We start from the raw sequence: 246852 nt of genomic DNA, 5'->3' as shown, positions 1-246852 counted from the left end.
TGGTGCAGGACTGATAGAAGTTTTTCTTGCTAATAAATCACAAAACTTTTAAAATTAGAATATACAGATTAACTACACAAAAGGTCATTTATAGTTTAATTACATACCAAAGAAAACCACATTTCAAATTTTTCAGCTTCCCCTTCCAGTTTTAAAGGGAAGAAATTCTTAATACATTAGGTCACATCTGAAAAACCTCAACCTTATTCAATCATGCAGTTATTTATAAATCAGAATATTCCTCTCACATTTTCTCGTGTATTAGCAAAAAGACCAAGGCAGTAGGCAATTTTTCACTTTTATAAATTTTCCTCTACATATTTTAATTTCCAGTAGATTAGTGCTTATCTTAAAAAAATGCCTATGACCAATTTATTTTATGTATGAAACACAGAGATGGTGTATAGGGCTTTTCCGAATTTTCCTATTATAAACAATGTTTCTCTATTGTCTTTTATTGAAAGGCAGGAGTAAATTGTGTTGATTCCTCCAGCTCTGCTTTCTTTATATCTCTTGTATTACTAGAAGATCAAAACACTATGAACTGTGCCCACTTAAAGCACAGTTATTAATTTTATGCCTTCCTTCCTCTAAGCACCATTGCTTCTTCTTCCCCTGAAATTACAGAAGTTATTAATACTTTGCAGTCATGTTATGCATTTCACTTCCACATCTTCATTGTTTTCACAGTGAGCATAAAGTATTAAAAAAAGAATAAGGATTTCTCATTGGGTGCTATACAAAGGAAAAAACCAACAAAAACCACCCAAACAACCAAACAAACACAATAGCAAAAAACAGTGACACAAACCAAACAAAGAAACCAATCAAACAGATCAAACAAACAAAAACACCAACCTCCCAAAACCCTAAAAAAAAAAACAACCCAAGAAAAAACCCAAATAAGACCCCCAAAAAATTCAGGAAATTAAAAGCATGTGTCCAAATCCAAATGTTTGTGTGAGGTGACAAGCAATTATGCACTAGGTATCATGACTCACAGCTAGCTTTGTGCATTCACATGACAAATTACATTTCTGCTGTTTGTTTTAAAGAAGCACCTAAGCTGACACTCAAGGCAAGTTCACTGTTCAGGCTCTATTTAACACAAATTATCTCTTGTCTCTCAGTTCTTTTTGAATGAATTCCAAGTAAATAAAAAGCCTTGAAATATGCATTTCACAAGTCAGAAGCAAACTGTTCAGTACTATGAAAAGACACCATTTTGAGTGTCGTCTGGCTTCAGGCATTCATTTGCTAAGTCAGGATGACGGAATACAGCTGAAGTGAATCATTGGACAAAAATAATTTTGGAAATAGTGTTTTACCTTTCTGCTAAGATTTTCCACTCAATTATCTCACTTGCTTAGAGTTTTCTCACACAAGGCCTCAGTTCCTACCTCAAAATAATACCTGTAAGTGTAAACACTACTAATTTGTTTGCCATAAACCCAGTTCAGAATTCCTAATTTCTCATATGACTGTTGATGACTTTGCTAAATGAAATCAGGAAGCAGAAGCCATGACAGTTACTAAATATGAGGTATAGTGAAGTTTTGTTTCTTTTCAGAAGAAAGACATTTTCTTGAGCTTGGATCCTGGCAAATAAGAATAGGTGGGACCACTGAGCAGCAGTTTGGAAATTCTGCCCACCCAATCTTTGTATGGGTCCAAAGTAGTCCAAGATCCAAAGAAGTGGGGGTTTTTAATGTTTTGTATTTTAGTAAACCTTAAAAAATCTTGTTTGATAATTTCAGAGATCAGAATGAGAGACCTCTTCTAGGCCCATAATGTATAACCTTCTTGGAACCTGGCTATAAAGTAAGATTGCATTGGGGTCTTGGCAGCCAAAAGATGGCCAGGCACACTAGTCGCACAAGGACATTCAGTAAGGGCAGAAATGAGACCTGCACGAGCTCCACATATATATGTGAGACTGGGAAACACTGTCAGCTTGACAGCTCCTGTCAAAGGAGCCTGACATCCCCCTGACCTTCAGCTGATGCCTCATTAGCAAGTGAATCCCATTAAGCAATGTTATGCCCAAGACTTTTTAATCTAGATATACATTAAACAACAACGTACATACGTATGCACGCCTATGTCCAGATGTGAATTTACATCCATGTCAATCCATTTGCATATAGAGCACCTATTAAGCATATCAGCTGCATATTAAACAATATCAGGGTTGAACTGGAGATGGCAGTATAAGCTGGAATCAGCAGTGGTTGAAGCAGTGTGCCAATGTGAGTGAAAGTACTGGAGGAGAGTTCATGGGATCCTGTACACAGCACTTTTCAGACATACCAAAGTCTGCATAAAATGCCATAATCACATACCAAAAATCTGTTTTCAACTAAAGTACACACAATCCTTAGTCACAATCCAGAGAATTGAAAATAAGCTAAGAAACACTGAAATAAAATTTATGCTTAATTTACAAGTTAATCAATGCATTTTTATTAAAAAAAAAAAAAAGATATTGCAAAAGTATGCAACTCCAGACTTCTGAACAGTGTGCCCAGACTGAAGTTTCTGTTCCCCGTTCTAAAAGTGGGATATTACAGTATTACAGGAATAATCTTCAGCTTAAAGACAGTAATATTTAAAAACACACCACCAATACTAATGAGGAAAAGTCAAATATGTCTTGAGCACCTCTTGTCAAAAAGCTTAAAAAAATTGTCTCCATTATTAACAAAAGGTTGTCTATGGCTCTGGGTACTCTTCCAGAAAACAGGGTGCTGTGTAATGTGTCAGAGTAGTTGCATCGGAAGGAAGAGAGCCTGCCTGAAAGTTGTTTTAAGATCTTTACTGACAAAAACTTCAACCAACCTGCTGTCCTAATTGTAAGACAAGTAACAAAAGCCAGGTTAGAACTGGCTAAGTTAAGAATCAGATGTCAGTGCAAAGAGAGGGCAAAGGAAGGTGTTGGTAAATAGCTAGTACAACGCAGAGCAGAGTTTCGGTATTTTTGGGTAGTGTTCAAAATACTTCATAATCAGAAAGAAAACTCCAACCAAATTCCAAAAAGAAAAAAAGAAAAAAAAAATCCAAACCTGTTTTCTTCTGCTGCTTTTTTCCCTATTTACTTTTTTTCCCCTAAAAATGAGATGGGAATTTCACCCTGTCAGCCCCACCCCAAACACACACATTTGATAAAGCAAATTGTTTGGGGTTATCTTAATCCAAGGAAATATCCCCCAGGTGCACTTACTTATATTTGTGAAATGGACACACACATTCGTTGAGGCATTTTATGAAGCTTCTTTGTAAGAGGTGGTGGGGCAAGACATGTCAGTATTTGTACAAGGTGGTACGTGCTTAGGATTCATAAAGGAATCATCGAGCTACGACGCTGGCCCCTGGTCAAAAGGGAGCTCTCCACAAGTCAGAGTCTGGCATCTGCATCCACACATGTCACAGGAGGCTGTGGGAGAAACAGGGAGGCAGAGACAGATGGCAAAAAGCCCGGAGGGAACCAGCACTGCTTTCTCCCTCCCCTACTGAGGTCGAGGAAAAGGACAAAAAGACAAAAGCTTTGCTCCCCGCATCCATGTCTTGGACTGAAGCCAAACAGTAAATCTACACTTTTTTTTTCTTTTTTTTTTTTTTAGGAGGTGCATTCGTGGGAGATACAGAAGATATGGCCTTTTGTCACTGATTGGTATCTTGACTTTTTTTTTTTAAGGAAAAATATGTTCAGCATGATCTTCAATTTAGTGAGTGTTGATAATATATTTAATGAAAAGACAGTTTAGAATGAAAAAAGGGTCTCAATTCCTCCCATTTGAAATCTGCAACTAGCAGAGTGTACCTTATTTTTCCTCTAGCATTTGCAACACGGCATCTTTACCTGCTGTGTATTGGTAGAAGCACAAAAATCCACTGGCAGTTACATTTTACTTAATCTCCAGAAATTCAGAGGACGGAAACTGAGCAGTCACAGTGCTGGATCATGTACAGGTAATTATTGCTGCTTGAGGCTGGCAATGATTACAGAGGACAAGAACAGCTCTGCCTGTAGGCAGGAAGGAATTGAGCAAGCCATGGAAGCAGGTAGCATCTAAATGGCATGTCATTTACTCATTTCACAGCTAGATTTGGCTCCCAAGCCAAATCTTGTTAAACCTCCGCAAAATCAAGAACCAAAATATCCTTTCGCCTCATCTGATGCAATACTTTTCTCCTTTCTTGCTTGTCTTCCTTTCTACCCCCATCCAGTATACCATTGCTTAGAAAACCTCCCTCATAGAGCTTCTTCTTCTTACCATCTCCACAGATGAAGGTCCCTATGAGCTTGTATTTAAATTGAGGCTACAGAACAATTATGTCTTACAAGTTGGCTTCATCATATCCTACTTTCTTCCCTCCTTTGCTCTAAAGATTTGCTTGATCTGTTCTTGCTGGGTCACAGCCTTCTTTCTTCTGCACCCAGCAGTCATTCTTCAGATCCAAATACCTTTTTCACAGCATCCTTTAATTCAGTTTATCCTGTCTCCCCTTTTAGTAGTGATATAATCACTGTACCACATTGCATTAAAGTTAGCCTTGTCTATGACCCTGATGTAATCTGTTAAGGAGAAAGAGAGTTTGGAAAGGAATAATCATGATGGCCATTTCTCAAGTCTTCTCAAGTCTCCTGACTGCAAAAGTGACATTTCCTAGCAAGCCCTTGTCTTTAAAATAATTTTGTTCAGTTAGAAGGATCTGACAGACCCTTCAGCATGTCTCAGGCCCTCTGTGGGCAGGTGATGGGTCCAGGAGAGAGAATGAAGCTTGCCACTAGTACAGAGCCGAGGGTTGCCCAACAACTGAAAACAAAGCTTAGTGTTAATTGTTGTTGCCAATAGCATATCTTGCATTGAACTGGGATCTCATATTCACTACCTGAAATAATTTCAAGAAGAAATTTTATGGAACATCATATCATAGAATTTGGGTTGGAAGGGTCCTTAAACATAATCTAGTTCCAACCCACTGTCCCACCTTCCACTAGATCAGGATGCTCAAAGCCCTCTTCAATTTAGCCTTGAACACTACCAGGAAATGGGGCATCCACAACTTCTTTTGGCAACCTCTTCCAGTGCCTGACCACCCTCACAGTAAAGAATTTCTTCTTAATATCTAATCTAATCACTAATTTTATTGATTTCACAGTAGGCCTTTCTTCCAACTGGGTGAATTCTACATTATATCTATGCTTTTATAGAATTTTTTTTTAGTTCAGGCTCCTTCTGATTGTGAAGAACACAGAAGGGCAAGGCAATGAAGTCACCTGGTTGAGATTTTCTTCCTTCTCACACCTGCTACTGTTGGTAAGCACAATATAAAATTACTTTCTCTGTTATAAATTATTGCTGGCTGGTAGCCTACTTATTATCTCTTACCATGCAGCTCTGAATTTACTGTACAGACAAGAGTGGTTGGACAGCCTTAGCTGAGACTGTCACAGATGTAGGAGTGAGGTGGGTGCCTGCAGCCCAGGAAATACTGGCATTTCTCATAGGCCACCCACTTGTTGAGAACAAGTTGTGTTTGTACTCCAAGCACCAGTGGATACCTGCAGTCCCATTATATCCCTGTACATACCCCTGGCCCCATTTACTACCTATCGTATTACTCATTCCCTGATGGTTTCTTTCATGACACTTGTCCTGTGATCTCCACCACAGGACTGCCTGTAGTGATGTAGCAAACCCATCAGCTGCATTGAAAACCCACTGTTATCTATGATCTTGGAATCTCTTTTACTGGGTATGTTACTTTGTTGGTAACTTTCGTGATTCCTAGAACAATAATCTTTGGTTGTGACAGTGCCCGATTGCATCTGCTACTGCCCTGTTTCTCAGTGTTGTCATCACCTGTGTTTTGACACCAGGCACTGGGTTACCACTTTCTGTCAGCAGCTACAACCTGGGTAGCAACTTTACTATGTCTGAAAGGACCTTACCAGGAGGGTGAAGTATCAGGTAGCTGGATTTATTCCTTGGGAAATAATATACCAGCACACTCCCCCCTTCTTCATTTACATTCAGGTGGAGTAACTCTGGCCACATCAGATGCTGGTAGGACTGCAAGGCACACTGTTTCCAGCTGAAAGAGCTAGCTAAGGAGAGGTAGACAAGTTCTTAAAGGGAAGATGATGGCTCACTAAGTTTAGTAATAAACTGGCAAAAGACACATACTAATTGCTGATTAACAAATTCTGTTGCACCCAGAGAATCAGTCTTGTAGAAACATTTTCCTTGCACCAAAGCCTTGGAATAGGAGCAGCACTTCAATTCTTCATGAGCATATGGCATTTATTTTCTTAGCAGCATCTCTCAGGTCTAGCCTTTCACAATTGAGCTGGCTCCTGGCACCAAGGTCAGCTAAAGAACCTTTCATACTCAGTACACGCCTACAGGAACTTTAAACAGGCTCTTGAATGACTCACACTTTTCTGATACTATACAAGTCATTCTGGCTAGCCTGGTGGAGGAGATCAGTCCCTACACACATATGGAAAGTGCTTGCATGGATATTACACCAGCTACCATCCAGTTTTCACCAGGTGAGATGCACCTCAGAGCTTGTTAGCTGACTGATCATTGATTCCTTTCCCTTTCCATAGAAAAAAGGTAGGAAAGCAGCATATTAAGTGCTTCCTAGCACAAAAATGCACAGGGTGGTGCATTTCAACTCCTCAGTTTTAACTGGCACCTACTGATAAACAAATTGCCTGTTGTTGGCACAATATCCTAGATTACAATGATCCCTGGAAAAGTTCACAGCAGCCCATCTTTTCATGCCAAGGTGCTCTCAGTTCAGAATCCATGTGCTGGCTGGTCCACATTATTAGGATACAGATGGTCTCCTTTTTTGTACACTTCCAGTACCTGCTTTATCCACAGAGAAGGATAACATCAGGCACACATACCTAGCAGTGGCTGGTTGGTCAGTTTTATCTCTTTGGGTTTTAAAATTCCTAATAGCTGATGAAAATAATACTAGAGAATATTATTACAATCAAGATCAGATTCTAGCAAAAGGAAATCCAAGTACCAGCTTAACATCATGATAGCCTGCAGTATCATCAGGGCTGACATGAACAATATGCAGAGAAAAACAAGCATCACAGAATAAGCAGAAAACAAAAAGCAGGATGTAAGAAATTGCTTAGAGTATTGGATTTCAAGTAGAAATTGAAGTTGCAGTATTTAATCTTTAATCAAACAGCTACAGTCTGGGGACACTCTTCAAATACCTAAAATATGTTCCAAAGAGAATGGGGAAAAGCCTTTCTTTATGCCCACAGCTAAGATAAAAAAGGTCAAGATCTGGCAGATTTATCTTTTCCTACTATCTACCTTAATATTAGTAATACCAAAACCTACTTGAACTTGGAGAGGAAGGATAGTCTTTAGCAATTTATTTCAAAGCAGACAAGTCTGTCCTGCCACAGATAGTCAAGATGCAGCTGGAAGGAAAAAAACCCCACGCTGGAAGGAAAAAAACCCCAAGCTTTCGCATTCCATTCAATGATTTCTAACACCATTATTTTTCAGAAACCTTCCAACTGAATATTCAGCTTTGGAATCTGTAATCAAAACTGCTTTTTGGCTAATCGTTTTTGCTACCTATTGTTCCTGTTGTTAAAGACTTGCAAAGCTTACCAGTTTTACAGCATCAGAAAGCTGGTTTGTCAATCACGTGTCATGTAAAAGGAAAGAATAAAGCAGATTTTTCTTCCTCCTTCTTAGTTTAAAACTGCTAATGGCTCCTGAAAGCTCCGATTTCTACTCCAGATAGCAAAGTTGAAAATGTATATATTTTTAAAATCTGTTCCTATTTTAAATATTATTTAGTAATTACCTTGCTTCTTTTCCAAGTCTGTTTCCCTACTTTCCAAAGTGTGGAAGTTATTACTGCATGGTTAGACCCAGGTCATTGTCCAAATAGCAGGTTATTAACAGAAGGGCCACCAGGAGATTAGGGGCAGCAGTCTTAGTTGTGCCTGGCTTAAGACTGTGACTGTGCCAGGACAGGGATAACAGCTCAGTCAACACTTGCAGCACGTGTGGGCCCACCAGACAGATGAGCAGCAGAGGCTGCAGCTCACAGGCACTGTACAGTGCAGACGTTGGCTGTGAGTGCTGTGCCAGCCTCCATCAAACCTGTGCTCCTGCAGCACAACATTACTTGAACTGACCCTTTCCTCAGAGCTGCAGCATCAGGCTCCCTGTCACAGGCTGAGCAGGAACTGTGGTGGAATGGAAACACATGGCACCTTTATTTTTTAAAGAAAATAATAATTGAGAGTAGCCTTGTACCTTTTATCATCTTACTGACACATCTTTTGTAACAACTGGATGTGCTGCCTCACCTGGGAAAAGGCAGCATGGCAGCATTCCAAATCCCAGGGCTAATCTTTGGGCCCCTTGCTGCACAGTTCAGTCTTCTGGCACCTTCACAGCACAGCAACAACTTGAATGTTTTTGCCTTTGGGCATCTAACTTTTAGTACCCAGCCTTTGCAACAGATGCAACACCACCACTCACCACCCTAGCAAGCTGGCACAGTCGGCAGGGAGGCTGCTGGAGCAGGCACATAGAAACACCTTCCATCCACAGCAGTCCAAGAGAATGAAAACTAAGTATTTGTCCTGTAGTCAAGAGCTTGTGGCTGCAATTTTCAATTATGTTCATAAACACTTAAATTGCAAAAGAGGAGATAGCCTCATTTTCTTTTAGCTAGTTGTAAGAACATTTGTTCCAGGGAAGTTGAGTCCCTTCTTTACCTCAGGAGACTAAAACTCAGTTCTCTGTGTTTGAAGAAAGTACCTTAGGTGCCAGATACACCACAAGCACACTGCTGCACTGTAAGGGACAAGGTTTCTGGGGGCAATTTTCCTTCCTAAGAAAGAGATAGTGAGGATGTCTTTCTGAACCCCTCTTTACAATGCTGCTTGTCATTCACAGTGGTGTGGCAAAGCTGCAGCTCAGCCTTCTGTATTGTTAAGTAAATTCTGAAATAATCTTGAAGGGTAACTTAAACTGAGTGGCATACTGGGAAGCTACTTACTAAAGGAAGTAAGTCTCATTTCTTTCACTAATGCCTAGAACAGCTGTACTCTGTGTACACTTGAAATTGAAAATTATTAAGCACATTTAAAGGCAAAACTGAAATTATTACAAATCATTATGGACATATGGTGGTATCCTCCCAAACCATCCAACCAACTACAATATACCTACTTTAGTAGATATATTTACAACCCATAAGCTACAAGTTGTTTCTGATCTGATGTTATTTCAAACTGCAGCTAGTCAGACAAAAAAGTCCCTACATACTCCTCTTGACTGAAGAGGAACAAACCTGACAGATTTTCCCCTGCACAACTTTACTGATTTGCAAAGAAAAGATGCACAGCAAAGTCTAAATGTATCCTTTAAGACAACGATTATCACTCCGACCCTTTTTTCTGATGAGCACATGACTAACATCATGCTGGGCAATACCTGTTACAGGTAAGCAAGAGGAAAATATTGCTAATAATGGAACCTACCAAGTATTAAACATTCATTTTCACAGAAGGAATAAAGTGCATATTCACAGTTCCTTTCTTTTAGCTGTAGAAGAAAAAAAAATTGACCTTTTTGGTTAAAATTTGATGCAAATCTTCCCCTTAAAAAAAAAAAAAAAAAAGAGTTCAGAGTTGACACTGTCACACAAAAATTGACACTTCAAGGTTATGAACAAACTAAGTTTAATCTAAACCTAGTTTACAATTGCATCAGATGAAGAACAGTTTCAGTCTTTCCAGTCAACAAATGCAGCAGAAGCTATGTCTGTGTCAGCAAGTAATTCAATATTATAGGAGTGAATCCACAGAACTGAACAGTTGATGAAACTTCTATACCTACAGTATTTACAGTCTGGAAATGTGAGACCCACTTTTGTCTGAAGCTCCAGACATCCTCAGCACAGGTAGTTGTGGGTAGGTAGGTGATGGTTTCAACTGCTATGGATTCAGGTCACCATTCAGAGCTGGAAGGCACCTGGTGCACACCCAGAGCCCAGGTCCCAGTTCTGAGTTCTCAAAAAGGAAGTGAACTCAAGAGCACCAAAATGGCTTTGACAGCCAAACCAGTCTGTGAGATGAGGGGATGAGAGAGGGATTTCCAAACTGCGCAAACTACATTGCTGCCACAGAAATGTCTGGAGACGTCTCCTAAAGAGAACATATCTGTCAGAATGTTCAGCCTCACACAATGCTTTTAGCCCTGGCTGAATCACCATTTCCTAATGAACTGTGTTGCAATGTTCCCAGTGGAACCAAATGGCAGAATTGTTATCAGCATGTAGAGCAGTAAGCAGCAGTAGTGATGTAATCAAAATTACAATGATTTTAAAGTTTCATTCTACCCACAGTGTGAATTTTAAGACAGACATACAAAACCAGGCTGCTCAGGAGAACCTGAAAGCAGAACTGCCACTCCTGTTGCAGATGTTTGCAAAAAACAGCTGCTTACTTGCAGAAGTTAAAAAGTCCTTAATATAAAGGGGTACTAAGATACATAAGATGTAATACACTTCAAAAACACAAGCATTTTACAAGTCCATTTTACAAGCCATAATGTCTATTACATCAAGATTCAACAATACAAAGCTTGTCTTTATATTTAAAAATAGAATATAAACAAATAGTAGTTCACATTAAGACAATTGCCACAGCAAAAATTCTCAGAGAAAAGTGCTTTACCTACAGAATATACCCTAAAACCTACCAAGCAAGCTCTAAAATTCTCCAATTTAGAAGTGGTAGGGATAGAAACCAAAAAAAAAAAAAAAAAGTGCAAGTGACATCCAAAAACTGACATCCTTTGCTAGAAATCAAGAACTCCAATTGTGCCATGTGCTTCAGCTGATAGTCAGGTCAGCTTCATCTGAGGAGTCATTACCCCTGAATATGATATAGCACACCATTTTGAAAATGTAACAGAATAGTTGATTTACTTACAAATGGCTTTATTGAAGCTATAACTTCATAAATTTGATATTCAAGGTGTAAAGTTGTCTCACAGGCTAAAAATTAACACAAGAAAAAACATAAGTAACACAGATTTACTTATGTTATAAGTGGTAAAGATGTTATAACTGGTAGAATTGAACCTGAAGGAAGCAATTCTTTCAAGATAAAAAATTAAGACTATCACAGGACTGAACAAACAGAGAGGGAAATACAGTAATAGAGTACTTCACAGTAAAATACCTCTTTATTTGCAATATATTTAAAACTAGCTCTTTATTTCAGGTAAGAAAAATAGCATTCTGACTTTTAGTCAGTGCTGATTCTGGTAATTTGCAACATTCTAAACAGCTAGAAAAGTTATTTGCACAATGTTGCCCATTAACAATTCCCCTAACTGTCCATTCACTGCCTTTTTTTACCTTGTTCTTAAATATGTTGGAAGAAATTCTTCAATAGTGTTTGTATTTAGATCTTGATTAAGACTGACAGACTGACTCGACAGTGACTCAGCATTTGTTATTATCTCACATGCAGGTTTTATGAGCTAATTTGAAAAGAATAACATGGTTCAGGAGCTGAACTATAAAGACAATCAAGAGGGCAACTATCCAGGAAGACTGGGGTAGAACAAATTCTTCTACTATACAGTTTAGTACTGTAAAGTAGCAGCAGTTTCAGGAACTTCTATACCTCTGTGTAAGAGAGCACTGAAGAACAGAATACTGGGATATTGCTATTAAAATTCAAACAACAAATTACTTCATATGTACACTTTTATACTCAGTACAAGTCTAGACTCTCCTGCTATGCTGTAACTTGAAAGTTTTAGGTCATTAGATCATGCTGTAAACAAAGACATAAAACATTTGTGTAAGCTTTACTGGTTTAGGAGTGTGTATAAACACCTGCCTTCTAAAAAATAAAAAAAGCTGTTTAATTTTAATTTATGAGCATTTAAGTAGGTAGCATATTGTAAAACAAGTTTTTATCCAATTAAAAATGAAATCTATGCATTTCATGGAAGTGTTATACAGCATTTGTAACAAAGTCTGTGTTTTTAGATACCTGACATCCATTTTCAATATGAGATAGAGAGAAAGAATTCTCCAAACAAATGTATTCATTTTTGGTCTTGGAATCTCTTCTATCTTCTGTAGCCAATATGAAGCTAAAATACACCAGTTTAAAGTAGACTTCCGTATGCAGAATTTTTTTTAATGCAGATGAAAACAATAATGATGTTACAATCCCTAAATATACAAGTTTGTGGTTGTTCCAAGCAGAATTTTGAAAACATTTAGAAACACCAAAAATAGGCTATATCAGGAAGCAATCTGATACTCAAATAAATAGAAAATTTGCGTTTTAATGTCACATTGATTTTTAGTACATTTCAATCCAAGAAAAAATAAACAGACATAGTAATGAGTACAAGATTATATATATTACAATATGCCTTGTTATAATACATTTGTAGCTTTACGATAAAAAAACCTGGAAGGCAGATGGAGTTTGAGCTCATAATTGTCAGAACAAAGCATTAAATGCATTTCTGGAGTAAGTACTTTTATTTAGTTTCAAAACCTTTAAACAGCTTTAGACCTTGGCCTTTTCTTTAAAAAAAAAAAAAAATAGCTACCATGGGGCTAGCAAGTATGTCTTCTAAGTTTAAATGACACAGAAAATGCTTTTCCCAATTTTACATACAATGAAAGGACTGATGATTTCAAAAACAGCATCTATGGCAAACTCCACTTTGACTTTGACCTAGAAATGCATGTTACTGATCTCCACAAGGAATCCAGCAAATTTTGCAAGTTGTCCATTTCACATGAAAGCAAGAGGAAGGGTTATCATATGCAAAAATATTTTTTCCAACTGTTCTTAATGAGTAATTGAAAACTAAAGGCATGGTCTCTTCATTATAAAAAAATAAAGGTACAACGGAAACTCTAAACGAAGATATTCAGCTATAGTGAAGTTGCAACCCTCTGAAAGGAAGGAAAAAGAAAAGAAGTCAATTAGTTAAGCTTTGTGCTCTAACCAAACTACTTACAGTGATTTTCAATGGCAAAAGCCCATGCTGACTGGGTGATTTGACAGTTCCAAATATTTTTTTGTAATAATTTTTATTTGCATACAAGGACACTAAAATGATCCAGTCATGCAATGTTCACTTTAAGCACTCTGCATCTCTTTTCCAATTTTATAGCTAAGGATCTTGTTCCAGTCAATCTTGGTGCGGGTAACTGGCAACTGTCGACGTAAGGCCTTGAAAGTAGTGTCCGACATAGTCTGATAGTTCTCACTGATAGCAGTCTGTCAAACACAAAGTCACACAAAACAGAGACATGAAAAACACAACTAGGATGCCACAAACATTCTATGACTCAGTGGCCTGCTACTTCCTAAATGGGCTTAATAAAAACATGCTGAATTGAAATAGTATTTAATGAAGAAAAGCTGCTAGATATAGATTGAGACTACGTGAAAAAAATTAGTGAGACATATAATAAACCTGGCCATAGCCAAGGTGTTTCAGCAAACCACAGTGTGGTTAATCAGCAGCATGAACAAAATGCTGATCAGACATTAATTCCAGACAGAAAAGTCTTCCACTGTTTTTCCTGTGGGGATGCTAAAGTCAGTCAACAACATTACTTGAACTTGAATATAATGCATACTATAGATACTTCAAAACTTTTTATTAAAGAGTATTTCTTTCAAACTGACAACACAGTGTCTGAAATTTACCTTATGTTCAAGGCCCGATGAACATGTATCCCACATCTGCAGAGGGTATCTACAACAGTCACACTTTTCTAACTTTGAAATTACTAATTGAAAGAGGTAATGCCTATAGTCATATTTAGCAAAGCTAATATCAGAGTAGCCTCTGAACAGTATCTGTACAAAAATTCCACTTAGGGAATGCACTAATGCTTTATAACATTAGAATTGCTGACACTTAATCATGCAAGAACTTTTCTGCCCTCAAAAGATTAATTCTGTTGTAACGTTAGGCAGGTGAGCACAATCACCAGAAGGTGTGAAAATGCAAGACAGAATTAGCAACATGTAATCTATTTATACGGAACTGCATTACCTTGCTCGTTATAGAATACTAGCTTTGGTTAAGTATATGGTAATGCTATAAATATGAGTAAGAATACAGTATTTGTTTCAACATACCTGATATTCATTTTCTGCAGCCTCCACAATTTTTATAAATTCCTTCGCTGTCTGGGCTTCATTCTAGGAAAAAAACATTTGAATTAGGTCTGATGTAGGACCAGTTGGATTGTGCTTTTCCTATAGTTATGAGTCATGTCAGGTAGACTCGATGAGAACACTTGACCATTCAGTGGCTAAACCAAAACTGAGTGTTCATCCAAAAGGCATATCCCATATGATGATGATGATGATGTTATAAAAATAAAATCAAAGTGCAACAAGTATAAAGAATGCCAAGATGGTCGTTAACATATTTTGATTAAGAATTCTATGGTGTGAAAAAAGACATACAGAACAGCATTTGGAAAAATTACAGTGCCCACCCAAGTCTCTAAAAACATGCGAAGTATGGATAACAACATTATCAATGCTACATTTCCAGTACAAATTCAAGAAAACTTCAAGAGCATCTAACCCACAAGTTATAGTAGAATATAGAAGAAGAAACCAAGAAACCAAAACAGATTTGTTTACCACTAAACATTCTGAATCTGGAGACTAAGCTGAGGAAAACACCAGACTTTATGTATCTGGTATTCCAAAATCATCCCCAAATACATCTTGCAAAAATGAGGGTGCAAATTTCATCAAGACTGATAAGGATGAGGTCAGAAAAGAAACTGTTTAAGGATGCAAGTGTGTTTTTTTATTAAAAATAAAATATGCCCCATCAGTCAATCTGGAGGTGTATTTGCTGAAGTGCTGAAGCCTCCACCAGGAAGTGAGGGTTCATGAATTTCCAAACTTCCAATTAGCATTGGAGGCATTCCTAAGAGTGCTTTTGCAGAAGCTGTTGAAAGTTAGGAGCGTTGCTGTCCCATGTAATCCCTCATTCCTGCAAAAGCAAAGACTTGGAGAAAACTCTGACAACATCAAACATAACTGGTTCCAAGTTTCAGTGAAACTGCACCTAACAGCTGTGAAAGTGCTCTTGGAAACTGCAGGAAGAGGCAGAGAGAAAGCAGATGAACAAATGAAAAGGTTTTGACTTTTCAGTGAACTGAGAAAATGCCCTCAAAGACTCTGTTAATGAAAGGAAAAATTCAGAGCTATGGCGTCTTATTTGTCTCATAGGAAAACAAGGGATAAGAAAATAACCTTCAGCAGAATTATTCACAGCTCTAGCAACAAGACAACTTTTCAGTCATTTATTTCTGTTGTTTTTAAATGGGTTCTCTTACAAACAACAAAAAAGAGAAGTCATTGAGGGTCCTTTTAATCTACCTACCATTTCTTCTGTGTGAAATATGATCTTGTACAGCCTCTGCCCTCTATGAAGCTCACAGCCAAGGTTAAAAATTGGTAACCACCAGCATACTTGCTTTTGTTTTAGCTAAGTTATGTTAAAGATGTTCTCCTACTCATCGGTCTGCTGCTGCTTCACCAAATTGCAAAACAGGATTAAGTTTCTTCCCAACAGTGAGGCAAAACCTATTGACAGGAGAACTGCATCCACATAACCTTCCCTGAAGCAACTCTTATTTGAATGAAACACTAAATAGATCCCTTTGCTCCAGGGAGTCAGAAGTAATTTTATATCTACAGCTACAGAAGTGTTATCAGTTGGCACCACATTCCCCCATTTTTTCTGGTGCTATTGCAACTAAAAAGCCAACAAGCCTTGCTTTATATTAACAAACAATGCTCTTTATTGATGAATTGAGCTATTGAGCCAAATTGGCCACTGCTAGTCATTATCATTAAAATACTTCTACTGTTCACTTTTACAATTTCTCTTTGCCAGCTTAACCTCACTGTCTTAAATTTTATTAAAAAGCACTCCAACAGAAAATCTTGCCATTTACAAACGCCATTATAGACATTTCAGAAGTAGTAACTGTTTATGAACATTATCAATCCTTAAAAGACACATCTGGTACTATTTCCAAACAATTTTTATTTTTATTGTTTACTCCCCATTACTATAATAATCCATTTGGCAAGAAGTTGAAAAAAATTATGCTTTAAATAAGAAGTGTGTTATGATTCTCAAGTTGAACCATCTCTGAAAGGGCTTTTTGTACACAGCAAGACACTGACAGCACCAGTTACAGACAGAGAAAATGAAGAGAGAATACCCACTACTGCTTCTCAACTGGTACCATTTGTTTACTATTTTAGCATACTGATCTTCCAGTGAGCAAAGGAGGCCATCTCCTAGATTGTACTACTAAAGTCAGTTGTTTTAACTCAAATCTCCTTCATATTCAAAAATTAATTCTACAGGTCATTGCAAAATTAATTCTATAGGTCCTTCTGCAGATTGACGTTTATATACAACAGAAGTGCAGAAAGACTGACAACAAGCTAATGAAAGCTTTAAAGTCAAAGTTAATGTAGCTTATATAAGCCACATGCAAGCATACATTGTTTTTTTAAACTTTTTTTTTAAACGCTAGCTACATGTTAGGTAGAAGTAGTAAATGTTACATATAAAATATCTGTAAATTTGAACATTAATTCCCATACATGTAGAAGAACAAACTTTTCAAAACTTCTGAGATTTTCTTGCTTTTATTTTTAAATTAAAAAGTCACTTCAATATACCCACTAAGGCCCTTAAAGGTCACTTACAGACACTGTTAGAGAATCTTGTATGTCTTTATGGCTCACCAGCTGAACATTACCATCTTCATAATAGTGAACCTACAGAAAATTAAACAGAGAACCTCATATCAAGTTTTACAAATCAACAACATGCAGGAAAATCAAAGTGTTGTGTTATTTATCATAGTAGGAAACCCATACAAATCAGTCAAAACCACATACAGAATGTTACAGAACAAAAGCAAATAGAAAACCAAAACAATGTAGAATTTACTGGTTTTGAGGGGAAATACTGAAGGGGCTAGTCTGGAAACATAATTTGAGTTGACGTGCCTTAAGCAGTATTTCAAGCAAAGAAGTTTAGGTTTTGGTCAACATCATGAAGATAACAACACCTTATTTATGTGACCTTACTAGAAACTCTTGAAATGAACAGACTAGACCATTCTCAATGGTGAAGATATAGTTAAAATTCTAATAGTTTTGGGAAGGTATCAGGATACTGGGAAGATTTTCTGCTTCCCCAAATTGTCCCTGTTTTCTAGGGACAGTGCACTGTTAAGCTTCCCTTTCTAGCTCTGTCTGGGTTTGATATTTTCCTCTATTAGATATGTCTCATAACAAATGCTGGTATTTATCTAGACAAAGCAGTTCCCAATGTTAGATAGCAAAGCAGAATGAAATTATTTATGCTTGAAATGCTGTATCTACAGGACAGCTTCCTTGATTATTTTGCAGAACACTAAATCTCTACCCAAGCTAACTTTAGTACTTTTTAATACAGTTGGGGCAGATATGAAGACTTAGTTCCTAATAAAACTGTTGGAAAACTTAAAAATCAGGAAGCCTATATAGAACAACATGTGATCATTAACAATAATTGATACACAAGCTATGCAGGTCATTGACATTTAAACAAGCAGCTTTGAAGATTTTTTACAAGTTTGATAAAGTCATGATAGTCAACATAGCTGATGTTATGAGAAAAATGAAGACATTTGGGTCTCACCTTATTAGACAACATAACACAGTTTTGAGATTAATACAAAATAGCATAATTTCCTATGCATTATGATCATGTATGCAAAAGACCCTGAACTTTATAAATAACAGAAAAACCATGACACACAGTAAGACACACATAAGGAAAGGTCTCCTATATGAATCAAACATTATTTCCTATGATCCATCTTAAATGATTATTTTGCTTATTGTCAAATACTTGTTTTGGAACATAAGGAATTAACCTAACCACAAAAGAAGTTTCTTTTCAAATCAAACATTGCTGGGTAAAACCTCTGCCAGTCTTTTTCAATTAATTTCCTAAAAGATAAGAAGTGCTTACTCAGTGCACAATTCTAAGAACTCCCAATGAAGCAGCAGAACCCAAAGAAATTTAAGTGCTCCCCCTTGTCCATCATGATTCACTGCAGAGAGCCCAAACCTCCCCTGTGGTCTGAGGCCAACACCAGTACAAACATCTTATCTGTGTAACCGAGTCATATTCTCGGCTAACACTCAGACCTAAAAGTTCAGCAGAGATGGAGACTCAAATCCAATTCTGAGATGTGTCTTAAACAAAATACAAGAAGTAACTGTTCTGTACTATACCTCACTGCTGACATCCTTCTAGAATGCTAGGTCTGGGTTCAGAAGACTACAAGAAGGAGGATGTTTATGAACAGAACCTCTTGGAAAGGTTAACTAAGGAGGGATGAGAATAACAAATTATCTAAAAGATAAAAGTAGTAACCAGTACACTTATCATTGTTTTCCATGCACAGTTGGAGCATGTTAAATGCCACAGGGACTTAGTTTGAGTAAAAGGCTCTGCCTTTGCTTTCCCCCTTACATGTAATTAAAGAAAATTAAACAGAAGAGATTGCGACAATTGAGAATCTCCTACATCAGAATTAACCAAATTTACAAAAAAAAAGGAAGAAACTGTGGAAGTGATCTTAAAAAACTGAAGATATCTGAAGATAGCAGGTGATGCTGCAATTTCTCCCAACTTTTATTAATGAAAGGTCTTATCAGAAATAGTGCAATAGTGTATTGCTGTCAAAGATGTTGCAAACAACACTGAAATTTCAGTACTCTAAAATTATACTAATGCTGTAGAGGCTTCACTTTCTAGAAAAATATTTTGCTCCTTAAATAGAAAAAATTAAAGTGCTTTTTTTGTTTGTTTTGTGAGGTGAAGACAGAGCATTCCCACATACACTGAAGAAATTGTACACAATTTCTAAAAATTTAAAACTGAGTTCAAAATTCCTTGGTGAAACAAGTAGTTACTACACAAGCAAAAAAGTAGAACTTTTCATTACTCTCCAGAACACAGACTTTAATGAATATAAATAACGACTTGATTAATTATGTGAAATAGTACGAAAAGACAAAATCATCTGATGCCCAAATGGAAATGCTGAACCTGAATGAATTCCTCGTTCAGACTATTATTTTGGCTGCTCCCCTAACCTTTCCAAGAGTTAGGTGGACACCTGCTTCCTTGTTCTGGAAAACCTCTTAAGACATTAACCAAAAGTGCATGCTGCAAGTTGGATTTAAGTGATAAAGTCTTAAAAACCCTAGAAGTTATTTAAAGTGCTGCTTACCATGACTGTAGTGATCTGACAACATAATAATGGGTGTTCACATTTTGACTATCATTCCAAATGTTGGCACCAGCATGGGAAAACAGATTCAGGGTCCCCTTGCTTGGGTGAATCTAAACACAGCTATCACATCCTAAAATAACATCCTAGCCTCAGGCTAGAAAAACATTCCTTTGCATCTTCCTTCTGCAGTCATCACTGAGCAGTAAAGACAAGCAAAACTCATGGGGGCACAAAAGCAGCAAGAAAAAGAAACTTGACTCTGTCATGTTAAAAAAAAAACAAAACAAGGTACTACACAGAAAGTCAGACTGCACTGTTTCTAGTCCCTGATTCCAGGACTGTTTCAATAAACTGCTGCAATGGACGTGTACACATTCCAGGGAACCAATCCAGGAAGTAGAGTCTTCCTGCCTACCACATGACAGTCAGACTTCCTTTGGTCTCAGAACTTCTGCCTGCTTGGAATTCCTCCTTTCTGAATGCTCTAAAGCCAACAGAAAAGCCAAATTCTGAATGAAAAATACACAGATTCAAAAAATTTCTAATAGTGGAATTGGTGAAACAAAAGGTTTCCACCTTTCTGAACAATATAATAACATTTAAAAAAAACCCAACTATCAGTTAAGACGAAAAAATATTCTACTTCAGAACAGGCCTACCCTCAGGAAGGGCTTGTCTCACTGTGAATTCAACAGGAAACCAAAGAAATACATGCCTAGCTGAGGTGAATACACCTTCCTAAGTCCTCTGAATCATTACATTAAACACATATTTCATGTTTTTAAGGATTACATAAATATGCAAATTAAGTCACTAACACTTAAGTGAATGAACATTGCTGCCTTGCTTATTGTGTCCCCATTTTCCCTTAACATACTTGATACACTGGCCTGAGTCTCCCTTGATAATGACTGGAGACTTTATGGCTCAGGACACAGTTTGAGATAAGCATACCTGAATTTTCAAGATGCCAGCCACTTGAGTGGTTGAAGGGGTGATTGTAAACTTCCATTCTGACCTCCAACGGCCATTCCTTAAAAAAACAGTAAAACAGAAACTGGATGTCACCCCATTGGTTATGAAAAAAATCCCAACATACAACTGATAGTCAAAGGAAACCAGAGAATGAAATTTGCAGTGCAACTACACATGCAGGAAATCTTCCCCTAAAGATTCAGTATCATAATCAATCATGAACAGAACAGAACTGTTTCCCAAAATATTTAACCTCAGTTTTCAATGTGGACCAAGGAGATTTATTATTAAGGACCTTTTAACAGGAAGACTTAACTTCTGAAAATACCTAAAGCCTCCAATGTTTTTTCTCTCTTGTATTAGTTAGGCACACACAGTCAGTATTTTGTTTCTAAGACCTGGATGTTTTGCTAGACCAGCCAAAGTCACACTTCAGCTAAAGCTATCAAAAACTTGAATCAAAGGAACATTAAAGTAACAAGACTTTCTGCAGTATTTAACTGTAACTAGGTCTTTAGCTCTTCTAGCACTTCCCTTCCAGGACAACTATTTCCTTCCAGTTTCCTTCCACAAATTCAGAATCCTTGCCAAAATGCCTAAAGGGAGTTTCAAACACCTGGAAAACAGTATGGGGAGTAGTTTCACCTGATTTCTTTCCTGTAAATTAGACATCTTCTTATCTAGCTATGAGATTAGTGGATTAGAAGGTTAGTACTATAGAGCTGAATTAAGAAAGCACTGCAGCAGTCCATGATTTGTCTTGTGTTTGCATTTAAAGAAGGAAAGAAAGTTGATACTAGGTGTTCCAATGCTGCTAATGTTAGGTGTAGATTCCAGTGCATTCAGCAAGGGGAAAGAAAGACATAAAATATTAAAATTAAGAGCTACTAACGAATCTATATAATGACACAGATAGTAACAATGGTAACTCAACTATAAAACCATTGGTTATTATTTCAGACAATAGCCAAATTATCACTGAAAATATATAGACTAAGACAATTCAGAAGCTTGTTGGCATTGCTAAGAAAACTGAAAGGGTTGCCCAACTTAGTGACACTTAGCAGCCTTATAGACTGACCCACTGATTATGAGAAAGCTTACGTGCTGGATTATACCTCGGATACAATTCTAGTTTTTGAATGCCAGGGATTCAAAGGCTAGCTAACAAATTTGTTTGCTTCTCAGCCACTCTGTGGTCCCTTGAAGTTAACATGGCCACAGTTGTTTCCACTCTGGGCTATCGTTTTTGTCCTTACGTTGCTATTAAAAAAAGAAAAAATTCAAGTTTAGAAGGATTTTTCTGTAGGAAATGCTCTAAGGTAAAAACACCACCATTTCTTTATTTAGCTTGGCTGACTTAGAATGTTTTGTACGAGATTAACTTTCCTCTTCTTTCTTTAATAAGACATCTATCCTACTACATTGATAGTACTTCAAATAACCACAAAGTATTTTTCTTTGTTATATACTGGTTTTCTATCACCCAACAAACTTACTCCCATAGCAGGATGACACACTTGCAAATGCCTAAAAAGCTGGAACACCTTGGGAATAAGTATTGGCTGTGGCTTGGGCTGGATATCCAGCCATATAGCTGGATAACTGAGGAATCTGCTTAACTTGGAATTCATTCCTCCATCTCTAAATCTCCCAAAGCAATATGCATTTATTACAACTTGCTAAGAGCAAGCATTAGAGTCTGATTACCCCTGAAAAACTCTTAAAAACATATTAAATATTTACCCATAGATGCCCAATCATGACTTTTATTAAAGAAAACTTTCAAGAAAGATTTTCTCCATCTATAAAAGGTTGCTGCATATCTGTTCCTCTTCTTGAAAGACTACAAAATTAATTATTTGGAATATAAAAATTCATTCATACTTCCAAACTAGAAAGAAAACCAGTATTATTTCAAGTTACTTCTAATATTGATGTAAAACATGCAGACTTAACTAGTCAAGTTTAACTCAGTAAGAAAAGGTATTTATTAGCTATGCAAATTCAATAAAAATCAGTGTACTGGGCAAATAACTGATACATACCCATGCTGAAATTACAACAGAAATGTAATATCCACCTTCAGAATCAAAACCCAGAGGTTTCTGTACTTCCATTCATTACTGTGGGATTACTAATATAAATTGCAAGCAGATGCAAAATAGCAAGCCAAATAATGAAATACCTTTCTTCTGACAACTGCATATATAAGCTATCTTTAGGATAAAACATCCTTAACCTATTTCTGATATTGTGATGTTTTATGTCAACTCTGGCCAGTTTCCTGTATGGAGCTATCCAAAGTTCACTTCAGACTGTGGAAAACATCATTCAACCAAGTCCAGGAAAAAATAAAAGAAAGCTGCAGTTTGTAAGATTTTATTTAATCCAAAATCACCTTTATCTGCCTAACCCCAAAACTGATCACTTAAGTCCCACTGCAATGTGATTTTTAGTCACATTCTTTCTCTGAGAAATTCAAACTAGAAGGAGCTGTTCTTATTCTGTCAGTCACAAAGGAAGCAAACTAGCCAAAGCAACTGTTTCAGGGAAGACAGCCATGAGTATTGGCGTCAGTGTGATAAACAGGAAAATTAATCACGTACATCATATGCTTAATATGGAATTTTCCAAAGTTCTGTGAAGGAGATGCAGATACACAGTCTGCCATTTTACTTACCACAGAGGAAGAGATTTCTACAGTTTTGGCAGAAAAACTTGGGAGTGGGGTGAAGAGAGAAGAATGGTCCCAATCAAGATACACATCCACCTACTTCTCTGAACTAAGGATTATCAGTGTAACGGCACTTACTCAGTTTGCTGTATTTTACTGTCTGTGGATCCATACAGCAACTTACCAAAAATTTTTTGCTTGAAACTGATGGCTCTCTATGCATGCAATAATGGTTTGCTGTCCATCAATCGTTTTACCATACACCTTAATTAAGAAAAAAGAAAAAGAAAGAAGCAAAAACCAGAACAGTCAAAGTTTGAGTAGACCTTGCTCAAACTGCTTAGGTATTTTGTTCTACTATTGTTACATAAACTAAAATTTCATTTTATAACCATTATGGTTATACATAATATTCTGTACATGAAACAACAGTATTTATTACAATGCAGAAAATATCTGAGATTTAAAAACCTGATGGCCAATCATCTTAACTAAATTTTATATATTGTGAACTTTTTTTACCACTACAGGAATTCTAAGCCTATAACAGTGACTACTGAGACAATATATATTTATTACCAGCTCGGTTTCAAACACCAGCGATTCTACCAACTATATGACAATTTAAACCTGTACAGAATAGCAAAAAGGGTGGGTTTGGTCCTCTTTTCTGCTTTATGCCCCCAAATGAAATGATACTAAAAATTATCGAACATTCAATCTGGTTTCCTTTACAGGAACAGAAACTCATCTGACTGCCTGGAAATCCAATTCAACTTGTTAATTCAGCAGCTGATTTACTTTTTCCCCCCCACTAGTTAATTCTTCTGTCACATAAAGCACAGAACAGCTATCAATAGATCAGACTGCTGAGATTTAAATAGTCATAGGGCTTGTAACAGCAAGCAAATACTATTTTAGAACAGAGTAAGAGTTCTTATTTTAAGAAGTTATCAGAACCACCAATTCTGGTGATAAGAATACAGCACTTGGATATAAAGGGGATATGATGGAGCAAAATCAGTTTGCTTTACTAAGACAGTTTTGTCAGGAAACCAAGTCAAGGTAGACATTTCTATTTTACGGAATTCTTCTCCCCTTCTAACCAGCCAGACAGCCAAGACCAACAGGATCAACCTGCAGCAGTGCACAAAATGTCTAAATGCATTAAGAAATTTAAATAAAAAAGCTCAAATACAGAGGTAAATCTGCAGTATGACCTGCAGTAACCACCCACTAATAATCCAATAGCTAAAACATTAAATTTCTAAAGCTTTCCTGCATTTCTCATGAACCCCCAACAGGAATAAATTCTTTACAGTCAATGCTGTCTGTCTTTCTGGTTTACAAATAGCTCCCTTTTAAAATTTTACCTCTCTATCATGGTACAGTGGTTATGTAATTTAGCACTTACTGTGCAGACACCATTTGGATAATGTTCCTTCACATATGCTTTCATTGCTGTTTCAACTGAATTTCTCCATGACTCTATGGCATTTTCAACTTCATGGGGTCTAGGATCAGTAGCTTCCTTTCTTAAGTGATCAAATTTAAAAGAAATCTTGTTCTTGGGATCCAGAAATTTTCCATTTCCCAAATCACCATGTTCTGTTATCAAAACCTGTAGTATAAAATTTAAGTTAAAATTTATTTTATTCATATATATATTTATATTATATAAAATTTATTAAACCATTAGTTAATAACATTTGTTATTCAGTAAAAAATAAAAAAATGCCATGCCAAATCTAACTATATCCTGTATTTAATGGAAGCTTAACCACACCCAAAGTCTTACATTTTAAACAAAATATGCATACAGCAAGAGAGGAGAAAGTGAATATGATACACTTCCTCAGAAAAAGAAATCTTGAATCTTACTGTCTTATTGCAACAAACAATGCAAGACAGAAATTAATGTCGTCTACTACTAACGATGGAGCAAATTGTTTTTACAGCTACAAAACACTGAATTCAGCCAACACTGCAGACTAAAATTTCAAGTTCTTTAGATACCCTTGAGTGATTCACTTATGGGACTAGTACTAGTACTATTGAAGGGGCACAACCTCTACCTTTTGGTAGGGCAGATGCTTTTCTTTCAATTTTCTTGCCAAGAACTGTTCCAATACCAGAACATCTTTAACAGTTTAAGGAAGAATGTATTTCACTGTATTCATACCTGTTCGTCGTAACCGTCAATTTTTACAGGAGTAAACTGGTCCAAGTTGTACTGTGCAAATGCACTACAAGAGAAAAAAATCAACAAAAGCCTGCATCAAGCACAATCTTCCTTAGTAGCAGTAAAGGGATATAAATAATAGGTAATAATCTGGGCAATGATGCATTAAAAATTATATTAATGCTTTATGTAGAAGGCTAAAATTCTTGGAATCACTTTGGTTCACTCAGTGCTTGTACTACAGATTCCAATTGTCATTACACAAAAATTTACATTCAGAAGTAACCTGATGTAGACAAACACATAAGCTTTACAAAAACCCACAGAAACTGAAGGAACAGATAAAGTTTAAATTCCACAGGGATTCAACCTACTAAGCCACATATCTCCACTCTTACAGATGAAACTAACTTTGGCATGAAAGCACAGTAGGCATAATGTTCTGATACAGAAGTAGGGTCTAAGGATGCAGTATCTTACAGATGTTCAAGTAACATCTACCATGAAACAGAAAGTTGCTCTAATCATTAGGATACAATACAGATCTCTCCTCTGCCACGAATTTAATCTTGATCCAAGATGCCCAGCACACACAATTAGGGTTTTACTTGCCAAGCACATATCTTTAAATGAACCGCTTACTGATAATGCAAGTCCTACTGAAGAAACATCTTGCTTTTATGCAACTGAGTATGTGACATCTGGTACTTACTGGGCTGCTCCTTCCCTGAGAAGATTGTCATTATTAAGCAGCAACCGAACATCTGAAAGGAGGCATTTACAACATATAAGTACAGTTAACTCAGAAACTTGTTTCAGTCACATAACAAGTATCAACAGACTACAAAACAACAAAAAAACCCTACTCCATACCCACAGAGATTACTAGGTAGGAAATTTATTGCTTCATATTTTATAATTTTGACTGAATGAAATTAAAATAATAGTATAGCAATCAATCTCTTCCAAGACAAACTGGCAAAGAGATTTAAGCTGTATTTTACAGGCTCTAGGAATCTGTCCATCTAGTTTTTAGAGAAGCTCTGAATGAGACCAGCACAGAATTCTACCAAGTTTCCTTTAAAATATTACCTACTCCCTCACACTATGTTATGGTTACTGAATTCTGATGACACCGATATGGTATGCATTGAACTTACTGGTTTTTAAGCCCTACCATTTTTGTCTCATTCCTAAATGACACTTACTAGGCAGAAGATTATACACCACAATAGCATTTTTTCTACCATGATACAAGAAATATATGAATATAGAATAAAGTCAATACTTGTTGCATTGTGTTTCAACACCCGCATTTTTAAATACTCACCTCAAAATTACTTAATATTTATTGTGCAGCAAATTTCTTATTTATGTACTTGACTTTACTAGGTGCTGTTTGAATAACAATTTAAGTCACTGTTCATTAACTAACCAATCATACGTCTTGCCAGAACATATTAAACCTCCTCTAAATATTTCCAAGGTATCATTCAAGTGAAAAGTAAAAAAAAAAATTGGAATATATTTAAGGTATTTTTTTCTTTAAAAAACAAACAAGCAAACCCTCCTGAAATAAACCAAATTCTCCCACCCAAAATACAAAATACCCCAAAGGAGAAAAAACACCTCACATACTCAAAAAACCCCACACAAAATCAACCAACCCACCCCACAATTTTCAGAATTGGAATTAAAAGCTTTCTTTCTCTTTTTAAGAAGGTGGCCTGAATCTTACTGGTCAGACATCATACTCTGTTATTGAGCAGCTAGTTGCAGCTATGAATTAGCACAACAATGAAGCTTATAAGCAGGACTACTCTAAGAAATTATCATAATCTTCAGAAAGCTGAGTTAGTAAGCTGCTCACTTCAAAAATTAAGTACTTACTAATTTTAAATAATAATCAGCTGGCCACATTTTAACTAAGAACAAGGTACTTGTAAAAGCATTGCATTCTTTAACAAGCTCTCTCCGATCTGACACTGATTACAGGTTTAGTATACCACATTTATTTTTTTACTTATCTAGCTTCAGAAACATTTGTAAGCCACAACTATAAAGCCTGCCTTTTTATACTGTTTGTATGCCCAAATATCTTGATGACAGACAAACAACTATTTTTTTAACAAATAACATCTTAGGTAAAGTTCAGACAACAACAGTTGAAAGAACCTTATTGTAAGTTTCCTTTCAGTTTACCAATACATTTAGTAAAATGGAGTGTGCCCAGAATTTAAAGGTTAGAAATATTTGGAGAAGATGAATATTCTTTCCACAACTGGCACTAGGTAGTAGTCTTTTGTGCATTCAACATTAAGTATTTGTAATGATATTCCTTCTTAAAAGGACCATTCTAATTTCTGCTAGTTTAATTTTTGTTGAAAAATGTAATTGTCTACCAAAGATGAAAAATGAGAGTATCTGTTTTCTAAACAGAAATCCTTGCAACTGTTAATTCATGACTCATTCAAAACAAAGCTCCTTCTCACATCACAGACAAAAGCAGTACTTCCCTTGTTTTGCCTTTAAACTTCAAGCTGTCTTGTGACTGCAAAGCTTATCATGCCCAGCTACAAAACCAGCCCTTATACAAGGGAGCTGCAACAATATAAGCTACGTGAAGTTCAGGAGAATAATCAGCAATGCAATTTTGGATATAGATACCTTAAATAAAAGGGCAGAGCACACAGATACTCACCATTGAACACCTCATTGAATTCCCCAGGAGGAGCATGAATTATGAATTTTGCTGCTATACGCACCTTAAATACAAAAACAATCATGTGGTTGTATATACTTGCATTCATTCCTATTCAAAGCAGTTATGCATTATGGAGTTTTAATAGCCAGACATGAAATTGTACAGCTCCCACTGTTTCACATATTTGTTCACATTATTTAAACTACTTGGTCTTTATTAAAAACACAGACTATTCAGTTCCACCTCTTCAAACAGAATAGAGATTATATGTGATGGAAGCAGATGGTGAAATTGAGTCATTCATGTTTTCTTTTACTGGCAAACAGGAAAAGATGAATATAATAAATAAGATCAACAATATATTCACAATCTATGTCAGCTTTCAGTCCATGGATGCCTGGGAATCAACATAAACCCCAAGACAACCAAAAACCATGATGAAGATGATCTTCAAAGCTTCTCTTCCAATTTTACTACATATCATATGGTTCTATACCTTACAGAAGGTCCGCACAGACAGATTAAGCTTAAAAACACTGCATAGACACTAAATTTCACCTGCATCTCTTAGTACCACAGTACCAGCAGATAAAGCTTAAAAAAACCCCTTGAGATCTTAATTAGTAATTAATGGCCTTCAGCCACAACTTCTTGCAGAGCAAACACGGCATAAGCCCATATTTTCACTGAAAGTATGCGCACCTGCCCTGGCTTTCTCTCTCCTTCTGCTTGCACAAGCCCTTGTACAACAGCACAATGAGCAAAATCAGGAAAGTTATTGCTCTTTTTTTCAGACCAGGTCCCTGAGCTGGTTCACTACAAAGCTCCACACATGTGCTCACAAAAAAACCACAAAAATACTTTTTAAATGTAAAACAACTTTTAAACTTTTCAACTATTACCCTACTTGCAGAATGACACTTAGTGGACACACTTTGATTCTATCTTTTTCCTCCTTGCACTGTTAAAAGCACCCATTATAAAAATGAACTAACTAAATATTGGTTCCCTAACTTAATCTGGCAAAAGTTCCTATCCTTTACAGTTATCCAAGTTCACCAGACACTTAAAGCTCTCTTGCATCCTCAGTATGGTGTTGCTATTCAAATACAGGATACTACTTGAACCAGAGTTTTCCTTTCCAACACCTTCCATGATGTATCTATGGAATGAAGCGCTGGAAGATTCAGTGCTTGGGAGCACTGTTTGAAATTAGGGTGTTTAAGAAGCACACATTTCATTAAAAATATCTAAAAATAATAAAAGAACACATTACATTTACACATTTCTTTGTATTTGAAACTACAAAGAAACTCTCTAAGCATGCTAGAGCTCTTGAACTGACAAGAAAACAGTTTTTACAATTGAGGGTAGCAATATAGCTAGTGTTTGGGCCCCTGCTTCTTGACAGGGCCAAATTTCAGACAAGGGTCTCCAGGAGAGGTGGTTCAAGTTAAAATGTCCTGGGAGAGCACTTAGCTGCCTCATTAGCAGTATTGAACCCTCATGAGATCCCAAGTGACCAGCCCATGCAGCTTTCAGATCACTAACAGAACACAACTATTCAGAGCTGGATAATGGAAATGGAAAAGTTCCCAACTTTCTAACCTAAATGCTGCATTTTGGATTGCAGACAGCCTTTGTCTGCTTCCTCAAGTACCTACCATCAGAACTCCTCTGGCAAGGAAGTTGGGGGTGCATGGGAGGCTGGGAGGAGACACAGCCAGGACAGGTGACCCTAACTGACCAAGGGATATTCCACACCACATCAAATCATTCTCACTATATAACATGGGAGAAGAAGGAGGAAGGGGTGGAGATTTTGGAGTGATGGCATTTGACTTCCCAAGTCACCATTACATGTGATTGGGGGCTCTGTTCTCCTAGAGATGGCTGAACAGCTGCCTGCCCATGGAAAACAGTGAATTAATTCCCTGTTTAGCTTTGCTTGCATGCACAACTTTTGCTTTCCTTATTAAACTGTCTTTATCTCAACCCATGAGTTTTCCTACTTTCACCCTTCCAATTCTCTCTCAGATCCCACTGGTGGGGCAGTGACTGAGTGGCTTTGTGGGGCTTGGTGGCTTGCCTGGGGTTAAACCATGACACCAATTAATAGGGCCACAGATCAGCCCTGAAAAGCAAGTATTCAGTTGTGTGATTTCAGCATGACTATCACTGGGCTGACTCCCAGCTCAAGATAAAGGAACAGCATTTCTTGATTCATTGACTTCAGGTGAACAGGACTGCTTAGCCCTGCCAAGGCCAGGTTAGCTCTGGGCAAGCAGAGAAACAAGACTTATAGACACGTGGAGTTGTGAAATAACAGGTCCATAGGTTTTGGGCAGGCAGCAGCTATAGAAGCAAAATTAAGCAAAACATGGGTGCCCAAACTGCACCCTGAATGACCACATGCTTTAACCTGGTAACAGCTGTAAGGTGAGACAATAGGTCTATACTAAAACTGGACCACTACCTCATTTTCAGCTGTTTTGGTAATATAAATCTGGTTTTGCTTATTTTTTTCACTATCAGTAAAAACTATTCTTATCAAATTAGCTACACCATAAGTAATACTCATTCAAAAGCATTCAGATGTCCTCACGACAGACCAACCTACACATTACTTTTTATAAACATTTTACAAGTAAATTCAATTTCTCACTTATAGTTTTTTTGTGTGAAAATTCATCATAAATGAAACGTTTTATAGAACAGATAAGCAACCATGCAAATTTGCAATGAATACCTCATCAAGTATAAAGTATATTCATGTTTACAAAAGCAAAAAAATCTAACGTGTTTTCAGAAGTTGAGAGTGTATCAGCTAGGATACTCTGTATTTTGCTAACCTGCCTTTGTGAAGCCAATTTAAAAGTAATCCTCTTTCCTTCAGCAGTTAAACTGAATTAACTTCTCTGTGATGAGTAGCTGATAAAGCCACTATTTCCCCAATTCATACACACAGGAAGTCCATATAAAAGAATTAAATCCAGTAGTCTCACTTAACACATTAGAATTGAAAAGCAGTTACAGATTTATTGCCACTGAATTTTTCCAGAAATAAATGCTCTAAAGGAGGCTTCTGTTTTTCAAACCCAGATTGATACAGAATGATTAATGAATGTACTTCCATAAGCCTCTGCGAGATGAAGATCTCCCCCTTTTGGCAGCAAAAAGCCTCAGCTATCACTCGGGGAAGCACAATTAAAACAAAGGGATACTCTGAATAAAAGATGATGTTCTAAAAATGTACATAACCTGTAATATAAAGCGATAGGCAAAAAGCTAAAATGCTCTTTAGTCAAACTAAGATAGGAAGTTGTATCTGCTGAAAATAGTTTTAAGAAAACCAATCAGGTGCATTACAATTGCAACCAATGCTGATTATTCAATGCACTGAGACTTCTAAAAATGTATTTGAGCAAGCCAATACAGAAACATCATAATATCTTAAGAATCCAAACGACAAAACCTTTTTCCATTCAAGAGAACTGCTCCTTTACACGCAGTGCAAGAAACTCACACAAGTATCAGCAAGTAACAAAAAATTGTTACAGTTGAGTTTTCCTTTAGAAAACCCAAAGACATAAAATACCTGAAGTTTCTCCACTTATTACAGTAGTTACTCCCAAAACACTACCTAAAGTTTACTATAGTGTTTTATTGATGTAGATTTGAGTCAGTTTTCAGCTTCAAGTCTTCAGAGTAGCAAGAAACTATAAACTTCAGACTTCACTAATCCAAAACATCTGATCACCACTGGTTTACAAAAAACCAGCTTTTACCACAAACCTATGTAAGGAACCATGCATTTTCTATATTAAATTTCTTGAATGCAAAAAAACCCGATCTACATGTTTTTATGAATCGTGTCTTTGTGTAGGTTTGAGCATTAATTTGGACAACTCGTACAGAAACTGAGAGCAAGTTTAAAAAAAAAGTATAAAAATGACTTCTGAAACACTGAGCAGGGAAGCATTCCCCACTGCAGCCACCCTCTTTATCCAGTTTTTACATTTACACCACTCACAGTCTTGCTTAAACTGAAGTCTGCTCTCAGTAGGTAAGAGCTAGCAAGATTTACTTTCACAATTCAAGTGAAGTCAAATGCTACCCATCACAGTTAAAAGTTTATCAAGCCTACAAGCTTATTGATTTTATAAAGTAAACTATTTCAATTAAGGTAGAAATTCATACAGAGAAGCCTAGCAAAAGAGAAAAGGACAGCATTGATGTATGTGATAAATACAATTATTAGGCATTATGCCTAATTCTTTATTCTACTAGGGATTAAAACAGTTGGTCTATCAACAAATTCCTATACTCAGTTACAACAATATTTGCAGTTTTCAGACTACACTAGCAAAGAACAACGTAGTAATGTACAGAATGGTGGCAGTTATGCTAAAACTATTTTTTTTTCTCCATACTTCTCCTTTACTTCACAATTTAATTTTTCTCAATGCATGATACCCATCAGGTACATAAGAGAAATCCTACTCTATCTTTTCCAGCCTAAGACATTCTGAAGTTTATTTTATTTTTAAGAAGTTATAGATAGCAGCTTCAAATGCTCTGAGACCACTCTTCCTGTTCCTGCCACATGAGAAGTGACACTGGTTGGAGAAGCCCGACCTTGTGTGCTGTATGTGCCTATATATGGTCAAGGAGAATGTGCTCCCACTGCAGGGCTCTGCAGTGCCACTGTCAGCTCTGCCAAGGCAGCTCGCTCCTTGGACTAAGATGCTAAGGTGCATCTAACACTAACAGAGACATTAAAACTCTCCTGCTTTCATTTTTCTTTCCCCCTTTTAACTCAACTGAAAGACAATTATTTCACAGTTTTGTTTGCTAGGCACCCTGACAGCTCACTCCTTCAATCAACATCCATGCTGCACAGCAAAAACAAGCTGATAAGCAGGATACTGTGAAACCATATACTCACCATTACTCTTTCCTATACATCCCCTATTTCAAATTCAGAAATTCAGCTGTAAACTCGTTGCAGCAGAGAGACCCACCCCTTCCTCTACACTCCTAACACGTTAAAGTTCACTCCTCCAAAGCAATAAAATGAAATAGTGAAATAGATACTAAATAGATAGTAAAACCCCTTTTTACCTAAAAGAAAGAAGGAAGAGAGAGATTCCCACAATAATTTCCACGCAAAGACAACTTTGTTGCTAATCACAAGGGGAATAAAAAGAGCTTCTTAAAGTTACTTTTATCACTGTTACAGCAGGCTCAAAGCATTGTATATCATGCATTTAGATTCCGGATTCCTGAGGGTACCCTTGCTATCTTACAACACACAATAAATCTCCCACTCAGAGAAACCTGTGTTTGGCAAAAAATAGATGATGAGATATCACATCACATCTCTCTCTAGCAGAGACTAGAGAGCTCTGTTCTCAGTCATGCCTTCTGTGTAGCTCTTGTTAAAAACCTGTCTGCAGGCAACTAAACAAATGGGTTTGTCCTGACCCACTTAAATTAGCTACAGGGTTTTCTCACAATTAGCTCATAGTCACATAAATATTTACACAGACATCAGTTAAATGAGGCAAGTTTGTATTCTCTCAAGATCTGTAAGTCACACTCAAAATAAGGGATACAGTCTGTACTCACTGAAGTGATACTGGACATAATACTTACCTAGTTTTATTTAGTTCTGAGTTTGATTCTAACTTGTGATTTGAGTTCAGCTTGAGCTGTACCATTACTTTTCAATATGCAGCATTGTTGTTCCTTATAAAGTAAAACTACTCTGACATCTACCACTCAAACTGAATTTTGCATTGACAAATATAACACATCAAGGAGCACGGTCTAAGGTTCAAATATTTGCAGGATACATTGTTTGATGCTCTATCCAAACATCAACATAGTTTTTGACTTTGTAAACCCTTCAGTATTTAAAGAAAATGTAACTGGCTTCCTCTTTGGATAGCTAGATATTTGGTAGTACTGGCTCCAATTGCTCATTAAATCTTTAGGTTAGATACTTCCCAGGATGTTACATCACTATTTTTACAAACTCCTATGTATCATCAGTGCTCATCTATTTCTGTGAGTATTCAGACAAGCAAATTGATCTAGATAAAGAATAGCTTTAGAAGGTGGCAAGAAGACAACAACCAATTTAGCTAAAAAAAGAGCTTTAAACAATTATTATTGCTTCCTGCTGCTGACAGTTTTGTGAGGCAAAAAAGCCTTCAAACAGTTGGACAAACTCCGAGAACAAAACTGTGAGAAAGGAATTACCCCATGTCAGCAGCAAACTGCCTTCACAGTATCTCATAAACCTCACCATACCCACGGGTATAACTTCAAACAACAAAACAGCATCCCAAAACATGCATCATCTCACATAAACATGGAACAAAGGCAGCGACTCTGGTAGAGAGACAATGAATATAAATGTACTGCTTCAACTGCCTTCCTACCAAGCTCAACTGGAAATTCACTGCACTATCCAATTCACTTCTGCTTCTAGAAGAGCCAAGGAAAAAACACTGTAAAAATGTGGTTCTGTGGCACAGGAAAGGAGGGGCACATTCCATACCTATGGCTTTGACTGAACAGACATTTCCTTAATTGTAATGCCTAAAGCTACATTGCATCTGGAGAACATGTGTTTTCCTCAATTACTTTTAATACACAAATATTTAAGAATATGTAACAGTACTAGCCCTTAACAGTGCTGCAAAAAGTAAATCTTACACAACGTGTGGTAATTTAGCTGCATTCTTTCTACCTGACAACCTGACTTCAATAATGAGATTTATTTTCACAAAAATAGCCACTTTGAAAGGTGGTGGATACTTCACTGTAGGACCTTTCAGCAGAAGAGTATCTAAATATCATAAAAGTCTCCATCTTAAAATCACTTTACACACCACATCATATTGGGAAGATTTAAAAAAAAACCCAAACTCAAAACACTGTCACTGTCACTGCATCAGACACAGATAGCAAAAAGGAATATGAAAGGAAAGGATATTAATTGAGTAATACACAAGAGTAACCATTAAAGAAATAAGAGAAGATAAATCTCCCCCATGTTATTCTGTAGTTATTCTTATTACTCCTAAGCATATAAAATTAGAAACATTTTATTATATATATATATTTATACACAGCTATTTATGTATATATTGTATAATATATATATTTATATGCAACTAATTATAATTATATATAAATATATACAATTGTAGCTGAGCAACTGCATACTTAAGCTGATGGATCAGATAGACAACAGATAAGCAGCATAAAAAAATTACTTCCTTGCAAAAAAAATTATTTCCTTGCTGTCATTCACTGAAAATTGAAAAAGTAGTAAAATTTTACATTTAATGAAAAGCAAAAGCATTAAGTTTTATTTGAGAAGCAAATGTTACAAGAAATGGCTCACTAAGACTTCACAAAGAAAGAAACCAACAGTGTCATCTCCACATAAAAACCCAAGACGTCCTGTTACAGGGACATGAACACACATGATCCTCAGTTGCAGCATCCAGGCCTCTCTTTCTCAGCAGTCTTTACAAAGTGGTATCCACTGTCAGCTAAAAAGCACTTGGTTCGTATTTGCAAAGTATTCTTCTACTACAAAGCCCAAGTTTTTAAAGTGATTCTTCTTCCAACACCGAGATCATTTGTTATAATGAGATAGCCCAAGGACATTAAGCCCAGATTCAACAGCAGTGGGGAGAGAAAAGGAACACAACAAAGCTTGCTCTATGAAAATCAATAGACTAAGGTACCACCATAACTGTTATGTCTCCCCTCCCAATTCCAGCATCTTACAATTCTAAGTTACCTATTCAAGGTTTTAATGCTTTCTGTCAAGCTAAGAAAATATTGAAAGTATTTTACATTTCAGAATTTTTTTACTCAAGGATTAAAAAGTAATTACCACATGCTCAAAAACCTGCTTTCATTTCTCAACAAGCACTTTGAACTCCTTTACATCCCACTTCCAGAACCTGAAAGTGAATAGTATTCAGGTCTGCCTGTAAAAAATACATGGGTTTGCTAAATAATGCAGCTAAATCCCTTTTCCTGTTCCTTTTTGACTGCCAAAATTGAAACCAACTGAAAACAGAATTTCACAGCAGAACTGTGGGTTGAAGACTGTATTGGTAGGAGGTAGAACCATATCCATTATATCATAAATTAATGTTTCCAGTTTCATCTCTGTATTTGCCATAACTTGTCCTATTACTCTATTTTTCCTTCAATTTGTTTCTTTTATCTACTTGAGCTATGAGGTTTCCTAGGCAGCAAGCTTCTGCAAGAAGTTTTGAGAGTACAGAGACAGCAAGAAGGGGGCTTTTGATGGTCCTGAGATGCCACTGCATTATGAATACCCTAATACTCCCTAACATGGTAGAAGTCAAAATTCCCAAAGGGTACCTGATTTCTTCAAACTAGTACTAAGGAAAAAATATATGACCTGAAGTCTTAGAAATCACTGATCTTTAATTTATAATAACAGGTTTCATTTGTATTCATCATCAAGCTTCAAGTAATTACTTTTCATTTGTCAAAAAGGCAAACAATTTTGCTTTGCACAGTAACTTACAATGGAGGTACACAGTAAAAGACAAGCAGCACTGTATACAAGCTGCAACAATTATAAACTAGGGTAAGTTTCTGACTGTGGGCTTAGACAAACATTGCAACACCTCACCCAGAGAGCTAGTACAGTCTCTGTTCCTGGAGATACCCAAAACTCAAAGGGCAAGTCCCTAAGCAACCTTATCTAAGCTGGCCCATTTTGACTAACCAGCATTTGAGTTACCTTCAGAAATTTCTTCCAGACAGTATGAGTGTAGAAGAAAACCAAATAATTATTTGCAGTTACATATACAGTATATGATCACTTCTTCAGACAGTGTTTAACAGTTTCCCAAGGGAGTGATTAATCTCAATGGTATTGATGCATTTTTAGTTAAAAATAAAAACCTAAGTCAAGACAACATACTATCTTCACACACATTTTCATGTATATCCTGAGATGGACATGAAAATCTTAAATGTTGGAAGGCCTCCAATATTCAGAATTATATGTCAGTCTGAAAAGCACTCCTAACTTCCTCATTCTTACTAAAGAACTTCATCAAAATGTTATCAAGGACACTTGCAAGACTTAAAGTTTACTTTATAGATTACAGTGCCATTATACCCAAAAAAGGTTATTCAAATGCAGCTCCTACTCATCTAGTCTCCAAGTCTCATTTGACATAATTCTGAAAGTCAGAATTCTAAATCCTTCCAAAATGAACGATGTAGAGCACAGGAATTGCTTTAACACATGTAAATTAGAAAAGTAACAATTTTTTTCTGTCAAAAGTTCTGCTATTGCTTTCAAAGACGTTTTAGGAAAAAGGTTTATATTTGCATTGAGAAAAGTACCTGAGCCTTTCACATTGGTGGGCTTGTACACGTAAGTGCAATTTGCTGCCAAAGTATTATGCTGTAAAGAAAACATTATAGGTGAAAGATTCATTTTACTGGCATAAACTTTTCATTCCAAAGCACTGAAATAAGAAATGGGTTTTCCTTAATCTGACAAAACTACACTGCAGAGTTTAGTTTAACTTTATTAGGTCAATTAGGTGTCAAAATCTACAAATTGAAGAAGTTACAAAGTTACCCAATGCACCAGGAAATACCTGGAAGCCATCCAGGCTCACTTTGACAAATGGGACAACTTCCTCATTATAAGTGAAGTTTTCTTCTAATCACACTGTTAAACCCCATCTTTCTGAAAAAGTGAAACTACTGGGATATAAACTTACTGAAAGAGGTGTAGTTCCTTTTTTCAAAAAACATGTTTGACAATTCCCATATTTATTATGTTCAGCATTTTAAGTAATGCAAGAGCTAATTTAGTATTTCAAAACTTCATGTGTTATCCTTTCCTCCCTGAAGGCATCCTGATTTTCTGAGGTCATATCTCAAGTCATACACAGCTATTTAACTCCTGTGCTTTGTAAATTTGCATTAAAAACGAAATACCCCAACCAAATATACAGAAAACATGTCCCTTCAAGTCACCAAAAATGGACTAGAAAACACTAGTTTTATGAGTTTTATGATTTAAATGTTTTTGTGGTGTTTTTCATTTGTGCCATTGTTTGGAAATGAGTATTTACATTAGCAAATGCAACTTTTACAGTAAAATCAGTACCTTTAATTAATTATGGCCTACACTCATGTAGATAAATTGTACCTTTAATATTCCCACTAATAAGCTAATTAATTTTTATGTATGTTTATTAGTTTTTATGTAGCTACAGGTAAGAAAACAATTTCTAGATAAAACAATAAAATTGAACTGCAAAAAATGGTTACTAGACTTTAACAAAACTTCAAATATCCTGTGCACATGAATAGGTTTTGTATTCAAAACCTGTTAAGTGATGATGCATTATCTATAGGAAGGGTGCCGAAGTGATGACACTGTTGCTTGAGAGCTCAGGGCTTCAAGATTTCCACCTCTTACACCCCATTTTTAAATAAACAAACTGAATCAATAAACAAACAAACTTATGTTATTCAACATACCTAAAAGCTTCTGAACTTTCAGTGACCTACGTGAATAATGCAGCTACAAAACACCGTGGATCACGAAAGCTGTCTTTAGCATTGGAAAATTGCTGCTCCTGGATGCTAAAACCAGTAAATTTCACTGGCAATGGTCCAACTTCATATCTTTGGATCCACACAAATCTTACACACCTTATTTGCTACAAATGGTCCTCATATTGTTGCAATGATGCAACACTCGTGTAATTGAAGGAAAAACAAGGCTTCAAAAATCTCTTTAAAAATGGGAATCTGAGGAACAAGATTGAGTTCAAAACTATCTTGAATATTGAAATGCTCTTTCTGGTTCTTATCCTTCCTTGGTTTTAAAGATTATTTACCTGAACTGTAACAATCTGGTTTGCTATTATTCCAATTATGCCCCTTTCTATATTCTCAATTATGCTAAACACTGCTGGTTTTAAACTTGAATTATGCTACAGCTAAACACAGTCATCTTAAATCCAGCAATACTAAGGTACATGGAACTGCTTACTGCCTTTGTAACACTTAAAATATTTTGACTAAGCATGAAGTAAGATACGAAGCAAAAACCTTTCTGAACTTGTCCTATCATTACATCACTCGATTTCTTACTTATTTGTGCTCATACATCATTACAAGTCTGAGACAAAAAAAGTTCTGTTATTTGGTTCAACTTCTTTTATCCTTGAGTTTGAGGAGTTTCAGGGTTCTGGTTATGTCTCTACTGAAATTATCTACAAAGCTACATCACCACCATCATCTGCATCAGCCTTCAATATTATCAGTTCTGTATTACGGAAGGAAAGTATATAAAGGAGCAACGTGATTTATTTCTCATGAAAATCAATGTTTGCCTCTTTGCATCTACTCCTGCATTTATTTATAGTCCCAACTGGATGAGTGAGAAGGGTGTGTTTATCAAATGCCATCCAGCTGATTTTTTTTAAGCTGAGTAAAACTGAATGCTTGAAATAGCATTTTTGTTGTACAACAACAGCATAACTTAATGCATCAGAAATAAAATCTTAAGGTATCACATGTCTATTTTCCACGAGTTTGCAGTGTTACCCATCTTTGGTTTCTTAGCCAATAAAATATACTCTCAGGCTTGGAAAATTCCACTCATACAGGAAAATCAATTTTATATGGGACTGATAGAGAAATCAATTTAAATTTACAATGGATGAGTGCTCATTCCGTTCACTTATACCAAGGCAGGAAGAGTCTCTATGAGTCTCTGCACTCATTTTTGGAGAAAAGAAAAAACTAAATCAGTGAGTGGAAGAAAGTTCAGAACTTAACTCCATCAGCCACAAAAGCACAGGCAGTGCTGCCAAGATCATACAGAGACAAGATAAAACTGCCATTCTGTCTTTTATTATTTGACAGGACAAGAAGCAATGGGCATAAAATGGAACATAGGAGGTGCCATCTGAGCACAAGGAAACACTTTTTCACTGCAAGAATGACCGAGCACTGCCACAGGTTGTCCAAGGAGGCTGTGGAGTCTGCATCCCTAGAGAGCCCCAAAAGCCACCTGCACACAGTACTGGGCAACCTGCTCTAAATGACTCTACAATATGATGCACAAGGATCCCTTCCAATCTTAACCATTCAGTGATGGCAAGATAACTCGTAGTCAAAGTATTTTCAGCATACCTTCTGGAACAATGTACTTGAATAATGTTACTTGTATTTTCTATAAGGGGCTAGAAAAAAATGCAATTACCACTTGTACTTCTGGATCACATTACTACCTGTATCAACAGAGAGGTGGCCTTGAAATGTGATTTAAGTAGAGGAAGGCAGAGTCTTCAAACCTCTTGGGAAGAGGATAGCAAGATCTAGGTGCTATACACTCCTATTCATATTAGTGCATCTCTACTTATAAAACAGGGCCAAACAGAAAACCTGTCTTACTGTAACCACTTAAGATATTTTAGAAAACCTTCTAAATTCAAATAAGTTTGAAATATCATCTTTGATGCCTTCGACATTTGTGTCATCTCACAACTTCCACAAACATGAAAATATAAGTTTTTAAAGTGGAAAGGGAGCAATAGCATGCATTACATAAAGGCAGAAGCAGGACACCATGTACACAGAACACCACACCCTAGCTTGAAAACAGGCAGCTGCTGTGAAGCTAGATCCCCCAGAGGATGACAAGGAGCAGTGATAACTGAGGTCTCACAAAACATCCTGCTCCTTTTGAGATTTTTCCGGAAAAATCTGCCTTAAATTTGAGTTTCCAACTGCCACAAAAAGAGTACACGGTACATCTCTAACACAGTCCCTCTGCTCCTTGACCTCACACTTCCCCAGTTACTGCCTCCTAGCAGGAAGCAAAAGAGCCTTCCTCATCCCCACAGCTTCTTCCTCTCGTAAATCCCACGTATCCCATCTCCTCCCGGAGCCGGCGGGGCTGGCCGGGTGCTTCGGAGCAGCCGGCTGGCAGGGGCACGGCGCCTCGGGAACGGGAAGTGGAGGTGGGGGAAGGGAAAGCCTTTCCGCGTCTCTTCTGCCTCTCCCTGCCATCCCCGCGCCCCGCACACCGGGCGGGGGCGGCCGCGGGGACCGGCGGTGCGGCCGCCACCCCCGCCGGGCCCCGGGCGCCGCCCCCGCCAGACCCTCACCGTACAAGGCGCGGCGGGAGATGCGGCCGGGCCGGGCCGGCCCTGCCCCGGCCTCAATCCCGACCCTCCGCCCGCCCCTCCTGCGGCCGGGCCCGGCTGCGCGGCCACGCTAAAACAGGAGCCCCGCCGGCACGGAGGGACGGAGGACAGGAGGGCGACGCGGCTCGGCGCAACCTAGCCACCCATCCCTACCTTCTCCTCGTCGGACAGCTGCTCCTCCAGGTCCGCCATCTTCCCGTCCGGCTGCGCCCGCCCCCTCCCGCTCCTCCTTCCCGGCAGGAAGGGCGGGACCCGCGCGCGCTCCGCGCGGAGGCGGTGCCTTGTGCGCGCGCGCGGCGGGCGGGGATCCCGGGGCAGAGGGGCGCGTTGGGAATGGAAAATGGGGGATCCCGGGGCAGAGGGGCGCGTTGGGAATGGAAAATGGGGGATCCCGGGACAGAGGGGCGCGTTGGGAATGGAAAATGGGGGATCCCGGGACAGAGGGGCGCGTTGGGAATGGAAAATGGGGGATCCCGGGGCAGAGGGGCGCGTTGGGAATGGAAAATGGGGGATCCCGGGACAGAGGGGCGCGTTGGGAATGGAAAATGGGGGATCCCGGGACAGAGGGGCGCGTTGGGAATGGAAAATGGGGGATCCCGGGGCAGAGGGGCGCGTTGGGAATGGAAAATGGGGGATCCCGGGACAGAGGGGCGCGTTGGGAATGGAAAATGGGGGATCCCGGGACAGAGGGGCGCGTTGGGAATGGAAAATGGGGGATCCCGGGGCAGAGGGGCGCGTTGGGAATGGAAAATGGGGGATCCCGGGGCGGAGGGGCGCGTTGGGAATGGAAAATGGGGGATCCCGGGGCGGAGGGGCGCGTTGGGAACGGGAAATGGGGGATCCTGGAAGGGTTTGAACTGCAAGTGGAGTTGAGGGCAGCCAGAAGTAAAACTCACAAAGTCAATTAGTTTCGAAAAGACTTTTGAGGTTATCGAGTCCAACCTATGACGAGCACCAGCTGTTCAACAGACCATGACATCAGTGCCACATCCAGTTTCTTCTTAAACAGCTCCAGGGATGGTACCCCCCCACCTCCCTGGGCAGTCCATTTCCATATCTAATCGCTCTCTCAGTGAAGAAATTCCTCCTAACATCCAAAATAAACCTCCCCTGGCACCGCTTAGGGCTGTATCCTCTTGTCCTGTCTCTGGTTGCCTGGGAGAAGAGGCCAACCCCCAGACAGGAGGAGAATATCCAGGTTTCAGCCCCCAGTGTAGCAGGTGCTCAGTGGGTGCCCGAGGCCTGGGCACCCCACAGGTGCTGGGGGAGGTTGTGGGAAGCTCAGTCTAATATCAGCGACAGAAGTGTGTGAAGTGATTTGTACTGTAGAAGGTTGGACATGGAATGGCATCAATGGGAGAAAAATAAGTAGATTGGAAGTTTCTTAGTCTTCAGACTAAGACATCGTGAAGAATGTCATCCAGCAATGTGACATTGTGGCTACACAGGGACTTGGGATGATGACTTGCAAGGATGGCCTGTGGGCTAGTGGTTACTCTTTGGTAACATTTAAAAAGACAATTTCTTAATGTCCAGCACAGTGTACTTCATCTCAGTTATGATGAACAAGGAAAAGCTGATCGTTGATAGGAAAATCACAGGTACTGAGATACACCTAAATCAGTCATGGTTAGTGGTGTGAATGTAGCCAGCTTCAAGCCAAAGGATTTGTCATGCTATGGAGTTCATCCACATCTGTCTTTCTTGCATGAGTATTTCTGCACAAATGCTGCCAACGTGCAGTAGAGCAAAATATGCCTATATCTGTAGAATTTTTTAGGGCTGTTACTCTAGATGCTGTAGGAGGACTGTCGCATGAAAGTGAAGGAAAATGAAATTGGACAAAAAGTGGTTCAAGCCAAATGTGGGTATTCTCATGGCACAAAGAAAGCCAGTATATAATGCAAACATGTAAATAAAATAAGTAAAAATAATTAATGTATAGGTTGGACAACATGGCTGGTTCAGGACAGTTGAAGAAAGATTTAAAATACCTGAAGCCATGGAGGATAAAGATAATGAACAGTAGTGTATTTATGTGAGGAACAAGATAAATGACAACTAAAGCTAATGTTTGATAAGACCATTGCTAGATTTAGAGTTAAGTATAGAACAGAAAATGTGCATCTAAGGGATATCTGGGTTTTGAATATTTTGTATATATTATAGATTTTATATCTCAATAATAAAAGGTAATAGTCTGTAGCAGAGAACAGCATTGTACAGCATTCAGTGTCATGCAACAGTACTTTACGATTTCCACCCAGGAGTCGTAAGATAAACTGCCTGAGGTCTGTGAAATGCATCTGTTAATTTTTAACACACCTTGGGATTTGCCAGCTGGGGGATATTGCCATGTATTGCCATGGGTATTGCTTTATTTAAAATGTATCAGGAAGATAGTTCAAAAAGGTAGAAGGTCTTCTCAGATAAATGTGAACAGTTTTCTTGTAAGTTAATATATCTGTCTGTTGGATGTACCATGTTTACACCAGATTTTTCTTGGAAATTTGCTGAAACTAACATGATGAAGTGAATGTTCACATCATAGAAACTGATGTGAATCTTCTTAATAGTACCCACACAGGTACTTTACCGTGACCTTAGGAGTTAATGGGAAATAAATAATCGTGTAGAAAATAATGTGACTTTGTGGCTTTGTTTTTTGTGACTAAAGTATTTTGGACTGTTTGTGTGTCTCCTCAGGAAGAATATGGAATTGTCAGGGGGATTTTAAAGGAGGACTGAAAATAATCCTGGAGATGCAGAAAATATTTCAGGATATGAGGCTTAAGGATGTCAAGACTGAGAAGTGATTTTGGATATAGCAGTGATACATGAGTTAGTTTGGAATTTAAACACGTCTTCTATGAAGTCATATATCTCTGCCTGCTGTTTTAAATTGAATACAGCCAATTTCCAACCAGTAAATCTCATATACAAAATTCATATTTTTTCATGTGTCAGTGTCTCTACACATTGATCTAAGACTAATTTGCACTACAATTACACACAGAACAGCAAAATATACTGTTGCTTACTGCTAGTAAGCAACATGTCTTAGCAGTTGTCTAGTCCCACTGTGTGAAGCTCACTGTGGGCTAGCAAATCTGTCTGATGAGCAGCATGTGGTTTAGTGATGTAGTGGGAGAAAAGTTAATTAATTATAAAAAGAACACACCCACTCCCCAAACAACAGCTACTGAGTTTTACTTAATCTGATCAGACATAGTAGAGCTACCAGTCAAGTACTGTGCTGTTTTACTGAACTGCTTCTGGTTTTTTTTTTCCCTGTATTGACTCTGTAGAGCCAGACCCACGGCCCTTGTATAGCACTGGGAGGAACAGCACAGAGCTCCTCACTACAAGTTCTCCCCGCAGGGCTACCAATATGGCTTGAGAGAAGTGCAGTTTCTGTGCTGAAGCCATCCTGAAGACTGGCAATGAGGTGATTTGGCATAGTGGTTAGCACAGCCACACCTCTGTCCTTCTGCACTGGCCCTGAATGTTGAGATAAACAATGCAGAAAAAAATAAATCACTTTTTCATTCTTTTTCATCAAGGCAGGTGATTTACATTTTATCTATTGCATCAGCTCAAAGGAGAAACTCATGAGAGGTGTATTTGGGGCCTACTTGTTTAACCTGGATGATGTACTACATTCTGTAGATTTTCTGTAATGAAAGATGTTTTATAAGAAGTCACTAATCTTCTTTGCTTGACAGTACTTCCTTTTACATTTCAGCAGGAAATCAGGATTCTTTCTTCAGAGAATTTTGGATTAAGCCCTTTTGCAAGTCTGCAAATCTTATCAAACAATATATTCAAGGAGTCAAAGGACAGGTAAAGAAAATAAGTTGGCCACTATAGACAACATTTTAATAGCTAACAATGTGGCTTTTAAAAAGCTAACATACTAAGACAGCAAAGATAACTAACACTTTTGGAGAAACCTACAATCAGTTCCCCTATGTCTGAAGAATACAGGCTACAGAATCAGTAGAATGGTCAAATAAATCATCTGTAAAAAGTTTTGTTGAGTATTTAAAATTGGATTATTGGTGAGCATTTTTGATATTTAGCTGATAAACACCTGAGTCTCAGCTCATGACCCTTTGCTTCTATCAACAGGGAGAAATAAGCACTCCAAAGGTGAGATTCATCTGACCTAGTTAAGACACCTGTCTTAGGACAAAATTATTGTCTATATGAGTTCAGATGCAGCTGTCTAAATATTAGTACCTGTATTATGACAGCCAAATCCCCTTTTACTGGTAGAAGATCAAAAGGAAAGAAGGTGATGGACCAGTGAAGAGGCCCAAGGGCCAAGGGAAGAGCACAAGGGGCAGCTGAAGTTAAAAAGCTAAGGGAAAGGAGAGAGGACTACACTTGTAGTTCAGAACTGCTCTGTGCTCCCTAGGGAAGCTGAACTCAAAGTGGTAAATCACATATTTATGCACAAAGGACTTTGTACCAAGATGGCTGTACTTCTGTACTGCCTTTATTGCAGCTCCTACTCAGACACCAGGAATGCTGTATTGGTAGCTCTTGGTAACATGGAGATGGAGTACAATTAGGATTAACAAAGGAAGAGGACAGGCTGGGCATTAGGAAACAGACCAGAATCAAAGTGTAAGGGTTCTGCACCCCATAAAGAGGACTCTTAAGATAGCAGTGTGCCTTACAGCAAGTCCAAAACTTCTCCAGCCTGAACCAGTCTCACTCTCTTTTGGTGTACCTATTTGTTTGCCTTTGCTCTGTACCAAGATAGATTGAGAAAGCAGCAGGAGAAAGCAAAACTGAGGAGAGAGCAAAGGAGCTGGAGCACTGCTCTTCCCAGCCATCAGATTGTTACAGGAAAAAAAAAGAATTTAAAAAAAAAAAAAAAAAAAAAAAAAAAAAAAGAAGTGTAGTCTTCTAGCTGGATTTATTTACTTTAGTTCTAAAGGAGACATTGTTTGGCAATTTTATTTTTCAACAGGAAATGGTAAATGTGCTGATTTGTTTAATGAAGTTGAAATTCACTGTAGGAGTCCAAATTCCTTTTTTGTTTTATTCTCTGTAGACCTGAAAGTCTCATGTAGATAAAATCTCAATAAAGATAAACCATTCAAGCAGATGTGAGTAAAGAGCTGAGAATTTCTGGGCTAGTGTAGAGAAAAGTGCCTCAGAGAGTCAGTAGTACTTCATGCTGCTTAACAGTGGTGTGGGGCCTTAATTTTTGACCTTGTGAACATATTGGAAGAAATAGCAGGAAGAGAAGGTTGGATTTTGAAATAAAATAATTTTATTTTTGAATGTTGGGCATCTGAATCATAAACAGCATAAGCACTTGAGCACACTTGCTTCTGACCTCAATAATAGTCCTGAATGCTAAATATTTGTGAAAGTTAGGACAGCGTCTGAATGTATTTGTAGGAACATTATTTCTATAATCTACTTTTGAAACAGTTGCCATGTTGTGTATTGATAAAATCACACTGGTCTATTAAAATATGTTTCTTTTGTTTCTGTAAATTTTTTGTTTGTTGGTTGGTTTTTTGTTGTTGTTTTGTTTTTCCTTTTTTGTTGTTGTTCTGCAGTGTTCTGTTTAATCAAAGACTGGTTAAGACAGTGGTGCAATTTGCCTGTAGCAGTCAGGACTTACCTGTGGCCTTAGAGCCGAAGATCTGCTTCCTTGGGAGAGCTGTCATTTCTTAACACTGCACTGGATGACAGTGAAACCCCATTAGATGCAAAAGATACTGGAGATTTTATCTTGCCATTTGACTTTAGCAGAAGTAGTCCTATATATGACTGTAGTAATTGCATTGGTCTCAATTTTCTGTTGTCATAGAAAATTTGAGATTGCAAGAGAGCCAAGATTTTACCCACATGGATTCTGAAGCTGATGATGACTGTGGATAAGGTCAGGTAAATAAAATGAGCAGGAATCAAGGAAGGTTACAGATAAATGTACAATGTGTCTGAGGGAATGATAAGTTTTATATCACTATACATTGCCCCAAGATAGCATTCAACTTGTTTGACTTAAACCCCTTACATTTTCTTATTCTGAGGCCTCAATTCTACACTTAATTTGGTTTATAATGGTACAGAGGTCTGTTGCAAAGATTAGTATCAGAGGCATAACAAAGTTAGTGCAGAAATTACCCAGTGTATTATTAATTTAATAAGTTCAAAACAAGCATTATTAATCAACAAATGCTTGTTTTGAACTCAGCTGTGACCAGCTTCATAGGCTTAATATTGACAAACCCTGTTTCAATTGTTTAAAAGGAAGAATTTGCCCCCCCCAAGTATTTCCACTGTTCATTATCTCAATGGGAATGAGTTTTTGATTAAATTAACAATTCTGTTTATTCCCAAGAAGTTTGTAAAGAGGGAAAATACTTTTTGTTGTTGCAGTAAATTGCATTATAGGGGTAGTTCTCCCTCAGCTGTCATGAAAACAATTGACAAACCTCTAATGCAAACCCAGAGAAAATACATCCCACCATAATGTCCTCAACAACTCCCCAAGAAGTAACTTTTTGAAGAAGAGCAATTTTAAGAAGAGCAACTCAGAAAAAAAGTAACACAAAGATTAAAGGTCTGATTTTACTAGTTTCATTTCTCCAAGCTCAAGAAATGCACAAAGGAATAATTACTAAAAAAAATGCTGTCATTTTCCTCTTTGTGGCACTTTAGAAAGCATTTTGTATGGATTAACTGGGAATGGAAAATCTCAGAACTGTAACTGCATTTTGGTAGTAATTTTTTTTAATATCTTGTAATATCTAGATGAACTATTTTGAACCAAAGAAAATGTTTTTGACCCTGAAAGGGAACAAAGTTTTATTCCACACATGCTTTAACCAGTTTTCCAATTTTTAGAGAATTGCATTTGCTCCATACCTGTGCCTGTTTTAATTCCTGTTGCTGTGCTATAATGATATCCCTGACTGATATGGATCAGTATTAGTCTGAGAAAAAGCCTAGTGTACATGCTTCCCAAATGGTAAGCTCAGGCTTTTGCAATCCGTGGAAACTTAGTGCAAATACTGTGCTCCACTTCCTTCCTCACAGTAATATTTTGAAGTTCTGGCTTTAGTCTCTCATGTCAGATCATGAAATGCAGCAAAAAAAGAAATCCCCTGTTTCTGTTGTGATGTGTAGGATTAAGTGATGAAGAGCTACAAGCAGAAGTGGGATATCTAGAAATGTAAAGTAACACCATCTAGTGTGATGAAGAGGGTTCTCTAGTCTCCCTATTATTTGTTTTCTAAATTTTTGTGGCCCTTAAAAGCAATTTTTAGGGAAAGTGGGAAGAAGAGCAGCAAGGTGCCTTTATAGATGTTTCAGGTACAACACAGGACAAGACAGTTTTCTTGGAATTTAATGGTAGCAGAAGATGAGAGTTTGATAACCTATGAAAGACCTAGAAGGAAAGATGGTATAGGTGGTAAGACACAGGTGGACCACTGCCTTCCTGTGCTGCTTGCTGACACGATGATATTAAGAGCTGTTTTTAAACCTGGTTGTGCTTACATACAGAACTGCTGTATCTGAGTCCAGCTTCCTCATACAACTTGTGTCATCACACATGCTTTTCCAGCTGTCCCCTTGAGCAGTACACGATGGTCGGAGCTGCATATGTTAATTTCTGGTGGTGTCGCAGTGCGCTGTCGTGGTGTGCTGGGCAGCGACAACAGAGGTGCAACCTTCCTCCCGTGAGCTCTGCTATTCCCAGATATCGCTTGGTCCGGCGCAGGAACAGATAACGACGACACGGGACTTGGGGTAAAACTGGATGGATTTACCAGGTCCACGACCTGGGACCCCAAGACAAAAGTGGGGGGGGGGGGGGGGGGGAGGGGGGTGTGCAGAGGTTTTTATAGGGGGAATGGTATAGGGCAACTAACCAATGAGGGCATGGCAGAGAAGGAATCTAGGGCAGGACTAACATTCTATAAACCTATCAGGGAGAGCAGGGGAGGGGGATAATACAAAGCAACAAATGGGGTATCGAATACTACAAGATAGACAAGGAACACTCTGGGAAAAGGGGTAGGGATAGGGAGGATTGACAACTTGGGTGGGAGGAAGTTAGGGAATGGCCTGGGGAGATTGGCAACTCAGGAGGGGAGGAGATTAGGGAGGAGAATAGTGGGCAAACACAAACTTAAAGTAAAAACCACACCACAGCATGGTGGTTCTAGCTCTTCATTGCCACTTGTTTCTGGGTTTGGCTCTACATTCCTTTTAGTCACAGTCTTTGTTCTGAGCCACATCAGACTGCTGATACCACCATTGCTCGCTGCCTTGTCAGCTGGGAATTCTCCTGGGAGCCAGGGAAGAAAGAGAAGACCTGGGAAAAGAGTGGGGAAATGAGAAGGTGGGGAGAAAAGGGAAGCAGATCTCATGTACTTTTTTTCCTTACAGCACATTGCCCTTCCTAGTTTCCATGCAATATAGTCTGTCTCTTCTTGTGGGCTGTATTCCAGGGAAGGATTTTTCAAATGGTCTGTTAATAAACCCTGATTGAGTCACAAAAGTCTGTTGCAGCTCTCTAAACCTGGCCAAAGTTGGGGAATTGGGGCTTTGTTGTGTGTATGGTGAACAGCCTGGTGGGGTCACATGCTGATGACCAGCCCTGCTCATGGCAGAGGCTGGGAAGGACAGTGGTGAGGGCCTGAGCCTGCCCATGGCACAAGGTGGAGAGGAATGGACTAAAATGGGCCAGGTCCATGTCATAGCAAGGGTTTTATGTTTTAACATTTACAGGAATTTCTCTTGGCCAACCAAAACAAAACAAAAGGGAAACCAAAACAAATAGTGAAGAGTTTTCAGTGAATGTCAATGGACTAGTTCCCCTGATGTCAGGGAGAAGCTGATGAATAATGCTGCAAAGTCTGAAGGATGTGTGCTTGACTTCTGTGCATGCTGCACACATCTGTGTACCCAATGTCAACTCAGACGTGCCTGACACTATATTTTATGGATTAAAGATTAATGATACCAGCCTATAGGTACAAAAAAACCCCCAGTGAAATATGAGTCTTTAGGGTAGAAGGGGATCTGAGGCAATTGGCACAGAGATTGTAATCTTTCTTTTCCTGCTGCAGGATATACAGCCTTAATTTTAGGATCTCTTTTGCAGTTTAAGGCAATCTATATTTAAAGCTGACAATGAATGTACTTTAGTGTAGTGTAGAGGGCCAAGTATGATGCTAGATACAGTGGGAGGGCTGTATAGGATTTTGGGAAAAGGGAGCCGAATCTGTATTCTCTCTACCTGCAAGGGAGCCCTGGATGTAGGTACAGAGGAATGAGATGCTGGAAAGTAGTGCTGCAGAAAGGGAGCTGGGGGTCCTGGTCGATGGCCAGTTGAATGTGGGTCAGCAGTGCCCTGGCAGCCAGGAGGGCCAACCCTGTCCTGGGGGGCATCAGGCACAGCATCACCAGCTGGGCAAGGGAGGGGATTGTCCTGCTCTGCTCTGCACTGGGACAGCCTCACAGTGAGTATTCTGGGCAGTTTTGTGTGCCACAATATAAGAAAGATACAAAGCTATGAGAGAGCATCCAAAGGAGGGCCACGAGGAAGGTGAAGGGCCTCGAGGAGAAGCCATATGAGGAGTGGCTGAGGTCACTTGGTCTGTTCAGCCTGGAGGAGAGGAGACTGAGGGGAGACCTCATTGCAGTTATAACTTCCTCACGAGGGGAAGAGGAGGGGCAGGCACGGATCTCTTTTCTTTTGTGACCAGTGACAGGACTTGAAGAAACAGCATGAAACTGAGTCAGGGGAGGTTTAGGTTGTATATTCAGAAAAGATTTTTCACCCGGAAGGTGTTTGGACAGTGGAACAGGTTCCCCAAGGAAGTGTTCACAGCACCAGCCTGACAGAGTTCAAGAAGCATTTGGACAGTGCTCTCAGGCACATGATGTGATTCTTGGGGTTGTCCTGTGCAGGGCCAGGAATTTGACTTTGATGATCCTTGTGGGTCCCTTCCAACTCATCATATTCTGTGATTCTAATAAAAAGCTTTGAAACATATGCAGAATTTTTTATCTCTTTTAGTGCATATTATAAAGATTATAACTTGGGTTGGAAAAGACCTTAAAGATCACCTAGTTGTGCCCTCTCCCCCCACTTTGCCTGCCCCTGCAGTGGTCAGGGCTACTTTCCCCTAGAGCAGGTTGTTCAAAGCACTATCCAGCCTGGCCTTCAGCACTTGCAGGGATGGGGCATTCACAGCTTCTCTGGGTAACCTGTTCCATTGTCTCACCACCCTTATAGTAAAGAATTTCTTCCTGATATCTAACCTAAACCTACCCTCTTTCACTTTAAAGCCATTCTCCCTTTTCCTGTCACTCCACACCCTTGTAAAAAGTCCCTCTCCAGCTTTCCTTTGGGCCCATTCAGATACTGGAAGGATGCTGTAAGCTCCCCTTGGAGCTTTCTCCAGGCTGAACAACTCCCCTCTCAGCCTAGATAACATCTAAAAATAACAGAAATGTTTCAATGTAGCTGTTCTGAAACAAAATTATTTAGAACCTGAGAATTAATGTCAATGTAGAACTTTATTTCAGTTAATTCACAGTCAGTAGTTAAATCTACTAAGTAGATTTAACGGTGAGGTTTTATTAATAATACAAATGTAAATATGATGTAAGACCGTCTTTGTCTGGAAGTTTTATATTCCCCACTGGTAAGACTCGGGACCTCAGGCAGATAGAGTGTGGCATTAATTTATCAGTCCTTTTCTGTTAGCATTAGGAAATAGTGAAATAAAGAGTGATGCGATTCTGTGTGATGCTCTGACCACAGCAACGCACTAGATGGCACTGTTGGTTTTAGTTTTACTGCTGCCTCTTCGCGGGAACTTAATTAGCTCCTTTTGAAAACAAACATGCTGTTTCAACAGAGGGTCAGTGTACATTGTTCTGGGCTGCTGCTTTTATATTTATAGTCATGTAATCAATATGTTGGAAGGGTAATTAATTTTTAACTTCAAGCCAATTGTAGATCAAATGCCACTAGAGTTACTGGGTGGAGACAGTTTAATTTCCTTTGAAGCAATGATACTGATTAGCTGTAAAGGGTTTTCAGTGAGTTGCTAGAGATCCAGAAGACCTTTTGCTTTGAAATAATGGTGTTAACTTTAAAGTAACACCATTACTGTGATACAGATTAATGAGTGGTGGCATAATTCTGATAAAGTTCCACTCACGTACTTGCTATACTTTGTCAATTCCTATTTCTAAGCAGCTTTATCTGCTTTGACTATTCTATTCCTATCAAAGGAATGGTACAAAGTAAACATTAAGTTTCAACTGACTTGCTGCTTTTTATCCTTGTTCTCTCATTATCTCTCTGTGAGGACTCTAGAGGCCCATGGCTAAGGATGAGATGTGACCATCTGCACTACAGCATACAGAAAGGATGGCATGAGAAGCTGGGGTGTTTTTTGAAATCTTTCCAACCCATGCTTGTCAGACATGCTGGTGTCCTCGCCTCCTGTCCCTTTCTCCTACTGTCTAGGTCAGCTCTGTCTGTCTCTCAGGTTCCTTACTTGGAGATGCTTGCTAGCTTTCAGTGCCCTTTCAGTGCTTTCAGCCCATCCCCTTGATGTGTCCTTTTCCTCTGAGCTAACCTTCCTTGATCATATTATTTTCATCTGTTCACTCTTTCATCTTCTTCTTCGTCTCTGTTCTTCAACATCCAAGCAAATTGGAATCTCAGCGCTCAGCTCTCTATCCCTGTCTTACAACTTTAACACCTTCCTTCTCCTTTTTGTAATCAATAAATGAGCCATTTTCATGGATAGGCTATTGATCCCTTTTCTGGCTGTTTGGATTCTTTCTGATCTTGTGTCTTTGCTTTCCATTACATAAAAATTTTACTACAGGCTCTGACTATCCACTCTTGGGCAAGTCTCAGAGCCTCTCTGCTGTCCTCATTGTTGTTGATCTCTTGGCTGACTTTTGAGACTTTGATCATTTAATTGGATTTCATGCTGAGTAAAACCATGGGCACTGGTTTAATCTGAAATTAAACTTTTGTTTAGTCTAACATTAAAAAATAAGGTCAATTTTAAAACAAAAAATATTTCAGTTTCTCTTAAAAAAGCCAGCCTCTTGTATTTTTATGTTTAAACTATTAATTTAATTCAGTCTGGCCTGAGCAAATATTTCTGTCCTTTCAAGTCATACTTTTGAGTAAATCTTATCAATTAATGGAACTATGTTACTGAGCTGTGCTGCAAATGTCTCTGATTTCTGCTGGAACCAAGAATAGCCCTCAGTATAGATGGACACAGCCATCAGATATTGAGACTAGTCAGAATTTTAACCTTTTCAGGAAGACAAAACATCATAATTAGGAAAATGATCAGCAGAGGTTAGGGCCCACACCATTACATTTTCTGTTAGAAATTAATATTGTGACTAATAAAGGCAGGACTGCAGTTACTGCAGCAGACTGTTCTGTAGACTGTAGCTTACAGTTGTTTGTAAGATATTAGATTAAGATCATGAAATTTATTCTAGTTTTGAGACGAACTAGAGATGGATATATGCAGCATACAAGAAGACTGAAAACTCAATTATCATAACCACAAGAACTGAAAAGAAAAATCTGTGCTGTCTTCCTGTCTGCCGGTTCTACAGGATCCATTTTTCCAGTGATCTTAGTCACAGTGCTTCAGAGTAGTACTTTTGTCAAATCTGAGCATTTTGGGGAGCTGTGGTGTGGCAGAAGAACATATCCCAATGTATTTACAGTAGAGGGAGCTGATGGTCAATGTGCTTGCCTGTGAGTTTTAACTGCTGTGCCAGTCTTTGCACAGAATCTGCCATTACCAGTGTGTGTGTAAGCATTGCTGAAGAATCAGCTTCTCTCAGGAATTTGAGAGAACTTCATCCCTTGCCCACTGGCTGCAGTCTCACAGAGCTCTCTGTCAGGGTCAGTGGCCTCAGAGAGCACTTGTTAGAAGGAGACACCCCCTGGGGCCCTTGGGCATTTTTTCCATGCATCAGGTTTGACATGAGGGAGAGAGTGGCAGGAGGGTTGGTATAACAATGCAAACGTGGAGCCTCAGTGCATCTCCTCCCTCACCTACCCAAGTCTAATGTTTCCATCTTTCCAAATATCATAATTCCCTATTACACCATGAACAATGTCTCTATTGTGCTCTTAGCTTTGCTCTGCTTCCTGAATCTGGCCTGTTTTCTGCCTGACACATCTATGAATAAGTGCTCAAGAAATTCCTTTTTGTACAGCTCCCATTTTAGAAGCCAGAGGTCTCTCATTCATTGGTATTGTCTGGCTGGATTATGCAAGTTATTCAAAGTTAATGGATCAAAATTAGTTAAAATAGAGACAAAGGAAGTGTGAAATCACTAAATACATAGGTATTTAGATATATGTATTATGTAAAATGAATGTAATATTCTTTTAATGCAGGCATTAATACCTCTTTTTAATGAGGTATAAAGGATTAGGGTTCCAACTAACTTGAGCTCCTGGCTTTGCTCTAGCTCCTTGGTTAAAAGTTGTTCTCTTGAGGCAGCTTTCCTGAGTGCAGTGGTTCAACTAAGGTAATCACAAAAGAATGAGTTAGGGGAAGGACATAATCTCAAGACAAAAGTAGGATATAAACTTATAAAAAAAGAGGATTGTATCAGTGTATTGTAGACCCATCTAACTTGTATGACCAGAAAGATCCTCAGGCAAGTTACTTATTTGCCTTGTTTGCACCTAGAACCACATTTCTCAATCTGTGGAAAAAAAACTCTAAGCATGTAATGTGCTGTAGTATGTTGGTTGTGCAGGCAACTTGGGTTATATTATTAGTGACTTAGTTTAGCCATGAACAACACAGCTGCTGACCTAATCACTCTATAAAGTGGTACATTTTGAGAGTACCAAGTTTATCTCTGGCACTACATTTTAGAGGGAAAGAAATAAAGATAAACTGGGAAGAACCAGCAAGAAGAAACATAATATGTTAAGAAAATAAAGGCTATGACTAAGGGATGAAAAGATTTTTTAATCTGAGAAAAAAGAGATTAAGATGGGGCATCTTTGTTGAATTTTTTTTCTGTAGGTAACCTGACTGTTGGCTATGTAGTCAGTGTTGGGGCAAAAAGAAGGATATGAGTCTCATACCAAATGACAAAGATTTAGAAAAGAAACCCAGGAGAACTTTTTTTCACTATACAAATAATGAAACCGTGAAATCCCTGTAGCTTGTACAAGTGTTTTTTAAAAGAAAACATTAGACAAATGTTTGCCAAGGCAGCTTAAGTGTGTCTACCCTTAGTGACATGGGTTGGACCAATTAATCTCCTGATGCATCTTCCAGCCTTGTATTTCTGTGCAGGTGCTTTGAAATGTATGTATGAAAAGCACTCTCTCCAAACTAGGTAGTTGTATTCATTATAATAAAGGACAACTTGTATCTCCAAAATTGGTTCTTTCTGCTAGTTCTCTAGTCAGCTTTCCTCCTCAGGCCTTGGCAGTAGGCATTATCATAGCAGGCTGAAATTTTCATTAGCAGTTTAATCAGAAGAGTGTTTAATTAGAAGCATCATCAAAGGAAACAAGGAGGCTTTTATGAAGACACTTATACAATTTTCAGTATTTCCTAAACACAAATTATTTTGCTAATAATTTCATTAACAAGTCTTCCTAAGAGTGATTGATTTTTGAGCTGTATGCTGTGATCTGCATTACTGTTTAATAGCTTCATGTTGAACAGTGTACTGATATTAGCTGATCACAGAGGTAGGATGGATTTGATGCTTTTTCAACAGCTTTTTATCAGTTTTCCCTTGTCTTGAGTTAAAAATGATTGTAGGCTGAGGAATATCTCTCATATTCTCTAAGTGCAGCTTGGCTCTGTGGGAAGATGTGATATATATGCAATCTGTATCTGAAGAAAACCCACTGCACAACATAAGTGTCTGCATTTGTGGATAACTTTCATATACATGAAAAACATAACACTGGCATTGCAAAACATAGATAAGCCAAAGCAGCAGCCCTCCTTGTTCAGATCCCCTGTATCTGACAGCTTACTGCTCAGTTCTGCTTCACTACTGAACAGAAGTTCCCTTGCAACTGTGCAAATATGTCACTTTATGCTCAGATATTTGGAACTTGCAGTACATCTGGGAAGTGAAAAAATTCTGGGAAGAGTTTCAGATCTTGCAGTTGAGCACTTCAAACAGATGGCTTTTTTCCAGAGAAAGCTCTTCCAGCTTTTAAAATTACTCCTCATAAAATTTGACCTAGCTATTTAGGAGTGTTAGTAAGAGTGGTGGGGAGGAGTGGCATTAAACTTGTAGAAAATAATGTTGGGTACCTTGAGCAGTAAAATCCTTTGATCTTCTTGCGGCCTCTAATTTCCTGATTGTGGCTGAATGTAGAAATGCTGGAAAAAGTTTTCTGTGTTCTCATTCAAGTGATAAAAGAAGTTTAGTGGGTTGGTTTTTGTTGATTTTTTTTCACTGAGATGAGACCATGTTGATTTGAATTCAGGTTGAAAATACCAGAGTGTTGATCCTGTATGTTGTACTTTATGAATGAGTCATGAGTCTGTTTTATACTATCTACTTGGCAGACTAGTGCAGAAGCACAATATGAAAAATATGATCTAAACCAAGCATTTCATTAAGCAAAGACATTTGTTACTGGCTTTTCAGTATGGGCCATTAACCTTCAGGGACGCTACTTTCCCTGCAATGAAGTTACTATTTTAACACCATTCACTATTTTATGCAGTAAAATATGTAACTACAAAATTTTATGGTAAATACTATAGGGACTTTGAAAGGGGAGTCTTGAGAGAAGTGTTGTGTCAATAATGATTTGTTCGTCACAGTAGTAATAATATAAACATATTGTTCATCACCATCCAGACCTTATCTTCCTATTTAGAATTATCTACAGAGAATAATATTGGGTAGGTATTCGTGCACAGAACCTCCATGTGATGATGCCTTGTTGGTAGTGTGAAGATACTAGAGGCAGAGACACAAAACCTATTTTAGGTGCCCAGAATGGGCAATAGAATTTCCCTTAATTTTTCCAAATGAATTTGCAGATACGTTTTGAAGCTCCTAGATACATGACATAGATTTGAACATATTTTAAAATAATTTACTTTGTATTTTTGTGATGGTCTTAAGAAAATCCTGCTGATACAAATTAATAATAAGATTCCTAGCAAAAGTATTTTATCACTGTTATTGCAGATGTACAGGTCTTTCTTCAGGATATTTTTGACTAAACTTAATATTCATAAAAAGAAGTAGAAATAGTCCTGACATAGATGCCTTTTGTTTACCTGCATTTCATACAGCAGGCCAGGTTACACCTTTCAATGAGGCGAGTTTGTTTTCATCACTTCAGTGACGTGATTTGTGGGAATTGCATGGGCCTGACAATTTTTTACCCTCTTCCCATCTGATACAGAGCTACTGTTCAAAAATTCTGACAATCGCTGCAACAATTTGGTGCTCAAAGCTATATGGAGGACACAGCAGTGCTGGAGCATTTTCACAGTTATTGAGCTATTGACCTTTGAGGGAAATGTTTCAATGCTGTTGCAGTTCTTGTGCCCAGGTGACAGATATATCACATAGGCATGGCTAGAGATTCAGCAGACCAGGTAATTTCAATAGATACATTTCCAGTAACTGACAATGAATGAAGAAGCTATTAATTTAATTACATTTGTCTACAAAATGTGAAAGTCACATGGTGAAGGTTTTTAACTTCTGATGATGGTTGTCATTCCTGTAGCAGTCTTCTCTTCTAAGGTTTGCTTAAAGAAACTGATAGCATACAATTGGAGTTGGATGTGACTCACTCTTTGTTATGTTCCACTTGCTGACGAGGGTGTATGTATTGTCACATCTTTCCATATGTTTGCCATCAATTCCCCACCATGAGGTCCAACAGGCTGCAGCTCCACTGTCTTTCTTAAACTCCCTTTATTTTATATTGAGCCACACAAGATAGAGAATATAACACTGTTGTCTGGAGAGCTTTTTTTTCCTTCCTAATTAAATTTCAAACTCTATTTTTAGCATTTGTGTTCAGTTTTGTCACACTTGCAAAGCATGCCAACTGCCCCAGTGAGCTGCAGCCTCCTGGCAGCTGAGGTATCCATGTTTGGTCATGCACCCTAAAGTTTTTGGCAGTAACATTTTTCACATGCTAAAGGAGGATATTCAACTGTGATTTGTGCCAGAGAGGGTCTCACTGTGTGCTTGATAATTAGAACCTGGCATGGTGATTGTAGGAGTGCACAGAGCCTCAGAGGCCCGAGCAAGGATGCCTTCCCTGTTAAATTGTAATGCATGTAAGACAACGTTTGGCAGATAGTGATGAACCTCCAAAGAGCACCAGGCTGATTCAAAGTACTTCCTACTGAAACAGAAAAGTACACACAAACCAGAGGGTCTCCCTGGGCTGAATATGGCAAGGATTTACCTTCTGCTGAGGGTCTCTCCCCAGGCATTGTGTGTAGTGAGGAGGCTGCTGGCTCTTGAAAGGAAAACACCAAAATTAATAGCAACAGCAGCCAGAGAAGCAGATTTTCTTACAAAACAGAAATCTTTTCTCTTCTGTCCCCCAGGAGGTCATGGAGTGGCTACAAGTGCTTAGGCTTAATCAGAAAGACTCTTTTGGTATCCTCGCTGTAAGTAAATGCACCTGTAGCGTTAGCAGGTGGATGGGGATTGCAAAAGAAAAAATCAGGTTTAGTGTCAGAGCACAGTTCTGGAGTGAGAGACTGATTTCCACTGGGCTGGTGTCTGTTGAGTCAATAAAGTTGTTTTGAGTTCTCCCTGCTGTCTGTGAGATCACAATTTCTTGTAAATGTTTTTACTAATCAGTTTGGCACAATCCTAAGATTTCCTGTGTCTTTCTTTCATGCTCGGAATACTCAGTTCATGACCTGTTTGTTAAAAAGAATGGAAATTGGAATTTTCAGGAATAGATGTCTTGCTTAGTGAGTAAAAAACCTATTATGATTTCTATTTCATTTATCTGCTATGACCTTTTCCTCTGATATAGTATTATGGCTAGATCCCAGAAATCAAATTTCTGAAGGGTGAGTTTGATCTTTAGGTATAAAATTATTTTGAGGCCCTTTTGCAGTTTCTCATATGTACTGTTTTTGCCACCGCAACCTCATAATTTATTTACATAAAGCATGTAGGTCTCTATGACTGATTTTAACACCAGAGACAGAAAATTAGCAATATGCTAAGCCTGAGCAACCCAGTGGTACTGTGTACCATTTTCCTTTGTTTTGGAAACCTTTAATATTGTTGGATGTATTAAAAACCTTCTTTAATAGAGGCAAGTTACTCTCAATGGATTAAAAATCTTCCTAAATAGAGGCAAATGACTCTCAATGGTTGAGTTAATAGTGCACTCAAAAAGTTGGTGTGAAATCAACAGGAAAATTTCTGTGGGGTGAGGATATCCCTCCCTATTTTTCAGTCTCTTGGCTTTTGTGTAGGCCAACCATTAATGTTTTGACCATAGGCCCCATGCACTGTTAATATTCCTGCGGTGGGAAGCCTGCCAGTGTAAGTCAGCTGCAGATCTGCTGCAGTGTGTACCTGCTATAATCAAAATTACTAGGATGAAAAACTGAGCATGGGAAGCTTGTGATTCTGTTGACCCTTTCAAAAAATGCAATATATAGCATCCCTGAGAAATCATGAGAAGTAATCAGAGGAATGTGTTACAAATCTGGTATTCAACTTCAGACCATCATTTGACTGTGTGGTACACTGGTTTAGATTGAAGACCCTGGTATTAATAGCAGACTGTTTTAAAACCTTGGAGATTTTTTTACTGGCTTTTCAGGGAAATCCTGAAAATTTATTGGAAAGTAAATGAAATATAAATAATTAGAATAAAAAAATGGATCGGTCTTGTGACATAGCAGAATGTTTTCATTCTTAGCTACTATTTTCAATGCATTTTTCACAGAATAAAAGAATATTTAGGGTTAGAAGGGACCTCTGGAGATCATCAAGTCTGAACTTTTCCCTGAAATATACTTGGAGGTAAAACTGAGCATATGTATTTTTTGTTAAGAAGTAAATATGTCTGGAGAAAATGTGTTTTGATGTTGGGTTTTCCTGATATTTTGAAATGACAGGAGCATATAAATACTGTTTTTAATTAGTTGAGATCACAGAATTAACTAGGTTGGAGATCTGTGAGACCATTGAGTCTAACCTATGATCTAACACCACTTTGTCAACTAGACCATAGCACTGAGTGCCACATCCAGTCTTTTCTAAAACACCTCCAGGGACAGTGACTCCACCACCTTCCTGGGCAGCCCACTCCAATGCCCAATCACTCTCTGTGAAGAACTTCTTCCAACCTAAACCTCCCCTGGCCCAGCTTAAGTCTGTGTCCTCTTGTCCTGTCTCTGATTCCCTGGGAGAAGAGGCCAACCCCCACCTGGCTACAGCCTCCTTTCAGGTGGTTGTAGAGTGATATGGTCTCCCCTGAGCCTCCTCTTCTCCAGGCTAAACAAGCCCAGCTCCCTCAGCTGCCACTCACAGGACTTGTGTTCCAGACCCTTCACCAACTTTACTGCCCTTCTCTGGACACATTTCAACATCTCAACATCCTTTCTAAATTGTGGGGGCCCTGAGCTGGACACAGCACACAAGGTGTGGCCTCACTGGTGCTGAGTGCAGGAAAGGAATCACATCCCTAGTCCTGCTGGCCATACTGTTTCTGATCCAACCCAGGATGCCACTGGCCTTCTTGGCCACCTGGGCACACATTAGCTCGTACTCAGCCTGCTGTCAATGAGATAATGTGCATTGAAATATTCTTGTGAGTGAGTTAAGTACAAAATATTCCCCTGAGATAACACGCTGGAGAAATAAGCTTGTAGGATCTGACTTAGAAAGGCACAGGATGGTATGTATTGCAGTTTTTGTGGGGTACCCACTTAAAATACACTTCACAAAAGGAAACTTGTGAATTCAGTGGGAGACATCTCATGTAACTGGGAGGAAATGTGTGGGAGAAGGGTGTGGCTGGCTCCACTTGCTTCAGAAGAACCAAGAGCCCTGTGGATTTTTCTCTTCAGGTGTCCCAGATACAAAGCACCTTACAGACATGAAACACAGGATGGATGACCCTGAGGGACACAGATTCAGGTAATTGAAATTTCTTGTGGATCATGACTAATTAGGGACTTAAGATACCAAACACAAGTGCTGGCATCCTTGTTGGGCCATGCAGTTACTCCTTATGATAGCAAAATTCTAAGCTTCAAATGCCACCCCAAGTCAAGAACTGTAAGGCTCTGCATGAGTAGAGCCTGTGGTTAGGCAAGAGGCTTCCTGTTCAACCAAACTATGCCATAGTTGTTGACAACAAATATTCGGTATCTTTCTCTGATGTATTAACGGCTAGGAGGCTAATGAACTGTGTGTTTGATTTATTGCTGCACTTTGTATTTTTAGATTTCTGAGTTTTTTCCCCTCTCTCCCAGAGTTCCACAGGTTGCTCTTCCCATGTTAGTCAGAAAAAGTGTACAGACAGACTTGTTAGTTTAACACTCAATGTGAGCAGTAATTCTAGCATGAGGAGCTTAATGTATTACAATAATTCATTTTAATAACATGTTTATTCGGTCATGACAACAACTATAAACATAAGTACCATTCAGCTCTTTGCTGATATATGAACTTGCTAACATCAAATCTTTACCAGAATCACATATTCTTACAGGTGTCCCAGACACAACATTAACTTTATTAAGCAAAAGTTCACAAACAGTAAAAATGTCCTCTGTTTCACATTGCAGCATTCCTTAAGCATGTACGTACAAGTTTGGAGTAACTTCTCCAAATCTATGTGTCATTAACTTCCTTAGCTGTTTTAACAACCATAGAGATGATTCTTTTTTGCCTGCAGCAAAACCTTTTGTCCTTGAGCAATCTACAATTAGTATCACTCTCAGCAGACATGAAAGTTCATTTCTGAAATGAAAGTGGTGATGAAACACAATACAATATTATCTGCTCATAGCTTGCCTACACACTGTGCCCTCATTATAAATCTTTCAGTTATAATACACTCTCCTAAGAACAATATATCTCCCTTATATCAGTTCTTTATCTGTATTACCTCTCTTTGAAGATCTTAAAATGGTTGGCCTGCAGCAATGGAGATATTATACTTAGGGTGGAGTGTGTTTACAGTCAGTTCTTTTCCTTTTTAATATTTACACAGTATTTCTTAAGGTTGCTACAGTTTTAATCATGTACATTGACATATGTTTTCTGAAATGTTCACAGTGCAGTATTTTGTGGCCTAACCAAACTTTGTAAATGTCATTAAAAATAAACTTTTTTTTTTAATATAAAAATAGAATACTTTATGTGTTTACACCAGCAAACCCAGTTTTATCCTATTCTAAACAAACTATACAGTAGTATGCACAGAATTCCACAGGAACAGAAATGACATGTGATGTTTGCCCTACAGTTATAGTACTCTTCCCTAATGAATAGAAGTTTTATTTACTATCTCTTTTCAAAATTGCTTCTCTGGTCATAACTTAGCATTAAGAGTAGATAATTCACTGGGTTGTGTGATCCAAGAAGAGAGTAAAAAGAAGGCCTAAAGCCATTTCTTTAGGTTGTGGGGGGCAAAACTTTAGAGAAGCCCAGATAAATGACATCTGTACACCTCTACTTGTCCACTGTTGTAGTCACTCCATCATAGAAGGCCACTAGGTTGGCCAGGAAGGATTTGCCCTTGGAGAAACTGTGCTGGTGTCTTGAATCCTGGTGAAGGATCACCCTGTCCTTTCTGTGCCTTCTAGGAGGATCTGTTCCATGACCTTCCCAGGCACAGAGGTGAGGCTGACAGGTTGGTAGTTCCCAGGGTTGTTCTCTGTTCTCTTCTTTAAGATAGGTACACTGTTCCCATTTTTCCAGTCACCTGGGACTTTCCCTGACTGCTGTGACTTTTTGAATATCATAGAGAGCAGCTTGGCAACTGCATCAGCCAGTTCCTTCAGGACTCTGGGATACATTTCATCAGGTCCCATAGACTTGTGCACATTCAGGTTCCCTGGGTGGTTATGAACCTGGTCTTTGCTTACAGTGGGATGGGCTTTGCTCTCCCAGTCCTCATCCTGTTGTCCATCCTTTCAAGAGGTGTGGGAAGAAATGTTGCCATTGAAGACTGAGGAAAGAAAGTTAAGCAACTTAGACTTCTCTTCATCCACCAGCACTGTTTGACAGAGGGGAAACACCTTCTTTGGCCTTACTTGTCTGATTAATGTACCAGTAGAAGCCCGTTCTGTTATTCTTTGCATCCCTTGACGGGTTCACTTCCAGTTTGTCTTGGCCTTCCTCACCCTCTCCTTACTCAATCATACTTTTCTATACTTATTTTACTGCACACCATTTCTTGATTTTGATTTCTGTTAAGACACCATAAGGCTGGCTATCTTGGCTGCCTAGGTTCTTAGAAACCTTGTTGATGTAGTTCAAAAATCCAAAGTTTTCCCCATGTGGGATGAAAACACATTTTAAACTCTTGTAACTCTCATTGCATTTCTTGGCCTTTTGTGTGAAAACCATTTCTGCACTGCTCGTTATCCTAAAATACATGCACAGTAACAGTCCTTCCAGCCATACTGATTGATGTTCTACTTTCATGGCATTTGTTCTTGGGTCTGAGCACACATTAATGACAGTTTGTGGGAACTAACTCTGAATGGTAGCACACCACATTTCCATTTGGTAAATTGATGGCGTTCTCCACATACTTGGAAATTACTGTGATGGTTTATGGAATCCTGTATCCTTAAACAATACAATATTGTGTCCTTGTACTAGTGCAACTTGGGCAACAACATAAACATGTGCAACAGTGTTCTCACGAAGACCGGGCAGTAAAAACTAGTGGACAAAATGTTTTGCTTTTTGTTCATACAACTAAGAATGGATTTTCCTTAATTTCAGACATACCCGTCATGTGTCAACATCCACATCTGTGTTGTCTTGTGACGACAGAAGAGAAGGATAAGGAGCAATGCACTTGACATTGACATAAGTAGCATTGACATGAACATAGTGTTCCCCAATAAAAGTGGAGAAGATTGTTGATATTTTTGAAACAAGTTCAGAAAATGCTGGACGCATCTCAGGTTTCGGATGCCAGCACTTCAGCATGACTTCATACCTGCCATTCAAATAGAAGAACCGTTCAGTTATGAAATCACATTAAAAAAACCCCAACTCTCTCTTTCCTCCCAGAGTCTCAGTTACTATAGTACCAGAATCATCAGCATTTGCAGAAGCCTTTGCAAACTATTTACTTACAGTGGATCCGGGCAGTATTCAGGTTGCAGCAGCCTTCTTCCTTGTAGTAAGTAAACAGTTATATCAAAAGAATTTACATCAGGATAAGGTGGTGCCCCTCGTGTCATAAGTTCCCATAACAATACACCAAAGGACCACTAAGAAAACAAATAAATAAATAAAAAGTTAAAGGGTTGGAGGGCTTTACATTCCTGTTTTAGAAGATGGTTTGACAGATTTAAGCATTCAACGGCATGGATTTTCCCTTTGAAAAGTTGTTTTACTGCATTCAGCTTTCTTTTAAGTGGGCTAATAAATGCTGTAGGGACTTGAGAAGCCACTTAAATAAGAGCCAGAGAATCTCAACTAAGTAAATGAAAGAAAATAAAAGCCTATAGGTCTGCCACTTTGCTGGTATAAATTGGCAGACTTCTTTTGAGGTTAATGGAGCGCTGCCAGCTTACATGAACTGATGATCTGACTAATTCTGTGTAAATATGTGCTGAAGACAATATACATGGTGAAAATTCTATGCATCATAGGTCAATCTGAATCTGGATTGAACAGAGAGCTAAAATACAAAGCAATACAGCCAACTGACTTCATTATAAAATTTTTTTCTTCATAAATGGTCAAGTAAAACTTGAGATTGCTGTAGGCAGCCAGTAATTATTTATAAAGCAAATAAAGTATTTTGGAGAACTATTAACTTTTACAAGTCTCCAAGTTAACCTGTTCTGTCAAGCTTTCCAGAGCCCCTCTTACAGCATGGTTCTTGGCTTCTTGGAATGTCCTTAGTTTCCCTTGGAACAGGGTTAAACCTCTAATTCTTTCCTGAGCAGTAAGATATAATCAGGTCAACAACTTCTTGCTTAGTGATTGGGACAAATACACTTTCTGGATGTAGAAAGACTCTTTTATTCTTATGTGAACAAAAGCCAGATTCAAATATCAGTTTTCATTTGGAGTTGTTCCATTAATTAAATATCAGAAAGATGCCTCAGGCAATATAAAAGAAATAAATAAGTGATACAAGTATGTTTGTACATTACCACATCTGACTTTGTTGTAAACTTCTGAGTTTGTAAACTTTCTAAAGCCATCCATTTCACTGGCAGTTTAGCTCCTGTTTTATTGTGCACACTGTAGTACTCTTTATCATAGACATCTCTAGCAAGACCAAAATCAGCAACCTTGACAGTGAATTTTTCATCCAACCTAGAGAAATGACAAAAGGTATTATTTGCAACTGAGTGGGCAAGATTTACTGTGTTGGTGGATTATAATGACTGACTGGCATTTTTGAGACTGTGACTTTGGATGGCAATACTTTATTTGGCATCTATGAACTAATGTAACACTGAAACAAAAGCGCAGCAAAGTATATTTGACACCCATTTAACACAGTGAATGAACTCAGGAAATTACTGATATTCTTTTGATAATACAATTTGAATTACATTTATTTTAAAACAATTGCTATGTATAAAAGTATTTTTACTAATAGCCTATACATCCTGATTGAGTTCTACATAATTTCTTCCACAGCTGTTTTTCCTTCTGTATCCTTAAAACCTGTTCATTTTTATTTCCAAGTTAATGCATCACCTTTCCTACTTACTCTTAGTTTTCCTACTTACTCTTAGTTTAGATCCATCATTATCTCAGTGACTGCCTTTATGTAATAATGTTGTTGTGTACTAAGGATGAGTTTGGTGTCTGTTCTGGGGGAAAATTATGGCATAACAAAAGTTCTGTTGGGATTACAACTTCAGCCATACCAGAAGACCTCCTTAGCTTTGCTTCTCCTAAGCTTGGTATTTGTCCTGATAAGTGGTATCATTGTTATAAACAGACATAGTGTGGGTGTGGGCATTTTCAAGCCTATCAATCTTTAAATGTACAGACCTAGTCACAGCAAGCACTTCCTTTTGGGCTTTACAGCATCCCACAGACACAGAATGGGTGTGGTTGGAAGGGGCCCCTGAAGATCATTTAGCTCACCACTATCTCCCCTGCTCAAAGCACGGTATGCTACTACAAGTTGCTCAGAACCATGACTAGGTGGGTTTTGAATATTTGAAAGGATAAGGACTCCACTACCTCTCTGGCAGCCTGGGCCAGTCATCCATACAATAAAAGTATTACTATGTTTAAATGCAATTTTCTCTATTTCAGTTTGTGCCCACTGTCTCTTGGCCTGTCCTTGGACACCACTTAGAAGAATCTGGCTTCCTCTTCTTTAATCCACCATATCAGTTATACATATGGATAAGATCCCCTTGAACTTTCTCTAGGCTAAATGATCCTGTCTCTCTCAGTGTCTACACGTGACATTTCCCTGTCTTGAATTTATGAGGTTTCTGTCTGGACAACTCTGGTCTGCTGAAGTCAGTGCATGGGACAGAACCATCTGCTGTATTTACTGATGTTGTAACTTAATCTGATGAAGGGAGTAGGAGGGAACTTTGATGGGTCAACAGGAAATGTCCTGTTTATGCCATAGCAGATTCCTGCACCTCTTCCAGGATAGCGGGATAGAGTTAAGAGTCCCTGAGGGCTACATTTGCTTGCTGGCTTTCTTTCTGATAGACATCACTAGTGTAGCAGGGCCTGTACTGAGTGCTGGATTGCACATGGCCACTGGGGAAAATGGGTCTTATGGCAGCAGCTCTCCAGGCTCTGAAGTGCTGATTCCTATAGAAGTACAAAAGCAGTCATTCAGTGGTCACATGAGACACCCTGAGAACTGTTCCTTCCTCACTCAAGGAAGAGACAGTAGGCCAAGGGAAATGTCCTGTTGCCACCATTTAGACTTTGATTAGATAAACTAGGTCTTTTGTTCAGTAACCCAATGCATTTCTTCTTAGGAAATCTGAAAATCTGCTTGTGGCTTTTTTCATCCCTTAAAAAAAAACAATACCTGCAATAAAATAAATCTTTTTCAGAGTCTGTTCAGCTGCACAGGTGTGCACCCTTAAAAAAAGAATAAGACATCTGATGTCACAGGTTAATGACCTTTTTGCAGCCAGAATTCCAGTTTATGATGTGCTAAAAATAAACTTTAATGTTTAAGGCTGTGCCTCATTAATTCACAACAGTGATAAATCAGCATAATCATATTGGCAACTCCTGTATCAGTTTGTCTTTGTGGGAACTGAACTGTCTGGCTTCCCAGACACTAGTAAGATTCTCTGAATGTTAATTTGTGTGCCTAGTTGAGCCAAAGTAAGCTCATACTCATGTAATGAAAGACTATTTTCAAGAGGTCTCACTGGTGTTTCTTTGTGTTCCTGTTTTTCTCACAAAGTTCCCCTGTGTTCCTCTCCCTTCTGGTTAGGTGTGTCAGCAGAGACATGCTGCTTCTGAAGAGGCCGGGTGGAAGCACAGCAAGTTGAGGCAACAGCAGTTTAACTTCCCTTAGGAGATGCCTTTTAAACTCTAACCAATGATTTTGAGAGGCTACACTTTCACCTCAGCTTTCTTATTTCTCACACTCAAAAAAAGCTTATGTGTAAGAAATGAGCCCTTAGCAAGATGAGTAGCTCATCAGTATGCAAGGCAAACATCAGTATAATTGCAGAGCAATGAAAAAACCACCATCTTTTTACTAAAAAAATAGCAGAATCCTGGAAACTTCAGTTTATCTCATCTCATATCATATCATCTCATCTCACTGTTTTACACAGAAGAGTGTGGTAATGTGGCTGAAAGTAGATGTTTGTACTTACATACAGTTTCTTGCTGCCAAATCTCTATGGACAAACTTTTTACTTGCAAGGTATTTCATTCCTTTTGCAACCTGAAGGCCAAATCCAATTAAATCTTTTACTGTTGGATTCTGTAAAATACAAACATTTATGATAAAATGAATGCAGAGGCTTATGGAGTGGACTGCTTTATGCTGTGACTCTTTAGGTTTTACACACCTCTCCTGCCACCAGAATGATCAAGAAAGGTTGGTGCTTGTGTGAAACTGGTTTAAGTTTAGGTCAGCTTCTTACCCCAGTGAGAAATCACACCATAAGAAAACAAAAGAGCTGACAGTCTCCAAAAGAGTAGAGTTTGCAGCATAAGCAGCATAACCTGGCCTGACAAGTGCAACAGTATGCTGGAACTTCAGCATTACAGATGATACACAAAATTCACATTAGGACTTAGGAGTGATAGCATATAACTCAGTAGAAGGTACAAACTGTGAACTTGGAGCTCATCAGCTGGAGATGACCAAGAGAAGAGAAAGTCCTATTTGGGACAAAATATGTGCATCAGTATGATGTCATGAAAATGGCAAATGAGACCTTAGCAGTTACCAGAGGAAGATTTTTGGCAATGATTGTTAACTCTTTCTTCTTGACTACATGGTGAAATGATACTCAAAATGTTAAATATCAAAATAAATATAAACATAAACCTGTAAATATTTTATGGCAATCATATGACTTGTAATAGTAAGGATCCTACAGATTTTTGTGGTTTTGACATTGCTCCTTATAATTTTCTTCTGTGGAACAATCTGATTCAACTGTGGTCATTATTCCATTTATTTCAGGAAGGACTGTGGCACTATATACAGACAAGGACCCTGGTGCTTGTAGAATGAAAGAAGCTCAAATGGGAGCAGGTCCCAGCCTCAGAAAGCTTAACTCTTCCAAAAATTTGTTGAAATGATTTTTTTTTAAATTGTACTGGCTATTGCTGATTGCAATAAAAGCAAGGACAAAATCCTATTGGCTCAGAAGTCACTTTATATTGTCCTAACACTGTGAAATAGGTGAAATACTACATGTAAAGTGGGCTTACATGAAGAGGTAAGATCTGTGGTCTCCTACTTGAGAGAAAGCAGTGAGGCACATTTGAGGAATCTACAGTCTTTCAATGGAAATGGGGAAGATTGCTGATAAGAGAGTATGCCTAGTTTGTAAAACAGCTCCTGTTTTTCTTTCTTAAGATAAGAAGAAAAAATATTGATAATAAACGTAGTGTGACACTAGCTGGACACAGAGTTTCCTTACCTAGGAGTTGGAAGAGCAGATGCTGATGACTGGTACAGCTGTGCTAAAGTCAACAGATGGTGTGCCACTTTAACCAGCAGATGATTGGGCCCATGGACATAGATCTCATGAACACATTTGTTTATAAAGAGGCTTATGGATGGGAAATGAGAAATACTTATTGGTGATAATTTCTGGGAAACATTCTAGAGAGGAATTTGAGGGGGAGGGGAAGGAGTGGCACTGCTGTGGCTGGGCTCGATGCCAGACTAAGCAAGTGCTAAAGGTTAAGGTGTAGTTACAGCAGCAAGTTGCAGACGTAATGTAATTATGAGAGCTTTTAAGTGTTGGAGCAGGGCGTGGCCAGACTTGCATTACCTTTTATGCCTCACCAGGTACTTACATGAGTCTCATTCCTAATGAAGTTTCGAAGATCTCCATGTTTCATGTATGGAAGAACAACTAATGGGGATCCTTCATTGGGCAAACAGATTCCCAGGAGTGACAGAACATTGGGATGAGTGAAATCTTTCATGATTATTCCTTCTTTCAGAAACTGAGCTACTTCTTCCAGGTCTGTAATCCCTGAGAAATCCAGTAATAAAAGGAGTTAATTAAAAGAAACAGAAACAAACTAGGGTTCATTTCTCTACAGCATGTCGTTGCACAACAAAGTGATAATGAGAGACTACAAATATGCTCTCCACTTCCCACATTACAATGAGGTTATGTGCATTGGTTTTCCTACAATGACCAAATACAGCCTGTTGGTAATTTTAATTCTGTTTCTCCATTTCTTATTTTGAATGACTTAAAATTGAATAACAACACTTGAGTAAAGTCCTTAATAAATGTTATTATATTATCTTCCTGTTTTTTCAGCAGCTTTGCCCACTCTTCAGCAATTTAACTTCTAAACCCAAATCTTCAGTACTCAGTAGAAAAAAGAAATGACACTACCTTTCCCTTATTTTCCAGAGTTTTTTTTCTTTGTAGAGGAAATATATGGACATCTCATTTGATGTAAAAAATATATGCCAATGTGTTGTGGTAATTTGGAGTAACTGGAATTGCTTCAAAGAGAAATCTGATTTAGCTGCAACTAAGAATCTTTGTTTGTGAATGTATGCTTCACTGGAATTTACTGGTTCACCCCAGTTATCTTTGGAATTAATAGTAACATCTCACAATTAAACATGTAACTCACTATTCAGTGACTTCACAGCACAATGAATTTTCCTGCTATCGTTATCCAGCAATGTCCCATGGTACACACAGCCAAAATGTCCTGAATAAAAAAAATGAGCAATATTGGCTTTAAGAAGTAAAGTTAGCTTTCTGGTATTTTCCACTGGGTAGCAATTATACTGTAAGAAAGTGATCACACTCCATTTCTATCCAATTCCCAGCACTTGTAATATATACTTCCTAACTAACATATTAAAATAAATGGAATCGGACCATTACATAAAACCACCATTCATAAAATCACCATTACATAAAACCACCACTATATAAAACCACCATTACATAAAATGAAAACTCTACTTGCAGCATAATTGGTATTTCTTGACCTAAATGGGGAGTATAAGTAATGACAAGGCTGGCGCCACAAATATTTCGTGTTCTTGTAATGACTAAGCACATGAAACCCATGTCAGCCCATTCCCATCATCTTCTCCTGTGACATGGGTGTCAAAGGACGACACCTGGAAGGCACGGGGAGCAGTTAGGAGCTGACATGACCACTGGATTGGTGGTTCCCAGTGATATGCAAGCCCATGCTAAGTGGCCCACTGGACTGTACAAACTTCATGCATCTGATGGAAAGGACAACCACTCTGGGATTACAGTTTCTCAGGTCTTGCTATTCCATGGAAAATGTTGAATGTTAAAAGTGATGTGTGGGCTGTGGATGGTTTGGGAGTTGCTCTACTGATCACAGACTGATGACACCACTTGGCAGTTTTTTCTATGGCCTAGTTCCAAGTATAAAATATAACTAAAAGAAGAGGAACAAAATTTGCCTTCTTTCTCATGGTCTAAGCAGTAGAATGAACTGCCAGGGATAGAGAAATCCTGTGCTTTCCTGCCAAGCAAATGATGTTGTCTACCAAAACTTACTATGAGAAGTCAGGTTTACCAATTTAGGAAACAGTGAAGTTTGAGCACCAGGTTTACACATTAATTTCTCCACATCAAATTATGAACATGCTGTTGTGGCTTCCTTCACAGATGAACTATTTACTGGACACTTTTAAAATACTAATATTTGCAGTTAGAAAGCATAATTTTTTTTTTCTTAAGTGTGAGCTCTACAGAGGACAAGACAATCTGATTAATTTTACTACATTCCAGTCATAAGCTCTGGTCAGACCTCAAGTTGGCTTTGCTTTTGGCTTGACGTAAAATTAATCCAAAGTTTGTTTTATAAAAGCAACTAAAATCCCATCAGACTTGGATTGCTTGGAGCCTGGGCAGAAATCCTAAAGCTTGGATTGGGTGTGTCTAAAATATTTTGGGGTTTGGCCCATTTCTGGTTAGAAGGGAGAAAATTTAAAACGTTAATTATCTTGGTGTTATTCCAGATATTTTTCGACATTAAAAAAACTGGAAATTACTTGGAGTTTTCCAAAACAAAAAAGAAAAGAAAAAGGCCCACCCTTGCTTTGGGGATGATGAAGTGTAATACATAGACGTGAAACACACTGACTGTTTGATTTGTGGCTCTTGTCCTGCAGAAGAGGCATTAAGAATATAATTTATAGCCAATTTTTTATCAGTATTCTGATACTCAACAAGAGACCTCTCATGCATGATCTGTAGAAATACTGAAATACAGTTTGTACTTTGGTTACTAATAGGTACTCAATCATACAGAGTTTAAAAATGTCCCTAACAGAAATACTGGCTTGGGCTGTGAAAGGTAAAGGCAACTTGCTTATGAAGATGTAGAAGAATAGGAGTGATGAGAGAAATTTAGAGAAATAGGAGATTTGCTAAATCAGGGACAAAACTAAGGGGAAGTGAATCAAGAGCTACATATTTCTGCAGCTGGCATGAGAGGAATGAGGTGATAGGAAGAGCATTTGCTGGGAGGAAACAAGCAGCAAATTCCTCAGAGCTGGTGGAAACTTGAGTAGGGAAAAGGGGTGTGGGCATTTCACCTGGGCTATGGGGACTTTTACTGTATATACTAATGACTGCGGGAGTCTCCTGTGCCATGCAGCAATCCTGACAGATAATAGGCTCTAAGTTTGAGGTCACTTGTGTTCCTGCCTCAGCATCCCCTGCCATTCCGGGTGCCTTAGGTTCACATAATATCCTGTGGCAGATTCATTCCCATACAACAGCCTCATGGATCAGAAGCCCTGGCTGAGCTTTCTGTAGCCTGGAAAAGGGTGAGAGTGAGGCAGCTGGAGGGGGACCAGCAAGTCCATGAGTTCTAAAGAGCCTCATTAGTTGGCAGACTCCTTCCTTCTGATGGCGTCTTCTCCAACTGATTAGATGCACTGACTTCAAAGGAAAGCCCCTTCATTACCCTCTTGATTCAGTCCATGGCATGCAATGCTGTAAGAGCTAAAAAGCTTGAAAAAAATCTCTGTAGAGACACCTTATTCAGAATGGTTTATAACAAATGGGTGTGCAAAAAGAGGAGCAGTTTGCAGTGTAAGAATTGCAGTACTCACCTCTTCCTATTACTTCACTGAAGTGAACGATCAGACTGTCGGCACCAATAACCACGTGCTGCACTTCTTTGACCAGGTCAGGATTTAAGGCACTGATGTCTATGTGGACATTACTTTGGAGAAGTGGACTGGCTAAATCTGAGTCTCCACTAGACAGAATCGGGGAGAGGTCAGAGTGAGGATACTGGGCAGGTCTGCATGATCCATTCTGAGACATGCTTGGAAACTGATCTGCAAAATGAACAGAAACTGTTATAATTCTTTCAAACTTCTCCTTGAAAAATGAAGAGTTTTATTGCATTGGTAAGAAAGGTTTGATTTTATCAGTTTGGAAGTGGCTTGGCTTTACGGAAGTTCTGGTCAAAAAGGGAAAATGAAAATATGCATTGGTAATCTGCCAACCTCCAGGAAAACCATGTCACTAGAAACTTATGCTTGTCTCAGCTCTACTTTTATGAAAGTAAATGGCAAAACTTCCACTTTTCTGAGGGGATGAAATGAAGCCTTGTCACTTCTTGCCAGATAGAGGTTATATCATTTCTAGCAAATGGGAGTAACAAGATTAAAACAGAAAAATGACAGCAATATGGGAGGAGGAGGAGGTAGGGAACAATTAAAAACATGAAGCTTTTTATTATTGTCATGTTCTAATTTGGTAGGGAACTTTACACTTCACGAAGGCTTCCAAAGTGCTGGTGACTAGCTGTATTTATCCAATGGTAAATATTCAACCAGGGAAATGCCTAGAGGTGATTCATTTCCTGTAACTGCTGAAGATATTACAGTTGGTGCTACTCATGAAAATAACATGAGCCATCTGATATAGCAGAAACTAAAATATTTCAGTAAATCTAGGAGTATCTCTTTGAGATTTTTTTTATCAACAGCATGTTGTTCAGGTATTTAAAACTGGTTTTGTTTAAAACCTTTTTCCTAGCATTTTGTGTGACTGAATGAAATAACTCTGTTTAGTTTATACCAATTTCAGTTTGAAATGATTTCAGTGGAGTTGATGAGCTGAATTTAGTCTAGGGTCAAAAACAAAAAAAAAAAAAAGGGAGCAAATCTACCCCCAGAAATTGTCAGGTATCTTATTACAAAAAGTAAAATAAATTGTACAGACATACTTTATTTAATTCTGCATAAAACTTGTGATATTTTTATAAAGTGTTTTTATCACTCTGGGTGCTGAGAAATACTCTGTTATTTTATCTAGGAGCAAAAATACCAACTCTTACAACTTACAAATAAATTTATTTCTAACTATTATTAAATATTAAATATCTATTTAATAAACACAGTAAAATAATCTAGCCATGACTGCAAAATAATATTAACAGCTGCAAAATGTAAACCTGCATGTTTTCTAATGTTTCTTTTATTTCATCCTTTGATAATACTGACATGGACATTGCTACAGGAACATTAGATAAATGCACACCCTTCTTGGATGCACTCTCCACTGTGCTATGCCAGTACACAGTGGCTGCAGGACCACTGTGGATTTACCTTCCACCAAGGATCTTTGCATAGTTTGTCTCATGTACCACTTTCCCTTCTAACCAGTAGCACAGACTTTTCTTTCCCTTTGGAAATTTTTCAATCAAAAAACTTCTGGTACGAGCTGGTGGCAGTAATTAAAGAATAATACGGGAAGCTGGGAACAGGCCTGTGTCTCAGATAGCTCTGTGACTGGGGCTTGCAAAGGTGGACTAAAGATTTGGAGTTATTTCTATTGCATTGTATACAGCAGCACCTGAAATAGTACAAGACTATGTCTATACCAAGACTAACAATTATCTGTGATATCTCACATACTATAATGTGGTAACTTGTAAAAGATAAAGGCTCTTTAATGGTAATCACAGAACATGGTCTCCACACGTGTTAAAGAAGCTTAGCATGGTATGATAAGTGTAGCAGACTACTCTTATGAAGAATATCCACTTTAAAATCATATTATACAGCACAAAAATATATTTGGTGTAGGATTATTCTTCCCTGAGACTGGCATAACAGTGCACATGGAGATCCATTCAATTTGTCACAATCTTCATATCCTTTTAGCTTAATTTTTAAAATTAACATTTCTGCATTATACAATATCCCATATTACAGGAGGGGCATTAACAGACAAAAGAATATCAGTTTAGAAAACTCCATGTCCCATGTCAGGCCAACAGAACTGCTTTATTATAATTGTAGGAAGTCACTGGGACACACTAAACCTGAAGCCACTTGATGTTATTAAAATCAAGCCTTTTCTGAGGGGATTCGTGCATGATGTGATGGATCTTATGACAGCACAGAATCACTATATACACTAGCTCCTAAGAATTTGTGGAGCATACTTATAGAGAGTTTTTGCTAATTGTATTTTATTTATTCCTTCAGCCTGAGTAAAAGTAAAAATCCTAAGCACTTTAATCTTGGGAAGCACCTGAGAAGCTCAGTTAAAATAGCAAGCCTGTGAACACATGAGAGTCCCAAAAATGCAGACACAGACAAATCAGATGAGAAACTGAAATTAGGATACTGATCAAAATAGATATCCTCTGAAGACATATGAAAATCAAGATGTGTAAAATATCCTCCATACTGATTCCTATTAGAGGCATACCTTCTAGAAAAGTTGATCTGTAGTCTACAGATTCGCTTGAAACCATTTCTGTTGTTGGACTTACACTCCTTGCACTCACCAGCCTGTCCAGGTGAGGAGTGTGCACTCTGCCATCATAACGAACTAGGTCACTTCCCAGATCTGAAGGGGGAGGAGAAAGCAGTATTAGAAAACCCTCATGTTTTTGTTATGCCACTATTCACTTATCTATTTATTTAAATTTAGATGTTCTGCTCTGCTGGGAAGAGGGTAAAGTTGTTGCTGTGGCAGATATGCAGGACTTGAACTTGAGCTATTTTTAGAGTGCAAGATTTTCTGAAAAAAAATCTTGTGTTGAAGACCCACTCTTAGCTATACTGGAAGATCAGAGACTACTTTGAAGACTCTAGGGCCAGCTTCATGGTCTAACTGTGACAGTGCATCAGGACAAGACTTGGTTATACACTAGCTCTTCTCCTCCTCCCACCTTACATAGTGTGGCAGCTCCCACTGGAAGGAAACCCAGACACAGGGGCCAGAGAAGAACCAGAGTCTGACAAAGTTCTTGATTTGGGGTAAAAAAAGACCAGGAGACTGCAGCGCACTGTGTCTTGCACAACTCAGGCACAGCCTAGAGGAATACAGGGCAACTGGATGAAGCTGAAGTACTTGTGATTCCATGCATGTCATTTACTCATCCCCTCTTCCAAAGCTGATTAGGGAAAAGAAGTTACTAAGTTTTCCTAATAGCTCAGAGTTCCTCAGAAATCCTTCTGCTTAAGGCATAATGTGGCCCTTCACCCAGTTCAGGCTCTTGCCAAGCACCAAAATGCAACTAAATGGTGGGACTTGATTGTGAAACCTCTGCTGACAGGTTACAACAGGGCAATGCAAGGCAGTTAAGCAAAGCATAAAATTATGTCAGTTTTTAAAACCTAAGATAATAATGGAATTAGTTGATGGAATTGACTATGATGGACCTTTGATTTGTTTCTTCTTCCTTCTCCAGAAGAAAACCACCAAAAAAATAAAAATTAAGATTGATGTTGAAAGAATTCCAGCAATTAGTCCCGTGAAATTCTGATCTTGCCGGATCAGCACTTTTCCGATAACTGTTGACAAAACTTCTTGCTTCCACTGGAATAACAAAGAAAAAAATAGTGCAATGATTTCCAAAGACAAGTAAGAACTAGATTATTAGTACTAAAGTATGAGCTGATATGTCTCATATGCATTAAATCTTGATTTTGTGATGCTGTACTGTAATAAGACCCTGTGAGTGGAGAAGTTGTTATATTGGTGTACATGAAAACAGAGCTACATGTTTATGACTAGTTTCTCACCTTCAAGAGCTCTGGTAATGTTTATGACTAGTTTCTCACCTTCAAGAGAAGAGAAGGTTACTACCACCTCTGGTAGTAACACAGCTCTGTATTTGACACACGGCACACACAGTATGCAGTCACATGCACTCTGGATAACAGGGTTCCACTGTAACCAGATGCTAATTCAAAATGTATAATTCATACTTTTACTCATATAGTGCATGGAATGGGCCTATGCTATATGGGCTGACATGTACATTAAAAAAAATAGCCCAACTGTCTTTAATGTGTGTCCTTCTGGCATAAATATGCTGTAACATCAAACTCACTCTCTTGTTGACAGCATGCTTGCATTTTAGTTCCCAAGGTCACGTGAGCCTGTCCCTTGCCAGATTCTAGCTTGCTAACAGTTTAAAGAAACAAAACTAAACAAAAAAACCAACCCCAAAAACCAACAACCAAACAAGCACCAAGGAGCTAACAGGGAAAAACTGTTTTAGGTCACACAGCACTAGCTCAGTCAGTTGGAATGCATTTGGCCATCTTTTCTCTTCCTCCTGTGGAATTCATCCCTCTGGGTACTGTAATGATGGATTTGCCTGTCAAAAGAGCAAATTTTCTTCTTCACTGGGCAGACTACAATTTCTGAGTCTCCTTGCCAGTAAACAAGTAGAAACCTTGTTTAACCCCTTTATGTTTTGTTCTTTTCTGTGCATGAAACATGTCACACATATCTGTTTCTTAGAAGCTAAGAAAATATCACAGAGTAGAACTAATTTAATGCAATGTTAGTCCTACTTGGATGTGTAAAAATACAATATATTAATTGAATGCAACCTGTGCACAAGTATTATATGAAACTAGGCACTTAGAAATCTGGGAGACCTACACCAAAAGGAAGAGCTGCATCTAATTTTATAGTTTGCCTGATATATCCAAGAAAATGAATACTTTAAAAAAGGAATTTATATTAAAATAAATTACTAGTTACCATGATAATAAGTCAAATTAATTATTACTATTTACTTAGATTGCAGTAGCACATAGGAATATCATTCACAGACCAGGATCCTGTGAGATTAATGTCTTAAAGACATTGAAAAAATAGATGTCCCTGCTTCAAAGAGCTTACACAGACTTTGATCCTAACCCCACTTACATGACCAGCAAAGTCTCCACTGTTTTCAGAGAATCAGAGTGCAGTTTCACAGTTTAAAGGTAATCCCATTCCAATTTCTCTTTTTTTATCTTTAAAAAAATACAAATGTATTGAAAGATTTATGTCTTATTCTATAAATCAGTATGTCTATAATTTAAATTTGCAGTAGCACACTGAATGACTCTAATGAGACCACCTTTAAAGCAATGACTCAATCATTTGTCCTAAGTGTCTTCTTCTTACAAAAAGAACTGAAACAAAATTATAAAATGCAGACAAAAAAAATTATTCGGGAAAGATTTGATCCTCTTGACTGCAGGAGTTGTTGAAAAAAGGGCTTGTGAGTTCCAAACTAAAAGTACTCCATTATAGCTTCTCATTGTTCCCCACATGTTTCCTCTTGTGTTTGGATTAATAACTATAATTTTATTTCTGTGCTTAGTTCAGGTCCTACTTTGTGCCTAAGGCTCCAGAAAGTCTCTGTACAAACAGGTAATAACAACAGCGACGAACATATTTATTTTAAAATAGCTGTTATTATTTGAATTTCCATCCCAAACAAACAGGGACAGAGATATCTCTGTAAGCACAGGCTTAGGCTTAAATTTTATTTAGGCTTAAAGTTTATTGATTCAATAGTGACACTGTGAATAATAATAAAAATGGCATTAATATCTCATGTGCGGTGTAGTTGCCTCACCTCTATATTTAGCTCACTGTTGGATTTCAGGAGATCACTGGGAACCGTACACAGAATAGATTCTGACTGCAGGAGAAGGTTTTCGCAGCTTTTGTTTCCAACTTTTAGGACCTCGCCTTTAACAGCTTCTGAATCAATATAATTTCCCTTGGAAAAAAAAATCAATTTCATATTACATAAACATCTCATAAAAGTGAAGTAGTTACAAGCCTGGAAAATATTTTTAATGAAAAATAAATTGTGAAATAAAAGACTAATGAGAATTCACACTGTTCTGTCAATATGCATGTATAGGCTTATTTCATGTAAATGTGACTTTGGCAGAGGAGCCAGTGTAGGATGGTAACATTACAGATAAAATCTGCTGTCACTCATACAGCTCATACAGACTTCTGAAATTTTAAATGTCTGAGGGATTAATCCTGTTGGTCCTGTTTAGATTTTTGCATAATTTGTTCAAGAAAGGACACATTATGTAATGCTGTTGTTTACACAAAACTGGCATTATATTATCCACAAGCTAAAGGCATCTCAAACATTTTGTTTTGCAAGTGGTTATGGTAGCAGAAATGAAGCTTTCAAAAAGAAGTAATTAATTAAAATAATACACAAGTCTGTTAAAATCATATTCCACAGACCAAAAAGGAAAAACCTTGGTAAAGATGAAGCATGAAAAGCACACTTCTTACCCAGAAAACCTGCTCTTACATCCCAGACTTGGATGAAAAATTATTGCTTCTGTTATTGTGACGGCAGAATCCAAAGGCCAAGTTTAGGATCTTTTGTGCTCAGGAGCACATCTCTATTTAAGAGCTGCCCTAGCCCATGTACAGCCCAGTTCAAGATGAAAGAAGAGGCATTTTAAGTGGGATTGAAGGGGAGAAAGGAGTATGGAACTAATAGAGGCTATTTATATGGGCTGGATCTGGGAGTTTTCCATGAGAAGGGGGGAAGGCATCACAGCTGACACCACTGTGAAGACATGTATATTGGAAAGAAAACAAGAACCCCATTCTGAGGGGCAAAAAATAATCTTACTTTGGCATATGTTTTAGATCTGCTTCAGAATGAGACTGAGCCCTGGGAAAATGGTAATAAACGTATAGGAGAGCCAGCTTAATGTCGTACTTTAATGGCAAACCCACACCCCAGGTAAATGATTTTTAATTGCTGGCCATAAAAGTCCATTTTGCACTCTATCTTCTGTCTAGTCAAAGCCATTATGTTTGGTGTTAAGCAATAAAATATTCCTGGGCCAGGGAGCATATGAATGCTTATTGCTTTTTCGTTTGGAGACTTGCGGCAGATTGTGAGCCATTCCTGTTCAAATCTTTCCTCTGAATGATGCACCTCAAAAGACTTGAATTTAATTCTTCCATCTTCAGGATAAATATATTATCCTGGAGAGTGTGGTTGAGTGGTCTCTTCTTCTACACCAAAGCCTAGAATTTTTTCTCCACCAAAACTGATGGAAAAATGGAAAAAAAAAATCATACTTGTATTTCCTAAGGTGGTCTTTAGCCAGTTATAAAGATGGTAGCTTTTACTTATAACTACGACCATTACGTTACCATTAATATAGTATAGATTCAAATATATTCACTATGATATCTAAATATATTAAGAGTTTCAAAACGCTTTCAACAGTGGTTTTGCTCTTCTCGGGACAACAGAATTTGCCTACAATTTTAAGAAAAGGAGGAAACTGGCTCCTGTGAGAACTGGAAAAAAATATTTCCACTTTTCAAATGCGTATTACACCCTTCTTGGTGAGTAAGGCCCTTGAATGCAAGCTGGAGAAGTTAATCTTCAAGCTGTACTGGGTAGCTGTTGCAACCCAATTTGATAGCACAGCCACCTCACAACTTTTAGAGGGATGGGAATAACTTAGGTAAAACTAAAAGCAGCAGCAGAACAGTAAACAAACTAAGGTGTGGAAATTCTGAGACTGGTGGCAGAAGCATTTTTGAGGCTCCTAAGCAAAGTGAGCAGGTTGACTTGGGAAGGAATTACTGCAGTTGCAGAGGTTTCTCTTCAGCTTGCTCAAAAATACCACAATTTCCATATTGCTCTCTTTTGGACCAGGTTTTGAGAGTAGCAATTTCCTATGCGATGTGAAAGAAGATTGACAATAGAGTGACCTATAAAGAGGCAAGAAGATTTCCTTACCATTGTCTCATAAAGAGTTACACTGACTTAAGAATAGAGTAGGCAGTATAGTAAGTCTTGTCCTACTCTGAGTTTTAAGACCGAAGTGCTAGAGCACATCCAAGATCTCAGATGTGCATGCCAGTTGTTACACATTGAATTACAACTGTACTATGCATTTCTCTAGTGGAAGATTTATATTTGTAAATATACTTTAGTTTCTGGTGGCCCAAGCCTAGGCCTTCTCTAGAGCAATGCAGAGTCCCTGCACCATATTAGTGCACAATCACAACCCCAGAACAGAACAGGCCTCTGGGCTAACAGAAGAAAGATGCTTTTCTTATTTATTTGTTGCTTAGGTGTTTTTTGTTTTGTTTTTGCTTTTTTTTGTTTTGTTTTGTTTATTTGTTTTTGGGTGTTTTTGTTTGTTTGGGTTTTTTTTTTTTTTTTTTTTTTTGGTGTGTGTTTTTGGGGGGGAGTTTGTTTTTTTTTTTTTCCACAGCTAGGATGCTCTCGAGTGTCAGCAGCCCAGCTTGCAGGTCTGGATCAGTGGCTTCTGGAGGAGGCAGCAAGTGGACTCTTATCTTTTTCAGCAGACTCGGCAGTGAAACACCAGAATTTCTCCCGCCCTGACAGCTTCCCATGTTGGCAGGAGATGGGAGCCCTTCTGAAGTGGTGTCTTCATGGTGTTGAAGCAGAGTTGTCTGGTACCATTCTGTCATGACCCCTTTGACTGAGGCATGGTGGGCACCAAGAGACTTCAAAGAGCCACATAGCTGGCAGAGGAAGACAGTGATGATGTGGGATGTTGGGAGGCTGGCACTGAAGACAAGGAGGACTGGCATTTGTGGCACACAGTGCCCTGACTGTGTTTTAAATAGAAAACCTAATGTTTTCTTGTGTATAACATTTTCTTACAAAAACATCTTGTGGTCATCAGTGGAAACCAAACAGAACATTTCAATTGGTACCCACTGTCATTTGACAAAAGCCAAATATGTCACACTAGATTAGTTAGATTGAAAAACTTGTGATAAAAGCTCCCTGCGCCCCTCTGAAACTAATTAAGAAAGAGATAAAAGAACTTTGGTTTGGTAGAACAGACTGTTCACTGAAGCAAGCTGCCATTTAATTTCATGCTGAGCTTGCTTAATTACTCCACAAAATATGATCATGAGGGATGAGGCATGTAAACTTGTGTGTGTGTATTTTTGAATGTGGGTACGGGTGAGGGAAAAGTGTTGCCAATATGGCTTGTAATGCTCTTTTGGCTCCTGACTAAAATTTATGAAAAATTGTCTCAGAGTTTTGATAGAAGCACCCCACTATAACTAATTCTATTTAGAGGAAGATGCTAAATTGATGCCTGTTCATGCTTTGTTCTAGTAGACCACCTTTCACTAATGCTGTTCTCCAGCTGGTTGTCAGGAAATAACCAGGACATTAGGGTTAGGGAGACATCTGCCTTGGGTGCCATCACCACAGGTCAGTACTACAAAATTGTGACTTTGGTCAGTTCTCACTTTGACAATCCTCAGTCAGCCTTTCTTATCTAATCTTTTTTTCCCAGCAATAAACAGCACCAGAGACTTCGTCAGGGAGAATAAAAGAGTAAGCAAAGTAGAGAGTTAAAAATCCAACTAATTTTTGACCCTCTGTGTCTCTGAAAATTATAGAGCAAGTCCTCATGGATGCACTTCCAGGCAGAGGAAGCACAAGAACACAATTGGGAACAGTCAGCACAGGTTTCCCAAGAGTGTATTTTGCCTGCCCAACCTTCTAGGTGGACAGGACTGGCTCTCTAGATGAAAGGAGAGCATTGGACAAGCAGGCCTTGGTTTTAGCAAGTTTTGCAACACAATCTCCCCGGACAATGAAAAAAACTTAGGATGGTATGGACTGGATGGATGATATATACAATGAGTGAAAAACAGATTGGACAGAGATCAAATCTTTATTTGTCAATGGCTGATAGTGGAACCAATACTGCTTAAAATCTTTTGACAGCTTGGGCAAAGATATAGGATGCACTGTCTTTGAGCTTTCAGATGATATCAGATTTAATAAAATGACTGATATGCTGGACCATAATGTGAAATTAGGCAGCAGGATGCCACTTCAGTGATGAAGGCTCAGCACACATTTTAGCAGCAGCAAAGCCAGTAGATTGAAGGTGATTGTTTTGCTCTGGTTAGTACTTGTGGAGCTGAATTGTGAGAATTGTGTCAAGTTTTGAACCCCACAGAAAGAGAGGTACTACAAACTGGATGAAATACAGAAGAGGGTTACTGAGCTAGGAGGGGAGCTCAACGTAAGATAGACAATGCAAGGCTAGTGGAGCTGAGTGTTTTAAAGATGTAGAATCTCCATTCTTGGAGATTTTCAAAACTCATCTACACAAAGCCATAGGCAGCCTGACCTAATTTTTAATTTAGCCCTGTTTTGAACAATGGGGTTAGATTATGAAGACCTCCAGAGGTTCCTTCCAATCTACATTATTCTGAAATTTTTCCCAAATTAGTCCTCTTTCCAACTGGTTGATATGCATGACTTGGAAAATACTGGAAAACACTGCTGTCATTGCACAGAGGCACTGAGCCATGCAGCAGCTATATATTCCCAGATCTGCTGACCTGCACACCAGAACTCTTTTTAGCGTATCTCCATAACTGAGCAAGAGCTTTGTTCTGCATTGAGGAAGAAGTGATTGTATGGCTAAGAGCTCCAAGCAGAAAAAATGATGTAAAAAGTAAAAATCAGACCAATTATTCTTTGGCATTTGCCTAACACACTTTGCAGAGATGGATTAATATGCAGAGTTTGACTGGAACTCAACATGGCTGACAGGAACTCTGAACTAATCCTTCTGATGTCTTGCAGCCCAGAAGTTGGCCCACTGGACCATGTTGGATTCAAAGACTTTAGGACTTTAAGATTTCTTCATTGCAATAGGGGAAAGGTTTTGGCTTACAGAGCTATGCAGGAGTGACAAAAAGAAACTACCTAAGCATTAAGACTGATTATTTTCCATAAACATTTTTATCAATTATATTTTATATAAATGATAGATATCTATGTAAATAACATATAAATGCCAATAAATTTTCATAAATTTACATATTCAATGTAAACTAGAAATATCCATATTTATACCTTTTCTATTTAATACTCTGAAAAAAACTAGACTTCAAGAAATTGAACTCTCACAAAATGGATTTAACTTTCTCCACAGCACTGTAGTAGAGAGTGACCTGTGCTATTGAGGACCCCAAATTCCTAAGAGATGCTTCTCAGTGATATGCAGGCTACCCTCAGTGCACTTTGAAGAGGCATTCAGCATCAACTTTGCATTTTTCATGGATCTATAAATATTTAGGCTACAGCAGTGACTGATCCTCATGAGTGACTTTGTGCACAGGCCAGAGTTTCCCTCAGCTCAAGAGAACTGAAGAAGCCAGACCACATCTTTTGTGAGGAAGGACACATAACCATGTGACAGTAAGAGCCAGGGCTCGCGTACAGACCACATACTTCATGTTCTGGGCTGCTGGCCATGTTTAATCCTGAACATGGTGGTGCAGCTTACTGCAGTCAGAAGCTGATGCAGTGTGGTCCTCCCATGAGAACAAGGAAAACCCCTCTCCCACTTCACCTGATGACAACAACCACCCTGGTACACATATCTTTGTTTTCAGCTCTTCGTCTTTTAAATGGTGACAACCAGGCTCGGGTGAATGCAGTACTGAACACAGTGCTCTCTCTGCCCTCGCTTCCTTGGGGCTTCCTTTATTTCATCAAAATGTCTGTTCCAAGCTGTGCTGCTGATGTGCACTTACAAATAACTGAAAAACTTATTTCAGCATTTCTTACCTTAATTTCCAGAACATTTTGGTTGCCTCTTGAGATGAACACTGTCTTTTCAAAATGCTTAAATACAGGATTATTTACGTAATCAAAATCAAAGTACAGGGAGCTGACACCATCAAAAATAAAGAACACTTTGGTCACAAAGGGTGGTTGGAGATTGAAATCTTTCAGTGAAGGTGTTGTACAGCAGATTATCTCTGAGCTAGAGCGGTGGCTACACGCCTATAAGAAAAAAAAAAGAGGTAATTGCAGTATGTACATGCAGAGGAAGTCACTGATTAAAGCAACTTTCTTTAACAATACACATATATCATGAAAATAAACACCAAGGGTCTTGTTCTTCTTTAACCGAAGCAAAATCCTGATCAGCGCTACACAGCGTTTAGCTGGGAGAAAAGTATAAAAACTTCATGTCAATGGTGTTTGCACTCTTGTTGAGGAAATGTTCAAGTAAACAAGCTTCCTGGCCTGATTGTTCACAGCACTTTTAAAGTAAATATTTTGCAGATAATTAACGGAAAATGATTTCTAAAGCCAAGGACCATCAGGAGGCTAGCCTGGTGTACTAGCAGCCATAGTTCAGGTTACCCAGCCTGTCACAGTGACTGCAACATGGATTTCTCTTTCTTTTTCACTACCAAAGCAATAGTAAGGGACCAGAGGACAAGGTAAAAGCCAACAATACTAACTGGAACAGTGGAAAGCAGAAGTAAAGCACTGTTCACCCACAGTGCAGCTAAGTTGCTATGTTTCCAGAAAGGCACTGTGGACTCTGTGAGAAAGGGCTTTAGAGCCAAAGCTACTGTGGATTCTGGGTCACAAAAGCTCAGCAAAGTGTATCTTGTCTTCTTTCTAAAAGTGTATACTTAAGGTCCCAGATGTGTGGCACTTGGTACATAGTCATGTAAGCTCCTGCTGAGAGTGTTGCCTGTGGGACATGACTTGCACTGTATCTCGGACCAGCAGGGATAAGATGTTTCCCCCCACTGTAGTGCAGGAGTTACCTGACAACAGGCACGAAGCCACACCTGCCACTACTCCTGATGACAGCCTGCAATGGGGAAAAGCTGCTGGTGCACCCCATGATCATGGGGATCATGATCATGAAGACCCTCCAGAGGATGCTCTGTGCTATGGGGATGTACAAAATGCAGGACTCGTCTGAATTGCCTTTGCAGTTGACAGAGGGACAATGGTTCATCTAGAGTGGGTTTCATCTAATCCACTTTAGACAACAATCTAATCTTTAATTAGATTAATGGTGCTCTAGAAGAGTCAATTTTGTCTAGACTGTGAAGGTTTCTACAGGAGTACTTTGCTTATGATGTCAGCAGCACATCTACAAACACCAGTGGGAGGCACAGTGCATGCTGGACTGCTCCACACAAACTGCAGAGTGGCTTGTTTGTATTGTGTACCCCCTTCCTGTGCCTGCCTTTCATGCTGCCTACCAAAGATATGGTTGAAAGACTTCTGGCACAAACAGAGTTGCTTCAGCTCCACAGAAGTATTTCTCTTCCAACTCTACAAACCTTCGGTAAGTAGTAGTCCCTTGTGCACTGTGCCCTGAGAGCAGATCAAACTTTTTCTTTTTTTACATATATAAAGGAGCGTATCTAATGTGTGTCCCAGAAAGAAGGGGGCTAAGCACCTCGTCATGATAAATCTTGCATTTGTTCTACAAGAGATTTCCTTGGAAGATCAACAATGCTCTTGAATACCTTTGTGCATCCAGAGAAGGCCAAAATACATATTTTTCTGTTTTGTTATTCAAAATAAATTTGTTCTCATTATCAAATGCTGCCTGAAGGAGCTTTGAAATTAGCTTAAATTAATGCAATGTAATTTTGCTGTTTCAAATCAGTGATATAACCACTCAGGCTGTATCAGCTTATATAGCCACATTAGCTTGAAAACTGGGATTAAATTAGTTATCTGCAAATCAGGGCTTATTGTTATCACCACAGCAATTCATGTTTCTGTGAATAATATTGTGAAATCTTGAATCTGCCAAGGGAAACATTTTCAACAATCTGAGCATTACAGTTTTAGAGCTCCTACATATCTGTGAGCTATGAGTTCAGCACGCAGTTAAATAACTTGGTGGAGCTCTCTGTGATGCTAATGGGACTTGCACCTGTGTATCTAACAGCCCATTTATATTCCTAGCAGAAATTCAGAAATACTTTTTTAACCTCCATGTCAACAAGGTAAACTGTGGGACACAAGGCAGATTTTTGGTCCATCTGCTTACAGTATCAGATAGTTCTTTTGAATACACTGTTATGCACAACTGACCATATCTCAGGCTTTGTTCTATCACATAGATCTAGAAATTAATTTCAATTAGTATGGAAATAATAAGATGCATCATTAGTATAATGGATGATCAAGCCATACTTTCCCATGATGTATGAATATTCATTAAGATATCTATCATATAGTGTCAATTCTTAAAAAGGATTACTAAAATATATGTAATTATAAACCCAAGTATGTCCCAAGTAATCATTATATTTATTTGATTAATGTAAATTTATTAGACTCTTTATCTACTGTAGAGGAGTGATGTCCATTAAATGAATAGCAGTGGTATTCATAACTTTGTTTGTGGCTATCTATTAGAATCAGATACTTTACTTTATCAGACTGGTCTCTGAAGCAGAAGCTTTCAGAAAATGATAAAAATCTAATAATACTCTTTGGAGGGGATGCAATGTGACTGATTGGTAAGGTCAAGAAAAATCTTATTTGCAATGCCCTTATTGGTACATGATTTGACATGACATTTTTACCTTGAAATTGGTTTTAGCAATTGAAGAATATGATGGTTTAGTTTTCAAGAAATATTGGATTGAGGATCTCCAAGAAAACCCCCCTAATTCAATCTATTGCCTTCTCAATTAAGATACTGCCTATCACCCAGCACCTTTAACTTTTATTTAATTAAACTTTAAAGTACATTCACTTTAAAAGCTAAGCCTACATTTTTCTTGTGACAATAATCTACATCTGAAGACAAAGAGGAAGAAAAAATATGAAAATTATGGAGCATTTCACAAGCATAAGTAAATGCTATACCCCAAAGGGAATAATAATCCATTGCACAATGCATATGACTCATCACTTAAGGTATGTATTCTTCTTCCATTTGTAAAATATGACCCTTGAGGCAATTAATTCAAACCTGACCTACAGAACCTGAACTTCAGTGCCCAATTCAATTCTTTTTCATCTGATAGAACAACAGGAAAAGTATGAGGGAGGATCTCTGAGTTCCAGAGGTCTCCCAGCAGCTGACCCAGATTAGAGAGGGGCAGTTGGATGTGCATTACAGGATCTGCAGCTGTCAAAAAGGAGAAAAGGGCCAATTTGTTCTTTCATAAAAAGTAAACTTTTGGAGTTCCAGTGGAGAATGAAAGATGAATGAAGTTAAAGACAGACTTGGAGACTCTCCAACCATCCTTGCCAAAGGATGATTTCTCAATAGAAAGAGAAGAAAATACAGGTCCAGCATGAAGAGAAGCCCATTCAGAAGATTTTTCTGTGTAAAACAGTGACACTCAAGCAGCATATCCTGAGGGTTTTTCAGCAAATTCATTGCCTTTTGCTGCCATTTCGGGTGGTTCAATGAATGATCCTGATGGATTGGTAGCCTTTTTATTTTAGTTTTCTTCTTGGATTAAGGCATGAGAGATGATACTTCTAGTCTATCAGATCATCACACCAGAAGGTAGAGTAAAATGTGTTTTGCTCTTGGGTCTGAGAGCAAGCCCTTTGCACAACATGATCAATACTGACTGGGAGTCCAAATTCCTCCCTGGGCTTGGAATGGTCAATGTACCTTTTAACACTGCCTCCCTGGCACCCTGGTGATTTCACACAGTGGCTTTCTCCTGACATACCCTGCTGTACCCTTTTCTTGCCAGGAGATGTGCATGAGCTACAGATTTGGCATAGAAAGAAAGATGAATTTTCCCCTTTGTGGGGAAACTCTTCACTGGGCTTCTGTGGCAGTTTTGTGCCATGGAGTCAAGAGAGATAGAGGATCCAAGCCTAGATGCCTTCGGATAGGGAATCATGAATATCTTCAATAATCACACACTCAGTACCCACACTTTACAGGGAATTTGTTTCATCATTATTTAATACTTCTAAGGTAGACACTCACTGCTGAATTCGAGGCATCCTGATGAATATGAGTATGGATTGCTTACAGACTTGTAAATATTGAACAAACTTTACAGCACCTTAAAATTCTCCTGTGAAATGGCACCTGCCAGCGAGAAATTACAAAATGCTGAAGAACATTCCAAAGACTACTTACTGAAGAGATAATTGAAAGTCTGTGGAAAGAGAAGAGCTTGCATAACTACAGGGTCAGTTGTTGAAGATCACGTATTAAAAAATGCTTCTTAGTTTTGCAGCCTTGCGTATCTTGGGACATTCATTGTTAGAAGAGATTAGGCAGTGGGAATATATATTGAAATTAGATAATAGATGGAATATTAAAAATACTACAAGAAAGGATCCCAAATGACCACTTGTTCACTTTGGGAGAATCAATGCAAACTACAGGCTTTCAAAGAAAACAACCATTATTCCCAAGCGCTTCAGGTGCAGAAGAATCATCTAGCATGATTTACAGCACAGGTTCCCGACGAAACACTACTCCAAAACTGTGCCTTGGGTTTTTTTTTACAGGCACAGTGAAAGAAGGGAACGAGCTGCTTCCCTGCTTGTGTATCTCACATAGGAACTGGATACGTGAACAGAAGTGAGGTTTCTGTATTCTTATGCATTCTCTAGAGCTCTTGGGAATTTATGCAGCACTGCCTAAATTCCTACTTTTTTTCCCTAGTCAGAACAAATGATCAAAAGACCTCATGAAATAGAAATTAAAAAGAAACACATTGCAATTATTGAAACATATGGTTCAATAAATTTTTTTCACTCATTGAAATAAATTCAAAGACGGCAAAATGTATTATTTTGGCAGTATTAACATAAAATGTAATATAAACACAAGTGTGAACACAGTACTGAACAATTTTAAGGAAATTTAAAGAAATATGAAAAGAATACTGTAAAATGGAAACAAGGTGTTTTTTGCTCTATAGAAGAAAAAATTTCAGATACTAAACTACAAACATGAAAGCTGAAATGCTCAACTTAAATGTTTCTTCTACAGGGGGCTGGCATATTATGCCCAAAATTTTCAGTCTCAGTGTAACTGCACTTTTTATAGGAAGTTCTTCCAGAAAAACTTTTGTATCAGCTGTACCACTCATCTCTTACCACTGGGATGGAAAGAGGCAGAGAAAAGCAGATGCCCCAGGGCATGTCTGCTGACCCTGCTCCCCGAGAGTTTGGGATGCAGAGCATCCCCAACAGCTCCTGCTGTTTACAGAAATGACCCTCCACCCACATTGTGACTCCATCAGGACTCCAGGCCACAATTAAACCTGAGGACGGAGAGCTGACAGGAAAAGGTGAGACCCATTTTAAATTGGGCACCGCCACTTTTAGGCAAATCGAAAAGGGTCTGAGAGGTGGGGGAAAGAATGAGTAGAGCTCTAGGAAACAACATTTATCAGGAGAATTTGGAGTGGTTTGGTTGTTTTAACTGGAAAAGAGAAAGGCTGAATCATAATTTAGTGTGAATATATAAAATTAGCAGGAGAGACTGATAATCTGTTGCTTGTATCCACAGAGGGTTAAACAAGAAGACAAGTAATTAGCCACAGGATTTGGGTTAATTATTAGAAAGAAGTCTTTCCAAACCACTAGGTAAGCAGGTAGAGCAGCTCTCTCTAAAGCTTGTTTAAGCAAGATTGTGAAATTTCTTTCACAAGGAGCTTTAATAACAGCCTAAACAAGTATCTGTTAGGCAGTGGTCTGGGTACATTTGCTCCTGGCACAGGGAAGTGGGCCATGCTTCACTGTTGTGGTCCCTCCCAGCTGTACTTTCCTTTGATGCTCTGGGACGTGTTTCAGTGCTGACTTTGGTTTTCCCAAGAGCAAGAGTTTCTGACTGCTGACAAAAGCAGCTTCTTGGAGAAGGCTAGTGAGAGAAAACTGAAAAGAAAAAGGGATTAAATAACAATTTAAAAAAAATTATTCATTTAGCTATCCTCTCCCAAACTAAGGAAGCAAAAAGATATATAACCTCAGCTATAGCACTTCTTGAGCACTTCTTTGGTCTGTTCAGGAAAACAACCTGTCTTCTCCTTTATAAATGGGATAGTTGTTCTAGATCTCTGCTGAAAATAGTTTATCATTGTTCATTTTAATAATGACTAGATGAAATGTTGGGGGTTTTTGGTATATCTCCCATGCAGAGCGCCCAGAACTTCCAGTGCAGGATGGGTAAGACTACAGCCATAGGCATCCACCACCAGAAATTTCCTCAGTTACACAGTACAATCTTGTTTTGCCACTTATGAATCTTCCCTTTCTACCTGAGAATTAATACTCTTCCTTTAGAAATATGCTAGAGGTAGAGAATAGTGGCAGAATAAATGTCTGCCACAGAGGCAGAGAAGGCAACTGAGTGCCAGAAGCCTTTAATTTCAATAGAGCAAAAATATATTGCTTGGGCAATGTCAAAGTATAAAACACTCTGGATTATAATCCATTTGAGGTTTTATTCCACCTTTTGTGCAGGGAGAATGAACTTGTGTACAGCTGCTCATACACTGGCGCAATTTTTTAGAGATCAGCAGTGGCAGGAGATTTATTTGTTGGCAAATGTCTAACACACTGCACAGTATGAAAAGAAAAAGAATAAAGGAGATAATTCTGACTAAGACCATGTCTTTTTTCAACAGCAGGTTAGAGGCAGGATGAAAGCAAAACACTGCTCAAAGGCAAGCTTGCTCCCCAATATTTGGGAGAAAGAGTAAATTCTATGGTGTTTATTGCCTGGAGCTGCCAGTCACTTTTGACAGTGGATTTTCTTTAAAACTCCAGATCCTTCAAATCTGTTCAGATTCTAAGAAGTCCTAAATATTTGACGAGGTATGCAGTATCAGGGCCGGAAGAGAAGCAATATTGCATATTCCCATAGGGGAATGGAAAAAGCAAACAAATGATCTTTACACAAAGCAAAATCTCAAGACTTGATTTCAGCAACGATCATTTCCTTCAAAATCCTTTGTGCTTAGAAATAATTATGCTCACATTACTAAAAATCTAATAAATTTTGAGTTTGGTACATTTCACTGAAAGATTTTATTTTCTGACTGATGGGTAAAGTGATTTTTTGATAACACTTAACACTGTATTTCATTGGAAAGGAACTGATCTTTAGATTAAAATCTGAACCCATTGAATTACAAGCCACGACTACATGCTGCGGAAATTCAGGTCCTGACACTCATAATATTATACAAATTAGGATCATGAAGAATATGATGACCTTGAAGCTATGAAAGACTGCAAATTTGCAGACATACCATTTAAAATGCTCTGAGCAAACCTAAGTCTAATAGTTAGAATTCAATTCAGGAAACAGTGTATGATGATCATTAGAAATAAGCTGAGAATATGAACAGTAAGTAGCTTGTCATAAAGAGTGTAGGTCAACTGAGCTTCAGTTAGACTAAACAAACCTTACAGGATAAGAAAATGTTGGAGGTACAACACAAATATGTAGACAAAAGCTTACAGAAAGCAGTTTCAGTAAAATTAGATAACAAATGCCATCTTTGCCCTATAAAAATTGAAGCAGATCACATGGTCATATCTGTGTTTATATTTGGACACTGTGTAGTGTCAACTCAGGAACAGAAAAAAAAAAAAAAAAAGAAGACTTACATCTCTGACTGACATCTGCTGTTTCATCAGAGGTACCCAAAGGCAAGAGCCCAAACCCATCTTAAAACTTAGTTGCTGAATTAACAAAGTTAGGACAGATTTCCCCAGCAGAGATTTTGGCAATCACAAATTCTTAAAAATAACACCTACTTTTGATTTTATATATTTACTCTTCCCCTTCCTTTGATATACATCCACAGTCACCACTTGAGTATCGCAGTAGTGCCTGAACCTGTCATGTAATCTGACATATCTATATTGCACTGCTGTGTGTTTAGTCACTGAATTTGTATTGTTAAATAGAAATATATAAATCTTCTTATCAGATACTGTACTAGCCTTATTTCTTTGGAAAAGGTTTATTGGAAAAACAGTTGTTTTATCCTAACCTTAATTTCAAATTTGTTTTGAATTTTTCCTGCACAGTGAAAACAGTCTTTGCAGAAAACACCAAAATATCAGTAGAAGCCCCAAAGTTTCAAGGCAAAAGTTGAAGTATTTTGGCTGATAATTCACAACAATTCACCACACCAAGATGAAAAGATAATATACTGTCTTCTTTGAGACTGACTCACCACAGAGAAGTTCATTCCTAGTTTAGGTACAGTAATCACCATCTGAGGAAAGCACACTGAGTTCAAGTTGATTCCCTGAGCTGTGATTGTACTTCCACCACTAGGAAAATTTACCAAAAGAAGGAAAAAAAAAAGGAAGGAAAAGAAAAAGAGAAGATAAGTAGGATAAATAACTGCTGTGATAATGTAATGTTAATTACAAATTGTATTTTAGAGTAAATGATAACATAAAACCAGAATTATGGATATATATTGGATAAATGCAAATACATAGCTTTGAGCAATGAGACAATTTTTCTGGGAAACAGATTTTACATTTACTATAAAAACTAATCAAAAAAAGAAAAGAAAAATAATTTTTAAAACTGTGATAAGCCAGGGTATAAAACAAATGTGTAAATTTTAAATGAGATCGCTTTTTTTTGTACTTTGTATTTGCTAACTAACTTATTTCACCTATTGTGTTCAATGGTTCTGAAAAAGGTGTCTGTTCTACTGCTGACATTTTTTTGGCAAAGGCAGATGGCTTGGATTAGAGCTACTGAGACCATAAATATGTCACTTGAAAATACACACATACTACCATACATATATATTCATTATGTTTATATAGCACTGGATTTAGACTATTTTAAAATCCATTTGCTCTACTGAGTCCGCTGACTTGTCACATTAGAGGATTTTCCTCAGCAATCAGTGTAATGTCCAGACACAGCACAAGAGACACACTTAGCTGTGCAGTGGCTATCTCGGCAGGACATCACAGGTAGGCTCAGCAGCAGCTGGGAGTGAAATCACAAAGAGAAAAGAGGCACCCTTCCCCCTTCTCCTTCACCTCTGAAAGGAAATGATTTGCCCTCTGCAACTGCACCATAATAGAAACAATTGGCATGGAAGATAGAGATAAAAATGCAATTTCTTTTGATAGATTGCTAAGCAGTATAGCTGTTATTTGTTCATTTGTTGCTTTTCTTATTTCTATAAGAAAATTTTACTCACCTAAGAAAAGATTTGGCTGGATGAATTTTTAAAACAACTGGGTCTTCTCTGTATGTGAAATGGCTGCTTGTGTCTCGAATAGCTTCATCGATTTCCATTCTCACACGATATTCCTGGGGAATCTGCTGTGCTGGAGTGTAGCACTCCACAGTGCTCGCCGATATGCTGGGAGGACTGAAAACAGATTGCTTGTCACCATTATAAAACATGTACTTGACTTAAACACTGTCCTTTACTGAGCCCCAACATTGCCTAAAGATCTGTTTGTAAAAAAATGTCATTGATTTTCCTGCTGGATAATCAAATTGCAACAAGTACACATGACATAAGGTAGAAATTGCAACAGCATGGCTTAAGCTCAAGATTAATCTTAATTCAGTTGACTTGCACCTTGCCTGATGGAAGGTGTTGCCTCTGTACTGGTGACAACCCCATGAGCCCCTGAACCCTGCAAAGGCAGCTTCCAGCCTGGAAAACAAGAGCACACTCCAGGTTTAAGGAGAATGACTTGATCTGCTATAACCAAAAGATAATGCCTCTTTCAAATCCACAGGACTTACTCTGTATTAAAAACCTCAAGTACAAGTGCTCGTGTGGGTTGTACCAGATGCCAAGGGGCAGGCAGAGGGAAAGGAGAAAGAAGAAGGAGAAAATCCAAGAAGAGCTGGCTGAATTCAGCACATTAGCAGAGTCTCTGGGATATTCACCTTTCCCTTGCTATCATGCTTGGCCATGGAAGTCTTCTTCCTTCTACACTGAGCTCAGTGGGTGAGTGGGCACAGGAGGATCCTGAAGTTTGAAGCACATGAAATAGGGCCAGAGGGAGCAGGGCACAAAAGAGACAAGGATGGCAACTGACTGGAGAAGCAAATGTAACTCTTCCAGCTGGTTTCAGTGATTTGGGCCCAAGCACAACCATGGGCCATCCAAGTGAGGTTGTTCTCATAGAATGTAAGAGATAGTCTCCAAATTAGACAAAAGGGGCATTTGCTACAACTTCTGAAGCTTTCCAGGAAGGTGGGGTTCACCATAAAGCATAGTGATTCATTCATCTGTATCTGGAAGCTTTTAAACATCTCTTAAAGGAAAAAAAAAAAACAAACCTTGCTCTAGCTGCCCTCAGAAATGGGGAAAGCTGCCTGTTTAGCTAAAGAAACACCTGCCTTGAGAAACTGGTTAAGACCTGCATAGAAGTCTCCATACAACTTGGCTAGTGAGAAAGAGGCGTGCTGGAGATGCTTATTGGGTAAGTCTCAGCTATTGTTCAATACCTAGAGGTCCACCTGACCAACATCTGTATCTGAGCTGGCTGTCGTCCCACCCCCATAGTAGATGTCTCAAATGAATAATTCCCAAAATGTTTATATATTTCTCCATTAGTTGACCAGTTGAGACGAAACACCAAGAAATGCAACCCTAACTATCAAGGAACAGAAATTATGAAAATCTTTTTAGTGATCAGAGTTGAATATCTTAAATCCTTTTTCTTGATTTAGTCAGACTTGGCTGATTTGATCAAGAGCATACAATAAATCATTTAGCAGTAAAGAATAAATTTCATCCCTCCTGACACTGAGTCGTTCGTTAACTAATAGGCTACTGTTTCCCCACGGTCTCCACAAGTGTGAAGTTTTACCACTGTGACTTCCCATAATCATTTATGATGCTCAAATTTCAGAGGAATTGCTGGATGTCCTGTTTCTGTAACACAGTGGGCCAGATTCTGCCTTGTCCGCAAAGGTGACAATTCTGGAATTGCCCTGCTGTTCCTAAGCACAGAACCAAGTAGGATTTGTGCCATGGTAGAATGGCTACCAAATTCAGAACTCATCTGCCATAGCAGAGAATCTGTGCTTGGTATTTAACATTTATATACAGCTGTTATATAGTTATTATTTAGCATAGTTATAGTTATTATATCTAATAATAACTATAACTATATAATAATATATAGTTATTATATATAATGCTATACAGGCATTTCCACACAGAACACATCAAAGATTTGTGACTGAGCTCCTACTGGATCCAGTACAGAGTCACAAGAAATTCTGGCTTAAACCTCCAAAACAGTTTTCGAAATACCAGGAAAATATGATGCTGCCAAACTGATGCTGCCTCCGTTCTGTAGGCTGTTCTCTGATACCAGTGCAGAAACAGTGCTCCTCTGCATGGGATAGACATGGTTAGGTTTCCCTAGTCAGGTTTCCACCCAACCAGGCAGGAGGAAATGGTAACTTGTGCCCACTGGCTGTTCACTGGCAGCTGCTGCATGAACAGCAGCTCTTGCTAATACAAGAGAGAGGGCTGACTGTGTGGGAATCAGGGTGACAAAAATGATGGGAAATAAGCAGTTTCTTGTCCATTAGAAGCTGATTTGACACTTCTCTATGCAACCTTTTAATAAGGTTAATGAAGACATTACAGAATAAACAAGACTTCCAGAGGACTGTAGTCCCTTCTAGAAATCTTTCAAGTATCCTAAACTCAGAGTACTTACTGCTTTTTGTAAAAATTCTCCAATAAGTGACACAAGGAGAGGGAAGAAAATGTTTGAGTTTCGTTTTTTAACTCTAAGGCTTTTGATCAAAACATTTCAGTATTAAAGGCATTGTGTTTTAGTTAGTACATTACCTTTTCAAAGTGCATGGCTGCTCCCCAACAAAAATCCTCATGGATTTCCCACTGTCTAGGTATTTTCCAGCTACAGTCAGCAATGTTCCTCCAGATTTGGGGCCATAGGTGGGAGATATATTTGTTATTACAGGATTCTAAGGGAAGGTAATAATAAAACCAGCGGATTATAAAATTATTTTCAAAACGTAAAGAGGAGGACTTAAAATTTTTGTTAACATTTCCATGAAGTAACAATAAAGCCAACATGAATACAGAATTTACCATGCTGGACTGGACTCATGAGGAGTCCCTAACAGTTAATATTGAAGCTAATTTTGACTATAAAAGTTTAATCTAGTGCTTACCACGTATGAAAATGTATTGAATAGTGTTTTGCCATGTCCAACAGAGACACTACTGGATATATTAAATCTTGGACTTTTTGCAGCAGGAACTGTGCATTCCAGCCTTTAGAAAAAAAGGAAAAATGGGATTACATTTTTTTCTGATTGATTTTTTCATATTAAAATAGAACCACTTCAAACTCATAATAACGGGGAATCCATACTAAACAGATCATCAATCTATGCACAACACGGACATTTCAGAAATAATAGCTAAAAGAACTGTAGCCCTCTTCCTTAATAATAAATACAAATGCTGTGGACTTTATAATACTTGGCCACAGAAAATAATTTTAGTATATCATATACATTTCAGAAAAAAGAAGCATGACAGAAAAAACAAATACCTCAATTCAATGGCTAATGGGTTTTTAAAAAAAATTCCTTTAATATCAAATTTTGGCAGACAATAGCATTAGAAAAAATAAATAATATACACAAGTTTGTTGTAAAAAAATTAAATATTACCAAAAATTAAACTTGAGCTTCTGCAGCACCATGTGTCAATGTATTATATTACATTCACATGGTCTCATACATAATCTAGTCTTCTTTAATCATCTTGTTTCCATTGAGACTCTTCAGAACAGCAGTTAGGAGAGTGCTCAACACTTCTGGAACACTTGCTGGAGTATCTGCACTGCTATGTATGTGAACAGCAAAGCTGTGCCACGATTTGTGAATTGCTTTGGTAGTAGAGAGAGGATATTCACTGAACTTGTATTTCTGCAAGATAACAGTCACAGTAACCTGTGTCTTAAACTTAACCATTATGCCTGTGTCTCCGATACTTATTTCTGAGGAGGAGGAGGAGAGGTGCAGTTGAGGGTCATAAGCTTCTGGATGACTAAATACACCCTCTCACACTTCTCTCCAGCAGCTTTACAGATCAGGAAGACAGAGGTGACATGACTTAGCCTAGCAGGATCCTGGCCAAAGGAACTGCCCCCTTTTCAAACCTTTGAATAGATTCATTCTTGCCAGCTTCCACAGATGTTGAACAGCATTTCACAGACAGATTAGAAAAACTACTGCAGGAGCTATTGGCATAAACTAGATTTATTTCATCTCCATTTTGAGCATTGTTTTTCTTGGTTAGTTGATTAAATCATTGGATTTTTTCAAATTTGAAATTTCAGAATCAGAGATGAATGATACTTATAGGCTGAATGTTTGTATTTGCAAAAAAATCCATACACAAAAAGAACATTTGTATAAATGGAAATTAATATTTTAGGTTTCTTACCTATTTTTGTTGCTAGATTTTGCTTCTAGAGGACAAATTTGTCCTCCAATATGGACTACAGTATTTTTTAATTCAAATCTATTATTTTTGCTGAATCCAAAGTCCCATCCACACAGTGTCAATTTTGTCCCGCCTTCTATGGGAGCGCTGCTTGGGAGAATCTGTTAAAAAAATATTGTGTTAGTTGAATCAGGTTTTCTTGAACTTCACTTGGAGCTAAAGAATGGGCAAAGGAATAATTTTAGAAAAGCACTTCTTTTGGTAGACTATGTTCTAGCATTCATCTTAATTGTTCTTCACCTTTCATTTGTCACATTTTGAGCTTTCTATGACAGTAGCAATAAATAACAAAACCTATACTAGAAAGCTTTGAAAGATAGTGTTTAGGGGCACCGAACAAGCTGTGCATTGTAATAGTCTTTTAAATCCTGCAGTTCTGGTCTTTCACATCTTATTTCTGGTGTGTTAAACATACAATATACTTATTTTGTTAGAAGCTGAATGCTGAACACAAAAGAGCCCCCAAATGACCGTTTTTTGCCAGCTTGATGAAAGTTGGGTTCAGAGTGAAGTATCTTCAAAGACACCATAATCCAATATCGCGTTGACTGTAATAAAGTTAACATGACTTCTGCTATTCTTTCCTTAAACATTTTACATTTGGTCACCTCTAATTCCAAGTTAAAAATAAACTGCCCCTCAGAAACACAGAGACAATCTACAAAGGAAATACTTTTTTTTTTTTTTTTTTTTTGTGTGTGTGTGTGTATTGTAAATTGCCCTGTAAAATATAACAATGGTGGGAAAAATGCAGGAACACTATAGAAATCTTACAAAACTCAGTAAAAGTACCAGTTAGTACTGTCAGTTAAAAAAAACCCAAAACCCACCAAAAAGAAAAGATATTAGTTCAGGAATTATGAGGACTTTCAACAATACTGCACAATTTTGCAAACATACCAGTACCACTAGACAAACAAAAAAGAATGAAAGGAATGAGAGAGTGAATTTATACTTGTGATTGTAGTGCCTAAGTATCTTAAACTTAATGCTTTAGTGATAATAATTTTGTCCCTAAAATGCAATACAGCTGTGTCCTTCAAAGGACCCGGCTTAATTTTCAAGCTGAAAGGAAAGTGTTTGAGTGATACTTGGCTATTATTTCATCTGGAAATCCAGTAAGACAGCACATTTCTTTTCAACTCTCTTGTAGCTATACTTCAAGACTCTCACAAATGAACTATTGTAGATAGAAAGGCAGTTGAAGAATACTTCAAAAGAATTATACCATATATTATATATGGGGACATTTACTGCCCTCATTAGAAACCAGACAAAGGGTCTGACTTAAAATGCACCGAAGCCAGGAGGAACCTTTTCTGTTTTAAAGAGCTTTGAATGCTGATTCAATGAGAAAAGAGGGAACCTATGCAGGAACAGCACTTTTGTACAAATCGTAAAAAAGGAGTGATACTGACACGGCCCCCTGACACACAACTGCAGCTATAAGCTTGGAGCCATTCTGTGCCCACAAAATCTGTGCTATTCCCAAGTTTAACTTTTCTTTGTTTCTTTGGAGTTTTCTTCTTCAAAATCTGGATTTGACTTCAGATTCTAGTTTTCCACTCTGGTCAATATCTCAGCACATTATCTATTTTTGAAATAACAAAACCCTAGCAGAAAATGAAATTGCTCTGTGGGAGTACAGGATGTCCTAATGTTTTGTACAATACATTGACATGTGGCATTTGAAGAGTTTGAAATATAATCCACAAGTTAGCAAAATAAGGGCTTCACAAAGCCGTACGGAATAAAAACTGAAGGTACCAAACACGTTTTTAGTAATCATACATGGCAAAAGAGACTTGTCATGGCAACCCATGTGCCTTAATTGAGGGGTAGCAAGTATTTAGTACATTCTGTCAACACATTTAGGAGGCAACACCTCTAAGTAGATAGCAAAAAAGAAATAAAGAAAATCTTAAAGTTTTGTTTTTAACTTCTGCCAAATTCCCCCGTTTTTATTCAAGATTTATTTTTGTTCCATTTGTTCTGTATGATGAAATGTCTGAAAATCAAATGCGGTTTTCCAGACCTTTTCTTGGGAGTGTTGACAAGAATGGACAGTGAACCTCCTGGTCTTTGAACTGAGGTATATGTAGGTCTCTTCTGTGTACTTACATTGCTCTGGTAGTAACAGAAAACAATCAAACCAGTTATAAATGCTATGAAATGCAAGATTAAAAAAAATATTATGTTACCTCCACTGATAACATGGAGCAAGTCCACTGCAAAGCCTGTCATTCTGCTGCTCTCTGAACTTTTGGATAAGGGATAAAGTTAACTTTTTGTTTTTGGAAAACTTTAAAGCATTGTGTTTTCTTTTTATTTATGTTGATAGCTAATATCCACTTATATACTTAATACATTTTTGGAAGAAAATACCTATTTATTTAAGTTTCACTGGCTCATTCATTTTAATTCAAAGACAAGAACATGTACAACCACATGTGAAATTTCCAGCAAAGCCTCCAACCTAAACAGACAGCAGAAGGCCTGATGTTCTTGATACGTCTGATACAAAAGCCAGCTAAAATGACTCACTTTAAAAACAACAACAAACCATGTCAGATTTTTAACCACAACAAAGAATTAGAAGGGAGACCAATTTATTTCTTTTTTTACACCCTTCACCTTTTAGCGTGACCTGAACACCATGCGCAGATGCCTGCAATTTGTTCCAGCACCAAGTGATCTCCGAGGGGACTCCCTCCTGGCTTCTCTCTAGAACTGCTCATCCAGGCTGATGAAACTCCTCATTGTTGGCAGTGGATGGGAGCAGACTGGGAGCTGGGCTGTGGAAGGGATGTGTCCCAGTGTCTGCCCTACTATGCTGTCTATGTCTGGGCAGACTGTACCTCTCCAACCCACAGCTCCAAGGGAAAGTGCTTAAAGCAGACAAAGGATCTGCAGGACTCCATAGGAAAACACTGGGCTTCTTCTCTGCCATCCCCCCTGAGAGGAAAAAAAAATTTTTTTCCCATTGTACACCAGTCTGTGTAATAACCTGGGAAAACGTCATTGAACACTTAGTTAGCTAACATCCACCGGACCAGACCCTCAGGGAGCAATCTGTTTCCCTCAGGTTAAAGTGATCATATGACATATCTCAAGCAATCTGTCCCTCTGAAAGCTGCAAAATATTAGGAGAGGTTTGGACTGAATTTCAGATACTATGAAAAGCAGGTCATCCTCCGTTTGTTAGGAACAAAACTAGCTTGTTTCTTACATTTTATGCATGTGAGTTTGAAGACAGATCAGAAGATGATGAATAATCTGTTTTATATTTTTTTTCAGTAATCATGTTAAATGTCATGGTCCAGTAGAGCATGAAATTTGTCTTAACAGCTAGCAATCCAATGGATTTAAGTACCCGGCTGCATTTTTTTTCCTTACAAACCTTCTGGAAGCAACTTCTGCCAACATCGGCATGTAGTAATTCGAGATTCACTTTAAGATCCATCAGTGTCACAGATCCATATTCATTACAGGGGCAGACTGGACTTGTGCTGAGCAGGCTGGGCTGAGCCACATGGGGAAGGGGAGCACCTACCCAGCCCCATGTCCAAGGTGTGCTCCCCTCCCAGCACTTCACAGGGACTGTGGCTGTGGGGGACACGGCTCTTGGTCTAAGTGCCTGTGCATGGGCTCCATGCTCTTGGTTCTTAAAACTGGTGAGTGAACACATTCAAAACTGAAATTAAAGAGGACTACATGAGTTCAGATCCTTTGAAAAACAGAAACTAAGCAGTTCAGAGCCTGAGAAATATTTTTTGAACTATGGAAATATACAGCCACTGCTGGAAAGTTTGCAAATTAAAAAACATTAATGGTGCTTGAGCTCTAGAAAAGATGAAAAAAACTGTGCGGGATAGGTACCTTGGGCCTGCAGAGGTACAGAAAAATATGTAAGAGTTAATTCTCACTGCATACCCTTGAATTGGTGATTCAGTCTCATACAGACTAAGGCTGGAAAGGATTATTTCACCATCTAATATAACCATTTTGAAATAAATGTGTTTTTGTATAAAGGAGAAGTAAACTGTTCACATTCTGCATTAGCAAGTTTTGTGCATTTCCTCTGCCCTTAGTAAATGGACATATAAGGCAGGCAAACTGCCCCTCCCCCTTCCATCTTCCATCCATTTTGGGTTTCATTCCTATAACTCTTCGTTGTTTTTTCACTGAATTTTGCCTGTGATAATCATACATTTTGTGTCTGAAAGGTGAACATGGAAAAAAACAACGCTGTAAACATGTGTTTCTATACTTCTTTCTAGATTAATAGCAGTTTTGTCTAAAACATTGAAACTTGAAAATATTGTTGTACATGAAATCATATGCCTGGATGAAAGAAATACATTATTTATTTAAAACCCACTTTTTTCTCCCTTTCTAAGAGTTTGGCATATCAAACTTTCATGTCTGTTTATAAGTTGTATTCTAATAAAGGAAAATGTATTTTTAACTACACAATGTAGTTTAAATGCACTAACACAAGTGATTGTGTTAGTAAATGCTACAAGAAAGTTTTATGGTTTTCCTTCCCTTTGATTTCTAGTCTATCAACTGCCCGACAAACCTCTGCCTTAACAGTCATGTCACACTTCACACCGGAAGATCTGGTCCCACGTACAGTATAAATCCCGCATTAACCATAGCTGAATTAAAACTGGACTGTGCCAGTGCAGCTCTCTGCTCATCCGTGCCTTCTTGTTCTCACACCCCCTTGATGAGCTCTGACTGGCTGGCAGCAGCCTCTGGCTGCCCCTGTCCTGGGGGTGCAGCTACAGGCTTGCTCCTCATTGGTGCCAAGTGGACCTACAGGAACAAGGAGCCAGGGAAGGATATTAAGGAAAAACAACTTCTCCAGGAGCTTGGGTAGAGGAAAGAAGGGATTTTTCTCACAAAGAAACACCAGGCTTTCCTCCAGCATTGGAGCCAGCATGGGGATGGATGAAGAATGGGAGCCAGAGACCTCCTGTGCTGGATCAGGCTGTGGTGGCTCTGGACAGAAGTGCTTTCCTCCACTTTTGTCTCTGAGAGAAGCCTAAGACGAGGGATGCTCCTTTCTGTGACTGGCTTTCCTCTCAGACCCCTGCCAGGCTGGCTCAGACCCATCAGAAGTGCTTTGTAGAGCCAAGGATCTCCCAAGGCTGGTAAGGATGATCAGACAAACCTGTCCATCCATGAGCATCTCAGCCCACACTACTCAGGGAGACCATGTGCATTCAGTCAGAGGATTCATGGACATTAAGGCTGAGGGGAAGTTGAGGAAAGCTGACAATTTATCATGATTACATGAATACAAAATGTTTACAGAGTGCAGACTGTTCCTCCCTAAAGAGATAAATGTGAGAAATCCACCACTTTACCTCATAAACCCTAGGCAAGCAGGTGTCCTGGGTCCAGGTGCTGCTGGGGCACTCAGAAGACCTGAGGCACTGCTGGCTGCACCAGCCACACTGCATGAAGGCTGGTGCCAGCAGGCACTGGCTGCAGGACCTGAAGTGATGGCAGCCTGGCCCCTTCAGAGGGATCTTTGTTATCTGTCAATGGAGAGACATGATGCATACATCCTTTTAATACATGCACTAAGTGGCAAGGAGAATCTCTATTTATGCATAGCATGCTGGTGCTACTCAGATTTCAGATGTGCAAGCCACAGATCGACTTCTCTTTAGTTCAGTAATTATAGGATCTTATAAGTAATTTAACTGACATGATTTTAAATTCGCTTGGGAGAAACCCTAAAGGCATCTTAATGTTATATACAGTTACTACCAGCATCTGGTGTTTACAGCAAGATAGCATTTTTTGCTGATGGAGAAAGAAAACAGCAGTGTGCTCCTCCCAGTTCTGTATCTCAGTGTGTCTTGGTTTATACAGTGTATCTCAGTATGCCTTAGTTTATACATTTGTAAAAATAGGCATGATGGCTATTTCAGCTTTGGTGAAGCTGTATTAACATCTGTGGCACACTTACAGCATGTGACTGCCCATGTACTTGTTTATTAACACCTATCATCAAAAACCCCATACTTTACCTAAAATACAAGTTAAAATTTATATTACTTAAAATATCAGGATAGTTATGAAATAGTCACTCCAAACATGTAAGAATTATTTTTGGTCAAAATATTAAAATCAATATATAATTACATTACTGTATAAGTGCCTCATATTCCTTTATACTTCAGGACCTTCCTTAAATTTATTTTGTACATATGCTGAAGATCACTCTTATAAATAACTCATACATTTCTAGTAAATGATTTATAACAATCTTTATGGCTGATGTATTTCTGTAAGTCCTTATAGAACTCAAGGGGTCAAATTATTGCTTACGATTATGGTTTAGGATTATCCATAATATTATCTGCTGATGTTTTAAACCTATTCTTCAATGCATATCTACTTATGACAACAGCATATTTATGATTGCTCCTCATCTTTTATTAACTCTTTGTAGACTACATGCTGAAATAATTTTCAAGCCTTACTGACTTACAGTTTTAAAGACATGAGTGTAACTCTTGCACACACAACCGTCCTTAAAAAGTTACAATGCTATGACACAAACCAAGAATAGCCAGGAAACTGAGCACCATTCTTTTCTTAAGTCATTGTGTGTTTTGTCTTTGCAAGCACTTGAATTAGGGACAGATTTTCAGCCTTAAAATTTGCATTTCCTGGCTTTTGCTGGTTTATATCACCAGCTCTTACATTATTTAAACATTTCTCAATATTAGTCTGCCAGTTTGTTTAGCAGGGGAAAATAATGTATCTTGGAGGAAACTTGCATCCCCAGTGTTCTGAGGGAATGGCAGGGCCATGAAGATGCAGTGCAGAAAGCAGCAGTGTGAACAGCTGCTCTTACTGATAGCTGCTGCTCTGAAGGCAGGTTTACACAGGGCACAGGAGGATTAGATTATGAACCACTCACCTTTTTCCCAGTCACTACCAGGGTATAGCCATCATCTGCTAATGAATTCTTGACAACAACCTGGGGAGAGATGGGGTGGGAGTCTAGCTGAAAGCTGACATGTGGAGTTGTGGATTCTGAACGGGAAACCACTATCTAAGAAAGAAAGAAATTTTGAAAATCAGCAGGCAGTATGTAACCCAAATGCATGCTGCTCAGCTATCTCATGTTCTCTGCTTGCATTAATTACTTTGCATTACATTGCATAATATTTTGCATAATGTTCCATCATAATCTGATTTAAATGCTATAAAATCTACTTTATTTAATACAGCAAAATCATGGGTGTTGGAGGATCCTCAAAATACACCATATTTATTAAAATATGCAGGAGTCACTGCATGTTTCCTAGCCCTTCAATTTCAGGTATTTATATGTCACCATAAAAAATGAAGATAGGTCATTTTAGACAGTCCTATACATTTAAGAATGAAGAATTTTATTTACAATATCTATTTAAAAGAATCTTAAAACTCCAGGTCTTCAAAAGTCAAAAACATTTCCTTCTATTTTCACTTTGGTCCTTCAGTTTGAAAAGCAAACTTTACCCTGTGTCAACAGCCTCTGGTCTTGCTGCACGTGGGGCAGTTAGATTGCAAAGCTATGTCAGGCACTGCAGGTCACCGCTGTGGGCACTCCTCAGAGCCACAAGTACCCAGAGCTCAACACCCAGAGCAGCCCAGATGGCTGTTGCTCTGACAAGCTCCTGGCAAGGTTTGGCTGGGCACCCTGAGCTCTGGCTCCTGTTGATTTCTGTGTGAGCCGGATTGAGCATTCAAAGCACTTCTTAAATTACAGGGAACGGTGGAGGCTCCTTTTAGGAGATGCTCCAAAACAGGAGCCTAATTTAGTCATCCTGAAGCCCCTTTGCTAAAACCTTCCCCCTCTCTCTCTCTCTCAATTTAAGGAGATCTTAGGGAGATTAGTCACACTAGTATGAAATTCCCTCACTACTCATCTCTCTGCATCTTGAGTTACCTAAATTCTTCTGAGAATCTGGGCCCATTCCTGCAAACACACGCCTAACTTTACTACTGTAACTTTGTTGACTTTAACGGGATGAGTCATGGCTGTTAAGCAGAGGCATAAAGCATCTGCAGATCGGGCTGGTTATTTGATAGCAAGATTTTATAGGCTTGGGCCTGTTGGGCCCGCAATCCAGAAGGATGTGCGCCCAAATGTGATAGCATCAGGCAACAAAGGCAGAGGATTGCTTACATGAGAGAAGCTCATGTTCATGTTTCAAAAGCTGTATCATGTGTAGTTTACTTAAGGAATTTAGATAATCAACATTTGCTGAGAAGTTAGGATTCAATGAGGTTCATTATTTAAAAAGATTGAAGCCATTCTGGAAATAACTTGTATGTCAAACGTTTCATTTTTTACTATAATGAAGCTTTTCTTCTGACTCCGAAGGCAGAATCAGAACAGCTAGGACATTGACTTACACAATTTCACTGGCTTTTCACACTGCCAAGGGCTTTCAACAAGATGGCTGACTCCAAAACTAGACTTAGAGATGCTGTAATTATAGCTGCTGTTTTGATGTAATTCAAGACTTAAATAAAATATATGAGCAGTTAATTCATGCTGATAACTGCTTCACATCCCAGAGGTATTTATAGTTTGGGGTTGCAAGAGGCTTTTTTTTCTTTAAAAATGAAACTGGCTTTGTTACGGGCTTTGCTATGGATTTATTTCACAGCACAGAAAGTACAGATTTTAGAAATCAATAAAGTATGATCGTTTCTGGTGACACAGAAGTATGGTCTCTGACTCAGTGTAATAGGGCATGAGCTCTGTTTTTCTATTCAGGACAATGAAAAATAGAATGGACTGGAAAGCTGCATGAAAAAGCTTGATTAATGTTGGCATTATGGGGAGAGGTAGCACCACAGCTGCAAATACCTTTTTAGTTGATCATTAGCCGTGTCTCATCTCGAATACCCACTGCTATAAAATGCTAAGAATTCTTTTCCATCATTAATCCAGGCTTCCTCTTATTGCCAAGCATTCTTTCTGATTGAGCCACAGTGTTAACTCTTTAAACACATCTGCATTCCAACCACAGAGCAATACATGAAAATTTGGATTCATCTCTACAATCTTGGAAAAATTACTCGGTACTTTAAACACTGACTGACCTTTATTTTACTGAGGTTGATAGTCAAATCACCTGCTCAAAGCCCAAGTGACTAGACTTTGACCTCATGACATACAGGGAGCTCGGATTACACTTCCTAGCTCATGGAATAGAAGTTTAGATTTTGCTTAGAACTAATCTACCAGCCTACAGTGCTGCTATAACAGACACTAGATGTAAAAATGTTCTTTTTGGTCCATACAACTGTGTGATTTTTGCACACATCAGCCCAGTCCTTGAAATTCTATCTTACCCTTATCCAACATAATCCTGAAAAAAAAAGCAATTTGAAGAAAGCTTCTACAGCAGGAGGAAGAGGCTACTTAGGACTCCAATGTCGTTCTCATAAAGCTCTGATTTTTATAGCTTGGAACTGAGCTGGTATGTGTGCAGCATAAATTTCATCTGTCATGGACACACCAACACACAGGGACCACTACCATGAAAATGGTTCGGTACTGCAGGAGAATTTCCCTCTGCAAAGACTATAAAATCCTGGGGGTTTTGAGGGTCTTTTTGTTTGTGGGGGGAGAGTGGGTATTGGATTTTTTTTGTTTTATTTTAATTTCAGTAATTAATTTATTAACCATGCATTTCTCCAGAGTATAAGAGAAATGAAAGCTTATTTCCATGCCTCCACTCAAGCAATTAGGAGTGAGGAAGGTCTAGCACCGATAATTAACCAAAGGAGAACAAATAGACATTTGTAGTAAATGGTCAGGGAGTCAGTAAGAAGTCACCAGATGTATTCCACAAGCTGTCTGTGCTGGGGTCCATACTGTTCAATACATCCATAAATGAGTTAGAAAAGTGGTTGAGCAGTCCAGTTATAAAGTTTTGTGATGATCCGAAGGTATTCAAGGTGGTTAGGATAAGGACAGACTATGAAGGACAGCAAAAGAAAAGGATTTTACAAGACGCATGTCAAGGCAATAAAATGGCAGCTGAACTACAACAAAGAAAATTAATTTAAAGCAGTATATGTTAGATAGTTATCTAACTGTTTAGCAGCAGCCAAAACCAACCTAATAAAAACTTAGAAATTATTAGAAAAGGATTAGAGAACAAAACAGAAAACACCCTGATATCATAGAAATTCATGGTTTGCCTGAAACTTAAAATCTCTGTGCAGTTCTACTTGCCTTCTGGCAAAAAAGAGCATGTTAAAAAAGGGAAAATCTCAGAGAAAAGTAAAAGAGACGATCAAAAGGCTGTAATGAACATGTAATGGTACATGTGGAATCTATATGAAAATGAAATAGAAAATCATGAGTGGGTAGAGACCAACCATATACTCTCTTCTACAACTTCCCAAAAGGGGGCTGTAGCTAGCTTGGGGTTGGTCTCTTCTCCCAAATAACAAGTTATAGGAAAAAAAGAAATGGCCTCAAGTTGCACCAGGGGAGGTTTAGATTATATTTTACAGAACATTTCTTCACTAAAAGGGCTGTCAAGCAGTGGAACAGGCTGCCCAGAGAAGTGGTTGAGTCTCTGGTGACTCAAAAAGACATGTAGAAGTGACACTTAAGGGCATTATTTAGTTGTGGATTCGGCAGTGTTAGGTTAATAGTTGGACTCAATGATACTAGAGGTGTTTCCAGTCCTACATGATTCTATTATTCCATGATTTAATTATAATAAAAATTCTAAACACCACCAAAAGACAAAAACAAGACTTGGGTTCAAGGGAAACAAAAGAATATGACATCCTAGCAATATCTGATGACCCATGGTACTCCCTGCCAAAGGATGAGAATGCAAGAGAAATGCATATTCAAAGGGAAACTCCACAGGTACATGAAAAGAGCTAAACAGACAAAAATCAATAGCTCAGGAAATTCCCAGAAAAGAAAATAGTTGGAGACTTGAAGCAAAAGGTAGCGATGTGTGTCTGGGTCACTAGGCATTCACTGGTCAATACCACTGGAGACAGAGCACTGAACTAGATGGACCCTTCATTTAAATGTGTGGCTGTTCTGATATCTTTTGAGAATCATGTTCAATAGCAGTAACTACGACAAACACAATATTTATTTCTCTCCATTTAGAAGAAAACAATTTTCTTCCAGCATAGCTCAGACTACTTCCATGAAATACTTCTATGAAGATAACAGCCAACAGTTAATTAATTAATGAATATATTGATGTATTCTTTATACTGGAAGTCAGTGATCACTTAGGTCCATGAACATTAAAATTATTAATTTAAATATTATTTCATTGCCATCAGCTAGTATTAATGTTAAACATGAAGACTTGAGTCTAGGTTTGTCTGTAATATGGCAAATTAAGACTGTAATAACTTGAGTTAAAAATCAGCATGCAACAGCTTATTTTAAAAATCATTCTGATGCTCAGTTCTGCTAGTCAGCAGGATTGAATTACAAATGTTACTGTCTACATGTTGAAATATCTTTGCAAAAATGAGAGGCCTTCTAAAAGGAATCCAGTCTAAGTATCATATTGTTATTTTTTCCCTAGATGTCTGGCAGGTGTATGCCATTATCCAGCAGAGATAGGCTCAGGGTTAACTATATTGTGCAGTGCCTCAAATGCCCTGGGATATGCAGCCTAGCCTTGCAAAGGGCACATATGTAGCTCTCTAAATGCTGTATATCATTCTAATCCATGAAGAATATAATGGATCTCTTCTGAAGAGTGTAAGCTTTTCTACTCAAACTGAATATTAAAACATATGTGCTCTCAAACCAGTTATTCAGCACCAGGTGTTAATTTTAATTTGGCTACATGGATTTTGCATTATGCAGTGTTTGATACCTTTTTTTCCCCTGGGAGAATCAAGATACATTCTTTACCACAGAAAAACTTGCTATCATAAATGCCAAAAGCTGAGCTACCAATATGAAAATGCTACTTTATCAAGAGTTTGCCACAGTTTTCTCTTGGCTTAAAGATGGAAGGATTGCAGCTACTCACATTCCTACAAATGCTTGTGTGCACAGTTTGAATTTAGCAGCCTTAAACAGGTCAGACTGCCAGTATTGAAAAGCCAGATGAATTGCTGGGCCACTGAGATAGGACAACAGTGGGCACTGAGGACAGCCTTTGCAATGACTCCATGGGCATCCCATCACTCTTTCCTTCTCCAGGCTCTGTAGGGTTTAAAGTCCATGCTCATATATTTCTTGACCTTCTTGCACTTGCTTCAACTGCAATATGGCTTGCCACTTGCACAGGTGGGTTTTATCACAATGGCATTTGCCTAGAGGGACAGGAACTGGATCAAGAGGAATTTGATAAATTCAAAGGTGCATGTGGCTTCTAGTACACTACAGTATAAACTGGATTTGGCTGAGCATAGTGAAAGATGCAAAGCTCTGAATTTCATTGCTCTGTGTCAACTCATTTTGCTGACAGGCACCATGGCTCTGAGTCTTGATTCCTGGAGTGGTGAGGTCTTGCTGCTTTGCTGTTTGCAAGAGGCGAGCAATGTTGAAGACTTGGCTCTCTTGCTGAATTCTGGGACAAATTTTCCCAATCCTTGAATGCAGTTACAAATAAAAAGCAGATGTGATGGTTTTTTTCACTGATTTCTGTAGCACACATTATGTTCCCTGGCATGTAGTCTATGAAAACAGCTACAACACATGCTAAGTTCTCTCTTTTTGGGGAAATGAGATGTGTTAAAGTTTGGTTGTGGTGTTTGTTTTTAATCATAAGTATTCCTGGGAAATGAGTGTGTTTATCAAGTGTTCTGTCTACTTGGATGTGAAAGACAACAAATTTGTGCTTAGTGTGTGAGAATTTCCCAAACCACTGATTTTTGAGTGCCCCATTCCTATACCTCATCAGACAGAATCAAAGGCAACAAAAGAAATGATAAGGCAGCAGGTAAAGGAAAACCCAAAAAGCTCTTTATCATTCAAAGCAGAATAAAATTATGAAAGTCATTGTCACAGCATACCACAGAAGAGAAAACAAAAATAAATTTAAAAAACAGCAATAAAATTGAAGAGAAAGGAGTCCATAAATGACTATTAAGTGACAATACGGGTGCAATTTCCAGCTCAGAGTATCTCTGGGTCACTAAGTGCCAGAATCTGGAGGGCACTGAGAAAGGTATGACTGTGTGCTTTTACTTGCCTCATACCTCTCCCTTATGCATCTTAGCCCCTGCCAGAATTCTGCTCCTTGAACCTTCATTACAACCGCATACAACCTTTCGTAGCAAAAAGTCTGGTTAAAAATACTGGGATATAATGGTTCTAGAATAAGGCTTACATTAATCTGTACTGTTGCATGTCTAACAAGTGCAGAGAACCTCCTGGGAGGATGAGTGGCCTGTTGCCTGGTGTGCAGTACTTCAGCAGGGCCTATCTGTACCATCACACTTTGGTTTTTGTGCCCAAAGCCATTTTCTGTCCAGAATCTGTTCAGACATGACAGCGCATTACCATGGTTTGCTAATGCTTGGCTTTTCAGCTAGAGCTGGCTCACGTTCAGCCAGATGGGACAGGACTGCAGCCAGCAGGTGGCTGATGGCACCTCAAAGAGTCTATATATGCCCATGGGAAGACCCTTTCCTCATCTCCAGAAGCAACAGGATGGATGGATGTCCCACTGAACCATGAAGATGAGAGGGCCCGTGGTGGGGTCCCTCATTTGGCACTACTACTGCCCCACTGTGCACTGAGTTTCCCTGGAAAACTCATCAGAAGGATGAGGTGGCCCTGCAGCCAAAATTGCATCTATTGAGAGTGGTTGCCCATTGTAGCTGCAAAACATACAACAAAAACTTCTCTAGTCCCCTCTTCCTCAAGAAGGTCACCAACAAGCAGTTGTGGTGCTTTTGCTGGGGTGCTATGTTGCTGAGGCCAGCGTCAAGTGTGGGGGCACGTGCACTATTCTGCTTCCAAACATACTCTCAGGCTGAAATCCAGCCTCTGCTATGTCAAGGGCATCGATCTCTTGTTCATGTTATGGCCAGACCAAATGTGAGCTTTTAAGAATAAATCTTGGTAGACGTTCCCACTTCCCAGAGCTACCACAAAGATTTCCCCTTCCTGAAGAACTCATTTCATCATCACTCTAAAAACACTCTCTGAAATAATGCCAGTTTTAGGTAGGAAAAACCCAAAACGCCTTAAAAGCAAAAAAAGATATTTTATCTCAATATATCATGGAGTGGTTTTTTTTTTCACAAAATTATAGTTTTTCACAAACTATAATTTCCCAAAATACTGGCTGGTAATATAAGTGTCTTTTTCCAGTTGTGAAGAGAGTTGTGAATACTCTGTATTCTCAGAGTAGCTTGGTTTGAGCAGAATAAGACTGTTTTACACCAGCTGAAAATCTGATTCCCTCAACTATAGCAGTGTGACTGGGTGCTGTTTTCTAATCAAATAACCACTGTGAAATACCTGATTCACTTTGCACCCAACAGCTGTAGTTACAGTCTGTGTTCCCAGTCACAGTCTGAAAACAAGCACAATAAGAAAGGCTGCAACAGCTGCAACTTCTCAGCAGAGAAAAAAAAAAAGAGAAGGGAAAAAAAAAAAAGTTTGTTGTCAGGCTCCAGCTTAGGAAGGAAGTAAAACCATTTTTCTTTTCTGTCTCATGCATGTCAGCTGTCTTAGAAAAATTATTACTGGTCTGTTTTGTAACAGAAACTCCACAATACTTAGTAAACTACAAACTCCAATCTATTCATGGTCAAATACAGATTTGACATTTCTGAGGCAGCCAAAACATGCTCAGTATGTGAATGGGCTGCAGTACTTTTCAGGAGAGATCTGGAATTCGCCTCGTGGCCCTAATTATCCTCCTTAGAAGAACACATGCATCTTCTGAATTTGGACCATCCAGATTGATTTTATTTTAGTTCCAGATTTTGGCTGAAAAAAAATAAACATTTAGTGAAAGAGGCTATATTTACTTTCCAGTATTAGTGCTTTCCAAAGCTGTTCAAGTGAATAATTCTATTCTATCAAACTAAAAGCAGACAACAACAGGTAAGTATTCCTTGGTTGGATAAAACATACCTGCTTTTGCATTCTGATTATTACTGGTTCTTTAGAAAGCTTTTTTTAAGTAAGTAAAATGTGGGCTATGTTCTGACTTGGCTTATTAGCAATTCTGATGGGTAATGCTGTAAGCTTTGGGGGAATCACTTGTAAAGTTAGGAACTACTGATTGTGATAAATCCGTAAATACATCAAAACCCCAGAATCTGGTAGCCATCACCTACAGAAGGAAAAACATACATCTTAATTCTGTTGAATTTTGCAGCAATGCTGTGCTATAGCCATGAGATAAAGAGATAAAAATAGATGGAGATAGAGTTGGAGACAAGAGGAATGCAGAAAGGTAGAAAGTGATGAGTAGAAGAAAAACAAAAGGAGATGGAAAGATGACAGGAAAGAGGAAAGAAAAAAAAGACAGACACAAGTGGTTGGCTGCTGATCAAGTATAAGCAAGTATAATGGGCATATATGAGAAACATTTTCAAATAAATTTCTCTCAGGTTCAATAGCTTGCTGCTGCACCTATTGGCTTCCACAGCGCAGGCTCGGAGCTTCAACTCAGTTTAAATGCAAGATCACTAAATTTTCAAAAGTACCCCCCTGCTCCCCCCACAAAGTGTTTCATAACAACTAAAAGAAACCCTAAATTAATATAGAAAAAATGTGATTCAAATGTGCATTACTTTCACCAAATTGATGCATACCTGGACACTTCAGGGTGCTGTTGTCAAAGACAGAGCTACTGTATTACTACTGCTTTTAATCTCATGGATGGCTGCTAGTACCGAAATTTATATCAGAAACCAAATTGTCTAAATACATTAAGGTTTGGTATTTCAAAGAAGATACAAGATGAACTGGGTGCTCTTGAAGGGCTGAACTGATTTTCTAAATATAAAAAGCTATACGTATTTTTTTCTTTTGCTTTTAAATATACTTGGCATGATAGTATGTTCTCAAAATATTAACACATTACAACCAGTTTTAAAACAGGTTCCCTGATAGGTAGAATTTTGTAACTAATTTTCTCTGAAAGCATGCCTGTGTCTGAAGTCAGCTTTAATAGCTACAAGTTACAAGGAGATTGCACAGGAAAATTCAGTATTTGGTTGTACAAAGACCTAAAAAAATCAGTGCAAATGACTGTGCAAAAGTGAGATGCATAAGTGAAGAGCTGAGGATTCTTTGTGATATATTCCAACAGATTTGTGAATGAAACAAAAAAGAACATTACATTTCTTTGCTAAAAATATGTGTAAGTCTTTGGGGATATCTTTTTGATGAATTAAGCCATTGTTAGATTATCCTGATTTTTTTACCCATTTTACTTCAGTAATGGTCATATAATAGCTTAATTTTTAATGATCTAAATCTCATTGCTGTTAATAGCTATATTTCCATAGAAACACTACAAATCTACTTTAGTTGGGCATTTCCTAATGAACATGCTTGAAAGAACTCCTAGATCACTATTAGAGAACAAAAAAAAGTAAGAGGACATTAAAATCTGAAAAAAATCAGTGTCTTCTGTATCCTACAGATCTGGTATCCCTTCCAAAATCATTTAAAGACAAAACAAATAAAATTAACCTTTTATTTGGAGGTAGTATCATTAAAGGTAGTCAGTATGCTTATTCTCCTGCTAGCTGCACCCAACCCTCAAAGAAAGAGCTCTGATTTAGTACAATATGAGCCCAATGCTGACTTCCCCCTGTAGCTGAAGCCAGTCTGATTCAATGATGAGAATATTTCTGCTAATGGCCATGTGCAGTTTACACAATAGCCTTTTCTTTTGATCTGTAACTGAACCTGGAATGGGAAATGTATTCTGGAAATATTTAATTGTTCCTTGAGTTGGGCAAACATCTGAATGAAGTGTGTGCTGCAGTATTTGAATGAATAATTTAAAGAACATTATAAATAAAAATAATGCTCCCTTGTGCTTTCTACCAAACCTTCCTAAAAGCTTTGTGACAGCCCAGAAGTAATGCTGGGAGTAAGAGAGTAGTTGTTATTAATTGTATTTTGTAGATAAGGAAATTAGTTCAGAAAGGTTAAACAAATTGCTCATTTCGCTGTGTGAATCACTATCTGCTTCCAAGAACAGAGTGCAGTTTGGGCCCATGCTCAGTGTGTAGCTCTTAGCATTTGCCTTTTGTGCACAGAAGACGAACTGCAGCTTAAATTTACAAAGGTCATCATGGGAAATTAAGATAAAACTGGCAAGGTCGCCATTGAAAGTTTTGTTAATTTTTTTTGGCGGTGGGGAGGGGGGAGGGAAGTGAAACATGATTTTCTCTACTTTTTCATCTGTCCTTTGTGGCAAATCACTTTGAACTCTTTGCCTGTAGAAACATTACAGAATTTGTATTATGCAGCTGGTTCTGTGTCCAGTCTGAGCAGAAGACTGGAGGCATAGGATTCCCTTTATCCAGACAGGGTGCATATACTGAGAACAATATATAACCCTATGCACTGCATGTAGCAAGAAAATGAAGGGAAGGGAGAGAAGAAAGGAAAGGTTTAGTTCTATTAAAGGATACACATGCCCAACTATTTTCTAATGGAAGCTTATGGGAAATGGGAAAACTGGAATGGCACAGCAACCAATGGTCTTCTCATTAACCTTGATGACTCTCTATAGCCTACAGAGCAAGAAGGCTGGAAGGCTGTTGATATTTCAGGGAGTTTCCTAAAAGACAAATAGTACTGGTAAATTGAAATAACACAGCTCCTTGGGTACAAGAAGGATCCAGGCTGAGATGCACATCCAGGCTGACCTCTGGCACCTGGAGGAGCCAAGTTCTCCAAAGAAGTTACTACAGGATGATAGTGCTTGAAGTAAGTTCGGTGAACTCAAAGTATATTGTCTTTGTCTTCTGGTGTTTGATTTTGACTGCCAAGATTTTAAAAGACTGCTGCTTGTATGTGTTATATCTATTTAATTAGTCACCTACAAAGAAGTCATGTAGTATAATCTACCTGTCTAGATTAGTTATGTACTTAATGGAGGGAGATAGACTACTCAGGAGGGTGACTTATCACTTTTTTAAGAAAAACTTGTTTTAGGACAGGAAGAACAGTAATCCAAAAGAACAGAGTGAGATAGGAGTGAGCAGGAGCCTGAAAATCTAATACACATTCAGAGAAACTTGAATGTAGGTGGAGAAGGAGCTAATCTCAATTCTACAGCTTTGAATCATAAGCTATGGGTACACTAGCAAGGAATTTGGTGCCAGAGGAGTGGATCAGTATAGAGAAACAACTAATGCTGAGGCTCCTGCTTCTACATTATAAACTGTCTTGGCATTTTACATTGAATAGATTTAATCTGATCCTCTAGAGTGTAGATACATATGAAGTGTATTTTTGAAGCTGTTTAAATAATCAGTCACTGTTTTAGACCTTTCTGCCCCAGCTGGAGTTGAGGCATATCTGATGTCTATACAAGACCATAATTTCAGTTTAGTCTTCTCTGAAAGAACTCTTGTTTATATGGACCAGAACTGTTCTGTGAACTAAGACAGCTGGAGATCATGGTAGAATTTGCCTCAACCACTGTTTCAAACCACAAACTCCAGGTAAACACTTAAAATACTGAATGTTCTACTAGACACTTTACTTATATTCCAGAAGCTGTATTTTATTTGGTAATTTCAATTTTCTAACGCCCTTTTAAACTGAGGTAATAATTCTCCTGCCATTTCACCATCCTGCTAAACACTAGTATGGCTTTTTATGGTGAAATTACTGTAGTAATATGGTAATATTTACCTGCATGAAGCGGCCCTCTGAAGTTCCCAGGTTAGCAATGGTAAGGTTCCCTTTGGTGAAGACGGATATCGAAGTCAACAGGACACTGTTGAACTGGCCCATGAACAAGTCAACCCTCTGCAGAGGAGTCGTAACTTCTAAGCGATATTCATCATCTTGTGCTCTGCAGTACGAAGCATTTCTTGAAAAAGCCTGTTTGAAAATGAAGTACAGATGAGTACTGTCTTTATGAGTAGCAATAGATCTTTGTCAGAATGAAGTCATTTAGCACAAATGCATTAGACCAAAAGTATTTTAAGATGTTTCAAACTTAATTGCTTCATCAGTTATGATGTTCCATGAGGAAGGCAAAAACTTCTTAATGTTATGGGATTGTTTCTATTAACTTTTAAAATCATGTCTGCAGGAATAAGGCATAGGGTCTTTATTTAACTAGATGATACGTGTATAAGCACATTTATCAGGTATCCTTTTTCATAGTGACTTCTTTAATGCTGCTCCTCCAAAAGTCTGAGAATTCTTGTACCGCAGAGCCTGCCCAGTGACACACCTACTTCTGAAACAGTTTCCTAAAAAAAAAGATTCTCTAACAACAACGTGATTTTTTACATTAAAATAACAATTTCCAATATTCTTCTCCCTCTATTTTCACCACCTTTTTTCAGAGATAAGACACTAAAGTGGAGAAGAAGCCAGAGAAAGAAACAGGAGATAAGTTAGGAAAAATAGGTTTCTGATTGTGTGTTTAAATGAAACTAAGGGAAAGACAGATTTTGATAATTACTCAGATTATTGTACTAATCATCTATGGTTCATGCACTATTTCATCTGATCTCTAGATGTCTTGAATGTACTAAAATAATAGCTGCATTTACAGGATTTTCTCTTTCATTTGAGGAATAGAGATTGCATGTTTTTAAATTTCATTGGAAAAAGTCTTGAACAATGAACTTTAAGTTGTCTCTGAAAAAGAATATAACCTCCTAACAACTCAATAGTAATCTATTAACTGATAATTTCATTATTATTGATATTATCTAATTTGTTTTGGGGACATTATGTATAAGGATAATAATCAGGAATCCCTTAAGTTATCTTTACCCACTTCAAATTTGGAAGTCATGTAGCATGTTCCCACTGTGACATACTTAATGAATAAGCATTTAGGAAGATTATAAAGGATCTTATGGTGGTTCCCTCTTTTGAAATCAGTAGTGAGCTTAACTTCTCCTATTTTTTTAATTGATTTGTTTTTTGTCACAAAACATGTTTTAAAAACATGTTTTAAAAAGATCTTTTAAGAAGCTTGAATGAAACCTTTTCAAGACAGTCAAGAGTCTAGTTACTAAGTCAAATAGATCTGCATCATACCCTTAAAGAGCACGTAGAAGTAAAATTTTATCGTCTTCTTCTCTAGATTTAGATGTCTTTCCTCAAAGTATGAAAAAGAAAGCAATGAATGAAGAATTTTTTGTTGGCCTAACTGGTGAATTCTGGACTGAAACCCAAGGCATTGAAAATATTATCAACGAAATGTTCAACCTAGTAGCTCAGCCCTTTGCTGTTGAATTGTGATGTTTCTGAGCTGAGCCCAGCAACAGCACTGGTGAGTGAGGTTTTCTGTGGTCCCTAGGAGTTGCAGTCAGCAATGGTGCCAGCTTTTCTGAAGGTGCCCTGTCAATTTACTGTAGCATTTGGTGAAAGCCTACATCAGACCAAATGAGCAGTTGACATCTCTGTGCAGTGTCTTAATGATACAGAAAAAGGGCTTCTAAATTAGATGTGGTACAGTGGTGACTTAACAGTTTGGTTATCCACATACTAAAGGTTTTACTGTATTAGTTTTCTTATTAACTGTTAATATACAGTGTATTTTTTTCAGCAGGAATTGAACTAATACTTTGAACTAGGAACATTGAACACGCTTTATTTTTTTTAACCCGGTATTTGACTGGGTTAAATCATCAGTGGGCAAGTTTGGCTTTTCTTTGTTTTGGCCATCAAACAAGCGAAAAGCTGTACTCTGTGGCACTCATATCCTACCCAGTGTAAAAGTATTTCTGAAACATCTGTGCAGATTACTCATACAATGAGTATGAATAGTTCAAGTGCAGAAAGATGTACAGTTTTCATGCTTTTTGAAATAAGGCAGATTTCTGATTTTACCCTCCCCCAACATGGGATCTTTGCTCTTTCCTGTAACTGCTTTTTTCTATAAGCAAAGACTTTGCAGAGAGATGTTTCTGTGCTAAACTTAAAGTACTTCATCCTACATAGTCATTTCAGCACAATTCAAACATCTTAACATGCTGCCTCATGAAACCCTGTTCAAGCTCTTCGGAAAAAGTGGTCAGATTTTCCTATTTACCCTGACACTTTCTTAGATTCTCCAAAGTCAGCTAGTCACAAAGTCAGCTCAGCCTTCCTCACAGATGCCATAATTTTGTCTATCTACTGAAGAACCTGCAGATTGTTACACATATGGTTCTTAAAAAACCTGGCACTTCATGGATTAACCATAATGTAGGGTTGGCTGTTCAAGAAATGGGAAGCCTTTGATCTTTGAGTAGAAATGTAGAGATTAAAAGGTTACTTAGAAAACTAAAGGAAGATTGATAACAGGGAAAACTTTGTGAAACATGCTGCTTTAAATTAACACTTTTAAGTCTGGTTCTCTCTTCCTCCCTCCCTCCCTCCCAGTATACACATAACTATCCATTTGGCTGTCAATGTGGAAAAATAACTGATGTCAGACGATGCACTCTGGATATCATGCCAAGTTCCACTGAGAAATCACACAACTATTGAAATGGACAATTAGAGCATGGGTAAGTGCCTGGGTTCAGCTACATTGCTTCTCTTGTAGGACAAGAGGTGCCAATTGTGCCTGTGATTCACAGAGACGGCTTTGTTCCTGTTAAGCTGGCACAGGTGTGCTGCTGGAATGCAGTGAGGTGTGAGCAAGCCCTGCCTTACAGCTGTGTCCAGAAGGATAGAAGATAGTTAATGTTATCTTATTTGTTCATAAGGGAAGCTGTGGTTTTCTGCAATTTACCACTGATTTGGTCCACAGAAGACAAACATGCCAAAAATGTCTCTAGACATCACTGAGCTGAGCTATCAGGAGCTGTCACTGTTTTGCAGTTAACTGATGGTTTATATGTCATATTCAGTAAGCATAAAAATAAAATATTTCAGACAGAGTTGCATATTTGAAGCCAAAAGTGCAAAGCGGGGAAGGAATTCTTACAAAAACTTGTGAAAAATCTCAGAAAAATACCTGGTTAGGTCAGTGTCAGAAAAATGTTCCAAAAGTCTAGTCTCTGGTCTGAATACTATAAACATGAAAAAAAAAAAAATCCAAATATATTTTGTGAGCTTTTCTCTAATTTGCAGTGACTGCAAATTGGAGAAACATTCCTCCAGGCTCATTCTTCTAGAGCTAGTCAAAACCTGCTCTTAGTTAAGTGCAGTGCTCATATAGAAAGTGATATTATGTATAATATCTTGATATTATGTTTAATGTCTTGAATAAACTGGAGATCAATGACTTAATCACTGCAGAACATTTCATACTGTCTTGTGAGCCACTTGGAGGACAACATTAAAATTAAAATTTAATTTGACAAATTGGAGAAATGGTCTGAAAGTAACTAGGTAATATTTCCTAGTGCCAATCATAAAATAGTGCAGTCATGATGTAAAGCTCAATGAAAGTAGGAATATGCATGAGTTTTATTTCCTGCTGGTTTGTTTATATGACTTTTAACTTGCTGGCTGTCAAGAATCAGAATTCTAAGTATCAACATTTTTTTCTGCTATTGGGAACTCTGGGATTCTCCCTCAAGAGAAGTGGTCACCTACAAGAGCCAACAACATTTCTCCTTTCATAGAACTGAAGAATCCCTTAGGTTGGAAAAGACCCTTGAGGTCTGTGGCATAACATGGAGTAGGGAGAAATAAGCTATTGTTAAATGACCTGGATCCAGATGTCTGCAAATGGCAAAAATCTTTTTCCAAAGAAACTATTGTAGAGTTTCTGAATGAAAAGGTGATTCTACATAACAAATTGGTACCAAGACCATTAAAACCTATGAGAGTGTATAAGTTCCTTGTCTTTTCTTTTGTGGAAGTCAGTGAATTAAGATGAATAATCAAACTACAGTTTTCAGAGTGGGTCCTGTTGGAATCAAACACATAATGGTGAAGAATTTACATGTACAACAGATTCTAAACAGGAAAAGTAACCACGAGGAACACAGAAGAACCTTATCATATTTTCCTCTCTAAATATTTCCATGTATTTTCAGCCAATGTAACTTTGCTGTTCTTGATACACCTTAATTTTCTGGGTAGTTTGCATTATTTATCTTCAGGTGAGAAGTGCATTTGATCACTGCTTCTCTCTGTTGAAAACACAAGAATGCAATTCTGGCCCAAATAATTCAGTGAAGCCAGGTAGTTGTCTGAGGACGAGAATGACTTGATCATCATCATGGTAATTATGATTCTTGTAATCCTAAGGAAGGGAAAAATTAATCATATTGAAGGGCACAATTTTGCCAGTGGAAACCAATTCATGTGCTAAACAGTTCCCATAGGAGCAGAGACACAGTGATTCTGGTTTCTTCTTGACTGATGAACAACACCTTGAGGGTGTGTGGGCGCTGTGAACTCAGTCCAGTGTTCATGCAGGACAGAACATGTCTGGGACAGGGGACTGGGTTCTCTGTTTCTAAGAACTTCTGTTGAGGCAATGAAGCTTTACTCTAAAAGGTAAAAGAGTTTCTTCCTCTTTTTGTTTTAAACAAAGAAATGTTTCTCTCTTCTTCCTTTCCCCTCTTCCAATACTCCTCATGTATTTGAAGGCAATTCGAAGATTTTTACATGGAATACAGAGAAAGCATGTTCCTTTCTCAGAGTAAATTTTTTAAAATAACTCCATCAGTGTAAATTTTACACAATATCATTTCAGTAGCTCTTAATACTTGTTGCTATGACCTACTACTAAAATGAGATGGGGAAATCACTGTACTGAAGCTCCACTTAAGGAAATAGGTAAAAAACCATCTATGTTAAATGTAATTAGTTAATACAAATTAAGATGATTTCATGTTCTTTTGTCAAGATCATTCAAAGAGTTATTTGCTTTTGTCATTGAACAGTACTGCATTAGTTTTCATAATCTGGTTAGTGCATTAGCACTAAGTAAATCCTATTGATTCAGCAGACAAAATGGACCTAAGTAATCTTTGTGTTTTGCTGATTTCCTTTATATTAATTTAGCATTTAACTCAGTATACAGATTATCAAAGAAGAGGTGTTGACTAATTACACATTTTTTAAGAAATAAAGTAATGCATTGGAGAGATTGTGCTGATGAAAGCAGTTTTGCTGTACATTTGTAGTGTCTATTAGGTGCATTTTTCATAGAAGTCCTTACTGACATGAAAGCTGTGTAAAATAGAAAAGCTGGGAATTCCATCTAGACCAGCTATCCAAAGATAATGCTGAGTGTGGAGACCCTTATTCCAGCAAAACATTGCACAACAACTGCATGTCTAGCCAAAACAGTGGTGCAAGACATGTGTGGGATAGAAAGAATTCAAGAAACTAGAAGAAAATCATGCAATCTGCCCTAATTTCCACAGGCTGCGTATAAAAGCAGGTGACATCTGCCTTAAGAAAATTAAGCTGTCGTTATCACTTCCTGCAAGATCATAGCATTTCTTTGTTTTCACATACCCTGTAGACAGTGCAAGTAATAATTTCATGAGGCTTACACTTGGTTTCTGAACCATTTATGCCATGGATCTTCTGCCTCAGCATTATTTTTTTTTTTTTTTTTAATTTACTGTGGGATTTGATTCTGGTTTTACTTGTATGTTTGGAAATGAGGAGTAATTCCAGTCTCATGCAAAAGCTGTCTGAGATCAGAAACCCACATGCCACCTAGAAAGTTTGAGTAACACAGCTCTCTCCTGGATAGTAATTACCTACTGTTGCTTTAGTGAGCAATAATGATGGCCAGATGTGGTCCTGAGTCACAATAAGTAGAGTAAGTAGAAAACTGCTGAGGCAAGGTGGGTGCTGAGTGAGCTGAAAGGCAGATGTCTGCTTTGTCAGGACTTATGTGTCTCTTCATTGTTTGGCAGCAGAACACGAGGAAAATTCATTGCTTGCTTAGATGTGTCAACCACCTGCCAAAGCCGGGTGGGATGAATCCAGGACTTAGATCTGCACACAGCGCACTGCATAATCAGCTTCTCTTTCTCTGGAACTTGGAAATGTGCTTAAAGAAATCCAAGCAGATCTTTCAGAAGGGGCTGAGATGGTCCCATTGCAGAATAGTCATCAGCAGCTTTGAAGTGAACTTAATCTGGGATTAAGGAGTCTTAGAATTCGGTCTGAACCCAGGAAAAGAGGCTCAAATCTGTATATTATACATCTTCAGGTAGTGTCCTTAGTATTATATAACTACTAGTATACATTTTGGACATCTCTTTTTGTGAGGCTGTAGAATTTTTCTAATTTGCAAAGCTACATAGGCTAAGAAAATTATACTTTGTCCAGTTCTAGTCTTTAGATTTATTTAAGGGCCTTCAGAAACTGAGACATAAAAACCACGTGACCAGATATTAATTTTAACAAAATTAAAATTACTTTCTGCCTGAAATGATTTCTGCAATTCCAGAGGAAAGCAGCAGAGTCACTTTTCCACACTAATAACCAATAGGGAAACCTGCCTTCAGTGGAACAATTTGATTAAAAAGTCTGGAAATGGAACATTATTAGTAACTCTGGCTGATAAAGCTATGCCCTTTGCAGAAAATGGCAGTTTAATGGATACTACTTTTTCACAGAGAAATCCAGCTTTCATCAAGAAGATGATAAAACGCCATGCAGCATGGTGAAGCAAGGAAAGACAGGTCACTAACTGGACACCAGGAGAAGGAAAACTGTAGTTTTTGCAGCCATTGGTGACTGAGAGGTTAGCCCCCAAACTCCACAGCTCCTGGGGCTTGGAAGAGTCTGCACAGGTACCTACCACTCAGGGTGGTCTGGTACTTTCTGAAAGAAATCCCTGACCTGCCTTTTTCCTTATCCTGTCCCTCATGTGGGTGTCCATGTGGTCAGTCCCAGAGATGGATCAGCCATTACCTCTGTAGCCAAGTGTTTGCTAAATCTGATTCAGCCTGAGATAACCTTACCCAGCACCACAGCCATGCTCATACCTCACCCCTACACACTCATATTTGTGTCTCTCCCATGCAGTTCAACTGGAGACCAGACTCTCCCTGCAATCCCTTATGCCTGGCTGTTTGCCCCAGTCAGGTTTTCCATGGCCATATGGGTAGGTGGCCATGTACTTAAAGGTGGAGGGGAGCTGGCTGGTGAGAACACCCTGCCTGCCCTCCACTGGGTGCAGGCACAGCAGAGACCCTCAGTACTGCCAGGACTCACAGCAGACATGCAGTGAGAGCAGAACAGGATGCAGCCTATCCCCTTGTTACTAGGGTTTAGCATGTCTTAAAGGGTGCCAGTGCACTCTGCCCATCATTCTGCCCTCCTCATTTATTGTTCTGAGATGTCAGAACCCCACAGAGGAGCTTGCATACAAATGGGAACAGATTTCATGCCCAGGCAGAGTGCTGTATGCCATCTGATATAGCATTTCCAGAGGAATAAAGGACCTGACAAATCTAATGGATTCTGGTATCTGACTTTTAGGGAAAATATTCAGTCACATTCTACTTGCAATATAAAAACATCTCCATGCTGTGAGACTACCTAAGTAATTTACAACAACCCATTTTAATCAGAGATATGTGCTGCTATTTTTAAAACTGACAAAATTTTATGCCAAATGGTGTGGAATATTATAGTTACAGGGCCTCAAAAGAGTTATGTGTCTCTGTTTATTTTATTAAATATTCTTAGACAAAGCCTTAAGATGATAGATCAATAAGTGCCTTTGCGGTTTCCTGATAGAAGGCAGCAATTATTTTCTTCCATTACAATATAAGCATAACCTAATTTTACTCATCTGTCATGTGTGTAATTGTAATAAAGAAGCATCACCATGTGTTTATTTTACCCTCCCTTTATTTTTTTGTTTTGGTGATCTTCTGTTTTCCTTTCGTGTTTTCCAACTGTTTGTGACTTTCATTTAACAGGAATTGTGGCCAGTTTGTCTTGCTTTATGACACTTTCTGGGAGCATGGCGGCAAAAGCCTGTCTGTGACTTCTCTTTTCCTTTAAGAGCTAAGTATTTTAGGCCTTCACCTGAACTTACCTGTAGAAAAAACAAAGACATAAGATCTTTACAGAGCTGAATTTGGACTTCATCATTAGAGGTGTTTTATCATGTAAGTCCATAATGATTAAAGTCAGGTAATCTGGCTTACAATTGTTTATCATATAAGAGATGCAGAAAAGACAAAAAAAAGCCTGTAAGATCCTGATCTGTCTAATGACAACTGAAATGTATAGTTGAGATTGCCAAAGCTAAAATCAACTCATCTTCCTCACTTGAAAAATCCCATTTAATACATGGTAAAGATGCACACTACTGAACTATGTCTGCAAATGAAGTAAGAAGCATTCCTTTCCTCATCTAAGCACACCTCTGCTTTGAGGATACCACACTGGGGCTGATAATGACTAACTGACCAAATAAACTTTGCTTCAAGACTACATCCAGTTTTCTCTTTGTAGTGGGAGATTCCTGAACAGTGATTCAAAACCCCCCACAGCAGCTAGCTCTCAGATATCTTTGTCCTGACTCAAGCAATAAAACCTCCTTACTATTACTCCCAATTTTTCTTTTAATTCAAAGCCAGTTCTGTTTCCATCTTGCTGTCATTTAAGAGTTAGCCAGCTCTTCCCTGAAGGAAATTATTAGGCAGTACTAACTGGTCACAGCTCTGCTGAAGTACGTCCGACATCAATCAGATGCTCCATCGGATTCACTTTTCCTAACCCTGAATTCAGTGAGCCCAGATTTTGGCTTAATATGTATTACACTTAAACACAACTGGAAATGTTTTATTTTGATTTTATGAAGTTTTCCATGAGCACTGGAGTAAGTGAAGCACAGTTTTGTCAGGATTTATATCTTGTGGTTGGTTGACTTTGTTCTTCAACTAAGCTCTGGTGGAGACTATTCCCATGGGTGGGCAATACCTTCCTTGTGACTCCTTCTGATGTTTAGAAAGGTAATCCTAAAATTTCATCAGTTTCCATAGCCTGAGCTTATATGGGACCTGTCTCTGGATTCACACCTGAATTCACATTTTTAAGATTTCTTATTGCTGAGGCTGTAAGGACAACTAACAGAAAGACAGACCTAAAATAGCATGACCATATAAACTTCATTCCTTTAGAAAACAAGGCCAAAACAGAACAAATTTTGCCTAATACATCAAGATGAGTGGAAGTTTTTCTTATTTTTGCTTTAAATCTGAGAAGAAAAATTTGAGGAAGTGTTTTGGATTTGTCATTCAGGTTTATTTTGATCTAATTCTACCTTCAGAAGCCTCAGACGAAACAGTCCTGAGGGACAGCCACTTAAAAAGATGGACTACCTGAAGTCAAACAAAATTATGTACAATTGTCTTATGGGACTTTTTTTGATAACATGAAATAGCTTTCATCAATCAGACTCTAACTGTAAATTATCAGAGAGCATTTCCTTGCAAAGAGTGCTAGAGGCTCATTTTTCTTTTTAATATTGAAGTTAGTGGTATACCATATTCACTGCTGGACTGTTTTCACTGTCCTATGACTTAATTATGCAGTGGTCAGTGACTTTTACTTGCATGAGTGATCTGTGGTTTTATTCTCTTGACATCAAAGAGAAAGATCATCTTGGCTACATTACAAAAAACAAGTTTTGAACTTCGCAACAATAAACTGTGACAAACTCTCAGATTTTATAAAAGCTTTCTTTTAAGTTGAAGGTGACTTACAAAAAGGGGGAAAATGTTTTATGCCCTCATGTACACTTTTACAATGTACAAAGAAGGGCCTAAGAAGAGTTGGGATGTTTGAGAATCTTTTTTTATTAATTATTATTTAATCTCCAGCAGGATCAGGAAAGACCAGATTTGACATTTTTGGGCCAAGCATAAGAAATGACATGCCTTCCTTCTTCTGCCTGCTCCTTCGCTTCCTCCACATTCCAACCCTTCAGGTCTACTTTACACACCAGAGAAAAACAGGTGTACGAAAGATGGTTGGCAAATTCTTGCCAATCTCTTTGGCTAGCTGAAACCTGAAAAACCTCAAAGAACACTTTCTACTGGAGCCTTAATGAGCCCGCTGGAATAAGGCAAAGGAAATGGTACCGCAAAGCTTGAGAGTCTTGATATTTCAGTGTTAAGCAAACAATCAGGACAAAGATTTCTGACTGTCTTTATGCCATTTAAAAGAATCACAAGAAATCATAGAAACATTTTTCCCTTTATCAATTTAATGCAGCAGAAATCAGAGCTCTGATGACATTTCTTCAAAACAGGCAACTATAATAAACATGTCGGCAGTGCAAGACATTCATTCTGATATGCAAAGCAGCAGCAGACTCTGGAAAAGCTTTTGAGACACAAAAGTACTTCCCAGCATGTGAAAAGCGGCAAATTATACTGTCAATATTTTAATGGTACACTTTGCTTTGAAGAGATCACCTTATGAAATGTGCGTATAGGCAAGAGCAGAATGAGATAAGTTAAAGGCCACGAGGTTTAAAGACAGTCATTCACAAATCATATACCCCAGGAACATAGAATAAAATACTTTCAGAGAAGAACACTGGTTCTTGTTAAAAATGAAGTGAAAAAAAAAAATTAAAAAAAAAGAGAAAATATTACTACCTGAAATGAAAAATTAGGATAGCAATAACACAGTGAAGAGAGATAAGGTACTGTGCTGAATGTTTTCTAACTTGTTTTTAGTTTCTGCAAATTGCCTGTCCCCCTCCCACAAAAAAAGGGAATGAAATGCTATGTCTGTTGGGGCTGCTGTATCAGCATCCACTGGCAATACCTGTATCTGTGTTGAACACCTGGAGACTGCTATAAGCACTCATCCCCACATGCCAAGGCTGCTGTGGTTATGCTCAGACCACTCCAGACCCCCTCTGAGTGCATTCCTGCTACTGGGGAGAAGCCACAGGGTCTCTGTAATGGGTTCTTCTCCCCAGACTGCCCTGTCTCACCTCTGGCAGTGGGGAGCAGCTCTTCTCTTTGACAAAACAGACTCTCACCTCCAACCAGGGCATTGCATCAAAATCCTAACCCAATGCCCTGTGCTGAGCAGCTGTGCAGAAGGGGACACTGGTGATACTCGGGGTGAAGAGGGTCTGTGGCTCCCACTCTCACTTTGAGCTGTCCCAGCAATGGAATATGACACATACCAAACACCTCTAAATGCAGGTTGAGCTGTTGATCTGTCCTGACACAGGCCTCATACTGGCTGAGCAGAGCCCCACCACAGAGGCTCTGGCTCTCTGGTAGAAGACAGTGTGCCACCTTTAAGGTCTAAATTTCTTGTCTTGGAGAACAGAAAGTTCCCCAGGTAGGATATTTAGGGGCCTGCTTTGTAAGCAGATCATTGAAAGTTCCATGTTCCAAAGTAACTGTTCTAAGTACCCAATTCCCAGATTCTGTATTTCTTTTACAAGACCTAAAACCAGCACAGGCACTGGCCAGAAGGGAAAGGGGAAATTTTTGTGCTTCCTCTGCTTACTGAATTTCATATGGTTGGAGAGCAGCAACCTCCTGAAGTCATGGTGTACAGAAATGCAACCCTCCCACCCTCATTCTGATACAGATTTCACTGACACTTTCTAGCAGAAAACTGATGTCAGTTGAACTGTTTCTGTACCAAGCATGAGTAACTACATTACAATCTGGCTCTTCATGCCATATTCCAAACCAGCTCTTTCATTTTCTTCTGAGAAGGGCAGTGATTCAGCATTAACATGCTTTTAAGAAAGAGATGTTTTTCAGGGATTCTTCAGTGCACATAAATATGAATGCTTAGTAATACTTTTTTAAAATATTAAAAAAAATAACTACCTAAATAACTACCTAAATTTATCTGTATCATAGTTTCTCAAACAAAAACCTATGTTTTTTAGCCCCATAGGACCTCAGCAATTTTTATACTCAATTTACAGGAACTAATCCTTTTAGGGATAATCAACAGCAATGCTAAGCAATCTGCAATGATCAGGGACTTACATTTTGTAACTGAAACTGAAGGGATGGATACTTGGCAATGGAATAGGCAAAGAGAGAACAAAAGTCCCAAAATGTAACAAATAAATTATCACTTACCCTGTTCAAGCAGTATTTGCTCTCTTTCCCATAAAAGTGTTGGAGGCATTTCATGTTCTGCTTGTCAACAATCTTGTTGAAGAACTCATTGATGGTTCGCACAGAGACGGCGCAGACAGCAGATCGGTTGGTTGGTTCAGAAGAGTCTGGTTTGCTTTGTGCAAAAACACCATAGAGGATATCATCGTTGAGCCCAAGGCCCATTTCGTGTGCTAGAGCTGCACCAGGCTTGCTTACGTAGGCAGCTTGCAAAATGTTGAATACCTCCTTTCGGATGGACCTCTTCCTTCGCTTTTCAGTAAAAATGCACTCAAGAGGCATTTCCATGTAGGAACGCATCTCTGAGTCTAAAGTGCAGAAGCGGATAATTCTAGTGTGAAAAGATTGTGAGTCAAGAGTTTCTCTCTGTACAGTCAAAAAATAGACAAAGTGATCATTTTCAAAGGCATGGACATACCTAATAGGATACGAGTCACGGAACTGAGGGAGGATATCTATATAAGACTGATCTGTGAGAAACTCAAAACCGTCCTGCGTTTCTTTTAATCTTCTAACCGATACTGAATGCAGCACATGGGGAGGTTGAAATGTAGATGTCACAGTATTTCCAACAAAAAAGTTGACAAACCTGTCCTTTTCAGTCACCAAAACTTTGGTTCCTAAAGTGCTAACAACACAATCAGGACAGTTATCTGCTTCTCCATCTGCCTGGGGTGAGTACATGCAGTGCACCTCGCTTTCAATGTCAGCAGGGTTGTCAGGGTGAATGATGTGACGGTGGCAGATGCCTCCGGACACACTACCACAGCTAATGAGTTGATCATCATAATAAGTTTCTAAAAGCAGTGCCATGTTGACGTTATCCTTCCATATGCTGTTAGATAAATTGGCTTTATCTCGGCAGTCTTCACATGGTGCACAGTCAGGGTTCTCCAAAACAGGCCCAGTCTTGTACACAGAAATGTTCTGGAGAGTTTCGTTTAGTACGTAAATCTTATTGACTGCTCCAATATAAATATGATGCTTGTATAAAACTACATTCTGAATTGGTGTGTCTGCAATGAAGTTAGGAAGATCATATTTTACACCAAGATTCATCTCTGATTTTTTAGCTGCTTCTTTGCATTGCCCATGGCTCCTCTGCAGCAAGGCAAACAGGAATACGATAAACCCAGAAGGATATGCAGTAAAAGGCTTCATTGTCAGAGATCTAATCTGTCAAAATATATTTAATGGAAAAACTGGTTATATTTCATATACTAAACCGTCAGTTTATCAGACAACAGAAATCTGTTTCTAGGCTGCATGTAGTAGCTGAACTATTTCAGTTTAAGAAGTGTTGCAGTCTTGCTTAGTGTCATAATAGCTGTACTAGAAACCGCTACAATCACTGTAGGTACCAATTTCACTGCCTTTAGAACAATTCACAGAAGGTTTTTCTTATGATGAATTTCTTAAGACCCCTCGGCATGTTGTAGAGCAGCAAAAGAGAGAGGACTACTTCCACAATGCCATTAAATCAGCTGACTGATACGGTTTAGAACAGGACGGTGTACACACAGCTAAAAGCAAAACTGCCCAGGGAACTTAGGACACAACGGCACACAAAGCAGTTGAAGCACTTCAGTGTGTGGCTATAAGATATTTGTCAAGTTCTCAAGGGGCTGAACGGATTCCTAGCACAGCTGATCAAAAGTAAGAAATAGAAAAGACAAGAAATAATATGAAGATTTGAGCTGAGTGGACTTATATTTTGTTGATTTTTTTTGATTAACCAAGGAAGAGACACTTCTCGACCAGACCAAAGGAAGAAACCCCTCTCTCTCCCTCCCTCCAGCTCCCCAAATCACTGTCTTTCATAAAGGCCCAGTTTGGAAAAAAGAATGTCTCTTTTTCAGCCAGCCCTACTTCTTGGAATAGTTATTCTCCCTAGTGTTGACAAGGCTTTGTAATGTATTATTAGAATATTTTATGCATCATGTGGTGCTTGGCATGTGCAAGCTTTATTTTAGGCCCTGTACCACAGCAGTAAGTCACTCTGGTGAGCCTTTCAACATACAGGCATATCGTTGTATTGTAAACAAAGGGCTATCAAGTGACCTACAGCCATTAACTGATGAAATCAAACCACCTAGCACTTCCCTCTTTTTCTTTTACATCTCCATACAGTCGTTTGATGTGGCTTGAAAAACCAAAGGCAGATGACTTGTGTGATATTTCACCCCCTTGAAAGATCATTGAAATGAACTGTGGTTATGAGCGTTTCAGTGCACTATCCACACTATGCCCTGTCACACCAGATATCTTCTGTCTACATCATGACACAGTTGCAAAGCCAAATTTAGCTTCTTCATGGAGAAAACAATTACGCATTCTAACAGCAATATGATCACATACTTTGGGAAAATCCCTCTAAGTTTGACTATAGTTAGGCAATTGTTGCTAATCAAGAAATGCTTGTGACCATTGAGAGAATTTATAATAGATGATCTTGAAAATTACAAACTGAATAATAGGAATCTGTACCAACTTTTTATTTCATTAGAAAATGAAAATACTACTATAGACCAGAGCTGTTTCAGCTGTGATAAATCTAGTGTTTTCACTAGATTGGTTAAAACAATCCATCAATAATTCTTGTGGTGCTTTATTTCAGCATCCACTGAATTCCTTCTGTGGTTTACCTCTTTAATTACACAAAATAATAGGTTTTGGAAACTAATTGTTCTTCCTCCCTCCTATCTGATAAGAATCATGATTGAGAGCTGGGGATAAAAATCAGAAACACAGGCAAGTATTAGCTGGCAAAACCAAGTCACACTTCTAGTATTGAGACATAAAGATCTTCCTTCAAATCAGTAATATTTTTCTGATATTAATTAGTGATAACAGAATTCTGGAAACAAATCTAGCCTGGATTTGAAAGAAAAAGAAAAAAGAGCAAGGATATTGCTATAATTAGAAAATAGTCCCAGTACACGAACTGCTGACTACCATATTTTATACGGCAGGAAACTGTCTTCTCATCCTCTGTAACATCTTGCTATCATGAATTTTTTCCTACTCTGTGCTGGGATGAAACCAAGAGCTTTCAAAGTTTGTGTAAAACACCCAGAATTCACACATGATCCAAGAACAATCACGTTCACATCCTGCCTGGCCAGTGTCAAGTGAAGGTCCCAGCACTGGGAGAAGTGGGGCAGACTGTCTGCCTCTTTTCAACCAGCATTTCCACCCAAGAAACTGCCGAAACTGATACATTCCTGCAGATTCACTCCTGATGAGTCAACGTGTTCTGACAAATACTAGATTAAGCAGAAAATTCCAAAAGTGCGCTATTTTTGACACACTTACTGCAGTAAACAATAGATATATTGTTTACTGCAGTAAGTTTAAACCCACTTAACAGAGGCAGCCTTGCAGTGGAGAGACAATACAATGGGTGGGACAAGAGTTGCATGAGGATGAGGCTGACTGACCACCAACACAGGCAAAAAAGATCAAAGGAAGGTCACTTGACAGGCACCTTATTTGTTGCACTATACTCTGTTCTTGTTTTAATGTTCCCAAATAGATCTCCCAGCCAATAGGTCCCTCAGTTTCCAGTTTACAATCCTCCCTATTCTTCCAGTGTCTGAAAAAGAGGATCCCTAGTTGTCCAACAACCAGCACCAGTGTGCACTGCAGGGCTGTTTAGAGCCATAAATACTACCTGACATATTTCACTCCAAGAATATTTTGGGATATTTTGTGAGGCCAGTATCCTCAGACAGTCTGCTCTGCCTACACTCAGTAAAATACCACTGATTTCAACCTATGCTCTGAAGACCAAAAATTCCACCTTAGACTCCTTTAGCAAGTGAAGCTGGAATGGAAAATTTAACAGTAAGAAAAAAGGTGGGGTTCAGTATGATGTAAAGGATGCCAGGAATAATAGGTACTTTATTTTACCACTACAGGAAGGAAAATATGTGCAATAAATGAAAACCAAGTCATCTTTTCTCTTCTATTTGAGTCTCATCATAGTGCTTTCCTTTGTATACTTTTGAGATGTTACAAGCATCCTCCAAGAGAGTAATCTGCTGATTCCAACCTATGGGAATCTCCGGCTCAAATTTATGGGCAGCTCTCTAGGGGAGATGGTTCTCCACAGCCCATGTCTTCAGCATACTGTGAATCTTCTCTCAAGGCGCCTGACACTAGAAGGAACATGCCCTGTGGTGAGCTTAGGGAGAACGTAGTAATCACATGAAGAATAATATGTACTTCACTTTCCTTACATCATATAAACTCTGCTGCTTCTTTCTCAGAGTCTCATGACATTTGGTGCTTCTTTTCATCTGCATCTGGCCCAGGTTCTTTCTCTATTCCTACATGGCAAGCTCCAGCACAGAGCTGCTCTTTTGTAAACTTCAGACCAGCTCACTGCAAATACACTTCACCTGAATACATCCTAGAGAAGCAGAGAAGTTTTGGTGAATTAAAAATACAATCTTTCCTCTCTTCAAAGGTTCAACAGCTCTCTGTAGCATACACTCAAATGTAATTTGTTGAACTTAAAGAGTTTTGATGAATTAGAACCAAAATACTTGTGCTATAGCTACAGGTCAAAGAACTGGCTGCTGTCTATCAGTTGCAGAAGGAAAACAAGGAAACCGTTTGTTTCTCTGCTTGGTTTGAATGATGGGTGCTGTTGAATCTTTTGTGACCTTCCTGTGACACGTGTGTGTGTCCTTCGTATTTCTACAGACTTTTAAGTTTTGGCCTGTGATAGCCATCAGTGAGCAATAGCTGTTATGGGTTATTCCTTTTGTAAGAGATGAGCCACTGTCATGATGTGCTCATTTTCCATCCCTCATCAGATAGTAGCCAGTAAAACTGATATGAGAATAGATTTTGGTTAACCATTGCAAATGGTTGGTAATGATGTGTCATATTAGTGTAAGTGCTATGACTGATGCTTTCATGTTTTTGTACCCTTAACAGTTTCCCAGTGGCAATCTTCTTTGTACAAGTTTCATTCCCTCTAATTATGATTTGGGTGATAATTCGTAAATACTGAACATCATGTCTCTCCTTTGCTCTGTTTGCAACTGTACTGACAAGTCAGGCCAGGCCTTATTGTGGAATACGTTCAAGCTCGCATATACAAGGAAACCAGAAAACACAGCTATGCTTGTTTGCCTTTCCCTCATTTCAGAAACTTGGGTCCCATTTTGTTTCTAATCACAAGCACTCCATGGGTCTGCACAAGCTCAGACAACATGCTGACACAAAAACATTTTGTTTGTTGTTTGGTGCATCTCATTTTTCCTTGCTTTATTAGAGAAAAGGAAATGTCAGGGTCCTCTACCCCACAGACAAAGTGTTTGTACAAGAACATATTTAGTCCTAAAATAGGTAATTTCAGGTTAGCTAACAGCAGAGCCATGTTAATTCATGTTTCAAAAACTCTATTGTCAGCAAATGGTAGCCTTTTCCCTTCTGTAAAGCTGACAGTATGGTTTTATACCTTTTCCAGTGGTGAGTACATCTTGTTACTTTGGTCTCTCACAGAGTTGAGGTGGCAAATTTATATAGAATAACCCTACTGACTACACCTCCTGAAACTTCAGTTTGCTTTGCTGTTTTGGACTAAAATCTGTGCCAGTGCAGGACCTGATTCCCTGTGGTTCAGAGGCTATGCCATGGAGAACATCATAATTTAAGAGGACCGGGAAAATGAGAGTGAGTAATAACAGCTCCATTCATCCAACCTTAATCAGTTGTTGCAAATCTGTCACAGCACTGGCATCAGCTTCAACAGATAAAGCTCACAATGGATGTGTCTTCCTCAGACTTTTCAATTAACCAATTGCATCTGTACACAAGTTTGAATATATCTAAAACACTTAGTGAGGGCAACCTGTTTTCTAAGTTTAGAGGTAAAAGTAAAAGGTTTTAAATCTGAACTTAGTTACCTTAAGACAACAGAGAGACAACAATTTCAACAAAGAAATTGAGTAAGTCAGCAACAAACATACAAATTATCTCTGAGTTGAACTCAAATGGCTAATCTGAATTAAAATTCATGTTCCCTTGTCTTCACTGCTATTTCACTCTAGGTTAGGTCACTCATCCTGACTAGGGTGACAACATTATTTTTCCTACAGCATGGCATGCACTCTAGCACAATTCAGTTTTCCAGTGTATAGAGTTAAATAACTTATTATCAGTGATTTAGATTATAAAGTCATTCATAGCAGAGTTGGGAGGTTCCTATTTTCTATTTCTATTCCCAGAGGTGTGTGTGCATGCTGATGGCTGATGGGGAAGAATTGTTGGGCAGAGCACAGTCTAGGCAATTGCTGGAGGATCTACCATTAACTAAATCCTCTACATGCACAGTGCAGTCATGTGTGTCAGAAGAAATGGCTTTCATTAGCAGGTTCAACTGATCTGTAAGCCTTTCCTTACAATATTCAAACACATTAAAAATTTTTAAATTATCCCTGCATAAAACACACTCTTTAATATACACAGTCCATTACTGGGTCTAATATACCATTATAATTCACAGCAGTTATCAAAAGAAGCATTTTTTGTTGTGTAGCACATTTATTAAAGGCTTTAAATCACAAGAACACTAACCTAGCCTTTGCAGTGGAGAAAATGCTATTCTTATACTCATTTGGCATTTTTGGAGGTGTCCTGCAGTGCAGTAGAGTATTTTATTTGAATTGCTTCAGAACTTAACATCCTAAAGCCAACTCATGTCATGGGTCTCTAGAACAACTGGGTTTATTTAATCATTTTTCGTTGTGATGGGCTACCCTACTGGTTCTTTTGTAATGAACCTCAGCAAACACTCACTGATATATTACAAATGAGTGGAACTGATCAAGAGCTACATATTGCTCAAAAGATTAATTTAATAGGTGGAATACAGCATTTCTTGCAATTGAGATAAATTTCTCATGTGAGAAAATAGTACTCATTTTAAGGGCTGAGGAATCAATTCCACAAAGAACATGGATTAGAAATTCAGAATATACACAGAATAACTGAAAACCAGAGAAATATGCCAAGTAAGGTAGAACTGTCACTGTTTCTTCATGCTTATATTTGCAGTTAGATTTGGATCTTTAAATAGAAGAGGACAGCTTTCCACATCTGGATGATAAGGATGGAAGGATTTAAAAAAAAAACCTATTGTATTGTTTAGCAATAACAGGAAAATAGAAAGCAAACTTTTGTTCCATTCTGTTCATCTGAAATGCAAGTCAGCAATTGTGGAACTTCAGTAAGAAAATAACTGTGATGTTATTGTGGCTCTTTACCACTACAATTGAAGTAAAATAAACCCCGTTCTAGCATAGACTTAAGCTTGGTATCTGCAGCAAATAATTCAGCCTGATGACTAACATGAACATCTTAGTCCAAAGGTTCAGTACAAGTAGAAGAAGAGCTATGTCTGTGTGAGTAGAGTAACATGCTATGCTTGATACAGTACATGTCATGACTAACACAAGGCAATACTGGTCTTCTGGGTCAGGATAGTGCATACAGAGTTATTTGGGGGTCACTTCAAATTTTTCATGTTTGAACAGACTAATTAATCTCTTATCTATTTTCATTACATATGCAAAGCAAAGACCTTTATCAAAATCCAGTGAGTTGAGATAAATGCAGACACACCCTGGTGGACTGAGGAAATCAGACAAGCTTGCGTAAAAGATCCAATTCTTTGTTTCTGGTGTCACAGAAACACCTTATAGTAGGAGAAAGCAACACAGTTGCATTTCTGAGTTGATCTTGTTGATCAACTTTTTTTGCATGAGTCTGAGCATTTTGTGGTTGTCTGTACTGAATGGGGACAGTGTGATTTCCTTGGAACATAGTTCCTCCTTTTGTAAAGGTCAAGTTGGCAAACCTGGCTGCAAGCACAGTTTTAGCTCAATTCCCTCAACTAGTCTCAGCACTTAGACTTGCTACTTTATGTTTCATAATTATAACAGCTATCTACCTGAATTCTTGTACTGAAATGCAGAGCATAGTTTGGAAGCCTTTCCTGTCTTATAAAGCTAACAGCCTTCATACTGTGATAATTAAAGGAATGGCATGGGTCATAAAAATGAAAAAGATTAAAAGGCAGATAGTCATGAGTAACCAATACAGCAAACTGATTTGATCTAAATGTTCTAATACCAATTATGAATTATCTTGATGCAGGACATTTCCTGCAGTTTAATTGTCATTTGCTGCTAATGGTTCTTAGGAGTCCCTGAGATAATAACTCTTCACAGCCGAACATTAATCTCTTAAAAAAAAAAGTTCTGTATGTCAATAGATACAGATGGTAAAGTATATTATATATGATAGCTATATCAAAATAGTGATGATAAGGTATGTTTTATTAGAATGGTACCAATGGATCTACATGTCCACCAAATTATCAAGTCTTCTTTTAATGTCATAGTAAATATAATAATATCAGCAACTAAAACCCAAGAAGTCCCTGAATTCTTCCAAGGTGTGGTACAAATACCTAGGATACTAAGCAAATTGTGCTGGCTCTGTTCTTTCCTCTGAAAGAGCTAGCGGGACGGTGTCAGGCAGCGGCTTTCTGCTCGGTGGGCACACATAAAGCATGCCACTGTGTGCCATAACTTCACTCTTCTCAGTTAATGTGTCTCCAAGAGCCACAAGGCAAATTAGCAACCAAACTTACGGTCAAGGATTTCCAAAAGGTTGCTGATGCCTTGCTTGATACACAGCTTGTCAAGCTGAGATGTCACGGTCAAACCCTGTAGGGTCCCAGCAAGATCAGCACATCTGTATGACTGAGCTGGGCTCACATATTTGGAGAACTGGCCCAGAGGCTGGAATGAGACCCTTAGTTCTCCTTTACTCAGCTTGCTGGGTGTGGCTTATCCAGGGAAAAGGAAAACCAAGAAAAAGCTCTGCTTGTGGACCTGTATCAGCACTGTACAGAGGACTTTAAGTTGCCTCCAAGCCATCTCCTTACATCTAGGAACTTTTGTGGGGGGAACTGTTCTGGCCTGGCACAGTCCATTGGGTTGATACTGTGTTGGGCTGATACTGTGCTTTGTCTGCATGTATACTTAGTGCTGGAAAGCAGACTGCACTCCTTCCATGCTCAAGCTGGCTCCACAATATATAACCATGATTGTGTAATGCTGTGTTTGAGATAATCAGCCCTGCCAAACACAAACCACTTCTATGAAAAGCTTTGGGGGTCTTTGCCCCAAGTGAAAATGTAGTGTAAATACTCAAAACAGCTACAAACAAAACTGAACTGACTGTGTTTATAAATTTGCTAGTGAAAGCAATGGGGTCTTTATTTATGCCTCAGCTTCATACATTATCTGATACCAAAGCTAATAACCTGATGGTCTACTTAGCTTCATAGCGGCTTTTTGATAATCAAATAGGAACAATATCAAGAATAGTGTTCATTTCCCATCTGTGTTTGGTTAGGAGGTTATGACCTTTTCTTTTTAATGCTGACCTTGCTTTTGTCACTGTAAGTTTATGTTATTGCAGTGCACTTTAACTGATGCCCTACTTTCACTCAGTTTAGAAGGGGAGTTAATGACAACTCATTGGCATGACCGCTGCCTTGCTGCGAACCTGTGATTCATGATCGCCTTCCAAGGACTTACAGAATTGGCATTCATAAATCCCGAAATGGCCTGGGACCAGCCTATCTGACATCCTGGCTCTCACCAGAGGCAAGAGTGTCACAGCTGCAATCAGGAGAGTGGCTGATCTGTAGCAGACTCAGCTCCCTTTTTTTTGGCAGATGTCCCTCAGCAAGGGTCCATCAGCCACAGTTTTTATTTTGAAATATTGTGTTGACCTTCAGAAGATGCTGAAAAGCTCAACAGTTTGAAGAAGGAGTTCAGGGATGGCTGAGCAGTCTGAGATTTTCATGCTAATAGGATCTTTTTTTGTGTGTTTGTTTCTGAAAGGATTTTTCGTCTGGGTCATTTACTTTCTTTCAGCCTGTCCTCTCCCCTCATTTGAAGAGACCTGGGAGGCTAAAATGTGCAACAGTTGCTCTTCAGAGGTTCTCATTTATACTGGGCCCAGAATGAGGTTTTGGACTTGTTCAGACCCTGGAATGCTTCCTTTGGAAATCTGGAGCCAGATAAGGAGTCTGTGAGATAAGCAAAGAGGCTGTTTCCAAGCTTCAGAGGGTATTTACCTTTCTCATAGAGGTGAAATGAGGATAATGATTCCATTCTTACAGAACACCTCCAAAACACAGAAGGCTTAGTGCTGGTGTTTACTACAGCCATAGCACAGAAAGGCTGAGTTATAGGATGGTACCCTCCATAAAGGGGTTGATTTAGCACCATGGTCCTCATCCCGGCATGAACAGGCTGGCCAAAGGTCTAAACCTGGGACCTGGGATTGGCTCTGCTGCTTTTGCCCCCTGCCCTCTCTCTGCAGTCCCTGCCTGCACTCTCCTGCCCTTTAGCCATGAGATCCAGCAATCCACCACGCCATGGCCATTCCTCACTCTCCTCCTCCTCTTCCTGTCCTGGTGGTAAGATGCAGAGGGTGGAATGTGAGTCCTCCTAGGCAAAGCTGTCCTGATGCTTTGGAGCCAAGCCAGCTGGGAGGAAGACAGGGGACAGCGTGTGGTGCTGGAGGCTGCCTGTCAGCAGCAGGACCTGTGCCTGGCTCCATCCTGTCTGGGCACTGCAAAGGAGCTTGGCTGGGAGCTGCAACCCAGCCAGGACTGAGAGTCTCTTATTGCTCTCTCTGTCTTCTCTTCCACAGCTCCAGCTCAGGTGAGATCCAGGGAATATTCAGCACAAAATGCAGACACTGATTAATCTAAGCACCTGAGAGCTTTGTGGCCAGTGAGTGTTAGCTTTTTAGATCCTTTTGTTGGGCTTGTGCCCTGAACTCACTCTAAACCCCATTGTAGATGCCAAAGCAGCCTGGATTTTCCCCATAATATTAAGCTTGGTCTGTTTATCCAAAAGGAAAATAAAATGGCAGTGTTAAAATTGGAAATTGGTCAGTAAATGCATGTTTTTAATTTAGGACTTCACAGTGAAATAATTGCTCCTGAGCATGTTGTTTTACTAAACAGTTGATATTTAATTCAGTATTTTGGGTACTGAACAAAGGTCACTGTCATTTAGCATGAACATTTTCTTTTACATCCCTTCTCCTACTAAAAATACTCAAATTAAATTGTATTACTTAATAGCACTGTGTATGTTGTGTTGAGACAAAAAATATGGACTGTGATTAATAATTACTCACTTAAGCATTTTAAATTTGAACAAGATACAGATGTTAGGGGTGAGGATGGACAGATCTCAACTCTTACACACCTGGCTTTCACACAAAAGTTTGGTTTTGGACCTAAGCTAGGTCAGGATAAGCTACATTCCTTCACTGTGAAGCCATCATCTTTTCCAAGACTTGACTCCTCAATCTCTATGCAATTATTACTCTCATTGATTCCTGTGATAGTTGAGCTGACTAAGGACTAGAGAACAGGGTGCTTAAGACAGGCTGAAAGACAGAGTATCAGTGGCAATGACAGAATCTCAATACTACCTCATTTAAAATGAGCAATAGATGATAGAGGGTAAATACTGAGATGTAGAAGACGTAACAGGAATGATAGGTGCAGAAGAGTAAATCTTTAAAATCTTATATATTGTTAATGAAGATAATAATTACTCTTTTCAGAAAGACTTTCCTTTTCAGAAAGGAATTAACCAACACTGCATTTCTAAGTAACTAGCTAATGGACACAGGCATTATCTTTCCATAAGTCTTTGAAATCCCTATAAACCATGAGTAGACAAATATTTGACTGATGGGCTTTTACCCCTGTTAATAGCATGTGATAGTAGTCTCAGTAAATAACATAACTTTAGATTTCCCTCTTGCAGCTGGGGAAGGGGTACTTTCTTATTTTTAAGCCACCTCTTATTGCTCCTTTCTGCTTCCTGAAAGGGTCTTTATACTGTGAAAACAATTCACTGGTTGTTACCTTATTTTTCTGCCCTGCAGGGGATTTTGGGTGCACAGACTCTGCTCAGATAAGTAGAGACCTCTCCCACTGCAGTCAGGGGAATTTTTAAGCCATTCCTGCTTACCTGCAGGCAGAGGTTGGCCCAGCTTGTGTTTCACCAACAAGAGAATTGTGGCATTATTTGCATAAAATAAGTTATTTCAAAGTATGTTATATGAAAACTTCTCAATTTGAAAACAAACAAAAACACAACTTGGCCATCTTCAGGAAGCAGCAAAGTTGTCTCTGAGCTCTACCACAGCTGATTTTATCATAGCAGCTTACATATGAAGAAAAACAAATACATACTTATTTTTGTAAATGTGTTTTCTGAAGGAAGGAAAGAAAACTCCACAGAAATGGAAAACAGGCCTTCTAAACAAAAATGACCACACAAGGTATTTTTCCTTTTTTTAGCTCTGCATGAAAATCATAGACTTCAGTTCTGCAATCAGAATGTCATTAATGATTTTTGTGATTTCATGTACGCTTGTGCTGACTTTACTTACCTTCTCTCTGGCTCTCGCCTCTCTCAACTTCTATTAGCATGTTCTGCATTCAGAACACTTCCTCTCATGTAGCCTTCCACAGTCACCCAAGAAAAAAAAAGATGACTGTTTTGGTTAGGTCTTTTTGAATAAAACCAGGAGAAGGAGAGAATTATCCCTTTCTCACAAATGGACACGCCTTGCAATCTCTCTCTTTGGTATACATAAGGTCAGGATAAAAAGGACAAAAATCAAATGGAATCCGATATAAATAATAGCTAAATTCTATGGGATTTAATGGAAGATAAAATGTAATGAGATTTTAACATGCAGTTCTGAAGCACAAACAGATTGAATAGTAAACTTCATAGGATAATTCAGAAATTTATAGCAAGGTCTCCATGCTAGATTGAATAGGATTTTCCCATTGTGGAAATTTATGGTGGAGAGCTGACAAGATCTTGAAAATGTCACAGGAGAGGACATGCCCAGAAAAGGAGCTACTTAATCCTCTGAGAAGGGAAAAAGACACAGTGAAATGTTGCCACCATGTCATGTAATCTGGCAATTTGTTTACAAGGCCAGTGTTTGCAGTATCAGGCAAAACAGACATTTGGGAATTTCAGATTCTGACAACAAAAGGCTTAATAGACCCTAAATACTAGGAAATTAAGAAATCCAAGTAAATCATAAAGACACAGTGCATGTCTGGGTCCTCTGTTTTCAACTTTTGCATTGTTTCAATTGAAGGTGACAGAATTTACACCCTGACTTTAACTAAAGGCACCTACATCCTGGCTGGGGAAACACCCGCATTTACTATCTGAAAGTGCTACAAACACACACAGTGATAAAACTCATTATCATGCAGCACTCCATCCTTGAACATGTACAGGAAGGCAAAAGCAAAGCATTCAGTTTTCCTTCATCAAAGTTTTCTTTTTCTTCATCAGAAGAGTTAAACAACAGTTAAGATAGTTTTCAGTCATCTGCTGCAAGCTAAATTGCATCTTCAAACAGGAACAACATTTTCCACTCATCTAAATGGATGGTAAATACATTTTTAGGGTGAAATTTGGATTATTTTCTCTGATGCAGAAGTGCTTTATCATACAGGGAGCTCCACATTGGCTCACTGCTTACTGGACCACATTACTGTTTGCATTCTACCTACTCTTTAAAAGATTATTAATATTGCAATTGTATTTTTTTTTTTTTACTTCAGCTTTGGGCATTTGTAAGAATGATACCAAATACTGAGTATTAAAAAGGAACATTTTCCCTCAGGAAAAATATTGGCCTCTAATCCAAAGAGCAAAAGCAAGAAACCTAAAGAGTCTGAGGAACGGTTTTGCAGGACAGTAATATGCAACATGTAAAATTAGTACCTCCTCTCTAGAAATAGACAGGAAAATTGAATATAATTAAAGTAATTCATTTAAAATTTTCAATGACATCAGGAGAGGGCAATTAATCAACTTTTAACATTAATTCAACTACCACCACCTGTCACTGTCTTCAGCAAAGCTGCCTCACTCTCTTTTATCCTACTTTCTCAGACTTAACAGAATCTGATATATTTGGATAAGAAGACACATGAAAGTATATATAATAATACCCATATAATAACACCCATAACAGATATCAGGATATATAATAGCAATAGATAAAAGGATATATAATTCCCATAACAGAAATCCTCATACAATTTTGAATGTAGAACAGTCTCAAAGATAAGAGTCTGAGTTGCCCCAGCATATATCTAAGACAAATGAAACTTGTGGAGTTATTTCAGTTTGTTTTTTTTCTAGTGATGCTTTGGGACAATCCACAGATCTGGGACTTTTCTCTGGGCCTACTTGGAGTGCTGGGCTTACTTGGAAACTTGCTGCTTTTATCCTCACAGGATCCTCCACAAGGCGGGCGTGTAGGGGGGGAGAAGCAAACCCCAACATCTTAATTAATATCTGTGATGGTCCTAAAATTCTAGTGATTTAGTTTGGGTCAACCAATCCAAAACACACTCTTATTTATGATGCAGCTAAAGACAAAACAATAAAAAGTCATGTATGTCTCTAGGCATTTACATGGCACAATAGACCTCTATCAAGCTTGAAATCTCACTAGGTAGATTAGTTTCAAAACAAAGTAAAAGAAAGGCGAGATTCAGCATCCAGCACAAGCAAACTAAAAATAAGCAAATAAACAAAAGAAACATTAATTAAGAAACATTAAATAAGTAAGTTTGGAATTCAAATTGAAGATGATAATTGTTTTCATCTAACTCATTAAACATACTCAGAAAGGATTTGTTTTCACAAAATTTGGATGAAAAAAGATAGTTCCTGCAGGACTAATGAGAAAAATTTTATGTCAAAAAAGATATATCAACCTTCTGTTAAAGTCAGAGAAGAGGAAATTCATTTTTGAAATACGGTGCACACACAAAACCAGAGCTAAATCCAGTGTCCATGAAGAGTCAGTGGCAAAACTCCCAGGGACAGCCACGAGGCCACAGTTTTGCTCTTACCAGAAAAGTGGCACAACTACAAGAACAGGTAAAAAAAAACCAGTTTCCTAAGACCCACATGTGTCGTTGGAGATCTGAGTGTTTGCAGTGGGTGATAAAGGGATGGAATTCAGCTGAGGGCATGTTCTGCCAGATGTGGGCAGGGGTAGCAGCCAGCAAAGCTGGGGCTGGGTGCGGACATCCCACACCAGGGCCATGTGGCTCGCAGCCCTAACAAATGCTCGGTGTAATCAGTCCATTAGTCCAGGTTTCTCCCAGTCCCAGACAGTTGTTTAAAATGAGCATTATTTGAAGTGAACCAGAAACCTTAACACTATTTCATAAATAACAGTAACTTTACTGCCTAAATTCATGGTGGTCCAGCCTTGTTACTACTGTAGGCAAAATGCCTTTCTGAGTCTCATCTCCTCTACCCTCTGAAGAAGGTTCAGCTATGGCAGGTAGGGTTCAAGGGCATGCCCCAAGGTCACAAATCTACACACTCCAGACACCAAGAGGCAAGAGTATTATATATACTATATTTCTGGTCACCTGCCCATATCTAAACAGCTGAAAACCCTTCAGGTATTACATAGCATCCTACTGTAGTAGGGCTACCACCTGGAGGCCACCAGCTGGCCTGCTCTTTCTAAAGAGAAGCAGAAAGCTTTATGTGACTGTTCAGTCACAACCAAAGCTACTATTCTAGCCATTTTATAAAATAAATTATACATTTGGCAAATTTCATATCCTTATGCTGAAAGAAAATCTGGCTGAAGCAAAAAACTTCCTGTGTGGGAAGCTAACAACTTACATAATATAAAATTGTCAATAAAAATTAATTACTTATAGCTTAAATCTAGATGCCTTTATAAGTGTGTCTCCTCAATTAGCTGAGTCTGCTTGTAGAAGTGTAACTGAGAGGCCCCTGTGCTTCATCATCAACTCCAGAGCCATGCTATTTTGAAAATAAAAGACCTGTATCCTGTCCAAAAAATAAACTCTGGAGGTGACTTGCCGTGTTGCCATTTTGGATTACAAAAAAATACTCAGCCAACACACAGGGGAAGGCTTAATTCCAGCAAACACACACATAAACAGGAAACCTCTCTCCAGTGAGAAGGTATTTTTCCTTTGTACAATGGGGTTCAAAGATGTGTCATCATATAGTTTAAAACAATTACTAAGGAACCTTACCATTTCCAATAGTTTAGGAATAGAGTTGGCTTCCACAGTTGAAAGTCTGTCTGAACTTGCATGGGAAGCACACAAACACTAACAAATATATGCTGGCTTAGGCCAGTGCAGAATTTTTAATCAATAAGCATGTCAAGCTGGGGGACACGGAGGGGAGGGAATCAATTTTCAGAAGGGGAATGGTAACAACTGTAGATTTAATCAAATTGCAGATGCAATCCCTTAGCATTCTCAATATTTTTGAAAGAAAGTAGCTCCATGGCAAAGAATGAATTTCAATAAATGTCACATATTTAGGTTTATTGCTGAACTTTTAAATTTATCAAGCTAGGTCACTGATCCCTCACAGAAATGATAACCATACATGTCAAAAAATATTTTGATACTGTTTAGCTGGATAAATATCAAAATGAAGGAACTGCAGTAAAGGAAAGCAACTTACATAAAAAATTGTTACTTCTGTATGACTACAGGAAAAAAAGATATGCCAGTGTGACTCTTCAATGTGAGGCTAAAGCTGCAATGTACACAACAAAGGGGACAGCGATCAAATACCATGGTGATGGCCATGGTGCGAACACTTGAGCAAAATGAAAATCTTCTGAAAGCATTTGGCAATTTTCCTTCCCCATGCATTTGCAATCAAATTTATCATGAATTCAAACAAGAACCTTTTGCTGCCTTCCATACAAAAGGACAATTGCATGTTAATTTTCTTGGGACAAGCAGAAGAGACTATCAGAGCTGTAGGATGCACAGAAAAAGCAGCATTTCATTCAAGAATTTTAAGCTTGTTAAACTCCTCAGCACTGAAGAAAATCTTCTGTTATTGACAACTGCTTGAAAAATTAAATGTTCTGGAGCACTTGCTTCCCTGGAGACTGGTGTTCCAGGAGGAGAGGCAGAGGAGAGGTTTCACACCATTCTCTGCTACTGTTGCACCACATGCACCCCAGCACCTGGCCTATGTACACAGCCCCTCCTTAAAATACAAGCATTAGAAAATTCTTAAAATTTGAGGGTCATAAGCCCCTCAAATTATTTATTTCCAGTTCTATTTTCCACTCTCATATTTGGTATACTCAATTGCAACTAATTCAATGAAAGTCCATCTGAGCCAAGAGGACTCAGTCACCATCCAGCCACTGAAAAAGATCACAGCGTGACTAAAAAGTCCCAGAACAGATCAAAAACCATGACAATATACTTGGGAACTCTGTTTGCTTCAAAGGAGTTATATCCTGGACTAACGTGGTCTGATAACTTTACCTCTCTTTTCTTTTTCTAATGCTTAAAATTAGAGGAAAAAAATATATTATCTTCTTGTACAACATCATAGTTTTTCCTCAAGGCAAATAGCTTGGCAATTTGCTAGGTTTGTTAATGCTAGAGGAAAGTTAGCACACATACCATGTGTTTGAATGCCTTTAGAAATTAGATTGAAACACTGATTTGATTTCTTAAAAGGTATCTTAAACAAGGCAAGGTTAGAGATTTGGAGAGTAATGAGAATTTGTGTGACTTCAAACAGCTCTACATAAAACAGACCTGATATTCTGGGGGGAAAAAGGTCACCTAATTATTCGTTTCCTGAAGGCCCTGTCTATACTACATTTCCCCTGGGTAAGGAAACTGATTTAAAAATGGCTTCTGCTAACATGTTTGCATCAGTCACTATGTATGAGACAGAGATTTTTTAAGCCACTGCCAAGAAAAACACATCATTTTTGTCAGAGAACAACAGAAACCTCCTCATCTTGGCTATAACAAAAAGATGCCATCCTCAGAGTCCTGCATGGAGCTGTGGTCCTGTCTCCTTGGTGATGGCATGCTGCTTGGGGCAATGTGGCATGACCACCAGTGGTGCGTTGCACAGGTTTAATTACCAAATACAACCTTTGCAATAGGAAGCAAAATCACCAATTGTGGCCACAGCAGATGAGATGCACAGGTTGATGGTTCATCTGAGGTGGCGCCACCAGCTCAAAGGACAGACAGCAAGGGCAGCAACAGGTAGAAAGCCTGGACATAAGGGTTTCACAGGAACCCACCACAAAGGTGGTGTTGCCACCCAAAATCTTAGCAAGGTGTGTTTGAAGTGTCACACACTGCTTGCATTCCTTCTGCTATGCACCAAACAGATCCTTGTAACCCCCTACTGAATTTTGTGTTTCTGTAGTTTCAGAGAATGCTGTTCAGCTACCCTATCCCTTTCTTGTTCAAGAAATGATGTGTAGTACCGAGAGAGCCTAAGCAGGATTTCCCTTACACTAGATATTTCACAAACACAGATGGAGATGGAGGACCTCTCCTTGCTTTCTGCCTGAAGCAAATAAAGTCTAGACACATGCCCACCACAAAGCAATCGTGGCACAAAGCAGATCACCCAGTGCTCTGTGACTCCCACTGCTGCAGCTCTGCCTCTCTGGCTACCCCAGCACAGCGTGCTGCCGGCATCAGGTTCCCTTTGTGGCTGCGAAGGCAAGACTGCCGCTCTTACACTGCAGCCAGCTGTGCCAGTTAGTCTCTCGAGTTCTGGAAGCCAGATTTGGGAGGCAGCAGGCTTTGAATTTCTCCTCTGAGTTGAAAAATACAGAGCAGATATTTGCAGATCATAGAAGAATAAGAGTAGGTGGGTTGCCCCCTTTGCATTGGACAAGCAATAAGAGGTTACAGGTCATCAGCTAAGTAAGATACTAGAAAACCATAAGAGCAGGAGAATCAGGATGGGAAAGGCAGTAATGGGAAGACAACACTTGCAACTTAGTTTTGCTTTCATGAGCTTTTTATTGAACCTCTGCTGAATTTTGGCTTTCTAGCCGCCTTGCTAGTGAGCTCCCATCCATCTATGGCTGCACTGTCATCTACACTTCAGCAAATAACACGTCTATGAACCCCTCTCTAGCCACAATATGCGCACTTTAGCTTAGCAATAAAGAACTGCTATGCAGTGGTTAACCTCTGAAGAAAAAAAAAAAGGAAAAAAAAAGAAAAAAGGGAAAAGAAAGAAAAGAAAGAAAAGAAAGAAAAGAAAGAAAAGAAAGAAAAGAAAGAAAAGAAAGAGGGGAAACAGAGAAAAAAGGAGAAAATCCTTACAGGAAAATAAAGACAATTCATTCCCTCTCCACCAAAAAGGCACAGAAGTTGACTCTCTCTTCTCCAAATAGCGAGATGAATGTTTTACAAAATATCCCAATTTCCAAAGGATTCAGTTAGTATTAGAAGACAGAAAAAGAATCATACAGTGCTGAAGAAGGATTAGGGCACAAAGAATAAGCAATACAGTCATTCTCCAAGTTACTTTGTTTTCAACATGCAGCTCCTGCCAAAGGCTAGCTTTTTGCTGTCGCAGTGTATGATCTGTAAACATTTAACCAGCTCTCTCAGAAACATGTGAGACCCTTTATCTTGCCTGATTATGAATCCAAACCTCTCAGATCTAAAATACAAAGACAACAAAAAAGAGACACCATCCTCTTTTTGCAGCTGGACAATGAAAAAAGCACCTGTGGGATGAAAGCAAATGAACTATCACACAGGGCATAGGTTCTTCGGGAAAAGCATGCACTGCCACTTGAATAAACCTCCTACAGATTACAAACGCACAGTTTGTTAAACAACACTGGTATTTGATTATTAATGCCTATTGATGTATGTGCAAAACTTCCAATTTCTAAGGACTGCATTCAGTTTTATAAAGCCTAAGACCACGTAATTTAAAGCTGACATGGAAACAGTAGCGGAATGCCATTATATGAGCCCTTTGCGATTTGTTTAGCATTCGAAGCAAATTCTGCTTTTAAAAATGGAATAAAAAAAAAAACAAACAAACCCAAAACAAACCCCAACAATAACAACAGAGAAGGCCATACCGCAAGGAAAACTGTGAACGCCGCGCAACCATAAAGTACACATCCCCAACTTGGGGAATCCCGCAGGCTCACCCTGCGCCTCACGGAAGGCCGTCGGACCGGCCACCACAAACGCGGAGCCACCGTCTTCGAGTCGGAACTTCCAGGCTGCACTGCCGGACGCTGCCCCGCGGCGCGCTCCTGCCGCGCCCGCAGAGCGGGAAGGGGCGGGAGGGGCAGCGGCTCAGGCTGCGGCCAAGGGGCGCTGCCGACAGCATCCCGGGAAGCGCTGCCCGCCCTGCCCTACCCCGCCTGCAGCAGCGGCGTCGCGGGCGTACCCGGGTCCCGGCGCCCCGCGGAGCCCGGCCGGGGCAGGGGCCAGCCGGCAGCCCCGCACCGCTATCACCTGGCCCCGCGGCGCCCGGCCCGCCCCGGGAGAGCAGCGGCGGCTGCCGCGCTCCCGCGAAGTTCCCGGGCGGGGCACAGCGCAGCACCGTGCCGCTGCCCGTCCTCCCCCGCTCCCGGCTCATCTCGCTCCCCGCGTCCCCCCACGGGTGCCGGTCCTTACCGGAGCGGAGCGGGCTGCGCGCCGGCACCACCGCCGGAGGGGCGAGCGCTGCAACCCGGCGGGCTGGGCTGGCTCCGCGGTCCTGGCCCGGCAGCCGGCCCAGCCCGGGCGGGCGGGGCGGAGCGGGGCGCAGCCCGACGCACCTCCGCGGCCCCGCGCCGCTCTGCAGCTCCCCTCCGCCCCGCGGGCTCAGGCTCCCGCCGGCCCAGCCCCAGCCCAGCGCTGCTCTCCCTACCTGGGGGCGGCAGGGGCTGCGCGCCCCGGCGGGCAGGGGCGTCCCTCCCTCCCGCACGGCACCTGGGCTGCGGGGCGGCTCTCCGCGCCCTTCCCTCAGGCGCCTCCGCCGCGCTGGTGGCGGCTCCCAGCGGTAAATCAGCCGGTCCCCGCGCTCCCTCCGCCCCTCCGGCGCGGTCCTGACCTGCCTGTGACTCACCACATCGCAGGAGCCCGGGTGCGCGGTGGGGGGAAGGAGGGAGGGGGGGCCTCCTTCTCTCGCTCCCCCTCCCCTCCTTTCTTCCCCTCGTTCCTCCCGGCCGGGCGCCCCCAGCTCGGGGGCAGGAGGGATGGCTGTCACTCCCCAGACGGGGAAAGCCAGGAGGGGACCCTTGGTGGACCTTATGCTGCACCTCGGCGTTTTCAGGCCATGTGAGTACCAGTGGTGTGCAGGCACAGCCTCCCTCCTCACTCCCAGCCGCAGGGCACCCACCATCAGGTGTCAGTGCCTGACTGATGCTAAAGCCTAACCCTGAGAGGTCAAGATATGGGCTCCCCTAGGCTTGTCCCGAGACCCCCCTAGGCTGTGTAGTAATGAACAAATTTAGCCCATATTGCACTATCATGGTGTCAGTGCTGACTGTGCTTTAAATGTCTATCCACATGTAATTCAAACAAATGACCTCAGTTTATATAGACTATCAAGTAGCTGTCTTCCCCCATATGTGCTTCCTTCCTACAGGGTAGTAAACTGCACAGGTTGGGGTTTTTCCCTCACAAGGTTTGCAAAGCAGATGATGACTTCATCTTTCAGAGGTGCTGAGAAACTGAGTCACTCAGCAATACTGCCTGTGCAATGTACACTTGTGGAGCTGCTGAGAGACTGCAAGTCTCAACACTGGGGCATGCAGCAAAGGATCCATTTTTTTTTCTGGTAACGAGTTTCAGCAGCTACTGATTTAAACCAGATTTTAAGTGAAAGGCTCCATATTCCAATAGAAGTTACTGGAGACATCTATTTTCCCTTTGCTTGCTTCCTTTTTTGGCCCCTACTCTGCTCCCCTTAATCATACCATTTAAACCGATGAACGTTTTTCATGAGTGAAGTACGAGGAACTGTAAGAAACACTGCCCAGTTTCATGATTAACCATGGGAAAAATGTCAGACCTTACATCAAAACATTCTGTAAGGAAAATTAAATATTGTATGTATTTATTTTAGGCCTTGGATGTCACCAGGATGTGTACAAAGCTGTACAACAGAACAAAATGTTTTAAAAAATCAGTTAGGCACCTTTCTGCTAGTCTTCTGCTAGTCTTTCACAATTTATCTATCTCTTCTTTCCTATGGACTTGCTGGCACTGTGATAAAGGCATCTAACCTAGCTATAAGCCGGTTCTGTGCAAAAACAGATGTGTGATTGAGGGCAGCCTGCCCCCGGGCTTCCCCTTGAGAGGAAGTTGTAACTGCAATGAGGTCTCCCCTCAGTCTCTTCTTCTCCAGATCAAGTGACCTCAGCCACTCCTCATACGGCTTCTCCTCAAGACTCTTCACCATCTTCTTGGATGCTCTCTAGTAGATTTATATTTTCCTTATATTGTGGTGTCCAAAACTGCCCCCAGCACTCAAGGTGAGGCTGCCCCAGTGCAGAGCAGAGCGGGACAATCCCCTCCCTTGCCCAGTTAGTGATGCCTGATGCCCCCCAGGACATGGTTGGTCTTCTTGGCTGCCAGGGCACTGCTGACTCAAATTCAGTTTGCCATCAACCAAGAACCCTGGCTTCCTTTACACAGTGCTGGTCTCCAACTTCTTGGTCACCAGTCTGTCCATACATCCAGTGTTGTCCCATTCCAGGTGCCAAATTCAGCACTTGTCTCTGTTAAACTTCATGACTGATGTAATCTCATTTCTTTCAAGTGTCTGGAAATCTGTCCATTTACTTCAATAACCTTTATTTCAATTAATACTCAGCAATAGTTAGAAAAGGAAGAGACAGTACCAGACTGCCCCACCCCCGCCCACGGAAAAGCAAGGCTACAATTAGACTGTACCGCTTGCTGGGCTTCAATTAGTGATCAGTCAGTCATTGTGCACCAGAACAGCCACACCAGATTTGGAAGAATCTGCCTTAAGAGTTTTGAAAGAAAGTGATAAAGAAAAATATTTAAATCCAGAGCTCATCCTAGGGACAGCCCCTCATATTATCTGTTCTTAGCCTGCTCCTGAGTTCACTGTGCACCTGCCTGGGCTGAGCAGCCCAGGCTGTTATCAGACAGCCTGTGCTATTCTAAAACTAACAAATGGATTTCACTAACATAAAAAGGAGAAACAGATGTTTCCTTTCCATTTTGACCATGCTGGTGCCATGTTATTTTAGGTTAGTTTTATGAGACAGTGATACTGCACTGAGGCTTTGATAATCATCTGATACTCCTCATCATGCTTGCAATGGTACGTGTGCACCATGAACAACTTCTCAGAGGCTTGAAGTACCTTTAAGGTGCAGTTATGGGTGAAAAAGAAACCGACTTTCTTAGTCATCATCCTGGTCTCTTTATAGGTTTTCCTAATCTCTCTCTCTTGTCCAAAAGGAGCTGGTCCTCTTCAGTCTGGCATAAGATGGTGTGACACATTTTAGAAAGCTGACGGCACTGGAAAAAACAATTCAAAAGTACGAAGGAGAGTCTTTGAGGGTGATCTGTTCAGTAAGAGAACTGGAACACACCGGGGAGTGTACTGGCACATGCTTTCCAGCCCTGACGTGTTTTGAGATAGGAAGCGGATGAGCAAACTCTATCGCGTTTCCAAGAATACAAACATAGAGTTAGAAAAATGAATTACAAGGCTATGTTGAAGTTAAACTTTCAAGTGTAAACATGAGGAATGAAAACACAGGATGATTTCTGTGCATTGGCAGTAGTGCATCTCAACACACTAAAGCGTCCACTTCAGTTTTATGGGTTTCATTGTGACTTCTGTTCAGAACCTGAGAAATTATTTATCATAACTACAGGTAGCAAAATGAAGTTTATAGACTTACATATCCAATTTATACTTAATATAAATTTAAAAAAATATATTTAAATACCTCTGCAAATCTGGATCTAACCACATTTTCTAAAAGTGCAGAATCAAACACGAATCTATTGTGCGTTGCTGCAGAACCACACTCTGCTACATGGCACCACAGCTATATGGTACCATCAGAGGATTTACTCTTTGTCCTCTGCTGCAGTCATTCACACCTTTGGGAGCAAATATAAAATGCAAATGTCATTGTGAGGCTCCAGAGACGTCTGACTTAGTAGAGCTTACTCACGAGTAAATGATTTCAGAAGGAGCAAGACAGCGGAAAGGAATTAATTTAATGCTTAAGAACACACAAGACAAAGATCTCTAGAGCTGAGCTTCGTAGTGGTGGGTATCAGGTACCTTCCTGTCACAGAACCCTGCAACAGGGACTCAGAATAGCTGAGTCTGAGTCTCTCTGGAGGTTGATAAACAAAATAAGAGCCTTAGGTGAACCCACCCAGCTCAGCTGCCTGACAGACCAGTGATCCAAGGGAAAAATTATAGTGCGACAGCCTGCTGGGGTAATGTGTAACTGTATTTCCTGTAGACCCTTATTCACTGGAAGGCAGCCTGGCTGCAAATGCCAGGGGCAGCTCAGGGAAGGGGCTGTGCCTGAGGCACATTTTCCTGTGACTACTTTGTACCTTCAAGTCACTGACACAATCTATCTTTCACTGTCTTTCCTGGGCTCAAAAAGCAGACAGTGGGCAGGGAGACAGTGTTGACTGGGGGTTGGGCTTTGGAGAAAAAATGCCCATGGTGTTGTTTGCCTCTCTGGAAACCGAGCTAAATATCACAATTGCTACTTAGATCTGTAGATTCCAAAGATTTGATCATCACTGCATTTTATGGCATTTATTGTCTAGCCATTTATTAACTAAGCCTATAGCTTCTGAAAACTAAATAGGTACTTTCTGTTTGTTTGTAAGAGGGTCAACACTGGAAGAAATTTCAGCCAGTGACTGGTGGTTGCAAAAGTCCCTTGCAAAGCCAGGAATAGAAGTCTGCAGTTAGAAGTCCTAATCTGTAACCCCTAAGCTACCCTCGGCAGTTCTCCATTTGTATGGAAACACAGATCCTAACCAAAGGTGCTTCCACCTATTGCACTGTGTGACTTTTGAGCAAAGGGAAGTTTTTTGTTTAACTTGATGAGGTTTTCCTCCTTGTTTGTCTTTCTGCTTGTAAATGAACACCACAACTGGGCCATTCTAAAATCCAAATGGTGAATGCTTCAAGTGTAATTCTTGATAATGGAGGAAAATGTTTATGGGGTTAGTGCATCTGAAGTCTGGAATGCCACGGCTCTGTGTCCTTTTTGTGCCAGTCCCAAAGCCTTGGCGATCACATGGGAAACTGGTACATGAAGTTCAGGAATCCAGCAAAAATTAATCACTCAAAAGAACAAAGACTAGTTTACAGATAGATTAGCTCTTCAAATCCATCTGCTATGCAGTAATGTGAGTGCTAGTGCTGCAAAAGGATGAGGTCAGAAACCCAGGAGGAGGGTGGGCTCATGGCTTAACTGTAGGGGACATCTCAGCCTCCAGAAGGCAGGAGAGGAGATGGTATGGATCTCACTGCTCCCCACCTGAACCTTGCCTCCTTTCCTAGTGGTGTTGAAATACATTAAACCCCTGAATGAGTACCTCTGAACATACAAATACAAGAAATCATTTAGGGATGGAAAGCTGAATAGTCTTTGTGTTCACATCCCTGAAAATGACAGAAGTGCAGTAGCCCTTGGTGCATTCACTGAGCTCACACTGCAGCAGCAAAGGCTTTCCAGCACATGCTGTAGAGAACTTGGCTAATATAGCTCAGCATAAACTGCTTCAGGCAAAGTTAGAGTGACAAAATCCAAACCCCGTACCATATATATGCCACTTTGGAACAGTAGATTTGTTTGCATAACTGAAAACAAACCTGATGATACTCAGAATTAAAATATTCACAAAGAAATTGCTAGTATAATATTCATAAGTTCACTGCTATTGCACACTTAGTTAAAATGCATAACTGTTTCTTGACATTGTTTTTAGTATATTTTAAATGAATTCCACCACCCCTTTATTTTAACTGCAGACCTGTTGCTTTTGTTTAGTAGTGAAATCACTCTGATTTTTATATTTCCAGGATTAGTTTTGGACTAGCTGCTAGAAAGTTTCCTAAAGTCTTTCAAGTCTGATTCCTCTAATGCAGGTGCAGCCTTTCTCCACCCCCCTCCCCTTCAGTTTGCTGTTTGTATTTAAAAAGGGCATAGCATCCAGATCATTGAAAATAGAAAATCTGCCTATTTAAAAGCACAGGAACAAATCCTGCCTCCAGCTATGTGTGCACCTGGTGAGCAGGGGAAGGGTGTGACTATGCTAACATGCGTGTGAGCATGCATGAGCAAACACAGTTCTGATTCAGCCTACTTTTGGAGGACATAAGCTTCACTAGAGGTAATCAGATGCCTAAAATTAAGCACTTGCCTAAGTTAGGTGACGCTGAGTGCCACAGGCATTTGCAGCCTGGCTTTTGCATTTGTGCTCATCCTTGCAGGTCATGACACAGCTCTGCAGTTGCCATTTGCACAAGTAATACTCTTGGTGAACTCCTGTGCACTGAAAAAGAACCATCACCTTCGGATTTCTCCTTTGTCTGAAAGCATCTCAGAATGCTACTGCTTAAGGAAATGCTGCTCTAAGGACTATCTCCAAGGAGTGGAACAGAGATTTTGAGGAGAAAAAGCCCCTTTACTTTCTGCTCTTACTTGTATTTATAGCACTTTGCCTGTTTTCAAATTAACTCAAAAGATTTTTTCCTCAATAATTTTTTTCCCAGCAGGTGTGAGAGAGGAAAGCACTTTAAAACCAGAAACCACCTTTGTAAAACTTGCATAAAATGCCAGAGAATACAGAAAAAAATGAGATCCTGTATCGATCTATATTTTCTTGGCATAACATTAACCATGTGTCAAGAGGAAAGAAAGGAGAGGCATTTCAGAATGGTTTGGTAATGAAATCAATTGCATACACAACTGTTTGCAGACTTGGGAACTTGTGTCCTAGCTCTCTGTAACTACCAAAGTGGAGGTCTTTGGCAAAACCTCAGACTGATGTAGTTTATAGTGGCAAATTGCCTGACATGCTTAGTCTTGAAGAGCTGTGTCTAGATGTCATCATCATCTTTTCCCCACATCCAGGGGCTTATACACAAAAATATTTGTGAGTTTGGAAAACCTGGTCACTTTACCTTGAGTGTGTAGATGTCTTCTACATCTTCTTGAAGAATTAGAGCACAGTTCTAAAACCTCATAGTGTTTTTTTTACTTAATGTCATTAAATATGAGATGTTTCTCAGATGTGGTTTAGATTGTGTTGCATTTTATGTACAATACCTATTCTGATACATTTTTAGAGATAAAGACGTGTATTCTATTACCAAGCCTAATTATTGTAATTCAGGCTTGGATTTGGTTCATTATCATTAAAGAATCTGCATTTTAAAGTTAACCTTAGAATAACATAGATGATGTAAGCATATGGTATTTGCCAAAAGCTCTATTTCATAAGGCTGGTTTAGGATACAGCCCAACTCATGAGGATCTTGATAGGAGATTATTCCTTTCAATAACTTTTATTATTTAATTAGACACATGTGCTGATTATGAATGTAATACTATGGAGAATGAAGTCAACGTTAAAATCCCATAATTTTAAATTAGGCAGGAGCACACCCATAATGTGTAGCCAGGAAATATTTGTGTCCTTAACAACATCTATACTGATAGGAGTACACTTCTTCACCCAAAAAAAAAAAGAGAAAAAAAAATAAAAGAAAAAAAAAATAAAAGAAAAAATTCAGAGTGTCTTTATACTATTATTACAATTTTATTGTTTGTACTCCTTTGGGAGCTAATAGCACTGTTGTGTAACGTACAGGGAGAAAGCATGTTTAAACATACCAGCAAGTACTCAGGTGAGCTTAAAGTTTAACTTTGAGTTTGGGAACATTTTCAAATCAAATGAAACAAAGAATTCAGAGGAAATGCTGAGCCAAACCAAAAAGGATTACTTCAGCTTGGTAATTTTATGTTTCACTTCCCTCTATCTGCTGAGAGATTTTTAACAAAGGCAAAAATCAAAGTTAAAACGTGGGTTTTGTAAGAACACCTTACTGATTTTGGTCACTTTCATAGATTTAATTTTATCTCTAAGAAGGAACAAAAGCACCCCACCAAGAAGTGGGCAGCAGGAAAGAGGGGACCAGTAGGACAAAACCTATCCAGTTCAGGAGATTTAGCTGTATAATGAGTACATCAGAAGTGAGAGACTGGAAGTTGATGCTTTTTTTCAAATTAAATCATGGTACTTACTCTGAATACCTGCCCAGCCTGCTGTGGAGGGCTGCGGAAGGCTCAGGCATTGTGCCCTGGTGTTCACCAGGCCCAGTGGTTGCTGTGAATCTGTGCCAGTCCCTTATAGATATGGTGACTATGTCTGCCCTCACTTTGGCAGGAGTGTTTTTAATAGCATGCTCATTATACAGAAATATTTTCATTTGACAGACAATTTAAATGATCGTATAAAAAGCTGCAATTACCATCAGGACAAATCCAGCTCTGATTGGCTTCCACGTTTGCTCCCAAAGTTTGACTCTGAACTAAGAGACTAGAAAGATTTTTTTACCCTTCTTTTCTTCATTTTTACACAGGCTCTTCCCTCTTATTGCTGTCTCCCATGCTAACATACTGAAGAACATCTCAAACTCCTGCTTAGTCTTTCCCAAAAGTCACTACTGGGAAGTACTATTAGCTTTATTTTACTGATAGGGAACTGAAGAACAGAGAAAACCACTGACTCAACTAAGTTAAGACAGGAAGGAAACCTCTACAGAAGCCTAAGAATGAAAGTAGGTCTAATGTAGAATTATCTTTTTGAATGTCCAAAAATCCTAAAGGAAATGGGGTTTTATGGGTGCCTAAATGGTCAGAGAGGTAAGCCTCATGCGAAAATAAAATAAAAATCACAGCTTTGAGATTGGGACCGTGATCTATGATGCTAATTCTGAAAATATTCCTTTTGCCAATGTTGTGTTGTTACTCTATACAATACTAACTCATTTATCTGGCTGCACACATAGCTGCTTGTTTGTGAAATCCAGTGATTTTTGTCTGCAACCATTTAATGAGAAATAGGGAAGAAATCAGAATTATTTAGATCATCTGCCTTGAGCATCCTGGTCACCACGTGAAAGTCACCTTGGTCACCTTGGTCCAGCTAGCTTGTGAGGTCAGCTGGCTGCTTCAAAGCATCCAGGTCACTTTAGCCTGTTCTCTCAGTCCCTAGAGAAACAGAGGAACAGGGCTGAGAAACTCTCAGTAGTTTCACTGAGGGCAGTGTGGGAATGGCCATTTGTTGGGGGTTTTCAATTTCCTCTAAATGTGCAAGCTAGACAGATCTTTTACATCTTAAACTGGCTTTTAATGCTTTTCTGAGAGCTAAAATGTATTGCAAACATTTTGCTGGTATGTGTTAGTGCTCTTTAATGACAATTATGTTGTAATAACTGTTAACATTATCTTAGAAGGCTGTGATGTCTCTCATTGCACACATCCTATTGGCATTAATCAGGAGACAAGCTTATTCTCAACCCAAACATGTCAGGGGAGTGGCTGGGGTGGAGGTGTGACTGGAGATAAAAAGGAAAGGCTGCTGCTTTCTAGGAAGGAAAGGAAGATCTCCAGCCCCATCACCCCACTGTGGGGTGGCCTCTGTGTCAGAGGTGGGCTCTCAGCCATCCACTCACCCAGGCAAGACCCAGATCACCTCATGTTCCCTGTGAGATGCCCAAGGAGCTCAGTCTGGTCTCCTTTTATAGTAAACAGCAACAGAGAGAAAACCTCTGAGAATTTAAATCAATGCATCTAAAATATGAATCACTTAATTTTTGTTCATATGCTTGATTCAAAATGCAGGACATCTTCCTATCTAGGTCTCAGTTATAGACAGGTAGTCAGACAAGAAGAACCCAGCTTTTTTTTTTTTTGCCTGAGGCACTATGAGGCAAGTACCTAGGAAAATGCAAAAGGTGGAATTTTCTAAACTAATTAATTTAGATCAACTCTCAATGGAATATTTCAGTGGAAATATTCTTGCTGAGTTATCTCTGGTGTTGTCCAAGAGATTTTGGAGCAGACCGCTTTGCTTTTCAGAAAGAAAGCAAATAAAATCCACAGATAAAAACATAAAAATCCAACACTTACACAGCTCCTAAGTTTATCTTAAATTTCTTGACTCTAGACTTCTGAGGTTTTTTCTCATTATGAAAGGTAGCATTAGACCACACAATAGAATTCTGTCTTTTTGTTAAGATTAAAAGTGCAGCAAAATATACAGGGACAATTTCACTAGTTGTGATAATTAACAGTTTTATTAAAATTTCATTTAATATATGGCTAATGAGATACCTGATCTAGCTGACCTCCTGATTTACTTCTGCCACAGTAGTTTTGAAGATAGTTCTTAAATGAACACAAAGAAATTGCAGACATTTTGGATCACTGAACACTTAGTTTCTCTTTTACTGTTCACATCCTGGTAATTCCAATGGGCTGTAAACATTTACTTTGTGTGGAGCAGGGTGCTATTTAAATCTGAAAGTTTAAGGGTAAAGGACTTCCTAATCAAACTTTAATGTATTTTTCACCAGCTTGAGTGTAAATCTTGCATGCCTCTGTCCTGGATGGGAAGCAGCCTCCATGCCTTTTGAGGGGATTCAGAACTGGCTCTGCCTGATCCCCCTGCCCAGTATTAGAACTGAGTGCCACTGCTCTGAATGGGTACAGATGGGTTTGAAAGGCTACAAAGATCTCTCTCAGACAGAACCTGTGATTTAGAGACTGGCCAGGTGTGGGCATCTGCAGGTAGGTGTGAGGTGGCAGCAGGCCTTGGGCTTGCAGAAGGACACAGGTAACAAAGCTTTGAGGAAGTCTGAAAGCTCTGTCTTAACCAGGTTTGACCTGAGCTGCTGGAGATGGAAGATGTTCAGAGAAGATGAAAGACTGACTAAGAAAAGTGTGTCTTATGTATGCTGGGATTCACTTTAGATGTCTGCCTGTTTCCTGACCTGGCTGCTGGTATAAATGACACCACCACACAGTGTGACCTGAATAGCCAGCTCACATGTAAATGAGCACCTCAAGGTGGTTGTCTTCATCATGAAACTTAATATGAAATGGCAAAAGAGCTGGGACCACAGCTGACATGTTATGCATGGGCAAGATTATCCCAGGAGAGAGAACAGTGAAAGGGAGTAAGAGTCAGAGCTGTGTGGAGAGTTGGAGAAGGAGAGGTGAAGATCACATGGAGGAGTGGTCAGGAGAGAAGAAAGGGGTACAGTCACAGACATGAATTTTTAAGAAGAGCACTATAGCTGCCACAGAGCCTAACCAGTTGTTTTGGAAGGTGGTGACAGGTTGAGCTAGCCAACTGTGCAGCTCTTGTTCTGAGAGGGAGCTAGAAATCCCAGCAGCTAGGAAATCCCAGCAGTTAGGAAATCCCAGCAGTTAGGAAATCCCAGCAGCAGCTCTGCTGATAGCAGCTCTGTGTATTCATGGCCTCACATGGCCTGGTGTTTATTGAAGGGCTCACTAGAATAAGAGAGGAAAGCTCATATTGGATGTAGAAAAGACTGAAATTGACGTACTGAGTTTAAATAAGATTACACTAATTAATCATCCTCCTGGGAATCTGAAGGATCCTGATGGATGTGATCTATCCAATCACATTAATCTTCTCAAAGCGACGGCAACTCCGCGCGGGCCACCCGGCACAGAGCCAGCAGCTGGGAGATGGCCACAACCCCAACCCTGGAGACCGAGCACACCAGCCTGCGAACAGCCTCGCAGCGGGTGCAAAGGCAGTGGTAGCCAGGGAATTCAAAGGAAACCACTTGCTAAATTCTTCATGACCTTTTCCTTCATTTACAATAGGCATGTGGTGTTTCCTGGGGAAGAGTAGAATAGGGCAAGCATATTTCTCCCTTTAGATATTCTTAGCAGTTCTGCAGTCTTATTATTTTTAAAAAACATAATGCAGATATATTTACATGTACATAGGGACATATTTTGTGTTTTCCAGATAAGGAGCTTTTTGTTGAAGAGATCTGATATGAGCAAAAATAGGCCTAACATTTAATATTTTTGCTAAATAACAAAGTCAATGTTTTCTAAATAAAAATGAAATAGGGAGAAATTGCCATTTGTTTTTTACTTTACTTTCATCACTGTAAATGAAAGTTGGTTTGGAAGACTGGCTGATTTTTGGATGTGATGTTCTGGTTGCAGGATATGATCACATCTGAGTTCAGAATCCTTCACAAGCTTCTGTAGACACTCCAGCACTGAACACCCAAGACCATGACAGATGCCTCACAGGAAGTCAGCTCCATATCTTTATACAGCAGTTTCTGCCTTTTCTTAGCAAAACAATTTTTCCTTGAGAGGTTTTAGAAATGAAGGAGATGTGTCAAATAATTTCTCAAAATTTTCAATCTGAGGTGATAAATATTATAATGATATGTGATATCATAAATATAATGTTTTTAAAAATAAAACTAATGTTTTAGTGTGCAATACTAAGAAAACTATGACACTGCCACCTCGTGGATTCTGAGATAATATCTAGATCATATTTTATCATCCTTATTTACATAAGTGCGTGTTGCACTTCATGGCAAAAAATAGCTCATTTCTTACCACAGAATTTTTGTTAACATTTAAACTTCTATTGATACAGACATGATCTTACTATGATTTATGTAAGCAACTGCATAAGTTCCTGAGACTTCCTTTCTGTTTGAAAGTTAGGAGACATTCTCATATGAGCAGTGTAGTAGTCTAAACTTGACAATTCTTCCCTCTATAGTATCCACCAAAGCTAATGCTGAATTGAGATGTAGTGATACTTGCTAATTATGCCTGGAATTTAGTTTTTCTTAAATTGTTGAAGGCTGCTATTATAAGGAATGGAAAACTCCATATGTAATTGTTCATTGTGCTATAAACTGAATTTCATAATTCACCTCTGAGAAAGTCTGGGTATGTGCATCAGGGGAATCTTTTAACTTGTGTTCTTCTGAATGTGGGCTCTGAATTGCTCTATTCTACTGGATCCAGTGAATCAATGAAAAGTGAAAAAAGCCAAAGACTCTCTTTTTTTCCTGAAGGATCTGAATCATTCCTTCAGCACATCATCAGTGACTCCCTAATGAGTCAAGGCATGAGAAAAAAACCCCAGATGTATTATGGCGACTTCAGAGATGCTTTTGCTTTTTGAGTTTACCAAGAACAGCACCAGCATCCCAAATCCCATACATGTAGGAACCAATATTTGAAGCAGAGCTCCAGTATAACATTGCTGCAGTTTGATGTGCAGCATGGATCCATTCTGAGACCAAACTGTTGTCAGCTGTAATAACCAGTGATATCAATATTTGTGTCAAGGCAGCTCTTCGCCTTAGGGGGATGAAAAATAGCACTTCTGCCTATTTAAACTCAGGTATGAACACCTTTGTGAAAGATGAGTTGTTGTGCTGTAGAGAAGCTAGGGAAAGGGCCTTAAACTCCCCCAAATAAACAATGCCTGAGGACTGCTGTAGTAGAAAAATCAGAAAACAGACACCATCACTGAAATAAACTCCATTATGGTTCATATTGAAGGCTAGACAGTGATTCATACTGTTTCACTAAACTCAGCATGCTGCAAAAGGCACTTGAAATAATTAACACTTAGAATTAAACTGCTTAGATTTTACATAATCAAACATTTAACTTTCTGTAATTCCCTCTGCAGCTGTGGTTTATTTGCATTTATTATTTTTTCCTATTTACCAGTTCTCAGTTTCTTTTTAAGTTGCTCATACTTCCTTCATCTCTAAGGCTGAACGCTGACTTATTGTTCTGGCTTTAGCTCTTGCATCTTTCTCATACTCACACTTCTGGCTAGAAAAAAAATGCATTCCATCAAATTTGGTTTTAAAATTGATAAAAGGAGCTTTCTGTTTAATTTTAATAATTGATTTCACTGTACTTGTTATTCACAAAATGCATGCTCATTACTGCAGTTTGATTGTTTGATATTGGAAGAATGTCACTAGACATATTTTCTGTATTTGTTAAAAAAAGACTTTGTTTTGGTAGTGTTTAAGAAAAAAACACATGTGAAGGGGAAGTCTCCTTATATCCAAAGCTTGTATCAAGAAATACAGAGCAGAATTCTCAATATTATCAAATTGGAGAATTTGTGGAGACTGAGGCCTGATAGATAACTTGAGAAGAATGGACCTGGGACATTGTATAAAATTCACCAGCTTTGACAAAAGGCACTTGGAAACTATGGTTTCACTGGGAAATTTTATAAAGTGTTTGTAGTGATAGGAATGAATGAAATTGAGGGAGAGACACTGACTACATAAGTGTATAAAAATTGCTACACTGGACCAGGAGAGAAGTCCAAGAAACCCATCAAACTTCTGAGTCACCCAAAACATATGTTTTGGGGAAAAGCACAAGAATGAGGAAAACATACAAAGACATTTTCCCCTGTTTTCCTAATCAATTTCCAACAGTCTGCACCCAGAAGTCTTCCTGAGCCAGTTTCTGATTCCTCAGAGTGTTGTTTCATTGTTCTTGATGGACATCTCTTCCATCTGCTTTTCCTGTCTTCTTTTGTGCTTGCATACACATATGGCCTTCAGTGTCCTCTGCCAATGAGTGCCACTATTTAACTAAAATCTGTGTGGAAAAAAAAAACCCTTCAACACTTCCTCCTGTACATTTTAACCTCTCTACCTTGTCATTTTGTTTGTTTTGTTCTCCTTTATTTTAAGAAATAATGAATATTCTTTTCCCTACATTTTTTCCCCTATAATACTTTGATTTCTTTGTAAACCTTACATTTTCCTCTTGTTGTCACTTTTTCAAGTTGTCAGATCCTAATCTGTTTAGTCTCTTTTTGAACATCATCCTTGTTAGTGTATTCAAAACATTCATGTAGTTCCACCATGTCTTAATGTCAGTCCCAGAAGCCCATAAAAACACATACTTAAAAAAAACCAATTAATTTTTCTTAAAACTAATATAATATTTCAGATTTTGAGAATGTACTAATTCCTTTTGGAGTTTGTTTTTGTTCAAAGCTAGCCTGAGAGCTGGTCACTCGGGTCTCAGAAGACAAATTAATTCAAGCTACTTGTGAACTGCACACCCACATGTGCACAGTGGTTTCTTCATTGTTTTTAAAATTTATTGCAGGTATTTTACTGTGAAGTTCTTAACTCTTGTGCTTTCCCAGTCAATTTGGGAAAAAATATGTTTATCCCTCAAGGGAAATTATGGGAAAATAGTAGCAGACTATTAGATTTTGACTGAGTTAGTCAGCATCCTCGCTGCAAAATACTAGGTTAAGAAAAACAAAACAGGTCTAACTGCAGTCTTCAGTTGGATTATTTACTTGCTCTCAAAGTACTTCCAAAGGAGGGTAATTTTTTTTTGTTGGTTTGTGTAGGTGGAGTTGAGGGTTAAAATTTTAATAAGGGCTTTGGTTTATACCGCTGTGGTTTCACAGGATATTCTGGTAAACATTTTTACTAACCTTCTGAAAATTCTGCTATTATTACCCTTTATGTGCTTAGTATTTGCTGAAATAGTTATTAGTGAGAAGATTGCCCAGTACATGCTTAGATTAATACCTGGAATAATGACAGAGGCTGCTGGTCAATGCCTCTGAACAGAGCAGGGGACTCAGAAGAAACTAAGGACTTGGATCTGCCTTCTGTTGATACCCACCAGAGTTTTTAAGCTGACATAAGCTCTCAAATTTCATTGATAAACTGCTTTTCATAGAGCTCATCACCTCAGAATTCAAAACATATAGCTCAAGCTCCTGTAATTGATGAAAGTAAAATTTATCTCACCTAATTCTGAGAGTGCAAAAGCCTGGTATGTAATATAAACTAGCCAAATCCTCTCTGTAGTCAATGAAGAGAGATGGGGCAACTCATGGTTGGAGAGCAACCATTCTGCCTTCTTCAGACTCCACTTTTTAGCATGTTCTCAGCAGAAATTCAGCATTCTTGCTAGATGAATCCCATCCTGAGAGCCACATGGACTAATACTCAAGTGGAAAACAAACTTATATATAAAAGGAACAGCAAATAAGAAACCCGAGGTGAAACCTGCCAGATAACCTGAGTCGTCCCATTATTTTTCTCAAGGCAGCTGGAATCAGCTTGTGGCTGCACTTATTGCTCGAAGCGCAAAGTCTAGGAGTGGAAGGATGTAATGACTTTGAGTCATTACTCAAAGTCCTAAAAAAGGTACCTCCCACAAAGGTGTTAATTGAAGAGATTAAGCCAGCAGTAATCCTCTGAGAGCAGATATCAAACATTGCTCACAGCACCGTTGTCTTGCAGCTCCACCTTTCCCTTGGCATTTTTCAGAACTGGCATGCATTTACTTCCCAGCAGCTCTGTGGGTGGATGCATGGACCTGTGCTCTGGTGTGGCTGACTTCCCAGGCAGGCAGGATGAAGTGAGGTGCCAATAACAGGCATCCTCAGAAGGCTCCACCATTTCCATTACCTTCCCCTGGGAGCACACCCTAGCTGTCAAGGAGCAGGTTTGGTCCACAGCACTTAGAGGCAAAATAAAATGCACTGGTTAATTGCAACACTCAAATAAACTGAAGAAACTACCACAACACTTTGTTTCACAGAGAGTGTGATAAACTGCAACGTGGGACTAGGGGCATGGTCATCAGCATGTTAACAAGGCAGTATTTTGTTATTTGAAATTACCTTTATGCTTAGTTCTCCAAACACTTACATATACATATATACATACATTTTTCCCTGATGAGGGAGAATTTTGCTATACAGCTGCTTAAGTAGTTTGGTTTTGAACGTGAAGACAAGAGAACCTCTTATGTTATTCATGTACACAAACTGCCCCTGCCATTATTATTTCTTGGCTTTTTGTACAGCTAAAATTCTGGTTAAGTTTCAGCTGTAATGATGTAATTAAGTTTGTGGAAAAGACTTTTTCTGATTCCCTATTCTGTCTTGCTTTTTACAGAAGCATTTTTCTTTTTACTTCAAGAAAGATGGGATGTGAACATGAATTATTTCAGACAGTCATAGCATAAGAAGTTTAGAAATTTTACTTATTTGTAATCTTCATTCAGGGAGGGGTTGTTTTAAATTTTACTCCCTGAAGCAATGTCACTCTAAGTATGAACTTATCTTAATGAAGAATTACATTCTCCCTAACACTGTTGCACCATAAACTGAGGTGCTCTGACAGAAATTTCTTGTAGCAGAAGGATGACACTTCTGGAACTGGTCAAGAGAAATACGAGAAGGTACAAGGTGTGACAGTGTTTCTGTGGTCTGAACATGTTCAGTGGGAACTGGACTAAGACTCTTGAAATGATTTCAGAAGACAGAAGTTGATGAATTGTTCCAGTACTGAACATCTTTGTGTTTTCCACCAAACAAGTTAATTATCAGTGTTCTTGGCAATAAGGAACCGCCCTTCTTGGAATAGGCTTCATTATGAATTTAAGATTGCCAGGAACATTAAGTATTTTGACCTGTTATAGTCCATGCCTCCTTAGCTCTGTTGTCAGTACTCAGCATAACTAAGCTAAATCTAGCTTGGAAACACCTCTCAGGACTGGAAACACAGGGAATATAGTGGAGGCAAATCCTAGGATTATAGTATCCCCAAGACATTCAGAATTCAAATATTCTTATTTCTCAGGATGTTTTTTTTTAGCTAGATCAAATGCATATACAAAGAGTTTTAGGAGGACACTAAAGTTGGTCTTGTATTGTGACAGTTAAAACATTCATTTCTGTGCCATAGAATCATACAAGACCCTTAAGATCATTGAGTCCAACCATTAACGAGGCACTGCCAAGTACACCACTAAACCACATGCCTGAGTAGCAGTGCTACACTTTTAAATAGACCCAGGAATGGTGGCTCCATCACTTTCCTGGGATCATACGCATCATAATGGGATCCTTTGTTTTTTCTGGTTACAGCTCTGCTTCATATAATTCTCAAGAAAAAGGGAAAGAAAATAATCAATTTTATCATCAAGAGGAGACAGACTACAGAGAATCCTCCAGTCCTGTGGCACAGTATTTGACAAAGACCTAGCCAGTACTCTGAGGACGCTGCACAGATTGTCCCATCCTGGCTGCCAGGCTTCTTGCTTTCTCCTCCGAACTGCTACAATGCACCCAAGACTGAGTTACAAACCATGCACACTCATTGCTTCCTTACTTGCTGGGAGTAGGGAAAGGAGTGTGGACATGGCAGCACCATCACACTCCCTTTTCAGAAGTGGCCAGAACACTTTGCTGGGGGTGTTATACACTGCTAGTGCATCCCTGTGTAGACGGGAGGCAAAAGTCAGTTGATTACATACATTGAGATGTTTTGGCCTTTTTTTTAATAGGATGTGCATCATATCCAAGTTCCTTGATTTCAAACTGAATATAACTGCAAATTATACTGCTGTGGATCTTACTATTTATGTGATTATAACAATGCCACGTGTGCTGAAATGAAGGAAGAGTACAGATGTTCAGAACTTTGAAGAAAACATTATAGAGTACTTGAGTTTACATTTTGAAGCTGGGAGTCAACCTGAAGATGAGTAAAACAATATCAGGGCATATTCCTGTTGTTTCCAGTTAAGATGATTTCCTCTGCTTATCCATAGCCTACTTTAAAATGTACCTTTATTTTTTCTCTACTAGCAGCTTTATTCAAATGTAAATCTATTGACTTTAGCAGAGCTCTGATATTAATCTCATTCCCTCAGTGTATTTTCCAGTCTTAGCATGACTTTTCTCTTCTAAAAAGCTCAAGGAAAAAGACCTGCCAAGGTTTATTTATTATATACAAACTGAAGCTCAGCATCTGCAAAATGTTGGAGGCTGAAGGGGTATTACTAGATGCTGACCCTGTTCCAACATCCTTTCGCAGGCCTCTGAAGTTCGCTTGTTGTCAGATATCACTGGGCTGAATGGACCTATCTATCTGGCATGCCAGAGCCTTTACTGTATTCTTATGATTGCAACTCCGTTGTTAAATAATCTGAATCCTCCCTTAGGAAGCCTAATCCAATTAAGCTAACTTTTAGGGTTTGAAAATACCAGCATGAATAACAAAACCCAGCATAATTAACAATTATGTTTTTTTTCACAGTAAAAGATCAGTGATCAGAATAAAAAAACCCCACCAAACTCACTTTCTCCTTACTCTGAAATGATGTATAGCTAAACACAAGAAAGAGAAATGGTCAGTCTTTTTACACATGACAAGCAAGTTCCTACTGGATTTATCACAGCAATACTTACGTGATGAGCCAGAAATCATGGAAGCATCCTAGGGAAGAATTTTTGTTTCTGGAGAGAATGGTTAAGGTCACTGGGCAAGCAAAGAAGAAGGCTTGTATTCATCGTACTCCAACTAGAGCCTCAGATTAACATTTGGAGCTTTAATTTGAACAATGTCAAATACCATAGTGCTTAGAAGCAGAAGTACAAATATTTGCTCTTAGAATTAAAGTTTGTATTCTTTCACCAAAGCTTATGTGCTGCTACATTTTAAAATATAGAGTCACATATGAGATCAACGTGGCAGCGTATGATGCTAGAAGATAGGAAGATACCATGTCCAGGATATTTCCAACCCTGTGGGCTGGAAGTCTGGAACCCTTGGATGTGCTAAGAGCTGGGGTCCCAACATCTTGTTTCTTGTAGCCAATCTCTCCTTCCCTTTTTGTTTGGCAGCTTGGCAGTCACCTGAGGGAGTGGATCAACACTTAGACCCTTCCACTTGCCTGGTGGGATGGGATTCAGCTCTCCAATTTCCAAGGTGTTTCTGTCCATTTTCTTATTGTGCTTTTGCTTCCTTTTGGCATCAAATATATATTTATCACTGTAGGAGCAGCATTTTGAACTTTTATGTAGGCTGAAGAGATGCAGTCTCTCTCTTTTCTGAATGATTTATGCATGTGATCAGAAGCATCCTCAGATGGAAAGAACTGAGAATGCCTTTATGTAGATGACCCAGCAGTCTGGTTGATAAAGCTGGAAAGTCAGAGGCTGCTGCTGCTGGGGGGAATACTGATGGAACTGGACCATTGATCTGGCTGCATATGGATTTCTTGCAGTTTTACTTCTGTTGACAGGAAAGCATCCCTGCCATCCCAAAAAGGTACAAAATAGGTACTTAATTAGCACACTAATTAGAATAGCAACATCTTTGTCACAGCATGGTTTTTAGGATTAAATGCATTTTGACTACCAGTTTGGCTCTCAAAGGATGGGCAAAGGCCACATTAATGTGCTGCTGGGTATGAAGCAGTGCTGCTAAAACTTAAATGAAAGATGTGTGCTCAAACAGTTCGGTGCAAAGATGCAGATGGTTCTGGGATACTTAAATGCAGAAATGTAGAAAGAAGGAAGATTTTTTTGTGTCTACCTCTAGTGTTAAATTGAGGTTTTAAGGATGTTAATTTAGGACTTCAGGAGTCAGCTGGAAAACTTAGTTCCTGTTGTGAAAGTGGTAATTTGAGGCAAAGAGCTTTTTCACACATACTGAGTGCTCAGTTACTTGGATTGTGTGAGTGTGTATTTCACATAATGCAAAGTGCCTCACAATTGTACCCGTGCAGTTGTGGGCATCAAATTGTAAAGAATAGCTGTCTGACAGCCTGCTTGGCCCTTAGCTGTTTTTTCTAAACCTACAAGGCAAATTTGGCCAGCACGGTGAGTGAGTAGCTACACCCAAGTAAACAGTCTGATTCAGTTTCTTTCCTTTGCTAAATGAAACGTGCATAGAGGGCATAGCAGCCCACAGTGTGCAGAACAGCACAGTATTCACAAACAGCAGCTTATTGTAGAAATACACTGTGTTGTCGAGGAAGGCAATGTTTTTTCTTTTTTCATCCAATATATAAAGACTTTTCCCAAAGCACGATGCTTGATCACCCTTTCCATGCTGGCAATGCTGTAACCCCTAGTTTCCAAAGCTGTTCCAAGGAATAATTTTCTCATTGCCCTGATGGCTGTGACTTGTCCCAAACCTTTTGGATTACCCAGGGAATGAAGCACTGCAGGGTCTCCCAGGGAACACAGGGCAACGTCCCGCAAACTTCCCCGGACTGAGGGTGCTTCTGCAGAACAATAGGCTGAGCCGTATTTCACTGTCAGCACGGTGACAAATGGTGGCCCACTGAGCCCCTGAGCCGTATGTAACTTGGCTGGCAATCAATGGCAAAGGTCACGAATTGTCGTCTTACATTTTAAAGCTCAGTGAAACGGTTTTGTGCCGTATTAGTCTCTGTGTATTAAGTTTCAGCAAAGGGAGGGGCAGGGGAGGAGGGAAGAGAAGGAGATTTTTATCTGGAGTTAGGTGATGTTAAATATTCTCAATAATTAGATAAGACTGTGTATGTCAAACTCTATAAAGAACAGGTCATGTTAATAAAATATCTTTCACTCCCTCTGCCTCCTTGCCCCCCCCCCCTCAGTACATACATGTATACACACATTTAAACACACACACACACATACACACACACACACACACACACACACACTTTTTAAGTGGTTTCAGAGCTTTTTGAAAGAAGCCAGATCCATATTCTTTCCCATCCCCTTATTTCTCAATGGGACAATGAATCCATATTCTGCACATTTTTTGAAGTCTCAAAAAGTAGCCCAAAATAGGTGAAAATTCACTTCCCATCACTGATCATTTTGTTCTCAGCATGGAGCTTTTAAAGCCTTACTAAACTTCCATTGCCAGGGCAGTGTCCCAGAGCTTACACCACAATGACAGCTGATGCTTCAGCTCCTATTGCATTTTGAAAAAAGTATACAAGCCTTACCAGCAACAGGTGTACAAGGATACCCACAGTGTAATCCTGACTCCATTTAAAAGGAGCCTCGACCAAATTGAGCCATGCAAAAACCTGATGCAATGATGTGATTGTGCAGATGTGTCCCCATGAGCTGCAGCTCCTTCTGACAAGTGAAGAGAAGCCAAGAGGAGGACCAGCCTTACTCCTTTTGTCCAAAACCAAGCCTGCCTTCTCCCCAAGCCTTCTCCTAATGGGAGGAAGTAATTTTCCTGAGTAAAGTGGTATTTTGAACATTTCTCTTATTCATATCCTCTCACATCTCTAGCTGCTGTTACACCTATGTTATTGAATTGGGATATATGATAGTTTATCAGGCAGAATTCCTGAAGGCTCTGGTAAGCAAAGGTATTACAGTGGTAGAAGCCAGGGAAATCACAAGAAAATCATTAAGGTGGAGAATGATTTAAAGACAGTGCCACCACTTCAGAGGTCTACTAGTTAGGAGGACCATCACTTCGCTTTTCTAGTTCATTACAATCCAATCAATCTGGTGTCAATGGAAAGTATATCTAGGGATGGAATTGCAGTCACTCTTTACAGACAGATGTCTTCTACATCTGAATAAATTTGTCTTCTGCATCCCACTTCCTGCAGAGGGAAACATGGGGTGCACCCAGAGGAGCTGTCATGTGGAGTCATAACCTGAGCATCCTTCTTCCACTGCATGGGTGGTAGAGAGGCTGTGTGCTCCTTTCGTGCAGAGATGCTGGCTGATGGCTCCCATGTACAATGGGGTTACAGTCTCTCAAGTGGTTTCATTGCGTTTTGTTCCTCACATATCTGCTTAGCAATAGTTTTCCTTGCTCTAGGACCTGACTACTCTGCAAAAAGGTAAGATGTGGAACTTTGTCCCAGCTGTGTGCTGCAGTTGACTGTGACTGGAACCCCCAGGCACAGGGGAATGAGTACTCCCCACAGTCAGTGATCTCTCATGACTAGTTCAGGGCACCCACAGGGAAGCTTCCCTACAGGTGGTCATTGCATACGAGAGCTGCCATACTCTACCAAAAACTGATGAATAAGTGGAAGCAGCCATCACTATTCCCTTCCACATTTGTTTTTCCAGTGCAAATACTTTATGAATACAAATTCAGGAATGTTAGGCATGATATTGTTATTGATTCCTTCAAGCTCATACTTGTTTCTGAATCACCAAACTATTAGATGAAGAGTGATGTATGCTGAACAAATCCAGCACCTGATTGATATGAATGGGCTTGCAAGGCCCCAGGTCAGGCAGGACTCTGCAGGGTGTGTGGAATTGACTGTGAGATGGTACTCATATGTAAGCAGTCCTTGTAAGAGATGTTGAACAAGAATAACATCAAACCCTGCTCTTTCTGACGGGAATTTTGCACTTTGTATTGATGTACACCTGAGGAATTGAATAGCAGTTGAAAATATCCATACAAACACACTTAGTGCTGCTCAGGGAGCAGAGGTAGAGGACACAGAGATGAGTGGGCACTCTCTGTCCCTGGCTGCGTGCAAGGAGATGATGCAAGTGAACAAATCCAGTGATCACAGCTGTACCCAAGGATACTTTAAAACAAAGAGGAAGATAATACTTTTGAAACCAGGGCCATAATTACTATTTATTTCAACAGCAATTTGCCTTATTATGGTGCACAGCATTTGTTACCTAGGCAACAGATTTCTGTAGAGGCCTGGATCAAATGAAAATAAATCAGGCAAGATCTAACACCAACATCAATATTATATTTAAAAAACAAAAGAGTAAAGAGTCCGCATTTCACCTAAGAGTTGTATTTTTTATTGTTGTCATTGGCAGATACAAGCAATGGTTTGCATCTAAGTAATACCTTCCTCTACTGTGACTGACCGATCTTTTCCATATACACGTCCAAATAAAGAGAATTTTACAGAGTTCTGCTCCTGAAATTGTAGGCATGAATGAGTGATGTGCAATATACTTCTGCAGCCATGTGTAGAAGAAGCAGTGTTGACATGTCTAACCTGATATTTTAATTTCAAGCCCTTGCTCAAGCCCAGCCTCCAAGTTGTTTCTGAGCTGGTATGTGCTTTGCTGTGGGCTCAGGCAGGTATTTGGTGTACATCTGGGGAGGAAAGTCTGGGTCTACTCACTGTTATGCACCTGCTCTCTCTTGGATTACTTGAATGGACGAGAGTGGGGGAGGTCAGGCTCCAGCTGGAGCTTATTTATGGGCTGCCCTAAGCTCACGTGCTTTGAGTGAAACTGTTAGGCAGGGATATGTATGGATGGAGAGCAGGACAGTGTCCTGTCCTTGTGCTTGTCCACAAGCCTGTCTTAATCTCACAGCATAAGTAGAGGCCAAATACCATTTTATGAATTCATAAATAGCGTGCAGTTTGATGATTTTCCTATCCATTGTCCAATAACTAAATTAAAGGACTGAAAATTTACAAAATAGATTTAGGAAACAGTGTGCAGATATACTTTCAAATGTAGAGTTTGGAGAAAAACGGTTGTATTTCAGGACTTGCTTTTATTTGAAGAAACACTGGAAATGTAAGTTAGTGAAGATTAAAATTTTTAGGAAAGGAGTCTGATTCTAACAGATATTTTGGAGTCCAAGACAGAATGAATATATAAAGACAGGGCTAAGCACTATAAACTATACATTAATCTCTTGCTAAAGTCTGCTTAAAAAATACTAGTCAGGAAACACTAGACAGCTTGTAATGAACCATTGATCATTCTAATGGGTTTTTTTGCATTTATTCTCATTTGTTTTTTTGCTTTTTCTTTCTTGTAAGTACAGAACAAAAACCAAAAAACCTGAACAAAAAATACTGCCTTGAGAGTTAATATGAGCCTAGAAAAAGTAATATGAAGTTTGTAGTAAAGAACAATGCTCAAATATTCCCCCTTTTTAGGCAGCTCTTCCACTACAATCTTAATGGCAGATTTTCCCTGCAGATTTTTGACCTATTATACAGATTTGACCAGCTATTGTAGGTTTTCCTTTTCAGATTGGGCTCTTCTACTCTTGGTAAGCCACCGGTTAATGTCTAACCTTTCTCAAGCTACCTCCATCAGCCTTCCTCCATCCCAGGGCTGCTGAAGCACTAGGACAGTTGTAGCAATTATAGATGAACTCTGCAGCTGCTTTGTGGCTGCCTGTCCTTTGCCCCCCTCTGCAAAGGCAGCACTGGGGTAGGGTGCCAGGCTGCAGGGCTGGAGCTCGCTGCTGGGGGTCACACACTTTCTGGTGATGCTCTTCGCAGCTGTGCCATTGCTTTCATCCTGCCTCTCACATAGTCTCTGAGAGCACAGAAAAATCACTGAGAGAAAAGAAAGGTCCTGACTGTTAGAGCCATTGGGCAAAAAATATTTTGCTGGGAAAACTTCTAAAATTGTTGCAATATGACCCTAAGGTAGTGCCCACTTTCTGAGAGCCTTTACAAGTTCACAGCTGCCAATAAATCCCAGAGTGCTAAACAAGGCCAGCTGCCTGACATTGGGAGAATAAGAGCTACTTAGTAATCTGAAATAACCTGGATTGCCATGCCTTATTGAAGATGCACTTGGGGGAATTTTCATCTGTTTGTGCTGAAAATGTCGGAGGCTTTTCTTGGTAATGTGCATCCTGTCTGTAGATTTGGTATTTCTAATAATCCCAGCAATCAAATACAGGAAAGACCATTCCATTTTAATACAGATGGAGAAAGAAGTACACATGTTGAATCATTCACTTGTTGGCAAAAGGAAGGAGTTTTACTCAACTTTGGCAAAAGTAGGCATTTATTAGTTGCTAAGTTTTCCCAAATCCTTCCTGATTACTTCCTTCACAGAGTCTTAGGGAGGTGCAGGACTTTGGAGGTAACAGGTTTTGATAATGTGTTTTCACTGCATCTGTTACTGTTAATAATTTGCAAACTCCTCCTGGTTCTTTTTTTCCAAGAATATCCTGGCTGTGCCTCAATTTTATTACATCCAAATTCCCCACTTTGGCTTTAATAAGCCATTGAACTGTGTATGCCACTCGACTGTTGTTTTTGGAGCTGCTCAGAAATTATTTTTCTTAATGAAAATTATGCTTTATGATGAAAAATGGAGCTCATGTTTTCAACTGAAAATGGTTTTGTTTTGATACCTCAAGCATCTCATGGGAGCAGTAGTCTGCATGCTTCATATTCCAAAGCCTTCAGCTGTGGGGGTTTCTTAAACAAACTGCTCCTCCCTTGACCTGCTGTGTGAGTTCCCAGCTGTAGGACTTGTCATAGGATATCTAATCCAGCTAGAAAAGCTGGGCAACAGAGGGGAATGGAGACAGCTACAGCTTTCATGAACCTCCACAAGGACAATCCTGAAATGTTTTGGGTTTTTGAAGAAAAAAAGCCAACGCAATGACAATTAAAAAAAAAAAAAAAAAAAAAAAAAAAAAAAAAGAAACAAAAAGCCAGAAAAAAAAAAAAAAAAAGGTTATTTAGATTTCTGGCAATTTGAGAGGGCTTGGCCTTGGCTGGATGCCAGGTTTTCAGTAAAGCCTCTTTATCACTCGTCTCCTCGGCTGGATAGGGGAGAGAAAATACAATGAAAAGCTCATGGGTTGAGGCAAGGACAGGGAGAGATCACTCACCAATTACTGTCACCAGCAAAACAGACTTGACTTTGGGGAATTAATTGACTTTTTCACCAAGCAAGTCAGAGCAGGGTAATGAGAAATAAATCCAAATCGTGTAAAAAACCTTCCCTCCAGCCCTCTCTTCCTGGACTCAAATTCACTTCTGCCTTTCCCTCCATCCCCACCCCAGTGGTGCAGGGGGAAAGGGGGTGTGGTCAGTTCATCACTCATCTCCCTTGCTCCTTCCTCCTCAGGAAGGGGACTCCTCGTGCACTTCCCCTGCTCCTATTTGTGTCCCTCCCGTGGGAAACAATGCTCCATGAACTTTGCCAATGTGAGCCTTTCCACAGGCTGTAGTTGTCTGTGAGCTGCTCCAGTGTGGATCTCTTCCGTGGGGTGCAATCCTTCAGGAACAGGCTGCTCTGGTGTGGGTCCCCCACAGGCTTGTAAGTCCTGCCAGGAGTCTGCTATAGCATGGCCTCCTCTCTGCACATGGCCATAGGTCCCGCCAGGAGCCTGCTCCTGCTTGGGCTTCCCATGGGATCACAGCTTCCTGCAGGCATCACCTGCCCTGGCATGAGGTGCTCCATGGGCTGCAGGTGGATCTCTGCCCCAGGGCCTAGAGCACCTCATCCCCCTCCTTCTTCACTGACCCGAGTGTCTGCACAGCTGCTGCTCTCATGTATTCTCACTCCTCTCTCTGGCTGCTCAATTTCTTTTCCCCCTTCTTAAATACACGATCCTGGAGGTGCTGCCACCGTCACCAATGAACTTAGCCTTGACCAGTGGAGGGTCCATCTTAGACCTGGCTCGTGCTGGCTTCTTCAGACGTAGGAGAAGCTTCAGGCAGCTTCTCAAAGAAGCTGCTTCTGTAGCCCCCTCGCTACCAAAACCTGGTCATGCAAACCTAATACACCTGCTTTTTGAGCAAGATGAAACTGGTAAATGGCTAGTTCTCACCAAGAATTTAATTTAGCTGAAAACTTATCAGAAAACAGTGTGATAAAAAGAATTTGCATATCATTATCTGTTTTCCCTTTTTAAAGAATAATGCTGTTTCTGCCAGACAGCAGATCTGTGCTGCACCAGAGGGAGGTTTATAAGATATATATTTCCTGAAATTGCAAATGGCTGCACCTGAGATATACTGTCAGAAAGCACTGAACTCAAGGGAAACTAGGAAACATAACTGACCATCTGTGCTTGAGGGATTAAACTCTCCTGCTGCATAACAAACCTGTAGCACCTAAAAATACTGAGCTTTCTACATTACCTACAACTGCTTTCAAATTATTGTAGGCTGATTTTCAAGGTATTTGGACCAGAAGGTCTTGCAAGGGAGGTTTTTTAAATTTCTTGGGTACTGGCTTATTAAGGTTTGTCATTACTGCCTCTTGAGTGTCATCTGCTTTCCTGTCTGTGTTCTCATCCTTACTATATGGTCTTAGATCTTCTGGAAAGTAAATATATAGTCTTTTTAAGTCAGAAGCTGGCTTTTTGTTTTGGCTGTCCTATGGTTGCAGCAGGTCTTGTCATTATGTTCTCAAACACTCTCCTGTTTCAGCCATCTCTTCACTTCCCTTGCTTTGCTGTTTGCACAACTGGGCCTTTCTCATGCTTTTGTCCTCTTTGTCATGGGTCTCTGAGTTGCCTGAGTACATGTCTGAAGGTTTTCTTTCTCTTTTTATTGCAGTGGGGTGCCTCAGACAGGTTTTGCAGCACTAAATGAAGTTGGGGAGAAGTTTCCTTCTATCCACTGGTATAGTCAGTGTCAAGTTTGCTTTCTTTGTGAGAATTGACGATTTTCCACCTACAATAAAATTATTTGCTGGTCCTTATGGGTTTGTCTCAAATGCTTTTGGCATTCATGATCTGTATTAAACTTGTGTTTTTCAGTGAACTGCTTGGTACGATGTTCTCATTTTCTAGCTTCCCTGTGTTCAATTCTTTCTATGTCCATTCTTCTGATACCTTTTTAACCACACAGCAGCTAAACAATTGTTCTTTGGGTACTAGGAGTCAAGCAAAATATATTCACTCTTTCAGGCCAATAAAAGACTTTTTGTATTCTTTCAAAAGTAGCCAGCACTGAAGAATGGTGGATTCGCAAAAATTGGTGTTATTTAGGCACATTAGTTGATTATTATCCTAAAAATAAACTACTGTGTCTTCCAAGACACCTTATGTATTTTGTCTCCCTCTCTCCTGCTCCTGTGAGACTGATGGAGCAGACATGATTCATTGACTGAATTCTTTGATGTCAATGGGATGAAAGTCACAGCCAAATATGCATATGAGCTTTCAAGATTACTTGGTGTATTTTCTGTTTGCTTTAATAAGGCTACTGTAGCAAATCTACAGCTACCAAGATAATTTTAATACAACAACAGTGTTTCTCATAATTATACTGAGTCTAGAAAAAAAATGTCTTCAGGATATTTCTGGAGGCTGCTCTTCTAAAATATTAATTTTGATTGATAATCTGATAGAAAAACATGTTTACCTGTCACGCAGTCAGTTTGCTTGTTTTGTAAACGTGACTATATAATCTAAGATCTGCCTTTCATTCAAAGAGCTTGTATTGCCTGAGAGGAAGAAAACAAACTGGCAGTTTTACTCCAAAATGTCAGCACCTGAACTGCAGCATTAGCTCCCATGTTGGCTAACTCTTTGGGATGTGGCCAAATCTCAAATTCAGAGATGCTGTTTTTTAAGGGCCTCATTTCATCTGCATGGGCAAGTCAAGTTTGCTTCTCCCTGACTCATATCAGCTGTGTGGATTCTGCCTGTGTCACCTGTCTGACAGGGCTGTGGCAGGTGGGTGTCCCTGTAAGTGCCTATAATGGTTCTGCAGAACCACGTGGAGTAAAAAGCAGTAAATGCATATTGTGACTAGAAAATAAGCAGGTATCCATCTACTAAAGGATCACAGCACCTTCTGCATGAAAAGCCTTGGTTGCTGTGCAGTCACAGATTAAAGAGCAAATGAACCCTTTAGATGGTTTTCATTTATTAGCTTGTTCTGTTCAACATGGATATGAACATTTATTTTTGCTTCCCAGAAAAGAGGACTGCAGTGATTGCAAGTCTTCAGGTATTTTACATGTTTATTTAATTTTTTTCCAAACAACTACCTAAAACTTCGTGAACATTAAAATTAATCAATTTAGGTTTAATTGAATTGTGTTGCAAAATCACAACATATATCTTTACTCCTAAGGTAAATTAAAAAAAAACAAAAACAAAAAACATAACTGCTGAGACTATAATTGACCAGTATTTATCTCTTTAATCACTTGTTGGTTATGTTCCAAGCTTAGCATTTACAACTGAATATTCAACAAAATATCAGCAAGATTTTCTGTCTACACTACTACTTCAGTGCTCAAGGCATTTCAGCTGTTAGTAATCTAGCCAATACTCAGTGCTTAGTATGCTAGATCTGTGACAGAAACTTTCCCCCACACAGGCAAGTGTCTTTGACTTCAGTACAGTATTAAATAACTAATGTTGTGACAATCTTTCAGAAATGTCATCACTCCTGCTTGTCAAATGACTCTTCAGCACGTTTACTAACCAGCCGATAGCAGCATGGCTTGTTAGGTCAGCTTAAATAGTGGCTTCAAAGTATAACTTCATTTACAGATCAGAAGAGATTTTAAATTTCTGTCAGGGTGATTTTACAAACCATTAAACAAGCTGTGAGGCACAGGGGTGCTCTCAGAAAAATGGGGAGGGGCAGTGGATCCCATGCGATTCCCCCCTGCAGCCCCTCCATGCCCCTGCCATGAGCGACAGTTCTCCACTGAGCTCCTCCTCAGAGAGGGCTTCTTCCAGTTAGGGAAATACACAGGCATCCACACACTCTGCCTTCCTATTTATTAAAAAAATAATAATCTGAAAAGCCTTTCCTATCTGTATTGTTGTACAACAGCAAAATGGTATAACTGCCCTGTGGCTCTGATGTATAGTCAGATTCCAGATGCAATAGATTGGGCAGTAGATTTCCACTAACCCACTCCTATTTAAGCTCAGGTGACCAACTATTCTTTTCCATTAATATGTTGATCTTTTTCTTATGCAAGCAACAGAAGATGGAATATGGGAAGAAATAAGGAGGTGGATGTGGAACTGAATTTTCTTTTTATCATCAGCTAATTCACCTTTAAAAACCTATGTACAATCTACAGTGGCTTTGAGTATGGACTTAAAGCATTGTGATGCCTGCCTCATATTTTGTCTGTTTGAATGTATTTATATTTAATCAGGGTACTGTGTATTTTTCCAGATACTACCTTGCCTGCAGCTATGGCAGCAGCCTTTTAGAAGAGTCTTTTAAATTGTAATTAAATAAAACAAATAGAAACAGAAAAAGTGCAGAAACTGTTAATGGAGGATAAGAGCATTCAGGATGCGAGAGGTACTATTTTTCTGTGTTGACCTCTAATAATTTCCATAAACCACCTGCCTTAGTTTATCCAACTGTTAAATTGTTATAAGAGCACATTTTCCCCCCCAAGGGTTGTGGACAGAACTCATTAATGTTTCATAAACACTTTCAAATACTTATCTAAGATCATCCTATTCATAGAGGTTCACACTAATGAGATCAAGTAATGAAAGGTAAAAAACAAGTACTATTATAATACTACTTATTCATTTACAAACAAAAATACTTTGACAGAGTATAATCATTATGGCATCTTTACAATAAGGATTTTATAATATTTTTAAATTTAAGCATTATTTCTAATTAAAATGGCATTAATTCTATAGCAATAACATTTTTTCCATTCACAAGCCAATCAAAATTCTGACACTGATAGAGATTCTGTAATTAAACTCTTTATAACACAGCTTTGCCTCTGATTTTTATCCATCTCCATGCACAGGGCTGCCAGTAGCTCCCCACAATGACTTGATGACCACACACAGCACCTGCAGTTTGTCCACTTCAGAATCGTGGAGATTTTAAAGATTTGCTACATTACTGAAGCTTTCCAAAGACCTATCTGCATATTCAAAGGTGAAGTCTCTTCCAGACAGATTCAAATATTTTTGTAGGATACTCTCAACTTTTCTTGAAAATGATCCCTGAAGGTAGTATTTAGTGCCTTGTGGGGGAATGCTCAGTCCTCCAAATCTGGGCACGAGGTGCAGGCTGAATATGCTCAGATAAAGTTTAAGGCTGCTCTGGTCAAAGTTGGTGGAATTATGGCAACCAGAACTTCATAAATACACGAAAAATATTATATACTGTTTTCCAGGGTTTTTTTCTTTGTTTGTTTGTTTGCAGTCCTAGGACTGTCTAATAGATGGTAGTCTTGTTTACACAAGATTCCCCAAAGAAGTGCCTTATGGACACAGGGATCTGTGCAAAGATTTCCTTTCTATTCTACACATATTTAAAGCCAGCTCTAAAGCAGGCTAGAAAAGGTAAGTCCTGCTCTGTAGGAATTATTTTATTCTTAGTTGACTGCTCCTAGTGAAACATTTGAGAATGTGTGTTCCATGAGACAGAAAAGCTGAAATGTTAACAGTGATTTTTTTCAACATTGTAGAAACTAATTTGCAAGAAGATTTTTAATTCATAGTTCCAGTGAAATGAATAAGTTGCTGCTGAATATTTTGATTTATCTGAAACTGCTTCCAACTGGAAAAATACAACAGCAATTGAAATACTGAATCCTGCTGTTGATTTCTGAGGCTATATGATTATCACTCTTCTTAAAAATACCTTTTTCAAGGAGGCTTGTTTGGGTGCAGGTAATGCACACAGCAGTGCAGAAGGACAGTTCAGCTTGGGTGCATAGCACTGTCCTCCAGCTGGGCCCTTCTGCCCCTGGCAGGGTGCCTAGGAAAGACAGCCTGTAAATGCAAGCACCCGATTTAGAGGCTGTAAGGCTCTTCTTTCATGTAAATAAAACACTTCACCATGGATTTTTCTCAACTTCTCATAATCAGTTTTTACAATAGGAAGAAGATAATAAGGAAAGTAGCAGAGGATTTCATGTGGCAGAAAGAACGTTGTGATTACCCAGTAATGTTTCCTTCATTAATTGCTTGGAAAAAAAAATTGTCTGTTTACAAAGGTAAACAGGATTTACTGGGCTACCATGTAGCCACAGGATATAAATACTTGAACAGAAAAAGACAAAAAATAAGTTTTAATTGTAGATGCTTGATGTGCACTGGTAGCAAGCAAATAAAGTCTAGCATGAAAACTTTATTAACCAGGAACCTGTACATGAATCACTGCTGAAAAGCTATAATTTATCCAACTTGATTTACAAATCTCTTATGTGTTAACCTGAAATAGCTTTTAAGGTTCTGAAGGTAATAACTAACATGGATTTTGCTGCTTTATGAAAATTATTTAGGTCCTAAGAGTCTACATGCTTTGCTACTGACCTACTGAATTCTATGGAATTTAAAAATGTAGGCCAGAGCTGGCCTTTTTTTCTTTTTTTTTTTTTGGAGAGGTTGAAGGCTGTGAATTTCTACTATGATGACCAGAAGAAAGCAACTGAACATAAGGGACAATTACAGACTTAAAGACTGTGGAATATTAAAGATAAAACAACCCACTTCTTCCTAGTCAGCTTTGGTGATACAGGTGATAAGTAACTTAGAGTGGTCCTTCCTTTCAAAACTTCTTCTCTTGTTTCTAAAGTACATATGGCTTTTCCCATCTACACAGATGACTTTCTGAATGCTTACTTTCTAATGAAACACAGAAGTAAAATGTTCCTTTGCAAGTCTCATGGAAAAAAGCATATCTTGCAAGCTTTCCATTTTGCCCAAGACATTTTGAAGGTCTGCCAGTTGTATCAACAACAAAACAGCATTGGATTGTGTTAAACAGGAGTTAAAAATATGATGTGCCTGTCCCTGAAACCATGATCACATTGTTGATCTTCATAACACAGCCATGGCACAATTGCAATGAAATGTATTTCCTTTGGCTACAGGAGGTCCACAGTTCCCACTGACACCAGGAAATGGAAGTACCCTTAAGAGTAAGCAGACATTGATCCAGATGCAGGAAAATACCCACCAGAGCAATTGAACCCTGCTCTAATGAAGAGATGGGGTGAGACAGTGAAGGGCCCTGACTTTGCCCATGGCATCCACAGAGCCTGAGCTTCCCAGTGAGCTGGAAGCTGCTGACCTCACAAAGCACTGTCAACCAAAAGTGACAGCCACTCCTGTCACATCTCATCTTTGCAGCTCAAGGACCAAAAGTACAAAGCTCACTGGAGAGAAGATCTAGAGAGGATGTCTTCTGAGTGTTTGACAGAGCCTGGCCATTTCATTGCTATTCTACCAATATGCTATAGAGGATACTAATAAGGCCATTGTAATTGAAACAAGAATTTGGAACTCAGTTCTTCAAAAAATTGGAGCCATACAGGCAAGATTTTGGTTTTATTCGACACATTGTACTCTCATTGTACCAGAATAGCACCAATGGATTTAGCTCTGCGGGGGAATATGGGACTGTGCAGCTTCTAGCATCGCTCACTGCTATTGTACACTGCTGCCTACACTGGTGAGCAGCCACCTTTACTGCAGGCTCTGAACCAGCAGGCACAGCTGGATGTGCTAGAGGAAGTTTGCCCCAGGTCTGTGCCCACTCCTTCCCTCTTCAACATCTGCATATTGTGTTAAATTCTTCTGAGATGATTATATCTTATCTAAACCCTCATTTTGGCTTAGTTGAAAAGAATCATTACATACCTGATGATTTGGAAGCTTCACTGTAACATTTCCAAATCCCACTCCTAATTAACAAAGGAGGAAACCCAGCACAGAACTACTTAGTGTGCCACTTTTTGCTGCCAGCAAATCCAAAATGAGTCTTATTTGAAGCTTACAGACATAGCTTTGGACTTAGGACTGACTTTAAAATTAATCTGAAAAGAATATATAAGAAAACATTAAAATTGATATCTCACCTCAAATGAGAATACTGATGCTACTTCACACACACACCTAGAAATGTGTGGACTGAGTGTACAATATTTGCACCGAACACATCCCTGGTTGTGTAGCTGAATTAAATTAATAAAACAGAAAGTGTTTTCCCTTGGCGGCACCCATTTTGCAAATCTTTTTAGAATCACCAGGCTCTTAAAGCACCTGCGGAATCTCCAGGGCCCCAGACTGCTGGTGTTTCAAGCAGACCACTTACAGACAACATCATTGAAAAGCCTCTAAGTATGAGCCCACCCTGAAAACTACAATTTGCATTGAACTGTTTCAGTTCTGATATTGCAGAACATCTTATACCTTGGGAAGGCGAGGACATTATGAGCAAAAGAGCTGGTCACAAGCTACAGCTGCATCATGAATCAATGCTGATGACAACTATTTGTCAAATGTATTTTACACTTAACAACAAACAGCATAACATCCAAAACTGTCTGTTCATAGCTCACTGACCTGAATTTATTTAGCTAAATGTTTCCTATGATTCCTTTCAACATGGGAATCATGGCCTTTAGTGCAGTTCTTATCAAAGGGATCAGGCTCTTATTTCTGCCTAGCAGACTGAGTTCTCCGCTGTGTTAACTAGCAGATCCTTCCATTACCTGGTATTAATACCTCCAAAATCTTGTCAATGTGGTTACCTAAATCCAGTAAATGTGTACTAAATAGCAATGCTAACAATTTAACAATCTAGTTTCAAGCAGTAAGTTACAAAAGAAGTCATCTCTGCCTTTCATTAATTTCCCCCTTAATGGTCTCATTAGTTTTTGTAGTTGGGCACAGCAGTTAATGGCCTCAACAATAAATCCTGCAAAGTGAGATTTTAAAACTTCAAGGTAGATCTGTGCTACTGGTTTGTCTTGTTATTTTCTATGTTGACCTCTGCTACCTTTATTTAGGTCATTGTCCCTTAACTTTTAACTTTTTCAGAGTCTAACAAGTGATATCTAATTCTGAAATATTAAATCTGGACCACACATATGCCAAGTGAGTGCTCCAGGCTCTGCAAAATGTAGCAAGACCTTCCAGGATTACAGTAGCTTAAAATCAGAAGTATTTGAAAACAGTGACAGTGAAAACATAGTTCCTTTTTATTTGTGTCTTGAACCTCTGAACTTTATTATTCAGGTCCTTCCAGCAGCCCTGTGAGGGCCAGAAAGCCCCTTTTAAAAAATAACAACACAAAGCCAACAGTTTTTATTTAATCATCTGACTTGACCACCTGCGAGCTTAAGGAAGAGCAAAAAGGAAAACAAAAGTCACAATCAGAGCTCAAGGCTGGTAGCAATGCGCCTGACACAAAGACCCTTCTCGTGGCTTTGGGATCAGTGCACCACAATAATAACCAGATTAGTGATAAAGATCGTTGCATTCTGTATTTCCTTTCTCTTGACAGCTTTCATATCTGATTCACTAGGGTGCTTATTGAGTCCAGGGGTGTTCAGCCAGTGTACAACTGGAGTAAAACAGCCATGAATCATGCCCTCAAAGTGCTCTTTACTGCAGCCGCTAACACTTTATAATGTCGTCTAGAAATCCAAAAGAATGATTTAGTCAAACCACAGCTTCTATTTCATTTTTATTAAACCTGGCTCTCTGCCTAAACTCTTGGCATTTTGAACAGTGAATATATTGCTTTATCCATAACATTTGTAACCTTCATTGATCCATTCAGGTAAAAGCACCAAGTAAAAGTCCTTTATTATTGATGTGGAAAATATTACTTCTCCATTGCTTTTTGTCCACAAACATCTGTCACTTTTCCCTGACAAATCTCCTTAAGGCTTCTTTGTTCTGGGCCTAGAAATCCCATCCATGGTTATTTTGTGGGATGGAGTTGTTTCTCCATAAAAATCATAGCATACTTTGGTTTGAAAGGGACTGTCCAAGGTCATCTGGTCTAACTTTGAGCAGGAACATCTCCAGGTTCAACCTGACCTTGAAAGTCTCCCAGGATGGAACACCTGTCACTTCTCTAGGCAACCTGTGCCAGTGTTAATTGAACTTCGGGTAGTTAAATTAACACTGGTTCACAGCACTTTCCGCACACCTCAGCTTTGAGTATACAATAATTTTGCACAAACACAGCTTACTGTGGTTACTCATCTTCTCAAACAAAGTAGTCTTTTCCTACAGCTTTGGGGACCCCTTGCCAGGGACCCCATTGCATTCACTTGCAGCAGCACTACCCCAGGGCAAGTGTCCTTCTTGAGAACACAGCAGGTCTGCAGCTTGCTTTTCCCAGTGTGTGCATATTTTCCAGAAGAAAGTAAATTGTCAGCATAGCTTGTTGAGCAGAGCTTTGTTTTCTGATTTTATCACCCCTGTTTTTATTGCCCCCTGCCCCTCTGTGGATATTCTCAACTCAGTCAGAGAGAAAGAGAAAAGTTTTCTAACCAGACAAGAGCCTGAGAAACAGTTGGGAAAGAATGTAAATAATTCTCTAATCTATCCTGTTATTCATATTGTTTATAGATATGTTCTACTACTGTGCGTCATTCACTGCACACCAATGGTGTGACATGTTTTTACTCTAAGACCAATAAAATTAACCTTCTCGATGTTCTCTATATATAGAGTAGTACATTTGAAATAAAGAGAGAATTCATTTTCTTAGCCTTCTAATCTAGAGTTCTCTGTTCCTGTCCTGCTCAACAGCGTCACCCCTCCTCTCCTGTTGCCACAGGAGCCAAGCTCCCCCCAGCAGTGGGGAACCTAACACCTGGACCCGCCCCAGAAGTTGTGGGTGTAATATCATGGCTAATGATTTTCTGATGTTTTTCCCCCTGCATGATGTCTCTAGTCTCTGTATCTGACAGTTCCAGCAGTGTAAGCAATAATTTTCCTACCTGTCACAAGTCCCATGACCCAGGTGCAGCCTGGGGAAGGTTGCTCTGTGCCTCTGCCCTGCCAGGGCTGCTATTCCAGCACCCTTTTTACTCTTGTGGCTTCTGAGGCAGAAGAAGCCTCCCAAGGTTTCCGGTCAGTGCATGGCTGTCATATTTCATTTTGCCTAATACACATCAAAGTGATACCTTTGACAAGTGCATTTTCCTATGCCATTTGTTGATTCCTCCTCTATAATTCCACCCGCTGGGACCCAAAGTGTCACCACATCAGTCACCAGGGCACAGAAAATTTCAATGACTGTTTTCTGTGTCTGTGTACAGTTGGGTTTTTTTTACTTATTAGCATTTCAAATTATTATAGCTTATTATTTATGTATGTGTCCTTGGTGTGTATGAGTATGCAGTCATCATTTTTGTTATTTGTTCATTCCCATCTGGGCCACATGTTAACTTTGTGTATATTGGTTTGCATATTGAGGGTGATATCATTCATCCCTGTACATGCATGGTGTGTGGGTCTGTGTGCATGCAAGCAGCTTACTGTATTCATCTCTTCTTCTATGTGCAACATGTTCCTGTCTGTGTTACACAAAGATGAGCCAATGCTGTGGTTTGTTGTTCTGCACGCAGCACATCTCTGTCTGCATGTTAATATTTCTCTGCACCCTGATGATTTAATCATGTATTAGGGAAGGAAGTCAGCACTGCTTCCCAGTGGAGAAATTTATTTTAGGTTTCCATTTTCAGAAATTATTTCAGGATGATTCTCCACCATTATGAAAGGGGAAAAAAGTAGTCCACTTGACTAAGCTATTTACTCATATTGGGAGCAGTATTATGCTCCTGCTGTACTAAAGAACATCTCTGGGTCCCGTGGGGATGGATCCAGCTCCCCTGTTGATGGCCATTGCAAAGTCATCAACAAGCTCATCATCATGGCTCCTTCTGTAGTCAGTGAAAAAAACATACAGATGTATAGACTCCCTCTGTAGACAACCCATCCTACAACAGATGTCTAAAGCCGTGAGAGGACCACTGCCTAGGGACAGGTGTTTGTAGTAGCCCATCAAAACTTGCTGGGTTTTGCATTGCTTATGTAGGAGGAGAGCTTTACTCTCATCTTTATGTGATGAGCTGAATCCTGGGACTCCAGAAAAGCAACACTAGCTGAACTGAATGTGTCAGTTTTTCTCTTTATATGTTTCATGACTGCAGTTGTTCTTGCAAGCAAGTTTTTCAAGTCTAGACATGACCCACACTGGATAGAAGGCATTAAAGGGAGTGGACTAGAATATGTAACCTATAAACAGCAAAGGCATTTAAAAGCATAGATCCTAGACTAACCCCAAAGCCAATGAAAACCAAACCCCTTGAATTTACGAGCTGGAGTATCATCCCACAGGTGAATGATGATTATCTTCCAAATGTAGATATCATCTGAATTCTAGTGAAGGTCAAGACCAACAGCTAATGTTTGTATTGCACTGTAACTGCTGGTCAAACAGGTCATCAGTACTACAGCACTGGTGAGACTGACATGGAATTTAGAGTAGTTATCCCCAAAGAAGCTTGAAGATGCTGAGTAAAAACAGTACAATCCAGGCAATGATCAATTAATACCCAATTTTGGATGACTTCTCCAAGAGGACTGAGGAAAGATAAAAATTCAAGGTGAAACCTGCTACATTTTGTAGCTATTAAAACATAAAACAGACACAGATTTGAACTTAACAAAACTACAAAATATCTGTTATGCAGTGGAACTGGAACATCAAAAGGGTCTCGGAAGTCTAATAACATACTCAAATTTGAACAAAAGGTAAAAATATGAGCTTTCTCTTTTTTGGGTTTGATACTCTTGAGACAGTCAGTAATTTGATGGATCTAGGGAAGCACACTTATTTATAGAACAGAAAGGTTTTTATGAGTATCAGGTTGCTGATATACATAAAATTTACAGAAGTGGGCTTCTATGTTCCAAATCTCTCCTCTTAAGTGAGTTTTTAAATGTGTGATCAGTTGACAGCTTATCTCTGTGCAGGGTCCCAGAATGATAGAATTTGGGGAAAAATAACTGTCAACACCTAATTTAAAGGGCTGAGAATTAATTAATTTTTTTTGTAATGTCACTGGGATTGGGTGTAACTGAATCCAACTGCTTTTGGTAAGACTGTATTGGATTTCACTGGTTTTACTATCATAAATGTAAAAATGCTTCAGATTATTACTTTTTTCCAGGGCAGTAATGGTTGATTGGTGTTAGGCATGCCTTATAGCTGTAGCCTTTCATTATGTACTTTGTTCCTGCCCTCCTCCAACATCCCATGACCCTTGATTCCTCGGTGTCCCTGTCTTCAGAGATCTATAGCACTCTATTTCCTTCCAACCAAGCAGCATCTTCTTTTGCTCTTAGATTTGGACCTGAGAGTGTAAAACAAAGTAAAGAAACATAACCTAACAATTCTCTCTCTTCTGCTCTTGAGTGTCAGCAGTACCTCTGCTCTGTCTTTTATATCTTATCTTTAATGCTGTCATGCCTCACTAAGAGGGCTTGACTCATGAGTTGGACATTACTGCTTTTGGTGATGACTTGTTACTTTTTTTTTCTTCTGTTTCTCACATCTGAGTGAACTCGACAGCATTCAGTCACTGCCAGATTGTCAACACTGGACCCAGACATTCTCCGTGTTCAGAACAAATGCGGTCATATCTTTCCAAGTACAGCATCTAAAAGCCTACTTCCCTCTGCTTCTTTCCTCTCCACAGCAAATATGCCTCAGTTTTTTCCTGGAGAGATGACACTGGCACTGGGGAGGGGGGATTTGGCTTCTTTACTCACTTGCCGCGCTGCTTTTCAGTTGAGATGCCAGCCTGGGAGTCTGCAGTGCTGCTGGTGTTGGGATGTGGCTTACAGCAGAACTGGAATGGCTGTTTCCCATCTGGTTCAGAGCAGCTGTCAGAGACAAGGAATGCCAGTATCCGACAGCAGGAGTCTGTTTTTGTTGTGTGTACTTGTTTGTGTTGTGCACGTGCAACTTCTGAACTGCCTCTGTGCTGGGAAGCAGCTCTTCTCTTTGCTAATGGATGCTCATGTAAAGGTACATATAACCCTGTGCTGTGGTCTGCAAACCATAGCTTGCATTGCTCTGGCTCACTAGCTAAAAGATCAAGTTAATGTGTAAGTCTCAAAGTAATTTAATGAACTATTAACTGGAAATACACATTATTTATATTTTGCAAAGGGATCTGGGAGACAAGCCAACTTGACATTTTAACTAAGAATCAAAAAGGACTGTGATAAGTCCTTGGTTTAACATCTAACATGATCCAATGGCTAAAACATCAGCTGTGATGTGTATAGATGGTGTTTACATAGGAAGCGTGCAAGGGAAGCAGGCTACCTGCAGGGTAGTCCTGCTGCAAGGACACCATATTTTCAAGCATTATAGAAACATTCTAAAGCCTGTAGCAAACCCACAAAATGGAAACAGTTTTAAAACTTTCCCTAACAGAACATTTTCAAATAAAAAAAGTGTATGTCTTCTGCACAGCAGGTCAGTTTGGATCCCTGCCTAAGGAAAAGTGAGGACTATTTCAAAACTGATTATAGGGGAGCAAAAAAACTAAATAGCTGAGTCATGTTAAAAACTAGCACTGCTTGTCTGGAATTCTGGACAAGTCTTGTGTGAAGTTTTAACTACCTCAACTATAGACTGGGTGACAGGACCAGCCTTCCAGCAGTTGCTCTTGCCCATGTGGCTGAGGCACTCTGTGTGCTTGGCCAGAACCTGAAAGCTTTCAGGACTGCTGGTGTGTGGCATTTAACCAGGGGGAGCAGCTGTTCCTTGTTGGAGAGCCAAGATCTTGCCCAGTTCCCAACTGAGAGCTTGTCATATAACATAGCCCCATAATGGAGATAATAATGCCTGCCCTTCTTTAGAAATTACTTTGAGATCTGCCAAAGAAAAGGGCCTATTCAAATGCAAAGCCTGATGCTTTTATTTATTAATAGATATTGTGCCAGAGTCACCAATCTGCTCCTGGTGCCTAGTGTGGCTTTGAAAACAGAGGATCTGCTTTCTTCATTGAACCCAGCTGGTGAGTTGAGGCCTAGGGCTGTTCTGTGATATTGGAAGGAGAAGGAAACAGCCAGATGTTAACCAGCAACTACTCAAGCTTGGTGTTTTCCTGCCCATTATTCCTCTAAAACTAGAGCAAACATGGGAGTGCCTAAGCTCACCCAGCAGCAGCAGCAGCGCTTCTGATGCAGAGGACTGGGCTTCTCAGAACACTTGTTGTTTCCTTAAAGGATCTCATATGCTTGCAAAAAAATAGCAGTTATAGGTAAAACTATTATCTCCCCAGGGAAATATATTTTATCTACTCCACAGGATCCCATGGGAATTCTGTGCTGTAGCAGGCTCCTTCCTGGCAGGACCTGTGGCCCTGAGGAGAGAGTAACCCATGCTGGGGAAGGGGAAGAGTGTGAGAAGTCCTCTCAGCAGAGGAGGAAGGAGTGGCAGGTATAATATATGATGACCTGACCACAGCTCTCATTCCCCATTTGCCTGTGCTGCTTGGGGATAGGAGGCAGAGAATTCAGGAAATAAGTTGTACCCAAGAATAGGAAGGGGTGTGTTTTAAAAATTAGCTTTATTTCTTACATTCCTGCTCTGATTTGACTGGTAAGAAATTCAGTTAATTTCCCCAAGCTGAGTTGTTTTGCCCATGACAGTAATGGGTGATCTCTCCCTGTGTTTATCCTGACCCATGAGCCTTTCCTTGTATTTTCTCTTTCTAGCACAGGAGGAGAATGGTAGAGAGGCTTTGGTGGGTACCTGGCATCCAGCCAGGGTTAAGCCCCTATAGACTCAGAAGCACAGCACAGTATTGAAAGGTTCACCCGATGCATTATCTTTACTACAGTACTACCTGGCATCTCTGGAGCCTCTAGCTCAGTTCAATCCCTACAAAGATTTTCAGGAAAGACAGGCAGAAAAAAAAAAAAAAAAGCTTTTTTCAGTCTTGTTCTAGCTTTATCTCTCTGCTGTGAATGATTAACAGGTGAGAGGTCTGCTTGTCCAAATTTGTGCCTTCCCTGTTTTGTTTTTGGCTGCACTTTCCTGGTATGGAAAGCCTGCTACTGATTTCAGTCAATCCATGGTCCACACGGCTCGATTTATTTTTGCTGTCCTCAAGAGAGTCTTTCCATAGAATCAAAGAGTCACAAAATGTCTTGAGTCAGAAGAGACCTTAAAGATAATAGAGTTCCAAATGCCCTACATTTCTTCCTAATACCTAATGTTAACATCCCCTCTTTCGTTTTAAAGCATTCCCCCTTGTCCTGTCACTACATGACCTTGTCAAAAGTCCCTCTTCAGCTCTCTTGTAGGCCCTCTTCATGTACAGGAAGGCTGCTCTAAGGTCTCCATGGAGCCTTCTCTTCTCAGAGCAGAACACCTATGAGTCTCTTGGCCTGTCTTCATAGGAGAGGTGCTCCAGCCCTCTGATTATCTTAATGAGCCTCCTCAGGACTTGCATCAAAAGGTCCATGTGTTTCTTATGTTGGGATTTTGTTCACTTTCCCCTCTACACTTGCAGTACCAGATGACTTTTTGAAACAGTCCTATTAAAATGAAAACAGAGGGTGTTTTTCTACCCACAAATTGGTTGACAAACTTTATTTTATCAGATTAAATATAAATTTAAGTACCTTCACTAATGTGCTTTTACCAAGCTGTCTCCTTAAGCTGATATGTTATTGTCCATTTCTTTTGATCTCTCACATTTAGAATTGATTTCTCACATTAGGATTTTTCCTGTAGCATTTTTATCCCAGACATATTGTAAAATGATGGATAATTTTAAATGCTTCCTTACCACCTCATAAATTGGAGAGAGCACAGTAGAGCAATGCTGCTAGATGATGTACAGCGGGGTGTTTTGATAAATAAAGGAGGCGCTTCAGCAGGACCGAATGAGTTCCTCTCGGAGCTCCAGAGGCGGGTCTCCGGCCGGGCTGCGGGCCGGGGAGAGCCGGGAGGTGGCAGCCTCGGCTCGGCAGAGCCGCCTCGGCTCCGGGGCGCTCCCGGCTGGAGTGGAAATTCCCCCTCCTTAGACACAAAAATAAAACACTGCGTTGCCATGGATTTAAAAGAAAACCGAAGGGGTATTGTCAGGGAAAGGCTTTGCCTTGCTGCCCGGGCGGTTCCTGCGGCCACTTTCAGGGAGAACTGCGGGGCGGTGAGGAAAGCGGGATGACAGCGAGGGAGCCACGGTGGGAAACGCGCCAGGCTTGGGGAGCTCAGTGTGACAGATGAGGGGCTGATTTTCATCTGGTGTAGGTCAGTGTCATTCATAAATGTAAGAAGAAGAGGTCACTGGAGCCAATCAGGAGAGAAAAAGAGCAAGCTTTAAAATCAGTCCTGTTTGCTTTGCTCGCTGATTGCTAACACCTTTTAATGATGTTCTCTCTCACTACGGGGTGGATTTTCATTGGCTTCCTTCACTTTCCATTGAAGTAATTCGGAAAATTCCAACAGTTTTGGTGGAAACAATAATCTGGGATTCTCTGAAGTGTCCTTTCCAAGAAACATAATCCTTCTGCGATAGAGAGAGCTCTATCATCTGCAGAACCTTAATGCATCACTTTTAATGCTGAAAATGTACCACATCAGAAATAATGCCTAGAGCAAATGCGATTATACACCGAGCTCCCTACTCAGATTAAATTGCACAACATTTTAAATATCTTGCATTATTATTATTTGGTCTTTAATTTCATTTCTTTGCCTGACATTTGAAATTCATTGAACAGTCCAAGTTACACTCAATTTAATTCACTGTCTTCAATGAGTTGACTTATATAGTGATTTTGGTTGGCTGTCTTTAAATCGAGATTTCCACTTCTAATTAGCAAATTCCTGGAGCTGTAAGTGCTTTTCTTGATTTTCTTACCTCCACAGTGCTGCTGTGAATTGATAGAATCACTCAGAAAGCAAAGCTATTTTTGGGTGTCTCCCTGGTCAATAAGGAAAAATGTTCCTCTTGCAAAAGAAAACTGTTTCTCTTCTGCATGAGTCATGACTTTGCTTGTATGCACAGAGCAAAAGATTTCCAGCTTCTCAGGCCTCACTGGCATTTGGGGTAGGATTCAGCCAGCCAAGATTCACATGTGGAAACTAAATATGGTCATAGGGTTACACTCCCATTTTTTGCCCATTACTCAGGCTTCTGCATGGTGTACTTCAGTGCCTACTCCCTTTCTGCTGCTGCATATCTCCCTCTGCAGTGAGAGTTTACTCTGTGGATACTGCTAGTAAGATCTTAGACAGCACCAGTTACAAAAAAGTAGTGTATTTCATGGGCTTGGTTTACTACATAAAGAGAATCTGTAGTAATCCTGGGAAGAAAGCTAAAAGTTCAATACTTCTATAAAACTTCAGGCTAGAGGGTGTAATCTTAAGTTTTACTTGAGTTTTCACTGTTACAGTTACCACAGTTTTCATGGTAAGACCTGCCAAAAATAGACAAACGAGGGAAAGAACATGTTGTTTTTTGAAAACAAAACATCCCATGTATTTTCAGCAACAACAAGTCAGAGAGACATTTTTATAATTATATACAACATCAGAAGGGTTCTGATGTCATGGAAGTCAGAAAAAATACATCCTTAATTATACCACATTTCACTATGGAGGTTAATCAGCATGACAATGCCATTTTTAGGTTCCAGTAAGGACGTTCAGACCCTGCTTGGGACTAGTCAACAAATGTGGCTGTGGAGGCAAAGTGAACACAAGTTACTGGGGTCTCCCAGCTGTGCACTGCTCTGACCCCGAGACACAGCTCTCAGCAAAGCACTGGCTCCCTTCCCACCAGCTCTCCCAGGGGGCCCTCACAGCCAGCCCCCAGGTGCTTTATAGATTCTTGTGGGAGTTTGATCTTAAACTCAGGCCTCAGTTTTGACTTCCTTAAGGGCTCTATATTCTCTTTTCATCTTCTAAGCTATTCTGTGCTGCCTGGGGCACAAACTGCAATGCATCCACAGTGGAGAGCTGATGTCTGTGTAGGTCCCACTTCCCACCTTCAACTTCCATTCAGAATTCAGTACAGAACAGTAACAGCACCATGAGCAAAGATTTCTATGAATTAGGCCCGTTTTCAGCAAAGCTTTTACATAGTGTCAAACTTATAAATTCCCTCAGGAAATTATATGAGACCAGACTTGATTAAAACAGAATTATGGTTTACCATTACCAGGCTGGATTACCATTTGGTCAGGAGATATTTTGTTACCTGATGAATTACTTTTACTCTATGAGACTTTGTGGCTTGCTGCAGTATTTCTACTAGAAACAAAACCCAATAATGTTTTGCAGTAGCTGTGGTGACTATATGGATTAGAACCATTGAACCAGGAGTATCTTATACAAGTTTCTTCAGCCAAACATTTTAAATTACACTTATGCTTTTCTGCATTTTGTTGTGTTTAACTACAAAATAGTTACCAGTAGAAGAAATGAAAAATAAATTATTCTAACTTTAATTAGATAAATACAGCTAATTTCCACAAGAATACTACACACTAGAGAACCACAAAATTTAAATTCACATCTGGCTATGCAAAAAAAAATTCCGGCATCTTATTTCTTTACTAGAACCAGCCCTTGGAAGATACATAGGATAGACAATGCTGCAGGGCAAAATGAAAGTGTTTCTACTTCTGGCATGTGTACCAATATTTATTCTGGAAACAGACAACTCCTTTTGTGAGAACTATTCCATTTCATGCCCCTTTCCAAGATTATTGAACTGGCTTTAGAAATATTCAGACATGCCTTATGCCAAGTATTTGCACCTGTTACATTTTTTATGCAAAATTAAGTCACTGACTGTAAAGGTCCTAAGGGACTTATGTTCTGCCTCAGAAAATCATTTAGTGTTTATACATATGAAATTTGATAGTGTGTGCCATGAAAATCAATCAGCATGGCTGCTCATCTGGGCCTCAACTACCCACCTATCCTTGGCTGACAGATAAGCTGGTGTTTGTATATTCATATAAGATAAAACTGGTTTTTTTAACAGATTTTCATAAATAGCAGGGTTTGTTAACCCAGAAGGACAGCTTAATTTTGAGAAGCACTTTAAAATTTGCATTGGATGTGACTCTTGGAGCCAAGGCAAGTAGAACTATATACTGAATAAACTGGATCTAATACACTGTTATCTGATCACATAGCCATTACCTGATTGGAATTTAGAAAAATAGTCCCAGAACTCAACACAGAGCAATAGAATGGTTATCTGTTACTTTTTAAGACACATTTTATCTGGTTTCCTTAAAGAAATAAAGGCTTTTTGCTTCTAGTTGATGTTTGTAAACAGAGACAAAAATGAATGCAAGCTCCAGCTATGAGAAGCTTATGAAGTATTATTGAAGAGGGAGAAGAAGAGAGTGCTTTTATTACCCCTGTACTTGGCATGGGTGAGGCTGCACCACGAGTGTGCCTTCAGCTCTGGGCCCCTCATCACAGGAAGGATATTGAGGTGCTGGAAAAGTGGGGCAGCGGATCTGGTGAAGGGTCTAGAAAGTGAGTCATATTAGGATCAGGAATGGCTGAAGGAGCTAGGGTTGTTTAGCCTGGAGAAGAGAAGGCTCAGGGGAGACTTTATTGCTCCCTACAACCACCTGAAAGGAGGCTGTAGCCAGGTGGGATCGGCCTCTTCCCCCAGGCAACCAGAGACAGGACAAGAGGAAATGGCCTCAGGCTGAGCCAGGGGAGGTTCAGGTTCAACATCAGGAGGACTTTCTTCCCTAAAAGGGTGGTCAAGCATTGGAACAGGCTGCCCAGGGAGGTGGATTCACCATCCCTAGAAGTGTTCAAGAAATGACTGAACGTGGCACTTAGTGGTATGGTTTGGTTGATATGGTGATGTGTGATCAAAGGTTGGACTCAGTGATCCTTGAGGTCATTTCCAGCCTAACTGATTCTATGATTCTATTTGCATGAGCTTTCTATCCAGAATCACCTACATAACTGCTGGAAGCTCATGCTGAAATGGAGGCAGACTAGAAAAGAGATTAGACCGGAAATGGAGCAAGGACTTTTTTAAGACTCCTGCAAGTTATAGACCTCCTTCAACATTGTGATGAGCAAATATGGAGGTAACTTTGGAGGGAAAGAAATACCTTGAGCTGAAGCTGCTGAACAGAGAAGCATGGCTCTGTGAATTCTCTATAAGTGTCATGAAACAAGTGGGGTAAGGCTGAGCATTCCTATCAGCCAGTGACATGTCTGTGTGAATGCAGGAATTCCCAGATGGTGGGGTGGTGTAACACTGATGGTGAAACAGGGAGAAGGGCTAGCTGGAATGACAATAGTGACCACAAAATAGCAATAGCTGAAGGCAGTACTGTGGCTGTGATGGCTGTGAAACTAAGTAAAATGTTTACTGCAAAGAAATAAAAGATAGAACCTTTAATTTTAGTTGATACAAATAAATGATTAATTCATCTTTGTTAATTCTTCCCAAGTTACTTTTCTTTGTGTCTACAAAAACTTAAGTGTTCTAAATGAGAAATTTTGCTTATCAAGAGAGTCAGGGTTCAGTATCCCTCCAATTCAAGCTGAGGATTCAGACTGAAGGCTTTTGCTATTGCTCAGATAAATCCCTCTACATTTTAGCCTAGTTCTTGTTGCCATCAGCAACAGGGTTTCTTTGAGTTTCAGTTCTCAATAATCCATAATGCAGCAGGTCATTGACGATGATGTTTGGTGTTTAGTTTTGTTTGTTTGGGTTTTTTAAAATTAATTTTGGATGAGTATCCACCAGTACAGTTTCAACTGTAAATTTTTTAGTCTCCCGGCCAGGAAGGAGTAAACTGATACATGGAGAAGTCCAAATTTTTTGAGAACTCTGCAACAGAAAGGCTTTCCTCAATACACTGAATAGCTGGGTAGTGCTGGCTTTAAATTCTCTCTGCTGAATAATGTTATTTGCTAAGACAACTCTGTAACCTAGAGGAGTAAATCTGTATTTTCAGTGGTCTCCTTCAAAGGATATTTGTTAGACACATACAAAGGAATTTTAGAACTATAGAGATGATGTTCTAAAGACACTCAGGTTCAGACCAAAATCCTGCTAAAATATAACAAAAACTGTTCCAGTTTTTCATCTCTAAGCATCTTTATTTCATGGGTTTCTTTGGACTGTTTCAGCACAAATGAAATGAAACTGACAGAATTCTAGCTGCTTCCAAATCTAGTTAATCATTAATCATTGTCTAGCAGAGAGTAAGAACACCTGCTTTTGTTATAACAACTGAATTGACAATTATGTGTACCATTTGAATGGGAGCATACCTGAAATAAGGAGATAAGTTAGAGGCAGGAACTGAAAAAAGGTATGAAAAGTCATCCCATTCCTTTTTTTCCTTTCAAAAATCTCCATCCATTCCTTCCAGATGGAAGTGTGTGTGCTGTGCACAGCTTTGCGTCATTCCTTGAATATGAAAGGCAGATCTGAGATCTCTCATCCACTTGTTCTTTGTATAGAATATACCTGCTCCTTTTGATCAGATTTTTTTTTTTTTTTTTTCATTGCACCAACTAGTTCGTTTCCATGTCAGTTTTTTCACTTGGGAGTTTCTGCCAGTAGGGTTTCTGGCAACATGTACATCTGGGCAAGCTACATCTGGAGCTTTGGTTCCTGGAGATCAACAGGCTGAATGTTTTGATGACTAATAGTCACAGATGAATGCCTATATTCTGATAGTTGCCAAAAAGTTATACAACTCTAGAGTCTTTCATCCTTTAAGGCTACTCTGAGTGAATCCTCGGGTGTAAAACATTTTCTAGCTCAGAATAAATAGCCAGGAAAAGGCTGTCAGTGCCTAGATGCACTGCAGGGGTACTCCACACCCTGGATAAAGTTTCAGACATACAATCAGCCGAGAAGATCACAGTTATGATGGCCTTATATCTAAGTTAGTCCCTGGGTGCCAACAAAACTCTTGAGAACTTCTGGCAGTCTGCATGCAGAACAGCCTTCAGCCTAGACTGCTAGTGTTTCAAGCTGGAAAACAGTTACCTCTAGAAGTGCTAGAACTGGAGACCACAATGCCCTTATTGCCCTCTGATAACCACTAGATAGAAGGGAAAATCTGAAGACTTTTGATCAACAATGATGTCACACAGCTCAGGCAATGCCTTTAAGGTGACCTGGCTCCTGTTGGAAGCCATCATGCCACATCAGGTGTCTATGGTTAGTTCCTGCAGAGCACACCATCGGTCTTACAAAAACTGTATTCATAGTAGTCATGAAACTGAGTGGTGAGCAGCTGAAGTTTACACCTGGGAGTGCAGTGAGAGGAGTTTAAATCTCCTATCTCATGGAGCGAGATGTTAGACTACAAGCCTCAGAGAGACATAATTTCCCAGCACTTGCTAGGATCCCTGAGAGCATTTATCATCTCCAGCTCCTACAGGAGAAGGTCAGATGGAGTAACACCTCCTTAATACCTCCCTGCAGTATGTATGTGTAACCTGAGCACCTGTCCAGTGACTTTTAATGACAATAATGGGCCAAGGAAATTTAGGTTTTCAGAACAAAAGCAAACCACCTACTAGAATTGACCCTAGGCATTGTGGATTGTGTCTTGAATCAACACTAAAATGTGCTTTGACTATGAGAGAAGGCACAGGTTTGTGAAGAGTATAATAATCACTGTCTTCCCACTTGTGCTGTCCTTAGAATCACAGAACCATTAAAGTTGGAAAAGACCTCAAGAATAATGATTCTTGAGTCTGACCATTGACCAAATACCACCACATCAATCAGACCATAGCACTAAGTGCCACACTCAGTCATTTCTTGAACACTTCCAAGGATGGTGACTCTACCATCTACTTGGGCAGCCTGCTCCAATGCTTGACCACCCTTTCAGTGGGGAAATTCTTCCTGATGTCCAACTTGACCCTCCCCTAGTGCAGCTTGACACGATTTCCTCTTGTCCTGTCTGGTTGCCTGGGAGAAGAGGCTGAACCTACCTGGCTACAGCCCCCTTTCAGGTAATTGCAGAGAGAGGTAAGGTCTCCTCTGAGCCTCCTTTTCTCCAGGATAAACAAACCCAGCTCCCTCAGCTGCTCCTCACAGGACTCACTCTCTAGGGTGTTTCACCAGTTTTATTGCCCTTCTCTGGACACGCTCCAGGCTCTCAGTGTCTTTCATGCAATGAGGGACCCAGAACTGGGCACAACACTCAAGGTGTGGCCTCACCAGTGTTGAGTACAGAGGGGCAATCACTTCCCTAGTCCTGCTGGCTATTTTTATATATAGACTGCTTAGTAACAGTGAGAATACTGTGCATTTGTATTTTCACAGTTATCAAATGCACATTATACCACTGTCCCTTCAGAAGCCCGTAACAGAGAAAAGCATCTTGGAGACAGGATGTGCTAGTTGTACTATACGATTGAAATTTTAATTAAAAGTTCTACAGAAGAGAGCAAGATAGAAATAAAAAACCCGTGTCACACGGTGTCCCAGTGTCAGATAACATGAAATGAAAAAGTCAGGGTTTGTAAGACATAAATGAGGATAACAAAGGTGTTCTATCTTAGTAAAGACTTTTATTCTGTGCTTCTTTCCTCCTCCTCAGGACATGAGGAAACAAAAGGATGCAGCAGACATGAGGTAATAAAAGCAAGCAAGTGAACAAAGAACAGCTCCAGTTAGACCTAAGTGAGGGTTAAAAGGTAGCTTGGGTGCAGATATGGAAATTCTCCATCATTATTAAAAGCCTAAGGTTTGTCTTTGTATTTTGTTGCAACTTCATTTCAGTAAGTGTATTTTAAAGAAATAGTCTATATTTAGTTCTCAGTCAAATTCAGACGATCAACCAGCCAGACAGCTCACATGCTTTCAGTACTTGGGTACTCCACCTTGTTTGAAGTGCCCAGTTCTCCCATACTTTGTCTCAGGAACACAGTTCAAACCACATGGCAAAATCTAAGAACTGGTGACTCAGAGGATGAGAAGAGTGACCAATGACAGCCACAAATTTTTCGGGTAAGAGGAAAAACTATATTGAGCCCACCTGAGTGCGCAGGTCTTGAGGCAGTTTATGACTCTGACTTGTATCTAGCAGAGTGAGGCTGTCACATTTACAGCCAAGCCAAGAAATTGCCTGGTGCCACTGTCCAACACCTAATGTCTAATCCTCTACTTGACAAACCTTGATCTTGCTATGGGGTATATCTTGGCTATGATCCTAAGTGTTATGGCAGGAGTATAAATGAGATCCAGCCACAGCACAGCCCTGTGACCACGGCTCAGCAAAGCACCAGGGACAGTGCAATCATAGTGTGAATCTGCACATCTCTCCCATGAAGAGTCTTGGAGTCATGATATTATAAATAGTTAAGCCTGAATATATCAGGCTCTTTGCAAAAGCAAGATGGTTTTGGATACCGAAGATGTATTTGCTTTTCTTTCACATTACAACCTCCCTTTTACTTTTAAAATATTTTACATTTTGTCACATAGTCCAATTCAACATACTATTTGCTACCACTGACCTATTAAGTGCTGCTAAATACACCATTCAGTTATTGAAAAAGATATGATGGACTACATTTATTTGGTATGTGCCATTTGAACATTATAATACAGTTAATAGATTTGTAGACCATTCATAATAGCATGTTTTGTTGGGCTTTTGTGTAACAGTGTGACAAGTATTGTGCAAAAGACCCATAGAAATGAACTGTCCTGTCACAAGTTACATCCATACATGGCTGAATAAAAGCTGCCATTCCCCTATTTCCATACATTAAATGCTAAGGCTAATGAGATTTTATTAGGAAAAATCCTGTTTCTACTGGACTGACAAAGAAAGCTTTAAACAAATTTTGTCCACATGATTTTCAAGGAAAAAGAAGTCAGACAGGATCTACCATTAAGCATCTTTTTATTGTAGTCTTCAATGTACATGCAGAATTTTTAAAAAAGGTGTCAGTTATATCTGTAAGCTTATAACAATAATGTAAATGTTTGGATCAGCAATGTATTTGGATTAGGGACTAAGAAATCTAAGTGAACAGACATCTTTCAGGATATACAGTTTACATGGTAAATCAAGGTTTTCTTTGGAGTGATTTTCCTCATAAAAAGATAAAATATTTCTTGTTTACAATCTTGGTTGTTTTTAATACTGAAAAAAATCTATAATAGTACACTTTTCATTATGTACATAGAAAAACATAAAACTATATCCATACCAGTGTCTGTTTTAAATGCAAATAGTAGTTAATAGCTTCGTAAATTTTTGTGCACCCTCTCCTACCCCCATTCTCTCTCCCCCACCCCCACTTAAAAATGCAGCATTTCCTAAAGTTTTCAATGCTTTGGCAGAAACGGAATGGAAGGCACTTCCATGTTAGGTAAAGCAATATGTGAAATATCAGCACTAAATAAAAAAGCTGTAGGTGTACCAGACAGCTCCATGTTCATCCCAAGGGATGAATTTTGCACTCCTGCAGGTCAAGAACTAGTTTGCTAGAGATTCAAGCTGGAGCAGGCTCAGACCCCAGCTTGGTTTACAAGAAAGCTGATTAGCCTCACAACTATTTTTACAAATGCTTCACACAAACCAGAGAGGATGCAGAGAGCATCTCTGAACACAGTACTATCATGAGGGCAAAAAGCTCTTGCAGGTCACAGCATCAGAACATGTCGCAAAGGCCCCGCTACTGAGGCCTTCCACTTTGCAACACGGTAGTTTCACACAACACCCTTGTTTAAGACTTCCTGATGTGCCAGCTCAGCTAAAAATGAACAAAGCAACACACAAATTTGAAGATTCTAAAGCATCTCTTGTGATGGATAAATTTAGACTCAGCAAAGCATCCTGAAAACAATCTGTGTGCTAGTGGCAGGCTGACCTCTGCTGATAGGGAAGTTTTGAAAGCTGTAGAAAAGTTTCTCGCAGGGGCAGCTCCTCCCTGGCCTTCTGTGGCTTGTTTGGCACTCCTTCATTTTTCTTTTAACTCAGGATTATCTCTGGCATACCTGCGATATGCATTTATATTAATACTTTGCAAAAATACCCCAGATGCCAATGAGATAAGCACCTAAATGCTTGATAAGGGATGCGTTGTAAGTCACAGTCAGGAAAACATTTCTGTAATGACCAGTTTTAGCTCTCAAATTAGCAGTTTGTTTCTGCAATCCTAATAAAGGCTGAGAAATGACTGGATGCAAACTTCCAAGACAGAATGAGACAGAAAGGCACCGACCAAAGCTTTTACATGTCAATGTCTCCAGCCTGACAAAATGTTAAATTTTCAGGACATATGCTAGTTCAGTAATATGTTTACTTAACTAATTTATTCATACTGCACAATATCTGACCACGACTGTAAACAGCTGCAGTCAACTGACAATCCAATTGAAAAAGAACATTCTGCTAAAACCTGCCAGCTGGTCACGTTCATTCTGCTGTGATAGCTCTGCACTCTTTAGCCACAATAAAATGAATGGCTTTATAGTGTTGGAAAGAAAGCATTTTTGTCATTCTTCAGTATCACTGTGGATTTATCTCTCAAGGAATGAAGGGTAAGATAAAAAGGCATCCAACAACACTTCAATCTTTGAATTGAGCAGCCAGCAAAATAATATGCAGCTAGCATGGAAGAATAACCCTTTAAGGTTAGTTTAAAATGAAGACCAAAGGGAGGGGGAAAGGCAAAAGAAAGGAAAAAAATTAAAAAGGCAAATAGTCCAGTAAGAATGAACAGTAGAAAAGGAAACTGAGCAAGTGATTCTTTGTTTTGGGCCAGTCCACCACCAGTTGCTGTATGTTGCTTTGGGAAACAGAAAACTGGCACCAAAACACTCCAAAAAACACAAAACCTTCACCCCCTTCTTAGGCTGATGGCTCTCCTTGAATTGTCCCTCAGATCTCTTTCCGTACTGTGGCTCGAATGCTGCTGAACACTTTGCCTATGGCCTCAAAGAGCGGGTCGCAGAACGTGTGGATGCAGATGGAATAGACACGGCTAATACACTGGATCTCAATCAGGTAGCTCCTTATGCACGGCACCACTGCCCAGATGTGCAGGAATGACAGAATGGCAAAGTAGATGCCCCAGATGAGAGCCATAGGAATACCAAAGATTGCTGACAGTAAACGATAAAACCAGTATTTCGTTACAGTGAAGGTGGTAAAACTGGCCTTCCAAATCCCATCAAAGCTGTGTGTTCCCTCTGGCTCAGCAATCACATCTTCAAAATCGATCTGCAGCAAAGAACACAAAGTCAGGTCAGTCAGACATTCACATCAAGGGTGTATTCCAGAAACACCTTTCCTGGAGAGCTATGGTCCCCTGCAAGCAAAGAAAACACAAAGCACATAATTCCTACATCCTCAAGTGATTCAACCTATTATAACCCATGATTTAAGTCACGAATCTTCAGTAACCTTTACCCAGTGACTATCAGGGAGCCTCAATGATTAGCTCAAAATTAGACATCTAACTTCTAGATGGAGTTTTCCACAAAACTGAATATATTTTTCTCATGTCCTACAGCCCTAAGGTACGTAGTGCCCTTATGGTCTACTTAAGGTACAAAACAGGTGAATAAAATCATATTTCATAGTTTTGACTATTCATAAATAATTCAAAAAGTCACCTAAGGAAGCAGCACATTCCAACAGGCATATTTTAGCACTCTCTGTTGAAATACTGAGCTGTTCAGGAAGCTTAATTGTCATAACATTTCTATAAGAAAATTAACAGAATTGCAATGATGGTTCAGCTCCATGTCACACAGACATGTTTGATATAACCCACAATACAGGATATTTAATTTAGTCAGAGCAACCAATTGTATGGGCACTGCAAACAACAGGAAAGAGAACATCACAACACTATTCCTCTGCAAGGAAATAAATGGCTGTTGAAGTCAGATAAAAGAAAAAAAATATTTGCATTCCTGGGACTGGATCCTGAAGTGAGATAATAATGCTGTCAAAAGTGAAGATGTACAGGAGCAAGGTAAGTATGACATGGGCCAGCAGCCTCAGAAACTCCGGCAATTGTACCTTAGCATGCTGGAAGAAGGTGAATATACATACGCTCTGTGTAAATACTGCTTATACTTTAAGAAAAGGCTCACAATCACTTCTTTTAATCTAAAATATATGCAACAATTGAAAAGCACTCATTCTTCTCTCCTGCTGAAACTTCTATCACCTCCAGACATAAGTTACTAACAAAGGGAAAAATATAAAACCACTGGACTTTCCAGTTTCTTAAAGAAAAAAGATAATTACAAACAAAAGTGTATAGTCTAGGTGCAATCTATGGGAATGGCTGGTAAGTCCTTGAGAGGAAATTTCTGAATTATCTGTGATATCCAACACCCTGAATGCCTAACACCAGGCTGGCTTAATTTAACATATTCACATTACTCTCTCTGCCAGTGCTTCTCTCTAGACATCCTGTCATGCAAATTATAAACCTCCTCTTTTTCAGCTACTCTGAACTAGGTTCTAGTGATCTGAAAGTCATTCTTTGGAATGGATATTCGTCATCATCATCACCATCACACCTAAAGGTAGCATTTGAGTTGAAACTTGATCTCCACAGAAACCTTTGGCAGAGCAGATTTTCTTTTTAGAATACATAAGGAAGCAGACTTATACAATCTGTTTCTGCAGCTATTCAAAAGCAGACTTTTCACTGTAGCACATCTCATGTTAGCTAGTTTTCAAAGTGAATGGGTGTTCTTGGCTTATTATCAAAATTTTCCTTGAAATCAGATAATAAAAATATCTATATGATGGCAAACTCCAGGATGACAACAGTAAAAGAAAGCTGCTTCTCAAAAAATATTACTACATAAGGACTGCATGGTTCAGCATAGCCCTCATATCCTAAAACTTTTGTCAATTTATTGTATGCTTCCCACCAGCTGATGCTGTAATCCTTGGCAAAGGTAACACAGCCATCAGAGAGGTTCAAAGCATCGAAGGCCAGTCAGTGTCATATCTAAAGTCTTTTTATTTATTTCAGTTGTAGTGGAAATACCATCTTGTATTATTTCAATTGGTTGATAAGGGAAATATTAGATCTCATAAGGAAAAAAAGTTTGCATTGAGCTCCATCAGCCTTTTCATGGTTGCATCTTTATTTTAGCCAAGCGAGACCTATTTTTATTAGAAATGCATTTTTTGGCAAGCAAAATGAAGCCATAGTTTAATGTGAATTTTCTAGAATTTTAAAAATATATAGTAAGATTAGCCCATAATTTGATTACTTTCAAAGTAATTCATTGTTAACGAAATTGAAAATGGAAGCCAATAAACTAACTGGTTTTCAAACAAACAGTAAACTTTCTGTAATTGTGATTCTCAGTAACTAATATTTTTAGCCTGTTGTGGTCAACAAAATGTCCGTGGAGAGCTGGGGAGCTGACAGAAGAATCATGCCATATAGCATTTCCAGATGGACAGCCCTGTACTCCTTCCAGGAGATGATGCTAATATTAGAACATTTATTATACATGTTTGGTCAGGATTTCCCAGCTCAAGTCATACACTGTTGTCCTAAAAGTACTCAGGAATAAATATGTCCGTGAGATAATAGGAACGTATTCACGACACCAGTAATTATCAAGAGGTTAGTTTCTTGGCACAGTATCAGAATGTTTCTAGCAATGCAGAGAAGTAGAAGAGATGGCCCTGTAGGAATGGTAGCTGATGTCACACTACTATGTCTGCCCATTTCATTATTCCTCAAATTCCATTTCACATTACTCCAGTTTGAATAAGGAAACTTGTGAGTGAAAAGACAAAAATGGCCTGACAACTTAAACTCTTAGCTGAATACAGTGTTAAAATGAAGCTGTTATCTTCCCAAAAGTTGTAAGAACATTATGAAACATAAGAACATTATGTACATGCCAAGAAAGTCCAGCTAGGCCTGGCACATGAACCTCTGCGGTGCTGTCCAAAACCAGATTTACCTGCAGCAATATCTAAATAAAGATAGGCAAGGAGTTGAGGTAATCTGAGCTCTTCTACTCATGTGCTAACAGAACACTGCCTGGGAAACACTGTTTATTTCACTCTTCAAGCACTACAGATAAGTCCTTATGCTGCAGGAACTGAGATATCACTCAGCTTCTTCCTGCACTATACCACTCCCATGAAGGATCCTGATTTTAACTTGTAGGGATCAGCTCTCCACAGGATGCAGGAGGAACAGGTGACTGGATGCATTTTGCCTTGCTATGGATTACATTTACATCACTCAGATTATTCATTCTCTCCTCAGTTCCTCCTACTACTCTCCTCTGGTTTTTAGTTTGGTAGCACTCACTGATGGTGAGTGTCATCAGACTGATAAAGAGTGTCCAACTGAAGTAAGTAAAGTAAAAATAGAACTGACAGGAGAAAGAGAAGTGCCCAGAAATACGATCCTACAGAAGAAAGACACTGTAATTTCTGGTAATGAATCTAACTGTCTTGCAAGTATAAGACAACATTTTTAGGGTATTGTTCTCAAGGTCACTTTTGTCAAAGCATCATGTTCATGTAAATCTGTGAACTCTCATTTTATCTACATAAAGGTTTTCTTAGGTTGTGCACAGGTCTTGTTTAGTAGATTGCATGCTCCTTGTGTAGTTTATTCCTCCAGAGCTGTCAGGATGTGCTGTGAAATCACACTGAGGCAGTTGCCAAGCTAGTGAAAATACATGCACGTTCACTTGTGACAGGAGAGAAGTACAGGAAATTTGGTTTGACCCTCTGAAGGCTGCTAATAACTCACTCTAGCCTTCTGTTTCAGACTAAACTATTAAACACTATCAACTCCTGCTCCATGCCTACAATGCACTTCCTGACTTCAGCTATTCTTTGTTTCCTACTATTCAGTTTGGTAAAGCCAGTTTTTACATTGCTTGAAGCTTTTGTCTGATTCTGCTATGAGAATTAATGCAGCTTCTTTTGCTCTGCACTTGTTTATTAAATTCCTATCAGGAAACTGAGGAACCTGCTTTGATTCTGAAATAGATTTATTTACAAGAAAGGGAAATGGTATGGGATTTATTTACAAGATTTATTTACAAGAGCAGGAAAATGTCTATTTAAAGATCAGAACTGTTAATTAAAAAAGCTTAACAGTGTGAAGTTATCATCTGACTCAATAATATATGCTACATGTATGAAATCAGTTGACTTGCTGAGCTTATCACTTCAAGTCCCTAGGTACCACAAGCTGGCTGCCTGGAAAGGTATATTAAATGCCAGGCTCCAATCACCTACTTACCAGCTGTGCTTCTCAGAAGTTTGTTCTTTGAGGTTTGTAATGTTCATTACATAGAAAAAATTACTGTGCTTGGTTTGTCAAAAAAAAAATTATTAAGACCACCAGATTAGGCTTTGACCTACATTTCTGTGACTATAACTATCATAATTCATATCTTTGTGTGTGGTAGCTGCATGCTGCTGCTGTGCTCATAGCATACAGTTCACATAGCCAGGCACCACCTCTATTATACTCCAGAGGAACCCAAACAAGTGCTGAGAACGCCTAAATTTTTGTGTGTTTTCAACTGACTCTTTGAGTCAGTAAAAGGAGGCTTAGATCCTTACTGTATCTCTATGGATTGATGACTAGTATGTCCAGGCAGGCAGAACACTTCAACATGCACACAACATGAAAAATGCGAACTGTCGCACTGATGTCAATATGCTTACATGCTCTGCCAGACTAGGGCTAAAGTCTACGCTGAATGTACACAGGAAAGAGTCATAAGCTAGTTTTCTTTACATTTTTATGCCCAGAGAGTGGAAACTGTCTTTACTGCTTACCCAGGGCAGTTTTTAAATAGGTTTTCTCTGATTCCAAGACTGCAAGTGTAATACTGTTTCACTGTATTAAAACATGTCCTTGCAAGGCATGAGACAGATACAGTATTTTTTTCTGTTGTAGTAAATGCAATTTGTAAAATTACCAAATATATTCAATGTTCTTTAAAGAAACATTAGCGTAAGAACATGTATAAAATGACAAGACTTTCTATGGCATGGGTCACATTTGGGAGGTGATGTTAAGGACAGATGCAACACTTCTTATGTTGGAGAAGGCTGTGATGTGTATTATTAAAAATAAGAAAATGGGTGAGCATATGAGATTATTATCTTAGCACTTCTACATGCTATTTGGAACTTAAAACTTCCCAGTTACAGTGCCTGGAGAAGAAAGACATCACAGCAGCTGAAAAAAAAGTTAAGCAATAAATTCACAACCTTTCTGTTAAATCATGGATGCCAGTTAAGCATTTATGTATTTCTTTGATCCTTTGGAATACCACATTACCACATATAATGCTTGTCTTGACTGCTGCCACAGTTTAACAGAAAATAATGAAAAAGTTTATACTCTTTCTACTGAATCTGCAGGAAAGAGGACAGGGAGTTGTTGGGACTTACAGTAGGAAATTGGCTCTTCTCCCTTCCCTCCCCGACACCCAAAGACTCACCCACCCTTTTAAGAGCACTGTGTTATCTCCATCTGGCAAGCCTGTAGTTATGTAGGAAAGCTGGTACTTTGTTCCTGAACACATAGGTCTTCATGATTCCTAGATGGTCTACTTCCTCTCTGATCAGTGTCAACAACCAACATTAGGCGATCTCAGGTGTTCACTAAAGCAAAAACTCATTCTGTTCCACAGTATTTATACAGACCTCAAGCTAAAGCATGGATGACTACGAAACGTGAACATCCAGCAGTGTTCTGTTCCTTCACAAGCCAAGAAATCACATTGAATCTTGGTATTGGTGGCAAGCATCTAACAAGGGAACCCAAAGAGCCCCTCCAGGGTGGGCTGCAGCATGATTAGGCTTTGCCTGTCAATCTCAAACTCTGTTTTCAGAACACACTGTTCTTCTGGGGACTGGCCAGATCACAAGGCGGCACAACATTTGCTTCTTTGCAAAAAAAAAAAAAAAAGCCACAACTGCAGATGGCAGATGGCTAGGACCAGAGCTGTTGTGTAAGGCTTGTTGAGTGCAGAAAAATTACAAACAAGTATTTCCAAAGTGAATGAAAGCCTAAACAAGCAAGCAGAGCTGTTGCACCCCAGTTACTTGCACAAACTGACCAAAGAATTTGCTCTACCTTTCCTGTCTCCCTGTGCCTGCCTTCCACAGTATGGCAGAAAAGTGTTCTGCTGGCAGACCTCTTAATGGAAACAGTGAATCTTGCCTGAGTGCTACAGAGTATGCCAGAAAAGCAAACAATGCTTTAACAAACAAGGATATTAATGTTGGAAAGTAGAATTGAAGGACTGCACTCTTCTAGCCAGAGAAGAAAACTAGTCTGGTCTGGAGTGACTCCTACTGCATGCAAAGCAAACACTCAATATGTGAAAATGTGTAAATGATGCCATGACTCAGAAAAGCAGGTGATTGCAGATCACCATTTCACAAACTGAAAATCATAGAAAAAAGAAAAAAAAATGGCTTCTATTTACTGAGAGAACAATGTCCTGCTCCCTGCCTGTGCTGATTACATATCAGAAAAGCCCTGCTGATGGTCTTTGTTTCATCAGATGGGCAGGCTCTCCAAAACCTGCAGAAGTACTAGTGAGAAAAACGCGACTGATGCCAATGGGTCAGCACTGTAGCAACCAGCTGTTCTCCAGAGATCTCTTCCTGAAGTACTTGCCTTTCCTGTTCCAATACAGGCTGGCAGAAGGAAAGACAAGCAGTTTCAAGGAAAGATCTGCACTCTGCAACACAGCAAAACTTCCTGTACAGGTGGGGATACCGTGTCTGCTACTTCCTTAACAAATGTCTTGATGTTGTTGGAGTAAGCAGTCAGAAAATAAAATTACTGTTTTCCTCCCTGGAAACTGGGCTACTGGGAGGTTATTGCAGCTTCCTCAAAGAGAAACCCTTAAGAAGCTTTGTTTTTATTATTTGGTTCGTGCTCCACAGTTCCTTGTTTGATACAGCTATTTTAGCAAAGAACCCTAATACATTTATGTATATCCACGTATGTCTGTCCATCTGTATGTTTTAAGAGGTATGTTTATGAACATGAACACCAGTGTGAAGTTTTGACTACACTAAACATAAAAGGATTTTTTTTTATTTTATTTCGCTGATGCCTGGAGTTAAGCTGAATCCAAGAGCCTTAGTAAAACACATTGTGTAAACTGATCTTATATTTTAAACATGACAGCTTTCTATTTTATTATTGTATGCTTCTATACGATTAAGGTAATAAACTGGTATTAAGTATAACATTTTAGAACTTGGTTTAGCTTTATCACTCCTAAGGCACTATTGGAACGTGGAAATGTGGTGACCTCAGACTCTTCAGTAGTGCATGGAGAGACAGGGACCTTTGGAGGTTGTTTTAGACCTGGAAACCACTTTTTTCTGTTTATAGTTTGTAAAGAGAGTCTGAGGAGACTCTTGATTATGTATACTATCGATAAACACACTCCTGTTAGCTGCTGTGATTTTTTTTGAAAATTTGTATAACTTGTTTTCACCTTTTCCCCTCATTTCTACCTGAACCATGCTTATTTAAGCTGACAGTGAGTGTGCAGTGATGCCCAGCTGCCTCTTTTCCTTTAAAAAAAGACTTGTCCCTGCATTTGTACTGTTAGAAGGTTATCTTTCTTATGGAAGAGCTTAAGTTACTGATCCTTAAATATAAGGTATTTCTTTAGTATTTCATAAAAATCAAGATATTTTATAGTTCTGCTCCTGTCATAAACTGCATGAGAACAGCAATGGGACTGAGTGCAAGTCTGCTGATTGACACCAAGCTGTGTGGTGAGGCTGACATGCTGGAGGAAAGGGATGCCTTGACAGGCTTGAGAGCTAGGCACCTGTGAACCTCATGAAGTTCAACAAGGCCAAGTGAAAGGTACTACACCTGGATGAGGGCAGTCCCAAGCACTAATAACAGGCTGGGTGGTGACTAGATTGAGAGCAGCCCTGCAGAGAAGGACTTGGGGATGTTGGCTGATGAGCAGCTCAATATGATCTGGCTTGCAGCCCAGAAAGCTGAGAGCACCCTGGGCTGCATCAAAAGAAACAAGTTGAGGAAGATGATTCTCCCACTCTGCTCTCATGACACTCCACCTGGAGTACTGGATCCAGCTCTGGGGCCTCCAAGATGAGAACTGCTGGAGTAACTCCAGAGGAGAGCCAAAAAGATGATTAGAGGGCTGGAGCACACCCTCTGTGAAGACAGGCTGAGAGACTTGTAGTTGTTCAGTCTGGAGAAGAGAAGGCTCTTGGAGTAGTAAATAAAGTGGGCTATAGAGGGACTTTTTACAAGGGCATGTAGTGACAGGACAAGGGGGAATGGCTTTAAACTGAAAGAGAGTAGGTTTAGGTTAGGTATTAGGAAGAAATTCCTAGGAGAGGCACTGGAACAAATTTCCCAGAGAAGCTGTGGATGCCCCATCCCTGGAAGTGTTGAAGGCCGGGCTAAGGGGTCTTTGAGCAACCTGATCTAGTGAGTGGCATCCCAACCCATGGTGGGGGGCTGGAGCTGGATGATTTTTAAGGTCCCTTGCAATCCAAACATTTTATGATACATGAACTTGGACTTCATGAAACAGTTGATGATTTTATGGCTGAGCTCTATAGGAGATAGATCCCTGATCTTGAGGAAAAATGGTCATTTTTTTGTAGCATCTGTTTGAATTCCAAGAAGGGATCTCAAAGTTGAAAGACGAAAAGTTGCAATCCATCTATGAGACTCCCTTAGACTTTTCTGGAACTCAGAATATAAATTCAGCACAGCAGGAATTTGGACAGAGAATGTTTTGGACAGAGATGCTTTCACCTTCAGCTGTGAGAATGTCTTCTCACTTCTTTTCTATGAAGTTGAATTTATCAGTTCCTATTTGTTTGACTACAAACAAACTACACCCCACTAACATCTACAGCACAGCTCCTACATCTTGAATAAAATCATATTTTATCAATTAATGAGCTCATTAAAATAGGACAGTGTCACTGAAATTATTTTTTCTTTTGACTGCTAATCTGGTAACAATTTCTGACAAGAATGATATTGTATAAACTTCAATTTTTTTGAAGCTTTTTCTAATTTTTTTGAAATTTTTTTTGAAAACTTAAAAAAAATTTTTTTTTAATCAAAAGACATTTTCCTAAGAAATCTATCATGAAAATATAAAGAGACTAATGGCATAAAACCTGCCTCCCTAATAAATCAAATTAAATTAAATGGCATAATTTCTCTTTCATGTTCAAAATAAGCAACTCTTTTAAAGTCCAAGATGGGTTTTATAACTATCATTTGTCTAGAAAACAAATATGGTAGTTCTGGATCAAAAAGCTCAGAAAATCAAGTACTGATATAGACTTCATCCTAGTGTCTGTGAGAAGGGTATTTGAGAGCTGTGGGAAATACAAACTTATCTTAGTTTAGAACTATATCTATCTTCAGTTTTCCAGAGATCACAAGTGTTTCAGAATCACCCAAGTTCATTTGTATTTTCTTCTTTCTGTTGCCTAAAATACAACCAAGATAAAATTTCCTCACTGGGGACCTCATTGGTAGACCATTCTACTGTACACAATTGTCCCTTTTTCCCCTGGAGAGTTTTGCATTTCAGTATTTTTTGTTTGTTTGTTTTAGATATCCATACTCTATGCAACAAAAGACAGTGCTTATATCCACATAGTGCACTAAAAGTTCTATAATCAGTTCAAATTGTTCTTAATATTTTCTAACATATGATCTAAATTCTGTTGAAGTTATCGGAATTGAAAAGTATTTGCCTCTTTTGAATCTGAGATAGTGTCCAATAAATTCTAACAAAAGAAACAGCCATGCTGAATCATTTTCTCTGCCCCCATGGCCATCAAATTTTTCTATGGAGTTATGAGTCATGTTCATCATGCCAAGCAAGAAGGCTGTGCATAAGGCTTTAATACGATGAGTTTAAATGCGAACAGTTTTTTGAGAAAGAAGCTTTCATTAGAACAGATGCCATTATTAGCTGTACTCTTATGGACATTCAGAAATTCCGTGTCTGAGAACTCCTAATTAATGTGCAAGAAAACTATTTTTCAGAACTTTTAAAACCTTACTCAGACCTTGTATAAACTGGCATTCATAATGACCCGAGTTTTTAATCTCATACTCCTAGACTAGCCTTGGAAGAAATATTTGAAACAGAATCGAATCATGTGGTCAACCAAAGTCAAACATCTGAATTTGCTCGCATTTTAAATCTAAACCCCATAGCTTGTTATAGGACACAACGTTACAGAACCATTTCATTTATTTAGTTGCTTGGCAGAGGTAAGGTGTCATGTCTAAACCATAAGTATCAGCAATTGAGACAAGCATGCCCTCTGAGAGCACTGCTTCTCCTGTCCTATGGTTAAACACTGTGATGCGAATCTGCCTCCAGAGGCATCACACTTTGGTCACTGCCAATAGCAAGAGCCCAGGTGACAAGCTTGGATTAGAACACATACACACACACATATGTTCAGGTATCTATGTATTTATATGGATGTTTTTAAAGGTAAACATTTATCTGTGTTCTCATGACTTTTAACAATTTCTAAAAACAAAGAAAAAGGGTCTACATTAAATTTCACTTAATTACTTATTTCAGAAATAGGACCTGATTGAGCTCTGCTTTTCTCTCATTGTACTACGTTGAAGAGCAGAACTGTGTTCCTCTCAGGTTGACACTTGTCACATCTGAGTGGCAGCCCACCTTAGGTCTCCCATTCAAAAAGAGCATGGGGTGACACCTGCTTTCCTTCCACGAGGTTCTCAGGTGTGGGGATGGGAAGTACTCTGACCAGTCGTCTCTGTGCATCTTACACTGTGCTCAGTACAACAGGGAGGGACCCTAATAATGAAAAATTACATAAAATGTAAACTGCTTTTGAAAAATCCTCTCATTATTATGAGGCAGAAATTGTAAATAGCTTTAAAAGCATGCCTGAGTAATACTTTCCTCCCTAATGAGTACATAAGGGTACTACAGTGTTTGTCAACATCTGACTAAAAACTCCAGACTTTTCCTTGCAGTAAGCTGAATTGCCCTCAAGTGCATTAGTTTTAAGTGGAAGGTATGAATACGTAACTCTCTGAAACTCGGTACAAAAGCTCTGCATCCTCACATCTGTAGCCAAGTACTAGATTTTTTTTTTTTCCAGAGCAAAAAGAACTCCTATACAACCATCAACAGATAGACACCACTTGTTTAAAACAAAATAATAATTATGTTCTGGATGGTAGACCAGCCACAGGCCTTTCTTCCACTGCAGGAAAAAAACAGTAAACCAGCTGCAGATGTGACTGCACAGTTGGTCCTCACTAGTAAAAGTGAGGATTAGAATTTGTAAGGTTGGCTACAAGGTCTGTCCCCATTCTCAGCAAGGAGTAAGGAAGTGAGAAGAGTAATCTGTAGGAGAGCTGGCTCCCTCCTCCGTGTTTTCCAAATTCAGTAAACTCTGTGCAGACTTGACCACAGATATGTTGAGAAAGTTTGAACTCTAAAACTCAAAGGCTGCAATTTAGCTGTACTCTGAAAAACACAAATACTGTGTTGGGAAACAAGAAGAGAAAAGCCTGAACTGCAGGCACCTTCATGTGAGTCCCGGGTCATTGGGGAATGAATGAGAGAAAAAAGCAATAAGCTTTCCACCCTGTTTGTTGTGTCTCATCACAAATAAAACCTGCGGGACACAAGTCCAAGAGCAGAACTGTCTGGTCAAGGACATATGAAACAGATAAAACTATGGCAAACCACCTGTATAATCACCAGCATGACTCCTGGAGAGCTCCCACATGCACAGAGGCTGTTTCTCCCTTACTAGATTCCCTCCTCGCCTCCTGCCTGACTAGCCACCTTCACAAGTCAGTGCCTGAAAGAATGGAACCACTAGTGCACATTCTCCCACTGTCTAGGTGATGTATGAGGAAGAAAATCCTTCCTTTCTGGTCTCCACTGAAAAAAAATGGGGAAAAAAAGGAAATTCTGGTGATTTTTAGTAGTTTGTGCTTTCTCCTGTTCAGAGCCGTTACTTCCACTGTCTGCATACCTCAGGTTCCATAAGGCCTTGTTCACATCCCTCTCTGAACAGAAATCCAGTCATTTGCGCCATTTTTCTGGAAACCTCCCAGCACTAAGCTTCCACTTGGTAGTTAATTCAAAGACAAACCATAAGCAAAGTCACAAACAGCTTTGATGCAAAGCTGCTCCATATGTCTAGTTTTCATAAATGGGTCTTGACTGGGTTTCTGCCCCTTGCCTGGATCCCAACCCTAATGCTGCCTGCACCACACATCTGCTGCAGGGGAAGCTGGGCAGATGCTCTGTGCTGAAAATCAAGGGAGCGTGTCTCTTGCTTCTCACAAGAGAAGGTTATTTTTAAAATGTGCTATGGGAAGTATTTGAATACAGACAACACTGAGGCCTTTTAGAGAGCTGCTTACAGAGCAGATTCCTCATTCTCTGTCTAATCATTTCTATTTCATGGCTGACTGATTTGTCCCCAGTTTCCATGCTGTTGTGCCTCATAGTCAAGTGGCAAGAAATGCAAAAAAATATTGGGTAAAAAGCAGAAAGTTCTGAATCTAGAAAAATGCAATGGATTTAAACAAAACTGAGCTCAGCCCGAGCCATACTTCTGGCATTATAGGACTCTGACACATTTTTTTTTCCTCTGACTTTCAGTACTTAAGACTCAGGTCTCCTTTAGTTAATTTAGCATTCTGCCTGGAATTTTTACAGCCAAAGTAAGAATGGCAGATGCATGTCAGAAGGGGACTACAGACTGATGGCTAAGGCAGGAACTGAATCGGCGTATTTTCACCCCAATCCAAGCCTGTCCCCTAGGTATTGGGTGTGAATTTTATTGCTACGTCTAATAGACTGAATCTGAAGATAGGGTCCATATAAATGCAAATTGTGGCAAAAATTCCTCTCTACTCTGCAGGTTGGTCTATCCATGAAATACTTAAAATAAAAGTTATTCTTATTTATCCTTGTAACAAACCAGAAAATGTTAATTTACAATGCCATTTTGTACAAATACTGCTGGTTTTATGATGTAAAATGGATCCTATCTGGTTAACATAAAATTCATTTTGGTATATTCCTGTGTCTTGATGTGACTGTTCACTGCCAGGAGCTCACTTGCTGACATTGAGGTAGTACTGGTATTCTGTCTGTTTGCTGTTTTTCAGTGAATATGTTGGTCCACAATTATTTCAAAAGGAAAAACTGTTTTTTTCCATTCCTGTACTTATTACTCCCCAAGTTTATTTTAGAAGACAGAATGTATAAAACTTCCTCAATCCTTGCCTCTGTTGGAGGCAGAGAGGGCAAGATAGGCTTTGTAGGTTTCAGCTTCTTTTAAGGCCATTGCGGTTTTTTTCTGTCAGTGGTCTCCCTCTTTTCCCATCAGGGTCTTTCTTTCATTAGGCTAGGTTATGGACACCAGAATTCTGACTTGCTTGGGAGCTATGACTCATCCTCAGAAGGTTTGGTTGCTTTGGGGACTTCTCCTGTTGACATACGCAATAAACTGTGATGCAGTGCTGTTCATGAGCTCTGGCATTCCCTGTCTACTCAGCTGCTCCTCCATGGGTAGAAGAAAAAAGAATTGCTCTCTCCTTTTTAAAATCATCCATTTTAAAGGCAGTTCTGTACCATTAGGTATACAGATGATTTTTTCTAAACAAATAACAATTTGTTTAGAAATGCCTTTTCATTTTTATATGGCTCCTTAAAAGATACAGGCTGCTGTGACAATTGTTAGCATGGATCCAGCAATATGACCATGGCGTGTCACATTCAGCACCTTCAAACTCCGTTGAAGTCTGGAATTTGAATTTACTTATGACCTTGTTAAATTGTTTGCTCATAGCATGAATCATTTTACAGACACACATTAAGGATCCAGAGTTCACCCTCTTGATTCTCTGGAAACAGTATTTTTTTTCAATAACGGGTCTTCATTACAACAAACATGGTGAATTGCACACACTCTGACACTGCTGGCCACTAAGCAAGCCAGTTAGTGGCTTAGTCACCCACTACACCTGGGCAGCTCCCTTTTTTCCTAGGGTCTGACAACCCCAGATGACAGCATCCTCAGTTTTCAAACTGTGGTGGTGTATTCCCCTCTCCATCTTTCCAGGCTGCAGTGTGATCTGAGAAATGCTTGTTAGGCCTTGGCTTTGGAAACACCACCTGGGCTCAGCTCTTTTCAAGCTTATCAGAAACACTGTCTGCTCCCAGGAATTGCTAATAAGCTGCTGTTTTCCTTATGACCACCCTTGGAAAATATTCTACCTGCCTGAATGGCACAACATTCCTGTTTTCACACCTTCGGACAAAGCGCCTACACAAACTGTGCCCAGGATGAAACATTGTTATGACAAAAGCCTATAGGCTCTTGCAAGCCTATAAACAGCAGTCCAAAATGGGACCCTTTGAGCTCCCCTGGACTGCAGCAAGCTACAACCATACAACATACATACATACAACATACATACATACATACAAACATACAACAGATGCCTCTCAGAGCCTCATGTATGGAGGATCACTGAAACAAGCTGTATCCTGGGACAATATGCACACTCCTCAAGGCCCAATCCTTTGCCCATTGGGAGATGCAAGAGCATCCAAAGTGAGTATTTCGTTGATCTCTGGGGGGAATTTTTCACAGGCACCTTGCTTGCCTTGACTCTTCATGTCTGTGTGCATGCCCCTGCACATATGCTACAGCAAATCAGAGAAATACTGCTTTCTTAGATGTCTAAGTACCTTGGATATCAAAGTAAGTTAGGCTAGTGGCTAAGGCTACGTTATAAACTCACTTAAATGTTCTTAAGTATTGTTCTTTTGCTAAGTTGTTAAATGTAAGTTATAAGCTAAGTGTTGCTAAGAGTTGTTCTGCTGTGTTGCGAACTTCAAAGTTATAAATTAGGTTAAATGCTCTTCAGTGTTATTTTCAGTAAATTGCTAAGGTTAGGTTAAATTGTAAATTAAATTTAAGCTATAAATTAGGTAAAAGTTAAGTGTTCTTCCTATGTTAAATTGTTAGGCTTAAAGTATAAGTTAAGTACTGTTAAGTTGGAGTGTTGTTAAGCTTTCAGGCCCTGTTCCTTTTTACCCTTGCCCACACTGTCTTTTGTCACACACACACCCCTAGACAGTTCTCAGTTCATTTCTGTTTGATTGCCTGGATTTTGTTTGGTTTTCTTGTTGCGTGCTTTCCCTTGTTGTGCCTTGGCTATCCTATAAGTAGTAAACTGAGTCTTGACAATGAACTTGTCGTGCTTTGCCACTTAATATTAAATCTGACTTTTGCTCATATCCTTGCTGTTGATTTTTTAAGTGATCTCAAGCACTCTCATTCATAACACGTGGATTGTACAAATTTGTCTGTATAAATTCTTTTTCTACAAGAATACCTATCTCTGTGATACTTCTGACCAAAGTGACTTCAAGCAAAAATCTCCATCGACCCTGACTTGTCAAAACAGTCAAACTGATTTATATTTTTTGTTTATAACCTAAACAAAAAATCTAGGCAAGGGCACGGCTAGATTTTGCTTAGCTTGCTTATCATCTTTTGAAGGAAGGAAAAGCATCAAAGAGAACAAAACAGAACAAGGACACAAATCCAACCGCCACTAGAATCTCCGATTTTGTACCCGCCAGGCTCAGAGAGGGCGATTCGGTTTGTGACATCTACCCGCCCTGCCTCTGTGCGTGCCTTGGGGAACGAAAATCCTTCCGACGGTGTTACACAAGGTCACGCAACTCATCCCCCCGCTCCCCGGCCCCGGGCGGGACGGCCCGGCTGCAGAGCTGGCTGCCGGCACACACCGCGGCGGGACCCCCGCGGCCCCCGCCCGGCTGCGGCGAGCCCAGCCCGATGCGCCCCCGCGGGACAGCGCGGCCAGCCCGAGACAGGGCCAGCGCCGCTCCGCACCGGAGCGAGGAGCTCCGCAGGGCTGCCCTGGCCGCTGCATGCCTCTCTCCTACCCACTCCGCCTTTTCTTTAAAAACAAACAAAAACCGATCAGCCCCTGGCCCGTTCCCTCATGTAGCAGGTGGAGGGATGTGGTTCGCGGGCTTCAGCCGTCCTGACAGTGCCCGCGTATCCTGCCTCGGCAGGACTTGGTATCGACCCCCGCGACGCCCCGCCTCGGCCCCTCACCTTAACCACGTCGTCGTTGAGGTGCTTGGGGTCTCGGTTGACCAGGTCGATCTCTTTGGTGTGCACGTCGTGCACCGCCTTTTCGCTCAGCTCATCTGCCATCATCTTGTTGTTGGGCTTGTAGATGTTGCCCTGCTCCCGGACGGGCGCCGTGTACAGAAAACCCTGCGGGGAGCAGAGGGAGCGCGGGCGGGAGGGGAGAGCCCAGTGAGGCGGGAGAGGAGGGGACGGGAGGGCAGGGCCGGTCCGCGCAGGAGGGCGGGCTGGGGAGGTGGCCGCGGGTCCCGCGGGCAGCGGGATCCAGGCTGCGGGGCGGCCCTCGCCCGGCTATTTAACCGCGGCCGCGGGGCGCGCACCACACCCCCGCCGTGCCAGGCGCCGGCTCTCGCTCCCGCCGCCAGGCGGCCCCGGCCCCGCGGCGTTGCCCCAGGGCGGAGCGAGTGGCCCCTCGGCGGGGTGGGCGCTGGCGTGGCCCCGCGGGCACGGCAAGGAGCGTCCGGGGCTACCCGCACAGCGCCCTTGCCGCACAACACCCTCCCCGTAAAGCGCCATCCCCGTACTGCCCTCGCCCTACCGCCTATGCTGCGCTGACCTGAGCACGGCGCCTGCACCGCCCTGTCCTCACAATACTTGCCCCCCTCCCTATACCACCCTTCATTCAGGGCCATCGCTGTACCCTCTCCATCCCGGTGCTCTCGCTGTAGAGCTCTCCTTACACCCCTCTTTCCGCACGATAGCCAGCAGCCCCCTCCCCGCGCCCCGCCGGGGACGAGCGTCCCGGCTCCCCCTGACCCGCCGTCAATGCCCGCAGGTGCCCGGCCGTCCGCCCTCCTGCCGCCGAGCCGCCCCTCGCCCCGCTCCTCCGACGGGTCAGGGAGCTTGGGGCCCGAGCCGCTGCAGGTAGTCGGCGGCGGGGCAGCATCCCGGCCCCATGCCCTGGCGGTCCTACCTCCGAGTCTACGTATTTGGTGCCGGACATGCTGCCGCGGGCTGCTGACGGCTCTGCCGCAAGTTACTCTGCCCTGTGACTTGTAGGACCGGAGGCAGGAAGATTCCGCTCTGCGGAGCGGCCGGCCGGGGGAGGTAGCTGCGAGGAGAGGGCTGGCCGCTGGCCAGGGCGGCTCCCTGCCTCCGCCTGGGGTGGATGACAGCGGCGGTACGGCCCCGCACATGGCAGGGCGGCCGGGAGCCGCCGGGGGTGGGAGGGGAAAATAGCCCTGGCCCGGCAACCTGGGATCTGGCGGACCCAGGTCCGTGCGGAGACAGGGGCTCACGACCCGGTCAGTGGGTCCCCGCCGCTGGGTGCCGGGGTGACAGTGGCTGCGTGCGGCAGAGCCACCTGGGCAAATAGGGGCGGGGGGCGGGCAAGGAAACAGTGAGGAGATGGAAAACTTTGTGTTCAGCGCCCAGAGCGAGCGAGGTGTTTGCCGGGCTCCCCCCTCCCGGCATTGACAATAGTTTACACAGAAGCATCGCTGCTCCAGGAACAATTGTGGAAACTTGGATATCCTTGGGATGAAGAAAAAGAGGTTTTTCTCAACTGGTTCATTTCAAAACTATGCAAATATTTAACAGTTCTGCACTTTAACACTGCTCTATTTTTCCCGAGAGGAGATTGATCCATGCATGCCTGCCATGCATATTAACCATTGGGATTAACTTTTAAAGGGGAATGGTGTGTCACCGTCTTGCCATGCTCGGTTCTCAAGGTTTTTGTAAGCTCAGGGGCATATGTAGATGTAAACGGTAAAAATATAAACATTCATCACCGGCATTCAAGATGGCTCAGGTTAGGGCTGCAGCATCACTATACATTTAAAAAATGAATTATATTTCACTTTTTTTGTGTGCATATGTTTGCAGCCATTAGTTTTATGTTAGGAAATCAGACTATGGTGAAAGATTTATAACATTAACAGAAAAATTATGACCTTAGTGTTATGCCATTTAGCACAGAATTGCAGCAACAGAAGCAGAAAATTCCTAACTACAGTATATTTGGCTTTGGCACTTCAACAGAGAAATGACCTCGAAGAAGCCCCTGGCTAAGATGGATGTAGGCACTACAGATGTAAATAACTGCACCTGTTGCAAATGCAGTTCATATGGACATGTGTTGCTGATACATTGGTTAGCAGTCAGCTTTCTTTACTTTATACTGCTCGTAAACAAATTACTTGGATGGAAGATTTCCAACTTTCCAAGTTAGTTGTAATTTTTAAAATTAACTTTTTTATTGATGCAATAATTCACTTAAGCCATCGTTAGAATATTTTTGCCTGTCCAAGCTTTTGAGTGTGAATATGGAGCCAAATGAGTTTATTGAAGGATATAGACTCTGCAATTTTTCCATCCATCTGAAAAAAACTGCAAGACAGTTCTTTGTTTTCTTATCTAGGAAAATTTTTCATTTAGTTACTGTCCTCCATATGAGTCAGAACATTTTGATCCATCTTTCAATATGACTCTGTATCTCAAGAATGACTTTTTAAAAAGAGAAATAAGAGAGATACTTGTCAAATTGAAATGCTGAATTGATTCTGAAATAGTTTTTCAGAATCACAGTCCCCTTTAAAAAATATTTCTGAATCACACAACAATACTGCAGCTAGAATAATATCATAAACTAGTGGAATTTATAAGTTTTATGAGATGAATTCCAGAATAGGCTACATACAAAGCAAAATGAATGTTAGCAGTGCTTTCTTGAGCTGGAATATCAAGGCAAAAAATGGCATGGGTACTACCAAGCAGTAAGAGTGAGCAAGTTACATCTGCAGAGATGGAGAGGGATGGACCCATAGCCCATTGCCTCTAGCACTGCTGTATGAGAAATGTAGACAAAAGCAGAGATCTGGCATGGATGCACACAAGAGTTCTGCAAGGATCTCCTGTTACACTCAGAAGAAGAGTAATAGCTCAGTGGGAAAGGGCCAGGTAAAGGCCTGCAGAAATCTTCTGAAAGTGCAAAGGCTCCACTCCCCTTTTCAGTTACTATGAATGGATTATCCAGGGGTGGCCAGAAATTACCAGAAATTGTAGACACTCAAACTGGCCTTTGAAACACCACCCAGTCTTCTCATGGAGCTTTGCTGTGTCTTTAGTAGTCCAGGTCAGTTGCTAAGCAGGACTACATGCTACCTTGGTTGGCCACCTCACTGCGTTTCTTCATGACACCAGCCTTAGGCATTTCATACCTAATTTAAAGAAATTTTTATTGCTCCAAAACCTTGCTTTTACTGAAATTTCGAACCTCAGGATTACCTTAGTTAAATACTTGCTCTAAACCTGGAGCAATGTGCAACTTATGATTTATTTTTTTCCATTTTGAGGGGAGGAAAAGTTTTATTATGGGTAGGATTCCCAGAAACCAGCGGGGAAAAAAAAGGATTTAACAAAATCCCTCAAAAATTGGCAGAAAATGAGTCATGAAACTGAACTGAATGTGAATGACTGCTCACGGAGTGTCTTTGTCAGGTATCAAACACTCCTTCTTCCTCCACTCCTCACCTCCCTTTTCGTTTTAAGCTTGTGTAGTTATTCCAGTTATGGTATTAGCAATACTCCTGATATATTCCAATGTCAGCAAGATCAAAATCAGCCCTGGGAAACTGTTTCCTTTATGTATAGTTTCAACACCAACAAGGCTATCAGGTAACAGAGGCTGTCCATGACCAGCCTGCCTTATGTAAAGCACTTAAAAACCTGAGGCTTAGGAGTGAAAGATCATTGCTTTTTTGTGTATCTTCTGTTCAACTGCTCAACTGCATCATTTTATGTGCAGTTTTGTATGTTTTGCTGGATGAAAGCCTTAGCTGCCAAAACTGTTGGTATTGAAGTTTTAGTAGTCATGCTACTGTTCTCACCCTATTGCATGATAACAAGCATTAGGATAGGATAAACATGCAGGCCAATGTTTTCCCCATTCCATTATTTAAAGACTTGTAGTCCTGGAGGATTCACAGTGTCCTCACTCTCTGGAAGGTTTCTGTATTTTAAAATGTAAGTCTTTGGATCAAAATTTTTCCATAGAGATGTGTTCCCCTCGCCCTGGTATACAGGGCTGCAGGTTCATGTACACATTTGGTATTTGGCCTGTTTGTGCCTTGAATCCAAGGATTAGTTATACCAAGAGAGATGGGTAGCTCTTCCCACATTCCTTCTTTCTCACAACATCTAGACATGAGTGATTTCATTTTATGTGAATTGATGCTGCTACAAAACATTTCACAATAGCCTAAGGGCTAGAAGACTCAAACCAACACCTGAGAAACCTGAAATCAATTTTTGCATGAGGCATGCCAGTGCATTTGGACTCATTCCTGGGAAAGTGTGTTTTGGGAAGTACCTTATTCTGCTGGTGCACAGTTAAGTATATTTTGAGGAGTCTAAGGCCCCCCTTCTTTTGGGGTTCTGACTGGGCTTAGATGAGTAAGATGCCAAGCTGATCAAATAAGGGCAGTTCTGGGCATGACAAAAGTAAAACTGTAGGTATTGTGGGGGGTTATGGGAAAGGGAGGTGCCTTCTGAGTTCAGACATGTTCCTGGTGGGTGGCAGTTGGCAGGGATTACTGTTTTGGATCAAAATGCATGGCTTTTCCTCATCTCAATCTTTTATTAGAGCTAGCCCCTGTATCAAGATAGCTTGTAACTGCCTTGACTGGAGAGGCAAATAGATTGAAACCTTTAATTCTGCAAGACCCTGTGCAAACCAAGTCCCTCTTTTCTCAACCCTTTTCAGTATCAAATACCTTGAAAACTGACCTGGACCATGAACAGTGGTCTATGTCAATATGTCAATGCTGTTCTGTACCATTCTTCCAGTTCTACCATATTATTAAATGTTCATGTGTTTTATAGAAAATGTCAGACTATGAGAACTTGTCTCATTAATGGGACTTAACTACCCACTCCTTAAGGCTTATATAGGATGGGCTTTTTGTTACTCTGCTTCTCTACCTAAGCACTGCCTGATAAACCCTAGCTGATAGTTGTATCATTGTGATAGCTCTAAGAGTTTAAAATAAAAAAGCAAAATCAGGTGCATAGGGTGAAAAGGCAGCTCTTTTTGAGCTGAGACAGTTGAAAAAATAGACAAGCTTTCCTCAAGGTTTGAAATAAAAGTGAATCTCTATATTTTATCCCATCTGAGCATCTTAAGTAGGGTCTGATTCAGTACTATATGAAGGAGTCCTTCTTTCAGCCACTTGCAGTTGGAAGGGGAAGCTATACAACAGCTGAAACTGAACATCTAAGACAGGGGACATTCACCCCTGGCATCAAGTTGTGAGAGAAGGGTGTAGAGAAGAACCTGCCTCACTACTTTTATGAAACTCTAGTTGCTTCCATCAACCTTCCCAATTTCTGCAGCAAATACAACTTTTTATGTAGCAGAGCAAAGAAGCCAAGCCCAGCCTTGCCCAATATTTTGCATTAATCAGTACAGACTCTTTTCTCTGGAGGATGATTCAAAGCAGGAACCTATTTTAGCTCCTCTGAATTGCCTCTCAGATGTTTTCCTTTTGTTACAATAAGCTTAGGAAGATTAATGTAACCAAGATATAGTTAGCCTTTATTAATTAGCCTAATTTGTAAATCCCTGAATGAAGAAAGAACCTCCAATTTTAATGCCCACCTGCTGGTTCAGTATCTCTGGAGGCCTTCAACTCTAATTTTCATAAGCATAGACAACAGACAACACTGGTAAAGTGTCTGGTGTTTGACCTTGTTCCATTTGCATTTTTATTAAAAAAAAAAAAACCAAACAGATGTATTTTCCATGTTTTTTTTAAAGAGTTAATAACAGCAATAGTTTTATCTCTGCAGGTGGGGGAATGATCACACCCTGTAAAAATAAAGGACTTATCATTCTTTGGCTTCCACTTTATATAAGTGTGTGGTCTGAGGTCCCAGAGCTGCAGGGATGTTCTGAACTTTTAGTCAGTGAATGCTTAAATGAACTTTTTGGATAGGTGGGAGCAGGCTCTTCATTTACTAATACATCAAAGTTTCTGTTAAGAATTTGTTTCAATTTATACGATGAACTACTAGGGTGGTGAAATACAAGATACAAATATAAAAGTTCCAGAATCAGATTAGGAGCATTTTAGGAAACAGCTCTTATAAGTAGGCAGGTTAAACTTCTCCATAAATTAAAATTAAGAAGTCCATAAACACAAATCCAGGGTGAGTTCTGTATGTTAGTTGTGATCTTCATGAAAAACAAGATGCTGAAATATTTTACAAGTCAGAACTGAGTTTCCAGCTCATGGTTGTAGACCTAAGGTCTGCAGTAACAAGAGACAGGCTGAAATCGTAACACCACACATTTATTTTTGGTAATACCTCTACCATGATGCTGGAAAATCTACTCTTGTTACAAGCAATAACATTTTCCCCATTCCACAGACATGAAGATTCATCAAAGTAATCTAAATCTGGTGTAAATTTTCTTACATTTGTTGCAAACAATGAGACTCAGTTTCTGGACTCCCTTGCCTAAATTCTCACTTGTGAGCTGCTTTTAAGGGATCAGCTGGGACGGTTTGTCCACATTTTGAACAAATTAGAGACAAACCTGCTTCTACATCGAAGAACACAATTCAGAGCTAGTTCCCATTCAGTCCCTGTTGTCCAACAGTCCTGTGAGGTTTTCACAGTATATGCTGTGCCAGACCTTCAGGATGTATGTCAGAACCATAAAAACCTGAGAATACTTGCCAGCCAGAGTTGCCTGGGCAGATTCACACCTGAGTATTGGAGAGTCTGTAAATACTACTACTTTCTTCCACTCCTTTTACAGACAAAGTAAGAGTATTTGCCAAGCATCTAATATTTTACCCAAAGTCTTAGAGTGCACTTTTTATTTGCTTATAGTAAAGGCACACCTGTTCCAGAGAAAGATATTGCTATCAATATTTAAGAAACTAAGAGCTTTAATTACAAGTTTGCTTGAGTCTTGTAGCAGTTAGAGAAATGGTGGAAAGAACTAATTGATGACAAGCCTAAATCAAAATAAGAACAAACCAAACCATTCTACTTAATTGTGATAGCTAGAGCCAGTTGACTTCAGTAAGCTATTTAAGAATGCATACCATAAAACATAAAATATATATCCAGGAATGCATACCATAAAATGATACATCTTTCTCTGGGGAATGGCCTCATTCTCAAAACTTAAAATGCAGACTTGGGTTCCTTCAAAGCTGAGGTTTTTATAGGGCTCCTTTTAGACACAAGAGCTAGTAGATTGATTTATTTTCTTTTTCTCTTTTAAATGAATTCATCAAGAGGATATTTTTCAGTGGAAAATATCTTTGTAAAAGTTCTTGGATGCTGTAAAAGAAAATAACTCTCAAAAGAGTTCAAGCCTAGCCTGGCCAATTTTTATTTTCAAAAGAGTTATTTCCATTTTTAACACAAGAAAGGTATTTTGAAGAACACATCTGAAAAACAAGCTAACTTCTTGCAGAATAAAAATGAACAAGAGCAGTTTCCATGGGCACTAATCATTAAGATCCAGTTTTTTAAAGCCATATGAATGCCTCTCTAAATGGCACAAATGCTAAAATTACTTTTAATATACAAAGATATTCTTAATATACAAAGAATATCTAGCTAGCTCTAATAGGCCAACAGACAAGAAAAGGAAAATTCTGCAGCTCATCTGTAAAGAAAGTGTGCGTCTGTAAAAAGAATTAAGCATTATTTCGAATGTTGCCAAAATTCTGCAGAGATAGCAATCATTCTGTATGGGCTTAGTTGCACACTGAGATATGTAATTTTCTACTATAAATACATTAAATGCAGTTGATAATAGGGGAACTATGTTGATATTCATCCATTTCCTTACCTCTCAGATATTTTGGAAGAACTGCACAGTATTCTATGGTGTTTGGCATTTTAAGAGTTTGTTTAAAAGCTGAAAAATCTGAAAAGAAATGAAGTTGAAAATGGGAAACAGTGGATATTTTGTTATTTTATTAGATATCTCTTGTTTGATAAGAAATTTGAGACACTTTAGAAAATAACATTCTAAATCATACAAACATTTTACAATTGCAATTTATCATCTGTATTTAAATAAAACAGCAGCATAAGCCCACCAGAAGGCTAATGCAATTTTAATGTACCTCTGCACATTTTCTGTTATTCTGGTTTAAAAAGTCATATTAGACATGCAGAAGAAAGAAGGTCTTTTTCAGGGGTTAGGCTTTGAAATACTAAATAAGCAACAGAGAGAGTCAAGTCAATAGTTAGGTGAATTAGACAAGGATACCAAGTACACTCATTTGCCTTCTGTAAGAGCTTGCTACCTAGTTAGTGCTAGCATAGTGTCTATTGCTTTAAATATCACAATGTTCGCACCAATAATATACAGAAATAGGCAGGGTAGCATTTATTACACCCAATTTTTAATAAAAAACATTTCTCATAAACAGATATTTCCAAGTCTTTTTCATAATCGTGTATAAAAACAATTATAATCTTTGCTTTTACACACAATCATATATAATTAATATATTAGAATTGCACAGCAACACTCAAAATCTACTTAATTTAGAAAAGGAAATTTTAGTTATCTAAAATAATTTTTGCAGTGTCTCACTCTTGCTGCTTAATAAGTTGGTTAGAATTCAAATACTAGAGAAACTATGCTTCTTAGAAACCTGACCAACTGTCATTTACAAAGGTACAAAATATACAGCAAAATTAATCTCTCATTAAATAAAATATACAGATTAGCTAATGTTACAGATCATTAGCTAACACCTTATTTTAAGGGACAAACTTCTAGGGAGCTTCCCCCTTCCCACCCCCCCTCCCATATAGGAGAATTACACAACAGTTCCTTTCCCTGTATGTTTATGCAATGAGTCGCGTTCACTTTAACTGCTGATAATAGAGGACTGGGTTTATCATTCTGCATAGTGAGGCCAAAAATGATCCCTGGTGGAACTGCAATAAAGTCAGTGTGAAACCCTAGAGATCAGTTTTGTCTAAGGTATCACAGCCTATTCATTTATTTATTTATAGTAAGAACACCACTCATTATCACTATGGGGGCTTTTAGTCCTCCATGAGAATTCTCCTGTAATCTACCAATCAACCTACCATTAAAATAAAGTGTTGCCAATATACTCCACGATCACTCTGTTGTTAAAATAGTGAGCTATGAAAACTGCCTACTAATTCTTAAATGGATCTCCCTGATAATAAATGAGTTTTAATAAAAACAGCATGTTCCCACTTAAACCAGCCATTGTAATTTAACAGTTTGGAATGAATGGTAAGTGCTTGTATGTTAGGTTAGCAAAGAAGTATAACACCAGCTAGAACTACAGCAGTGTCACATCTCTGATGTTTACTCTTGGTCCAGGCGTATATTAACCATGGCAAAGCAGCGGCCTAGGCTCTGAAAGAATGGTACAACAAAAACATCTGTCAGGCTCTTCCATACAGTTTGCACTGAAGGCAGGACCATGAGACAGGTTTTCACAAAAGGCACCACAACCCTGTAAAAGAAAAAACAAAAAATTTGAAGATTGGTGCTGCTACAGCATGGGGAAATCAGGATAACGAAACACATGTGTGACATCTTACTGAAAAGAAGTGGTTCTTTACCTTTTATAACTTTATAATTTAAATATTTAAGCAAGTTGACTCTACTCTCTTGCAGTCATTCTCCATCAATTTTGTTTGCTCAAGGCCTCACACCTGCATATGCATGTGGTCCTCTGGCCAGAATCATTTGTATGCAACATGAGTGTGTAGACATTGGCTTTCTTTTCATTGTGTCTGTTTGCTAACTGGCAATTTCTTTACATGCCATTTAGAACGATGAACTTTTGCTGCCTCTCCCTGCTCCTGGCAGGGCTGGTGTACATGATCTGACATAGCCCTGCTGTGACCCACCGTGGATGAAGAGCAGTCATTTCCTAAGGACTCACTTGAGCTGTGGTCATATGTGAATGTGGGTCTTTAGGGGTTGACAGAAACACCATGTTCCCCAGTTTGATTGACTGGAAACAGCACGCTTTACAAACTGCTCTTGCTCTGCTGCCTCTTCTGGTGTTTCTTTTATCTGTCTGTCTTGCAGGCACATACAAGTGCACAGGCACACATGCACATCACACCATTGGTGTCTCATTCCTACCCATTCCTGTTACAGTGCTACAGTAAAACAGAAACAGGGAGGCAATATCCAGTTACATTAGATTATTACAATACAGGTACATGCCACATCTCCAAAAAATCGCTGATCCTGTCAAGTTCTTAATTTGTGAGTGAGAAATTAACATTAGAATATGGTCAGAACTCCTTATCATGGGATAAGATCTTTTTATTCACCCAGGATGCATACTAGAAAGTATTGTGCTTTCATCTCCTGAGCTTTGGTAAGCATCTGGGGATTGTTCTTCATGTGTGCCAATTCCAAAGCAATGTCATTACTGGTGGCTTGAGCCAAGCATGCCAACAGTGGAGGACAGCCAGAAGTACACATATGGGAAGTTCAGGAGGGCCAGGGAATACATGACAACTGACCACAATATTTTAAGTTATTCTTCTTCCTTGATCATTTACTGGCCTAAACCTCTGGTCATTTCCCTAAGCTGTTCTTATTTGGGTGCAGACAAACTAAATGTATACATAAATAATACCGAAGTTCTACTAGGGCAGATTTTAAAAAAATCTCTCTGCCATACTGAACATGTTTGCTTCCTAAATTAGGTAAAAGGAGCTATAGATTATTTTGACAATGATAATAAACTCTGTTCTATTTTACTGTGACATTCAAAATTTAAGTTCCCAGTCTTGTATTTGCATAATTCCACTGCAGAACTTTCACTGACTTTTATTGGAATGACAGAAAATACCTAATTTAATATTTCATCATAAGTCTGAAAAAAAAAGGTGTCATGTATTTACAATGCATACTCCTCAGATTAACAAAGTAGAAAAAACCTACCATGTTTAAAAAAACGTGAAGGTTAGAAATGTACCGAATCAAAATTAATTACTTTCAGTGTTTATCTAACAGCTTTTGTCCTACAATGCAAGCCATATACTAGTACATCAATGCTCTACTCAAAGCTAGCCCAGATGGATTTAAACAAGAATAGTTTTTCTAAAACCTTCTCTTTTGTCTCTGCTGAAACACCCCATATAGGACTGTGAGCATCACTGGAAAATTGTGCCTCTAGTTTTAAACTGAACCCTGTAAACTATGTGTTTATAACCACCTATAAAGTCACTGCATATAAAATAGATGATTTATAGAGTAAAAAAGTTAGGCCTTAACCTGTTAGAATACAGCTGATAAACATCAGTAATGCAAAGGAAAAAAAAATTGCTATTTTTCCAAGCAACACAGGGAAAGCACCAGAAATGGCTATTCTCTTTGTGCTGACTTCACCTCTTTTCCATTTCAGATAGTTTATAAGGACAATGTAATTGCTCCATTGATACCATCTATAATTCATTTGGCCTGATTTTTTAAAAAATCTAACTGAACTGGAGAGAAGCAGAAAAGACAACATTACTTTTGACCCTCTATTGACAGGATCACACAAAATACAAATAAAACAAATACTGCAGTATGCAGAAGATTCACAGAAAGATGTAGAAGGCTGGAGAAGCAATGATCATAGTACTTGAAAATTGCTGTAGAGGTCAATCACACAGTACTGGAACTCTTTTGATAATTATCAACTATTTTGATAATCTTAAGGAAAATAAACATTAAAATGTTTTGGTAATGTTTTATAATCTTTTAGCACTTGTTATCAATTTTTTATTTATTGTAAATGCATGCAAACCCCAATGTAGGCTAAATCCATAGGAGTATACATGAGACATAATAGCAACCAAAGCTAATTAATGTAAATAACTTTCAATTTTACAGTAGAAGTCCATCTACTAATAGAACAATTACTGAAACCTCTTTCATCAGAGAAGAAAATCCTTTACACCAAGGAGAGTCATAAAAGGTATTTTCAAAGTTTTAAATTATGTGAGTGTGTATTTACATTTTTACAAGTCTGCATCCCGTCCTGCAGAGGATGCCTTATCTGACAGTGTGATATTTCCAGGTTATCAGAGCGTGTAATGTGCTTTCTGTGGAGTGACCAGTCACACTTAAAAAGAAATAATCAAATGCCATGAGAAGCCATGTATTTTTTTTTTTGTGACCTGACAAATATAACATACCCATCCTTTGCTGTGGATTTATTCTGGTCTGCACTTTTGTTCACAGACATAGAAGCTACCTGCTTGAGTAATGTCTAACAGTAAAATTAAAGTAGCATATCCCAAGGATATCAACACTGATGCCATATTGGTAGTAGTACCAATAGTTACCATGTAGTACAGCATTAGGAAGAAAATGAAAGGTGTGTAGAATTTGTCATCTAAGCTGAAGACAGCTACCTATATGACCTCTCATTGAATCTTGCTATATATATATAGATATAAAATACCTCTTCTTTGACCAAGTGGGATGAATAGTGTCTTTTGGACACCGTTGAACTGAAAAGCGCCAATTACCCCATTTTTTCCCCTCCTATCCTCTTTTCTCTTTATTCTGTTCAAGGCATGACATCTACAAAATTATACCCCTCAATGTTTCTCACTTTTGTTCATGTTACTTTTTCTTCTTGCTAAGCCCTGAATGAACAGTGTCAAGAACCAAAGACCTCTTGGAAATGGCAGAGCACAGTTTAATTCCCACTGAAAATGAGAATCAACTTTTCACAAACTTGGGCAACAATGTTGGAGTAGTCATGCACCATTAATTCAGATTCCGGCTTCAAAGTGAAGAATCATACCTTCTCCTGTAATGTTTTTCAAAATGGAATCTCAAGACACATGTCTGAGATACTTAACACTTAAGATACTGAGATACTTCATACTATTTTTCAAATGCTCTATGTTTCTGTGCTTAAATTGCCTCACTCCATGTACTACATCAGGATTGTGAATTAAAAGTCTTGTATAGCTCTAAAATACAAGCAAGCATTGTGAAAAGATGGCTAAAAGTTACCTAGGAGTTGTACAGCTTCTTGTTGCATGCCATTAACCACTGGGACAAGTGAGGCAATGGATAATCACCAAAGCCTTTCACAACTCATACACAGTATCTGAAGTGAATTAAAATAAAATAGTATGTATTCCAGGACCTGGGTAGACTGGAATAGATAAAACTACTACAAAAGAAGTAAGACAACATCCACATACTTCCTTTCCCTAAACCAAGGGATATGTACTGGACATCAAAGAAGAGGCATCAAGGCAGCACCACCCGATTGATTATAAGGTAGGCCTTCCTAGCTGTAGTGTAATTTATTTAGATTTCAAGCAGTCAGTAGGGACATGGTTTTATGGTTGAGTATGATAGCAGCAGTTATGTAAATGAAGTTGTGGAATACAAAAAGGTAAGAAATAATGCATGTCCATATCTGCTTTTCATGTAAGTCCCTGTCTTTATCTCAGCACTGTGAATGGAAGCTCAAGCGGAGAAGTGCTGCGAATACCTACTGCTTTAGCCAATGGTGTATAGAGCAGAGTGAGCCCATCTCAGATCCAAGACTCAAGTTATGGATCACTGATTCTTAGCGTAAATATGCAATGTACCAGAACGCTATTCTAATAAGACTAGAAAAAAGCATATATGAAATTCAAGTGTTAATTTCCAAGAGGTGGCAAACATGTGGCTTGGAACAAGAATCAGTCACTGATCTACAAGAAATATAACAATTTTGCATGAGCCTCTTGAAAAACCAGAAGTGTTCTGTTCACATTCAGAAGTCAATCACCTTAAGAGCTACAATCTGAGCACATATTTAAAAGCTTGCTAATTTCACAGAAAGATGTTACAACTCTGTGTGGCCTGTATACTCTGGTGAGAATGACAGTCATCAGTAAAGAAAAAATGTGAAGTTGACTTCCTTGAACTGGCTTGTATGTGGATTACCAGCCTGCTAGCTGGCCCAGTTTCAGCCCATCTGTATCTTTTAGCAGGTAGTGTGAAACCAGAGTCTGCTCAAGCAGCCAGTCTGGGAACACAATATGCTCCATCTCCATGGTTAAAAAAGAAAATTAAATGTATTACTATATATTTCTTACTTAGCTTTCTTTTTGCAGGTGAAAGACAACATTTACTATGAGGTGTGATGGGGGCAATTCACAAGGTGCCCTTGAGTGTGAGAAATGCTGAGTTAGACTTATGTGGATTTTTAACATGCTGATGAAACTGCAACAACTGCAACATGTGTGACATCAACAGAGCTTTCTGCTTGAACACCTCCAGAAGTCTTTGAAACACTTTTTAATTTAGCCCCAGAAAAGGATGACAAAAGTGAAGCACAGAGACTGAGTGGCAGGCTTCTGGGAGGGTTTGCCCCAGGGTCCTCCCATGACATTTAAACAGTTGAAGACAGAGTTATAGTGGAATTCCCTTTCTTTCATATACAAAACAAGGAGTTACTTTTTCTTTCAGACCCAATGGGCCTACAAGGGAACTATACCCTTTATTTAGGGCCTCTAAATGTTCACTGCTTTTGCACTCTCTTCTCAAATGCAGCAACACTGAACTCCTCACTCTCATGATATCTGGAACATGAAGAGGTGCCAACTTAGTTTCAGTGTGTTCCACTTTTGTGTTGGAACAAATCCAGCTTGTTTGTGGGAGTTTGTGGGAATATGAGGCAGTATTGCCTTTAGAGGGTAGCACTGGATGGAGTCCAAGGGGATGCAGATAGCACTACTGAGTTTTGTGATTCTTTCACATCCATCCCAGGTGCAAGGAAGATCAAAACAAAAGATCAATTCTATGTTGACAACGAACCTAGGCAAAGAAAATGATTTGTTGGGGAAGCAAGTGTGTTCACAGAAAGTCAAGAGAAACTTTTCAAGGGAAGTGCTACATTCAGTCAGTCCTATTTCACATATACTGAGAACCCACGATTCCTGAGATAGTCACTAGGGACTATGTGCATAAATAGTAACTGACCTCTGTGTCCTGGATCAGTGAAACCCTGTATCCAGTCTGTGAAATCCAGATACAAGATCCTTCTGAAGCACAAAAAAAGTACTGAAAATTTAATAAATTTGGCATTGATGAATTTTTCCACATATATTTCACTACTAGAAACCTATATATTCTCACCATACCCTTTTGCAGTCACACCGCACACTATGGCAGAGTGACGGCTGACAAATCTAAAAATCTGGACAACACTATGCCTATGAACTGTTTGTTTGTAACGATTTAGGAACAAGAAATATAGCAAGTGGGCATCCCTAAACAGCACTGCAACTCCTTTGGATATTATGCAAACACTATGTTTCAAAATTCAAGTTAATCAGTTTTCAAAGTGGCTTGACAATGTCATCAACACAAGCTTCCACTGTACTTTCAAAAACTGAAATCTGCACCCACGACATTACCACCACAAGTTCAGATAATCAATGTCTTCCTAGGGTTTTGAGTTCACTTCCAGTTTCTGTATGCTGTTTTTCTTGATAAAAGGAAAAGGATTCCAGTATTACCCAAATCAAATTAGACTTTGCCCAAAACTCATGTACATGGAAAATCCTGGTCTGCACAAATAATGTCAATAATCTGCATTCATCCCTTCCTCTACAGCCTTTTGGATTGTCAGTTCTTTCCTCAACCTCATTATTCTCCCTGCCTTTCTTCCTTCTCCACCATCATCTCCCTTTCTGGTCTCAAAGTATTCTTCCTGATAGTTTGTGAGCATATTATGCTTAAAGTACACAGGTTTGGTGTGACTTGCATGGCCATGTATTTGCCTGTGAACTTGTGCCATGGCCAGAAGCAGCATTCCTGTGTTCAGCAGGGTTTTTTGCTTAGGTGGAAGGGCTTTGGAGCACTGCATCTAGAGATAGCTATGCACCAGATGCAAGGCACTGGCATTACATTTTCACTGGCAGGAACACAGAGCCAGCTGGGCCCTCAAAAGCTTTCTTCAGTCTGTGAGGAAAAAAAATGAAAGAGGTAATGGTACTAAGAAGTTAGCAATAACTTCAGGTGTTAGTAATACTTCTGCCTAGATAATTCATTTAAAATACAGGCTTGAACAAATTCTGCAGTTCAGTCTAGAAAACAAATTCAGTCACTATTATCACTCCAGAAGCCAGCAAAGGCTGGAATGCATTGCTGTAGCTGCTGTCCAAGCGAGCTACAAGGAGCTTTCTGCCCCAAGGAGCTTTCACAGTCATGAAAGACCGCTGGTAAAACCAAGGCAGGGAACTGAATCACAGAGAAAACATTGTTTCCTGTTCTGTCCCTTTAGAAATAAAGCAGTTAATATTAGCTGATCTGGCTACCGATGTGAATTCGGAGACCGGTGGTTGGGCAGTAATGAATGCTAGAGGAGCTCTGCGGAGCTGTCGGCAGAGCCCGGACACAGCACGCCCTTACCAGATGTGCAGGCAGCTGAGCGTCGCGAAGACGATCCCCACAACCAGGGCCATCGGTATGGCGAGGACCAGAGTCAGGACCTTGTAGATTACGTACTTGCTGAGCTCAAACAGAGCGTGGCTGCAGATCCAGACCTTGTCGAAGGAGTGGGTGAGCTCGGGCTCCGCGATTACATCCTCGAACCCCAGCTGGAACGAGAGGAGGCTCTACCGTCACGGGGAGCTGGGGCGCGGGGAGCCCGCAGGGGACCCCTCCCCGCCGAGTACCCGAGCCCCGGCCCCGGCCCCGGCCCCGGCCCCGCCCGCCCCCGGCCCGGCCCGGCCCGGCCCGGTCCGCACCTGCAGGTGGGAGTTCAGCCCGTGAGGGTCGCGGTCCAGCTCGTCCTCCGCGCACTTCTCCGTGTCCGACAGCGCGGGGCCGCCGCTCCGCGGGAAGTTGTCGTCGTCGTCCATGAAGATGCGGGTGTCCACTTTCTCCGTCTCCAGCCCCATGGCGCTGCCGCCGCTGCGCGGCTCCGGCCCGGCCCTGCCCCGTCCGCCGCCGCTGCCCCGCCGGGCCGGGCCGGGGCGGAGCGGGGCTGCCCGGGACACGCCCCGCGGGCCGCGCCGGGAGCCCTGCCGAGCCCCAGGCACTCGCGGGTCGGGCTCGGGGTGGGTGCCCGCCGGCAGCCCGCACCCGTCGCCTTGGGAACCGCTCGGTGGGCGCTCAGCCTTCCCGGCCGGCTGCCCCGGCCGCGCTGGGTTTCCCCGTTCGGCTGCGGTGCCCGGCTGTCACCGCGGCCTCGCGCCCGACTGGCCTTTGTCAGCGCTTGTGGCACCGCAACAACAGGCAGCAGAAACAAAAAGCGGAGGGGATTGTGCTCTGGGCCAGGCTGGGCCGTGGCTGTGGCCCCTTTGCAGCTGTAGGGGAAAGAGGGAAAGAAGCGGGGAGGAGAGGTGGGTCGCCACTGCCCACCGAGGTTCCCGAGTCCGGCCCCACCGGCCCGTCACACTCCAGGGCGACTTACTTGACTCGTGCTGCTTAAACTGCCTAATTTCTGCTGCAGTAAAATACCGCATCTGCCATTACAAGTATTTTCATGCCTTCTTTGGGTTTTAGCTTCAGTCCATACAAATTATTTCCTCTATTTTATTTGAGAACATGTTTTAAACCTAAGAGTGATCTGTATAAAGTCACAAAACTATTATGACTGCTAAAAGTACCTGATAATATTGATATGCAGAGTGATCTCATGAGCTGCCAGGAGTTCATTCTTGCTGCATTCAATAACCACAGTCACCTGTCAGTCTCGGAGAGAAGTGATATTACTAGTCAATCCTCCAGACCTGTTAAAATAGAGAGGAAGTTGCTAATTTTAACTTCCTTTAATTTTCACCACTACATTAAGTTAAAGAGAGCTTTATGCTTTAAAAACCTCACAAGAAAGCGATATAAAAACAACGATGCAAAATTTGGGTAGGATATCACCTGTTACAATGCTCTGGTTCATACTGCATTGTTCTTGTCTGGAAGTTCTGCAGAAAAGCTTTGCATCTATGTGTAACTCATATTGATGGGTATTTTCTCCCGTATTAGTGAGCTTAGTGATACTGATCTCACATAAATGTTTTGGACTAGGTCTAAAAAGCCTGCAAATTGGAGTTTACAGGAGGTTCAAAGTCAAGCAACGAAACAGTGTGATGACTCAAGACATCCTTATGTGTTGCATTTCTACCCTGCTTCCCCTCACCCCTCCTGCCTTCTTCCATTACTCTTTGCTCCATGAGTGAGAAGAATAAAAAAGCAGTTAGAGTTGAGGTTCAGCCCTACCCTTCAGGGTGATTCTGTCCAGCAACTGTTATTTTTTGGGCCTATTGATATGGAGATGTGGGTGCAGCCCAAAGGCATTCATCAGGTTTCTGATAGCTGCTTGGGTTAGGCACAGAAATTTGGATTTGGTGCTGCTGAAAAGGAAGGTAGGAGCCAGCAACACAGGCTCCCAAACTTGCCCCTTAGTTACAGAAGTCAGACCATACTGGTTTGTACCAACTATTTTCTACTTCTCCCCTCACTAGAGGCATGGATCAGGTGCATGTGCACAACCTGGGACCTGCTTTTGAACAGCTCTGCCCATTTCCCAGCCCCTCCTGCTGCATCTCACTCAACCCAACCAGCTGGAGCTGTGAGTCTGTAGCTTTATTGCTCTGTTCCAGCTTTGCTAAAAGCTAGGGAGTGGTTCTTCTTGAAAGATCTCCGAGATCACAGTCTGCCACTGGAGAGTGGGCTTGCAGTATCAGCTGCATCTATAAAAAGCAAATAGCACTTTCTTGTTCATGTCCATATACTTTTTGAAATCTGTTATTGTATTAATTGAGAAAGCACCATGGAAAAACCAAGAGTTTACCTTTGTAATCTCTGAGGATTTGAAATAAAGTGGTGATGCAATTAATCCTGAAAGACTAATATTTTTCATGGAAAGCCTATTTAAAAGCAATAAAAGCTCAAGTCTGCATATGACTGAGGACTGGGGTTATTAAAAACCCCTTAAATCATGCTGTCTTCAATAACTTTGGTAGTTATTTGGAAAATATTTGTATATGTCTTATCAAGTGAGGTTGAGAGTAAAGTCAGAGCAGCATCAAGTTATAATCCCTGGCAAATGCACAGAATAAAAGGACGTATATACAATGTTCAGTGAGGGGGGATTTTTCCAGTACCCATGTTCAGGGACACCAGCCTCAGTTTTCTGCCACCATGTACACTTTGAAGTACAAAAGTAAGAGTAGAGAAATATGACCATTAACAGGGTGCAAATCTTCTCCAATCTTACATGATATTCTCTAATAACCTTTGGGCAGATTTTTTTTTTTTTTTAAAGATTCTGTGTTGGTAAACAGCCAAGGAATTCTATCATGTATATGAGTATTTCCACGTTTTAGCCCAGGTGTAGTTCTTTATGTGCTGAACTTCTGCTTGAAGGTAACATCAGCTGTTGAAGAAATATATCTCCATTTTCTAACCATTACACCTTTTGCTGCTATGTTTTTAACAAGTGAAATGGTGACGTTTTTCATTATTATGAATTCTTTGTATTAGAAGAATCTCTCAGAATGTATTGTGGTACAGAGTACACAGCTATTCAACAAATAGTCTCTCCAAAAGCTTGTAATCAAAACTATAGGCCCAGGGATGAACAATGGATGCAGATAGGGTATCAAAGAATACAGATGGGGTATCAAAAAAAAACCAAGCAAGGCTGTGGTAGGCTCAGTAGTTTTATTACTGTTTTCATGCACACTGTTGGAAAAGGACTTTCATGAACTGTTTTGTAGAAGGATTATATTGCATGTTCACTGCAATTCCTCTGAGGTATTGAGTGCAGCATAAGGGGAAACATCTCAGTTCACAAACAGATTTATGGAGAGTGAATGAAGATTTTGGCAAAAATTTTTCATATCTGTCCTTGAAAAAAAATGTTACATTTAGACTCTAACTAATGTGTCATTTTATTGAAAAAATGTGGTGTCCATCTATATTTGTTTTATAAGGGTGTTCCTGTTTAAGCTTTGAGTATTACTTTGATTACTTTGATTATTGTAGCATTTTATAAACAGACACAAACTGTCTTTCTTGACCAGGGCAGGCATGTCAGTTGTGTATCTTTTGGCAACAGCTTTCACAGTTTCACTCAGCATTTGAGAAAGTGCCTGTCTTTGCAAGAAGACCATAGACAATGGCCAGTTGGGTCCCATCCATTCTATTTTGCTTGTCAGGATGAGTTCAGCTCTCAGGGTATCGTTTTCCTGTTTTTTCTCGCTTTTCCCTTTTTTGTAGTTTAATCTAAAAGTACCATATAATGATTATAATACAAAAAACACATTTTCAGAGGGATAAATTACAAGGAGTCCTATTAATTTCTCTTATAGTTTTACTAAGGTTTTAACACATGTGTACTTCAAATACGTTATTTTCTTTTCAAGATCAGTATTGAAAATCTTAATGATTTCAGAGGAGCTGTGAAAAATAATCTTTTATTTTACCCCCATATCTCTATGACATACCTGGGGAATTTCTGTTGCTACCATTTCACAGATAGACAGTATATGAAAGGTCAGATGGGCTCTCAATATTTATTTACATTATAAATGAGGTGTAAAACCAGTGGCTGCAGCCGTCCCCTGGCCGTGCAGCATGGGTGGAAGGGAGAGGCAGCTGCAGAGCTGAGATGTCAAGTGAACCAGGCAGTGTTAGTGGAAAACTTGCAACTTTTTTTCCCAATTTTCCTTCTGATAAGTTTATGCCTGGATGTAAATCCATTTGAAGGAAGCAGAGTAGAGAACTGAGAGATTCGTGTGGCACTCAGGGATATGTGAGATGTGTTAAAATGAAACCAACCCTGAAGGGCCTTGCAAATTAAATATATTGATTAGAAGCTACCTTTTCGTATTTAAACAGTGGGCAGTTTAAATACTCAGATTTGACACATAGAGAGGTTTAAACTGCAAATGCTAACACATTGCCTTGATATAGCCATATCTGTATAAACTAAAAAAAAAAAATTAAAAAATCAAATAAATTGCATGTTTGAGGAGTTTGCATAGGAAAGCCCGATGGGAGACTTTTGGAAAAAGTGTGTAAATCATGTATGTCCTACTTTGTCACCACTGAAGCAGTGACCTTTGACTTGGTCCATTAAAAGGATAATGAGATCCTGTCTCTGTGTATGGAAACTCTCTTATGCTCCATTGCTTTTCTTGTCATTTTTTTTGTCCTGTGGAGTGTAAAATTCACTGTTTTCAGTGGCCAGTCAATGCAAACAAATGTAAGGCATGGATAAACATTTATATTTAATTTGCTGAATTATATCCATTGCTGCTAAATTTAGCCAAATGATTCTATGAAGATTGGTTTTATATGTATTGAGGTGAAAGCTGCTTTGAGAGTCAGAATAGAGTTGACATGATGGATATGTTCAGGGCCAAAAAACTGGTTGTGGAAATGATTTTGGGACTTTCTGGGTCTTTTTTAGCCAAGCTAAATTAGTGGCAATAGAGATGTTTATAGCAGCTTTCAGAATAGCTTCTGATTTCTAATATGAGAAATGAAGAAAGCAAGTACTCCCATGAGGTCTCCCGAGTTGCTGTTTTGATGACTTAATAGTGCTCAAATAGTCTCCACTGAAAGATGAGAGAGTTTGCTGTTTAATACCAACAGTGGGAACAGTGGGTTCCTAGTGAGCAGATAGAGACCATGGGGAACAGCAAAGGACCTTTTGAGATACTTCCTTTTTCTTTTCTCCTACCAATAGAAGTTTGGAAATGTTTTCCATGTGTTTTCATAATTCATTCATTTGAGCTTTCAATTTTTAAAAAATTTTGCTTCTGCCAGCAGTTTATAGGATGTATCATCAGAGTTGTTATTAATATGTCAGTATATGTTACAGGGTAAAACTCACAATGATTCACCGAGACTCGGATTTGAATGCTGAAATAAGCGGTGATCTAGTGAAAAGTCCCCAGGTTGGGATTTGGAAGCTGTCTGTATGTATGATATGTATTAAATCATAAATCATTAAGGTTGGAAAAGACCTCCAAGATCAAGTCCAGCCTTTGACTGAACACCACCACGTTAACTACACTATAGCACTCAGTGCCACATCCAGTCACTTCCTGAGCACTTCCAGGGATGATAATGCCACCATCTCCCTGGGTAGCCTGTTCCAATGCTGGATCACATTTTTGGGGAAGAAATTCTTCCTGATGCCCAATGTGAACTTCCCTTAGTGCAGCTTGAGGCCATTTCCTCTTGTTCTGTCTCTGGTTGCCTGGGAGAAGAGGCTGACTCCTACCTGGCTACAGCCTCTTTTCTGATGGTTGCAGAGAGTGGTAAGGCTAAACTACCCAAATCTCTCAGCTGCTCCTCACAGGACTTACTCTCAAGACCTCTCACTGGCTTTTTTTCCTTCTTTGGACATCTTCCAGCACCTCAATGTCCTTCTTGTAATGAGGGGCCCAGAACTGGACAGAGAACTTGAGGTGTGGCCACACCAGTGCCTAGTACAATCACTTTCCCAGGCCTGCTGGCCACTTCAATGTTTACAGCATTTCAGGGGCTGATATAATCAATGTTTCCTGTTTAAGCATAAGACTTAAGCAAAGTAAAGACACCCTAAAGGGGTTCCTGCTCAGTGGGCCAGCTGCACATTGTAAAAGGTTGAGAAAGGGATGTAGGATATGAAAAGCTACTCAGCACTGAATGGCAACTCCTGAGCCTTTTCATGCTCCAGCCCTGCTAGAGCTGGGGAGCAGAGCTATCTGCTTTAGCCTTGCAGCACGGTGGTCCAACAGCTGCTACTGCTCAGCTGACTGGTGGTAGCTTATTAAAATGTGTAACCCCAGTGTTTATGGCTGTTTACTTCTATAAGCAGAGTAAAAAAAGGCATTAAAGCAGTGTAGCATGAAACCTGGAAGCTCATCAGAGTTTGGTCTCTTTGCCCACTGAAATGAAAAAGAAAAAGGGATATTGTGGAAGAAATATGGAAACAGCTCATGGGATTTGCAGGAAGGACCAGGTGATTTCTCTATGAGCGTCCAAGTTAAACCATATTCTGATGAAAAATCATTATAAAAGCAGTAACTCTCCTTGGATGATTTTTGTTGCAAACATTCTGTCATTAGTTGTCAGTGATGGAGGATCCTTTACCTTGGACCACACCACATTTTTTGGAGATTGCTGAATGTTCTAATTAGGACTCTGCTAATGGTTGTTTTATTCTTTCTTCTTTGATGAAGTGTTGCTTTGCAGGAAGCTGCTGGGGGTGGGAAGTAGGTGATGACTGGGGATGTGAAGCAGTGTGCTGTCATTGACTGATGGCTTTTATAAAGATAAAAATCAAACTTTTGAACTCTTCAATAGTTACCACAAGCTTAAGTGCTTTGGATATTAAAAAAACCCGAAAGCTGATTATTTTTTTTTTCCTGAAGACGCAGATTTCTATCCATTCAGCAGCTGGATCAAATACTTCTCAGGTCTGTTTTTAAAAGCCATCCATCTGGAAAAATGTGGAAGTCACTAGATTGAGACTAGAATTGGTTTGTTTGCATTTCCAAACTACATTATGTGTTTAAAAAAAGACTGGACATGGCACTTGGTGCTATAGTCTAATTGAGGTGTTAAGGCATAGGTTGGACTTGATTGATCTTAGAGGTCTCTTCCAACCTCATTATTCTGTGATTCTGTGATTCAGGGGTTTGCTGCCACTAAGTTTTCCATATGCTTTCTGCAACTTGCTATTTAACAACTCTCTATGTGAAAATTTCTTTGATCTTTTCACCAGTTTCTGCTCTTTTCATGCTTTGTGCACGGAAGAGGAATAGTGAACATATTATGCTCTAATTATGTCATTCTTTTCTGTAGTTCCTTTAGAAAAATACTTAGGGTCTGATAAACTACTTCTACTAAGATCACATTTTTGGTCTGTTTGCAGTATGTTAATGGCCCTGAAAATCTCTGAGGTATTTAGTACACTCTCATCCATAAAGTAGATAACAAAACTTTTTATTTCTTAAAAACATAGAAAAAATATTTTCCATTCTTATTCATCATATAGTTTTCAAATGGCTTATAGGAAATCGAGAAATATGTATCAGTCAGCTGTACACAGAATAAAGAATTTTTCTTTTCCAAGACTTTGGCCATTCCTACACTTGGGACTTGTAAGGATCTGACTTCTACTTGCCCAAGGAATGCTTCATATACACTAGTCTTTGGATTTTTTTCACTTAAACTTAACTTTATTATCTTTTTATAGTGTGATAGCTTGGTTAAATCTTGACTTCTTTAGGTAAGTAAAGTAATTTCTGGGGTAAAACCATTCCTTTATGAAAAAGGATGCTCCTCTGAGAAAAGTAGGATTTTCAGGATACTTTTTCAAAACACATGCAATTTAAAAAATTCCTACTTTGAAAACTCCACTGAGAAGAGATGACAACAGAACACAAATGCCCTTGTGAGCAACTGATATTTTTTTCTAATTATTTTGAGTCAAAAAGTATAGTTGAAGAACGTACCATTCTTGGAGGTGCACCTGGATTACATTCCTTTTCTCTGTAAGACATCTCTAGTATGACTTGGCCTGTTCCTGTGATGTCACTGCAACTGGTCCATGTATTACAACACAGGCACGTATAAAACATATGCACATTATATGTATGAATGTATGTCTATCACAGCATTTGCTCTGTCCAGGTTATCCTAAGAAAGGAGATTGGAGCAGATAGAATGCAAAGTTACTTTCTAGAGAGGAGGTACATTATCAATAGTCAAAGTCTAGCAAATTGTGATTAACCTTCAATTGGCTACTTCTGGGGTTTTTCCCTCCAGGCCAGTCCCCTCCTAAGGCTATGTGCTCTTCCTCTTTCCGTCTGTCTTTTTATTAAATCCAGGGGGAACAGAGAAACTCATGTTTAAAGAGTTAGCAGCAGCCAGTGAGTTCAACATGTGCTGAAAGCAAGTGTTCTGTGCTTGCATCTCAAAATTTCCTTCAGTCTTTGTACTTGCGTTAGCAGTGGTAGGAGACATAACAGAGAACAGGGACTAGGTTAAGGATTGGTTTGTTCTCAAAAACTTTTGACCAGGGCTAGATGGTCCTTGAATAAAATGGTATATTCTGTTTTAGTAGTAAAGAACACTTAACTATGCAGATGAATTAATAAGAATGGGAATAAGAAATTTTTAAGAGGCCTACTGTAGACAGGTCTGGGAGAACATTGTTAATCCTAGGCTAGCAGATGTTTACACATTCCATGCCTGGAAGTCTAGTTCAGTCTCCTTTGGAAATCCAGAATACTTTTTTTTTTCTTATTCAGTTTCCCTTTCTATTTTTCCATAAAAGTCCCTCTTTTTTTTTGTATTCATGCTTTCAGACTGTAGATTGCTGTATCTCTTTAATTGTCACACAGCCAATGTCTTAAAAATTCACTTCTATTTTAGTCACTCACTACGTATCAGTCTCTCCAGCTCTCTGATCATTTTTGCTGTTTTCTGGACTCTCTGGACTCTGTCCATTTTCTCACTTGGTCTTTTTGATAGTTAGACAGCTATAACTGCATGTAAAATTCCTGGCAGGCACAGAGGGAATAAAGTAATCTACGGATAGATTTTAACCTTCCTTTTCTTGTCTTGTTGTGTTTGTGAAAACAGCTCAAAACTGTTTTATTTGTTCTGCTAGCAATGCATTTATCTTTTTTTAGTGCATGCTCATTCATTATAGCTTTAAGATTAATCAGCACTTCTGTTTATACCAGCTGAAGGTCTGCCCCTTTTATTTTCTGTAGTCTGCTTCAATTTATAGCTGTTTTTGTTATTTCATGCGTGTGCCTGTGCGTTCATGTTCGTTCATTGAGTCTATTTATAATTTTCCTATGACTCTTTCTACGATTCTCTTATTTTTCTCTTTGAGGAAGAATTCTATGTAAATTCTATTCTATCCTTCAGATGGAAACCTGTAGATAATGCAGCTGAAATAAGTAAGAGTTCCACCTTTTCCAATGGAACCTTTGAGAATAAGGGCAAAATCAGAGACCTGAATGTCAAAGTATTTCAAGACTATATCCTGGCTATATATGGTAAACCAGCCCAGGCAATACTCTGAATTCTAGGCCACTCCTGAGGCTTAGCCCACTCTTGCCCTTTGAAGTAGCGTTCCCTTGACATGAGCTCTGGTTCCTAGAAAATCCTGTTCATACTGGGCCAAAAAATGCTCTGAGAATGTTCCTGGGGCCCTTCTAAGGAAGCAGCCA

The 246852-nt window shown here is 39.5% G+C and overlaps 4 protein-coding genes and 1 long non-coding RNA gene across 8 annotated transcripts; 1 reads left to right on the top strand and 4 right to left on the bottom strand.

Moving 5' to 3' along the window:
* Window positions 1-9737: 9737 nt before the first annotated feature.
* On the bottom strand, window positions 9738-41458 carry CAPZA2 (capping actin protein of muscle Z-line subunit alpha 2). 2 transcript variants are annotated; one of them, XM_053977276.1, is made up of 10 exons: window positions 41370-41458; window positions 27955-28018; window positions 25966-26017; window positions 25254-25317; window positions 24486-24692; window positions 23256-23335; window positions 20374-20452; window positions 16829-16900; window positions 14213-14275; window positions 9738-13339 (listed from the first exon to the last, which is right to left on the bottom strand). In XM_053977276.1, the coding sequence occupies exons 1-10, from the start codon at window positions 41406-41408 to the stop codon at window positions 13199-13201; spliced, it is 861 nt and encodes a 286-aa protein (XP_053833251.1). In that variant the 5' UTR covers window positions 41409-41458; the 3' UTR covers window positions 9738-13198. The 2 variants fall into 2 exon arrangements, with proteins under 2 accessions (XP_053833251.1, XP_053833250.1); XM_053977275.1 differs by lacking the exon at window positions 41370-41458 and having other exon boundaries at window positions 27955-28063.
* On the top strand, window positions 41167-69270 carry LOC128807145 (uncharacterized). Of its 2 annotated transcripts, XR_008437063.1 has the most exons (5): window positions 41167-41399; window positions 44962-45059; window positions 47053-47129; window positions 61343-61412; window positions 69130-69270. It is a non-coding gene; the product is annotated as an uncharacterized LOC128807145 (long non-coding RNA). The 2 variants fall into 2 exon arrangements; XR_008437062.1 differs by lacking the exons at window positions 44962-45059; window positions 47053-47129.
* Window positions 61867-131205, bottom strand: MET (MET proto-oncogene, receptor tyrosine kinase). 2 transcript variants are annotated; one of them, XM_053977273.1, is made up of 21 exons: window positions 130001-131205; window positions 117663-117854; window positions 105723-105857; window positions 104152-104325; window positions 98717-98877; window positions 97432-97534; window positions 97085-97221; window positions 94451-94624; window positions 93452-93551; window positions 85062-85280; window positions 79044-79190; window positions 76840-76996; window positions 75881-76021; window positions 73261-73491; window positions 70779-70859; window positions 69975-70156; window positions 68309-68418; window positions 65630-65795; window positions 64599-64735; window positions 64245-64458; window positions 61867-62240 (listed from the first exon to the last, which is right to left on the bottom strand). In XM_053977273.1, exons 1-20 carry the CDS (start codon window positions 131198-131200, stop codon window positions 64248-64250), a joined length of 4158 nt encoding a protein of 1385 aa, XP_053833248.1. In that variant the 5' UTR covers window positions 131201-131205; the 3' UTR covers window positions 61867-62240; window positions 64245-64247. The 2 variants fall into 2 exon arrangements, with proteins under 2 accessions (XP_053833248.1, XP_053833249.1); XM_053977274.1 differs by lacking the exon at window positions 79044-79190 and having other exon boundaries at window positions 61867-63453.
* A 71107-nt stretch (window positions 131206-202312) lies between these two features.
* On the bottom strand, window positions 202313-221718 carry CAV1 (caveolin 1). The gene is made up of 3 exons (XM_053978679.1): window positions 221579-221718; window positions 220630-220794; window positions 202313-204657 (listed from the first exon to the last, which is right to left on the bottom strand). The coding sequence occupies exons 1-3, from the start codon at window positions 221606-221608 to the stop codon at window positions 204316-204318; spliced, it is 537 nt and encodes a 178-aa protein (XP_053834654.1). The 5' UTR covers window positions 221609-221718; the 3' UTR covers window positions 202313-204315.
* A 5219-nt stretch (window positions 221719-226937) lies between these two features.
* CAV2 (caveolin 2) lies at window positions 226938-237634 on the bottom strand. The gene is made up of 3 exons (XM_053977929.1): window positions 237412-237634; window positions 237074-237261; window positions 226938-230144 (listed from the first exon to the last, which is right to left on the bottom strand). Exons 1-3 carry the CDS (start codon window positions 237562-237564, stop codon window positions 229994-229996), a joined length of 492 nt encoding a protein of 163 aa, XP_053833904.1. The 5' UTR covers window positions 237565-237634; the 3' UTR covers window positions 226938-229993.
* Between the last annotated feature and the right edge of the window lie 9218 nt (window positions 237635-246852).

This window comes from Vidua macroura, chromosome 5 (assembly GCF_024509145.1).
Source record: "Vidua macroura isolate BioBank_ID:100142 chromosome 5, ASM2450914v1, whole genome shotgun sequence".
NCBI classification, from domain to species: Eukaryota; Metazoa; Chordata; class Aves; order Passeriformes; family Viduidae; genus Vidua; species Vidua macroura.
Note: the sequence above shows the minus strand (reverse complement) of the source record. Positions and strands in the feature narration are given on the sequence as shown.

Excerpts from the sequence above, each read along its gene's own strand:
- MET (XM_053977273.1), bottom strand. The coding sequence starts at position 131,200 with ATGAAGCCTTTTACTGCATATCCTTCTGGGTTTATCGTATTCCTGTTT. Across the intron at positions 105,858-117,662 it reads CAGAGGGCCGCTTCATGCAG|ATAGTGGTTTCCCGTTCAGA; the intron begins GTAAATATTACC and ends TTTCTTTCTTAG. Across the intron at positions 70,860-73,260 it reads CAGTGAAGTAATAGGAAGAG|GACATTTTGGCTGTGTGTAC; the intron begins GTGAGTACTGCA and ends TTTTTTATTCAG.
- CAV2 (XM_053977929.1), bottom strand. The coding sequence starts at position 237,564 with ATGGGGCTGGAGACGGAGAAAGTGGACACCCGCATCTTCATGGACGAC. Across the intron at positions 237,262-237,411 it reads GGCTGAACTCCCACCTGCAG|CTGGGGTTCGAGGATGTAAT; the intron begins GTGCGGACCGGG and ends CTCTCGTTCCAG. Across the intron at positions 230,145-237,073 it reads CTCAGCTGCCTGCACATCTG|GGTTGTGGTGCCTTTTGTGA; the intron begins GTAAGGGCGTGC and ends TTTCTTTTACAG.
- CAV1 (XM_053978679.1), bottom strand. The coding sequence starts at position 221,608 with ATGTCCGGCACCAAATACGTAGACTCGGAG. Across the intron at positions 220,795-221,578 it reads CCAAATACGTAGACTCGGAG|GGTTTTCTGTACACGGCGCC; the intron begins GTAGGACCGCCA and ends TGCTCCCCGCAG. Across the intron at positions 204,658-220,629 it reads TCAACGACGACGTGGTTAAG|ATCGATTTTGAAGATGTGAT; the intron begins GTGAGGGGCCGA and ends TCTTTGCTGCAG.
- CAPZA2 (XM_053977275.1), bottom strand. The coding sequence starts at position 28,063 with ATGAATGCAAGTATATACAACCACATGATTGTTTTTGTATTTAAGGTG. Across the intron at positions 24,693-25,253 it reads TTGACGGTTACGACGAACAG|GTTTTGATAACAGAACATGG; the intron begins GTATGAATACAG and ends TTTATACTACAG. Across the intron at positions 13,340-14,212 it reads CTGCAGAAAATGAATATCAG|ACTGCTATCAGTGAGAACTA; the intron begins GTATGTTGAAAC and ends TGTGTTTGACAG.